This window comes from Ceratotherium simum, chromosome 3 (assembly GCF_057802395.1).
Source record: "Ceratotherium simum simum isolate JZ-2026a chromosome 3, ASM5780239v1, whole genome shotgun sequence".
Classification (NCBI taxonomy): Eukaryota; Metazoa; Chordata; class Mammalia; order Perissodactyla; family Rhinocerotidae; genus Ceratotherium; species Ceratotherium simum.
Window position 1 is genome coordinate 45631597 of NC_141902.1, and position 288358 is coordinate 45919954.

At 39.7% G+C, this 288358-nt stretch overlaps 1 protein-coding gene across 1 annotated transcript; it reads right to left on the reverse strand.

Annotated features, from left to right (window-relative positions):
- Positions 1-30182: 30182 nt before the first annotated feature.
- On the reverse strand, positions 30183-137402 carry ATP8B4 (ATPase phospholipid transporting 8B4 (putative)). The gene is made up of 20 exons (XM_087429075.1): positions 137363-137402; positions 129183-129341; positions 123201-123289; positions 120459-120655; positions 114578-114786; positions 111430-111473; positions 108171-108336; positions 100233-100421; positions 91451-91566; positions 88795-88959; positions 87685-87796; positions 85775-85880; positions 75580-75727; positions 72598-72781; positions 71813-72036; positions 52430-52513; positions 49432-49677; positions 37354-37492; positions 34362-34492; positions 30183-32384 (listed from the first exon to the last, which is right to left on the reverse strand). The coding sequence occupies exons 1-20, from the start codon at positions 137400-137402 to the stop codon at positions 32103-32105; spliced, it is 3030 nt and encodes a 1009-aa protein (XP_087285201.1). The 3' UTR covers positions 30183-32102.
- Between the last annotated feature and the right edge of the window lie 150956 nt (positions 137403-288358).

Below are 288358 nucleotides of genomic sequence, written 5' to 3' on the forward strand. Positions count from 1 at the left end.
TTCTTCGTTTATGGCTATATCCATACTTTCATTTATGACTGTAGCCCAACATATGCAAACTGATTAGAATAACAGAATGGTTGCAAACTGTATGTTGGAATTAATTCAAACAACTTTTTTCAGAATGACCAGTGGTTAATTGGATGATGTCTTTCTGCAGCCCAAAAGTCTGTAGAAGCCTAACTGGACCAACACCATAAGCAACCCTAAGCTAACTAAGTTTCTGTCCCATGCTGACTCACGGATCAATAGACACCATTTGACCATAAGCTTCCCATTAGCTGGGGCATCAGCCTGAGACAGGAGCGTGACACCTAAACTTTAGGCTCCCTGATAAGGTTCAGAGAGATTGCTGAGAAGCAGTTCTATCAGCCAGTCCTACCCCATTCCATCCTGGCAGGATTAATAAAACACTCAAGGAGTTGTGTATAAATCGGTAACTTCGTGTCTCCAAAGAGTTGCAGTTTTTAAAAACATTTGTATTATTTCCTGTCAAGTGAAAGACAACTCAGGCTTGAAGGCTCCAAATCAATTATGCTGCCAGCTTGGGAGAGAAGCCACCCTTCGATCTAATCCCTGTATTTATGAGAATCAACAGATGAATCTGTCTTCAGACAAGGATCTGTGCAACCTTCCAGAGAACTCAGAATGTCTCTCCTCACAGAAAGAAGAATGCTGTGGTCTATTTCCGAGATGATCTACGGCTCTTGGAGATGAGCTTTGAGCACCCAGCTTTTGGCCGGCATCCACTGACTTCCCCAATAAGCAGTGTCATGCATTGGATGTCTCTTGACACTTAACACATTATGTATGTCAAGTGCCTATATGGGTCACCAAACCAGGAAGGCCCCATCTTCTCATTAGCACTGCCCTTTTTTCCTTATTAATATTACTTAAATCTGCCCATCAGGAAATCAGAGAATTTTTGTTTTGAACATTTATATAATCTAGAATAGAGACGTACTATGGTCCAATGAATAGTGTCCAATGACAAACTCTGAATTAAGGGAGTTACAAAGTAATGGGAAGAACAGTGGGAGCCAGGACCCATGGTTCAAGGATTATCGCTGTCCTTACCAGCTGTCTATCCTAGGACAAGTTACTTAATTTCTCTGAGCTCCATTTTTAAAAATATTCAAATCGAGGCTAATGTACAAATATACAAATAAACTAATATACAAATTCAGACTAACTGATTCATGGGATTGTTTTGAGGTTTAACATAGATTATTTCATTGAAAAGTTTTTATAAAGGGTGGTCTTGAAAACAAACGGTGGTTAAAAATCGAGACAATATGCGAAAATTCTGTGTAGATTTTATTAATTCCTAAGTGATCCTCAATCTCGGCTGCTTTTAGAATTCCCAATGCCCAAGCTGCATCCAGATCAGTTAAAGCACAATCTCTGGGATTGGGATCCAGACGTTGGTATTTTTTTTAAAGCTCTCCAGGTGATTCCGATAGACAGTCAACCTTGAGGATGAGTCAGGGAAAAAGAAAACCACTTTCACGGTTTGCTTCCTACGGCTTGACCAAGCAACTTAACAAGTGATTCGATTACAGGTTCCCTCAGGCACCTGGGATGCTGCTAGGCATGTTGCAATTGCTCAAGATATATTTATTGATAACCCCTCCAAATGACTAGGAAGAGAGTTGAACACTCTTCACAACAAGTCCATGTTATTGCATTTCTTGGTTAGTGAGTTATCTGGGGGGAAAGGACAGCAGTGCCTGTCGAAAAAATCAAAAGGACTTGGTGTGAAGAGTCAGCTGGCATGTTGACGACAACTACATAGCAACGAGGAATGAAAGGAGGCAGGAGAAAGAGGAAGCCGTGCTGGGGCCTCGGCCGGCACGTGTGCATGCAGCTTTCTTTGCCGGCATGTGGTGTGCAGTGGACTGCCTTTGGTGTCTGGCTGATTGTGGAGGATGCCAGAAAAGTGTGAAAGGCCTTATAAATGTGTCCACTGAACATCGCCGACAAGCAACTGGACTCCAGCTCTCCCATCTGTCTCTGGTAGGGTTGCCGTCAGCCTTCCAAGTCTGAGAAAGCAGCTGTGTGATAAATCACTCAAACCTGGAAAAGTCAAGTGTTTTCTCCTGGTGGTGAAGCAGCTGTCCTCCAGGTGGTGGTGTCTGTGGGCGAGGGACAGGTCCCAGTGAGCAGTCCCATGCAAGGAACTAGGTAAAAGCTTAGGAAGGGTCCCCAGAAAACCTAGAGGGACTGCCATTGTTGCACTGGGGTGGAGATTTTATGTATGTGATCACATTTAATGCTTATAGCAACTTTATGAGGTAAGGATTTTTTTGTCTCTGTGATGCAGATTCAGAACTTAAGGCTCTGAAAGAGTAAATCACTCTCTGCAGATCACAGGGCTAGGAAGTGACAGAGTGGGGAACGTAACCAAGTGGGCTGTCTCCAAATTTGTGTCTTCTCTATCATAAGGACCTAAGTCCCCCAAAGGTGATCAATCATCTAAGACCTCACTTAAGCCAAGCAAATCTCTGGGGTCGCTATCCTTGCACATGCCCTGCTCCCACCCTTGAGCCATTGCTTATGTTATTTTCCTCCCGAAGAGGAAATCAACCTACTATGTGACTGTGTCATATCACACAAAACCTTGCTACTTAGACTGTGCTGCAGGAACCAGCAGCATCACCTGGGAGCTTAGTAGTAATGCAGATCAAGCCCTGCTGCATTTTAACAAGATCTCCAAGGGATTCATTAAAGTATACAAAGCACTGGACTACACCATAGAATTCTTTATCAGAAAAGGAATTTAGGTCAGTGATTCTCAAATTTGTGTGCATTAGAATTACTTGGTGGAAGGGGATTAAAAATGCAGATTCCTAGATCCTCTGCTCAAGGATTTTAATTTGGGAGCTATGGGGTGGGACCTGGTGAATATGTATAGTTTAACAAGTAGACCAGCTGCTTCAGCTAGAGGTGATCTGACAACACGACTAAGATTAACATTGACTCAGAAAATGCAGCACCTGTCTTCATTTACAGATGAAGAGTCTGAGGTCAAGGAGGGGGAGGGGATGACAAGGTCACGCAGTGGTTGGTGACAGAACCAAGATGAGGACTTCTGTCCTTGAAGCAGACTAACCACACCAGGTTCAGGACTGTAGGCATTAGAGAAAATCACTGCCAAGCTTCTGCCTCTTTACTCATTCTAGATCTTTAGAATTCTTGACCCAATTGCAGTTGATTGACTCCTTACTGAGAAAGGAACATTCTGGATGTGGTGTTGGAGGAAACAATGGGAGAGTCACTGAATCTGACTGAGGTCTTTGCTTTCATAGACCTTAATGTTTTGTGTGTGTGTGTTTTATGAGGAAGATTAGCCCTGAGCTAACATCTGTTGCCAATCCTCCTCTTTTTGCTGAGGAAGATTGGCCCTGGGCTAACATCCTTGCCCATCTTCCTCTACTTTATATGTGGGATGCCTGCCACAGCATGGCTTGATAAGCAGTGTGTACGTCCATGCCCAGGATCCGAACCTGCAAACCCAGGGTCACTGAAGCAGAGCACGCAAATTCAATCACTATGCCACTGGGCCAGCCCCTGTGTGTGTTTTTAATGAGCTAAGGGGTTGCTTTGGCAGGGGGAGCATAGAGAGCCTACTGAAGCAGTAATACTTCCACCTACGTCTGTTATGTGCTTATACGTACGTTTTCTCGTTTAACCCCTAAAACAACCCTGCGAAGTACCATTTTACAGCCAGTAAACTGCAGAGTCAGGGATGGAACCCAGCTTTCTGGCTTCAGGGATCTGTCCGTTGTACAATTACCACCTTCTGGGGAAAGCTAGGAAATTCCATCTAGAGGCTGTAAGCAGTTGGTGGACGATGATTTGTAAACCCAAGAGACTCAATTAAAATCATGCTTAGATGATGGTTTTCATTTTATCATCTTGACCATGGAAATCCAACATCATCCCTAGCCCTTTACTGCAGCCTTAGGAAGAAAGACAAGAAAAAAGAAATCCCATCTGTGGGTGCTTTTATTCAGAAATCATATTTTTCTTCTTTGGGACATGACATAGTGGAAAAAGCATAATTTGGAGGTAAAATCATGCCTCCTCCAATTATTAGTTGTATGATACTGGGCAAGTTTTTCTAAAATCTCTGAGCCTAGTTTTTCTTATCTGTAAAATGTGTCATTGTGAGAATCATGGAGATAATATATAGTCTGACACAACACTTGGGATCTAGTGAGCATTTAAAGCCTCTAAAATCATTTCAGAAATAGAGTGAAGAACATCTATCATCATTTTTTCCCCAGATAATATGCATGCTTTCTTTCACTCTAGTCCATCTCCAACATTCTCTCTCTCAGTAGGTGGCCTCACCATCCCTCTAAATGAGACCTAATACTAGCCTCCGCTGATTTTACTTTTCCCCTATCCTTCACTACTTAACTGAATCAGTGTTCAAGCAGGTTTGGTCCTACCTTTGAAACTGTCTCAAATCTGAAGACTAATTCCTATATCTGCATCCCTCTCTAATTCTGTCCCTCATTATCTCTCTCATGGGCTGTGAAAGAAGCTAAAAATCTGGTCTCCTCTGGGTCAAGTATCTCCCATTCCTCTATGCAACTGTTGAGGTTCTCTGGGTAAAGTGTAAATCTTGTTATGCTAAACAAAAAAAGCCCTCCTTTTTAAATAGAACATTCCTCATTTGGAGTGTGTCTGATGCTTCCTCGTGATTAGACTCGGCTTGTGTACTCTGGACTAGAGCACTGCACGGGTGATGCAGTCCTCAGAGTATTGCCTCTGGAGGCACAGTGTTCATCTGTCCCTCACTAGTGACACTAATTTTAGTCACCTGGTCAAAGTGGTGTCCAAACGAAAATAATTCAAACTTACAGAAAGTTGCAGTCATCACTACAAAGAATGCCCCCACACCATTGACCTGGAGTCACCTATTGTTAACATTTTATCCCATTTGCTCCATCATTTGTTCTATTTCTCTATGTATATAATTCTTTTTGTTAACTATTTGAGGGTAAGTTGCATACCTCATGGCCTTTGACCCTTAAATACCTCAGTGTGTATTTTCCAAGTAAAGAAATATTCTCTTATATAACCACAATGCAGTCATCAATACCAGTAAATTTAAAAGTGATATAATATTTCTATCTGATCTACCATTTGTTTTCCAATCTTGTCAGTTGACCAATTCATGTCCTTTACGGCATTTTCCCCTCTAGTACGGGTTCCAGTCTAGGGGCAGGTATTGTGTTTAGTCTCTGCAACCTCCAGTTATAGACTGAATGTTTCTGTCTCCCCAAAATTCATATGTTGAAACCCTACCCCTCAATGTGATGGTATTAGGAGGTGGGGCCTTTAGGAGGTGATTAGAATTAGATGAGGTCATGGAGGTTGACCCTTCCTTAATGGGATTAGTGCTCTTATAAGAGTCCTGAAAGAGCTTGCTTCTCTCTGCTCTCTACCATGTGAGGATATAAGGAGAAGACAGCCATCTATGAACCAGGAAGGGGGCCTTCACCAGACACCTAATCTGCCCGCATCTTGATCTTGAACTTCTCAGCCTCCAGAACTGTGAGAAATAAATATTTTTTAAGATACCCAGTCTATGATATTTTTGTTATAGCAGCCCAAAAGAACTAAGACACCTCCTTTAATCTGAAATATTTCCATGGCCTTTCTTTGTCATTTTTTAAGAACACAGTCTCCCTCCTTTTCCTGTTAGTAGAATGTTCCTCAGTTGGGGTTTTTTGATGTTTCCTTATGGTTAGATTCAAGCTGCGTATTCTCAGCCAAATTACTGCATAGTCAATGGTGTGTCCGTCTCCGGGTATCACATGGAGCCACATGGTGTTCATCTACCTCAATAGTCATGTTGATTTTGGTTACTCTCTCAAGTTGTTGTTCAATTTCTCCACTATGTAATTACTGTTTTTTCTTCATCACAATTAATAGGTAATCTGTGGGGAGATAGTTTAATACCATGCAAATATCCTTCTCTTCATCAAAAGTTTCCCCTAGGGGCCAGCCCGGTGGCGCAAGCGGTTAAGTGCGCACATTCCGCTGCGACGGCCCGGGCTTCGCCGGTTCGGATCCCGGGTGCGCACCGACACACCGCTTGTTAAGCCATGCTGTGGCGGCGTCCCATATAAAGTAGAGGAAGATGGGCATGGATGTTAGCCCAGGGCCAGTCTTCCTCAGCAAAAAAGGGGAGGATTGGCATTGGATGTTAGCTCAGGGCTGGTCCTCCTCACAAAAAAAAAAAAAAAAAAAAAAAGTTTCCCCTAGATTTAGCAGTCATTGATGATTCTTGCCTGACGCAGTCTTTACTGTGAGGATTGCAAGATGATAAATTTCCAACTCCCATAACCCCTCCTCATTCACAAGTTGCTTATCAGCATTCTACTCTAAGTAAGGGCCCTCCATTCTCCCTCATTCGTTTATTCACTTATCTATTTATTATCAGTGTAGACTCATGTATCCTAATTTTTTCCAATGGTTTATAATTCATCACTGTACTTAAGTATTTTGGTAGTCAAATTATTCCAGATTTGACCAGCTAGAACCCTTTACAGCTAGCATCCTGGTCCTTGTGATATGACCTCACAATTTATTTAAAGTGCTTTCTTACTTTCCAGAATAACAAGATGTTCCAAGCTCGTTTTTTATCTACCCTGCCCCATCCCTGTAGTCAGCCATTTCTCCAAACAGCCTTGTTTCCTTTTAGAGGATAATGGTATTAGAGACCAAGATTTGGGTTTTAGATACAATCATTGCTACTGGGGTGTCTTTGATTCTTGACTCTTTCAACAGACAGAGCTAAGAAATGGCTATATGTAAATATACCTGTACATATACATATACAAAAATACATACACAAACATAATTTAACACACATACATACAAACATAGATACACCTGTATGTTTGCATGTGAACATTACATTTGTAGACATAATTTAGAAATCATCAGTTCACACTGATACCTCCAATTGCAGCCCATACTCCATCGGGTTCTTTCTTGCCTTCTCTCATGCTGTATTTGTATGTTCCTTCTTCCATAGTGAGAACCCTGACTCCCATCAACATTAACCCATTCACTCATTTGCTCAATCCTATAATACATCTAAAATAATTTCAGAATTACTCTGTCCATATTTCTATAACTGAAAAAAAGGTACTAAAAAGAGTTCAGAATTCGTTTGCTCTTCTCCCTCACCCCACATGCTCAACCTTGGCCAAGACTGGGTATATGGCCAAATATTGTGTTCATAAATTACTTACATTTGTTTCTTTCTTCTCTCCTTCTTTCTTTGCTTTTTTCTTTCTTTCCTTCTTCCTTCCCCCCTCAGTGTGGTTATCATATTTACTTGAGATATAATTAGTTTATTTGTTTCTTTCTGCTTTCAGGTTTAGGTTTTTCTTTCCTTCTCTTTCTTATTGATTTCATTCTAGTTTTTGAACATATAGAGCATTCACATGCTTTCCAAAGTCAAAATTATTTTTCCTACTTTCTCACACAAAAAGTAACATACTTTATATCTTCTTTGCTTTTTTCACTTAATATTAATTCTGAAAATTATTTTATATCACTTCACAGAGATCTCCTCATTCTTGCTTCCAGCTGTATACTACTCCATTATGTGAATGGACATTTTAACTAAGTTTCTATGCTTAAATATTTAGGTAGCTCTCTACACTTTGCAATTATAAACAATGCTGTGTTTAATAACTTTGTGCATATGTATTTTTGTATTGTTGGAAGTATATGTTCAGAGTAAATTCTTAGAATTAGTATTACTGGGTTAAAGGGGAAATGCATAATGTATTTTATTGCATATATTGAAATTCCTCTCCATGGGATAATACACCATTTTGCATTCCACCAAGAATGTGTGAGAGAACCTGTGTCCCCACAGCCTTGTCAACAGAGTGAATTGTCAAGCTTTTGAATTTTTGCCAGTTTTACAGATGAGAATATCAGTGTGGTTTTAATTTGCGTTTCACTTATGAGTGAAGTTCAACATCTTTCTACGTGTTTAAGGGCCATTTTTATTTCCCTTTTTTGTAAATTATCTGTCTATGTATTTTGCCCACTTTTCTATAGTATTTTCTGTTTTTCCTCAATTTTTAAAATTTCTTTATATATTAGGTATATTAGTCCGTTATCTGTGACATATTTTCTATGATATTTCTTCCCAGTTTGTCCTTTGTCTTTTTACTTGGTTTATGGTGGTTTTTTTCCACTTAAAATGTTTTTATGTTTATATGATCAAATCTATCAATCTTTTCCTGTATTGCATCTAAATTTTTAATCATAGTTAGAAAGCCTGTCTTACTATGTGATTTTAAGTGCTTGGGAAATATGCACAGAGGAAAACAAAATAAGCACTGTGATAGCAGAAAAGACAAAGTACTTTGGGGCTCTGAGTAGAGTTGCCAGATAAAATACAGGTTGCTGAGCTAAACTTGAATTTCAGATAAACAATGAATAATTTTTTTAATATAAGTATGTCCCAAATATTGCATGGGATATACTTATACTAAAATTTATTTATTGTTTTATCTGAAATTCAAATTTTACTGAGTGACTTGTATTTTTTTAAATCTGGCAACCCTAGTCCTGAAGAAAGAAATCCCCAATTTCAGCAAATCCTCTGTTGTCCATCCAAGTTCTTAGAACTAGACCCGTCCTCCTGACCTAGTCCTCTTGCATTCCAAGGTTCACTAAGGGCTATTAGTTCATCTGTGCAGCCACTGTTCCCTCTTCTGTCAGACGCTTTCAGATCCATCATAAAAATAACAACTTTTAGAGGTAAGTAGGTTGTAGTGCATAGAGCACAGCTTTTAGAATCAGACAGACCTAGCTTTTAATTCTGGTGACATAATCTTGGGAAGTTTATTTATTGCATTTGAGCCTCAAATACTACCTACCTCACAGTGCTTATTTTACATAATTAAATGAATTAAATAGTGTTTACACATTATAATTGCTCCACAGATTGTTGTTTATTATTATTTACTAAGCTCATAATTTTAGCAAATATAGTTAAAGTACGTCTTTTATCAGCAAAAGGGGGATGTAAATTCACATCATCTTAGTCTGTTAGTGAGTATCCTCATTTCTCAGATGAGGAAAATGACACACAAATCATCATGGCGCTGGGGACAGGGTTCTTCAATGACGCTTTCTAGTACAAAGATCAGCCCAGCACAGTGAGATGGGAGGATGGATGATGCCTCTGGGTAACTTGGGATGGGATATAGTATTGGGAAGGAATGAAATGGACACAGGACAGAGTCAGCGAATGGAGGGCAGGAATTGACCAGGAGGTCAAGACAGACAGTAGAAGAGACTGAGGGGTAAAGAGGACAAAGTGTTAATGAGTAAGGGAAATATAGAAGGAACAGAGGAAAAGCACAAAAGCAGGGAAGAATGGTAGAGAAGGAAGGAGTAAAAATTTTTAAAAAGCCAATTAGAGGGATAGCAGAGCAAGTAAGAATATGAATAAATGCTTGGGCAGGTAAGTGGGTCAATAAAACATTGACGAATGAAGATGATCATGGGGAAAGGTTTTTTGCTCACAGACTGTATTTTATAAAGTGGTTGTACCTATAATGTCATATTTAATCTCTGTGCTAACTCTCTGAGGTGAGCAGGGTAGATCTTTTTCCCATTTTACAGAGTGAGAAATCTGAGGCTCAAAGAGGTAGTTAAATCACTTGGCCAGGAGTGCCACATAAATAGATGCAGAGCTGAAATCAGATCCCGGCGCTCCTAGCCACTTCCCCCACGTGGCACCCTGGTCCTGAAGAGCCCCAAGGACTGCAGGAAGGAGATTGAAGGACAAAGATCTAATGAATCCAGGGCATAAGAAGAACCCAGGGGTTTGTTGTGTTCTATCCCGAGAGAGACCCACGGGTCTGCTCTATGGTGGGGACCAGCATTCAGGTTCTGAATTGTTCCAATCCTTGTACAAAATACAAATGGAACTCCTTCAGGCTCAAAAACTAGGAGGCATGCTCCTCCAGACTGTTCTCTTTGATCTAGCCGATCCTCCACTATTTGTGAAGTGAACCATAAATTTGGTCTTACTTCACTTGTTCTCAAAACCTGCAGGCTACCCACTCGTCTCCGAAGCCAGAGTGCAGCCTCCCATCACCAAGATCATCTCCCAGAGTTTAAATCATGTCCTTTGAATGGGGCCCACGTATTAATTGGCAGACAGCAGGAGGAAGCACGATTTTCCTAAGACCATCCTGAATTCCTCCTTTGATGTCCGGTTACAGTTCTCTCCCGCATGCTGCAGTGCATACAATTTCATCTGAATCAGATCCAGCTCTGATAACCCTGAGAAGCCACAATACTGCTAGAGTAGAAAGATTTATACACGCAGTTCTTTTCCACAGCAAGAATAAATCAAAGTATGAAAGATTGTCATCGAAACAGCAGTGCCACTTTCCAATAGCTTTCTGCTACCTGTTTGAGGTGGTCCTATTCAGTCTTGACCCCTCTTCATTACAGAGAATGTTCAGTAGAGAGTTAATAAAATCAGAGCACATTCAGTAGAGAGTTAATAAAAAAAAACACAGTCTCTAATGACAATAGGAATACTGTCTTGGGGGAGCAACAAAATACCCATATGATCACTGATGTGACTTACACTTCTCTTGATTTTCAAAAGTGGCTGGGGAAGGACGATGGAAATAGTGAGTGTTGGAGTGTGTCAGGAATCTTGTGAGGGCTGGGAATGAGGGACTTTGTTCTAAATGCTTATCCCAGGTCTCAGAGCATGAGTTTGATGAGTGCACCTACCCCAAGATCTTGCCTCTTTTCTCTGTATCCGTTTCTACCTTGATCACGATTTTCTCTCTCTGTCTAGAAGGGACTTCCTAAGACAGGATTCAAGCAGAAAATAATGCTTTATCACAGCAGTTCCCCTTCCACTTGAATTTCTACAAGGTGCAATTTCTACAATGTGAGCTATGTAAGCAAACTTCTCCTGGTTTGCTTTGTTTCTTATGCTTGCTAATTAGCCATAACACAATTCATAACCCTTGAAACATAAACATAATAATCTTCTCTTCTTTCTGGTTCTAACTGGCAATAGCTATCATAAACTGTGGTAGGCAATGTCGTAAATGCCCCCCACACTGGGTGATCTCCGCCTTCTGCGTAATCCCCTCATCTGGAGTGCGGTCTGGCTCTAATGGCTCGCGTCTATTTCATAGAATATGGCAACAATGATACATGTAACTTCCAAGATCAGGTTACAAAAGGCTGTGATTTCTGTCTTGCTCTCACTCCCTCACTTGCCCTCTCATTTACCCTCTCATTTGCTCACTCCGATGAAGCCAGTTGCCATGTTGTGAACTACCCTATGAAGAGGCCCACAAGGCAAGGAACCAAAGGAGGCCTTTGGCCATTAGCCAATGAGGAACTGAGGCCCTCAGTCCAACAGCTAACGACAAACTGAATCCCATCAACAACCAGATGAGTGAGCTTGAATGGATACTTTTCCATCTTCAGATGAGACCATAACTCCAGCCTTGTGAGAGACTCAGAGCAGAGGACCCAGCTAAGCCATGCCCACAGAAACTATAAGATAATAAGTGTTGTTTTAAACCACTAAGTTTTGAGGTAATTTGTTATGCAGCAATAGATAACTAATACACAGATTCTTAGTCAACTGTACTGCTAAGTTGACATTGCAACACATCCATTCATCTCACCAACTCCACCTGCATTCCCTCACCCTCATGAGTGAAGCCCATTCCATTCTGTGTACCTTGCTTTATAACATCGTTCAATTTCCATATTTTCTTGGCTTGCTCCTTAGTCCACTCTGCTGCCACTCAACATCATTTCTGCTGTTGGCACCTTTATAGCTCATAGCATTTTTCTTTCCCCTTATCTTAAGTAAGCCTCAGCATATTTTCCCACAGTAGATGCTCAGTAAATAATTGTGGACTGATTTAAATGTCAACATTCATTTCAAATCATTCACTTGCAAGATTTATTGACTACCTATTATATTCTGGGTACTAAGGAGGAAGTGATGAATAAAAATATACGCAGGCCCTGCCCTCATGGGGAGCTTCCCATCTGGAGAAGGAGGCTGATAATGACACTGATCAATTACGTAGTAAATGTGTTAGGTATTAAGTTCCCTGAAGGAGAGCTAAAGGTGCTAGAGGAGTATGGGAAATAAAGAGATTTTACCTAGTGAGGAAAATCAGGGGAGACTCTCTGGAAAAGTAACTGAGGTAAGTTCTCAAGGGTGAGTGCGAGTTAACTTGGCAAACGTGAGCAGGGGGTGGAGGTGGAGGAAGGAGGGAAGCGTTCCAGACAAAGGGAACCATATGCATAAAGTAAAGTCTTTGAAGTACTTGAAGAGAGCCAGTGAGTCTTGAGATTAAAGAGCGAGGAGGAGTGTGATATGAGACGCCAAGCGGAGAGGTTGGTGAGGGCCAGACCTGCTCCTGTCTTATTCTAGGCCGAGTTCGAATAATGGGCATTTCAGGAATATCCAGAAAGTTCTGCACTACAACTACATTCTCTTGGTAGCATTAAAGCCAAGCAGATCACAAATATTCTTTGGCTTTGTTTTAGGGAGTTTTTTTTTGAAACTTGCTTTGATGAGACCCTTAAAAGAGATTAGGGGGCCGGTCCTGCAGCCTACTGGTTAAGTTTGGCATGCTCTGCTTTGGTGGCCCAGGGTCATGGGTTTGGATCCCCGATATGGAACTACACCACTCAAAAGCCATGTGGTGGCAACCCACATATAAAATGGAGGAAGATTGACAGAGATGTTAGCTCAGGGTGAATCTTCCTCAAGCAAAAAGAGGAAGATTGGCAATAGATGTTAGCTCAGGGTGAATCTTCCTCAGCAAAAAAAAAAAAAAAAAAAAAAGGAAAGAAAGAAATCAGGACTGTGAAAGAATGAAAAGACACAGCCCCTGACCATAAAGGATGTGTGTTCTAGTTGAGGACTCATCACGGAAAAACCTTAACAACAGTCTCTGACTCACAACAATTCAATGTACCTAAAATAATAGACCAAATCCCTAAATTCTGTAAGAGAACTCAAAAGTAAATAACCCTTTTCATAGAGGGAAAAGGGGAGATGAGTAAGGGGTAATCCCCACTTAGTCTTGGCTCCTCTCCAAGCCCACTTTCATGCCTCTCTTTGGCTAGACAGTGAGTATCAGTCCTCTCAAACATGTCTTGTGGCAGTCTGGTTCATGAGAGGGGAGGAAGAGATCTCAAAAAATAGAAACGGAGGCAAGATCCCATGAAACTAATGGAAGATAGCAAGAGAAGAAAGCACCAAGGATACTTCTAGGGAACTCTGTGCTGAATGGTTTAAAGCCACTGTTCTCTTAGGGATGCTTCTGCTCATCTTATATGGAAATGATAGAGGATGTCAACCCCTTGCGACTCACGTGCCTGGAACAAGTTGATGCTCAATAGGAACACTGAACAATTTGGGGAAAGGTCATTCATCATACAGGAGATCCTTCACCCACTGTGGAGATAGAGGTTTCCACAGGAGTAATCACATTGTTTATGAACTCAAGGTGTCCTGGAGCCCTGCTGAGAGATTGTCTCTCTTTCCTCTTCTTCCTAGCTTTAAGATGCAGCCAACTTGTGTGGATGGCCCCAGAAGACCTCCTGTAAGGCTAGGCAGTATGGGCAGAAGAGGCAGTGTGAGCCCGTCAGTGAAAGCCCTGCTCATTAACTCTACTTGACCATACGTGTACAGGATCCACCTCTTGAACTCACTCCTGGATACTTGGAATTTCAATGGATCTTGGGCAACCCTGACAGTCTACAGTGGTCCTGACTGCAGGATTATAGGCTCCGATGCAACTGTCCGTGAAACAAAAATTTGAATAGCAAATTCCAAATATGCCATAATCTTGTAAAAAATACCCACATGGAATTTTTAGGAATATACAGATTTTCACTGATTAAAAATGGCCACCATTTTTAAATTACTTACTACATTCCCAGCACACTACTCTATATGGTTTTTTGTTTGTTTTTTTATTTATTTTTTATTGGTGTCATAATAGTTTATAACATTGTGAAGGTTCAGTTGTACAGTATTTTTGTCAGTCGCCATGTATATGTGCCCCTTTACCCCTTATACCCATCCCCCCAACTCCCTACGCCTCTGGTAACCACTAATCTGTTCTCTTTGTCCATGTATTTGTTTATCTTCCACATATGAGTGAAATCATATGGTGTTTGTCTCTCCTTGACTGGCTTATCTGACTTAACATAATACCTTCAAGTTCCATCCATGTCGTTGCTAAAGGGACGATTTTGTCTTTTTTATGGCTGAGTAGTATTCTGTGGCATATATACAGCTCATCCTCTGTATCCATTCATTAGTCAATGGGCGTTTGGGTTGCTTCCACATCTTGGCTATTGTGAACAATGCTGCAGTGAAAATAGAGGTTCTTTGGATAAATACCCAGTAGTGGTATAGGTGGGTCATATGGTATTTCAATTTTTAGTTTTTTTGAGAAATCTCCATACTGTTTTCCATAGTGGCTGTACCAGTTTGCATTCCCACCAACAGTGTATGAGGATTCCTTTTTCTCCACATCATCTCCAACATTTGTTGTTTTTTGTCCTGGTAATTATAGCCATTCTAATAGGAGTAAGGTGATATCTCGTTGTAGTTTTGATTTGCATTTCCCTGATGATTAGTGATGTTGAACATCTTTTTATGTGTCTGTTGGCTATCCATATATCTTCTTTGAGAAAATGTCTGTTCATATCTTCTGCCCATTTTTGAGTGGGTTATTTGTATTTCTGTTACTGAATTGTATGAGTTCTTTATATATTTTGGAGGTTAACCCCTTGTCGGATATATGATTTGCAAATATTTTTCTCCCAGTTGGTGGGTTGTCTTTTCATTTTGTTCAGTTTCTTTTGCCTTGCAGAAGCTCTTTAGTCTGATGAAGTCCCATTTGTTTATTTTTTCTTTTGTCTCCCTTGCTCCAGTAGACATGGCATTCAAAAAGATCCTTCTAAGACCAATGTCAAAGAGTGTACTGCCTATATTTTCTTCTAAGAGTTTTATGATTTCATATCTTACCTTCAAATCTTTAATCCATTTTGAGTTAATTTTTGTGTATGGTGAAAGATAGTGGTCTACCTTCATTCTTTTGCATGTGGCTGTCCAGTTTTCCCAACACCATTTATTGAAGAGACTTTCCTTTCTCCATTGTATGTTCTTACCTCCTTTGTCAAAGATTAGTTGTCCGTAGATGTGTGGTTTTATTTCTGGGCTTTCAATTCCGTTCCATTGATCTGTGTGTCTGTTTTTGTACCAGTACAGTGCTGTTTTGATTACTATAGCTTTGTAGCATGTTTTTAAGTCAGGGGTTGCGATACCTCCAGCTTTGTTCTTTTTTTCTCAGGATTGCTTTAGCTATTCGGGGTCTTTTGTTGCCCCAGATGAATTTTAGGATTCTTTGTTCTATATGTTTTATATCACTCAATCCACACACAAAATCCTTAAAGAAGGTGCCATTATCTTCATTTTACAGTTGGAGAGACCAAGACTCAGAAAGGTTAAAAAACTTTCTCCAAGGGGCCGGCCCCATGGCGTAGCGGTTAAGTGTGCGCACTCCACTGCTCACGGCCTGGGTTCGGATCCCGGGTGCGCACTGATGCACCACTTGTCAGGCCATGCTGTGGCAGCATCCCACATAAAGTGGAGTAAGATGGGCACGGATGTTAGCTCAGGGCTAGTCTTCCTCAGCAAAAAGAGGAGGATTGGCATAGATGTTAGCTCAGGGCTGATCTTTCTCCCCCCACCAAAACAAAATTTCTCCAAGATTGCAGAGTAAGTAGCACAGATGGAATTTTAACTCAAGTGGATCTGTTTCTGGGAACCAACAGCTCAACCCCAGCGTCATTTCTTCCATGAAGCCTTGTGTGAGTTCCCTGTCCACTATTCCCCCATCAGACTTTGAACCCACTTTTATTACAAACTGAAAATATTATACAGTAATTTAGGATTTCATGAAATCCTCTTTGAAGGTATTACCTAGCACTGTTCCTGGCACATGGTGGGCCCTCCAAGCTTTATAGAATCAATGAATGTGCATTAAGTTTGTTTCTCTGTAGGAATAAGACATGAGCTAATTTTAGAGAAAAGGATATCAATTATGCTAAAGAGCCAACCAAAGACTGCTTACTCTCCTCTCCTTCTGACCCCAGAAAAGGACTTTCCTCTTTGAAGCAGGTACTAAGCCTCTTCTGTAGCTGCCAGAGGAGCTTGGAAGACCCCAGGAGCCAGAACACTCTCTCCCCACCCCCAACTCCCAGACAGCCCCATCAGAGCATGCTGGTCTGAGCACAGAGCCTGGGACCCTAGGCACACGTTCTCTAGCTTCTGCAGAAGCATTATTGTCCAAGGGGTGAGACCCAAGGAGCATGATTTAACATGACTCAGCGAGAGCCCAGGGAAAGTGAGGGCTGCTGTGGTTTCTCCTCTTCCTGTGGAAAGGTCAGCTGATCCTGGGCCTGGGCTGCTAGCCTGATGTCCCTGCTCTGTTCTCTTGGCCCCACAGCCCCTCCTTCTCCTCCCTCAGGGCCAGGATGACACCTCAGGGGACTCACACATCTGAATCATCCCAGGAGATCTAGAGGGAGGAAATGAGAGGTGAGGACAGATGTTCTTTCCCCGGCTGAGTGGATAATAGTCCCAGTAGTCATAATAACCGGCAGTCATTGGGCATGTCCGGTATGCCAGCCCCCGTGTGGAGGGCTATGATGCTCAATAAATGTTAACTCTTCCTGTTATTGAGTGCTGACTCTGTACCCGCTGCTATTCCTGCAACTTTACTAGTATTAACTCATTGAATCCTCACTACAACATGAGGTAGGCCCTATTATTATCATCACCATTTTACAGGTAAAAAACTGAGGCAGGGAGACAATAATTAACTTGCTCAAGGCCACAGAGCTGGATGTGGTAGAGAGGGGTTTGAACTCAGCCAGCCTGGCTTGAGCCCAGTCACTTAACTACTTCAATATATAAGCTAATCCTTGCAAAAGCCCCTGTAGTGGCTACCCTTCTTCCCATTTTGCAGACGAGGAAGCTGAGGTTCTAAGGATGTCAAATGACCAGGATTAGATGTAGAAGCAATTAACTGAAGTAGGAAGAATATGACTTCATTCTGGTTCCAGTGCCTGAGCTCATTCCCCGGCATCATGCTGAGCAGAAGCTCAAGTGGGGTCTCTAATAGGAAATATTATTTACAGATCGCCAGAAGGGCTGCGTGGTCAGGGACTCTTCTCTGGAGGATTCTAGGGCTGCTGGTTTTGTCCTTGCAGGATGCTCTATTCTCAGAATAGCTGCTGCCATCACCCACCAGCAGGCCAAATGCCCCTCCTCAAAACTCTCACAAACATGAAGCAGGCCAGCCTGCCTCTGAGCTCCACCCAACGTGGCTCTCTGAAATTCACGTCAGGACCCAGGAAAGAGCTTGGGGGCCACAGCACAGGCCCTGTCTGTGCTCCACCTCCTGGCCCGAAGCTCACACCAAGAACCTGGGATCCCCGATAAAATCCTCCACGTAGGCACTACCTTCCTTCTAATTTCCAGCCCCCTCTGTTGTTTATTAAGAGTGAAAGTGGATGGCTGCCTTTTAAGAAGCATCAGGTGGCCTAGTCCAAGTGTACAGTGATTTTCAGGGCTGAAATTTGCAATTACAGTATAGGTTTGGCCAATGCCTGGTCCATGGGAGAGGAGGCGTCCATGACTAAGATGAGAAGGTGCCCCTTGCTTACTTTTTGCCTCTGGGGGAACCATATTTGCCTTGATTTCCCTCCAGGCATGTGGTTCGAGTTACCTTGGCCAGAAACAGCAACTGGGGCCCAATTGGCACTGCGTCCACAGGAAACTGCACAGAGGTTTACGTACGGAAAGCATTTGGGGCCGCGTCAGTCTCGGCTGCGGGGACAGGTGGGGCACGCTGGCAGCTCAGCTCTCAGCCGCCAGACAGCAGGGAGAGGCCCTCGCCTCCCTGCCCAAGGTGTTTCCAATAAAAAGGGCACATTTCCTTCATTAGAAATAAACAAACACAGATTGACGGTTTCATGCTGTTTTTCGGGAAAAGAGAAAACCAGTTTTCAAATGTTGTTAGTGAGCGCCTCTGATGCACCTCTGGGTGGGTCTGGCGGGGGAGGAGAGAAGTGTATTTATGGAGAAAGCAAGATGAGCACCCCCACAATTCCACCGCCAAGCCTGGCTCCCCAAACTAGGGGGTGGGGACGACGCTCACTTGGCTACATCATAGACCGTCGGGGCTTGAAGAGACCCAGAATCTGGCCTCCTTCTTGGGCGGGTAAGGACACAGAGCCCAGGGAGGCCGGAGATCAAGCAGCAGGTAGAGCAGAGCTGCAGCCAGAACCTGCAACTCTAAATCCCAGTCCTGTGTGCTTCTGGGCGTACTCCATCCCGCACAGCCATCCCAACAATTGAACCTGCAGCCACTCATGTGTGGTTGATGCTTTAAGCCAATGGCTCTTAACCTGGATTCATGTTCTACATGCCTGGGAGGCTTTGAAAAAACACCAGTAATACTCAGGACTCGCACTATGAGAATCCTAGTTAATGGGTCTGGCATGAGGCCCAGCATGGGTAGTTTTAAAAGCTCTCCAGGTGATCTTCATGTTGTTAAGAGCTGCCAGGATTGCAAGTCACTACTTTAAGGAATAAAAACATGAAAATGATGTGTTCCCTTTCTTCCAGGAATTCATGGGGGACAGGCAAATATGTAAATAACTCGCAAGCTCCCATGCTCAGTGCTATAGAAGGTCCAAGAAGAATGTAAGCGTGATTCCCACCGAGCTATCATGTCTTCACCCAGAGGACTAATTTGGGTCAACACTACAGTTTATTCCACCTAAGCAAAGCTTACTCGCCTTTCTAGGCCTATCTCAAATCCCGCCTCTTCCACAAAGCCTTTTTAACAAAACCCCAAATACAGTTGGCGTACCTCTTCTCTGAACTTCTACACTACCCACAGGCTGTAGGCAAACAATTCAGCACCAAGTTATATATGATTTCTATTCTTATGCTATAGTAATCATGAAATGAAATGAATCCATTTATTCAGTGCATACTATGTACCAGCCACTCTGCTTTATGCTTTCCATACATTGCCACCAATATTCCCAGGAGCTCTGTAATGCTGGTATCAATACACCCATTGTACAGATTAAGAAATTGAAACTTATGGATGTCAAGAAACTTGCCCCAAACCAGACAGCTAGTAAGGACATATGAATCCAAGTCTGTGTGCCTCCAAAGTTCTTTCAAATGCATCTTTTATCAAATATGAACACTATTTCTTTATTATGACGTGTACTCCTGATACATTATTTTGCAAGCTGTAAACTTCTCTGCTGTTCATTCTCTTATTTAATCCTGACTGCAGCTCTGTGACCAGCCCTATTTGATGAGCAAGGGAATGAAGTCTAGAAAAATTAGAGAAAATGCTCAAGCTGCCATTGCCTGACCGTGAACCCAGGTGTTCTGATTGCAGGTGCAAGGCTATTTCCACTACTTTCATATGCCATGTGCCAAGCTCTGTTCCTCACTGACCTGAAGTCCTTTGAGGGTCTAGATTGTGCTTTATGCTGCTTCTGTATTCCCTCACAGATCCCAGATATGCAGCCTGTGGCTTTATTAACTGATTTGCCGAGAAGTAGCAAGAATGTCCTCGTGAGGCATCCTGTCCCTAAGGACCTGAAGAACAAAACCGTAGCAATTCTTTTGGGGCTGGAAAGAACTGCTGAGAAGTCATGACTGTAGTTCTTTTCAGTGCCGTGACTTAGTCATGTTCTAAAAAAGAAACCCTTCCGGTCACTATTTTTGAAGGTCTCATTCCCGACTATCTACATCAACTAACAGAAACAAACAGCAATGTGAATTAAGTGACCTGCCCATCATCATGGAATGAACCAGTGGAAGACAGAAAGACGACTTCTATCTGCCTCGCCCAAAAGGCTCTGATTTGAATCCTAGTCACCTACCTATGATCTAGCAGTGTCTTTTTATTTATTTAGTCATATCCCACCTCAAAGTGGTTTACAATAGGAATAGACATAAGAAGTCAGGATAAAATATAAACAAGTAAAGACAACCAAGGCTGGGAAAAATGTAAACATAAAAAGTCAAGCCCAAGGAAACTACTTTATTAGCCAGAGAGGAAACACTGCCTAAAAGCCCAAAGACCATAGTGCATTTAAAGTAGATCTTCTGTGCGTGGGTTTAGTTGGGGAGGTATTTTCAAGGGCTCAGTAACTCCTGTGGGGTTTTGCTCCATGCCGGATATTGACCCAGAAGAATGATTAAAGCAGTGAAACTATAGAATTTATCCCCAGGATGTGGTCAACCCACTGTATTCATGTATCCGTTGTTAGATGGAAGATATGTTTTCCAAGTCTAATGTTGCCAAAAAGACCACGTCAATGCTTTGTGCAGAGCAGAACTTTTATTTCAACAATAAGTCTGAATCATGTCCATTCATTCATTTAGCAAATATTATGACAATAAATTATCTGCCAGGAACTGTGCAACACACTGGAAATTCGAAGGCAAATAAGACATGGATCCTTTCCTATATGACATTTCTGTCTAGAGGAGCAGACTTATAAATATATAATCAGCACAACTGTAGTAAGTGTGATTCTAGAGGTATGTATCAGGGGCATGAATGCAGAGATGGGACAACCACTTCACTGAGGTTAGCAGGTGTTCCTTATCTTCTAACCAACACACATCCAGTTAGAAGGATACTGGGGTTCTGGGTTGAGGGAGCCATCCTTAATCAAGTGGTCCTGAGGGAATCATAGAATAAATAACTTACCTTTGAGACTTGCTAAACATCTCCGTATTTCTGATTGTGTGGAGAAATTAGGCAGGCAAAACGCAGCAGTGCCAGCTTAACAATGGGGACCAGCAGGAACAGAATGGAGAAATGTAAAGAAATGTTATAGCAAAAAGTTTGTAATATCCAGGTTAGTGAGGCTAATTTCTTGGCATGGCATAGGCGTTTTGTTCTTAGCAATCCTCCATAAGATAAAGGCAACTTCAGAGTCAAAATCAACCTTCTAGCAGACTCTGCATTCATTCAAACCACCCATGGTCACATTTAAAACAAAAATCTAGCATTTAGAGAGAGAAGAAAAATAGCAGGTTTGTCTGCCAGTGATCAGCACCAAAAACTGGAAGCCAGTTACAAAAGTGACCAAGTATTTTAACCCGTCAGAGCTCTGGTGTTGACTCAAAAATTTGGAGCAATCTCTTCTGGCTGACCTGACTGAAGAATACTTTAATGGCCATAAAATATTTAGTATGAATGCTGAAGAATTTACAGAGTGATATGGGGAAAAGCAACCTGCATGTGGAATTTGCTGTGCTTGACTCCAGTGTGTGTCCAGAGAACCCCAAAGCAGGGCTCCATGGAGAACCAACACACGCCTGGTGTCAGCTCAAGGCAGGGGCTGACTGTCTACTGTAGTAAGATGATAAGGTAACCTCTAAAGAAAATTTTCTTTTCTTCCTTATATTGACTCATAAGTTGGAAGTTGAGAAAAAAAAAACTTATAAAGAAAAAGCTAAGAAATACTGAATACTGGATGTCTCAGGAAATCAGATAAAATGGAGAACCATCATGAGAAGTGTGCACACTTGTGACCAAACACTAAGCCACCAGGAACTAGAAGACAGAACCCATGACCTAAGTGTCGCTGAGAGTTGACTCTGGGTTAAGAGCACAACCCAGACCCCTGGAGTTTGAATCCTAGCTCTTCCATTATGTGACTCTGGGCAAGTTACTCTCCGGGTTCAGTTAGTTCTCTCACTTGAAAACAGGGAAAATAATGGTACCTACCTCACTGGGTTGTTGTGAGGATTGAATGAGGTAGTGCATGTGAGGCTTAGCACAATACCCAGCACCTAATAAGGGCTGAAAAAGTGTTAGCTGCTATATTATAATCATTCTCTCACACAATCCTCACAACCCTGCAAGGAATGTCTGATGATCCCCATTTTCCCTGTGGGGAAATGGGCGTCGAGAAGGTGTCTTTGCTAAACAGTCCCACAGGTGGTGCACTTTCTAAGCCATAGCCACGCCCTGCCTTCTCCCTCCTGTCCTTTTCCCAGGAAGCCAGATTATTCACAGTGTAGATGGTCTTTCACTTCTTTCCTACAACTCAATCTGTCCCGTGGCTTTTTCCCCAACTATTTCCCCTTCCTCACTCCCCATGATCCTCAGGTCCCTCCTTTTACTGTGGGGACATTTTTTGTTTTGTTGCCGGCTTTTGTTCATCAACTTTTTTATGCCAAGGGCAGGTGGGACTACCCTACACTAAGCAGTGGTAAGAGGGAAACATCTGACTGTCTAGATGTCAGCTTGCCAGTCTTTGGAAAGGTCTCCCACCATCATCTTTTTCTCAGTTTCTGTTTGTTCATATTTTGTCAGCCTCAAGGTTTTCCTTCCCAGATTGGGACAAGGTTCCCAAGGAATATGAAAATACTTGAGAGATCGTGGATGACTCCAACCCCCCATCAGACTATAGACCACTTTAAAGACTACAGGCGGCGGACAGAAGCTGCTGTGTAACTTGGAGAAGAGAGGAGGATGGAGGGGAAAACGTTGTGTTCAAATATTTGAGGCGCTGTCACTAGGAAGAGACTGATTCAGCCTCTTCTCCAAGGGCGGAAGGGTGGTGACTGGGGAAAGAGATCTCGGGTCAGGAGAAGGAGGCATTTCCTCACCTATGGGGCTGTCCCATTAGGGGTCAGCTGCCTTGGGCTCATGAGTGCTGCATCACTGGGGACATTTGAGCAGAGAGAGGTTGAATGCCACCTGTAGGCTTATTCTGAAGGGGATTCCTGCAGGAAGTAGTAGAAAGTATACGGTCCCCCGTTAGAATGCAGAAGTGTCACTGGAACGTTTTTACAGGAGTTAGCAGATAACTGAGAGAACAGTGAGACACTTAGAAGAGACCCTGGATGGGGAAAGGAGTGTTAGGTGGTAAGAAGAGTACAGATTGAGTGAAGGAGGATGCCCAAGACGAACCACCCACATTACAACTCTGTCTCAACCATCACTGATACCCAGAGAGACATAGTTCCTCTTTGGAGGTGCCCAGGGCACCCAGGATACAGAGAAGGAGCACTCTACTCATCCTCTTCCCCTTTTTCAGGGAGCCCTCTTATCCAGCAGCAAGTTAGCTGAATGCCTCTGGCTGCTCTATGATGCTGTTTTAGAGAAAGCCCATATAAAGAGTAAGTGGCAGTTGATAAGAATGAGTATCCAACGGAGAATAGCCTGTGGGGGTTTAGGTCTAATATCCTTCATTTCAGCCTAGTGGGTGGATGGGTTAAGGAACACCACCATGGGGTAAAAGGAGGTCGGGTTTGGGGTAAGGGTTGGGGGATGGGGAGAGCACAAGAGCACTACAGGCAGCTTGGACTAGACACACATACTCATTAGAACTCCTTCCCAGAAGGATATGATAATGATGACTATTACACAAAACAATAAGCCAAAGAATTAATGGGTATGGGTTAGCTCTACAGAACTGAGATGTGAGAAGTGTCACATTCTTTTATCTTTCTATATTCAATTAGACTGGCTCTGAACCTCCAGTCTCCCCGCCCTATCCCCTTGGATAAGAATTTCAGGTCTTATACAAGAATTTCAGTTCTTACCTGGTCCCAGGAACCAAGGGGAGGCCTAGTCCTTAGACACTAATAGGTGCCATTATTTCCAAGGACCCCATGTCACCACTATTGATGTCTGGCTCTCCATTTCTGAGAATGACCACCCTCTCAGCTCTCTGTTGGCCACAGGCTAAGCTACAGACAACAGGGGCCATTGCTCTGAAGGCCTTCCTACTTACTGATCACACCCCAGGCATCTGGGTGTCGCACAATCTGCCATCTCTTGGGGTTTGGGGAGGCGTGTGGGATTAGGATCTTTGCCGCTCAGTAGAATGCACCACGCCTTCATCTCCCAGGTTTGAGAAATTCAGATCTTTCCATCATTCAGTCACTGAGGCTGTCCTCAACCCCCAGAGTCCCTCCTTCTCTCCAACAATCCAGCTCTATCTAGCCTCGTTGAACCAAATATTTCAAAACTAAGACCTGTTAAATCTCCTCCAGGGCAAGTAAAATGCAGCCTTCTGGATTACGAACCTGTGGTTGCTCTTCTGGTGACCTGGACAGCTTGTATTTATTTATTTGTGTTTATTTGGCATTGCATGTGAGCCAGGAACTATGACAAGTGTTTTGCAACAAGCATTGTCTCATCTGATTCTCACAGGAGCCATACGGGTGGGTAAGATTACTATTCCAGTCGGCTGCAGCTGTGTAAGAAAAGTAAAGCTTGAAGTGAAGGTTAAGGGACTTGCCTGAGGGAGTGAAGCTAAACCCAGGCTACTGACCCCGGAGCCCAGACTCTCAATCAACACACCATCTGCTGTCCTCTATACAGTTAATAAGTGAATCCATCAATAAGTGACATTCTCACTGTTTTTGTGAGAATGCTGCAGCAGAAAACAAAATACAGTAAACTAATCAGGTTAACTGCCAGAATGATAGCAATTTAATCCCAGAGACTCCATAGGCCATGCAGCAGGGTTCTAAGAAGGAAATGATGCTCTCTCAGCACTGGGTAAACCCCTAGGTCCTGGGGAGTTGCCCTGGGAGGTGATTTATCTTCTCCCTGGGCTGGTGGGGGAGCGGATCTGCCTGGGATCATAGTAGCAGCTCACTCACTGTTCTTGGCATCAGTAGAATGCACTGATGCCAAGAACAGTGGCATTACAGAACATTAATGCTCCGTAAAGAGGCCCTCTGCAATGTTCCCCTGAGAGCACACCCCCTTGCCCTGCCTCTCCAGGCCCTTCCTTTCCCTTGGCTGCAAAAAGATCATTATGTTTCTTTTTTTTCTTCTAAAAAATAAACATATTTCCTATCCCCTAATAACTACTGAAACTATTATACCCTTCAGACATCTTTAAAAAGTAGCCACCATGGGGCCAGCCCTGTGGCCTGGTGGTTAAATTCTGTGCACTCCGCTTCAACAGCCCAGGTTTGGTTCCCTGGCATGGACCTATACCACTCCTTAGCAGCCATGCTGTGGTGGCGACCCACATACAAAATACAGGAAGATTGGCACAGGTGTTAGCTCAGGGCAAATCTTCCGCAAGCATAAAGAGAAAGATTGGCAACAGATGTTAGCTCAGGGCGAATCTTCCTCAGGAAAAAAAAGTACTCACCATACACTGTATTTTTTCACCAGCCATTTCTCAACCTCCCACAATCCAGTAATTATCATATTTCATATTTTAATATCTCTGAAACTAGGCATAAATCTTACATGCAGTGGCATCTTTACAACTAGAATTGGCAATATTTTTTTGTTTCCAAGTAGTATATAAATTACTGGTGCATCTATGAAGTGGTGGCATCTTAAATTCAATGAACTATGGCATGTATAATGCACAGTAGAAAGATTCGGCATTAGAACCTACCCAAGGGCAGGAAAGAGAAACTGTTTCTGTTGTTTACGTATCTCATACTCTCGCCTCCTTGCACTCAGTGCTTAACCCAGTAGTGCTAAGTGTTTTAGCACATGTCATCTGAGATAATGAAATGTCTACTAGGTGTAAACTATGTGTAAACCTTACACTGAGGACTTTGAGGAGGAATCGAACCATAAAACAAAGTCCTGCCAATCAAAAAGATATTTCCAGTGATATTTTCTATCGCCAAAAATTTAACTAAACTCCCAGACTTCTGAACCATAATTATTTATAAATGTTTTATTTGTAAAACTGTTTGATCAATAATGTCAGTAATTGGGAGCCGGCCCCATGGCGTAGAGGTTAAGTGCACGTGCTCCACTACTGGTGGCCTGGGTTGGGATCCCCGGCGCGCACCTACACACCGCTTGTCAGGCCATGCTGTGGCGGTGTCCCACATAAAGTGGACGAAGATGGGCACGGATGTTAGCTCAGGGCCAGTCTTTCTCAGCAAAAAGAGGAGGATTGGCATGGATGTAAGCTCAGGGCTGATCTTCCTCACAAAAAATAAATAAATAAATAATGTCTGTAGTTCATACAGATAAGAAACCATTCACAGTATCTAAGGACATTTTGTCATTAATATTGTACAGTTAGAAATGATTCCTGTTGTTCAAAATACATCATCTAATAGCTATACAAAACATAAGCTATCAGCTGGGACAGCAAAGCAATACCAGGAAAATATTTTGACCTGCCCTCGAGTATCTACGGATTACTTGGCTTAGAAATCTTGTTTTTATTGAGTTCAGACCAAGTAGGAACCTTATTAAGAAAAATAGGTGTTGTTTTCATATGTGACTTAGAACGCAGTCAGAATAATGCTGAGGGCCAGCTGCCATTAGCGGTGGAGTAGCTAATCGTCAAAATTAATCACCCATTATTGGTTGACGCTCCCACCAAACTGACTGATAATAATTTTAATATCTCTCCCAATCATCTAATCATGATCCCAAAGTAATTCTTTTTCAATCATCACTTAATGAAAGTGACATCATCTCAAGAAAGTAACACGAATTTTATTCAAAACCTTTTCTGAGGATGTTCTGGAGTCTGTAATTCCTGTCCAATCTGTGTGCATCAGCTCTGCTTATATATTTATATAGTGCTGCACACTGAGAAGAGAGAGTCAGAAAGGGGACCAGAAATAAAATCATCAACCACATCCTACTCACTGCTCACATTTACCTGGAAGGAGGCAGAGAGTATAGCAACATCTGTGACAAAGAATGAAACGACTAGATTTCTCCTTGATCATTACTTTACTTCCAAATTAAGTTAACCATCACCTTTCCATGCATCCTGGTTCAATAAGATTTTTCTGTATAAGCCCAGGGCTGCAGTTTATTAAAAATTTAAACTTGCCCTTATAAACCTTACGGGAAATCAAATTGAGATAGCCAGAGATTTCTGGCCAACTCATCATTATTATTTCTTGAACTCAGGATATTTACTTACGCAGCTCCAAGCTGATTTGCATTCTGCACCAGTTACAGGAATAGGTCTGCCAGGAAGTTTTGAAACACGAGAACAGATAGGCCCCTTTCTTGGTTAAGTCATAGCTCCAGACCTACAGATGAGCCCCACCAGGCCCTCCAAATCTTTTGCAATGAGCATTTTGAAACACATGGGTCATCTAGTTCTGGCTTCCAGGCAGTTTGGTGAAACGCTTAGGCTAGAGAATTGCAAAAGTTTATGATTTCTCACCAAGGAATGAAATGTGACGCAGTAGAGCAAACTGCAGACATTTAGTACCAGATGTTAATGTAAAAATTGGAAAATTATGGCCCCACATGATTATCTGACCCCTGACCTGCACAAGCCCATAGCGGTCCAGAAGGCGTCATCCTTTCTGGCTTCTTCCACTATTAAACTTTGTGTCTAATTTTTTTTTAATGTAAAATAATACTTCTGAGTCCTTTAACTGAGATAATTAGATCGTATCAATCTCGAGGCATTTTGTGCACACACTAACAGAGTAATGCAATTCCTTATCATAAAACCAGAAGTACAGCCTTTCTGATTTGTTGCATTTTCTAGAAACTTCTAAAAATAGTTTGAGGCATGTTTATTTCGCTTGTCTGTATTCCACACCTATCTAACTTCATGAAATGCATAAGGGAAAGGAAGGAAGGGAGGAAATCTTGCTTATTTGCATTGAGAGGGAAAGAGAACACCTGAAATATACATTTCAAAACATTTTGACATTGTTTGCACTCCTTCCCTGAATCTATACACTTGAGAAATCGAACTATTTTAGGAGGATGGACTATTTAGAAATCCCACGTCTATGAAGGGAGCTTGGTGTGGAATGAGGAGATGGAGGTAAGAAGCTCTGGATTTGGTGTCAGATCTCAGTGAGTTCTAGCTCTTTTACTATCTGTGTGGTATTGGGCAAAGCACTTAACCTCTCTGTGCCTCAATTTCCTCTCCCTAAAAATAGGTTTTACATGAACATCCTGACCACCTCACAGCGTTGTTGTAATTAAGGCTCAAAGAATACACAAACTAATACTTAATCTGGAAAGTTTCAGTTGATACATAAACTGAAAAGTTTTGTATAAGTATCAAGGAAATTGCTCATGCTCTGTTGTTTCAGCTTGAATCTTGAGGAAGCCAGGGCCCGAAGAATCTCCTCCAAAGCCCTGGGATAAGGTAGAGAGGACTTTAAAATGGCCATATTCTTACTGGGCATGAGTATCTTACCTTTGTTTCTGTATATTTTTGATATTCAAAATGGCAGAGAGGAAAGGAGAGTGTGGATATAAGATCCTAGTGAATCATTAGCAAGAAACCAAGCGTATTCAACTGACCCAGGCAAAAGTACTACCATAGGGTTTAGTACCTCTGTGGTGAGCTGAGAGAGACCCGAGACAGCAGGACACCAGGGGCTGATCAAGAGAAATACAAACCGGCACAAGAGCCAAGCCCTGTCCTCAAGATGCTACCAGACCAAAATTAGTTTGCTCCTTGCTAAGTTAAAATCAGACTCTCCACCAGAAGTAGTTGTCACATAAAGCAAAGCATATCTGCAGCAAATAGGAGACCACATGGAATCATTTCCAAAATCTTGGCACTCCCCAAACAAAGGGAAGCAGGTCCTTTTATTTCGAGTGGGGAACGAATATTTAAAAGGCAAGTTTTCTTATCACATGTAGAGGTGGGTGTTAGCTGGTGCAGGCACAGTCTGAAAACACGCTCTCACATACAACGCACTTTATGCTAATAAGGCCTAGCCTCCTCCTAGGGGGGAGATTATAGTATTAAGATGAGGAAAAGGGCATCTTCTGGTCATCTTCAGGTCATCTGCGCAGGCGCTGCCTTTGCAGTGGGCCTCGATCTGGTTCAGGCTGGTTGACGCTGGTATCTCTTCTGGACATAGCTCTGAAAAACAACCTTGAGGGAGTGTTAAGTACCTTTAAACTTCCTTCAAGCTGCTTAGGGAATACACCGGTGACAAAGAGAGCATCCAGTTTAACCTCTCTCTCCCTCTTTTTCTCTCTCTCTCTCTCCAATCAAAAACAATTGCAAATACACAGTGGGAAATACTGGCAAGAACAGCTCACAGAATGAGCGAATGAGAGAGGGTCTTGGAGACCATATGCTTGATTTCTGCACTGATGGATTGGGATGCTGAGGCCTGGGAGTCAGGTGGCATGCCGCCTCACACACATCAGCAGCACTGCTGTGAGGAGACGTCAGAGCTCCTGGCCCCTTTCAAATAAAATTTTCTCGATCTCACACTGACTATGAAGGGGGTTTTGTTATTCACTTTTCAAATACAATCCAGTTTTTTTCTTTTGAGGAATTAAATTTCTTTATCCGAGACTCATATCACCTTAAGAGATTTTTCTCCCTTCCTCCTTTCTTCCCTCCATTCCTTTCTTCCTCTCTTGCTTTGTCTCTCCTGCTTCCTTTATCCCTCTCTCTCTTGCTTTCTTTCCTTCACAGGTATATATACTTGGAGGCGGATGAGAGACAAAGATAGAAGATCTAAGTCAGGGAAATACAATTTGCAATTGCCTATAAGAGATCAAAACTTGGACTGAGACTAAAAACACAAGGTTACCAACCTCAGTCCTGAATCTAGAAAAAGGTTTTTTTTCTTTCTAAATAATATGATAACGCTTATGTAAAATTAAATTTTATTATTCCCCAGAGCACCAGCATCACCGTCCACACCTCGGGCTCTTTATCGTCAGGTTCAGAATAATCCCGGGCGTTTGTAAACGAATGCTCTTGCAATGGGCATGTGAGCTTATTTGAATCTCATGGGGCCAAAGTAAACTGATAATGCGTTTCTCTCACAATCATCCACATCATCTGTTTTTAAACAGCCTTATTTAATTTAAACTGAATTTGCAAACTTGGACCATTCCTAATCTCTCCCATCCCTTACATATAGGTCCAATTGGTTCATCTTACTATTGACTCTGATCCTAAGAATAATGTACATTTTCCCCAGACATGTAAAGGAGGAGGAAAAAATTCAGTTGACCAATGTAACAAAAATTCTCCCCAATGAGTTCCCAGTAAAGAAGAGACATGACATCAAATACCAATAGTGCCAAAATATTTACCAAAAGTTTTCAAATCTTTCAAAAATGTTACAAAAAGCGAGCAAACACAGTGAAACTAATGACAAATCAGACATTGAAAACTAACATCTGGGTAAGTCTATGTAGGCATGTAGGGGAAAAGGAAACATCTATGAGCATTTAGTATGATTAAAGCACTGTATTAGGCTCTTTTACACATATCTCATTTGATCCCATTTAGGAAAAATTATCCCAGACTTGGAAATTAAGGCCAAAAAGAAAGGATTGTGTGATCAATTAATATCATGCTAGTCCATTATCCATTAAGCCCACTCATGGGCCATCTGACTCTCCTGGGAAATATAACCTTATTTGACTAATAATTCAATAGAGATCAGATTAAGGCCCCTGTAAAGTTGGAGGTTGATGTGTAGAAAATTGATAAGGCATGATGATGATTTATTTTTGCTTCTGATAGAGAAATTTACCTCCAAGATCACAGTTTTATTTCCCTGTAGGACACAGTTTTACATCTTACTTTGCAATCTCATTTCATCAAGGCCTTTCCCCCTGATTACTTAAATTCCCGTTCTTGACATTCTCTTCAAACTGCTCTGTTATTCTGATGATGAGTTAAATGGAACTTGACTCATCATCTATTCATATGAGAATTATATTTTTAATGGTTTGAGAATTTGTGCTTTGACAATCCTCAAACAACCACATGAGGTAGGTAGTATATCCTCATTTTACAGAGGAAGAAACTAAGTCTCAGAGGAGGCACGTTACCTGCCCACATGATAGAGGTAAGACGTAATAGAGCTGGAGTTTGAACACAAATCCTCCTGAATTCTTTTACAGGAACTACACTGGGGACTCACATGTGGACTGAAAATTTGGACTGGACCATCTCCAAAAAATCAACTTGATCTATATATGTTTCTATGTTTGAGTTACAAACATGACTGTGATTATCAAATGAAACTAACTCTGAATGACCTAAGCCTGAGCATTTAAATAGCAATTGAAGAGATTGCTTATTAATCTGTTTGGTTTCAAATCTGAACTTTTTAAAATTGGAAATATTGAAGGTAATTGCCCGTACACTACATGAAATACTATCATTAAAGTGTGAAATTCCAACGCTTTGCTGGTTCCATTAATGATTTTGGATGACACAGGGCAAATTACCACTGAGGTCGTTATACAAGTCATTGAAAAGTATTTAGAATACTTACTAGAGAGCCTCTGACATTTCATGAACAAGTCCCTGAGAGCTTTTTGAATATATTTGACCAAATTACCAGCCTATCCCACTATAAAGATGCTCAATCTACTTTGTCTCTAGACTAGTAGAAAAATGAGGAACACCAACATGTTTTTCTACTCTTCAGGCAGGAAGGAGATTTGTTGTTCCAGCTGAACACACAGAGAGATATCAAGACTGGAGAGGGACTAGCTGCTCTTAGTCTGAAAGCACCTTAGTACACATTTTAAATCTTAAAGGTGTATCCTGGGAAAGGCTGATCTTACATATATGTGTTTATCTGTCAACAAGCATGCTTTTCAGCTGGGATATATACCTTTTGAATGCACCCTTTTATCCACCTGAAGATCCATTCATTGTATATGCAGATTTACAAGTTTTTCTCCATAAATAAGATTCTGAAGTTCAGGTCGATTGGTATCTAGGTTGATAAAAACCTGTGCTTGTATTGTGAGGGTTTTGTCCACCAAATCACGAATTAGACAATGACCATCTGGCCTGGTTTCTCATAGTGTACACCCCTCTTGATGGGCACCAGCAGCTGTCTGCCACAGATTTAAATTAAGTAAGGCAATCTGTCCCACCCCCAGCTCCCTATCCCAGACTCAGGAGCCAGCTGAATTTCAGCTCCAGCTGAAGTGAAGAGATATGTGGTTCAAATTCATCCTGACTCACAATTTCACTGTTTTATCCTGGCTAAAGCTGCTCACTGTGTCTGTGGTTTTCTTACATAAATTTTCAATCCAGCTAGTGCTATTATACAGTGTCTTTTCCAACCCTGATGTTGGGGGTGGATTTTTAGCTCGCATATTTTTTCCAGATGTGATAAGCTCTCCATAGCCCTCTTGGTGAGCAAAAGCATATCCAGATCTTCTTGAGCTTGATCTGCGAGTCTGAGGCCTTCGCCTATGTAGTGGCCTTGCCTTCTTTTGAGCCTTCTGCCACTGACGGATCTGGAGAGGAAGAAGATTTGGAGTGAGATGATGCATCCAAATGATCGACTCCAGGCAGTGGGCCACTTTGTGAAGTAAAAGCCTTCTCAGTAAAAACAACATCTACAATAACAAAATACTCACCTTCATTGCAAAGGGAAGTTTTTCACCTGAAAACCGAGAAATTTTCCACCTAAAAGATTATACTGGGCACTGGTCAGTTTTTATTCCTACCAAGAGACTATTAAATAAGCTAAAAGTGTTAAGACAAATTTCATTATTGCTTCCATCTTATCCATCCTTCTTAAATGAATAGGAACATACTTGTGTACAGAAAGATTTTCTAAAATGCACCACCCAAATACAGTCAGTATAACAATTTATAGTCCCATTCCCCCCAAACAGGCCTCTTCCCTCTCCTTTAGAGATTCTTAAGATCCAATAGTCATTAGTACCTGAACTAGGAGAAAATTTAGAAAATGAGAGTCAGAAATTTCTAACTCTGGTGTGAGTAGCTCAATGTACCATGAGATTTTCAGGCTTTTAATTTCTTTGGGGGGTTTTTATAGACTTTTGAAGAGCTCAACATCATTTGGGTGGGTTTCCAACACTTCGTGCATTTCCCTGTAAAGTTGAGGAGAAAAAGATCCAAGGTTTGATGCAAGCGATCTTGTTCTCTGATTCAGCTCATCTCCTGGAGTCTGACTTGCATGTCAGGAGAAAGCCGTTGAAAGCAGAAAAATCACGATCTGACTAAATATTGGAAGAAATGAGCATCATCTTTCTTCCTTCAGCTCATCCATCATTTTCTGGGTTTACATCAGAATGAGCTCACAGAGCCAAAGGGAAAGGACAGACATAACAGGGGAATCCATGAGTCATTTCAGAAGGAATCTTGTCATACTTTGGCCCCAGAATGTGAGGGAAAGCGTGACAAGGGAAGTTCTACCTCAGTTCCTTTCAGCATCATTGGCCTGGTCAATGACCCCATCAGTGTTTCCCCTTTTCATGACAGGGCTATGAATGTGTGTCTCCCCCTTCTCCCTCCTTTTCTCTTTTTATCTGGTCCTGACCTAACTTGACATTGTCTTGCTTATACCCTTCTTCCCATGAAATACTGAAATATGTTCTGTTAATCCCTTGGCTTAGGTATTTCTATAATCTGTTCTTTCTATTTTCCTTCTAACTTTATATTTTCCAATCCAGCCATCATGTTGCTATTCCCTTTCTTTTTTTTTTTTTTTTGTGAGGAAGATCAGCCCTGAGCTAACATCCATGCTAATCCTCCTCTTTTTGCTGAGGAAGACCGGCTCTGAGCTAACATCTATTTCCAATCCTCCTCCTTTTTTTCCCCCAAAGCCCAGTAGATAGTTGTATGTCATAGTTGCCCATCCTTCTAGTCGCTGTATGTGGGACGCGGCCTCAGCATGGCCAGAGAAGCGGTGCGTCAGTGTGCGCCTGGGATCCGAACCCGGGCTGCCAGCAGCGGAACGCACACACTTAACCGCTAAGCCACGGGGCTGGCCTGCTATTCCCTTTCTTAATCTGTTCGGAAGGTAACATCTCCCCCATGTTTTTGAATCTGCTTACACATTTCCACAAATATCTAGAGTCTCTTCACCTCATACTTTATCACCTTTGTACTGTCCTCTTTCCTTTACCCCAAGTCAATAACTTTCCCTATAGTTTGCCTTTGCCTTAGAACAATTGTCCAAAATGCTTTTAGTGAGCTTCTTTTTGAAAAGTCAACTTTTAAAAGTACCCAATCTAACTTGAATTTATGACTCCCCACCCATATTTAGTCTAGACCTTTATCTTCTTTGGCACTCACAAGGCTAGTACGTTCAGATATGGGCAGTTCCTTCTACTGTGATGTGATGCTGTGTACTTGTAAGTGTTTCCAATGAGAAGGACATTAGCCCTTCCCTGGGCTTCCAATCAGGTAGAGAAGGGCATGATTCTAAGAGCCAACAATCAGCCATCAGCACTCCAACATACCTGATCACTTAGGGTTGGGAACAAAGCCACCCTCAAAAATCTGAATGCCACCACAGGCATAGCTGAAGCCACTGTCGTTAGGAGAATAACAAGCCAGATGCACTTCTGGGTCAAGGAATGTCGTGCATTTCCTATTATTAAAAAAAACATACATTGTGGTTATAAATAAAACTGAATTATTGAATTAATAGACTCTGTCTATTACCGTTAGGTCTTTTTTGAAATGGTGAGTTTGGGACTACCTAGAGAGAACCCCTCAGTATCTTCGCCAGTGTATAGAATGTGCAATGGTGATGAGGAGAAGGCAAGAGTGGTCAGTTCACCACCCTTGGGAATTGCCTCATGGCCTAATCATTTGGAGACTGCCAGCCAGACGGAGCCATGCATCTCTGATCCAGGCTCAGTCCAGTTTCACTCACGTAGCAGAATTCTCTCATCCAGCCTCAAGATCCCTTGACTACAAAGCAGCCATTATTTTTAAAAGGCACATTTACCCTTATAGACTTGACTAAAACTATCATAGCAAAACTACACAATATATGTCCTGGATGCAGGTACAATCTCAAATAACGGCCTTGGTGACTAGTTATGTCATAAAAGGTGAGATTTATCCACTACAGGGCCAACCTTTTAAATTCAGGCAACAGCCCCAGAAAACCCACCTCAAAGGGACTTGCAGATCTCTCTGACGTTCACTAGGGTATGAAGTACTCAAGGAGATCAGGGATGCTCCTGGGTTTGTGAAAAGAGCATTCCCCTCACTGGGAGCATGCTGATGCAGCCATCCAACATGCTAATGCAATAGAGTAGTGAAACTCATTTCCCAGCCTGAAGCCAGTTTCCTTGCTTTATATTCACACCTCACACACTGGGATGTTCATTTAACAAAGCAGTAAGTGTCAGTAAGGCAGACACAAATTCTACAGGAAGATGTCAACCCTACTTATGTCACCAAAATAAAGTTTTGTCCTTGTTGGTTTTCTAGGGATTTATCATGATACCTCCAATTATCCAGGTTCTCTCTTCCAATGTTAAAGTAGTAACACATTTGAAGGGACTTTGGGTATGAGGGCTTGGCTACTGATTGGTATGTCTACATTTCCTGGATTTGGAGGACAGAATCTTCCTACTAAAGAGCAGTTGATTCCAGCTGCCTGAGCAGAAACCAACTTGGCTCAATTAATTAAATGTCTCAGAGCTCCTTGAAGCTCAATACCCCCAGGCGTGGCTGGAAAAACAAGCTTCACTTTAAAACCACACTCCTGCTTGCTGCTGGCTACTAAGGAAAAAAAAAATTTTCTTAAACCCCAATGTTGATCTAACTTTTGAAAAGTCTCATTGGAGCTCAGTAATTAATTCCTGGAATGGCATGTGCTTAGCTAGAGAGAGTGGTCCCCACACAAACTACTTTCTCCAGTTGAGGAATTCCAGTCTCATTATGCGTGATAAAATGCTCTCTTAGGACTGGAAGTCTTCTGGTCAATGCACTGAACTTTCAGATTTGGAAACCAAAAAAAAAAAAGAAAAGAAAAGAAAAAACTGAAAAATAGTTTTAATGTCTTTCTTTCCTAATATGCTTATTCATAACTATCATGTTTCTACGTGGCTGGATTCTTTTGGTAAGCAAAGTATTAATATTACATATTAGGTAAGAGTGGTGCAATTTAAAGGCTTCCATGTGCACGCAGGGTAAGGCAATGCTGAAGAACAACATTCTTAAGTTTATGTGTGAATTTTAATTGAATTACAATCTCAGTTGCCTTTGTCTCAATGGAAATGTATAGCCCTATAGTTGCTCTTATTTTGCTTTCTACATGAATCAGTCTTCTAAGAACTGTTTTTCTAGGCTGGATTCCCCAACTAGTGGATGCAAATCTCAGCCCTGCCTGATTGAGTTCAAGATGGCGGTCACCATGCATCTCTCTTTTCCACAGTTTGCTGGGATGAACTCAGAAACATCACTGTTACCAATTTATCTCACACACTAGAGATTTCATAACTTCTGAGAAAGTATATTGTGTAAATCTTGGTGGTCCTTGCTGGGAATCATTTTGAAATGTGGAGTGCAATGGTAGTACACTCCATAGGTAGACCAGATGTATGTTCTTTGTAAACTCTCAGAATCTAAGGGGTTTTAGGAGGTCCTTGGCTATCCATCTGTTGATCAAATCACTCTGCAATGTCCCCAACCAGTAATCAAGCCACATTTGCTTCAGTAAGCATCATTACCATCATCATCATCATCGCCACTACCACCATCATCATGGTTAACATTTATTGAAAAAGCACTAGGTACCAGGCTACATGCTAAGCATTTTATACGCATTATCTCATTTAACCCTCACAGATTTCCTTGAATATAGGAACTGTTAACATCTCCAGTTTAGAATTGAAGATTTTAAGGCATGAAAAGGAAAAGAAACTTGCCCAACATCACACAGCTTGTAAGTGGTAGAGCTGACACTCAAACCCTGGCTGTCTACCTACAGAGCTTACTCTTTGAGCCACTTATGAACTAATGTCCAGCAATTTTGGGGAGGCTGTAATTTATACATCATTTCTTTCTTATCTAAATGCAAATAAGTTCCACAGGTGAACTTTGGCAGAGATGTTCGTGATAATGTAGCATAAGAAGGAGAGCCTAGCATTTCTTTCTCTTCCCTCTGTTATATATGAACTTTTCATGGGTCTTCAGGTAGCCCTGATATATATGCTGTGCCTCTGGTTTAAAAAGGGACAGTTTCTTGCATCTGGGCTGTTGGGAACCTATAAGCAGCTATCTCGGTGATTATTCTGCATCTGGCAGGGATGTCAGAAACTAATCTTTTGGAGCCTTTCTCAAGCCTGGAAACCTTCAGATGCCTGGCTCAATCAATTCCTAGAGAAAGGATTATTGGTCATCTCTATTCCCACTCAACATAGAAAATAAGTTACAAAGGCAAATAAATGACAGTATGATACTAAGCCCCAGGAGATAGTAGGAATCACTTACCAACAAATGGAAACTGGTTTGGGAAGATGCCAAAGATGCCATTACTGTGCATTGTAAATAAAATGGAGAAATAAGTGGCAATGCTGCCCCAGATGAAGACGTGATTAATGACAGTCCAGTAACTGGTATCCAAGGCTATCTGTAAATAAAGTCAAATACAAAGGGGAGGTCTCTGAGGATTGTAAGAGCGTCATTTCACAGAGTGATGTTTCCCCAGAACTGCTCTTTGAAAAGATGGTTGCAACCGTCTAGCTACCAGCCAACCACAGGCATTCCCACCTTCTGCACAACATGGGGGACCGGCTTGACATTTCTGGTAGACAACTGACTTTAGAACTTACCTCTGCAAGCCATTATATCTGCAAAGGTTGAGTTAGAATCAGGAGGTAAAATGTTAAACTTCTTTTAAGTGAGAAATAAGAAAGCAGAATGGTTTCTAATCTCAAAGTTACTTTCCAAATTGCTCTCAAAAGTTTTCTATTGGAAAAAAATTTTTCGGTAGTAAGCAAGTGCAACATTTTATAATCTGTAGATAAATTTTCACATAGCCATTTTTACACAGGCATAATCATTTTACATCAATATTCTAACTCATTTTGATGATCCTTTCTCTTAAATTATTCAAATAATAAGAAAGAAAAATCCCTAATCCTCTTTTGGCATAAAATTCAGAAGCTGGGGATCATGGTGACCTTCTCCTTTCCAATAATTTGTTGTGGCAGTGCAGCTGAAAAAGAGTGGCCTGCCATTGGGGAATCGAGGAAGCCGCTGGTGAATATGAACCCTTGAGTTCTCAGAGAAAGAAAAATAGGTTCTTGCTTCATTATTTGCATCTCAGGAGTCCCAAAGGGTCCAAGTGAAAGTTTGCATTTCCAGCAGAGTCTAGTGCAAGACCACAAATTTCTCACCTGCCTGAAGGCCCTACCTACGCAGTAAATAGATCTTTCTCTGCATATGGAGACATACTTCCCCTTCCCACTTAAGTTTACTGTCCTTTAAAATGTTGTCGCATTAAAAGGATGCTGGCAGCCTTAATGTAAACTGCAGGGGTGATAAAGGGACATCAGAAGAATAGAGAGCCCTGCCATCCAAGACTCAGCAAAGAGATGTTGCTTTTCTAGTTCATTTGGCTGTCAAGATATTAAAACAAAATCTCCAACTCTACCTTCCACCACTTGTCAGTTCATCACCATCAAGAGATACCAATAGCCTGCCCTGTGTGGGTATGAGAAGGAAAAGAAAAATCACGACCAGTTTAAGAGGACTCAACTACAAAAACAAGAACAGGTGGCGCCTATTGAGGCAGAACTAATGGAAAAGACAGACAAGCACTATAACCAAAAAAAAATGTAATGAGAACTCTTAATGGGATACAATTAGATCACAGAAAAAATTCTGGAAGAAAAAAAAGCATTATTTCTGATTTTAAAAATTCAATAGAGAAACCAAATAAGAATAGACTGTTGAGAATTGAATTAATATTCTGGAAAAAACAAATGGAAATAATATCTCACAATAGAGAGTGAAAACTTTAAGAAATGGAAACCACGTGTAAAAAAGATATGAGACATGGATGGCAAATCCATAGATGTCAGATTCATGGGCCCAATATACAAATAATGGTATTTTAGAAAGAGAACAAGAAATAAATAAGAAGTAACAATCAAGGAAATGACAGAAGAAAACGGCTCTGTGATAACAAACAGCAAAGATTTTAAGACTGGGAGGGCAAATTAATTAAAGAAGATACATTCTGGTGACAGTTGTGAAGTCCAAGGATGAAGAATATAAGTTTCTAGATATTACAAAGGAAAGTGAACCAACCTAATATCAAACTACTACACTGAAACTGGGATATAGTGGAACAACATCTACAAAGTTCTGATTCAAGAATCTTACTCTTATCCAATATATCATTTAAATGTAAAGACAAAGAAAGAAAGCTTTGAGCTAAAAAGTACACATTTATGTACCTTTTTTGAACAAATTACTCAAAGAAATTGGTGCAACCAAATAAAAATTAAATCAGAACAAAGACCTCAAAATAGCAAAAGACAAAGAACATAAAAATGGTGGTAAGGAATGATTCTTGTAAATTTATAGTTGGCTCTGAATGAGTAATAATTTGCATAAGAGCTGCAGTATTAATTTAGAAAGAATTTTGCAATAGTGAAAACATACGTTAAAGGAGCATTTAATAACATTCTGGAACTAAAATTCTAAATTATCAACATGCAAGAGTTTGGGAGGAGAGTAGGGGCAGGGAGAGAGAAGTAAAGTAAAAAAATTTCCAAAGGAATACTACTCAGCCATAAAAAAGACAAAACTGTGCCATTTGCGACAACATGGATGGACCTTGAGGGTATTATGCTAAGTGAATTAAGTCAGCCAGAGAAAGGCAATTACCATATGATTTCACTCATATGTGGAAGATAAATAAACAAACAAATAGATATGGAAAAGAGATTGATGGTTACCAGAGGGAAGGGGGGTGGGAGGAGGGCAAAGGAGTAAAGGTTCACATACGTATGGTGATGGATGGACACTAGATTTTGGATGATGAACACGAGTCAGTCCATAGAGAAGTTGAAATATAATGATGTACACTTGAAGCTTATATAATATTAGAGACCAATGTGACCTCAATAAAATAAATTTTTAAAAAAAGTTCCAAAATTGTTTGATTTGGAGGTGGATGAGGGAAGGTGTAGAACAGGATAGTGAAACATTTGGTGGAGGATCTAGTATTATTTAATTTTGGTATGTCAGTATGGAAATAGAGATTTAAATGACTACAAAAATAGGGAGAAATCACTAGTAAAATGGGAATACAACAGTATAACTTGTAAATTATTCATGATAAATAGGATATTTAAAAATCACAATGCATCCAAGCATGAAAAGGAAAAAATGGAAATAAAAAAGTATAATTAAAAATAGTTGTAAAAGGACACAAAAGGAGCAAGATAAAATACATAAGTTATTACAGTAAAAATGAGTAACTTAACTGCCTTATCAAAGAAGAAAAACTAACAGAATGAGATAAGAAATAAAAATGAAGCTGATTGAAAAAAGCAAGAAAAGTAAAACTGATATAAAAAATTGAAACTTAAATAAGGATATTTTATCATGAAAAAAAGATAAAAGTTACAAAGAACAAATAACAATCAAGAACCATTGTGTGGCAAATAAAATAGGCTTGAATTGTATAAGATAAAATTTCCAAATATAAGGAGAACGTGATCAGAATCATAATCACAACGGAAAACTTGAATACACCTCTCTCAGTATTTGACGAGCTTGGTGGTGGAGGTGATGATTCTTTGGAATTCTATGGCTGACCCTCTGGCATCCAGACCCCAGTATGTCAGAGACAAGCTGTAAGAGGTGGTCTTGGCAGAGTTTTCACTACGACAATGCAGCCACATGGTTGGGTGTTGCTCCCAATGGTTCTATGCCTGGTTGTGGCTCTCTCTGGTTCATTTGTTCTCCTGAACGTTCTGGAGCTACCTAATAGCTTTTAATAAACATTTTTAAGTTAAATTAAAGAAATGTCTGCTGCTTGTAACTACAATCTTTTTGGAAATTAATATGGTAATATTTATGAAATTTAAAATATATATACTGTCTGACCCAGCAATGAAAAAAACCAAAATATCGTTTTTCATCCATCAGCTTGATAAACATTAGGATTTCTGACTCCAGAAATTTCATTTCTAGGAATTTATCTGACAGTACCTAAAATATATGTACTAGTATATGCATTGCAGATTTGCTTCAATAACAACAACAAAAATAGAAACATCTTGAATGTCTATCAATAGAGGACTGACAAATTATTATATATCCATATTATTAAATCCTGTGCAGTGAAATTTATACAATGTTATAAACCAATGTTACTGCAATAAACAAAAAATTAAAAAAAAAAAAAAGAAAGAAAGAAATCCTGTGCAGCTCTTAAAAAGATTAAGATAGATCTGAATGTGCTGATTTGGAAAGCTGTCCAGAATATCTTGTTAAGTGAGAAAAGCATACTACAGAATAATAGGCAAAGTTATGATCCCTTTTGTTGAATATATGTGTGTGTGTGTCTCAAAGCAAAGAAAAAATGTGGAAGAATCTAAGCTATTGGTAATCATAATGGTAGTTAACCAAGGGAGCATGGGGAAGGAAAGGAAGATGGTTCATTTTATTCGAAACACTTCTATATTGTTTGAAATGTTAAAAGGAGTATTTTGTAATTGAAATTACTAAAAAAGAACTTGATATTTAAAAAAAATAGAGACTGCTAAAGGTTGCCTGTAAGGACACGTAAATAAGATTTCTAACCATAATTATAGACCATGGAACTTTCCTAGGAGTTGTTGCCACAATGACAAGTTAAGCATAGACAATGAGAAAAGGATATGAATGCCACTGTCAAAGAGAGCTTCTTCGTGAAATTCCTGAAACTCATCCTATATATTAAGGACAGTAATTTCTGATTGAAGCCAAAATCGCTGAAATTTCATGGTTAAAAACATTTACACACTCAGGTCTGAGAATTCTATGGTAAAGCAGACATTTTCAGGGCTTCCTAGAAATAAAAATAAGTGTTCGACTAAATTGACAAGAATTGGGAATCTATACATTCCTCAAGTTGAAATTTTGACGTTGAAAGAGGAATCTGTGTGTTTATCATCTACTAGTAGAGTTTCTCTCGATTTTACTCAAGGAGGATACTGGTGTCCTAGGTAGCCCCTCATGGAAGAAAGAGGTGGACCACAAGTTCCCTGTAGCGACTAAATATTTGGGGAGCTACTAAATATTCCACCTATCTTTGTAAAGAAGGGAGGTCCACACAGCTTTCGAGGTGGGGATCTGAGGTCAGAAGATCTGTGTTCAAATCCTGGCCTGCCACTTGCTGTGTGACCTGGACTGTAACAAGTCTGCTTCCTCATCTGTAGTAAGTATAATAGTATCTATGTTTCGGAGGACTGTGAAGACGATTCAATGAGACAATGGGATTATCTCAGTAATAATTCATTTTCGTAGGAAATGTTCAATTATTGGGAGCTGCTGCTGTTGTTCTGAAAATCAGAAGCCCGGGCCAATGCAAGTGGGCCAGGTTTGCTTGCAATATGTCCAGCCTCTCCTTCCTTTGTTCTTCCAGATGGTCTCTCTCTTCCAAACCCCAGGGCTTCTAGCTTTATGACCTCTCTCCCTCATTCTCTTATGTAAACAAAAAAGTATCTGATATGTTTCTTTATGCTCAGTGTAACCTTTGTTCTCATACTTTCTGAAAATTTGCATTTTAACCAGTCTTTCTGTGGAATAAAAGACTTTGTCCCAGACAGCACTGGAGTCAGACAGGTCTGGGTTCCAATCCTGGATCCGGCACTTGCCATGTGAATTCAGCCAAGTCACTTAACCTCTCTGAGCTTCATCAGTAAAAGGGGACAATAACACCTACTGCAGATTGGCATTGCAAGGATTAAGCATAATGAATGGTATCACTTATAGTGGTGATGATGATAGAGCTTTCTGAAAGCTACCACCAAGGAAGGCCTGCTTTGGTCATCTGGGGTAAGACGAGCACGAACTAAGCAATAGGGAGAGTTGGGTACCTCAACCAAATACTTCTCACTTCTTTTCCTCAACTTTAACCTCTCTCTTTGTGTCCCTCTGCCCTTACATTCATTCAACAAATACTTATTTGTGTCTGGCACTGTAGTTTAAGTTGGAGTAATAAAAAAAGCATGCCAGATGTTGGAAACTGGTATCCATTCAAACCCATTCTGCTGCTAGGCCACCGTCTCTAGCCTGGATCTCTCCTACCTCATTCTCCTGCCCAGAAAGTTCCTCAGTCTCCTAGCTGTTTCAGGGCCTCCAGCACTCAGAATTAATGGTAAGGGTGCAGGTGAGGGCAGGGACAAATCATTAGAAGAGAAATCTATGGGATGGGGTATGTGGATAAGATTTGAAGGACTTCAACCCTGTAATGCAGCAATGAGACCACAGTCACCGAGTGGTGAGATCTAGCACCTCATCTTGAGAAGTATGACTCCGTGTGTGCATTAGTGTTCCCAACTGCGCCTAACTGCCCTGCAGCCCAGTAATAATTGTGCTGTAGGAAATGCTTGCCTCACATTTTTTTCTTTTGGCTTATAACACTGTGTAAATTTCAGGTGTACATTATTATATTTCAGTTTCTGTGTAGACTGCATCTTGTTCACCACCAATAGTCTAGTTTTTATCTGTCACCATACATGTGTGCCCCTTTATCCCTTTCTCCCTTCCCCCAATCCCTCCTGCTCTGGTAACCACTAATCTTTTCTCCTTACCCATGTGTTTGTTTATCTTCCACATATGAGCGAAATCATACGGTATTTCCCTTTCTCTGTCTGACTTATATTGCTTAGCATAATACACTCAAGGTCCATCCATTTTGTCACAAATGGCACAATTTTGTCTTTTTTATGGTTGAGTAGTATTCCATTGTGTGTGTGTGTGTGTGTGTGTGTGTGTGTGTGTGTGTATATATACCACATCTTCTTTATCCATTCATTAGTTGATGGGCACTTGGGTTGCTTCCACGTCTTGGCTGTAGTGAATAATGCTGAGATGAACATAGGTGTGCATAAATCTCTTTGAATTGTTGATTTCATGTTCTTTGGATAAATACCCCACAGCGGGATCATATGGTATTTCTATTTTTAATTTTTTGAGAAATCTCCATCCTGTTTTCCATACAGGCTGCACCAGTTTGCATTCCCACCAGCAGTGTATGAGGGTTCCCTTTTCTCCACATACTCCCCAACATTTGTTATTTCTTGTCTTGTTCATTATAGCCATTCTGATGGGCATGGGGTAATATCTCATTGTAGTTTCGATTTGCATTTCCCTTATAACTAGTGATGTTGAACATTTTTTCATGTGCCTGTTGGCCAACTGTATATCTTCTTTGGAAAAATGTCTGTCCATATCCTCTGCCCATTTTTTGATCAGGTTGTTCATTTTTTTGCTATTGAGTCATATAGGTTCTTTATATATTTTGGAAATTAACCGCTTGTAAGATATGTGATTTGCAAAAATTTTCTCCCAGTTTGTGGGTTGACTTTTCAGTTTGTTGATGGTTTCCTTTGCCATGCAGAAGCATTTTAATCTGATGTAGTCCCATTTGTTTATTTTTTCTTTTTTTCCCTTGCCTGAGTAGACATGGTATTTGATAAGATACTGCTAAGACCAATGTCAAAGAGTGTACTGCCTATATTTTCTTCTAAGAGTTTTATGGGTTCAGGTCTTATATTCAAGTCTTTAATCCATTTTGAGTTAATTTTTGTGTATGGTGTAAGATAGTGGTCTACTTTCATTCTTTTGCATGTGGCTGTCCAGTTTTCCCAACACCATTGATTGAAGAGATTTTCCCTTCTCCATTGTATGTTCTTGGCTCCTTTGTCAAAGATTAGTTGTCCATAGATGTGTGGTTTTATTTCTGGGCTCTCAATTCTGTTCCATTGATCTGTCTGTCTGTTTTTGTGCCAGTACCATGGTGTTTTGATTATTCTAGCTTTGTAGTGTAATTTGAATTCAGGGAGTGTGATACTTCCAACTTCATTCTTTCTTCTCAGGATTGTTTTGGCTATTCAGGGTCTTTTGTTGTTCCATATAAATTTTAGGATTCTTTTCTCTGTTTCCGTGAAGAATGTCATTGGGATTCTGATTGGGATTGCGTTGAATCTATAGATCGCTTTAGGTAATATGGACATTTTAATTATGTTTATTCTTCAAAACCATGAGCATGGAATATCTTTCCATTTCTTTATGTCTTCTTCTATTTCTTTCAATAATGTTTTATAGTTTTCGGTATATAGGTCTTTCACCTCCTTTGGTTAAACTTATTCCTAGGTATGTTATTCTTTTTGTTGCGATCGTAAATAGGATTGTATTCTTGACTCCCTTTTCTGCTAGTTCATTATTAGTGTACAGAAGTGCAACTGATTTTTGTACATTCATTTTGTATCCTGCAACTTTACTGTAATTGTTGATTATTTCTAGTAGTTTTTTGGTGGATTCTTTAGGGTTTTCTATATATAGAATCATGTCATCCACAAATAGTGAGAGTTTCAATTCTTCCTTTCCAATTTGGATCCCTTTTACTTCTTTTTCTTGCCTAATTTCTCTAGCTAAAACTTCCAGTACTATATTGAATAAGAGTGGTGAGAGTGGGCACCCTTGTCTTGTTCCTGTTCTCAGGAGAATGACTTTCAGTTTTTCTCCATTGCATATGATGTTGGCTGTGGGTTTGTCATGTATGGCCTTTATTATGTTGAGGTACTTTCCTTCTATACTCATTTTATTGAGAGTTTTTATCATAAATGGATGTTGGATCTTGTCAAATGCTTTCTCTGCATCTGTTGAGATGATCATGAGATTATTATTCTTCATTTTGTTAATGTGGTGTATCATGTTGATTGATTTGTGGATGTTGAACCATCCATGCATCCCTGGAATAAATCCCACTTGATCGCGATGTATGATCTTTTTAATGTATTATTGTATTTGATTTGCTAATATTTTGTTGAGGATTTTTGCATCTATGTTCATCAGCAATATTGGCCTGTAGTTTTCTTTTTTTGTGTTGTGCATGTCTGGTTTTGGTATCACAGTAATGTTGGCCTCGTAGAATGAGTTAGGAAGCTTCCCCTCTTCAATTTTTTTGGAAGACTTTGAGAAGGATAAGTATTAAGTCTTCTTTGAATATTTGGTAGAATTCACCAGGGAAGACATCTGGTCCTGGACTTTTATCTTTTGGGAGGTTTTTGATTATCATTTTGATCTCCTTACTGGTGATTGGTCTATTCAAATTCTCTATTTCTTCTTGACTCAGTTTTGGAAGGTTGTATGATTCTAAGAATTTATCCATTTATTCTAGATTATCCAGTTTGTTGGCATATAGCTTTTCATAATATTCTCTTATAATCCTTTGTATTTCTGTGGTGTCCATTGTAATTTCTCCTCTTTCACTTCTGATTTTATTTATTTGAGTCTGCCTCACGTTTTTAATAGAACACTCACAACTGCCTTTATTAAAGAACATTGATTTGGGGAATAAGACTACTATCCTAGTCCTAAACCTGCAATGTAGTTACTTTGTGATCTTGGACAAATCTTGGGCCCCGGTTTGTTATATCAATTTTATTTAAAATTATACCTGTTATGGTTTTAACATATGACCACCAATTCTTTGAAATTCCTCTCTCTAGAAAATAGAGCTTAATTCTCCTTCCCTTGAATGTGGGTTGGACTCAGCGACTCACTTCTAATGAACAGAGCATGAAAAGGGAAACATAGCACAGTTTACAATGGAGAAACCTGAAAAACATCGTATTAACCAAGTAACCAAGGTCAGCATCACCAGTCATAAGTCATGTTGATATCATGTGCTCCCTGATAGGAAGCAACAAGAAGGGCATGTCACCTCTTTGTGATTTTTCCCAAAAATCCACAATCTCAGTCTATTCCTAAGAAAATATCAGACAAATCCAGGGACATTCTACAAAATACCTGGCCCCAGTAATCTTCAAAAGTGTCAAGGTCAGGGAAGATTCTAGACCTATCAGAGATTAGAAGAGACTAAGGAGATATGACAACTAAATGCAACGCAGTATCCTGGATTGGATCCTGGAACAGAAAAAGGTCACTAACAGAAAATCTGAGGAAATCTGAATAAAGTCTATAGTTCAATTAATAGTATTGTACCAATGCTAATTTCATAGTTTTGACAATTGCCCAATAGTTATGCAAGATGTTAATGTTAACTTTAGAGAAAAGCTAGGTGGGCAAGACCACAGTTGCCGTTGAGGAGATGGAAGGCAGGAAATGGATCTTGGAGAGACAAATCACCAATTAGGCCTGAATCAAATAGACCTAGAGATCCCCACCCAAAACATCTTGAATGGTTACTCTGAGTCCAAAGTGTGAATCCCCTCTGAGGTAGCATGGGTATCATTCTTATAAAACCTTGATAATCAAAGGTAAGAAATTTTATTTAGTTTATTTTTAAAAATCCAAATGACAGAATGCAAAATTCTGTGATTTTTTTGTTAATAAACAATGTTTTTAAAATTGGATTGTTTCTGTGGTCTCTCAACTTGTGAAAAAAGAAGAAATGTAAGTGTGACATTCAACTGTAACAAGAAGTGTGTGCTTTATGGGGAAAACAGCTTCTAAATCTAAACTTAATATAAACACACAGCACTGGCTGCTGTGATAGAATATAAGAAAATAAATTATGGACAAGCAAAAGGAAAAAGAGAAAAAGATATATAGGAATATCAACAGGATTTTTTTTAATTAAAAAGATAAAGCTAACCAAAAATTGTAGGGTTAATTGTGAAAATTAGTTTCACTAAAAACATACAATGCCTGTCATATCTATAAGGAATTTTCCAGGTAATTTTTTACCCTTACTGATACAGCAAATAATGTTAAGGACAGTTTGAAGTATATTTTCCATTTGCTTTGTCCCTTAGATATTGGGTTTTTATCTCAGTTGCTACCTTCCAAATCATCTCCTGGAGCACCAAGTCACAGACTTGATCTGGAGGTGAATAAGCTGTTACCATTAAAACAATGTCCCTGTACCTCCCACAACTTCCCTCCCCAATGGAAGGAGAATCCAGAGAACTGGAAAGGTGCCCTCATGACAACAAGTAGATCACCTAATTCTCTGGGCTGGAACTATTAGAGGATATACAGACTGCGCTTGGTGATCAAAAAGGCAACAAAATGAAACAGATATTGGAGTGCCCAATGTAGTGGCAAGAGCTATAAGAAAAGATGGATCAATAGCTTCTCGTGAGGTGATATATACCTCATTCTGGTAATGGACTTTCATGATGAATGCCTTAGTTATGTCAGTTGCTTCCAGGTCACTCCACTACGTATTTCCTTCTCTGCTACAGAACTGAATATACGGGAACCAGACACATAGGGTTCACAAAGCACCAAGATGTGCTTTTATTTAGCTGTGAAACAGACAAACAGAACTCCTTTTTGAGTGGAGAAATCTGGTTCTGCTTTTGAATGCTACTTGTCTGACCCTGAATTTTGAACTCCCAAGATGTCAAGTATTAGATGGCTTTGGTATGAATGATACTCACTCAGATGGAGCAAGGAATAGCAGAGATCTTCTTTAAAAGCAATATGTTTACATTTGATTCATTGAAACTAATGAATATTTATTGAGTCATGAAAAGAAAGTCTGGGGTTTAATGAGATCCTTTGTTGGATATGAGCAGCTAAGATTTATAAAAGAGATTGTTTATAAGACGGAAAAAGGACTGACCAAAGGCAATTCAAACTCAGTAAAGATTAAGACCTTAATGGATACTTGCCCCTTAAAAAACAAAACAAAACAAAAAACAGAGGTCATATTGCTTGCTGTACCCACCCACGGGTACAGATTTTAATGGATTGGAAAGCTTTTGTGAGCTCTACCTCAATATCTAATGGTATTGTCCACCATTCGCATTAAAAAGGAAATAGAAACAAACTCAAGGTGCCCGATGAAGGTCAACGGATCATCAGAAATCTCTCCCACCAGAAGAGCTTCTCTGAATTTGAGATTCGGAAATGCCACAGATATAACATTGAACCTCTTGAATAATTCCACAGAAATGTATTGCCAAATAAACTTTAGATCTCACTTTAAAACCTGAAAGTTATTAAGTCTTATAGAAATCATGGGAAAATTTCTCTTTGTGTTCTCATTGAAAATTTTTCTCCGTCAAACACAAGGAAGTAGTATACAATCATTTCTCTTTACATACAATGCTCAACCAGAAGAAGTGATTCACTGGGAGGTTTCTACTAACATGAAATTTATAGACATCCAATGCTAATCCTCTACATCTGGGAATATATGTTAAAGCTTCCTGTTTTCATCTCAAAATGTGTAGTTAAAAAGAAAACCCCAGTATTCTTTTAGAATTATTTTTCCCCCAACAAGTAGATAAAATCAGTCAACAACAAAAGGAAATTTTGAAAGTTGTAAAGCCATCAAGTTAAGATATTTTTTACCAACAGGGTTACCTGCACACTGACCACAATGACCAAGGATGTGGCTATGATAACTGCAAAAGACTGGTAGTCTGCAATGTGCTGCCCATCTTCTCCAGCCATGTTATAAAAGGTCCCGAAGGGGATGAAGAAAAGGGCTAATGAGGTGTAGATTCCATGTGCCATGCAGATTAAAAATCTACGCTTGTTAAAAAGTAGATTCAGCTGTCCAGGTTCGTAGAGCTGCGGATAGTCCATGCTGTTCTGGTCATTCACATCCTGTCAACAGAGCGTAACTTCAGTGGAGGAGGCTCGAGGAGAAGTCAGAAATGCCCTAAATTCCCCGTCTTCGGAAATAGCAAGTACACGTCCAAGCATGACCTAAAGTGCACTACTCATTAGCTTGTTTTCATTCTCACAAGAACCCAGAAGATAATAAAACGATCCCTATTTTATAGAGGAGGAACTTGAGTCTCCAAGAGAGATTTATCAGAGGTCACACAGCAATTCTAGCAGAACCAGAACTTGACTTGCACCCAGCAATTTGCCTTCAAATCGAAGTTTGCTTCTTATACTCTCCTGCATCTGTGGTCATGCTCCCAGAATTCTAGCACATTATATGCAGCCTGTGGGCCCCCGGCATCCAATTGCCAAATCAGTGAGTGGTAGCAACCAGGAGATGGCAGCAGAGAGCTGCAGAGTTGGAATTGGCCAATCTGAGCTCCCAACTTTGCCGGGAGGGTGATCGGAGAAGGGGAACAGGGAAAGGGTGAAATTGCATGTGGGATTCCAGGTGGGAAGGGAGCTGAGCCTGAAGAGCTGAGTGTTCTACTCAATGAGGATTCTAATGGCAGTTACCAAGAGTTCAGGACAAAGAATTTAGACAGAAGGAGAAGGCATCATGTTTGGCCCCAACCACATCCTGGGAGAAATTGAAGCAGTGCATCTCAAACTTAATGGGCACACAGGTCTCTTGGGGAGCAGATTATGATTCAATGGGTCTGGGGTGGGGCCTGAGACTCTGCGTTTCCAACCAGGTCCAAAGTAATGCTGATGATTACACTATGAGCACCTAAGCCAAATGCCAAAACCAAAAAGAATGGCAAGGACTGACCACTGGAGACATCAGAGGACCACAGGCGGAGGATAAGCAGCAGCAGAGGAAGCAACACAGGCGTGAGCTCTGGAGGCAGACCAAGTTCCCCTTCCTGCTTGTGGGATGGCCAAGGTCTTGTCAAACCCATGAAGAACACGGACATGTTCTCTTCATGAAGTTCTGCTTTGAGATGCTGCTAGCTGCTTCTTTCCAGTGACTAGTGGGGCTACATGCACAGGCTTTGAAACCAGACAATCCTGAGTTCAAACCCTGCTCTGCTGCTTAGCACTTGTGTCATCTTAGACCTGTTACTAAATCTGTCTGAGCCTCAGTTTCCTATCTCCAGAAACGCACACAACAGCACCTCCCTCATAGGACCACTGTCATGAGTAAATATGTATGTATTCAGCAGAGTTCTTGCCATACTATAAGTAATAAATAATAACAAATAAAACAGTGATGATAGTAATAATAACAATAGTAATAGCAAAGCAACTCAGAGTCACATGGCCTGGTGCTAGGCTGAGTTCTGTCACTTATTGGCTGATGGTTTTCGGGCAGTGACTTGAACCTCTGAGCTTTGGCTTCCTCCTTATATAATGAGTGGATCTATAAACGATCACTAAGGCCTTGCAGCATAGCATTCCATGATCACGTGATCAGTTTAGGGGCCCAAGTTGACAAAGTGGGAAAGGAGAGGGGCAGACACTCAACTTGATGGCAATAAGGGAACTTATTATAGTTTTTCTCGAATTGCACATTAACCATCTTTTCTCAGAAACTGCTTTATTTTTATTATTTTATTCCACATTCTGGGCAGCTATAAAGCAACAAGAAAAGAAACCCTTGTAAACATGGGTACTTAGAAATGAATGTGCTCCATCCTTTACATCTCAGGTCTTTGGTAATTCATTACTTTTTGTAGAATTCCACAAAATATGCCTTCCACAAACTACTCTTTTTACATATGAGAAGTGAGGCTTACAGTGGACTACAAAGCAACAGAATGGGAGACTGGAGTGAGCTCATAACGTGAAGATTTATATTTTGCAGTAGACGGCTTTGGGCCAGAAAATGAGGCCTAGCAAACAGATCTAACAACAGCCTGGAGAAAATCTGGTCTCCTTAAAATACTTCAAAAAAATTGTTTTTAAATAATGCAGTCTAATTGTGCCATGGAAACACCTCTGGCTAGCCTTCACTTCCCCATAGGTAGCCAGACTTTTTCCCCCTTCCAAGAAGTACTTTCCAAGGCTCCGAGTGTGCCAAGGATCTACCATTTTTATAGTTGATTCCCTCCCTCTCTCTCCTCAAGCACATTGAGCTAGACAAAAGAAGACCACCCTTCCTCTCCACAGCTGAGGGGCCTCGTGTCTTCCTCCCCCGTTGGCAGGGTGCTCCACTGGTCTGTTGTTCCTGTGCTGGGCTTGCCGGCCAAGGGAGGCTCACCACAGATGCTGGCTCGCTGCACTCCAGCCTAGGTCCGTGATTCTCCATCTATCACTGCCTGGGTCCCTGCACTCTCAGAGGTAATATAGTATTTCCCAGTGTGTGACCCACAAGGCTCTAGTTTTGAGGCATATTAATAGGGTCTGTATGAAAAATAGATAAGTGAAAGTGCAGTCATAGGAGTTTGGGAAATGCTGGGCTACAATGAAATGAAAGAGATGACTTCCTACAGTCCTACAGGACTCAGAGTCTTTAGAGCAACAATATGCAGTGTGAATCTCTAAGAGGAGAGTAGCCAAACTCTGATCAGAGAACCCTTTTGGAGAGGTGGGGGATCTGGAAGGGTTTCTGATCCATGCAATACCTATTACAACAACTGCACTCCTAGGACTCTTTCCACGACTATGTCTTGCACTTAGAAGCCAGAAGCAACTAAAAGGCATCAATAGAGCAAATTAAGGTATAAAGACAGAGAAAAGCACATACCTGGTCAAAAATCCCCATGGCTAAAACAGGCAGTGACGTGTAGACAATGTTAAAGAGGGTAATGAACCACTGGTCATAAACAGTCTGAAACGAAATAACATCCATGAGAAACACCACCCACAGGAGTGAGAATATTCACTTTTAGGCTCTTGGATTAAATATCTCAATTTCTTGACGTGGATGGGAGCTTGGTATTAGAGTCAGACAGACATGAGTTCTCCCCCAGGCTCTGTCTCTTATCAGCTCTGCTGCCTTAGTGGGGTACTAGATCTCTCTAAACTTCAATGTCTTCATCTTTAAAATGAAACCATACTCTCCTTGCAGAGTCGAGTGGGCATGAAAGGAGATCATACGTAGAACACCTAACACAACGCTGGACACATACAAGGCCCTAGACCCTTGTGGTGGGTTATGTCATTCTTCAGGTTTCCAATGTCTTATAATAAGTCCAATTATCTGATCTAAGTGGTAAACAAAAGATCCACTAAAATCTTCAGAGAGAAATGCAAAAATGAACCTGTCAGCCCTACTCTGTTTTCAAATGGAGAGCTTTTTTGGGGGATCAGTTTAAGGCAAGGTGGGCATGGAGTTAGCTGCTCACTATACTGGCTATAAACAAGTTAGACGATAAAAATATCCCATCACACCTATAAGAGTACTTCCTTGTATGAGCCTCGCTAAAAGTCAATGAGGCAAGTGAGACAGTCCTTATATTCCCATTTTGTTGATAAGTACATAGAGATGTAGGAACAGAATGTAATAAACATTACAGAGCTTATTACAGGGAAAGGTAAAAATTAAAATCTAGGTCTCCAGCTCCTAACCAATGTCTGTTATACCCTTCTATCATACGTTCATTCATTCAATAAATATTTATTGAGAAAGCACTATGTGTCAGATGCTAGGTTCTAGGCAATAGTAATTTAACGTACTATAATCAGATAAAAATTCTTCATGAAATTTGCATTATAATGGTGGCAGGAAACAGACAATAAACAAAATCAAAAAATATATATATGTATATATGAGGGGGGTGAGTGAGACCGTAATAAATACCAGGGAGGAAAGGGGAATAGAAAATATGAGAGGGTTGTAATTCTAGGAAGGTGATTGGAGAAGGTCTCACTAAGAGGTGACATTTGAGAAAAGATCTGAAGGAAATAAGGGATCGAAATATGCACCTCTCTGGGACAGGAGCATTCCATACTGCAAGTAGATCCCATGAAAAATCCCTAAGGCAAGAAAGCATCTGGTATTTTCAGAGGACAGCAAGACAGCCCATTTGGCTGGAGCAGAGTGACCTATAGGGAGAATAATGGATGTCAAAGAAGTAAGGAGGAGGATCCTATGTAGGTAACCGTGGCTTATTCCCTAGGTGAAATGAGAAGATATGAGAGGATTTTGAGCAAAGGAACAACCTGATTCAACTTATGTTTTAACAAGATCACTCAGGATGCTGTGCTGAGAATAGACTGAGAAGGGGCAATGGTAGAAGTTGGGAAACCAATTAGGAGGTTACTGCAGTGGTCCAGATGGAAGACGAAGGTGGCTGGATTAGGCGACCAGCAGGGAGAAGCGCTGGATTTTGAATACATTCTGAAGCACATTTTCTTCTTAGGGAAGTTCTGAGAGCAATGAGGAATCTTAAATGCAAATGTTCCAGACAGAGAAGCTAAAGGTAGGTTCTATGTAGTTATGTAAACAAAGAAATCCTTTAAATTATGTTCCATGCATGTAGATTATTTTAAAGAGAAGATATTTTTGTGTCTTTGTTGCGAAATCTGGATTTGGACTACTCTACATCTATGCATTATTATTTGTTCTTGAGATGGTGTATATTTGTTCAAGGAAAGGGGAAGTAGAGGCCAGTCTTCAAAGCCCAGCTCTCAACCTGGACTGTTCTGTTGAAGCTCCACAGGTGGCTTTATTCAACACTGAATAAACTAGACTCTGTGAAAAATACCGATTATTATATTCTAAGCAAGGCTAGCCTGGTGGTAAGAAGTAAGGAGCATGGACATTTCCACTGTCAATCATCTTGGGAGGCATTCAATCTTAGGGCAAAAATGATAACAGAAAAGGGAAAAGGAAGAGTGTAGATGGGGGAAGGAGGGAAATTGTTTTACTGTCTATGTATCTCAGAAGGTTGCTGCCTGGAATCCACATAGGAAAGACCTGCTCAACGTCATTCTCTTTGAGGATAGGCTAGGCAGGAAAGTTGAATTCCACCACTAATAAATAGCCGAGACAGCATTTAGGCAAAGCAGCAACATTAGGGACTACCATCAAGAGGCATAGGCTTGTGACTCAGAATAACCACTTCTAATAACCAGTTTTTAAATCCTCTGAATAATTCCCTTTTATTATTCTTTGAGTCTTGATAAACTCTATTCTTTGAGTCTGTTTGAACTCTGCTGTAAGGATTTGAAAAGGGGGCCTATGTCCAGTGATATGCCGATAAGTGTTTAACAACTGGATCTTAAAAAAAAAATGCTCTGATTTGTAGCATTTGCCATTTCCATAGTGTAAATATTTCTCCCACGGCTGTCCAAGCAGTGATATCGCTAAATGTGGAGTTGAGAAGAGATGTGCCATAGCATGCCATTATACAGGATTTCCACCATACAGATCCAATACATACATACAACTAACCTCAAGAGCATTAATAGCAAAACACTGTAAAATAATTAGGAAGTGATGAGTTTTTAATATTTATGAACTTTGTTTTTAATAAAATTTATTTAAATTGTAAGCTTATATAATTTAATTTTTAATAATGGCTGTGTTTAACCACTGGCTTATATAATTTCTGAAAACTTAACAACAGCTCGTATGAACCAATATGGGCTAGCTCTAGCATACTACAGCCTATGTCCATGCTTGGAGCAGAGTAGTACAAGACAGCAACAACCTCCTGAAGGATCTAGACTCAATGTGGCAAGAGAGAACCTGCAGCAGGGCAGAGCAGTAGCCCAGAGTGTCGGCAACCATGAGAATAGACTGGAAAAGCACACCAGCATTCCCTGGAAAGACCCAGGGTATTTTAGCAGAGGTATCTGAAACAAGCCAAGATTTATGACACTCATACAAGATGGGGGCATGTGCCATAACAATTGATTCATATCCAACTGCCCACTGAAGATAATGAAAAAAGCTGAGAAAAAAAAAAAATCTTCATTAAAGCATCAATGAACTATAAGACAGTAGGGAATTGCCTGTCAAGACCGGGGAGAGGATTAGAACTAAAGAACGACTTCAAGGCCTAGGATGATGTTATCTTTCTCCAGAGACGACGTTTATTTCCTTCTACCTGCTGCTGAGGATGAAGTGAAGGCCTGATGTTTTCTGGGCCAGCAGCTGTCCTGCCATAGTGCAGCCTGTGCCCTATTGCCAGAAGGCTGCCCTTGGGTCCCAGCCCAGAGTGGGCAGTGTTTCATCAGGATCTCTCCCCTTGATGGGCACTGAACCTTGTCCCTCCAGTCCCAGGAAACAACCAAAAGCAGATGATCATGAGCTTCTCATTTGCCTCCTATGGATCATCAACACCCCCAGGGCATACAGCTCAGAGCAGTGCAACCCTCCAGGGTCCCAGCCCAGAGCAGGAGTGTTAACAGGGCCCCAGACGCCAACTCCTGTCCACCGTAAGAGTCCACCAAAACAGCAGCTCAGCCTCTCCCTCTTCCTTTGGATGAGCAGATGTGTCCAACAGCTCTGCTCCTAGATGTGTACATTCAGACTGTCTGCCTTCACACACCAGGAGACATGAAAATACTCACAGCAGCACTAGTTGTAACAGTCCCAAACCAAAAACAACCAAAATATCCCTCAGGTGTGGAATGGAGAAAGACATTGTAGTACATTGGTATAGTGGAATACCATAGAATAACGAAAAGCAAGGAACAACAGCTATCTCCAAAAACACGAATGAATCAAAAAATATATATCATGTTGAGCAAAAGAAGCTAGACAAAAAAATATGATTCTGTTTCAATAAAGTTCAAAAATGTGCCCATCTATTCTATGTTGTCTAGGGATTCATACTCATGGTAAAATTATAAAACAAAGAAACAAAGTGATTATAAAATATCAGGGTAAGGGTTACTTCTAGAGAATTTGAAAAATGATGTGACTAAGAAAAGACAAGGGGAGCTTCTGGGGGTTTGGCAACATTCTGTTTCCTGCACTGGATCGTGGCTATATGGGTGTTCATTTTACAACAATTTGTTAAGATGATATTTATGTATTATGTATTTTTTGTAGATTCATTATATTTTAAAATAAAAAAGGAAATACATGACCTTAATTTTTAGTCATAGCCTGGTGAGACTTTGGACACGGGGAGGATTCAAAAAATCCTAATGTCCATGCCACACTCCAGGCCAATTAAATCAGTATCCATGGGGGTGGGATGATCCAGGCACGGGAGTTTAAAAAATTTCCCAGGTGATTCCACTGTGAAGCCAAGATTGAGAATTTCATTCACCCCCATTCCCTCCTACTCCCCAAAAAAGTGGTAGCTGACATCAATCCTCAACTATCTGATGATGGCATCTGACTTTCATTCCTCAAATACATCAATTCATTTCACGATTGCAGTATGGAAAACAGAAGAGGAGAAAGCAGTTACACTGAAGCCTTGTAGCCCCAGGCAGAACTTGATGCTGTCAACTCACTTCTTCCTCCACCTCATCTACCACTACTTCCACTTGCTGAGAAGAGATGATTTCAGATATTAGGAAGAAAGAAAGAATCTGGGAAATTATGACACGCTAAACTGTGAGTAGCTGATGGTCTGGCATGAAGTACCATCATAATCACAAACTGGCTAGCATTAAAACCTACAATCATTTGACAGCAGCATTTATAAGTTGGCACTCAGATTAGAAGCTTCATTTCACAACTGGAGCAAGAGAGGACAGGAAGGGAAAATCAGTGAGAATGAAGTTTAAATGAGTTTTTGCAATTTCTTGGAAGAATTTTTACTGCCGCTCGGAATCACAGCAACAAAAAGAAAATCAGCTGATATTTACTGAGCACCTACTATGTACCAGGCACTATTTTAAGGGCTTTACATATATAGACTCATTAAATCCTCACGACAGCCTTAAGAGGTAGATACCATTAACAGGCCCCAATTTACAGATGGAGAAACTGAGGCCCATCAAGTTTAAGAGATTGCCCAATGTCGTACTTCAAAGACAAAGATTTTCAATGTGATCTAGGGACCTTTTAGAGGATCTACAATGTCAAAACTATTTTCACAATAATACTAAGAAGTTATGTATTTGTCCTTTTCACTCTTATTCTCACATGAGTGTGTATGACTTATGATATCACAGCTGACTGAATGCAGAAGCAGATACGAGAACGCAGCTGCCTCCTGTTGTGCCAAGTAGTAAGTGATTAAGTGTAAAACAGTGACATGCACTAACTTGTTTTTGTTTTGGAAAATACTGTCATTTTTTTTTCATTAAAATGTGTCATAAACAAACATGTCAGGTTCCAGGCTACTCCTTGGTAGTCCCATGACACTTCAACCTCACTGCTTCATAATTGTCAACTTACAATGATTGATGTGCCGGTTCCCAGCCCCACCCCACTAGACTGCGAGATCCTTGGGAGCGAGTTATATGACTTATTCATCTGTGGGGCCAGGGACCTAACTCAGTGCCTGGCACGTGGTGAGTACTCAACAAAAGGAAGCTGATGTCTTAAGGGTAAGGGCGTTGGAGTTAAAAGACAGAACTGCATGTTCTTGAGCAAGATACTCAATCTCTCTGAGTCTTAGTTTCCTTGGCTACAAAATGGGGATTTGAGGGAGGCTGTGAGTATTCAATGAAATGAGCAAATGCCATTACAGCAGCAGCACCTGACAAACAGATATTGCTCAATAAGACAGCACCTTTATTGTGGAAGAAAAGGAGGGAGGGAGAAAGAGGGAGGGAGGGAAAAGCAAGCAAGGATCTAAGCTTCAAGTGGTGTGTTTAATGGGTAAATAAAAATGTATATTTTTCTACTAGTTATAGTTTTTTTATGAAAATACAAATCTTTATTGCTCCAACTAACCATAGATATTTATTTCTATAATAAACTACTATATTAATGAAATCAATAGAAAATTAGAACAAGATTTAGAGAAAATTGAACACCTCGATACAATTAAGCATATTCCTCATGAAAACTTAATTATATCAATTATTGTTTAACTCTAGTTTTGCCTCAGGCTCTACCAAAATGTGTTAACCTGAGTCATTCACCTTAAGAAACACCTTTCCCGGTTATGTGCCTTGGCTTAGCACAGTTTAGCCTTTAGGGGCTTCCGCCAAAATTAAAGTCCCAAGCAGTATTTCTTCTACAACAGGCAAGAGATCTCCAGCTACTCAAATAGTTATCCTGGTAAATGCTCCACTTCTCCTTAAGGTCGCTAGATCCCTCAGAAAATGTTTAAGACTCCCTCTGGTGACCAGGACCAGCTGAGAGGGGCACGCCAGCCCAGATCACCACCCACATGGACGCCATCCCATTTTCTCCCCTTCCAGGTATGTTCAAGCCCTCTACCACCTCCACTACCCACCCCCCAACACACACACACACACACACACACACACACACACACACACACACACACATGGGTTGACCAGATGCCCCAAAGAGATGGGTGGGGTAGAGGAGATATAGGGAATGATTCCTCTGGAGAGTCTGGTTTGGGAAACATTCTTGCCTGAGACTAGACCAGTGGAATGGTGCTGACACTGATTTTGGATGATTCAACTTGTTTATATAACAGGCGTCCCACAAAAAGGTATTTGTCCTGGGGTCCCTATACCCCCAGGGGCAGCCATTCCACCTCTACTTTCCAAATTTTCTGTTCCCTGTCTCCAATGCTCTGAATAAGAGAGAAAAGCTGTGCTCCTGTGAGATGCCATTAGGGTATTTGGAACCCTGTAAGTGTCTCTTCACAGATCAGAAAAAAAGGCAGAGGAGAGTTCTCCATTTTTCCAACTTCACTGTTTTCCTATTTAAGGAAGGCTCCTCCTTGCTCCCTTCTTTGTGGGAGCAATTTATCAACCTTATCAACCATTTTATTTAGAGTAAAAATACTCCAGCTACAAATTACAATCTAACAGCTTGGGAAACGCAAAATCTATGATTTATAGACTACCACATTTAAATAACCTTAATAAGGCTCTGAAACAGTTACAAAGGGCTTTCCCTTCTGAGATCATTGGCTGAGCTCCTTGGTCAAATAAGGGAATCAACCACCTCTTGGGAAACATGTAGCCACCTTTTTGTTGTATGTTGCAGAGGAAAACTACATAACGATATTTTTTTCTTTTTGGCCTTGAAAAACATTTGTCATTTAAAGAAAACACACTGTGGGATACATATGAGGGCCTCAGCCTCAGCACATCTGTTACTGATTTGTGTAATTAACAGAAACCCACTAGCAGGATCCAGGAGGAATGGCCGGGCCTGAGCCCCCGCCCCTCCCGGGTCTTCCGCACACACATCTGGAAAGCCAGGGGACAGGCACTGCCATGCCAGGCTGAGACAGGCTCACAGGTAACCAAACCCATGAAGTCATCCAAGCCTGGAGAGTACTTGCACTCTTTCACGTCACTTTCCAAACTTCTCATGGCAGGTTTTCTTATATTGTTTGACAGAACTGAAGTTTTCCTGGCCTTGACAAGATAATTGCTTCCATATCATAGCAGAATTAAAAAAAAAAAACAAAACATACACAGCTCTGTATCTCACTGACAATGATAAATTGTCATCAGATAACATCATTTCACAAGTACACAGTGCCAGTAGTTGCATAGTTTCAAACGTGAATTTCCTAAATAGGGCCTCAACCAACGTTGGTGTTTTTTTTTTTTTTTTGGCTCTATACCTGGTGGGGGACAGTTCATCTTTATTAAAAATCCTGAGGGCATGGGGTGCTTTTAAAGTAAGTTACACCTATAAATAGTGCACACAAATCCAGAGTGTACTCCATGAAAATCACACGGGCTTTGATTACAGATTGGGATATGACACGGCCTTAAACAGGACCATGATTCAGTTTAGAGATTTATCTGACCTTTATCCAAACCCCTCTGGTCCAGAAATCTGGTTGGAAATCTCCTCAGGATAGATTATATTTAAATTGTCTCTCAGTGGCAGTTTGGTTGGAGTGTTCGCTGGCAGAAGGCAAACTCAAGCTCCCAGATGATTCCAGGAGGCAGTTTACCTAGAGGCAGGCCTGGCTTTTCTAAGGGCCTAAGTTGTGGGAGACACCCCAAGACATTAACTTTCTCAACAAGAGATTTCATTTTTTCCCCATAGGACTGAGTGTTTCTGGATGTTTCTTCATTAGATTCCAAATAAAGCAAATATTTGCCTGATTAGAGGTGGGGGTGGGGGACAGTTTTTTTAAGGAAGATATAGCTGTTCTCTTTTCTTAGTCTACGACAATTTGAGTGGCCACTTGTCAAGCAGAGTAGATAAAGCACAGAAGGGAAGGTCAGGAGACATAGGGTCCAGTCCCAACCTTGCCTACCACTGATCCTCAGCTCTTGGGGGACTCAGGCTCCCCCTCTGTAAAATGAGGGGCTGGACTTGGTATCTCAGACATTCCCTGCCAGAGCAAAGATTCTAGATTTCAACAAAACATAAACTTTTTGTTCTGTGTCCCAGCTATTTCTCCCAGGAAAGTCCACCCAGTAAAGCAAGCAAAAAGAGTCTGGTGCCTCCCAGGCAGATTCTTTCCCCATGTGTCTCAAAGCAATCACAACAGAGGCAGGGTACTGAAGTTAACCAGAGGAAAGCCCATAAACCAAGCATAACCTAACATGCATTACGTCATCATCCGAGATGTCCTAAGCGCCACCATCCCACAGGCAGTGAATGGTCCCACCCACTGGCCCCTTGGAGCCTCACACGCCACAGCTGGATCAGCTTGCACATCTGCTCCAGCCCACCTACCAAGATGGGGCACTGGCTGGAATATACTGGACCTATCATCAGAGAATAAGAGTCTGGATAAAATTTACCAGGCCCCGACAGACAGGCCAAGGTAGTAAAAAAATAGCACGTCACTTCATTAAGTAATTAAACTGGTGTTTTTACAAGTCAACATTGTGTCTAAGAAAGCACAATCTGTTTACGTTTGGTCAGATGTTTTCAGCTGCAGAGTGGATTCCTTCAAAGCAATCTGTGGAGAGGTGCAGGGAAGAAATATTTGGGTGCTTATGAATCATGCTGAGATTGGACAGGGTTGGCCCCAAGACATGGCTCATCCATGACAAAATTAATTCACAAAAACTCTTGGAGGAAAAATAAGAGAAAGGTGACTGTGGAGTTATTCAACAGCAGTTTCACACTTATGAAAATAAAATTGTTCCCAAACTGTTAAGTTCCCTGCAGGAAGGAACTGCGTCCTCTGGTTCATTCTGGTGTTCCCAGAGGCCAATTGGACAGAGAAGTGACTGAAGATCAGGTATGGCAAGGAGGGGCCTCTAAACACACGCCTGCTGTTACTGAATCTGCCAGGCCCTAGAGTCTTTAATACTACTGGCTCCATTTCACCATGGAGCTTTCAATCCCACTGAAGCAATTTAGGAGAAGGATGGCAGCGGGTGGGAAGACCTCCGATGGCCAACTTTCATCGACAGATTGGAAGCAAGTGGCATTAGGGGCTAAGAAAGCCTTGTCACTCAACATGTGGCTTTGGAGGCCAAAGCCAGCTAAATGATTTCAATGGGGGAAAAAACGTGTGACTGCAAAAATGTCCCCTATTCAAAAACTCTCATTCTCTGTAGGTTAGTGTCTCTCCCAAATATGTTGTTTTCTTTTCACTTGCCTCATTTATAGCATATTGTCCTTAGAAAAACAGGACTAAGAAAAAAAGCCAAAAAATTTTTCAGTTAAACCTGTTGCTAATCAGGACCTCCTAGTGAAAAACAGAGAATGGAAAAGAGACAATGATCCCTGCCAGGGCCAATTCCATGTCCGAGTTACCCTCACGGTCAGTTCTCAGCGTCACTGACACACCAGCCCACACACATGTGAGTGGGGCAGGGAAACACCACAGTCTCCATCTTGATCGTGGTGTAACAACTGTTCTAGAAGACAGTTCTTGCTGTATACAACAACTGTATGCAAGTGTTACAACTGTACACAACTGTTAAGTATGATCCCCTTTCAATGCCATGCAGTTTTTAAAAGGTGTTTCTCAATGAGTTGGTTAAAAATGGAATTTTAGAAATTAATGAGAGATTTCAAATTCAGCTAACTGCAGGTCAGTTGGAAAGGGTTCAGGTATGATAGGAAGGTTTGCCTCCTTTTACTCTACATGTGATCTCACACCTTTACAGAAACCTGCCCCCGAGTCCCTGCTGATAGCTAGACTTTCAGGCCTTCAGACCTCCACTTAATTTTGAAAATATTCATATATTCACTTGAGATTAATTGAGCCCTTGAAGTTGTGCCAGATCCTCACACATTTCTCCTTTCCCCACTCTTTCATGTTAACTTCAGTTATACATCTATTGGACTTATTTACACATTTCTTTATTTTTTTTTCTATTTTTTTTTTTGAGGAAGATTGGCCCTGAACTAACATCTGTTGCCAATCTTCCTCCTTTTTCCTTTTTTTCTCCCCAAAGCCCCAGTAGATAGTTGTATGTCATAGTTGCACATCCTTCTAGTTGCTCTATGTGGGAGGCCACCTCAGCATGGCTTGATGAGCAGTACACAGGTCTGCGCCCAGGAACCAAACCGGCGAACCCCAGGCCGCCGAAGCAGAGCGCGTGAACTTAACTGCTAGGCCACTGGGCCGGCCCCCACATTTCTTAAATATTTATTTATTTATTTATTTATTTATTTATTTATTTATTTTGTGTGTGTGTGTGTGTGTGTGTGTGTGTGTGTGTGAGAGAGAGAGAGAGGAAGATCAGCCCCCACATTTCTTTATTTCTTGATGAGAAAACAAATTCCAAGTGGGTGAGGATTGTCCTAGTCATCATTTTGTCTTCTCTTCCTAAGACAGTAAACAAGTTTTCCTACTAGCAATTTGACAATTTGTGACTCAAGGAATGAATTACTCAATTTAAAATGACAACAATTTAAATGTTCATAAAATCAGAATAATTAAGTAATTTATAATAAATCCATATTTCAGAATGCCATTAAGAAAAATAACCTTTTGAAGAATGTAAAATAAGAGGAGTTTCTCAAAATGTGCTTTATTTTTAAAGAAGAAAGATACAAAGAGTATGGTCTCAGATATATAAAAGTTAATATATATTCACATATATTTATAATCAGAAAAAAGCTTTGAAGATAGTGGAAAAGACTTTGCAGAAGTTTAAATGTAACCCCCTCTCCCCACTTTAGCATATAAAACAGGGCTATTTTGTCCCCTGGACTAGAGTTCATTAAGAAAATGTAAGTTTTGGGGACCCCGTGGCTTAGTGGTTAAGTGCTCGCGCTCTGCTATTTGCGGCCTGGGTTCGGATCCCGGGCGCGCACTGACGCACCGCTTCTCTGGCCTTGCTGAGGCCGCATCCCACATACAGCAACTAGAAGGATGTGCAGCTATGACATACAACTATCTACTGGGGCTTTGGGGAAAAAAGAAAAAAGGAGGAGGATTGGCAATAGATGTTAGCTCAGAGCCGGTCTTCCTCAGCAAAAAGAGGAAGATTAGCATGGATGTTAGCTCAGCGCTGATCTCCCTCACAAAAAAAAAAAGAAAATATAAGTTTTTGAAAGGAAGAAACATAAATAGCCTGTTCCTATGGAGATAGCATTCTTAGCATCCTTTTGTCCTTTGTACATCTTACTACCTCCAAAACATTGGAACTAAGACAAATAACACAGCAATGGCAGATTTTGAAACTATCATTGTAGAGACATCTATTCCAGAATTTCTCAAAGTGAGTTTGTATGGCACCTGTTCTATAGGACATTATGCATGTTGTTTGGAAAAAACAGGGTTCTGTGCCAAATGAGTGTGGGTAATAATACTAAATCTCATTGACTCTAAGATACTCTTTATTGTAAGAGACACCATTACTGATGCCAAGATTAGACCAAATGAGGAGTCTAACATTCTCATAGCTAAGGCAGCAAAGGGCTGAATCCTTAGTGTGAGAGTAAAGGAGAAACAAATCTTCCTGCAGAAAGGGCGTGCAAGGAAACTTGCCTGTGTTAACCTTGGGACTAGTTAAAGGAAGAAACAAAAGAATTTCTCCTGAAAATTTGAATCCTAAATGGTATTCACCAGAGTGTGCAATCCAAATTCAAAAAATCCTGGAACAGAGACAAAGATCTGAGGCAGGCCGTATCCCACATAAATGCTCTCTGGAAACAAGTGACTTCAGGAGTGTTCAAGATGGCAACATAGGTCATTCCCAACGTCAGTCCCCCCCAAGAGAAGACAACTAGCAACTATCCACAGACAAGACAAGATCTGTGAAAATCCCAGAACTAGTAGGGGAGGCTGAAGCACTGTGCTGGACCACAGAGACCAAGAAGGACCACATTAGAAGGGAAAGAGGAGCAGCTACACTCTGAGCGCATCGCCCCTCCCCCAGGCCAGTGCAGCGCTCCACCAAGAGGGCCCTTCTGGGCCTATGGTTTCTCCAGTGGGAAAAAGAGAGCCCAAGGTGGACAGCCACCTCTCCCAGCATTGCAGGACACTTCCTGAGAAGCCCACTGCATCTTGCCTCATGAGGATTGCTAGTCTTGACCACCGGGGATCTGCTAGTCTTGATCACTGGGGATCAGATAGAGACAGAGAAGGGGGTGGGGCTTACCGCAACCAGCAGACGGATGTTGGTGGACCTCATTGTTACTTGCAGCAGCACTGGAGCAGAGATCCCAGCCAACAGCTCTCCCCACCTGCAGAACTGAGCCAGTGGCCCCGTCTGGCCAGGGAGCTTGGTCGGCAGTTGTGCCTGATTTGGATACCCAGCCAAAGAGCTGTATTTGCCATGGGGCCTGTTCTATGGCCCTGCCTGTGTAGGAAAGAAAATTCACAGCCCCACCCAACTGCTGAGTATAGCCTCCAGTCCCTCCTGACCAGGAAGCCTAGCCAGAGAACCTAAGGTACCATGGAGCCCATCTTATAGCCTCGCTTATTCAGGGACCCAAACCAACAGCCTTGCCCAACTGTTAAGTATAGCGCCTGGCCCTGCATAACCAGGAAGCCTGAACAGTGACCCAGGGCAGCCTCAAAGCTCAGCCTATGGTACCACCCAGCCAGGGAACCTAGCCTATAGCCCCATCCTGCAGTAGACCCCAGCTTACAGAACCGCCCAATTGCTGAACACAGCCTGCAGCCCCACCCAGCCAGGGATCCCAGCCAGTGATCCCACCCAATCACAAAGCATAGCCTGTGGTCCCACATGATGGGGGAACCCAGACAGGGACCCTGCCCAACTCTGGGGCACACCGTGTGACCTCTCCTGATCACAGAGCACAGCTGGAGGCCCCATCCAACTGCAATGAACACAGAGTCCAGCCAGTAGTACCATGTGGTCAGGAAATACAGCCTGAGACCCCATCCAACCATGAGCAATTGCAGATCCCAGGCCACAGCCCTGCCTAATCACAGAGCCCAGCCAGTGGCACCCCACCCCTGACCTCAGAGCACAGGCAGTGGCCTTGCCTAACCAGAGGCCCTGGTAGCAAGCCCACCTGCCCACAGATGGTGCCAGCTGACCCATCCAGTAACCGAAGCCGAGTTGAGCTGTCTTTCCCTGCCGAAGCAAACTTGTGAAGTCTGGAAATGGAGACCGCTTACTCAAACGTGCAGATACCAACTCAAGGAATCAAGGATCATGAAGAATCAGGTAAAATGACAATCCCAAAGAAAACTAATAAAGCTCCAATAATTGACTCTAAAGAAATGGAGTTCTATGAACCACCTGACAAAAAACTCAAAATAATCCTCCTAAGGAAGTTTAGTGAATATAAGAACATACAGACAGACAACTAAATGAAATTAGGAAAACAATGTGTGAACAAAATAAGAAGTTCAACAAAGAAATAGAAATCATCAAAACAAACAAACAGAAATCTTGGAGCTGAAGAATACAATGACTGAAATGAAGAATTCAAGAGAGAGCATCATCAACAGACTCAACCAAACAGAAGAAAGAAGCAGTAAGCTAAAACATAGGTCATTTGAAATTATCCAGTCAAACTCAAAGAAATAGAAAGTAGAATGGTGGTTTCCAGGGGATAGGGGGAGGGGGAAATGGGGAGGTGTTTTTCAATGGGTATAAAATTTCACTTTTACAAGAAGAAAAAGTTCTAGAGATCTGTTGCACAACAATGTGAGTGTACTTAGCACTACTGAATTGTATACTTAAAAATGGCTAAGACAGTAAATTTTATGTATTTTTTTACCACAATTAAAAATTTTTTAAAAAGCTGATACAGACCATGATTATAAAACCCATTTCATATGGTTATTGTAAGTATTGAGCAAATACAGGCAAAATATTCAGACAATATCTGGAACACAGTAAGTGCTATTTAAGTGTCAGCTATAACTGCAATTTGCTTTTATCCCTACTTGTTGGTGTCAACAACATCATGATTCCACCAAGAAGATGACATCATGGCACTAATGCCATTTCACGGGTACTGTCATTGTCTTGCTGCCTTTTCCTCTCCAACAAATGATAACAAATTACTACTTGCCACTCCCCTGACAAGCCTATCTACTTCTCTGACAAGCCTGGAAATACAACTTTAAATTCTCCACAGTGTGGATAACTAATACAATTTGTGAGATCACACTTTGCCACGTCCACCAAGAATGTACCTCTTAGACATCCCTTCCCATACCCAGGATATAAACTCCAGCAGGTACCACAGTCTACCATACATCAAGAGCTTAGCAAATATTCATTGAATGAAGCGAAGCCTTAAATAGTGAGACCAAGGGATCCTGTCCAGTAGGCATAAGCCTGAGTCCCAATTTAATCAAATCATCGTAAAAATTAGGGCAAAATAGATAGCAGTCCAGGACTTCTACTCAGTAGCCCAGGGTGGTTCTCCTGCCTAAAAAGGATGTGTCCTGCCCTGTTTAAATCAGCCAAGACCCAGGCAAAGCAAAATAAACCTGGGAAATCCTCTCTATGTCTTTCCTAGAATGAAGTGACATACAAATAATTAAGAAATATATCACACGTGGCCCAATTAACTATCATATCACATTAATATTAACACAACTGAAAAAAATATCATTCCACATTCTGGAATCAATGCCATAATCACACTGAGATCTTAGGACACTGAGCCCCTTTCACACAGTGCTGGTCATGCTGCACACCTTTGTACAGACCAGATGTGGAGTCTGCAGAGATGGCCCTTAGTGCAGGTAGAGTAAGTGGCAGCCTGCAGAAGTGACTGGAGGCATGTTGGAATGACTCTCCTTGCTGCATCTGCTCAAGCACAAGAAAGGGCTCTAGAAACACCCAACAACATGAAATGACTGGATGCCTTCTATCTGCCAGTCACCATTCAAGATTATGGGGCTGTGTAGATGATGCAGATGTACTTCCTTTCTTCAAGGAGCTCACGGTTAAGCTAGATAAAATCATAATAGACTGGATAAATTGCGAAAAGCAACCCTCTACCCTGAAGCAGACACCCTTTTTCTCCTGACCCTGTCTTAGTGCATGTATAAGCCTCAGGGGCAATGGCTTTGGCAAGGCAGATAAAGAGATTCCAAGCCCTCTAGAAAAATTCTATTTTGAGGGATAAGTTGTTTGATTAACTGACCCCTCTGCCTCAGAAAAGATGAATAGAGTCCAGCATGGACAAAACAAAAAGTTAGCAGATTGGATTTCACTCTGGGCTCTAGGTTCAAGGAAGTGTGGGAGATCAAGATTTGGCCACCATGAAATCTATCTCTTTACCTTGGTTGTTTTCTCTAGGGACATTTGACCTCCCCCACTAACTGTCTAAAGAATTTGACATGGTGGCTCCTTCCTGGAACAGATCTTATATCATGATGGCTGTAAAGATAATGTGGGATGGAGATTACAATAGGAAGGGCACCAACAAGCCCCTCTTATCAGAAGTTCTGTCTCTCTGGCCACATTCTCTGGATGACCCTGCGAGGAGTTGCCAGACAATCATTTACATTTATAAGGGAAATCTCCATTTGTAAAGGTATCTCCCTCTCTGTTTTGGGAAGAGAGGGGGATGGCCTCATTTCTAGAGGCTTATCAATGTGGAAGTTGAGGCCTCAAAGCTGCATAATAACCTTACTCTTGTTTACTGTGCTTTAGTGGTAATCTCCTGTAACTGACTCCTCCACCCCCAACATCCTCCTTTGTCATTGGCTGAACATGGTATTTAAGACGAGAATTTCTGCTATTGTGTTGAGAAACGCAGTGTCCCTGCTTTCTCCCATGTATACATGTTATTAAACTTGGTATTATTTTCTCCTGCTAACCTGTCTTGTTAATTATTTGGCCAGCCATAAGAACCTTAAGGGAAAGGGCAGAGGGAGATTCTCCCTCTTTCCCCTACAGAAGCATACATTTGGATTTTCCTCTATATTGGCCAGCCCCGTGGTTCTCAAAGTATGGTCCCTGGTGTGCAACAACAGCATCTCCAGTGAACCTTTAAAAATGCAAATTCTCAGGCTCTGACTCAGACCTACTGAATCAGAAACTCAGGTGGGGCCCAGGGAGCTGTGCTTTAAAAGCCCTCCGGGTGATTCCCATGCACGTTAAAGCTTGAGAACCACTGGTCCAGCCCAACTCACCAGCATAGGAAAGAACACAGGGAGTCAGTCAGGACTGACGGTGGATTCAAATGAAGATTGTGCAATTAACTAGAGTTTTCAGTGTGAAAAGTAAAAAAAGAAAATAAGAAGAAGAAGAAAGGAACACAGAAAAGAAACATGCTCAATTAAGAAACCTAATCATAGACAGGTGGTGTGTCTTACAATTGGCTTTAACCGTCAGCTACTCATGTCTTTGGAGCAATCATTGCTCTCCCTTGCTGTTCCCTTTTAAAACGTAAATACTGGCGAGAGAATTAAAAATCTAGTTGCTTAACATCTGACTCTGACCAATTTTATCAGATCCTGAAAGCAGAGCAGAAGTCACCTAAATGTCGAGGTTAGAAGTCATTGAACATTAGTTCCAATTTCACAGTTTTAACAAAGACAACTTTGGGGCCAGCCTCGTGGCTTAGTGGTTAAGTGCTCACGCTCGGCTACTGGAGGCCCGGGTTCGGATCCCGGGCGCGCACCAACGCACCGCAACCCCGGCCATGCTGAGGCCGTGTCCCACATACAGCAACTAGAAGGATGTGCAGCTATGACTTACAACTATCCACTGGGGCTTTGGGGGAAAAATAAATAAATAAAATTATAAAAAAAAAAAACAAAGACAACTTTGGCAGTAAACGGGCCTATCCAAGCTTGGAGTGTCTGTAAATACAAATCATTAACCACTCTTCTCTGTCCTGAGAGGTCTAAATAGGGGCAAAGCATCCCTTCACAGCTTTGTGATTTTTCAAAAGCCCCAAACCTTTGTAATAAGAAAATTAGACCTCTCAGAAACACTGCTTAGCAAACAGCCTGGCTTCGTTCTTATGTGGAGGGAAAGTCACCAGCCTAGGAAGGCACAGCCACTCTCCCACACTTGTCTATGTTGGACAAAGGTGGAATTGGGAGCAGGTAAATATCCCCACCCCAATGCCTTCTCTGAAGTAGCGCTAAGAAAACTTTTATTTCTGAGAAGCTAATGTCAAGACTTCGCTTTACTTCAACTCTCTAGAGATGACCAAAAACATCAACAGAGTCTACTTTTAGTTCTGGGAACGTTATCCTCAATACAGAAAGTTAGGAGTGGGTACAGGTGTGCCTCACTTTAAGAAACCTCAACTTCTCAGAAAAAGGGGAAAATGTACAAAACCTATTTTTATTACAAAAAAGATTTACTAATCTCCCTTGGCGCATTTAAGAAAATGTAAAATGCCAAGATTTAATTCATACTCAATTATTCTAGAATACAATGATTGAAAAAGTTAGCTTCATGCATATCGTGGATACCAGTGCGTAAACCCAAGAGAAAGCAGAGCAATTGAAGACATCTCTAATGAGAGTTATGGTTATCATTTCATTCTGAAGGACGATCTTTTTCTTTTATTGTTGTTTAAAATATTAATGCCATTTTTGTATTCATAAATATATTGAAATGCTATAGGTCTTACATTTCAAAGTTAATACCCAGGGTCAAAACTTCCCTGATATCTAAGATATGGGGTTAAGTAATTATCCTTTAAAATGGATATGAATAGGGGCCAGCCCGGTGGCGCAAGCGGTTAAGTGCGCGTGCTCCACTGCGGCAGCCAGGGGTTCGCCAGTTTGGATCCCGGGCGTGCACCAACGCACCGCTTGGCAAGCCATGCTGGGGCGGCGTCCTGTATAAAGTGGAGGAAGACCCATATAAAGTGGAGGAAGATGGGCACGAATGTTAGCGCAGGGCCAGTCTTCCTCAGCAAAAAGAGGAGGATTGGCAGCGGATATTAGCTCAGGGCTGGTCTTCCTCACAAAAAAAAAAAATGGATATGAGTAAATATAAAAATAGAATACTGGGGCTGGCCTGGTGGCATAGTGGTTAAGTTCAGCGCACTCCACTTCGGTGGCCTGGGGTTCACGGGTTCAGATCCTAGTCATGGACCTACAGCATTTGTCAAGCCATGCTGTGGCAGCGACCCACATACAAACTAGAGGAAGATGGGCACAGATGTTAGCTCAGGCCCACTCTTCCTTAAGCGAAAAAAGAGTAAGATTGGCAATAGCTGTCAGCTCAGGGCCAATCTTCCTCACCAGAAAAAAAAAATAGAATACTAATTTATGAATTTGCTAATTTTTCTTCTTTGCTACCAACATAATCTGTAGATTAATTTTTAGCTGATGAATTACTATCAAAACAGCCTTGATGTCAGAGTATCAATTACTTCTCCCTGATTTAAAATATTTACGTTCAGTATGGTAGGTAAGTGACCATCTTTCCAACAGAGATATCTCAACATTTCTTGTTAGTGTTTCTCAGACTTCTGAATCAAAACTCTACACCAAGCTTAGCTGTCATCATGCCAAAACATTTCAGTAAAAACTTAAAAATGCACAGGAGGGAGTACTCATTGGTTACTACATAAATAAGGAAAAAATAAAATTCCAGCTAAATATATATTCTTCTTGGGTCCAAAACTCAAGTCAACCATCAGTTACATATTGTCATAACTGTCACTTGTATTAGGCATATACGAATGCTCTCTATTGGTGAAGAGCCATGAAGAACAGTCATTTACAATCGGGGGATCTTATAAAAGAAAGAAAAGTGTTTTTTTACCAACCTGGGCTGAGAAACCACAGAAGAAACCAAACCAGAAATGCACAAGTGTGAATGCAAAATTCTTATAGAAGAAATAGCATAAGAATTTGCACATTCGGAAATAGGACCACCTTCCATGAACAAGGAGAAGCCTTTGGAGGTATCTAAACTGTGCAAATGAATAGTCGCTGGCTAAGACTGCCTGCAGTCCTTCCTGGCCGCTGATGCCAACGCCAATGTGAGCACCTGCAACGGAAAAGAGCAACACTTTCATTTCCCACAAAGACACAATCTCTTTGGGGAGCTTCTCATTCCTCTTTTATGTTATTATTTATGGAAACCTTACAACTATAGCATTTATAATTTTTCACATACGTTATCTCATGAAACACTCATAATAGTTGGGTATTTATCCTGGTTTTACAAAAGAGGAAATTGGCTCAGAAAAGTTCAGTAACTTGCACAAGGTTTTACAATTTGTAAGTAGCAAAGTTGGAATTAACCCAAGTGTTGGGACTGTGGGTCCAGTGTTCATCTCTCTACACCATAGCTACTCACTTCTCCAAACAGTATAACGTGACCAATATCCATTTCTAGCCTAAAAATACACAAATGATTTAATTAAAGACAGAGGTTTTTTTATGAATGCTAATAATGGTGGGCGCATTGGTGGGTGCATTTGGAATAAAAGTGTTCATTTTAGAACCACTGGGAAAATTGCAATGCAATCTCCAATACATATTGCCAAATGCTGAACCCGAGGACTCCAGGGGTGCGGCATGCCCAGCTGAGCGAATGTCCTCTTACTTTTGATCATGCTGACATCATTGGCTCCATCGCCTATGGCCAAAGTGACAGCATTTCTGTGATTCTTCACCAGCTCTACTACTTGGGCTTTCTGGAGCGGGGTGACTCGGCAGCAGACCACAGTCTTACACATGCAGGCAAGTTCTAGGAGATCATTCTTGATGTCACTTTCTAGGGCATGGGCCTACATTATCAAAAAAAAAAAAAAAATCCAGAAAAGAACAGGAAACAGTAAATGAAAGACGTCATTTGCAAAACAGATTTCTTGTTTCTCAACTGATTTCTTTTCTAAACAGTTTAATTCACTTCAACAAGTCTTTGTTGAGTCAGGGTCATACAAGCAACAACAACTAACTAAAGAAATGAGTATTGAACTCCTACAAAGTGCAGAGGAATTTTACAATAAAAATAAAAAACACAGTGCCTTTTGTGTGTCCTCCTTGATGCATTAGCATGCTAGAGGGACACAAATGCTGGAGAAGTTCAAGAGTCCACTAAAAATAAGCAGAAGCAAAAGATGAAACCTATCCACCACCTCACCTCGTTTAGAATGAACTACAAATGATGGTGATTTGTTTGTTCGACATGATAGAATTTTCATTTCCTTTGCATTATTGTTTTGTATATTTAGTGTTTGTTGTTGTGGTTGTTAATGCGAATATGATTGTTAAGGCAAATGAAAAGCAGATGATCTGGAGATTAGCCTTTGAGGAACATAGTGAGTGAAATCTAGAGAGCCCTGTGCAAAAGGGTGGCATGCAACCTGTGTTTCAGGCAGAGTTCCCCAAACATTTCCACCCTTGCTCCTCTCCAAATACACAAGAGCCTTTAGACATGCCAAGAAATGACTAAAGAAGAGAGCACAATCCTTTGCAATTAACTGCCCAATTTTTTTTCTAGAGAACATCTTGCTGTACATTATTTAATAAATGCAGTAAGAGGAAACAGGAATCCACCTAAACTTTGAGTCATCAGTATCTCTGAATGAATCTTTAGCAAGATATTCACAACCCATCACAATCTGGCCCCTATATTCCTTTGGGTTCTGTCTTCTACCACTGCCTTTAAGTTTACTCTTTACTCCCATCATGCCAAATTTCTTGTTTCCATAATTTGACAGGTTCTCTCCTGCCTCTGTACCTTTGCACTTACTGTCCCCTCTACCTGAAAACATCACTACCTCCAGGAAGTCTTACCTGACTTTCCTATGAGAAACTAAATATGTTGCTTTGCCTAATGCTTTCAAATCACTGTTTGTTCCTCTTTATAGTATTTGTCATACCACTGTGAGATTAGCCTTCCCACCAGATGGTAATCCCTAAAACAAGGACCGTGTTTTGTTCACAACCTTATCCTCAGGCTCTAGTACCATGACCTGAGTTGCTTAATAAATGATAATATTATAAATGGAAGGATGAGTGAATGAGTAAAAAAACATGACTCTGATGTAGAAAATTCTCATATCAAAGCTGATAGGGGAAAATGTGAGTTTGCATTCTCAAATATAATTGCCCTTTCTGAAAGAGAAAGCATGTAACTGGCTGTCTTGCCCAGAATGGTCCCCTTTTCTCTTTTTTCTTTATTAAGAAGTGAAAACCTAGACTCAGACTCTAAGAAGGACTCAATTGCATGCTTTAAAGCATCAAGATTTGAGCAAATTGGAATCATGATTTGTTTTTTTAAAAAAAAAGCTTCTGACTATATTAGCAGAAACATGATCAATTCTCCTTAAACGAAAAATAACATTTCATGGTTTCATAAGCTTCAGGCTTTGAAGCTGAGGGGTTCTTAAGAGCATCTATCTTAGCTCTTTCTTTCAACAGATTTACAGACAGAAAGAGAACAGTGTATGTTATCACCTGAGCACGCTAACCCACCACACATTGGTTTCTTTGAGCCTGAAGGCAAGTCAAAGCACAGCTCATTAAGGACCCTTTCCATATTGTGCAATGCAGCTAGGAGGCCGCCAGCTCCAAGTCTCAGCTGACAGCCTTACAATTTTCAGTTGCTGCTCATTTGTGCAAGGGAGAAGTTCATGTCATCTGGACAAACTTTCAACTAAGCTTGGCCTGCAACCGAGCTCTGTAACTTTCCATGGTGTAGAAGGCAACACATCGTTACGTCTGGAATCCAGCTGGAGAATGCTCTAAGCACTAAGAGCTAACAGACAACTGATCACAGGGGGAAAATAGAATATACTCGCATCCAACTTCATTTGTCCTCTAAGAAACTGTCTACAAGAAGATACATTTATTTTCCAAACTCTGAAAGTAAAAAATGATCTTCAAAGCTGGAGAAAGATGTGAGATTAGCTCTTTGTGCATATAAATGATGATTTCACTGGAGTGCAATCAGAGCTTTTGTTTTTTGAATTAGAAACTCAGAAGAGTGTTTTGATATTTGTTCAAGATTTGGAACCTGAACTACATTAAAAGTACAATGCAAGTTTATTCTATTACGACAAGAACCAGATTTCCTAATCAAAGCAAATTGTTTGGCATTGCTGTAAAATGCTGCTATTTAGAAAAACCACCAGAGGTATCTTAATGGCAATAATTTAGTGTGGTAATTATGTGAAGGTCAGGTTGTACTCCACAAATCACAAACATTAGCAAGAGCAATAATTACAATACATCCATCCAGTTGCATTATTTTAATTAAATAACAGTGAGCTGGGATACTTTCCCCTGGAAAAGCGCTTAAACAATACAGCTAAGTGGTCTACAGTCATTTAGACAAGATTGATCATCTGTGAATTCAGTATTTCTTCAGATCCTCCCCTTCACTGTGGTGGTTCAAGCAATAATGTATGAAATATATATTAGAAGTTTCCTTCTTGCAAACAGGAAATCATTGTGCATGCCCTGTCTCTAGCAGTGTCATTTGTTTGGAAAATACAACAGGAGATCTCGTTATGACAGCACAAAAGAGACGATTATTGGGGTGAAGAAAAAGAAAGAACAAAGCCTTCAGCGAACTTACCAAACTGTGGCCGTTTATGACTAAGGCGTAATCTCCTGTTACGGTTTCTTGTACAACTGAGTTCATCTCCAGCTGCTCCTTTTTTTCAAAAACTACATGGCCATTGGAAAAAGTTCTGTTTTGTCCAAACAAATTTTCTTTTGCTTTCCTTAAAAGAGAGGGGGAAAGAAAATCATAACAAAGTGTACAGAGCATACCTATTAACTCTAACAAGAGACTGGCCTAGAGGTAAATTCATTTCGTCACTATTCAGACAGACTATGGCATAAGATTCAATTTCGGTAAGCAAGCTGGATAACTCTTTGTGATGGATACCGCAGCAAATTTGCAAATTCCGGGAAGTCGGAAGGTAAACATAATGAAAACAGAATCATCTTGAATGTTTTAAATTACCTAAAAGCGAAATCATCATCTTGAGCTGTGCTTCAACTGGGGGCTCTTGATAAATTTGGTACATAAGTTTGTCCGAGCTTCAAGGACTTAAGAACCACTGATCTGGCACAAAAGACTAAAGACCATTGATGAAATCTAGGAATTCTGGGGCATCTATATATAAAATAATTTCATCAATTTGCAGAACAATGTAATATGATCTGGTTTAAAACAGCCGTCTTGGCGCCGGCTCAGTGGCCTAGCGGTTAAGTGTGCACGCTCTGCTTTGGCAGCCCAGGGTTTGCGGGTTTGGATCCCAGGTGCGCACCAACGCACCGCTTGTCAAGCCATGCTGTGGCAGCGTCCCATATAAAATAGAGGAAGATGGGCACGAATGTTAGCCAAGGGCCAATCTTCCTCAGCAAAAAGAGGGGGATTGGCATCAGATGTTAGCCCAGGGCTAATCTTCCTCCAAAACAAAAAAAAAAAAACAAAAAAAATACCAGCAGTCTTCTAAGAAGCAAATTTTTTTTAAGTTTGACAATAAAAACCAACAATGGCATTTATTGAATTGGCATAGTCATTACAACATAATGGAATATTTTAAGTGAAAATTGTACTCATTAGCTCAAACAATAGAATCAATTTTCTGGGAAAGAAACTACAGACACCAAAGTACAGAGGGTTGTTCCAAATGGAAACTCCCTCCAACGCCTTAGATCTAATTAGTGGTCACATAGCAGATTCGAATTAGCAGATGCCCACATCCCATCCATCTCTTTAAGAGGAAGATTGTGTGGTGATTTAATACCCTTAGCAGTGGCATTTTACTCTTCTAAATGGAAAGATGATGCCTTTAAAGGAAGGGGAATTTCCTGTCCAAGGACCCTTAGATGACAGGCTTTGAAATAACAGAGGGCAAGCTGACATTATTATAGCACTTTCAACCACAACCAGGGAACTATACAGCAGGCGTTCCCTGAATATGAGTGTCAAAGCAGCCGCCAACACTTTAGGCTACAACTTTCATATACAAAATGAATGCCCAGGAGAAAATGGGGAGTGAGAGACAAGCCAGAAAATGGATGTTTTGGCTCACAACAAAATGAGATGGTTCTCCAAAGGCTCATCCTATGCAGAAAACATTTATTAAAATGGTTTTCTGCTGTCGTTCCTCTGAAAGAAGAAAATGTTCACCGTACAAAAGCAACCATTTTAGCTCTCAGCTTTCTAATTATTTGAAAATGTAACACTAATTGTTTACATGCTAAGTTTATAAAAAACAAAAACAAAAACACCTTATCTTCTGGCTCAACACCTCCTTCTGCCGTCCAGGACCAAAATCACAGCCTGCGTTTAGGAACCCAAGGAACCAGAGGTTACATGCCCCTTGTTCCAAGGATGATATCATGCATTTAGCAATCAGTTTGCGGAATCAAAGAAAAAGATTTATAGTCAGAAGGAGATGTGTGAAATTTAGGGAGTCAGGGTGGGAAGGAGGAGGGAGAGCAGACATGAAAAATCATTGTTTTAAGTGGGAGGGTCAGACTTACATCAGATAACCATGTGAGGGAATCCTCCTCACAGTCATGAAAATTTACAGTCCCATATAATGAAGAAAGCAAGAGAGACAAGTTCCTCAGAAATGAACGTTTCTCTGACAATGTTACAGAGCTCATAAATTGGGTCCCAAGAAAGCATCAAAGGGCAAACAACTCCTGAGGTTTCCTTTTTAGTAAAGTTCTCACTTGCCTTATAAATGACTCAATCTCTGTTTTCCCCCCAGAGAATGAAAACATTCCAAAGAGGGGCGAAGTTCATGAAAGTATTGGCTGAAATTCTATTTACTTAGGATTTTTTTCCCCCTAAACTGTCTTGGTAACATCTCCCATGAACCATTTTCCAGGCAGAGAAGGGACAGTTTTTCCTGCTCTGCTTAAATTCCCACTGCAGCCCCTCCTCACAGGATTGGGCTCGCGCGTTTTCAGAACTTCGCACAGGCTCTATAGCTGTCATTTCTTTTTCTTCCTGAAACTTAGCTCTTCAAACCAGCTGGTTCTCACCAAAACAATTTATCAGGAGGGGAAAAGCTACACATAACTCCCTTCCATGAATATGAACTATACATTTTTGCAGGAATAACACAAAACGCTTAACCACAGAATACAACTGACAAATGCTAAAACAAAAGAATGCCTGTTTTTTCCGAGCTTTGTAGTGAAGGGGAGTCTATTACAATGTTGGCATGCAGAAATGCATTAATGGCTGAGGCGACTGCGGCATTCACAGCCCCAAGCCACTACAAACACAGCAAGGCAAAGTTAGGCCCACGTTGGCTTGAATGCAATCCATAAAGAAAAAAGATGGCAGGAAAAAGAATCATTTTGTCAGTCCTCTTAAGGCACTCTACACTCAAACATTAAAAGGACCTGTTAGGAAATGGATTGAAACCATGAGATCATGTTTAAAAGAAGACAATCTTGGGGCTGGCCCAGTGGCATAGTGGTTAAGTTCACATACTCTCCTTCGGCGGCCTGAGGTTCGCAGGTTCGGATCCCGGGTGCGGACCTACACACTGCTCAACAAGCCATGCCGTGGTGGCGACTCACATACAAAATAGAGGAAGATGGGCACAGATGTTAGCTCAGGGCCAATCTTCCTCAAACAAAAAGAGGAAGATTGGCAACAGATGTTAGCTCAGGGCCAATCTTCCTCACCAAAAAAAAAAAAATAAGGCAATCTTGACTTTGATATAGGAGCATTGCACTTGGAACCTGGAGACCTAGGTTCAGGCTCGGGGTCTGCCTCTGACATCTCAGGTGCCCACAGTTGAGCTATTTGACCTCTAGGCTCTTGATTAGTCAGTTACAGACCCAGTCTAGAACCCACGTCTTCCAATTCCTAGTTCTGGGTCTCCCACACCAAACTGGTTTACACATAGTCAGCCACAGGCTGCCTCTAGGTTGGGACAAAGACACAGGACCAGAGGAGCAGTTAAGGGATAGCACCACTCTGCCAACAATAGAAAAAAGGAGAAAGTACATGAAATTCTGACTTCAAGCCCCAGTTCCATCCCTTACTACCTGTGTGATCTGTAAGACATTCAACACCTGAACCAGTTTCTTTATTAGAAATTAGAGGAATGGGACCAGCCAATCAGACTGGTTAACACCAGCTTTGAAAACTTGTGCAGCTGTGCCAGTGTGCACTAGAAGATCTCCAAGATTACTTAGTGTTCTAAAATTTTACAATTTATGACAGAAACTTAACCTACTAAAACATTGTGCCTAGGTGACTATAAGTTGGGAATTCAGAACAAGATGCATTTTGTTTGGCCTACATTGTGTTTAAAAAAATTTATATGAGTTTATGGACGTGATGTTCACCTTCACCAAAGGCCCCACCACTTCCTAATGTCCCACATCACACAACTAATGCTACCTGCCTGGCCCTGGAGCCATACGCATTTTAAAACTCTGCTCATTCAAACAAAAGCTTTCCACCAACTAGGTGTTAAAAAAAATACAATGTGTATTTTGTTGATTAAAGAGGAAATATCAATTCCTAGGTATATCACTGGGATACTTCTCAGAGGCAGTGGAGTCACTTCATAGTTTAATTAGTTATAGGACATGAATTTTTCTAACAATAAAATGTGATCAATGCAACAAAAATGAAACATGGAATGAGCTGGCCTGCCAGCCCCAGCAAAATTACATTCTTAGCCTGTTTTCCTTTGGGCAGAAGGCATATGTATTGGTGAAATGTAATCAATGCAGTAATCTTCTGAGAAACCACAGCAGGGTTTAATTGTAGATTTCTGGGCATGCCCTTATTACTAAAGCAGCTATGGCAGCAAAATTAAGTCAGGACTCAATGTGTCTAAAATAGTTTCATGACACTAAATTTGAAACAAGCCGTATGCACGATATGCATGCATATATGCATGAAAATTACATGTCCCTGCTTATGAAATAATCTAAACACACTTGACAGGTTTGAATATAAGCATTCAGGTCATTTCCTTCCAATAGCTACTATCACTTAGATCCTGTCCTTCTGGTACTCTTTTTTTTGTCGTTTTTGCATGAACTCCCATTGAACTCAAAAGCATAACACAAGAAAACTGAATGGTGTAAATTTATGATTTCAATTTTTCATCCCTAAAGCTATGAGCTTAGATATAAATGTCTGAGGTTAGGAGCATAGAGAGCACCTTTGGCAATAACTTTTCTTGGATGATCTTTTTCCCCCCAATCCTAACATTAATCGAATGCACACTATAAATGTATTGATTCCTCTGATACAGAATTTTCTACCATGCATTGCCCACCTGTCTTAGACTCTAAGAATGAGGTTACCTCCAAGTCTGAGTTGACATAAACATCCTTTGCCAGTCAGTTAAGCAAAGTAACCTCAAGGGTCCTGAAATAATTAGTATGGATGGAAATTCTTCACTTTTTCCCCCTGAATATTTTTTCTTCTTGTTAAAAAAAAACAAAGATAATTTTTTGGCTTTTTTTCTAATTGTAAAAGCATCGCATGAACACTTTACAACTTCAGATAATACGAAGAACCATAAAGGAGAAAGCAACAAGATCCATAATTCTATCACCCAGAGAGAACCACCGTATATGTTCTCCAGAGCTTGATGGGTAGGTAGGTGGATAGATATGGATACAGGTGTGTGGTGTTTTATACATATGCATCCATGAATACACACATGCACATACATAATTTTTTTGAAAAAAGGGGATCATATTATGCATGTTTTGTAATCTCATTTTTCAGTTAAATATATCATGAACATCTTACAATGTCAATAAACACATAATCACTTTTAATGACTGCATAGTATTGCACTGTATGTATATAACATAGTAATTAACAAAATCCCTTATGGCTGGGTATTTGAGCAATTTCTAATTTTTTATTATCATAGTTGATGCAACAATGAATATTTCTGTATATACATATTCCTACATCTGTCCACTTGTTTTTGTTAAACGATTCCTAGAAATCAGAATCATTGGGTCAAAAGTGTGCATACATGTAATTTTGAAATATATTGCTAGCTTGCCTTCTAGAAAGTTTCTACCAACTTACACTCTCAACAACAGTATATAAAAATTTGTGTTTCTCCACATTCCTTCCACATAATGACGGTTATGTCATCTACTTAGTCAACCAAATGTAGCTGGATAAAATCTTGAGATATTAACTTTTGTTCCCCTCCCCTTCTGCAATCACTGCCGCTACCACAGGGAATTCTCTCCGTTTACTCAGAAACATATTTTGCCTTAGGGGGATCTGACAGAGCCAAGTATAGAGGGGACAAAAAGAGTCAAGATCTTGCTTTTTGAGTACCAAAATAGACTCTTGAAACTCATAGCAGCATCATGAATCTGAATTCAAGAGATCTGAAATTTTACTAATTGGGCTTTTTGAGAGGGAAGAAAAAAATTTCTTCAAGTCTCAAAAGACTAACCCTAAAGGAATTGGAGCATAAAATATTGCTATAAGCAACAGACTAGAAAGAAATGACCTCTTTTCTCCATCTCCCATCCAGCCTAGGAGGAGAGAGACTTTGAAGAGGAGTAGATGCTGGTGAGTCACTAAAAGAAGCCTGGGCGCTGCCCCCCACCCTGGACTGGTAGCGAACGGAGGAATCATGTGGGTAATGGAATCCTCGGATAAGTTTTTGGGAAGCTGAGTATGGAATAGTTGCCACTGAAGTATGGTGACATGGAGGTTAGTAGATAAAGGAATTTCAGGAACAGAGGTAGTCATGTGAGAGTGCAAGTCTTCTCAGACACAGAGAAGTGAGGAAGAGCGGCCAAATTTCCACATTTCCTCAGAAGGGTGTGGAAATCAGCTGAGAGACAGCCAGCAACCTAAAGAGACCAGAGACCAAACAGGGACACAGAAGTGGGACATGTCAGATGCCAGCAGGGTAGATGCTGAGGATTAGTGACAGGCAAGGCATTTGTGCATCCTAGATTTGAACTAAATTTACCCAAAAGTGCCTAGTTTCATTGTTCTATCATCAGGCAGAAATGGGATAGAGTTCAGTTTTTGAAAATATAAGAAGTTTCTGTTCTTGCACATGGAAGTGTATTTTGGGCTGTGAAGTCAGACAAGCTGGAAATGACAGAGCCTCCTTCTATTTCTCTTCACAGTGAATCAAATTCCAAGTCCTGTCCATTCTACCTCCAAAAAAGCTGTCAATTTCACTCCACTCTTTCCTTCTCCATTGTTACAACCTCGCTGCCTTAGTTCAACCCTCATGATCTTTAAACTTGAGTATTCCGACAGCCTCCTGATGCATCTCCCCATACCATTCATTTTCCCATCAAACATACTCCATCTATCCTGTCACTAGAGTGTTATTTCTCAGATGCAAAATTGGGTTTGTCACTCTTCTGCTTAGAAGCCACCCACATCCACCCAATACCTTCAGGATAAAGTATAATCACTTTTGCTTGTCAATCAATATATCACCAATCCATCTCTGAAAAATCACCCCCACCCTTAGCTCTACGATACGCTCTAGGTACAACTTGGAATATTGCTCCTGGAATATAACACAATTTCTTTCATGTTTCTACACTTTTGTGTGTGCTGTTCCATCAACCTGCAATATCGTTATCCAATGCAACCCATAGAGAAAGAGGATCCATAAAAGTTGTAATAGGGGTCAGTATGTTGTTTTCAATATCTTAAGCTTAATGCAAAATGTAGCTTTCTCTCTGATAAGAATGCATAGACTCCCTGATTTTTTTTAAATTTTGTGTTATTTTTGGATACCATTACATCAACCCAGTGTAGAAAACTGCTATATCATGCTGGTTAGAAGCTATGACTGAAGATTGGATATACCTTTGCTGAATAAAAATTGGGAAATCTAGGGGCTGGCCCCGTGGCTTAGCAGTTAAGTGCGTGTGCTCTGCTACTGGCAGCCCGGGGTTTGGATCCTGGGCACACACCGACGCACCGCTTGTCAGGCCATGTTGAGGCAGCGTCCCACATACAGCAACTAGAAGCATGTGCAACTACGACATACAACTATCTACTGGGGCTTTGGGGAGAAAAAGGGAGAAAAAAAAAAGGAGGAGGATTGGCAATAGATGTTAGCTCAGGGCCGGTCTTCCTCAGCAAAAAGAGGAGGATTGGCATGGATATTAGCTCAGGGCTCATCTTCCTCACAAAAAAAACACATTGGGAAATCTAATTAATTGTTACTGATGTGATTTTATCATTATTATTTATATAATTTTAATGGTAGACTCCATAAAGTCTATTGGGAAAATATTGATAAAAGTAGTCCTTGTTGGTGGAAAGATTGGGAACAATGGCTAAAGGAAAGAGGGAAGGATGAGGGAGGAAGTGGAGAAAGAAGGGGAAGGCAAGAAAGATGCTCCTTGAACGGCCATAAGCTTTAATCCCCCAAATAAAATAATCTATAGGATAGATATTTATATATTTTCCCATTTTACAAACGAGAAAACCAAGTAAAAAGAAGTTGCATAGCATATCAAAAGTCACTCAGCAAGACAGTGAGCACAAAGCTGAGGTTCCAACTCGGCTCCAGTTAATCTGGAGTCCATACTCTTCCTCGTAAATCTGCTGTCTCTCCCTGAAATTTATTCTGCTCTAGTTGCTAATCTGGTATCTGACCTCAAGTGAAGCAGTAAGATGTCTGAGCAACTACATTTTTTATATTAATTATTTAAAGGGAGTAAGGATACATCCAAGTTGGGTTTAGGGAGACACATGGCAAGTGATTTGGTGCACACGCTGCCTCGATTTAAATCCCATTTGAAGCACTGACTAGTTGTGAAACTTCGGCCATGTTATTTACCCTATCTGTGCCTTGACTTCCTAATCTATATAACAAGGATAATAATAATGGTAATGCCCACCATTGGGTTGCTTTGAGAACGAAATAAGATAATACATGTGTGTGGCTCACAATGGTGTCCCAGGCACTGTCTCAAAGCAATCAGCAGTAGGCTAATTAGAATCTAGATCTGCTCACGTCTATCTTCCTTCAGCAAGAGTTAAATTCCCCAAAAAACAAAAGGTCATTTAAAGAAAAAGATTTTCTTAAAATAAAAAAATTATTAATTATTAAACAAATTATTAATATTTTCCCAATAGACTCTATGAAATTGATCATTAAAGTTATATAAATAATAACAATAAAATTATATCAGTAATAATTAGATTTCCCCATTTTTATTTGGCAGAGACATACGCTGTCTCCAGTCATAGCTTCTAACCAGCACGATATAGCAGTTTTCTACAGTGGGTCAGGCACTGTAGAAGCTGGGAGATTTGATCTACAAGTATCAATTGGTGGCACTGACAGTTAAGACTTCCTTTCTTTTCAGGGTGCAGGGGCAAAAGTTTAATGATGGAGACACATGAAGGAAGCCCACAGCGCTTCATTGTTGTGTTGAGGAAGGTTAGCCCCTGTCTAGAACATAGCAAGCTGCAAGCAATTTGCCTCTAAGTCAACAATCTTCTTGGCCAGACCCAAAATGGGTTGAGCTTAGAGAAGCTACTACAAGCATCAGCAAGCAAAAATTGTTATAAGCCAGCACTTTTTAAAGTTCTGAGAAAATAATTATGCAGACTTTTAAAATGTTCTTCAAATGTAGCGACAAAAAAAAGGAATAAAATAAATTTGCAGATATTAAAAATATTATTTCTCAAAATTTAATATTTGTCCACTCTTACCTCCAATTTCAGCACTCATATATTTTCTGGTACTATGTAGCAGTTACACAAATTTCACAGTATTCTTTTTCTCATAAGTATTGTATATCTGGGTTCAGTAGCAACAATATCAAAATATCTACTTTAATGCTGCAAGACTCTATTCCAACTTTACATACCATCCCGTACAGCTGTGTTTTCCAAATTTATCTATCATAAACTTCATCTAGGTGCTTATTAAAATGCAAATTCTCATGCCCTATCTTAATTCTTAAGATTCTTAATTTTTAGGTCAGAATGAAGCTAGCGAATTGGTATTTTTAACAAGTACCCTCAGTAACGCTGATCACTCATCACCACGTAGGAATTAAGGTACTTAATTTACATTAAGGTAAATTAATGTATAATTTTAAAGGACAACTCAACATTTGTTGTTAGTGCTATCAAGTCGATTCTGACTCCTAGTGACCCTGTGTACAGCAGAACCCTGCCCGGTCTTTTGCACCATCCTCTCACCTTCCGGCCCTGTATCAGAAAATGACGCTCCGGTGCTATTTCATAGAGTTTTCATGGCCAATTTTTTGGAAGTGGATGGCCACGTCCTTCTTCCTAGTCTGTCTTAGTCTGGAAGCTCTGCTGAAACCTGTCCATCATAGGTGACCCTGCCAGTATTTGAACTACCGGTGGCATAGCTTTCAGCATCACAGCAACACACAGCCACCACAGTATGCCAATCAACCGACGGGTGGTGTGGTTCCCTGACCTGAAATGAACCCGGGGCCTGGGTGGTGAGAGCCCCAAATCTTAACCACTAGATCACCAGGGCTGGTTATAACTCAGTGTAAATGATTTGAAATCCTTTTCTAAAAATACTCAGGAAATGTTGGAGGCCTGAAGACAATGATTCACCACTGATATCAAACTTATCTTAGTTTTTCACCAAAAGGAATAGGAGTTTAGGAAACATGCAGAAAGAGCTCTATACTAAATTAAGATCATAGGAAACTACAGAGTGCCTTTCCACTTTCTCAACTATCTGATCTTCCTTTTCCCCTCTCTCCCTCCTTCCCTCTCTTCCTTCCCTCCTCTTGTTAACACTTACCTGACTTCTTCCCTGACTTCCGCTACCGTGTTCCCTGCTATGATGAACATATCACTCATGTCATCAGTCAGCATGTTGCAGGCATAGCCAATGTTGATGGCAGTTTCTGAAACAAAATAAAGCCCACCTCAGTTAGAACATTACTTAATAACATAAGAATCTTTCCCATAAAAGTTATGAGGCCATTGCTGTATTATTTCCTTATATCCTACAGGCCCCCTTAATATCAGAGAAAGCATGATCGGTGATAAAATAGAAGAGACCCAGAGGGAAAGTCAAAGAGCTGGGTTCCGTGATCACATTCACCAATTGCTAAATCCATGGAGAATTAGCAACATCTATGAATCCTCAGCCTTCTCATCTAGTTTTTGAAAAAACTTTTGATTCCCAAAATTAGTACTCATGATATACTACTTGTGATATAGTGAAATGTGTGAATAAAAAGCTTTTTACCAGAAGTCTCAAATGCTGCCTTTGGAGAGCTAAATTACTAAACTTAGCTATTATCCAATTCTGATATTGTAGATATCAATATCAGGTAGGAAAATTGAAAAACACTCACAAAACATTCAGCTGAATGGCAAAAATGCTCTTATTAAATTTTTATAGTGCTTCTACATGCAACATTGCCATTTTCCCATTAAGTGAATAGAAATTTGGAATTTCACTATCACCTCAAAAAACACCCAAGACGGCTGCTACTAGATAACTGGAGAATTCCACGATGTTGGGCATTCCTCCCTCTAATTTTATAGAAATGGAGTCTAGGATAGTTAAGTAACACTTCCATCTTCAATAAAGTCATTTGATGCTAATTCTATTGAGTTGTTAGACTCTAGCTAATTCTATGGAGTCTTTAGATTTGTCCTAAGTCAAGGAAGGCACAAGATCTCAGCATAGCCTTTGTATAAACCACAGAAGTTAAAGCTAAATAATAATAAGCTTGTGGATATCCATAGCTAATTGAATAACCATACCCACTGATCAACATCAAACTCGAGGAAGTCTCTAGTAACACACCACAGGGCTCAACTCTCTATTGTTTATTTTTAGTCATCAGTGATTTGGGTCAACATATAGAGAACTGATTTACCATATCTGCAAATCCTCCAGTGTTCTAAAAAATATCTAACAGGTAGATAGAATCTTGAAAACATGTGTGTGACAGTTAACTAGATATTTCTGGTTTACTGATGGTCAAGCATAAAATCATTTTTGTTTTAAACATTACTGCTAGTAACAAATCCAAAATGTATTGATGCTCTTTTCTTTCTTAGGAAACACAGTATTCTGAACATAATGACTCTTGCTATGATGACTTGGCATTTTGTCACACTTGAAAGTGGGTCAGTCCTCATTGTTCCACGGCTTGGGCAATCCAGGAATTCAACCAGGTTGCACTGATACAGCTGCGGTGGTTAATAAAATACCAAAATATTTCCATTCCACTTGATAAACAGCTGCTTCCCTATGCCTTCCCAAAGCCTGTCCACTACACTGACCCCTCCCCTAATATCCCTAAACATCCCTACCATCAAGAAACTAAAGGAGTAAGCCTGAGGTCTCCAATGTCCCGCTTCAGTGCTGTGCCACTTTGTCCTGACTGGAGGCAGTGCTCATCTCACCCAATAGTTACACATGTTTAATACTATTGTTGCCTATAGGTGTAACTATTATATTTAAGAAGCAATTGGGCTGAAACTCAACTGATCCCAGGGTATACTATAGAAGATAATTCATTTGTTTTTAAATAGTAAATTCTTGTAATATTCCTTTTGTATTTCAACTCTTTCTTATGTGAAGGACTTGGCAAATGTCTCATTAACTAAGCTTTCTGGTTAATTAAAATTTTACCATAGAAGTTATCGCCCCCCCTTTCAAAACATCATCATCATCCATTTTCAAATTACCTTGTTTGTCTCCTGTTAGGACCCAGATCTTAATATTGGCTAGTGATAAATTTGTAACTGTTTCAATAACACCCTCTTGTAACTTATCTTCTACAGCAGTGGCACCTAGTAGCTTCAATGAAAAACAGAGAATATCTTATGTTAATGCATGGGAACAGCATCCATAATATCTATGGCTTTCAATCACAGAGTTTAGAGGTCAAGGAATGTGAATTAAAGACAGAAATTATGATGCACTGATACAGCAAGCATCCTATTATGTACAGAGGTGGGTTGGGAAGGGTGCCAGGAGAAAGTTCCCGAATCAAGCCAACTGATGGGCATACCAATTAATGGCAGAGATCCTGGAAGTTAGAACTTACATGAGGGGTCTGAGATGCTCAGATAACATATTAGCATAAACAACCAGAAGCCATTTGGGCTTCTAAGGACTTAAGAACTCCCCAGCTGCTTCCCCACTTATGTCAACACAGAATAGTCCAAAGGAGAGCCCTCACCTCATAGTCAGGATCACAAAAAAGTAGAGCCATTCTCCTGAGTTAACAAACCAGCAGATGCCATAAACTAAAAAGTGAAGGTTCTTATGCAACATTTCATCCAGAGATGAAAAGGTGTGCTCCCTAGTACCTCACAATAGCTGAGCATCCTGGCCACTGGGCCCTCAGGGAAGAGTGGTTTCTAGAATAGATCACACTTTGGACAGCACAGACACCATCAGAATCTTATGAGCCTAAGACAGTTTAGAGCCAAAAGCCCACTCTTCATGGCAAGTTTCCCTGCTCTAAAAAAGTGGATCAGAAAGCAGGGAGAAAAAAAAAAACATAACATCAAGGACATACCAGAGGTTGACAAAGAATAGGGAATCTACTCTCTTTTACTCTTGGGGGACTTCCAATTGCCTAAGCCATCACTAATAGAAATAATCTTCTAGGCTCTCTAGGGCCATACACGGCAAATTCAAAGCCAACATATAAAGCATGATTCAATGTTTGAAAGAGTAACATCTGCTGTATGCAAGATGATTTAGCCGATGGATTATTCCTATGCCAGATCTCTAAACACATACTATTCCTTGTCTAAACACAAACCATCAGGCTTCTAAACTCATACCATCAAATCCCTTTCAATTTCTTCATACAGCCCAGCTACCCGTTCATCTCTCTCATCTGTGGTAGTATTTGCATCTTCGAGCATCTTATGCCATTCTTTAAAGTACTTGTCATCCAGATCTCTGTATGCGATGGCCAAGGTTCGAAGGCCTTCCCCTGCAAATTCCTGCCAGAGCAGACATAGGCTTAGGAACCACCACAAAACAATAATCACAGCAATAACAACAACAACAATACTGGGTAAGAAGTTTTTCTCTCAAATTCATTTTGTCCCAGGATTACTGCGTGGCCATCCTGACCTCCAACTTTTTGACCTCCTTGGAAATGGGAGATAATATTTGTATCTTGTATTTTATTTCTATGGGGTTAAAACATTCCGAGGAGCTAGCCTTACTCCTAAAGACAGCTGAAACGCCTGCTTTTCAAATGAAGTGTCCTAGTTGAGAGGCGATCAATGGTGCCCATGACTTGAGATATCCATTTAAAGCAACATATATTGGTTCCCACCCTATCCTCTGCTCACAACTTTTTAGAAACTGTTTTCTATGGAGTCAGTATTTAATAATAGGTCAAATTAATTGGAGAATCATACTTTTCCTTTAGTATGGAAACTGACAATCTTAAATGATACCTATCCTGCTTTATCCTTCTACTAGGAAAAAAAATAAAGAATAAAAATGGCAGACTGGTAGTTGCTAAGTGTCTCACACAGCCACAATAGCTAGAAACATGTGTAGATTGCTTTGGGGAAAAGCTGAAAACCTCCCACTTCGCCTAGGCCTCCATTGATCATTTTATGGGCCTCTACTCTACAAGCGTTTTATAGCAATTTCTGCCCCTTTGGGCATTGCCAACGAGTATGTCTTCTCTGTTGTGTTCTGGCTTATGAAACAGACACAGGTTTGTGATCAGGCACTAGTTAAACCACGACACAACCTAAGTAGGTAAATGGAAAGAAAAGTCAGTGTGCACTGCAATGATGCGGTTTAGCCCAGAGGGACCATGAGAAAAATTACCAAATTTATCTCATAAGCAGTTGGTAGCATTTTGGATATTGCAATCACATTTTACAAGCCTTCCCAGACCACCACTGGGTATCCTACTGATCTGAAAATCTCGTTACTGCCTCGGTAAGCTCTTTTGTCCTCTTAATTGGCACAAACACTTCTTCGCCTTTTAACTTGCAAGCCCACTGGGCGTTACCAATGCTCTCCTCCCTTAGGCACAACAGTGAATCAACTCTAAGATGACATTACAAAAGAGGACAGATGATTTAAGTTATTTAATTAGTGCATGAAACACAAGTTTAATCCTAACTGAGCCTTTGAGCAAGGTCATTTCCTATCATTAAAACAATTTAAAATCAATAATTAAATATAAATGTGAAACCTCAGAATTTAGAAGCCAAAATGAATAAAGCGAATGAAGCAAAGAGCAAGTCAAATGGATATTACTCGAAAAAAATTTATTTTGCTTAGAAATGTAAAAAGATCAAATTAGGCTTCCTATACTTTAGTATGAAAGGAGAACGTACGAAAATCCAGGCCCTTGGTGTTTGAGCAATGGCAAACATCAGATACTTATGATTCCAATGTTGCTTTCATAAAAAAAATTTTTTTTAAAAGACCATGTCGGCCTTCTGGAAGAGATTAAAAGAAAATCAAGAATGCTCTATTGGAAAGACAAAAACAATAGCTCTGTTTGTAACCAATATTACTAAACCAAAATTCTTCAAACTTAAAGTCAGGCAGAGTTTTTTTATTTTATTTGTTTGTTTGTTTTTTACAGGGAATGTTTTATATTAAATATAAGGCTTGACAAAGAACATGAATCCTCAATAATTGTTTAAAGGAGAGAAACCAATGAGGAAATGAGAGTTTTGACCAGTTGCCCTCAAAGTTCAGATTGGGTTGAACAGAACCTCAAACAAGTATTAGAGAGACACTTGAATCTCATGTTTAAACCAGGTAATGTTCATATGAATTCACAGACACTTATTCTTGGGCAAAAAAAGCGTGCCAAAGATCACCCCCTCGCCCTTCAGAAAGCTTTTGGAAAGAAATCATGCAGAATGTATGCATTTGGTAGCCGTAACCTAGGGAATGTCAATGACTCATCATGATTTATGACCTGAGTAAAAAGACCCTTGGAGGAGAAAGTTGGCTACAGAGATGATTTTCCCCTCAGCATCTAAACACAACCCTCTTCCCTGGGGGTAATCGTAAGAGATTCTGATGGTGCCAGATACATCAGAACCTAAGGGAAAGAAACTCTCCGGCTCCTCTTCACGGAACCAGTCCAGTCTCCCAAGGGAAGCAGCCCCAAACTGCAGGGGAGTTAGAGCAGGTTTCCCTTGGTGTCCTAAGCCTTCCTCTGGCCGGAGCTCAGGAGCCCACACTCAGTGGCCCTTTCTCAGCTGCTGCATGTTAATCCACCTGTGGTGAGACTGACCAGACTCCCAGCAGGACGGGGCAGGGTGGAGGGGGTGCCCGTGTGCCAGTTTCCAGACAGTCACTGGCACAGTTTCCTGTGGAACCGCTCTCCACATGCTTTCTATTTCAGAAGTCAGATCAGTTAGCTGATATTCTAAAAATAAGACCCAACCATAGGAAGTGGCAAAAGGGCCATTGTGCTGACCTGAAGACAGAGGCACTTACACTGAGATGGTCTGATGTCAAAGTCAGAAGGTTCTCGTTGGATGGATGAAGTTTTTCAAACAGAATAGTATCTGCTCCTTTGCAATAAAGCTTTATCTGTCCTTCCGGGTTTCGAACTAAAAAGAAAAACATTTGGAAAGTAGATTAAAATCAATGAAATCCATCAAAATTAGACTCCCAGGGCTCCAGCCAGGAAATTTGGAAATGGGCATCATGTTTTAACCAGTAGTAAAATACCCAGTGCCTTTGGGTAGAAGTTCACTACCTAAGTCGCTTGGCTTTATTTCTGTTTTATTAGAAATATTCCATCTCCTGGAATCCTTTGATTTCCCAAACTCAGAAACAAGTGTTTTTATTCTACCTTTTTTTGTGTGTGTACATGAGGAAGATCAGCCCTGAGCTGATCTTCTTTTTCCGATGCATACGACCTTCCTATTTTCCTTGCCTACTATTTCTGAAGGGTTGATACATTTAAATTAAGCCTTCCGTATTGAATAGAATTGACTGCTTTGTTTGCCTGTCTCCTGGTGTGAAATTCAAGATCTACTGTAGGAATCTGCTATCAGTGTTACGCTAAATGATCTCCATATGGAATTCTAGCCATTCAAAACTATGGTTTATGCATCAGTTCCCAGCCCTTGCCGACATATTTCTTTACTCCCTTTACTCCTGGGAAAAGCCCCTTCATTCTTGGTGGTTCATTCCTGGGTCACAATACTGGCTACAAGCCTACCTCACCGAGGGCTCTTAAAATGAATGTTTCTACGTTCCTCCACTGGAAGTCTGTATTAGTCGGGCTGTGTTTTTAACCTGCCCTCCACCTAGGTTTGGGAATGACAGCCCTGACTAGGGTCCCCTCATCTCCAATCCCGAGCCTTCCCCTGGCTGTACTGAATATTACTGTCAGACAAATCTTTCTTCAAACCACAGAATACTTGGCCTACCTTCGTAGGCTTGGTTTTACAACTTGACACATCTTAGGCACTTAATTATTTGTTGAATGAATAAATGAATGAATGAATGAATGACATGGCAATGTATTTCTTCCCAGGAACTGCCTACAATTTGAGACAACAACCTGGGTCACTGACTTCATGGTCTGAACACTGCCTCATCAAGTCAAAGATTATTACATGCTTTCCACTCAGTAGTCCAGGGTATCTGTAAGGCTCTCTTCCAACACCATATTTCAAAAGAATCAATTATTTTCCTGTCACCCTTCTTCACTTCCCAGCTTTCACGCTCATACATAGTAATTGGGAATACGAGGGTGTGGATGATCTTGGCCTTAGTCTCTAATGACACTTCCTTACACTTGAGTTTTCCTAATTCTTTCACTGCTGTCCTTCCAAGTCTCAGTCTTCTCTTGATTTTTTGGCTGCAGTCTCCATTTCAATTGATGACTGAAGCAAGGTAAACAAAATATTTAACAAATTCAATGTTTTCATTGTCTACATTAAAGTTGTGTAGTTCTTCTGTTGTCATGATTTTTGTCTTCTTGATGTTCAGATGAGTCCTGCTTTGACCCTTTCTTCTTTCACTTTCATCAGAAGTCTTTTCAAGTCACTGCTGCTTTCTGCCAGTGAGATGGTGTCATTGCATAGTTTAGATTGTTGATGTTTCTTTCCCCAATTTTCACTCCTCCTTCATCTGAGTCTAGCCCAGTTTCTCATATGATATGTTCTGTGTACAGATTAAACAGATAAGGGAATGAAATGCACCCCTGTCTGACACCTTTGCCTGTAGGAAACCATTGTCTCTCCATATTCTGTCCTGACAGCGGCTTCTTGTCCACAATACAGGTTACGCACCAGGACAATCAAGCGTTGAGCGTGCCCATTTCTTTCAGAGCAGCCCATAGCTTTTCAGGCTCCACGCAGTCAACGGCTTTACTGTAGTCTATAAAACATAGACTAACCTTCTTCTGAAATTCTTTGGGGCATGCCAGCAGCCAACGAATAATCGCAATTCGATTTCATGTGCCTCTCCCTTTTCAAAATCCCGCTTAGACATCAGGCATTTCTTGTTCCATATGAGGTAAAAGTCTTTGTGGCAGCATCTTGAGCATCACTTTACTAGCGTGGGAAATTAGAGCAGTGGTTTTATATTTCCTGCACTCCTTGGCATCTCCTTTCTTAAGAATTAGGAAATATATTGAGTGTTTTCAGTCTGTAGGCAATTGTTTTGTTTTCTGTATTTGTTGGCATATTCTTGTTAGGATTTTGACAGATTCAGTCTCTGTGGCTTGAAATAATTCTATCAATATTCCATCTACCCCTGGTGACACTTCTTCCCAGTACTTTCAGGGCAGCTTTCACTTCAACTTTCTAAAATTATGGGTCCTTCCCCATAGGAATCTTCTTCAAAGGAATTACCCTTAGTCAACACAATCTGTGCTAGCTTCCCCCTGGCTTGAATAGATCTAATGCACCCTGGAAACCTTCTGCACTGAGACTTGTCTAGGGCTTGTCAGCTCTTCTCAGACCCTTGATCAACTCTCCTAGTTGCCAGAACTCATGCAGTTTTTCTTGTACTCTGGATCTAATTGCCCAGATTGCGGAAAAAGAGAGAGAAAAATATGCAATCTATATAATTGTTCAAGTAAGAGAAAAACATTTAGTCCTAGGAAAGGCTTTATCTTGCTTCTCTTCTACAGCAATCTAATTTAATAATTTCCCCCGTATTTTCTCCCTTCTATCACCAGAGCTATAAAGGCAAAGTATGGATATCCTACATTTGCCAGTAAGACTTCTCTATGACTGTTTTTTATAGTCCAGGTTAGGACATCAGTTCTCAAACTTTTTGGTCCCAGAACCCCTTCACACTCTTAAAACTTCATGAGGACTCCAAAGAGCTTTTTTATGTGGGTTCTATCTACCAATATTTACCATATTAGAAGTTAAAACTGAGAAATATTATTATGTCAAGTCTTATGATACTAATTAATTATATTACTATAACAATAATTATAATAATAAACATATTACATATTAACATAACATATCTATGAAAAATAACTATATTTTCCAAAGCAAAAAAATTTAGTTTGAGAGTGGCATTGTTTTACATGATTACAGGTCTCTTTAATGTCTGGCTTAATAGAAGACAGCTGGATTCTCATATCTGCTTCTGCATTCAATCTGTTGTGATATCACACATCATATGGCTTTTGTAAAACTCCACAGTATACTTAGGAGAAGAAGAATGAAAAACACAAATAACATTAGTATATTACGAAAATATTTTTCTCCTTGCTCATCCTCTGAAAAACTCTTAAGTTTTCTTAGGGTTCCCCAGACCACACATTGAGAACCACTTGTCTAGGGACATCATAGACTGATTCTGATTTGTGCTAATCCCTTACCATCTCAGTTTCTACATGTGAAAAGGAGATGTTTAAACAATCTAACTTCTTTTTTGTGTGTGTGTGTGAGGAAGATCAGCCCTGAGCTAACATCCATGCTAATCTTCCTCTTTTTGCTGATGAAGACCAGCTCTGAACTAACATCTATTGCCAATCCTCCTCCTTTTTTCCCCCAAGCCCCAGTAGATAGTTGTATGTCATAGCTGCACATCCTTCTAGTTGCTGTATATGGGACGCGGCCTCAGCATGGCCGGAGAAGCAGTGCGTCGGTGCACACCCGGGATCCGAACCCAGGCCGTCAGTAGCGGAGCACGCACACTTAACCGCTAAGCCACGGGGCCGGCCCTAAACAATCTAACTTCAAAGATCCTTTCTAGCTCTATAATTTTTTTAAACAATGAAGATTTTCCATATCTGACGCCTTCTCTTAACCCAGCATTAGCCCTTTAAACTTGAGTTTGTGCAAATCCAATTTCATGGAATCCTGCTTAATTTTACTCACTAAAATTTTAGTTAGCTCAGCAAGTTTTATATCTCTTTTCATTCAAGGCTTCTAGTCACTTCTGCTAGGAAATCTCAAGGCTGATAAAATCTCAGTCATTTCAGAAGTTAGCCTTTTAAAATAAATTTAAAAGAATATAACAGTTTGAAATGGTCAAGATAACATGTGGGCAGAGTCTGGACAGAGGTCATAGATTTTTGGTTATAGAATCTTCCCCCATTGCCTGTCCTTTGAATATTGGTGTTCTTCAGAGATTTACCCAGGATCTACTTCTCCTCCCATCCTTCATACTCTCCATGGGAAGTCACATTTTTTTCTATGGCTTCAGGTTCCATTGACAGGATGATTGCTCTCAAATGTATATCTCCTGCCCAAATCCATCTCCAGCACTCCCTTCTGAGCTGTATATCCAACTACCAACTGGATATCTCCTTTTGGATGCACCCAGGCACATCAAACTCAAACTGGACACATTATCTTCCCCCAATAACTAGCTACCCCTCCTATGACCCCAGTCTCAATAACCAGCTTCACTATCCACTCAGTCTCCCAAATCAGATATCAGGCCATCACTCAAAGCTCCTCCCTCTCCACCACCCATTCATCCAATCAAAGCCATGAGTTTCTCTCTGCCACCTTCTTTCTTGCCTAGTTTATCACATTAACCTAAATGGTTTTACTCATTCCAGTCCTGCTTTCCTCCTAACTCTTCTGTAATCCAGCTAGAGTCATCTTCACACTACTGCTTAGAATCCTGCAATAACTTCCCTCTGCCCTTAGATCAAGTTCAGACTCCTTAACATGGTGTAAACAGGGATCATCAAGATTTGCCCCTTTCCAGCCTATTTCCTACCCTGCTTCACCATCTTCTCCTGGATGCAACCACACAGAACATTTTTCAATTCCACATTCCCCTTTAGCTTCAAGTCCCTGGAACATGGTAGGCACTTAATAAATATTTGCTTAATTGAGTTGAATTATAATTATGCAAAATTCATTGAATGTGGCAGGCTCTTGCCCCAGAATGAAAGTACAACCGATACTGAACTATATTTATGATTTAATGAATGATAGCCAAAAAAAAATGAAAGGAGGAGGAGGCAAGGGAGAGGCAGAAGCAGCAGCAGGAGAGGCAAATGTCTGAACCTTCACATCAGGGTGTTGTCCCCATAGGCCAAGCCCTGTGACAGTCATGAGACTAGCATTGTTTTTTTGCCTTGTTATCAAAAAGAGACTTTTCTACCCTAGTGGAATCCCTCTTTCGAATTCCTCCTGATTAAAAACCAAACAGAACCAAAATAAAGCCCACTAGCTTCCATGCCTTCCGTGGTGGAACATTAACCTTTCTTCATATGGCATCCATTAAGGCAAACATCTGATGTTTGTGGTTAAGCTGCGATTTCTCCACAGCCTGTAATGGTGACTGATGCTGGGGAAAAGCCAAAATTTTCCCTGTGTAGCAATCTTAGGTTCTTGCCAACACCCTCAGAGCAAAGAGAAGTCAGTTCTGGGCCAACCCAACATGAATAATACCTCCCCTGGAGCTGTAAATAGAAGGTAGCTCCCGCTGATACAACATTAGGCCAACAGCTAGAGCAGCACATGTGCTCATCAGCAACGCTGATGATGACTGCCTACAGTGTGTTGTCAAAAAAATAAAAATAAACATCCTCAGATGATGTTTGGTTTTTACCTGCTGAGAGCAATCTCCTAGGACTAGTCTCCAGTAGTCAGAGACCATAAACCTACCATTATGTACATACACGTTTTCCACAGTAGAAATTGATTTAATACGATGATTACGATACTCATATAATCAAACTAATGGGTTAAATTTTACTTAACAAACATTTATAGAAAACCTACTATGTGCTAAGATCTGTGCTTGGCCCTGAGCAGTTTAAGAAGACTAAGGCATAGCACCTGCCTTCAGGTAGCATGCACTCTAACAACTGGGAAAGTCATGAGCATCACAGGACTGGTATCACACTAGCGTTATGAACAGGGTGCTCTGGGGAACAAAGGAGAACGTGGTTATCGGATAGTAGGAAAAGAATTGAGAGAATGGGTGATATTTGAATTGAACATTACCAGATGAGTGGGAGTTTTCCAAGAAGAGAAGTGGGCAAAAGGAGAGTTCTAGATAGAGTAAATAGTACATGCAAAGGGTGTAAAAGTGCACATTGCATGCTGGGAACGGTGAGGTCTAGTGAGCACAAAGTTTTGGGAAGTGGAAGAAAAGAAGATTGAGGTCAGATTGCAAATAATCTTGAATGTCATGCTCAGGACTTTATCCTTTAAGTTCTAGAAAGCTAGCGTGTTGTCAAAAACATAAAAATAAACATCTTCAGATGATGTTTGGTTTTTACCTGCTGAGAAAAAAAACTCTGTTTTTTAAATAGGTGATAGCAAAATCAGGCCAGTGTTTTAGAAAGAATACCCCGGTGTCAGCATAGAGGATTATTTTAAGGGGGAACAGTTTTGAAGATATTACAATAATATAAGCAAGCAGTTGACAAGAGCCTTAACTAAGTCGGTGGTACTGGAATTAAGAGAAGAGTACAGAAGGTTTTTACAACAAAAAGGATTTTTTAGGCTATTTTAAGAAAGATTACTCTGTTGCCTTGAGGAGGAAAGACTTAGAAACAGGGTGACCTCTGAGGATCCTGTAGACAAGATAAGAGATGTTGAGGTCTGAATAAAGAGAGCAGCAGAGAAGGAGACAGATTTGAGAAATGCCTCAAACATCTCTGGGGAAAATAATGAGTAGTATTTGAGAATCTATTAATCTAGGGAAGTGGTCCCCAAAGTGTGGTCCCTTGACCAGCAGCATCAACATAAGCATCATCTGGGAGCTTGTTAGATATGCAAATTTTTAGACCCTGCCCCAGACCTACTGAATCAGAAACTCTGGGGCTGAGGCCCAGCAACCTGTATTTTAACAAGCCCTCCTGGTAGTTCTGATGGGAGCTAAAGTTTGAGAATCACTAGCCCAGGGGAATAAAGGAGATGGAGGTGTCAAAAGCAAGTGAGCTATTATAGGGGTTAAGAGACTAGACTTTGGAGAAAGACAAACCTGGGTTCAAATATTTGCTTTGCATCTTACCAGCTGTGTAACAAGTTGTGTGACAATTTTGAGCAAGTCACTTAAAATCTTTGAGCTTTGATTTCCTCATCTCCTAAATAGGGGTAGTATACTATTGCAAGAATTTAATAAAATAATTCACTGTAAAGTGTTCAGTGCACTGACAGGCATACATTAAAAGGTAATTATTAACAATTTTAATAAGGACTATACAAAGAACAATAGCCATGAGATAGATGAGGTAACCATAGTACAACCCGGCACAGAAGCCAGGAGAAGGCTGAGAATGTGTGTGGACCTCAGAGAGACTGAAGCTGAAGAGCTGTAGAGGAAGGTCACAGAACACAGACAATAGCTACCACCATGGGAGCGCTCAACATTATCCAAGAAGAGCACAAGAAGCGATAAGAGAAAAGGACACCAGCACTGAACAGTAGGATGGAGAGTGGTCAGCAAAGGAGCTTAAGAAAGAAAACAACAGGACAAGAGGAGAACAAGGAGCCAGTGAAGTCATAGAGGCCAAAAGAGGAGTGGTAAGAGAAGGTCAACAGTCTCAAATATCGCTAAGTTAAATAGATAGATGATAGATAGATAAGGAAGGCCATTGCACTGGGCAGTTGTGAGGCAACTGGCAACTTCTGAGAATGCATCCCTCCTTGAGAGGTAGAAGCAGAAGACCAACCCTAATGGGCTGAAAGAGAAAGAAGGGTGAGGAGAAAAAACTGACCTTGAGAAATTAAGCCGTGATGGAAAAAAGAAAACGGGGTGGCAAAATCAGTGGAGGTCAGAACATGGACAATATCTTTCAGGAAACCGGATGATAATAGGGCCATGGGCTGAAGAAAGAAGCCAGTGATAAAGAAGAAATCAAAGACGCAAGCAAGGGAGAAGGGAGCAAGGAAGGAAGGAAAAGGAATGGGACCAGGCAGAACCTTCAACTTTGAAAAGGAACAAGAGCAATTTTTCTCTAAGGCAGGAAAAAGAATGAGTAGTTATAGCTTGGAGATGAAGAAGGAAGATGGGGAAAAGAGTCAGTCTAATGATGTGCATCGACTCCATTTTTTTTTTGGAGAAATAGGAGATGAATTTAGCTTCTAAGAGTGAAGGAGATCATGACAGGGCTGAGGACTTGAGGAAAGGGCAGAGGTTTAGAACATCTGTTATAAGGACTGGAAAAAGGAGCAAAGTAAGAATGAGAGGGACATTGAAGCAGCACTGAGCGTTAGCACAGAGTTAGGAAAGCAAGGAATTGTTGTGCTGTTAAATACAATATTAGGTGATCATCTCTAGCAATGCAGGTAAACAGAGGAAATGGATAATAATGAGAAGGCTGATGATGATGTTCACAAATCAACAATATCAACAGCAACTAGCATGTGCCAAGTAATGCAGGAACTCATCCTGAGCCAGCGTTGTGTAGAGATTAAGCGAATGGGCTTTGCAGTCAGAGTTCCCAGGTTTGAATCCTAGCTATTCCACTTCAAGCTCTGTGACCTTGGGAAAGTTACACAACCTCTCTGTGTCTCAGTTTTGTTATCTTTAAAATGGTCATAAAAATAATAGTGCTTACCTTATAGGGTTGTTGTGACAATTAAATCAGTTAATTCATGTAGAGCATTTAGAACAGTATTGGACACACAATAAGCCCTTGTTAAATGTTAGTTATATTTATTACTACAGTGTTGAGGCTGAGTTGAGGATGACAGTTCACAAAGTTACAAAAATATCACAACTCTCAGTGTATAACCAAGAGTGAAACCATCCCTGAGAAGCATCAATATAACCACAGTACTATCAAAAGACCAAAAATAATCTCAACTACCAACCATACCTATGACAGACATCCTTTTTCTGATATTGTTGAAATCCAAAAAGGCAAGCAATTGGTAAGTAACTAGTGTTCCCAATTCTTCTATGGTTATCGTTTCTGGGGTCCGAGACTTAAAAATGAACCCAAAATTTCTTGCAGCAGTCACTAGAGCCCCTTCATCAGGTGACTGAACTTGGTAAACCAGCTGTCCTAAAAGGAAAAGAAACAAATGTATTAAACAACCAAAACAGTATATTAAAGAAAAAGGGCAAAGAAACAAATGTATTAATACTAAGTAAAATTAAATGTAGTAATAACTAACATTCATAGAATGCCAATACCAACTCCAACTCATTCTATAACAGCTAACTCACATGTCAGCTCTAGAAATCAGACCTTTTCTACTCACAAACCAGCTGGACCAGGTGCCTGTCCTGTGGGATATCACAGGACACCATGCATACCACCATCATAGCCCTGGTCATCTTAAGGAAAATACCCATTCCTGAGTCTGCCTCTCCACTATGCTGACAGTTTCTTAGGTCAGAGACCATATCTTTGTATTTTCGGTGACTAGAGGTGTGCCATGAAAGTTTCACAAACTAAAACACTTAACGTATATTAACTTACAAAATCCTCATGGCAAGCCTTGAGGATTATTAAAATTATTAGTTCCATTTTATACTGGTGAAACCTATGCCTGAAGACGTTATGTGATTTTGGCAAGATCACACAACCAAAGAGTGATGGAGAAAATATTCCAAATTCCACTTCAGTCTGCCACTAATGACGACTTTATGAGAACACATACAAGAAATCCCTTGAAATGTAAGGAATGAAACCAGGATGTTAATTCGTGGTACCTGATATTGTGTATGTGTTGGAGTGGGGGTAAGAGGGGAGAGGAGAGAAAAAGAATAAAGTAAGCAAAAAAATCCATAAAAATACAGTTTAAAAAACAGTCCATCTGTATAAAGTAAACCCTTCTATAGAAAATTATATTATCTTTTTACATAAAAATAAATTAGAAAAAGTAGGCAGAGCTAGATCCATATTTACTGATTTATAGTGATGTCCAGGATAAATTAAGAAAACAATTTGCATATTAATGTATGTACTATGATTTATTTTCATCAAAAACAAACAAACCTTCTACATATCTTCACATATTCATATATATATGAGCAAATGGAAAGAGTGAAATGATGCACACCAAACGTTACCATTGGTTACCCTTGTAGGGGTGAGATTAGAGGCGTTCGGGGAAGAAATTATTAGCTTTGTCTTTATAAATCTTTGTATTATATGGTTTCACTTGATACAATAGGCATAAATTAATTTTTGAAATTCAAAAAAGGAAAAAAATTAAAGCAATTACTTGATTTACCTAGGAAATGATATAATAACTTCCACTTCTGGTGACCTGGTGAACTGGATACCAGGATTAACCTCCCCTGCTACTAACAACTACAGATTCTGTATAAAATATTTTAGTATTTTTCAATGCATTCATGAACTGGCAAGAAAGCAAGAATTATTCAGAGAGAAATAGATACAAATGGACTAAAGGATGCGCTGCAGCCAGCTTTTGTCTTGAGGTCATTTTCTGAACCAGGAGAACTCGATCCTTGGTTTCCAGACTCTCAGGGCTCGGGTCAGAGAAGACACGGCCCAGGGTAAGAAGCCTAACAGGAGACCACTTCTTAAAAATGGGTTCCCAAAAGGCTACTCTCTCAGAATAAGGGTAAATTGGAAATCAGTGCCCCCTTTAAGAGTGCCTGTAAGGAAGAGTGCCTATCTATAAACGGAAAGAAAAAAAAAATCTCCGCTAAAAATATATAATCAAAGACTGACTCCCATGCATATTTGCATCCTAAATTCACAATATCTGGGACTCGAAAAAAATCAAGCTGAAAATTTAGTTTAATATGTTCCTACATTAGAGCGCTGACTGGCAAATGCTAATCTTTTCTGGAGGAATCAGCCTTCATCTCATGACCCAAGGAATTTCTAGAAATAAAATTCCAAATAAAATGGTCATCTCACAGTGAAAAATCATTAAAACCACAATAAATAAGACACAATTAGAACCAACAGAAAGAACAAAGAGAATAAAATCTGCAAAAACTTTAGATATTGGAATTCTCAGAAATAGCACATACAAATATTTAATGGATTTCAAGAAATAAAAGAGGCATGAAATTAAGGAGATTTGAAAAAGAATTAAACACCTTGTAGAAATTAAAAATCAAAAAGTGCAAATTAGATACTAATGGAGAATTAGTGTACTGGAAAAAAAATAGAGAAAATTCCAGAATATATCCGAAAAAGACAAAGAAATGGAAAAATGAGAAAATTGTTAAAAGACATAGAGAATAGAGTGAAAATATCTGACATTGAAGATCTAATATGAGAGGGAAAATGAATCAGAGGCAATACTTGAAGAACTATATGGCTGAGGAAAGTCCAGAAGCGATAAAAGACGACGTCTTATAGATTCAGGAATCTCAGTGAATCCCAAGCAATATAAATTCTTTAATAATTCTCACCTGTACTAAGAACATAAAAGATGAAGAAATCTTAAAAGTAGCCAGGGAAAAAAGACTCATTACCTTCAAGCCACAATTAGACTGACAGATAACATACAGTAACAGACATAGCAGCCAGAATACAGTGCAATATCTACAATGTGCTGAGAGAAAATTGTCATTGTAAATTTCTACACACAGCAAAACATCATTCAGGAATAAAGATGAAATAAAATTGTTTTCAAACAAAGTTTTTGAGAGTTTACTCTCAGTAGGCTCTCCCTAAAGGGAATTCTAAAAAATATGCTTTAGGTAGCATATATGCTACCTAAAGATCAGACGTGGTACAAGCATTAAAGAGCATACATGTTAATAAGTACATGGATAAATCTAAGCAAACACTGACTATAAAAACAATAAAAATAACATCTTGCGGGATTAAAAAAGAAAACACATGACAAGAGTACTATACAAGTCAGGACAGTTTGATTAGTATTGAAGGATTCTAGGTCTTCATTTTGTTCAAAAGAAGGCTTAGACTTTGATAAGTTAATTATGCTAAAATTTCTAGGCTAACCACTAAAAGAATACAAGTAAGTGTATATTATTTTCAAAGAATCAGAAGTAAAAATAAACTAAATCCATAAGACAAAAAAATAAGAGACTAAGAGACAAAAGATGGGGCAAATAAAAAATACAAAACAAGATAGTAGAAATAAATCTATCAATAATTATATATTAAACACTTAAAATCTAAATATATCAATAATCAATAAAGGTAACTGGATTAAATGTTCCATTTAACCTTGGTTTTGTCAAACTAGATATTCTTTTTAAATGTCAAAAATATGCCATTTAGGGGCCGGCCCGGTGGCGCAAGCGGTTGAGTTTGCGTGCTCCACTGCAGCAGCCCGGGGTTCGCTGGTTCGGATCCCGGGCACGCACCAACGCACCGCTTGTCGGGCCATGCTGTGGCGGCGTCCCATATAAAGTGGAGGAAGATGGGCATGGATGTTAGCCCAGGGCCAGTCTTCCTCAGCAAAAAAAGAGAGAGGAGGATTGGCAGATGTTAGCACAGGGCTGATCTCCTCACAAAAAAAAAAAATATGCCATTTACAAGAGATGATTTAAAACAAAGAAAAAGATAGATTGGCAGGAAAGAGTGAGAAAAGCTAAACAATGTGAATACTAACAAAAGGAAAACATATATAACTATATTATTATCAGACAGAATAAACTTTAAGGCAAAAATATTACTAGAGATAAAGAGGATCGATATATACTAACAGAAGTTTTAATTTAAAGAAGACATGTCTAAACTAGCATCTAACTAATAACATGACCATAAAGCAAACACTGACCGAACTACAACTAGAACTAGACCTTGTACCTATATTATAGTTGATGATTTTAACATACTCTCATTAACTGAGAAATCAAGTAGTCAAAATAATCCACTGAGGTAGAAGATTGAACAATACAATTAACAAACATTATCTAATGGATATATTTAGAACTCAGTACCCAATAACTGTAGAACGCACATTCATTTCAAAAGCACACATAAAACATTTATGGAAATTGAATACTACCAGGCCATAGAGCAAGCTTCAAAAAATTTTAAAAGAGTGATATAATAAGGCAATAAGAAAAAAAACTTCTATATTTTTTATCTCTTTAATTGCCAACCACTAAAACAGAAAAAAAAAATCCTATTGAAGCACTTGTACTTTCCACTTTCCTACTTCTGAAATTTCATCCTGACAAAGGGAAAGAGAACATCAACTTCCCTCAGTGATTTCTCCATGAAACAAACAGTACACACTTAAAATAAAAGCAACACCCTCAACTACAAATTATACAATTAGATAATTTTGTTTTCTAGATTTAGGTTCTGTCCATTTCCATAACTAACATTTATATAAGAAAAGTTTATATTTTTTAATGTACTTTAACATACACGGACTTAAGTTATCTATCCTATAATTAAAGCTTTAAATGGAGAGCAAATGTAATTTCCTCTTACTCAGTGATGTAATCCTTCACTTAGAATGTAATATCTCAAAGCAAGAGACAGAAATAGCTGAAAGGATACATAACATTTACCTCTCTTCACTTCAAAATGCCCTTATATGGCAGAAGAAATATTAGCCAATATCCACTAGAATGGGTAAAATTTAAGAGTGGTAATATTAAATATTGGTAAGAATGTGAAGGTACTGGAACTCTTATACATTGATGGTAAGAATGTAAAATGATACAATCATTTCTGGAAAATAGTTGGACAGTTTCTTATAAAGTTAAACATACCTACACTGTGATCTGGCAATTTCCATTCCCAAGTATTTACCAAAAACAAATTTGTTAAATATTATTTTTAAGGAAATAAAAATGTTTATGGAAGCTTTACTTATAACAACTCAAAGCTGGAAACAACCCAAATGTGCATGAACAAAGGAATGGAAAAAAAATGTAGCATATTCACACAACGGAATATTACTCAGTAATGAAAAGAGAATGCAATAAAAAAAGAATGAAATATTGATTGATACAACAACATGGATGAATGACAAAAACATTACGTTGTGTGAAAAAAGCCAGACACAAAAGAACATATATTGTATGATTCCATTTATATGAAGTACAAGAACGAGCAAAACTTATCTTCGATGATAGGAATTAGGGCAGTGGTTGGTTGGGCAGGGGTTGGGGGTATGGACTGGAAAGGGACATGAGTAATCTTTCTGGAATGATGGAAAAGATTTATGCCTCGATCAGCGTGGTGGCTTCATGGGTATATATAATTGTCAAAAATCATCAAACAATACACTTAAGATCTGTTTCATTCATCTAATTACATCATAATATGAAAAATTTTTAAATGATACCAGAAAAGAAGAATGAAAATCACCAATAAACTAGAAATTTGAGAAATGGCTGCAAGATAAAAAATAGATTTGATCAATAAAGAAATAAAAGGGAGGGCCCAGCCCGGTGGCGCAAGCGGTTAAGTGCGCACTCTGCTGCGGCGGCCTGGGGTTCACCGGTTTGAATCCCGGGCACACACTGACCCACCGCTTGTCAAGCCATGCTGTGGCAGTGTTCCATATAAAGTGGAGGAAGATGGGCATGGATGTTAGCCCAGGGCCAGTCTTCCTCAGCAAAAAAAAAAAAAAAAAAAAAAGAGGAGGTTTGGCAGATGTTAGCTCAGGGCCAATCTTCCTCACAAAAGAAAAAAAAAAGAAATAAAAGGGAAAAACACAGCTCAAAGCATTTGCGATTGAAAATGAATACAGAGGTAAGGGCAACACCAAAGATCCTCCAGGGCCAGCCCGGTGGCGCAAGCGGTTAAGTGTGCATGCTCCGCTGCAGCAGCCCGGGGTTCGCCGGTTTGGATCCCAGGAGCGCACCAACGTACTGCTTGTCAAGCCATGCTGTGGCGGCGTCCCATATAAAGTAGAGGAAGATGGGCATGGATGTTAGCCCAGGGCCAGTCTTCCTCAGCAAAAAAAAAATAAAATAAAATAAAAGAGGAGGAGTGGCAGATGTTAGCTCAGGGCCGATCTTCCTCACAAAAAAAAAAAATCTTCCAAACTCAAAGGGAACAAATGAGAAGTGCAGAAGTGGTCTTGGGCATCATTAGTAAAATTACTTGAAGAATTCCACTCAGCACTCGGGACCATTTGGGCTCCTCCTCCTGCCAGCTGACTCTGAAAAATAGGCTACAGTGACATTTGCCCCCAGGATAAAACCTTGACAATGCTCTGCCACATAAAGTGTATAATCTACCTAAGGAAACAAAGATCTGAGTGCTGGGGCTGGAGACCAAAACTGAGAAGAGCCTGAAGTGGCTTCAGGATTCCACAAGGTTAAGACAAAGAAAAAGAGGGAAAGGAAATCTATGACTCTGATATTCTCTTCCAGGCCAGGCCTCAAGTACAACTCTCTCTCAAATGGGGGCTCTGGCACAGAATCCTAGCACTAGATCTGAAAAAGTAAGATAGTTAACACCAGGTAGCCTATGAATCTGAGGAGGGAGGGACCCCCACACCCAGAAGACGAGCTATGTGTTCTGCATCTCCCACAATCTTGGGAGACAGGCCACCATAGTCATCTACATTCACCAAGAGGCAAGCAGGGATTCTCAAACACAACTAAGAACAGGCAACCACAAATCATCCAGCACTCAAGAACAACATGAAAATTAGACACAAACCTCAGAAAGCACCATTCCATAAAATGAAACATAACAGAGGAAACAAAAGAAAATTTCAAATTAACTATAATTAATATCCTCAAAGAGATCTAAGAAAATATCATAACATTAAAATAAAAACAGATTGCTATTAAAAGAAAAGAATTTTGGAAATGAAATAAACTCAAAGGCAGAGATAAAAGAAACTCACTTAAAGGCATTGTGATATCCTCAAATGAAAATATAATAAATTATTATTGGAATTAGTATTATAAAGACCAGTTTAAATCATAAATATAATTATGAATCCTCACAGCAATTAAAACCAGAGGAATGGGTTAGTCTAGCATTATCAAAGACAAAACTATGATTTGAATGTAGTCCCAATGAGGAAAAAAAAGAAAATAAATATATATAGAGACAGAGAGAAAACATATACACAAGTGTATGTATGCACATATATATATATACACACACATATATCACACACACATACACAGTCTATAGTCTACATGGAATAAATTTCACTTCTGAGTTGAAATTACTTGGGTGGTAATTTGTACTCAATAGTGGGTAACAGAAAGAAAGAAAACTTGTAAAGGGAATAGACTGCGCTCGATTGGAGCAAGAAGCCAATTCACCATACCATTAGCTACCTGCCTCATCACTTTAATGTTCAAGCGGCCCAGCTGATTTTGTTCTATTCTACAAAACCTGAGCTCTAAACAACCATCTTACTAGCGTGAGAACTTGTTCATAATAGTGACTAAATAATAATATTCTACTATCAGTGTAAATCTATCCCCATTACTGGGAAAATTCATTCTAAGCATATATGCCTGATGGGCATCTGCATCTATTAGATGTGCACGTTACTAACAAGAGATTAGTGACTCAACTGTATTTCCCTATTTGTCCTGGCTACTAGGAAGCTCACAGTCAAACAGAGTGCTCAATCGTAAGAAGTATTTCATGCCCTTTAACTGGCATATTTGGGCCCTCATCTTTCCATTGCTCCTACTTCTTTGTCTTTGTCTTTTTCTTTCCCTTTAAGTTTCTCCATATTTTTTGGAAAACATTTAGGATATAAATAAATACAAAGAAAAGCTAGTAAGAGGTAGACCTCTTATTCAATGCTGTACTTTTAATTAGAAAAATCTTCCAAACATTTTTAATAAAAATATCAGTTCTGATTTAAAAAACAAGGCTCACCACTCAGACAGGCTTTCCACTTACCTGCACTATTTTCCTCCGACATTACGGTGTGGCAGAGCGCAAGTAACCTAAGGAATTCATGCACTTTGGGATCACCCAGTTTAATGGATTCCATCAGACGGTGGTCAAAGAACTCAAATGTTCTATCTGCTTGGGGGTTGACTGAGAAATCCACAGGCTCTTTTTTCTGTAGGAGAACAACAAAAGAACTACAGACCTCATTCCAACAAGAATCTTTTAAAATTCAAAAACATTTCCTCTACGTATTTTTAGTGCTCGTATGATGTTCCTCAAATATCTGGCACTAAAATGGCTTTCTGTTTCCTCATTACTGTTAAATTATCTTCTCATTTCAGAGCCACGCACCAAAGCAGTGAACCCAAAAGCATAGGGGGAAGAAAAATATCCTGTACAGATCGTCAAATGCTTTTTGGAACTCCAAAATACAAAGAAGCCCCGAAAACTGCAAGTTTTTTCCAAAACCTATTCGATGGCAACACATGACCCGACTTGAATTCATTTTGGCAGCAAAATCTGACCTGGAATGATATGTGACTAATTATAGACTTCTTTTATTCTACTTAGTAAGAATTAATAGTCTCTGATGCAAAAATATTAATGTGTTTCATTACAGAGTACTTTCTCAGATCTCATTGGAGATATTGCATAATATAATGACAGAATTAAAATCAGGATTTTGAAGAGATGTTTGCACTCACATGTGCAGCATTATTCACAATATCCAAGAGGTAGAAACAATGTAAATATCCATCAACAGACGAATGAATAAAGAATATGTGGTATATACATATAGTGGAATATTAGTAAACAATAAAAAAAGAAGGAAATCCTGTCTTTATGCTACAACGTGAATGAACCTCAAGGGCACTACATTAAGTAAAATAAGCCAGTCACGAAAGAACAAATACTGCATGATTCCAATTATATGAGCTATCTAAAGTCATAAAACTCATAGAAACAGAAAATACAACGGTGGTTTCAAGGGGCTGGAAGAGTAGGGAAAAGAGGAATTGCTGTTTAATGAGTACGGAGTTTCAATCATGCAAGATGAAAAAGTTCTGGAGTTCATAATAAAAATGTAACCACTATGGAACCAATGCACCCCAAAGAAGCATCAATACTCTCTCTCATCCAACAAAGATTTCAGGCTATACAGGAGCTAGAGAGAGAGAGAGAGATTATCAGAACACTTTAATTAACCTCTTTAATCCAAACAGATAAATAATGAAACAGAAGACCTAAATAATATAATTAGTAAGCTAGATGACCTCTAGCTAATTTTATACCTTGAAAACAGAATCTATATATGCTTTCTTTTTAAGGACTCTGGAACATTGACAACAATTGATCATATTAAGCCACAAAGAAACCCTTAGTAAATTCCAGAAAGTAGAAATAACAAAAATATATTCTTTTATTAAAAGTACAGTAAAGTTGGGGGGGAAGCCCCTAACACTTTGAAATTTTAGAACTCTTCCTTAAAAATTTATGTTTTAATGAGGATATGTAAATTGATATGACAAAAATAAAGATACTTTAATAAACTACATACCAAAATCCATCTGATAAAATTAAAGCAGTGTTCAAAGGAAAATTACTAACCATAAATATTTGTATAAAAAAATAAAAATAAACGCTAAGCATCCAAGTATGAAGTCAGGAAAAGAACAAAAGAAATCTAAGGAATGAAGAAAGAAGGCATTAATAAAGATAAAAGCAGAACTTACTAATTAAAACACAAGCAAAAAAATAATATAAATAAATCTAAAATCTATACTTTTTTGTGGGAGAAAGGGACAACTTTCTAATGCAATAAAGACAGGAAAAGAATAAGAAAAACAAAAAATAAGAAATGATAAAAGGAAATAGCCACAGATAAAAAGGAAATTAAAAGAATCATAAGAGACTTCTTTGCTCAACTCTTTGCAAATAAATCTGAAAATCCTATTGAACTGGATAACATTCTAGGAAAATAAAATTTTCCAAACCATTCCAGAAGAGATAGAAATTCTAAACAGATAACCACTATAGAAAAGAAAAGAAAGAACATTATCAAAGGGCTACCACCCCAAACACCACCAAGTCCACATGATTTTATGAAACCTTTAAGGCACAGATCATTTTGATGTTATATAAACTGTCCCACAAAGTATTAAGGAAAAAGTATTCTCTTTTTAAAACAAATATAACTGGTAGCAAAACAAACATTACTCTCCAAATGAACATTGAGGACCAATGTTTTACAAATACCAGTGCACATATCTAAAGAAAGCATTAACAAACAGAATCTAGTAGCTCATGGAAAAAACAATTTAACGTGACAAGTGACATTTGTTCCCAGAAACCATGGATGGATGATAATCCAATAGAAAAGTGGGTAAAAAATGACAAACTAGAAGTATACAGAAAAGGAAATACAATAAGCTTGTGAAAATATGAAAACATATTCAACCTCACTCATGATAAGAGAAATTAACATTAGAACCATATTGATATAGCGATTTTCACATAGTTTTTGTCAATGATCAAAAACTTTGATAAAACATTGTGTTGGTGAGGGCAGGGCAGAGCGGCACTCTTCCACAGCACTTGTGGCTGGGTAAATTGGCATAAATTCTAAAGAGGGCAATTTGGCAATATTTATCAAATTACAAATGCCTATAACTTTTGACTTAGCAATTCCTTTTCTAAAAATGGAACTTGTCAGAGAATATAAGATCCATGTGAAATAACATATGTACACACTTATTTTACTGCATTATTTTATTTCTGCTTATTTTGTTATTTTTGCTGTGTTCCTTACTAGCAAAATATTGGAAATATCCTGAATGTCCTTTAGTGTCTCCTTAAATAAATTATGGAACATCGATATAACAAAATACTATTCAGCCATTAAATAGAATAAGGGAGCACGTTTTTTTTCTTTATTGATTTAGAAAGATCTTCAAGATGCATTGTTGAGAAAGAAAGTTGAAGAACAGTATGTATAGTATGCTACCACCTACCTAAAAAATGGAGCAATATCTCCACTGCTTATACATAAATATCTCTAAAAGAGTAAAAAACAGAGGGAACTCTGTGGTTGGGGAACATGGATGAGGAGAAATTTTGAACCATATGAACCTTTTTTTTTTTAATGTTATGCATTAAGTATCTCATCTGGTCATAACAGAAATCAGGCCTCTAGGAACTCATCATTTTTTAAAGGCATGTGCAATTTGAAATTAAAGGTAAGAATGAAATTTTATCACCTCCACACCTTAGTTATGTCTGTCTTCTGACCCAGGTCATCATGCACTTCACCTGCCAAAATAAAAACTGAGAATTAAAAATAAATGAAATTGAAACTAGATTTAGACATTAGTTTTAAGGAATACACTTATTGATTACGGCACCACTACTAGACGGCATTAAGAGTTCAAAAGTGGACTTTTTAGGAGTGTTTTAAAACTGTAACCCTAGACATGGCAATTAACATAGAGATTCACGTTTGCCCAAGATAGAACTAAAATGCAGTATGCATTAAAAGAAAATACAAAGCTTGCAATCATGTTTTTCTGTAAATTTTATCATTCTGTTGTTACATTATCTATGTTTACAAGAGGCAAATTTTTGTCTTTCACTTGATCCCCACTGTTGGGAAATCCAAAATTATATCCTAGGCAGACCAATTCTCATCAATGCTAGAGCTTGGTGAGTACATCTTTGTCTATCTTGGTTCAGGCCAGATACATCTGTGTAATATCAAGGTCAAATTAGTATGTAAACTTGAAACATCAGTGCCTTCTGCAGGCAGAGAACATAGCCACCTATGTGCCAGATAGTTAAAAATAGCTTTTCTTAGTATAAAACCGATATGTGCTTATTGTAGATATAGCAGAAAATATAGGACGTTTACAGTAGAAAATAAAAATTACTAATAGTGCCACCACCCAGAGATAACCCATATTTGTAGAGTTTTCTTCCAGTTGATTTTGTGTGTGTGTGTGTGTGTGTGTGTGTGTGTACACATATTCATCATACTGTTCATAAATTTCTGGTTCCTGGTGTTTTTCAACCACTTAAAAAAGAATTTCTCTGGCTATTAAAACTTCTTTGTGAGTGAATCTAATTTTGAAAGATGTATAATAGTCCACATAGCATAATTTATTTTAGCTTTTCCCTATTTGGAGGCCTTTAAGATTTTTCTAGTTTTTGCTTGGCACTTGAAAGTTTAACACTATGTGCCAGGACTATATTTTTTGTAATAATAATAAGAGTTCCTTGCATCAATTCTGCGTCAGGCACTTACATTATCACTAATTTTTTTAACAAACTCGCCAGATGAAGATGTTCCTTCCTGTTTTATGGAAGAGGGAAGTGAGGAACTGAGCTCGAGGTGACAAGACTCCAGCAGAGCCAGAGCGGGTTTCTGAACCCAAGTCTCTCTCTTTTCACTACACATTTCTATGACTCAAAAAGCACTGGACAAAGACTTATTCATTGTTTTTCTGGGGCACAGGTCTAAATCCGGAATGCTCTGGGGCTGCATGTGGGAGGAGTCTCTGAGCTGGTGAATGAACCTAGCCAAGCCCCTGGAATGTAAATCTCAAACTCACCGCGGTTATGTTCCAGTCACTACCCCACCGGCAGTAATTCTAACAAATGGTAAAAACAAACGAAGCTGTCTTTGGGTAAAATGGTCCCCCAAAAGAAAGCTCATTTTTAGGGCTGGTGATGGAAGTGAAGAAAAATTAAAGAAGTCTAAGAAAATAATAGTTCTGAGTCAGAAAATAGAAGATTTAGATAAATCGGAGTAGACTGTCAAATTTTCCCAAGGCATGGATCTATGGTATAAACAAGACCAACTTGTATGAAAACAAGCAAAAATGATTCTGAAACATTCTGTGACTACTTTAGTAAGAATATATTTTAATGACATCATAAATGCATTATAAATTATAGTAGCATATAAATTAAGGGTCCAAAGGGGTTACTTAAATAGTTCAGTTACTTTCCTGCATTTTATGAGGGAAATTATAAGCTATCATGGCATTTGGAAATTTGGAGATTTGCAAAGATCTTGGGATACATACTTTGTGAAAACCAAGGGCCTTCTCTAAAAATAGCCCTGTGACAACCATCTCTACAAATAAATCTTGGTCCACATGTCTGATAATTTTCTAGAAGTGATATTATTATTATGATATTATCAATACATGCCATGGCAAAAGAACCAAAAGGTCCCCCAAATTCAAAATATCTCCAATACTCTGACTAAAATTTGCCCATTTAAATTACTCTTTCGGTTAAGGCAGTAATTTTAGAAAGCCTCTGAAAATAATGTCAAAAGGAAATTTTTGAAGGAAATGTTCTATTTTATTTACCTGTCATTATATAGTGATATAAGCAACAAACAGTGTAACTGGGGGCTTGTGGGAATCCGGGTTGAAAATCATCTATCCACTACCAGAGAAGGGGGCGGGGCAGAGGAGAGGTGAGGAAACCATGGCAACCATAGGTTATAGGGGTGGGGTTGGAAGAGGGAGCCAAAAGGCAGGAGAGTATAAAAAACAACTTCTTGTATTTCTTAGTTTTCTTCAAGGTCAAATTTTGCTTTAAAATATTTGGCAATGTGTGAAGTTTCCCATCAGGAGACAAAGAGAAGTTTTCTTTATCTTTCTTGGATTTCTTTTTCTTCCTGAGATTTCTGTATTGAGAAAATGGACACTCAGAGTCCAGTGAAGTGAGATTGGGAGTCCAGAGGAACCCGATGGAAGCCTTCTGCAGCTTCCGTGGTCTCAGCAGAAGGAACTGTCTGCGGAACTGGCCAAAGTCGGGGTGACAGGGTCACATATGGATAGGATGCTTGAAAATCCAAATGCAGAGCAGGGATCCTGACAAAAGCATACAGACAGGAACTGGATATTGATGAAACAGCTTGTCTGGCCACTCAAAGTAGCCCTCTCCAGTGTAAACTGTCGGGAATGAATAGTAAATTCTCACAAACACAGGCACTAATATAGATTCCAGAGCTGATGGGAAGTATAAAATGCTGCTTTTACTGAGATCAGTCAGACTATGAAGAACTTGTCTGCCCTGGGATGTGAGTCTGTTAAGTACCACAGAGCGGAATCGCACAGTTGGAGCACGGAAATGCACCTCAGACAGTATCACATGTAACCCCCACCTCTACCCGTGAATAGTAACAAATCCAAAGTTTCAACCAAATGATTCAATATTCATCCCACAAATATTCAATGAGGGTTTATTATGTGCCAGACACTATGTTAGATGAGGATAGTGCCTGTATTAATAAGAAAGCCAGCGATGGTTTTGAGTTTTTTAATTAAAAAAAAAAAATAGGGTGGCTTATTTTTTTAAGGACTGTTAATATCATTAAAAAAAAAAGGAACTGTTTCCCTTACCATAGATTCTCCCATTAATGGAACATCTTTTAAAGGTCATGATGTTTTGAGTGAGGGTGCCCGTTTTGTCAGAGAAAACATAATTGATCTGGCCCAGTTCCTCATTGAGGGTGGTCGTCCGAGCTTCAGCGGGTGTTGCTTTCAGAGAGTAATACATCTTCCGATCCCAGTTTATAAAATAACTGTGTCCCAGACGAATTACTTCCACACTTCCATCCATTAAAATGGAAAAAAAGAAACGCTCCATCAATTTCAGAATACACAAAGCTTTGCCAAAGTAAGAAGTCTGCCAAAGTCTTCAGTTTAGACAAAAATTCGATACGCTGTCCCTAGGTCCTAGTGACCTTCAGAAGCATCTCCGCAGTCTGTTCACAAACCTTGCTAAGTCATTTGCTTGCAACACCATGAAACAATAGGCTGGTTTTGCATAAAGCCTTAGGGAATGTTCCACCGGTTCTTTATTTACATGAAACAGGCCCAGTTGAGATTTCTTGTCTTAGCATATTAGCTGGCATCTCTCCCATATCTTAGGAGAAACTATTACTAAAGATGTTTGTCAGATGTCTGATCTAAAGAAATGTGTTGTTGAGGACTTTCTCTCCAATACATTGGTTGATGTGGCTTTACTTTGCCAAAAGAGGTAGAAAGTAGCATCTCCATGAAACACTAAGCAAACCATAGTAGATAATGAGTGAAAACAGGGGGGTGTTGTTGTATTACTCTGCTCATTTACCAAGAAAAGAGCTTTGTCTCACGATCTAGTGGTGATTTACAACTTTCCAACTCTGGAAATTTCTGTGGCCAAGGGTATGAACTTTTTCAATCTTTGTCATACATAAGGCCAAATAGATTTCCAAAAAGGTTATAACAATGTAAGTTTCTACCATTAGATTATTGAAAATTATCTTTTACCGTATGCCAAATCAAATAGCATCTCATCACTGTTTACTGCATTTCTTTTCTTATCAGTGAGTTGAAAATTTTTTTCAAATTTTATTGGCCAGTTATATTTCTTCTCAAAATTATCGAATTGTATTATCTTCCTGTTTTATTTTTCCTATTCAGATATTAGTATATTTCTTATTGATTTATAAGAATTATATATATGTTATATATATATATATACACATTATGCAAATATGTTACCCAATTTATTATTTGTCTTTTAATTTTGTTTACACTATTTTTGGCATGAAGAAGTTTTCTCTTTTTAGTTGATCAAATTTGTCCGTAGTTCATGGTTTCTGTTTTGAGAGTTTTGGTTAGAGAGGCCTTACCTTTGCCAAGATTACATATACAGATATTTATATTTTTCTTCTAGCTCTTTATTGATTTTTTCCCCACATTTAATTCTTTATCACAATTGGAATTTTTTGAAGTATGATGCACATATGAGGAGCTAATTTCAAATTTTACAAACAGAAAGTTTTTTCATCACCATTTGTTGAACAATGAACCCTTTCCACTATTGTGTTGGATGCTTCCATGTCACATATAAATTATTTTGCTCACTAGAATCTGTTTTAGGATTTCAATTTTGTTCCTTAGTATGTCACTTAATGCATGTCTTGCTTTCATTATTGTAGCTTTATAAAATTTGGCAATACCTGGGAAGAGAAAAGAGAAGCTTTATTCTCTTCTTTTTCAAAAATTCTTAGCCATAATCTCTCATTTATTCTTTCCAATAGAATCAAGGTATTCATCTAAATAAACTTTAGAATTAATGCATCAGCTTTCTCATAAAACTTATTTGGGATTTTTATTAAGTCTGTGTTAAACTTTTAATTTTTTGAAAAGAACTGATATTTTATAATTCTTAAATACAACTTCAAGGAGAAGGATAAATCTTTCCAGGAATTCAATTTTGAAAAATATCCCTATTGGTAAAGAGTTTTCGTTTAGTTTAGTTTTGCTTTGTTTTCACATAGGTCCACACCATAGCTTGTTAGATCCATTCCTGGACATTATATCCTTTTATTGATGGGATAATTTTTTAAATTGTTATTGGCTTAAAGGAAAGTGTTTTTTTTTAATATTGAAAGCTTTTATTTAGATATTAAAAAATTATTGTCACAAAATCAGACATTTAACTGAATTATCTTACTAAGAGTTTTACAGAATTATTCTTTTAGATTTCCTAAGTTTGTAATCACATTGTCTATGCTTTTCCTTTCTAATAGGTTTATTTTGGTTTCAGTTTCATGTCTCACTTTGTTCGTTGATATTTCAGTTGCGTGTCTTAGTACTTCAACAAGGACATGCAGAACAGTATAAAATAGTAATGATAATAGCAGTGATCCATTGCTTATTCCTGATCTCAATGGGAATTGTCTTAGCTTTCTCATCTGTACTGAGAAAGTTGACAGCAAGCAGCCTGATTATACTAACTCTGAACATTTGTCTCCTTGAAGACAAAAGATGACACCCAAATCCTTTCCGGGCATTAAATTCTATGCTTCTAGTTCCATAGGTGCATGACATATCTACATTTCCCTCCCCCAAAATGGTATGGTGCCAGCTCATTTTCTATTTAAATGGTAACACTTTTTTCACCCAAACTAAAAATCACACTATGACTCTGTAGAATCATACAATATAAAAATAAACAAGTCATACTCTGTATGTATTTATTTATATATTTTCCTGTTATGGTTTACTCTTTTGAACCCCTCTCCCACCCCCTGCCCCACTTCTTTGTAAGTTCGTTGCTAGCTGTTCTAATTCAGCTTCGTTTTCCTTATTCCATCCCCTCAAAAAGTGTTGCACTTATAATGGACCAGGCACAGGGTCTTACCCGTCATAGGTAGACAGTCAGTGTTGAATGAATGAATCCTGACCCTCTATTCTCTAATTTCACCGATAAGGACATTAAGACCTAGAGAGGTTAAATGACTAACCTAAGGTCACACAAACAATTGATCACAGAGCCAAGTGTAGAATTCAGGCATCTGGTAAAGCCAACACAGACCTGACCTTAAGAATGCCAGAAGAATGGCGTTATACAGGTGACTGTACAAGTCACTTGAAGCCTTCATTTGCCTGAAAGTAAATAGCTCCTGAAAACTCAAAGCAAAATGAATGGAACAGAATATGATCCTTCTGTCTTGCAGTACAAGCCAACGGAAGTCTTCTAAATTAATCTGAATTCTCAGACTTTAAAATAGTCTGTAGAGAGAAAGAGTATCCTTTTTGTTTGGGAAAAGCGGATTTAGGAGAGTCACAGTGGAACATTCAGCCCTTTGTTTTAAAATAGCAGAGAAAAGGAGACAAGTGGTCAGAGTTAGCATAATCAAGCCGCTGAGTGTTCTGCCTGACTGCGCAAAGCACGGGCTTATGATTCCACCCATTCTGTGGCAAAACAAGCAACATGGAAATGAGTTCCTATTGCTTTGGAAAACACTCAAAAGTGAATTCCTTGGGAGTACAAGGGCTGCATTTCTTAAGATGATGTATTAAAAAACTGTAGCTGGGTATGTTTTAACACTACAGACAAATTGACAGCATAGAAATATCCTATCAAAATCAAAGTCCTGTGCTCACGTGGAATTGTTAACCATTCAAAGCAAATTTCACACTTTTATCCTCGAGTGACACATGGCACTAATTTATTGTCTGTAGTTATTCAAAAGCCTACTGGAAGCTTTTGTCGAAGGCCTCATTCCTCTGAACAGAAATACCTGGGAGTCTCTTTTTTCAGCAATCTAAAATTCCTTGAAATGCTTTTTCCCCCGAGTTGAGATCAGAATCCCTGTTCTTATTTGGTGAGAGAAAAGCTCACATTTATCTTCATCAACACTGTGCCTTACCAACAGGTAGAGAATTCTAGCTGCTTTTTTTTTTTCCTCTTGACGTCTTCGTGGATTAATAAAACATACCCAGCTTAGGCATAGAGGAAAAACATTGTGCCAAGTGTCAGAAGACTTGGGTTTGGATCTTGGTTCCATCCCTAACCAGCTCCAGGATCCTGAGCAAATCATCTCATTTGTGAAAGTTCAGCAGTAACTACTTCATTAGATTGTTAGGAGACAGAAATGAGATAAAGTATGCGAATGCGCTTTATATACAATCTAAAATGTTATTTAAGGTGAGGTGGTATTATTTGGAGCAGAAGGGAACACAGAAATGAATCATTTTAATCCCCTCATTTTGCTGAGCAGCACATGCTTGACAGGCAAACTAAGGCCCAGAGAAGCCAAGTGCTTTCTCCAAGGTTACTCAGCTATTAGTGGCAATGCCGAGACCAGAACGTAGGTTTTGACTACTCCAAACAGGTTTGCTTTCCACCGCTGCAGGGGACGCATTAGAAGGAAAAAAATGTTAACCTGGGAATCTAGCCTTGATCTTTAAAAAAAACCAATCTTTCAAATCATTAAATGAAAAATGCCAATACGCTTCAAAGAAAGAGTGTGTACAGAATGTACTTCCTTCGTGAGGACGTGTGAAACTGCATATGTGCTGATGGCAAACCACTATGAGCATTCATTATTCAATTAGAACATAAAAGGAAAGCTATAAAAGCTGACCATAGCTCTCTGGCGAAGAGTAGGATTTACTACAGACTTTATAATTAGATACAAGCTTGAGAGGTCCTCAGAATCAAAGATGAGCCAGTAGGATACGGTTTAAATAGAGCTCGCTCTGACCACAGCTCCGGAAGGCGCAATGCAATTTGTGGTGTCATGGCCACATGCCACTACTTTGGGTCAATTTCCCACAACTGGACATTTCAGTTTCCTGACTGTTCTCCAAAACCAGGGTGGATTTTGTGCCTTAAACTTCCCTTGCTTCATCATAGCTAAGGTTTTGGAAAGAGAGAAAAAGAAACTCGTAAAAATTAGTGGGGATTTAGAGCTGGTGATTTTGTGTATTGTTAAAATACTGGTGATGAGGAATGTCAAACCACCAAGTCTCATCTTGGCTCCAGGGTCTTAGAACCGTCTGGCTCAGTCTTGGTAGGATTAGGATCAAGAATGTCTCAGGTAGAGACTGGAAGGCCAATTCTAAGCCTTATCAAACACACACACACACACACATACGCATACACATATATAGAGAGAGACTGATGTGCGTGCATATATATATGTGTGTATGTATATATATATATAATAGAGAGAGGGAGGAAGGGAGGGAGGGATCATTTTAGCTCTAGATGGTAGAACCAAATCTAGAAATGACAGATCAAGTTGTAGGGGGAGTTATGAATCACACTTCTTATTTAACAATGGATAAGCACCACTAACTATATTGCAACTCCTTTATGTATTCATTTATAGTTACTAATAAGAAGAATAGGAAAAATTAATATTCAATAAGCTCTTACCATGTGTCAGGCATTTTTCTAAGAGCTCTACATGTTTGTTTACTCCTCATGCAATCTTGTTTAGTAGAACTGTTATTTTCTCCATTTTTAAAGTAAGGAAACTGAGGCACTGGAAGGTGAAGCAACTTGCCCAAGGTTATGGAGCTAGTAAGTGGCAGAATAGGATCCAAATTCAGGTATCTGAAGCCAGACTCATGCCAGGGAGGCAGCATCTCAATAGATCTCCCCAAATAGTCTTCCATTTCCTACCCAACATCAACCCAATTCTAACTGATCAGGTTGCATAAGACTATATTGTAGTCCATGTATTCCAAAGAAAAACATTCCTAAGAAACCGAATTGAATCAAGAAGAAAATAAAATGCATTTATTACAATTTGAAATGTAAAAGTTGAACGGATTAAACAGCTTAATTCCTCATTTGTAGCAGACAGAACAGAGCAGAAGCAGTTAGAGCAAGACATCTATCTCACTGTTGTAATTTTAAAACAAACAAAAATGATTACACAAAACAAAGGCTTTTGATGAAATGGCTTCACTAAAGTATAAACTCTCATCTTACCTCACGTATAAGGAAATGGGTACAACTGTATTGAGAATAATAATATATGACCAGAATGTTAAGAATCCTGAGAAAACAGAGTTCTTCTCCCCTTCTTTCCAGAAGACGAAAGCTCTGAATTTGTCCCCAACTTGATTCTCCCAGATTGAATTTCCTATTGCAAGAATAATTCCCAAGCACACCAGAAACCCGAAGATCTGAAATGAGAATAGAAGTCTGGTTAAGGTTAACGTGAACCCAAAAGTGATCATAACGCAAACTAATTATACTTCTAACTCCAAGAAATTGTCATTTGACAAGCAAGTTATACAAAGTTCTTCTTGCTTATCATTAATCATAGGGGTAAAATCTAATATTACGATGTTGGGAATTCAGCTAAATATTTTACATATATTTTCTTAACTCTCCCATTGACTCTCTGAGATAGGAACAATCATTTTCACACTTTACGAGTCAAAAACAACAAAAAATACAATGGAAGCATGAAAAGATTATATAACTTGTCCATGGTCACACAGCTAATAACTTCACATCCTTGATTCACGATAAGTCCATATTTTTAAGCGGCCTAAGTAAAGAAGATCATATGTCCTGATTTGCCCTGGTCAGCCCCAGTTTATACCTATTGTCCAGGTGTAACATTAATAGTGTTCCCCACTTTCATCTTCACAAGTGTCCTGTTAGAATGATAAATAGATGGTCACCCAAGGCATAAAAGCAAAAGGAAGAAAATACCAGTGATAAAGAACGGTCTCAGACTAGTCAGGTCTCTTGGCTACAGATCTAACTGCATGATCTTATTTAAGGTCAACATGAAAGATAAGGATTAATTAAAATACTGAATGACATGTATACTTTCCCTTTGAGATTAAAAAAAAAAGTGGGAAGTAACCTGAAAATCGTTAGCCAACTTTTACATTGTGATTAGTACTAGTACTAGTACTAGAAAAGCAGACATTGTGGAGGTATAGCAACTAGAAAGAAAGCAAGGTCAGTCCTTTGTGAGCCCCAAATCCCAGGCTCGGGAAGGAAGGACACAAACTCAGTGAACATGGTAAGACCTGAGCTGAACACGGTGTTCTGGGGACCTGGCTCTGCTAAGTGTCACCCTGTGTTAGGAGCTGACAGCAGCCACTGTTGAGGGAGGAGTGGGGCTGGAGAACAGCAATGTATTTCCTTCCTGTTTCCTTTTTTCCTCCAAGAAAGAGTATCCAGACATTCTAGGACTGCTTTCTTCTTTATTCTCTCTTGAACAAAATAGGCACATAAGAAGAAAATGTTGAGGAAAACCTGATTTAAAGTATGTTAGAAAACCATGTAGTATTAGAGAAAAGTAGAATTGTGAATCCCTGAAATGCTACAGTTTGGTACCTGTATCACAGTAACCTCTTTTCTTTCAATGGCTTACACAACAAATTGATTGAACTGAATTACTTTATGAGCATTAAAATTGGTGATACCGGGCATTAAATGCCCTAATTTAAGGATGGACTCAGTTGCTAATTCCCCAGAGGATCATCCTATTTTCTTGTATGAAAAGCTGAGACAGTCTCTCTTCACAACCAGTAGTTTTACTCTGTGGTGGATACATCATGTACAACCCCCATGCAAGCCCTAGAAGTGGGCTCAGGGCTATTTAAATTGGGAATTCTAAGAGGAGGGCACAGGCTCCTGGGCATGTCCTATTGGCCGCATGGACTCTGCCCCATGGGGACAAGTGTAGCTAGAGGAAAACCCAGGTCTGAGGGTGATCCTGAAAGTAAAATACAGAGCCTGGCCAATGTTTTGTGCCCAACAAGTGTCAATTTCCTTCTTTCCTTATTCACACTCCTACTGTTACATATCAGCCAAGAAAATATACATTAAGCTCAGATTCTTTATAATTGTTTGTGAATCTGTAATGGGGTAGATGGGGAAACATGGTTCAAAGTCACTGTTGTCATACTTCAAAGTCATTGTCTTCAAACTTAACACCGACATAGGAGGCAAAGCAATAGTACACAAAAAGTCAGATAACAATCACATTGACAGCATGAGGTAGCACAAGATTAACTCACAAAAGGGTAGGATGCGAGGAATACCTCACCATTTTTGGTAAATGAGTGGTAGAGAAAATCATTTCAAAAAATTTAGAGGAAAGAGATAACCATGGGCTAGTTTTAGAAGCCTTCATGAAGGAGGAGAACTGTGACTTGGGCCTCAGGGGATTCACAAGCAGAACCAGTTACATAATTTTCAGAGCCCAGTACAAAATGAAAATGTGGGACTCCTTGTTAAAAAATCATTAAGAATTTCTACACAACAACAGCAGATCAATAACAAGCATGAGGCCCTTTAGAGTGGGGACCCTGTGAAGGACCGCACAGGTCACTCACTCAGGAAGCCAGGCCTGTCTCTAAGCTGTGTACAGAGGATATGAGCAAAGGTAAGACAACAAAAAGGCCAAACTACCTTAAAAATTATGTTTTGTTTTTCAAAAACAAATCCTTGGAATATGGAGAACTTGTAAGACTGTGAAGGCCTCCGTAAACACTAACCTACCTCTCATGGGAAACTTTACCAATGATTGAGAAATCATAATCTAGAAAGTAGAGGGCAGTATAAGCGAGCCCAAGATCCAAAATCTCTGAATCTAAACTACACAAGGAGAAGGTAGACTCCTGAAAGAATTCCCAGCAGAATATAAGAGATATAAGATAACAATGACTAGCGATATTGCCTAATTTTGTTATAGTAACTTACCCATAGTACTAGAGTATTCATCAGTCTATCAATACTTGTCCTTTTAAACTTTGTCTTACCACTGTTCTGCATTAGTTTAGTGTCAGGACCTGCAAAAAAAAAAAAAAAATTTAAATAACTTTGAACTGATTAGATGGTGATGATGATGATGATGATGATGGTGGTGATGGTGATGGTGATGATGATGATGATGATGATAAATTCCTACTCATCAAATGTTCCTGAAAGGAAAAGAACACGTTTTTCAAAATAATTTAACTTTTATTAAGAGCAAGAGCCATTATTAAATTGTATATGATTCTCAGCTAGTGGATTAACAACAACCCTGGAAACTGCAGGAGAATTGGTCTCCTTAGAATAGGATAAATCCAGACAGAACTTAGAGCTAAAGGGTTTAAGAAATGCCATTTTTCAAAAATCTGTGTATGGATGTGCTTGTAGCTTGAAGCAGTTAAAGATAATTAAGTCAATAAAAGTGACGAATAATTTGAAAATGTTAAAAAGAATGCATTAATAAACACAATTCAGAACACTAAGGTAAAAAATGGAAAGTTAAGATAAGAAATCAAATTCTGGACCTCTTTTCCAAAAGGATTTCAGCTGCCTTTAGTGGAGAAAATAGACTAACTCCAAACAATATATCAGCAAGTAATTTAAACTTTTATTGTGTATTGCACACTGCATATATAATATGCATTTTTTGTAAGGGCAAGAATTGTCTTAAGTCTTGTGTTATATTTATTTCAGGTAAATACAATACATTATATCATGATATATTTACTAAGAGTTCAAGGAACTCTTAAAATATTATTAACTGCTTTAGAGGTGGATTATTAGATGATTAACAAAGGAGAAAATTAGAATATATTGCTGAGGAAATTCCTTGTGGGCAGAGAAGATGCTTAATAGAAGGGATTAAGTTTTAATTACATTTGACTTCTCTAGTATTCCTTCTCCACATCATCTTCCCAAGATTATTATCAATCCATGTAGCCATTTAATATAGGAGGCAACGGAGAATGAAGGAAAGGAGAAAAGAGAGGCACACATAAAATTATACGCCATTCTAAGAGTCAGGGAAGAATGGACATTCTTACAAGACTTTCATTTACTTAAAAGACTAATTGAAGCAAAGATTGGGGTCTCATAACAATTCACTGTCTTGAGTTAGAAATTGTACGCCAGTGTCCTATTGCCAGCCACCACTGTGTAGAAGAGACCACCCACATTTTCTTAGAATTGTTTATTAAAATCGTATGGACAGTGAGGGTGGGAAATATTTCTTTTATAGTAAATATCACAAAAAGCAAATAAAGTTTGTGATTGCTAAACACTGAAATATTAACAGACTGGTTTTATGCTAAAAATTTACATTTCTTAGGCATAAAAACACAGACTAGCAAAAGAATTCACTTAATGGGTTTTTAAGCATTAAATTAAATATATCCACAGATGTCGATATACACATCTCTTCTTCCCCTCATAGTCACAGATCTTGAAAGAATTTTCTATACTCAACAGCCCTTGCTTCCTTATCTCCTACTCATTACTCAACCTAGTTTCTGGGCCAATCACTCCACCAAAACAGATCTGGTGTTACCATCAATATCCTCCAAGCTTTCTTTGACCTCTCAGCAGCCTTTGACACTGTTGACTATTCCATCCCTTTGAAATATTCTTCCCTTGGCTTCTGTGTTACAAGTTCTTCTGCTTTTCCTCCTACATCTTCAGTAGCTCCTTCTTTGTCTTCCATTATGCTCATCCTTCTACCCAGCCATTAAATACTGGGTTTCCTTAGGACTCAGGCATAGGCATCCTCTCTTCTTTCTCAACCCACCTTCCCTGGGCAATTTCATCTAAGACCACAGCTCCAATTACCATCTATAAGCCAAATGCGTATCTCTAGCTCAGATTGCTTCTCTAAGCTCTAAACGCATATATTTAATGCCTACGTGACATCTCCAACTGGATCTTTCTCAGGCCCCTCAAGTGGCCCTTGTCTTGCCCAACTTGTGATCTTCCTCCAGAGTTCCTTATCTCAGTGAATGGTACCACCATCCCTCCATTGTGAAAGCTGAGAGAAATCTAGGAGGCTAGTCTACCTCCATGACTCCTACCCTAATCCAAATTACCATCATCCCTCAACTGGACTATAATACAAGCATAGTGACTTTGTCTGCCTGCATCCACTCTTCCCCCAACTCCAATCAATATTTTTCCTCCCCCCCATCCCAATCATTTTCCAGGACCAGCTATTTACCAACTTCACAAACACTACAGGCAAGAGTGAACCTTTCAAATTTAACACATACACACACACACCATCTGTTCAAAAAACTTGCAATGGTGTCCCAACGCTCTTAGGATAAAGACCAAAATTCTAGATACAGACCATAAGGTCCTGCATGGTTCAGCCCCTATCCACGTCTCCAGTCACATGTCCATCTCTGTCCTCCATGCTCTTCATGCTCCATACTGGTCTTCTTAAGATTTTTTTACCTCACCATCCTTACTCCTGCCATAGGGCCTTTGCCACAATGTGCCTTTTAGCTAACTTGCTCTTTCCCTTCATATTCCTCCACTATATATGCCTGTGAGCCTATGTTCTTTTTCTACAGAGCACTTATCTCAGTTTGAGATTATATACTCATTACTACAATTATTTGAAATTAGTGTCTCTTTCTCCCACCAGACTCAAAACCACATGAGTGAAGGGACCGCATTTGTTTTTGTTCACATTCTTAATCACAAACGAGAAAGCAGCACGGTGCCTGCCACATACTAGGCACTCAATAAACAATTGTTTAATGAATTAATTAATTTGTTAAGCTCCTGCTATGTTTTAGGCAATGTGCATATGTGCTTTTCATCTACTATCTCAGCCAACACTTAAAACAAGCCAACAAATTTAGTACTATTTTCCTTAGTTCACTAATAATGAAACTGAGGCTTAAAGAATTTAAGCAATTTGCTTGAGATTTCTTGTCTAGTAAGTATCAGAGCCAGAATTCGAACCCAGATATATCTAACTCTAAAGTTCTTGCTCTTAACCATTATTTTTAAAACTATGTGAAATAGCCCATCAATTCACTGACTAGTTCAATCAATGTGTATTTAAGACTATGACTCATTCATAGTCCAAACAGGAAATAGATAATACATTGAACAAAGATACTGGGAGTAAGGTTTATCTGTAAAGGGACTCTTTGCAAAAGTGTGAGTGGGGGTATAAGAGAAGCAAAAGGTTAACGAAGTAACCAGGGACTTAGTAGCAATCAAGATGTTTCTCTATCTAAGCCAGAAGGGGAGGGTGGGTGAGGAGTGGAAGTGGTTACTGCACCATAAAGGAGAGAGGTGTGTAGAGTGTGCAGCCTTTAGAGGAAGAGGGACTTTACGTTGAGGGACCCAGCCAGCCTGTAGTGACTACACAGGGACTCAGTTGGGGGAGTAAACACCTTGACCTCAATCTGCTTTCTCCCTTTGATTTCTGCCCAGGGATCCCCAATAACAGAGCCCAACTAGAAGCCAAAGTTCAAGGAAATCTAGTAGTGTAAACCATACAAGTCAGCCTCCCAGGGCAGAGAGAAGAGTGGAAAATGGTGAGAGTAGATCCAAAGGGGCAAATGGAAGACAATCCAGCACAAAAACCTACTGTGCACCAAGATGGTGCTGACTCCTATGGACTCTCTAAATGAATAAGACTCCTACCCTCACAAAAAAGACTTTCTCCTCTCTTGAACATAAAGGAAAAGCCATTATCAGGAAGGCACGGCCTGGCTGTTAATGTATATTAGACCCTCATAAATCATAGATTTGTAAAGTAAACCATGTCTGTGCAATGGTTTTTGTACAATCTTTATGTGCACAATATATTATTTGCACAATCCTTAATGGTAGGTATAACTAGAGTAATAATACAGAAAGAATAGTTAATAATTCATTTTGGATAACTTTCATAAGATCTAGGTGTTCACATGGAACTAGTTCCCCAAATTAGATGTCTCAAGACTTAGGCGTTCTGAGACACTCATCCGTTCAACTCTGATATCGATGAAACCAACCATTCCTCTGCCTGCCATTGTTCTAGTTAAGCTTTCTATTAACACTGGTGCCAGACTAAAGTCAACGCAGGCATGGTCTGCTTTACAAATATCTGCCTCGTGAAGGGCCCCTGCCAGTCAATATCCAGGCCACATCACAAAGGAAGACAGTGTTCCCCCACCTCTCCCTCCCAAGATCCAAAGAATAGTGCGTTTTCCCAACTCACAGCCTATCAAGCAGGCAATGTGCTCTAAATTGATGCTGAAAGAAGGGAGAAGCAAGGAAGAAAGGAAAGTAACATTTGTCAAGCATCCTCGCTCATATGCATTGTCTCACTGAGCCTTTACAACGACCCTCTAATGTACTCATTATCCCCATGTTACAGAAGAAACTAAAGCGTAGGAAGTTTAAATAACCGAGGCTTAATATACTACAGCTGGTAAACAAATCTGAACTCAGATCTGTCCAATCCAAATTTTGTGAACTTACTGTTATACTTCCTTGTGGGGAGACTTGTTCAACTTACCACCCCACTTCCTTCTATGTAGGAGCATTTTCCCGTAGAACCAACCTTATGAAGGAAAACTTGGCCTCTAAGTGGCTCACAGCAGCTGTCCTAGCCTGACATGCTGTAGCTGAACCAAAGTCCTGAATTAGTCATTCCAAACAAGACCACACAAATACAAATAAAATTTTAGGTTACAGCCCATTCCTAGGATGAAGTACTCCCATTTCTATAATGACAGGGAGCAAATCAGGAGGGTCCTACCCATCAGAGGACCTTCAAGAAATCTCCCCTTCATTAAGTGGAAAGGTGAAGGGAAGTTAATGTATAAGCCTAGCTCTCTTTTTCTCAATGTGAGAAAGATGCAAATAAGGAAATATATGATCATAGGTTTATTTCCCTGACTAAAGAATAAAAGCATCTGATGAGAGAATTATGAGACCAGATACATCCCTAGACAAAAGCACGTATATTGCCTCATTTCTAGGGATTTCCCAAGAAATTACAATGGCAGTGCCCCAAGCAGCAAGAGCCGTGCTAACACTCACAGCTGAGAGTATTTAGGAGGAACTGGGAGGACTTTTCTAGGTTTGGAACACTTTTGAGTCTTTAATGAACATTTTGTTGTTGAGGAAACTCAGTTAAGAAAAATATTCCAATTTTGATTGCACATATAGTCACCGGGCCCAAAATATATCTTAATTTGGTGTCACAATAAACAGGATTTTAAAAAATCAATGGCTGGCAATGCGAGCCATGAACACAATTTGAGTGGCTTTACAAAATGGTGCTACTGTAAGTTTCCTTAGCAGGAGAGTGCCACCTGGAGCCCACAGAGATAGAGTAGAGACAGGAAAAGTAGCAGCAGGAAGAGTAAGGGGCACCTCTCCTCCCTCTCCCGCCTCCCACCCACCCCCCCATCATGCACACCGTCTTCCCAGGACCCACTCTCCTGCTGACAGATAGTAGAAGAAGCTATGGAATATAAACAGAAATGATTGCAGGATCTGCAAGAAGTCTTTTCCAAAAGGATTGCTTGACCTTTCTAAACTACAAAATTAGCAGAGCAGGGAGCTTTCTTTCAGACTCTTCCCCCACTTTAAAGGCAGGCTCAGTAATACATATAACGTTGGGGATGGTTGAGATGGCATCAAAGAAAGAGAAATTAAACAGTAGGTATCTAGCACCCACTGAGTAATTAAGGCCCAAGCACACTTAAGAATAAGTTCACGATGTCAATGGTTCCTCACACAGCAAGGCCACGCAGACTATTTCCAGGGCGCCAATATCTTCCCCGGGGGCCCTGCACTCTGCAATCAACCCAGAGCAGCACTTTGTGTGCGGTGAGAGCACTGTGCTCATCCAACCCAGAGAGACCGTGCCCATGTGCGTCTCAGGAAGGGCTCTCCCATCACCGACCCAGCAGTCAGCTGTACCTGCAAAAACAACCATGCCAAAACACCAGCCGGTGTTCCTCAGGACGCAGCCCCTCAGGATGATCTTCTCGTTGTTGAGGGAGTGCTTGCTGTCCTTCCAAGAGAGGACTCCCGTGAATTTATCTAATTTGTTATTAGGTGCCTCACAGACCACAATCCCTGTAAAAAAAGACAAAAAAACAAACATCTTCTGTATGACTCACCTCGAAGTCTCTTTAGAAGCCCACAGTACTGTGTTTCCACCCTCCTTCTAATATACACTGTATTTTTCCTTCTCTTTTAGACGGCGCAGTGTTACACATACAAGATGGTGCTAGGAAAAATAAGCTGGGGGGTACAAAGATGAAAATCCATCAAATGTTTTGAACATAGCTTTCCGCACTGTCCAAGTAAGAATAGAAACATCAAAAGCCATGGGATTTTTTTTTCCTTAAAAAAAGATCACTTATCTCTACTTCTAGTTTGTAACAATGATTTTTGAAAAGATAAAGCAGGGACTGTCCTGTAAGTTTTTCTGACTTCATCTCTTTTTACTTAATGTGAACTTCCGTAGAGGCTAAGATGGCACACTTCAGTTTCATAACCAAAGTTAATCAGGCCTTTCTAGGCTTATAATCAGAATTTCAGGGGCCCTACTCTATTCCACCCCCAAGAAGCCTGGGCCTTGTTTGCCACATGTGCCTGAGAATGCGTGTGATTCCTTGCAGCTGTCCCATGCTTCTTATCTTGATTAGATTCAGAGTTCTGGGGACTCTCAGGGGCACCATAGAACTTGCCCCAACCTGGCCAGACGACATTTCGCGTTTTTTAAATTCCAAGCCCATTCCAAACCAAGGGCATGCCCATTCCAAATCAATGAATCAATTCGTTCCATTATTTCAATAAGAAAATATACTTTCAGGGTGAGGGTTCTCTTGCTAGAAAAAGAAACGAGAAATAATCTTTACCGACTCTGTCACAAAATATAACTATTAGATTCTAATACGTTTGCATTGCAAACAGTTGGGGTTAAATTTTTATAAGTAATGAGTACAGAGACTTGAAAGACAGAGGGAAAGAGGAAGGAAAAGAGAGAGGGAAGGAATGAAAAAGGAGGTTGTGGGCAGACCTAACCAGGGTTCAAGCCAGAGTTGGGGTGAGATCAGTACCTAGGATGTTCTCTCTCTCGAACACAATAAAAATACATTTATGTAATCAGAAGCCAAAACGGTGGGTTGGAGCATGAAAAGTGGCATTTGGAAAACAAAAAAGGGAGGCACATCTTCAGCATTGATTGAAGGGAAAGGAGATCAGACCAGCCTAGAGAACTTCTGTGTTACACTGTGACACCACTCACTGAGCTCTTCCTGAACTTACAGGCTTCTTCCACGGGCTCCCTTCCTTCCTAGGATGATATGTTTCCCTTTTAAAACTCTTAGACATAGATGATAGCAGCCAGTTTTCACATGGCCTGATCACGCCTGACCAATCAGATTACTAACATTAATACACCGTGCAGGAAAAAACAGAAACAAACAAAACCCTGAAAGGAACAAGGGATTTGCAGCCTCAGGACTATTCTTCCATCCTCCATCTACATTTCCCCAGTATGACAGAAGTGTTGCCTAAACACCCCCATCTCGGGCACTCACAGGCAGCTTCCCAGACATCCACTGCTAAATGAGAGGGTGCTGGCAAGGGGGATTTGGATGAGGCCAAATAACCTGTATAAAGTCATTTGTATACGAAGGGAAGTGGCTGAATTCTGCTTGGCTCCCATTATAGCCTATCGCTGATATTAAAAAGTAAATTAAAACTGGTTTCAACCAGCCCAAGTTGTTTGGACAATTACATTGCAGGAGGGGAGACTTTCTAAATTCTAAGAATTCAATATCTTTTTTTCTTGACCAATAATTTTCATTCCTGAATTCTGTAGAACCTTGAATTGGGTATCACCAGCAAAACCTATATAGAATAATGAGTTGACAGCAACCCTGAAAGCTTATTCCAGTTTCTTGACCTGAGACTCAATTTCACAAGCTTTAAACTTGCGCACTAAAAACAAATACGCTTTGGGCAAAAACAACATGATACACAGTCCCTGCCAATAGGAATATAAAAAACAGGCTCATTTGATCATTTTTATTGTTGCGAGCAAAGACTGACATGGAGGCAAATACAGCCTTGAACATGTTGGCTCACTCCTCCTTGGCCCCAAGGCTCATCGACACCTGGCCTGCCACCAAGGGTGCGGTTCTAGATAGGACCAGGCAGGGATGCTAAGGGGTTCTGCCTCCGTCCTTGGAGGCCAAGCCCAATTCAGCCTTTCTAGAAGAACGTGGTCGCAGTGATTTAAGTACTAAGTACAGGACCCAGTCAAAACAAAATGGCTGGAACAAAGCCAAACAACAATTTTTAGCTTCAGAAGCTCTCGGCTTTCCCTTTCTTAGCCCTATTAACATAAAACACAAGCTTCCTAATTTCTTTTCTGCCTCTTTCCAAAAGGCGTGAACAGGTTCCTTTGAAGGGAGCACTGTATTCACTTCCAGATCCCCATAACCTATCATACTGACTACATAACAGGATTTTAGTAAATATTTGTTGAAGAGATGGATGGAAAAAATTTCAGATGGTTTCAAGAGAGAGGTTGGGTGATGAGACAGGTATTAGAGCAGGTCTAAGACGAATGAAAGAAATGGGTATATTTCCATGGTAATAACGATAAAGGAGATTGGAAGACCTAGTAGCCCAACCACAGTGGGGGACTTAGGTTGGCCTAACTCTAAAGGGATATAAATATATCTGAGAACACTGAAAAAAAGATGGGAACCTTAAAGCACACTAGAAGCAACCAAAAATATATCCCAGCCATAAAAGCGTAATAAGAAGGAGGAAAAAACTTTAGGACCGTTTTTCCTTTTGCTAATTGTATCAGAGAAGAGAAAGAGGCAGTAAAAAGTTTAACAAATGGATGAGAAAACAGTTTAGGAAAAAGAACATCGCTTCTCACATAGTTGTTCACTGTAAACATGTTTAGAGCACAAAGTCATCGTTAATGGGCAATAAAACAACTGGGAAAAAGTCAGGTCGGGCCAGCCCTGTGGCTTAGCGGTTAAGCGCACACGCTCTGCTACTGGCGACCCGGGTTCGGATCCTGGGCGTGCACCGACACACCGCTTCTCCAGCCACGCTGAGGCCGCATCCCACATACAGCAACTATAAGGATGTGCAACTGTGACATACAATTATCTACTGGGGCTTTGGGGGAAAAAAAAGGAGGAGGATTGGCAATAAATGTTAGCTCAGAGCCAGTCTTCCTCAGCAAAAAGAGAAAGATTAGCATGGATGTTACCTCAGGGCTGATCTTCCTCACAAAAAAAAAATTCAAAAAATAAATAAATAAATAAATAAAGTCAGGTCCATAACGAAGTATAAATATAATCAAACCAGCTAGTTACATTTGTTTGCCCCTCTGAAGAGAACAGATGTGAAAACAAATAGCAATTCATCCAGTTCACAATCACACAAAAGTGCTGTAGGCCCATACTAAACAAAATGCACAAGATTTCATTCTGGACCTTCCTGAGCACTCTAATAAATTTAGCCAGCTGGACTGTTGGTTAATTACCACCCTAATAACCTTCTCGACTGAAGTATTTACCTCAAAGTGGAAATCTGTAGTTTATTATGAAAATGGAACTCAATACCCAGATTCCATGATTTTCCAGAGAAGTTGGCTTTATTTCTTTATGTATGTTATTATTAGCAATATTTCTTCATTATCTGCACTGCAACTCTGTCATAGGACAAATTATCTATCAAATAAGACATCATTATTGCTGTTCGAGTTTCTCCAGCCAAGAGCTTCTTAGAGTTTAGACTGCCCACTACTGTTGCCCTGATGATTGTGATAAATATTTATTTTTTTCTTAGAAAGAAGAGTGTCAACTTCCAATTTCCTGAGTCTTTTTATTCTTCAACCTTCAAGCCTCAGCCTCCCATCATCACCACCATAATGGCCCCGTCGACACCAGCAGTAAAGAGGGAAGCTACTCTTCCTGTCCTTGCCCGGAATCTATGTCTCATGCAGTCTCCTCAGCTGTGCTGTTGGGCTGTGCTCTGTCCAGGTGAATGGGAATCCTATCTGGTAAATAAATAAGTCACAAGATGCTAACCAAGACTTTTTTTTTTTTTAACCAAAAAGGGATGCTTGTTTTTCTGTATTTTAATTACACACATGCTATTCTTTAGAAAGGACCACAAAATACACAAAGATCCCTGAAATAAAGAGTCAACTTTTCCCTAGTTCAGACCTCAGTATTAACAGTCATACAAAATATGTAAACTTGTCATAAGTTGCAAAAAACAGATCTCCAGTCAGTAACAATATGCAAAAGATTCCTAAACATATTTGGACAATTTACATCCGGGGCTTTTCCCAAGGCGTAAAAATGTCCAGTTTACAAATGTGTAACTGACAACCATTTCCAATTACTTATTTGTAAAAGCTTTCAATTCCCATAAGACTTTAACATGAAATATCAAGGCCCACTCTATTTTTATACTTGTTATAATATTAGATCAAGTTATGTATCTTTTCTAATAAAATTCAACAGACTACATATCAATTTTTTTCTGATGTTTGAAATGTATAAAAATATTTATATGAGAACTTTCAAATAAATGGACTTACCTACCAAAACTCAACTCTATCTTGAGTGTACTGGTCTCTATGTTTGGCCAGCCCTTCTATAAACTCTTGTCAGGGGTCCTGACGTTCGAGATCAGTAACATTGCTACTTTTTAAAATATGATGATGTCATCTGAGTCCTGGATGGACTTGATCTCTGGGAATTAATTTTTCACGTTTAGGTTTAGAGTATTCTTAAAATTTATTTCTTACCCTGATGAGGAGCTGCCATGCTGATTCCCCTAACTCTCCAATGCTGCCTTTCCACTTGTAATTTAGAGTCCCTCATGTCCTTTCATAGTCCTGGGTTCATATTCTGGCTCCTCAATTTAGTAACCACGTGACACTGGGAAAGTTATTCAGTTTTTCAGGGTCTCAGATTCCTTGCCCATAGATTAGAGGTAATAATAATCTCTTCTTCCCAGAACTATAAGGATTTAATAAGATAATGTGTGCAATTACTTAGCACAGTGCCTGGTACAGAGTGAGTACTTGTTCATGTGTCAGCATCATGTTTAGAGCCTCAGAACTTTAGGACCTTTACCTAATTAAAGCTTCTTTGAGGATAAGCACTTATTCAAGTCTGTTTTCTCCCCTAGGCTATAAGCTCTATGAAAGCAAAGCCTGGGTCTGATTTATTAACCACTGTATCCGCAGGCTTAGCAAATCCCATAGCATTGTGTTATCTAACATTAAATATTTACATATTTTACACGTGCTGAATGAATGAGTGAATGAACAGGTGAGCGAATGAATGAAAGAAAGCTCATGCCATGTCTAAGGAGGCCACCAGCAGGATGCTGTCCTTGGGTTTCGATGCAAAAGTGGGGAGGCAGGAGGACTTACAAGAGATATCCTGAGGCCCTATCCATCTCCATTTTGTCCCCTGGTGTTCCCAATTTGGAGTCCCCAGTGGAGATTCTCTAGGGATAGGAGTGGGAAACTCAGGTCTTAAGATACTTGGAAGATGTGCACTTATGGGACAAGGACAAAAAACTGTAGTTTGGTGCTAGAAGAAATATTTTGGCAAGTCTCAGAAGAAAAACCACTCAGTAAGTAGAAGCAAAAATACTGCCATACCCAGATTTGCCCAGAAGTCACAAGCGTAAAGATATACTTAGCACAGACAGAGCATGGGAAACAGCATGCCTCCCATGTCTGACTCATCTCTTAGACCTTGCCATGTAGACAGGGCATTTCCAAAGGTATGCAATGTTGATATCATACTTTTAACTTAAACTAAAGGATGCAATATCTGGTTTTAATTCCCATGACTCAAGGAAGTCTTTTTCTAGTCACCAGAGGAAAACTTGAAATTTATTGATACCCCATTATGACAAAGGTGAATGGAGAAGACAAAAAAGAGGGGGTAGGAAAAGAATACGGGAGTGAAAGGACCAAAAGAACCTGGATAATACATGTGGAGATGTCTTATAACTCTACATACTTCTTATTGCATCTTGTTCTTAGGAGGTGCTTAACAAACAGACTTAATAAACTAATTAACATAGAGACAGTGACGAAAACAGAAAAGATAAAGAATAACAAAAAGATATGATGCGGGTAGACAAAATAAGTAAACTAACATAAAGAGTGGAAGAGGAAAGTGGAAAGAGAATAGTAAGAAAGAATGCAAAAAGGAAGGAAAGGAAAGAAGGAATGGTGAAATGGGGCAGTTAGAGAAATGTGTGTGTATATAGTGTGCAGTGTGTGAATGTGTGTGTCAGAGAGGCAGAGAAAGACGGAAATTAAAACATGTCAACCAGGGCTTGGAAGGAAAGGAAGGGAAGAAAAGTTGAAGGCTATAGGAAAGCAAGAGCAATCAAGAGAAGGATTTAGGGTTTGTTAACTGTCCCAACTCTTTCAAAGACTTTTCCATACCACATCTTGCGTCACCCTCTTGGTCTTTAAATTGGGCTAACAGGGGAAATCTAATTTGCATATTGTGTCTAATTTATTTCCTCTCATCCCTCTATTCATTCTTCAAATGCTTTCTTGGAAACAGGAAATTATATTTTAATAAAGCTAGACCCATAAAACACCCTATTGATTTGAACTTTAAGATAGATTAAGATTCAACCGAAGATTTAAGAATGAAAGAGGAAATTTAGCAGAAACCTAGTTCTTAGCCCAGAAGTGTACCAGCTTCATGAATCTGGCGTTACATGTTCTCTGAAAAGTGACCACAGTTTAAGTATAAATAATAGAAAAGAGAGGTCTGTGTTGACTTTATTTGGGAAGACAATTATATATTAGAGATTTGGTGAGTTATCTATGCTGTGTGAAGAAAATTCAAGCCACACCTAGTAAGTAATAATTATTAATGCACTTTAAAATAAATTTTATGAAGTATTTAAAAAGATTATTTTTATATATAACCAAGTCCTTTAACCTCTCAGGATCTGTGTTATCCCAGCTGTAGCAAAAGAATTTCTTAGATGAGGAAGTGTTTTCTTGCTTCAGCCTGAGCAGCACCACTTGTATTGGCTTAGATTTGGGGCTTCTGTGTTAAATTTTGTTTGGAGAAAGGATTCTAAAGTAAAGACATTATAAAACCACCACACCAGATGATCCCTCTCCCAGCCACCTGCCCTCCACGGGGACGGGACTCAGCACTCCTGCTTTGTCCTGCAAGTTCCCATCAGGAAGCTTCCTCCTCACCTCATCGTTTCACACCCCATTCCCAATCCCTTTACCTTAGGCCCTTCCTTTGCTCTCCCCTGTCTTCCTGGGGCCTGATACTAATCCTAACCCCCAATCTCTGGCACTTGCAACCATTTATTCATTCATTCATCAAGTATTTATTGAGCACCCACTATGTGCTAGGCATTGTTCTAGGAGCTTGCATAACAGCAGGTAGAGATGGACAATAAATAATAAACTTAGAAGTTATTATTTCTAAGTTATCTGATGGTGATAAATGCTATGAGAAGAAGAAAAAGTCAAGCAAGGTAGGGGGAACTGAGAGTATGAGGAGTCATGCTGAGGAGGGGGATTCTTGGCCCCATTCCTGCAGTTCCACATAGGAAATCCACCTAATCCAGCCCGGCCCTTTTTTTTTTTTTTTTTGTGAGGAGATCAGCCCTGTGCTAACATCTGCCAATCCTCCTCTTTTTTTTTTGCCGAGGAAGACTGGTCCTGGGCTAACATCCGTGCCCATCTTCCTCCACTTTATATGGGATGCTGCCACAGCATGGCTTGCCAAGCAGTGCATCGGTGAGTGCCCAGGATCCAAACCGGCGAACCCCGGGCCGCTGCAGTGGAGTGCACGCACTTAACAGCTTGTGCCACCGGGACGGCCCCAGCCTGGCCCTTATACACTATCCTGTCATTGACCTATGGTCAGAGTTCTTGGAGGGCGTGGTAGAGACAGCACTCAATAAATATCCTTACTTGTTATTTCCCAGCCTCCTTTGCAGTTAGATCAGGCCCATGCAACTCATACTGGCCCATGAATTGAGAGAGGAAGAAGCAGTTAAAAGTCAGTGTGTCTCTTTCATCTCACCCTTACCTGATATGTTGACCTTAGAGACCATTAGTCTGGGGACCATGGCTACAAGATGGGGAAGTCCACCTGACCTGCATCAGAATGTGACATGATTGGTGTAGCTACTGTGGAAAACAGAATGGAGAGTCCTCAAAAAATTAAAGATAGAACTACCATATGATCCAGCTATCCCACTTCTGGTTATTTATCCAAAGAACATCAAAACATTATTTCGAAAAGATACATGCACCCCTACCTATGTTCATTGCAGCATTATTTACAATAGCCAACACTTGGAAACAACTCAAGTGCCCACTGATGGATGAACAGATAAAGATGTGGTATGTATATATATATATAATGGAATACTACTCAGCCATAAAAAGATGAAATCTTGCCATTTGTGACAACATGGATGGACCTTGAGGGTATTATTCTAAGCAAAATAAGTCAGACAGAGAAAGACAAATACTATACGATTTCACTCATATGTGGAAGATAAAAAAACAAGGACAAACAAACACATAGGTAGAGAGGACAGATTGGTGGTTACCAGAGGGGATGGGGGGGCAAATGGGGTAAAGGGGACATATGTACAGTGACGGACAGTAATTAAACTTTTGGTGGTGAACACAATTTAGTCTATACAGAAATCGAAGCATAATGATGCACCTCTGAAATTTATATAATGTTATAAACCAATGTTACCTCAATAAAAAAAAAGAATGTGACATGAGCAAGAAATAAACCTTTACTGTTTATGCCACTAAGACTCCAGAGTTGTCTGCAATTGCATCATAGTGTAGACTAGCGGTGCCAACAGCTATGAAAGAAAGAAAACTAGATAATTATAACAGTCATTTTCTGCTTTTTGATGAAAAAGAATACTAAAAATCACAAATTTCTACCTCCTCATAGATTGACAGAGGTAGAAAGGTACAATTCTGCCAGGAAAGAAATGAGTAATGTCAAATTATATTTAAGTTGCCCTTCTAGGAATATTCTATGAGGTATTTTAAGCAAGTATTTTGATCCATGAACACAATTTATTTTTCTTGGATTCACATAGTAAAATTTCATTGACAAAATTACTTAGTAGAAAATGTGTAATTTGTTTTCATCTAATCAAAATATTTCCTGGACCATTCAAAATTTCCTGGCTATTCCACTGACTTACATCTCAAACTGGAAGAATTTTTTTTTCTATAAACTGCACTCATTTAAGAGAGATTAGCAGAATCCAGACGAAGTTTACAAGCAAATGCAAAGAACAAGCAATATAAGCCGTAAGATGTGACCTGGAGAAACTCTATAATGTAAATTTGCCTGTGCTTTAACCATGGGCTCATGCTAAGACCCTTGTCCACATTTTCCTTTAGTGGACTCCAAAGAAAATCTTTTGGAAGTCTCACACTCATAGGGATTCATTAATAAATAAAACCAATCTGTATGGAAATACTGATATTCAAAGCCAGACATACAAGTGTGTAAAGCAAGAGACCATTGAGGGGTAGTAGGAAGACCCCAACGATTCTCCCACCACCCATCATGGTGCCTACCACCCTACCATTAATGGCTCTTTCCTTTGACTCTTGAGGGATTTTTTTCCTCTGAGACAGCTTTAACAGAAAAGAACAAGACACAGCTGGAACAGATCAGGCAGGGGAGACCATGCTGAGGAGCAGCGGGCTGGGATGAATGGTGTGAAGATGGTGATAACAAACCATGGTCTAAAATAAAGGGCAACAGCTTACCAACTGATTAATAAATCAGAATATTCTTCCTGAACATCTACTATCTTTAAGACATTATGTCAGGCACTATGCAAGATACAGAAATATACGAGGCAGGATTACTATCTTTGTGAAGTTTGCAGTCTAGTGTTTGGTTTTTGTAATGGAGCCAGAGAATAAATGGATGGTTAGACCTAGAGCTAGAAATAAAACTGTGGCCTGTATTCATTCTCAGCAAGTCTACACAGGGCTCCAGGGAGGCCAAGGTCAGGCAAGTGAAGCGTATTGTGGGACTAGAGGGAACGAGATCTAGAGAAGAGAGAACAAGGATGAAATGAATGATAAACTGATAAAACCACTCTCCCTTTGGTAAACAGGTTTACTCTTTAGCGTGAGAAGAGATTACAGGCTCTGATGCCCAGAGAATTTTATGTCCTTCCACCAAGTAAAAGGAAACATAAATTGGATTTCAGATAATTAGTTTGTTAGATCCTTTTTGGTTATGAGATTTTTGTTTGTCTCTTTTAAACACTTACCATCAAATTTTGCAAGTCTGCTAATATCTGCTCCAAGTTCTGAGGTAACTGATAGTGCGTGGCGGACTTTAAGGTTCGTTTCCCTGTGAAATGAATTGACATGATATAAATTTTTATATAGAACAGCCCAACGGCATCTTACATAAAGCAATCAGGCGGGTGGAGCACATGCAAAATTCAACGCAAGAGATTCAAGAAACTCCCTTCGAATGTCATTCACACCTCTCACACTGTCTCAGGAAAGTGCATAGGGCTTTGCAGGCTCTTAAGAGTTGGCATTGTACCCACTGCACATCTGTATAACAACACAGTAATCTGTTTTTCTATTTGAAAGAACAGAGGACATAATAAATATGGTTTCATTCAAACCTACTCAGACGTCACGCATGAGTTACAAAACACATTAGGAATGGGAACACAGTTGCCAAATAAAGGAGTCCAGTATCACTCCAGAGTCTGTTATCTAAGTAGGAGTTTTACTTGCAAAAGATGGTCATGGCTAGTTTCACAGTAGCTGAAATTTAAATGGAAAAAGGAATATGGCTTTTTGTGTGTGTGTGTGTGAGGAAGCTCAACCCTGAGCTAACATCCATGCCAATCTTCCTCTTTTTGCTGAGGAAGATTGGCCCTGAGCTAACATCAATGCCCGTCTTCCTCTTTTTGCTGAGGAAGATTGGCCCTGAGCTAACATCCATGCCCATCTTCCTCTACTTTATGTAGGATGCCACCACAACATGGCCTGACAAGCGGAGCATCAGTGCGTGCCCGGGATCCGAACCCCGGGCCACCAGCAGCCGAGCGCGCACACTTAACCGCTACGCCACGGGGCCAGCCCCGAATACGGCTTTCTTTTTCTTGGAGAATCAAGCCAAGAATCCCATAAGTCTAGAATCATACAACCAGGCAGGAACTCAGTGGGTCATGGTGAGTTGGTCATCTTCTTCTAGGCAGGACCATACTTACATTGGACAGATGGCTCTCCGGTATTCATGAAATGACCAGCAGTGAAGACTCTATGACCATCGCTCATGTCTTGTGTTTAAGGGCTTGCCACGCCAGTTTTCTCACTGAGTTCAACCTAATTCTCTTCTACTGTAGCTTAAGATCATCTGTCAGAGTTCTATCTTTTATGGAAATGTTTAGTAATGTGTTCATTCCGTCAACAAATGTTGACTGAATACACACTATAGTCACTCATGATACTCAATAATGCCCCACAAGGTTTACTGTCCCTTGAAGGAAACAAAAGGAGGCTAAAAATGTAAATATCACCATTTGGAAGTATACACCCAGCCATGAAATAGTTGAATTTAGAGAACCAAGAAGCAGGTACCTGAGAGGTCATTTAATCTAAACTTCTCATAAATGAATTTCACAATGATATCATGACAATATTAAACCAATTCAAGGAATGCCCATTGGTGAAAGAGCTTTCTGCAGCAAACACTAAGTTAGATGTATAATCGAAGTTATTTTGTTTAAAAGTAATCTCATTGATCAAAATCTATCAATTCCTAAGAAGCAGAGATGAGTGGGGATTGAGATAGTCAAGAAGAACTTCATAATTGCGGCAGAACTTGGGCTGGGCTTCATGGACAAGAGTGAGATAGTGGTGTTGAGGCTAAACGACCAATGTGTCCATTCATTTAAACAACTTTTCAAATAACTGAAACAGTCAGTCACACCAACTAGGCTAGACAGCCCTTGTTCCTCAACCCTACTCTATACATCATGTCATTCATCAAAGTTTATCATCATTTTAAGTTACTTCCTCAGGATCCTCTCCAATATCTCACTTCCACTTTCAGATGTGGAAATTAAAGGGGAAGAATAATCACACATAGGCCTTACTGATTAAAAAAAGTATTTTCCAAGACACCTGATTAATAGCTTCAGTCTCATACCATACTCTTCCTTAATCTGCCTCAGTATCCTAATAAACTTCAAAATGATTTTCAGCATAAGAAATAATACAGAAAGATCCTGCGTACCATTTACTTGATTTCCCCTAATGGTAACATCTTGCAAAACCATATCACAATATCACAACCAGGATACTGACATTGATACAGAACATTCCATCACCACAAGGATTCCTCAGGTTGCCCTTTGTAGCCACTCACACTTCCCTGCCTCCTCCAACCCACATTTTACTCCTGGCAACCACTAATCTGTTGTCCATGTCTATTATTTTGCCATTTCAAGAGTGTTATATAAATGGAATCATACAGAATGTGACCTTTTGGGATTGGCTTTTTTTACTCAACATATTTCTTTGAATATTCATCCAGACTGTTGCATGTATCAATAGTTCATTCCTTTTCATTGCTCAGTAGTATTCCATGATATAGATGTACCACAGTTTGTTCAACCATTCACCTGCTGAAGGACATGTAAGTTGTTTCTAGTTTGGGGATGTGTCAAATAAAGCTGCCATAAACATTTTTGTACATGTTTTTGTGTGAACATAAGTCTTTATTTCTCTGGAATAAGTGCCCAGGAGTGAAATTGCTGGGCTGTGTGGTAGTTGCATGTTTAGCTTTTTAAGAAACTACTAAACTGTTTTCCAGAGTAATTGTAGCAATTCACATTCCCATCAGCAATGTGTGAGTGATCCTGTTTCTCTACATCCTTGCCAGCATTTGGAATTGTCACTATTTTTCGTTTTAGCCATTCTGATAGGTGTGTAGTGATATCTTATTATGGTTTTAATTTTAATTTCCTTAATGGCTAATCATGTTGAACACCTTTTCATGTGCTTTTTTGCTATCCATATGTCATCTTTGGTGAAATGTCTCTTCATGTCATTTGCCAATTTTCTAATTGGATTGTTTGTTTTTCTATTGTCAAGTTTTGAGTATTTTTCATATATTCAAGATACAAGTCCTATGTCAGATAGATGTTTTACAAATATTTTCTCCTAGCCTGTAACTTATTTTGTCATCCTCTTAACAGGGCCTTTTGCACAACAAAAATTATTAATTTGATGAAGTCTAGTTTTTCAAATTTCCTTTTTACAGATCATGCTTTTTACGTCAAGTCTAAGAACTCTTTGACTAGCCCTAGATCTCGAAGATTTTCTCCTATGTTTTCCTCTAAAGTTTTATGGTTTTAGGTTTTATATTTGAATTCATTTTTCTTAATAGTTATAGGGCTATTCAAATTATCTATTTCATATTGAGTGAGTTGTGATCATTTTTGGACAAAGTGATCCATTTCATCTAAAGTTATTAAATTTACGTATATAGAGCTATTTGTAGTATTTCCTTATCCTTCTGATGTCTTCAGGATCTGTTGTAATATCCCCTGGTTCATTCATGATATTGTTAATTTGCATCTTCTCACTGTTTTTTCTTTTGCAGTCTTTCTAAAAGTTTGTCACTTTTAGTGACGTTTTCAAAGAATCAGCTCTTTGTTTCACTGATTTTCTCTACTGTTCTCCTGTTTTCAAGTTCATTGATTTCTGCTCTTGACTTCATCTCCTTCCTTTGACTTGCTTTGGGTCTATTTTGCTGTTTTCTAGGTTCTTGAGAAGGGAGATTAGATTATTGATTTGAGATTTTTTCCTTTTTATGTATATGTGTTTCATGCTGTAAATTTCCCTCTCAGCACTATTTTAGCTTCTGCTCAAACCAGGGACAGGATCACACAGGCCAAACTCTATTTCAATAGCCCAATATAACAACGATTTGGCAGGAAGTGGTTAAAACCACGGGCTCTTTTGTCAGACTGCCGGGTTTGAGCCCTGGCCTCACTCTTTAGAAGCTTGGGACAAATTCGTAAGTCTCTGTAAGTCTTGGTTTTCTCATCTGTTCGATGGGGCTCATATAGTACTTATATCAGGATTAAATGATAAAATCCATCTAGAGAATGTATACAGTATCTTTAAAATGTAAGCATTCAGTAAATGTTTTCATGCCAGACAGGCAGATGCAATCCACTGAAACAGAACTGCTATATGGTCTATAACTAAACTCTCAATCCACATCAGTGTCAAAACTCCATTTCCCTCTTCTCTCTCTACCAGTTAATTTCACCCAGTTCCAAAAGACTGCCTTCTAAAGTAACATCAGTGCTGCTTTCCTCAGGGACTCTTGATCAATACTCCTCTCATTTTCCTTAGAGAATCACTTAAATTAAAAAAAAAACCCTTCTAAGGAATCTCAGTGAAGAGTCCTGTGTAAAATTTATTCACATATACATGTTTAGCCCACTGTACCTGAAAGAAAATAAATTCACAAAAAAAGACAGAGTTTTCAAAAGACCTGCAAAGTAATTAACAAATGGACTTTGCAAACTAGACTCCTATTTTTTCCAAGAAAATGAAATGAAGAAAGAGGTTTATGGTTTAAGTCCTGCTCCCAAAGATATTACTCTTAATTAAATTAAAAACCAATTTAATGAATTATTCCAGCAAATAACTTACCCGTCAAGTTCAGCAGTTTCAATGTAACAGAGACCATGTGGCTCACTACTTGATAGGAGAAGCAGATCAGCCTATTTAAAAAATCGTGATAAAGAAGACTTGAGGAGGGAAGACTGATGGAAAACCTTCTATGCTGTATCACTTCTTCACTACTAATAAGCCAGGAGAACCTTAGAAAAAAGTGAGGACATGGAATCCTGGTCCCCCCTCTGCCACATGCCCTGAGTCAAACCCTCCCTCTACTTCTGGGCTCCTGTTTTGCATGCCCCATGACCGTCAGAGAACGTGAGCAAGGGCAGGGGATACCACCTAAATTAACAGCCACTTCATTTACTTTCTCTGCAAGAAATACATACAATTCTATTTTCTTGCTTTCATAACTACCAATGGAAAATAGAAAACTTTCCCCAATAAGTAAGATAATTGGAAATATTTATACGCACATCCTTTAAACCCCTAGTATTGTCAGTTCAGAGCATGGGGCTGGCCAAGAAGATGAGGAAAGACAGAAGTGAAGTAGGAGGAGGAAATTGAAAACCATAGAAAAAAATAAGAGAGGCAAGGAAATTTTAAAGAGAGAGAAAGATGAAAAGAACAACAAAATAAAAAAGATAAGCTAGAAAAAAGAAAAAGGTGGTGTGTGAAGAACGAGAAAGAAAAATAAAGCGGGGGCTAAGCAAGAGGGCAATACAGAAGAGGATACATGGTGAAAAAACAGCAGGAAACACAGAGTGAGGAGGCAGTCTTTCACAGAGATAAATCTTTCTACTTGGCTGTCATTTGAGCTTTGGAAACGACCTATCATAATTCAGTTTTAGAATGCTGGTAGTTTTCTATATTGGGAAACTATTTTATTTCAAACTTCTAAATTCATTTTAAAATAAGGGGTTTGATGAAATTCTGAAGGATTTCAATGTCTAAAAAGAATTGACCAGAATTTTAGCAATTAATTTTGAGACAGTAGCCTAACAATTTTCTAGCTGTCTGAATGTACGATTGGCATTCCAAATCTGTGAAATTGTCTTATTGTTGTTTTTTAAAATATTAGAATTGCCCCATTCTCAAGACCTGGAGGTCAAATTTGCAATCAATCCATTCATTTCATTGTCTCAAGCTTTTAAATTTCCAACTCAAAAATAGGCACTCCGTGTGTGTATGTGTCTGTGTGTGTGTGTGTGTGTAGTTTTGTCTAAACTGTGATAACGCAGAGCTGAAAAAAACTCAGTGACAAGCCCCTAAAGGAACAAATGGGTTTGCATTATCAAGGCCATTCCTCGTCTCTGGATGAAAGAGTCACAGAAGGTTGTGGAGGCAGAAATTGTTTTCTGACTTGTCACAATGTAACCAGAGCATACCCACTATAGAGAGAATGGGAGAAGAGTGTATGCCACTCTTGAGCCAAAAATTACCCATCTTGATTTTAAAAGGAAAAAAAATGTTCTTGAAAATTTTCCTTGGTCTTACTTTTCACATCGAAATTTCAATGAATATGATAGCGGTAGAGCTTCATGCTCTTTGAGCCTATACCTCTCCTCCCCTGAGCTTAAATGGATCATTTTAAACAAAATCTAGAATTCTCTAATTCTTATCATCTGCAATTGAAAATAGTTACGCAGTATAGAGAAAGATATCTATTTGTACCGAGTTCTTTTCTTCTAAACTGTGCACTGTAAGAAGGATCCAATGTTACTGTTTAATAATGAGCTCAGCTGCCTTAACATATATATTTTTGTAGACAGGGGAGGAGTCATAGTCCACAGCTGGCTCAGAACATGTGACTAGGCACACCACCATCTGGTGACTGGATTCTCTCCTGAGCAGTGACTCAACTCCCTAGAGGCAGAAACTGAGAAACATAAATGTCGTAGGTTCTGGGCTAACTCTTCCTGCTCACTCTACCCTCTGGGCACCTGGGACTTCTACCTTTCCTGCCTCTTCTCATCCCCTTCCTTCTCACCTTTTTCTTGATGTCCTCTGAACCTTCCTCCTTTCTCCCACTCCCTGATCTCAGTCCTGCTCTCCCCTCTCTCATCCTCTGTTCTCCCTGCCCCACTGCTGAGCCTTGGTATCCCTTTTGCTAACTTCTCCCTTCAAGGTTTTTAATTCATTATAGTCAAGGAGGAAGTGTGAAGGGGCAGGACCAGCAGGAGTATCTGGCAGAATAAGCGGTCAGTCCACTCATCATCATGCAGTCCTCCTATTTCCCAGTGCACTCAGTAATAATTCTGAAAAGGAAGGGCAAGAGAGCCGCAGTAAAAGCCCTGAGTCCCTGGTCACCCTTCGTCAAAGGTTCAGAACTGGGAATAGAGCAACATATGGGTGGTTTTAGGGCCCCACTAGCCCCATGACTCTGTGAGTCTCAGATCAAGCCTCTTAAAGCTGATCCCTTCAGTATCTCTCAGGGGACCCAATTCCTAGTCAATCCAGAAACTTGTGTTTGAGTTGTAGGTGTTTATAATACCAATAGCCAATATTTAGTGAGGGCTTACTATATGTCTGCACTATCCTAAGAGCTTTGCATACAATACTTTCTGTAACTCTCACAGAAACCCTTAGTGTAGGTCCTGTTGTTATCCTCACTTTACAGATGAGCAAAGTGAGGCCCAGAAAGGTTCAGTAACTTGTTTGAGGCCATATAGTAAGTGGGGCACCAGGATATGAATCCAAGCAATCTAAAGCATACACTGCTGGGAATACTAAAACGAGTAAAAATTTCTTCCTTTCAAGGATTTTGTAGTTTAGTAAAGGCAGAATATGATAAGGTTTCTGAGGGTCTTATTAACAAAGTGCTCCGGGAGGAGCGCAAACAAGAAAGAGAGTACATCGGGTTGGTAGTGGAGGAAGGGCCTCATGGAAGATTCTGGATGGAATGGAGGGCAGGTCCCCCCAGGCAGAGTCATTAGCAGGAGTAAAGAACAGGGGAAGGGAAGGTGTGATTATTGGAACTCACAAGCAAACAGTTGGTAATTCCAACCAGAACCAGCTTCCTTAGACCCCCGTTTGTACTTTCTTCTCTCAATTATTGCTGCCTTTTCCCATGCCCTGCCAGGAGAGGCTCAATCATGTCTCCTACAAATGAAGTAGTGTTTTCCAACACAACGCTCCTTCCCCTACCTTCCACAGCCAACAAAAAACTCAAGCAGCTGCCTCATGGAAATCTGAAACAAACATTTCAGTCAGAAGAAATTGAGAAGAATCCACTGAACATCTTGAGTCCTCAGAGCCAATGACATTGTCCTCATAGGTTTATTAGGCATAATTAGTGTTTGTTGAATTAAAGAATAAATGAAGCAAAACCTCAAGCAATGATAACACCTAAAAGCTGTATAATTCTTTAAGGATTTACAAAACACCCTAACATAATTGTGTCACCCTATTCTCTCAACAACCCTATGAGGGGGTAATATTGTTCCTATTGTATGGATAAGAAACCTGAGAAGGTCATCTCTAGTCCCACAAGCACTGGATGAGCTAAATTAACTCATGGAAAGACCACACCCTTTACAAAGACTTGGGGAGAGCTTCATCACATCTAACTGAGGAACCCAAGGCTCCGAGAGATTTAATGGCATACTCATGGCCATAGAGAGCTTAAACGGTAGAGCTAGAACTGGAATTCACAGCTCTCATCCAAAAATGTATACTCTGTCCTCTGTTGGCTACAAAATCACTAGAATGATGAAAAACAGAAAGCGTTTTTTTGGTTTTGTTTTGCTTTGTTGCGTTCGAAAACCAAAACCACAACGGTGAATGAATATTGGGACAGCGGTTCCCTAATCTGATGGAAAGATAAATTTGTAGAATTTAATTGGAACACCATATTCAGATCTCCCTTTATTTTTTTTTAAGCCACTCTCACACATGGAGTCCTTCATCTTCTTTCTTATCTACAATATTATCTTTTTTTATAGTCCAAAAATAAAAATCAAAAATGGCTTATGCAGTAGGAGTATACTTACAGGAAAATATGTTGATATGGACAAAAATAAGAATGTGAAGTCATAAAAATGAAAATGTGTAAGGTTATAGGTAATATTTTTATTTAAATTTCAGATCCAGAAATGCATGTTGAATATTAATATGTACTAGATATATTATTGTTTTTGTTTTTTATAATTAAATTGATTTGAGAAGAATAAGAAAAAGATACTGAGAAAGAAGAGAAGGAGGGGAGAAACTTCAAAAAAATCTTTCTCTGGAAATTCCCAACTTCCTACTGTGTCACATATTTTATTTATTTATTATTTATTTATTTATTGATTGATTGATTGATTGCTGGGAAAGATCCACCCTGAGTTAACATCTGTTACCAATCTTCCTCTTTTCTTCCCTGCCGAATGCCCCAGTACATAGTTGTATATTCCAGTTGTAAGTCCTTCTAGTTTTTCTGTATAAGCCACAGCCACAGCATGGCAACTGACAGACGAGTGGTGTAGTTCTGTGCCCAGGAACTGAACCCAAGCTGCCAAAGCAGTGAGAGTGCTGAACTTTAACCACTAGGCCATCAGGGCTGGCTCTGTCTCACATATTTAGAAAAAAAAAAGAGAGTTTATTTGCAGCAATTAGAATGAAACAATTAACTCTGATTTGAAGCTATAAAACTTAAAATAACAAAGAAGGCAACTAGACCATAAAATGGCATCTCTGGAAAGATGTCCAAAAAAGGGTGCTGAAAAGGATAACATGAGAAGCCCTCATGATGGGTCAAGAGAGAGCCAAAGCCTACCCTTGGTCAGGACTGGAGTTTAGGTCAAATTAATCTTTCTAGCCCTTTCATTTTTGAAGATGAAATTTTCAATTCCTGTAACAGAAGAATGCCTTTGTTTTAAAACAAAAATTTTACAGCCAGCCCTGATGGCCTAGTGGTTAAAAGTTCTGCACACTCCACTTCAGTGACCCAGGTTCGGTTCCCCCACATAGAACCACGCCACTCGTCTGTCAGTAGCCATGCTGTGGTGGCAGCTCATATAGAACTAGAAGGACCTACAACTAGGATATACAACTATGTACTGGGGTTTTGGGGAGGGGAAAAAAAAAGAAGAAGAAGATTGGCAACAGATGTCAGCTCAGTGCAAATCTTTCCCAGCAAAAAAAAAAATCAATTAAAAAAAATTTTTACTGTTATAAACACCTAAAGCTTGAATGCCTTTTTGTGGAGGGGATGGGAGGTGCATTTTTTCAGATAAGCTAAACAACTAAATTCATGTAGTGTTCAAATATGTTCATGTCCGTAAGGGGTTTATTTCTACCACCAGACAAAAAAAGCAAGACAAAACAAGAGCATGCTGTCAAGTAGAAGAGGAAGGTCTGCATGGCTCCCAGGGTCCGAGTTCTGGCAATATCAAGAATTCTACAGTGTGTTTTTCTCACAAAGTTTACTTGGTTCTTTTAAGGCAAGTCAACTTCATTGTGATAACTGAATTATACTCTGCATTTTTTTCCTGGTCCTGAAATAAAACTAGGAGCTCTGGAAATTTAGCCCAAATGCATTTTAGAATTGAAAGAAAAATTAAGGGCAGTGGGGGTTTCTTATCCGGGAAACAAAGGTAAGTAACTTCTAAACATGCCAGCTAATTGGCCATCTCAGGTAAGCTCCTTTCCTTGCTTAAGGTGTACTGATAAGGCAACATACATCAAGTTAGAAGTTCTAAGTTTGGACAGCTAGAAGTCATGCATTGGAATTGGGTGCGACATTCTCTGGTCACTTCACTTCCAGCATCCAAACCTGGAGGCTCTAACTCTGGAAGCTCAGGCTCAAGACAACTAGAGCAACTGTTCTAATGGAGTCAGGAGGAGCATATGGTGGTGGTTAGGAGGAAGATTAAAACCCAGATGGCCTAGGTTTAACTCCTGGCTCTACTACTGGCAAGCTATGTGATGGCACTGTGCCTCTGCTTTCTCATCTGTAAAGTGGGAACAATAATAATAGTACATAAGCTGCCCTCATTGGGCTAATGTGCAGATTAAATGAGTTAAGTCACATAAAAAGTCTGTAATATTGTCTGGCATGTGGCATGCACTCAATAAATGCTAGCTATTATTATCATGATCTTCATGACATGGTTTTCCAAGATCTATCTCGGTGCAATAGCCCCTAAGTGAGTCTCTTTCAGAGACCCGTAAATGTTACTTCCCAGATATAAGCTCTCTGACAGCCCCTGCCAGCTGATGCCAGGGAGCAGGGAGGTATATTATTAGTACCGCTAAGTGATTACAGGAGTTCACCCATTAAAGCATTTGTTTGTCCTTGAAAACAGTTTTGTAGATGTTGAGTAGCTAGACATGGAAAAAGTTTGAACAGAGTGACCTAATCAAGAGGCACTGCAGAGTTTTGGCATTTGGAGAACTCCCTTCCTCACTCATCCAAAGATTAAACCAATAGAGCTATAATTGTAGGAGTCAGACATCAATGGAGATAAAAATATCATCTTTGTTACTGATAAAGCTGTTGGAGACCAGGCTTTAGGTCTGTGGGCTGAATGGGCTTGCTAATATTTCTCTCCTGTTAGACAGACTCATCTAGCCATAGCCACTGGAAGCTCTAAACTACCCAGACCCTCCCACCACCCCCACCACAGGGATTTGCTCCTGTAAAATTGATGGCGTGGAGGAGCAGGGCAGAAGGTACTCTGGGCAGAGCCCAGAGAGAAAGGGAAGGAAGGAGGCGCTGGGTCATGCACACCACTCTCTGTCCCCAAACTCAGCAATCAGAGAAGTCACTCCAGGGAGAGAGGAATGAGCAAGGCGGTGCAAGACGCTCAGAGTGTTATTTTGGGGCTGTCGCCCCAAGTGAAAATGCAAAGAACGGGACCTAGGGAAGAGTGGAGAATAACCATTCCCACCCCACCATGTAGCCACAATAAAAAGGCCACATCTGCACCATCCAGTAAGGCAACCTCAGGCCATACTTAGATATTTAAAACTAAATCAATTAAAATTAAATAAAATTTAAAATTCAGCTTCCTCGGTTGCACTACGCATATTTCAAACGCTCAGTGTCCACATGGGGCTACTGGCTGTCACACTGGACAGCACAACTATAGAACATTTCCTTCACAGCAGAAAGTTCTATTGGACATTGCTGGGACACGTGGATTACTGACTTCATGGGAACTTGTCTAAATGGGAGATTCACTTGAAACAATGCTAACAATGCATGCATGGAACTGGTTTCTTTTCACCTGATGCTTGCACTTAGACTTGCCTTCCATGTCTCATTCCACAGGTTTTCAATAACAAGCTAGCATGCATACTATAACATAGGAAATATAACTAAATTAGAAACGAAGACCAAGGGAAGTACAAATTAAAATATCAAGGCTAGTGCGCAAGTTGGAGCACAGATCTGTTGGCCATGGGGGTCCTATGGAGTTAGGAGATTTGAAACATAAATTTGATTCTCGCCTTTCTGGGACTCACTCCAAAGAATGTGATGAATGAACATACCATAGTATAGTTACTACAGAACAAGTGAGTTCAGGCTAATAGTTATCCTTGTTAGAACATAACCAGGGGACTCTTAAAATGCATTGTTTTTACTGAATATGTGAAGTTGAAAAGTACCTAGCATTGCCCCTAAAATATTCAATTCTAAATAAAGTTAAATGTAGTTAAATGTAGAGCATATTTTAATTTTTGCTAATTCCACTATAATCTAGCACCATGCCTGGCATAAAGTAGTTGCCACAAAAATTTTGGAATGTACACATCTTAGAATTCCACATATGCCAGTTTAAAAAAAGTTAACGTTATCCACTCAGAAGCATCAAAACTCTCTCATTGTAATCACTTATAATTGAAAGTAGAACTACGATGAGTTCCATGGAGCCCTTTCTTCTAAGCAAAGAATCCTGAATATATATGATCTTTTCTTAATTAGGGCATATAGGTGTTTATTAGTATCCCATTGATCCAGAAAACCTGAATTTTAGAAATTTATATCCACTTTTTTTTCTGTCTTCTTTCTCACAGAAGAATGACATTTACTCATTCAACCAACATTTACTGTCTGCTCCCTATGATCCAAGATGGCTCTAGGTGTTAGAGACCAGGCAAATCGATACGTTCTTTACCTTCAAGAATCCTGTAGTCTAGTCTCAGTTCAGACAGAGAATCGCAGTATGTAAGGGCTGGAAGGGATCTTTGAGGTCACATAGTGGTCTAGCACCCTGATTTGATGCATGAAGAAACCAAAGGCAGAGAAGCTAAAGTGCTGTCACTGAGGGAATAGAGTAAAGACTCAGTTACCCCCTAAGTCCCCATCCAGCATCCTCACACTCCATCCGCCTCCATCTTCCCTACAGGGTGTGTTCTTCTAACGGACGCCACCCCCTGGTGTACTGTGCCTAATCTTTAATGAGCTGGAAAATAAGCTGACCAAACTAACTGAAATTACGTCCAATATAAAAATCAGTAGCTTGTGAGAACCTGGCAGACGGTGCTACGCATAAGGAGCCCAGGTCGCAGTGCATGGGCTTGGAGACCTCTGATTTGGCTTCTGTGAAAACTTTCTTTTTGGTTCTCAGCTCTTTTCCAAAGAATTGAGGTTGTCAGAGAAATAAACACTTCTCTATTTCAAGTGCGAACTCTTTGTGAATGGCCTGTCCTCTGAGCAGTCCCCTTAGCATAGGCTTTTCCAGAGCATCAGTGTACACAGATTGTGCATTAATTAAAGAAGACTATTTCTCAAAGTGAACATTTAGGAGTCTCAACTGAGTCGTTTTTTTAAATAGATCTTGGAGCCATTTTTTTTCCTGTGGGAAAATGCCTCAGATTTAATGAAGAACACCCCATGATACACAAAATTACACTCAACACAAAAACTTTCATAAGTCATCTAATATGTATTTGACATAAAGACTACGATAATTTGAATTTTTAATCTGTCATCTGGATAGCTTTCATTGCCCTCAATTAATATAAACTATATAGTTAATCACATACATCATAGTTATTGAACCGACCCCTTGTAGCTTATTAAGGAAACTGTACCACAGTCAGTTTGAGAATACAAGTTATAGTGCATTTGGCATACCAAGCGAAACTTCATAAGTAGCATTTTATTACTTCGGAACAATCAACAGACATTTTCTGATTGTGATTATTCAGGAAGGAGCATACGTTTCCTCTTCCTCTAGCTTATCTTTTCTCTAAATATACTGCAAATTAACAGTATTAATCCTGTTATTGAGGAATAGTATTCAAAATATGTGAGGACAAACTGTTTTTAAAGTACTCGGGAGCATTTTAAAAGCTCTTATTTACATGAAACAATTGACAGCTGATTTAAAATCCTTTGTATCTGTTAATTTAAAAGATCACAAAGGAGATGGACAAGGGGATATCAGTTAGCCTTGTTTGAATTACCATGTGATTGCAAATAATTCATCAACACGTCCTTTAAAACATTTTACAATCGAGACTTTTTACTAATACATCTTGGTGTTCCTTCCTTAATTACTCTGAATTAGTATGGATTTATTAAATTTACAAATGTAAATACTTCAGTACATATGCTATTTTAATCTGAGATAAATTCTTTAAACAATACTAAATACTCACAGCAACAAATTGGTTATTTTCTAATTTAATGATGTCTCCGACTTTCACATTCATCCATTTTTCATTCTGCAGTCTAAGAAGAAAAACAAAATTAATTTTTTTCAGGAAGAGAGGAAAATCAAGGGAATGTATTCACAATGGAGCGTCATATAACAGAAGCAGATAAGACTTTTCTAGAATGCAAACTCAAAGGACCTTACATAACAAAGTCTTTTACTAAGTGATGTGGGAATTAAGACCCCGAGAGGTCAAGTGATTTGTGCAAGGATACCCAGTGAGTTAGTGGTATCCGTATGGTTAAACTCAAGATGCCTAACTCTTGGCTGTGTGATCTCCCATGGTGCCAGCTTTATACAGCAGCTATTAACTCTTGCTTACATTTCCTTGGCCAGAAGATTAAAAAAGGCGGGGGAGGGGGCAATATATTCAATTACTGATGTTCTTATCAAACACCGTATTAATAAATATAGAAATATCACTGCCATTGTCTCAGAAGTCTAACTGGAGGCAAGAAGTGAAGGAGGAGACAGAGGCAAGGGAGAGTGGTCCAGGGCAATGGCTAAAATGCAAGTAAGAGGAAAAGAATAAAAATTTTGGAAAGGACAAGCACAACAATGGGCGATAAAAGAAGCCTTGGAAGATAGAACGAGAAAGACCACCTACAAATCAGCCATAAGCACGAAGGCTGAAGGATGGGCGTGGTGGCATTCCAACGGCTAGGATCGACAGCTCAGAACTGAGAATAGGATGGCCAAGGTGCTGCACTGCTTCCTTCCAGGCGCATGTATATAATGGAGCCCAAGTCTGCCCTTCAAGTTCACAGGGGTTTGTGATGAAAAGCTTTTGGGTCTAGTTGGTCAGGCCCCTCGTGACAAGTTAGGCAGACAGGCCATCTGGAAACAGATCACCTGTGGCCTGTGCTGCTAATACTGTGATGCTAATCATCCCTTCCAAAATTTGGAAATGAGATGTAAACCAGCTTTGTTTTCCAAGTTGGAAGCCTTCCTCACACTTCCTTCTCAGCGATTCCCTTGTAGGAAAGAAGGCTGGGATGAGTAGAGCAGGTTCCCCAACAAGTTAAGGTGGGCAGGTTAATTTCATTGTGCAGTTTTTTAAAAACAACCTAATTTACTTGTTTTATAGACTGGAAAATAGTTTTAAATATTTATACAACTGTGAAATATGCCTCACACTATCAACCCTGCTGGGTCGTTTGGCTTAAACACTCAAAGAATTTTTCTTTAATATGGGTCCAAGTACATGTTGTTCTGGAAAGTTTTCAACTGCAGCATTTTCATCTCTAGCCAGAATTCAATCATTTTTCCAATGCCATACTTTTCTGCACTTCATCTAGTTCAATGACAATGGGAGAACCTAGGAAACCTTCTCAATCTCATTTTGTTTATTTTTACAGGTATGGATTCTGTGTTGGTTTACTTCTCCTGGGGATTCCTCCTTTGGAGCATTAGTGACATTTCTCAGGGGACAGTATCTCAGATAAAACTCTATGAAAATGGACTGAGATGGAGACCGTGTCTTTATTTATGGAAATTGCACTGCTACTAAATTGCCCTGAAGTCTCTATTGAAAGTGCATCTGCTTTAGGAAGAAGCTGAGATGATATTAAGTTTCATCTCCAAACTCTTATTCCTACTTCCTGTACACTATAAGCTCCAGGAAGGACCACATCCTACTTCTTCCACCCAAATGGAAAATCAACCTACGTTAAAAAGGGAACCCTACAGGATCTCTTACACATTTCAAACTACAAATTTGATAGTTAAGTCTGCATAGATAAGTAGCTATAGCCACTACTTGGGGGAACAAACCAAAACCTGAGTTTTCTTACTTAAATTCTCTCTAACTTGTTTTTCTCAAGTTCAGTATCCTAATATTTCCCCCTGTAAACCCAAAGCAACTGGAAAGATGTTTTTAAAGTTGTGGTGGTATCCATGGGAATTACGTGAACTAACTACTACACTTGGAAAAATACTAGAATCAAATTTCTTTTTTTTTTTTTTTGTGAGGAAGATCAGCCCTGAGCTAACATCCATGCTAATCCTCCTCTTTTTGCCGAGGAAGACCAGCTCTGAGCTAACATCTATTGCCAACCCTACTCCTTTTTTTTTTCCCCAAAGCCCCAGTAGGTAGTTGTATGTCATAGTTGCACATCCTTCTAGTTGCTGTATGTGGGACGTGGCCTCAGCATGGCCAGAGCAGCGGTGTGTCGGTGCACGCCTGGGATCCGAACCCGGGCTGCCAGTAGCAGAGCGCGCACACTCAACCACTAAGCCACGGGGCCGGCCCCCCAAGAATCAAATTTCTTTAAGAAAAAAATTTGCAAAACCCCAAAGCATGCAAAGATTCCCTGATATGGAACAAGCTAATATGGTCAACATGAAGTCCTATTGGGACAGTACAGAGGAGTAAGAAAGCAGAGCAAAATACCTTTCCTCATGCCAGATCCGCATGCCCACTACCTTCCTACCCACACGCACACCTACCTGAATTTTAACCTCTACTTTCTAACTTATTAAATATCCAAAAATAGAAAAATACTCAGAATAATTCATCTGACCATCCTTTGCCAAGATTTGACTATTAATCTACTAATGTCACCCGATAGGCCAAGAAAGCAGAAAATACCTGTAATACCATATATGAGCCCAGACGCCCTTACTTTCTCTCACTCTACTCCTCTTTCTCTTTTCCTCTCTTGCCACCTGCCTGCTCTCTGCCCAGAACATATGCCTATGAGCTCCTCTTCCCAAAAGGCCCCTTTGTTACTCCAGATATCTTCCAACGCCTGCTCATCCTTGATCACCTACCCCTCTCCACCCATCCCAATGGAAAAAACTCCCCTAAAGAGGAGCATTCCAAATACCTTGCTTCCAAAGTCTTAGAACTAAAAGTGTTTGAGATCTTAAAATCTTTCTAGTATGTGCGTGTACAAATTCCACGGGACACAATATCATTTCTGTGGGCTACAAGCTATGGAGAACCTTCACCAGCAACAATGCAGTTTGACACAAAATTTTTCTGAGCTTGAAGCCAAATACTGTTGTGAAGGTACCCAACCATGGGAGAAATTTTCCTAAAAGAAATATTATTCAAAACTAATTAGCAATCTGGCAAGAAACAGCAAATGGTATTCCCCAGATGTTGACCCCGACCCTGGCCCCATCCAACTACATCACCAACAACCTACACAACTGACTCACAGACACACCTATCAGATCTGTGGACAGCACTCTGCCAAGAAGAGAGCATAACCCTTGCAAAGTAAGATTATGATAGAAAGTCATCTTATGACTTGAAGAATTTACCAGAAACTGAATGAAGAGGAAGAGGAAGAAGTATAAAATAGATTACTTTAGAAAGGAGAAAGTAACTCTCTCTAGATATAATTAGAGTTTTGAAGAAAAAGGATCTGGAGATATTGGTAAACCACAGGCTGTGTGTGATGCCTTGATTAAACCCCTTATTTGAATATATATCCGTAGAACAATCAACGTGTATAATACAATCAGAGGAGTTTTTTTAATGTTATTTCCTTTTCTATTATACCAGGTAATTATAACTGCACTAGCTAGCACCTCAGAGACGTATTTCAGTGAGCACTGAGGCTCATCGCTGCAGAAGTACCCAAACCTACTGAACAAGTATAAACTGATAAAGACCTGCAAATGAGTTGAAATCAGATATCTTTTAAATCCTGCCATTTTTCTTTTCCTGCCCACCACCACCACCATTGACGACACAACATCAAAGACATACAGGCAGGACTGGAGGGGCAGATAGGAAGGTTCGTTTTAATGCTCATCTTCAAAATATTTCTAGACTTCTAAGATTTTAGCTCGTGTAGTAATTGCATTTCGTCATCATCCTGAAACAACGAAAACAGACACTGCCTGGCTTTCCATGTGTGGTGCAGCTGTTCTCAGGGCTCATGTGTGAAGCAAGCTGCACCATAACTCTGCAAAGGGGACACAGGAGAGCTTCATGGGCTGAGATGATGACACTTGGCTCCACAGACTCAGCACCTTCAAACTTTGCTTTTACCTTTGTCAAGAAAAGCCCTTCCACTCTCGCGGAGGAATTGCAGCATATAAATATTCTGAAATCAAGTTAATTCATGCAATTGCACTGAATCAAGAAATTTCAAGATTTTAAGAGATGCTTCAATTTTCATATCAACATAATTATTTCAGGTTTTGAAACGGACATAATCTAGTTAACACTTGTTTGAACCACATTTTTCAAAAATAGAAGGAGTAATAAGATAGCTTTTACTTTAGAAAACTCACAAGCCAACCACTAAAGAATAAGCCAAGATTCAAGAAAAGGACTCATAAAATTTAAATTCTGAAGGCACCATAAAACATACGGGATTTAACTGCCACAGAATGGTGACTAGAATTACTTTAAGGAAAGAATTTTTAAAGTACACCCACTAACTTTACATCTACTCTCAGAACATTGGAGAATCTGAGTTCTGAGAAAAGGTGGTGAGAGATAACAACTGTATCTAATAAGCGTTGATAAATTGGTCTGAACCTGCTTCTTCCTGATGAGGTATAGCATACCAGGAGCTGCTAGACTTTGCTGAGAACCTCCTTGAGAAAATGAATGTGAGATAGCAACTACCAGGCTCCATGTCACTGAACTATTGGCTCCAGAGACTAGAAATCAAGTATTCACCTTGAACAAGATACCAAGCCCATTGCTGAAGCTTAAGGGACAGAAGGAGGAGATCTTCAATGGTCTCCTCAGGCTCCTGTCATCCTTTCCACAATCTAATGCTCTGATTGCCCATTAGCAACACAGATTCCTGAAAAGAAGATTTCCTCAAAAGCTACAGAAGATGTGTTGGTGTACTAGAGAGAGAAGATAATAAAGAAGGTCAATATAATTGATCTCCCCTAATTAACCAATTAATCCACATATTCTGAGCTTGGTTTCTTTTTTAATCTCTAGCCCATGTCAGATCTATAACATACAAAAGCATTCCTCTGCTCATACGCACTTTGTTTTATTCACCACTGTGTCCTCGGGACCCAGAATAATGCCTAGTTCATAGTAGGCACTGTAAATATCTGTTGAACGGGTGATAAATAAATTAATGAATATAGAATTATTATTTCCAAAAACATTTGTTGAGTGATAGCATTTCCCTGAATGTCTAATAACAATTATAGGAACCAACATTTATTTAGTGCTTACTGTATTCCAGGGACTGTGCTGATTCCTCAATGTATAGAGTTGGCAAATGAACATAAATGACACCCAATTAAATTGGAATTTCAGATAAACAATAAATAATTTTTTAGTATAGGTATGTCTCATGTAATATTTGGGACATAACTATACTAAAATATTATCATTGTTTATCTGCACTTCAAATTTAACTAGACATCCTATATTTTAATTTGCTACATCTGGCAACATGATTCATGTATCTTATCTCATTTAATCCTCACAACAACTCTATGAAATAGGTACTGTTGCTACTTCCATTTTATAGAATAGAAAACTGAGGTTCAGAGAAATTGAGACATTTTCCCTATTTTGCAACATCTATCAAAAATGTAAATGCGGGGCCGGCCCGGTGGCGCAGGCAGTTAAGTGTGCACGCTCCACTGCAGCAGCGCAGGGTTCAGCTGTTCAGATCCCAGGCGCGCACTGACGCACTGCTTGGCAAGCCATGCTGTGGTGGCATCCCACATAAAGTGGAGGAAGATGGGCACGGATGTTAGCCCAGGGCCAGTCTTCCTCACCAGAAAAAGAGGAGGATTGGCAGATGTTAGCATACAGCTGATCTTCCTCAGAAAAAAAAAAAAAAATGTAAACGCTCACATACTTTGATACAGATATTCCACTTTAAAAAACTGATCATACAGGTGCTCAAAGATGGGGGGCTGGCCCGGTGGCGCAAGCGGTTAAGTGCGCGCGCTCCGCTGCGGCGGCCCAGGGTTCACCAGTTCGGATCCTGGGCGCGCACTGATGCACCGCTTGGAAAGCCATGCTGTGGCGGCGACCCATATAGAGTGGAGGAAGATGGGCACGGATGTTAGCCCAGGGCCAGTCTTCCTCAGCAAAAAAAAAAAAAAAGGGAGGATTGGCAGATGTTAGCACAGGGCTGATCTTCCTCACCAAAAAAAAAAAAGAAGATAGATGTACAAGGATGTTTATTGCAGTATCATTTGTAATAGCAATCTATTAGAAACCATCAATGCCCATCAATAAGGATTAGATAGATGTACCATGGTAAACCCATTCAGTCATGGCTCATCTACTCAATGGAATACAACACAGCCACTAAAAAGAATTAGATATATAGGTACTGATATGAATTATTCTCTAAATTACATTTTTAGGTTAAAAACAAGCACATGCAGAACACTACATATGCATGGTAAGATTCTGTGTTTTGAAACAAGGATATACCTACACATATCTCTGTTCTTACAAGCATAGAAAATTTCTTACAAGACACACAAAAAACTGTTCAGCGGTTGCCACTAGACAAAGAAAATGAAGAGGAGAACTAAGATGGAAGAGAGACTTCGTTTTTTTGTATACTTTTTTGTACTGTTCGAATTTTTTTTCTTTTTTTTTTTGTGAGGAAGATCAGCCCTGTGCTAACATCTGCCAATCCTCCTCTTTTTGCTGAGGAAGACTGGCCCTGGGCTAACATCCACGCCCATCTTCCTCCACTCCACATGGGACACCGCCACAGCATGGCCTGCCAAGTCGTGCGTTGGTGCGCACCCGGGATCTGAACCGGTGAACCCCGGGCCGCCGCAGTGGAGCGCGCACCCAACCGCTTGTGCCACCAGGCCGGCCCCTACTGTTTGAATTTTTAGCATTACATATATTGGTATTTTAAAGGCCAATTGGGAAGGAAAAAACAGAAGAAAAGAAAACTCTTCCAAGGTCACATGTAAGTGGCAGAGCCACTGGAACCTGAATCTGTCTGACTACACAGCCCATGCTCTTAATGAATCTATATTTACCATTCTTTTTCACTTTACTTTCTATGATAATTATGTATTGCCTACTTAGAAAGATAATGGACCGTAAGGAGCTGAAAGGATTAGATCACAGCAATAGTGCACACTCCCAGGGCTTAAAACCAGCCAATCCAAAGACAGCTTGCAGTCGTGGTCCCCTGACACAAATGTTCAGTGGACAGCAGCGGTTTCTGGTTCTTATCAATCCCACTGCTGTCAGAGCCACACGAGAGTAAGACATACAGCTTGGCCCTAATCCTCTAACAACAGACTGGTGAACAGGATCTCATTACATTGAGAATGAGCATAATACTCATATCTTTGGAATCTATTTATTTTGAAGAACGCAGATGTTTTCCTCCTTCTTCTCTCCTCTTATTAGCACAATGCTTATGCTGAGGCAGAATCACACAGGGAGGTCTGTGATCAGCTGCTGAAGACGCTGTCGCACCCACTTTGCCAAGGGAGAAGAGTGGGAAGAAGGGGAGATGACACAAGATGTAGTCCCACAGCATGGATAATTTAGTTTAACAATTTGCTGAGAAAAAGTAATCAATCTTATAAATGTCCTGCCTAATTTATGGAAATCCCCAGAGATCCTATTGTGCATTATTTGGATGCAGAAACACACATAAAATTTAGCCTTTTTATTTTGAAAACAGAATGACCAGTTCATTTACTAAGTTTTACCTGAACCATAAGCCAACTGAGAGTTGTGCAGAAAATGTATTCTTTTTAATCATTTTCCTAAACTGAAACCCTTCTCCTGAATCAGTCTACTAAGATCGTTTCTGACTTCTGTAAATTCTTAGAATTCCACTAATAGATGGCTAATAGATGATGAGACCACAGGGAAATCAGAAGAAAATTATTTCAAAGGAAGACTATTACTTTTGCTTTCACATATGAATGCTGAAGGAAATACCTTGGATTGACCTTGGAGAAAACAGAGTTATTTAGGTCTAGGTTGAATTCCTGGGCAGCAGATTCAGAGGGAGATCTGTGTGCAAGAAGTTTATTGGCAAGTTCTCTTGGGGCTAACACCTGTGGAGGAGTGAAGAAAACACAGTTGGGCAGAGAAGGATCTGCCTTCAGAGTTGGATCAAGGAGGCCAGGCCTTTATACCTTGGCATTGTCCAATCATTAGATGCAGTCTGACCCCAGCAAGGAGGGGTGACCTTGAGCAAAACAGCTCTCCTCAGCCAAGGGCATTCCCAAAGAGGGCTGACAGCTGACAGTTGTGTGTAGGCAGCACTCCTGGGGCTGGAGAACTATGTTCTGCAGTCTGGAAGGGGGATGTGGGTGGCACAGTAGAGCGTCCACTACAAATTGACACCCCACTTCCCAATTTAGCTATTGACATGCTCTTGTAATTAGAATATTCCTTTTCAATTCTAAGCTATTTCACCCTTCTCTAGTTCCAATTTCAATTCCGTAAAGTCACTATGACCAGCTGCGATGAGTCTTTTTGCTCCCTCCCTCCATTTTAAAATTTTGGGGGGAATTATCTGTAAAATTTTAGGTCATCCAATTCACTCTTTTTTCCAATGGTTAGTAAATGAAGTTGGAAATAAATTTTTACTTACTTTCCATTAAAAAATATTCTACAGATAACTGCTGACTACCCAAATATCCTAAGAATAATGTCTATAGGAAAAATAACTATTTCTGAAATATTCCTTCTAAGAAGAACATATTTTGATGAAAAAAATTTACAAGCAATCAGCTTAGCCTGAGTAGATCAAACATTCTTTATCTATGTTGCCACACCTTATTTTGAGAAATCAGAGAATATGCTCTTACCTAGCTCAGTAGTGAATAATAACTTTTTTTTTTTTGAAAAACACTCCAAAAGAAGATAGCTCTCAATGTAAGAGAATAAAACCTGAATATCTTGATTCCAGGATAAAACGCCTATATTATGTTTACCCATTGCCTCTAGTGATATTCTTAATCAATTTTCCTATACGGGGCCAGATTAAAACAGAACCAAATGTCTGGTAACCAGAAAAAAATAGTTATTTAACATGCCAAATAACAATATATGCCACACCAACATAGACAAAGCAATTCAGTGGTGTGAATTGGTTTGCTCTGGTCAGAGAACCTAGTATTTCTAGAAATAGCATTCCTGATTCTGCAGCACACAGCACACCTAAGGATATCACAGGATGATTGAGAGTTTATTTACTTACTAGATTTGCAGTCATACTGAGTTCTAAACACTTTCTAAGAAAATGTGAAAATGTTAAAATGTTACTTTAAAGTAGGTTGTCGTATTTATCACTTGGAGTTCATGAGAAATAAATAGCATGTAGGTAGAATTCTTAATTAGATCATCACCCACTGGCATGTGAGGTACTATCACCCTTTGTTAATGAGCTCCAGACGGCTCTGTACACACAAAATGAGCATTCTGAGCCAGGCACTTCACTGAGCGTCCAAGCTACAACTGGAATCGATACAGACTGTTGTTATCAAGAAACCTGGAGACTATGGAAAATATAAATCTGGCTCTTAAATAACCCCAATTAAATCATTTTTGCATTCTATTACCTGGAACATGTGGGTATTCTTCCAGTCAGCAATGTAGAGTACCTGTACTTTGGGAGGATGATCTCAGTGTTAGATGGTTTGCCATACAGCTGTCACCAAAATCCCAGCAAGAAAATTGATAGACCAGAGAAACTGTCAAATAAAGGGTATATTAACTTCTTTTCCTCAAGATAGTCCCAGCTTTGTCCCCTTATACAGTGAGCTCATCAAAAAACTATATGCCTGGACTGTATTACTGTGGTCCCTCTGGACTTGACTTCTCAGAATCATGACTTAACATCACGCCACCAGATTTCAATCAGGATTTGCTTGTGGTCATGAGTAAAATATCTCCACTTTCTGAGGTTTCAACCATTATGTCATTCATATTTCTCTCAGGACCAGGATAAATCTTTTTGTTCACAATTACTAGAATATTTCCTTTCATTGGGCCATCAGTTTTGTACCCTAAACATTTTCATTATAAGGAGAAACAAAGTTCAAGGTAATGTTTCAAATTCATGAATGACACATCCTAGTGTACCATTTAAACAAAAACTAGGAAATTTTGTAGTAAAGACTCTGTCCTTTGAGGATGACACTGTAGGGACAATCTTGATACTTGCAGAAACAAAATACTGTTTAGAATAGACCAGAAGGTGGAATCAACTTTTTAAAAATCCTTATATTCTTAAAGAGGAGAATCCTGACCTCCTGTTTAGGAAAGACCTGATGTAACATGGTAGAAAGTGTCTGTGTCATTACAATCAGAAGACATGGACTCGGGTCCAAGTTCACCACCAACCAGCCATGTCACTTGTGCAAGAAGTTGACCAAAATTGGAATTCCCCACCATGACCTACATTAATTGGCTCATAACAACTCCTCAGAATGCCTCTTTATTCATAAAACTAAGGTTTTAAAATGGGATAAACCCACCTGACATTTAAACACCTATCTATCATGACATCTGTGAGTTTGACATAAGATAAATTTATGAAAGAAGTTTTTAAACTATAAAATAATATATGCCTTAAAGTATTGTAACTATTTTTTCGTTATTGTAAAAGAACCTCATTATAAGGATGGCACACTCTGATTTTTATTTCAAGTCTTCAAAAGACCTGTCTATATTCAGTATCTCCACTTATTGATTGGTCATGCTTTCTCTAACCAGAATTTTGCCTCCGTCCCTCCAACTGCAATCTCTCTTCATGTTACTAATTCCAAGGATTCATTCTGTCTTCACTTGACCCAGCACAGTTAGTTCCTCTCTCCTGCTTCAAACACTTTCTTTGCTTTAAATCCAGAGCACCACATTCCCTTGGTTTTCTTCTTACTTCATCAGTCCCTCCTTCTTAAACACTTCGCCAGCCCTTTCTCTTCTTCCCATCTTCAAGCCTTGGAGTGCCCCAGAGCTCCTCTCTTTACTACCTAGAATCTGGACTCTCACCCTACATGGCCAGATGACTTTCAAACATATCTTCAGACGAGACCTCTCCCCTGAGTTTCAAATGCCCATTCCACATCTCTACAGAATGACTAATATCTCAATAGAACTCTCGTTTCCTAGTCCAGGCAAAAAAACAACCACGGCCGCAGTGATCCTTCTTCCCCAGTTTTCCCCATCTTGGAACCTCAGCCAAGAACCACTCCTCCTTTCTCTCTTCACACACACTCAATACAGCAGCACTCCAATTGGCTCTGCCTTCCAAATACATCTCAATCTGTGGGTTTTGGTGACATTACGGGAGTACTGCTACTTGATTGGGTGTAGTAATGATATTACGGCTAAATACATTATAAGTTCTTATCTGTTCAACAGAAACACTAAAGTGGTGTTTACTGATAATGTGCTATGACATATAGGATTTGCTTTTAAAATACTCCGGAAAATAAAAAGTGAAAATGGATACCAAAACAGCAGGAAGTTGGTGGCTGCAGCTGGGTGATACATAAATAAGAGTTCATTGTAATGTTCTACTTTCACATGCTTGAAAATCCATAATAAGATATATTCTTACTTCTTCTCTCCTGCACTACTACCTCGAAGTCCATGGCCATCATCATCTCACTTGGACAACAGCAGGAAACTCATAATTTGTCATCCCCATTCTGCTTTTGCCCCTCTCTACTGTCCACTGTTCACACAGCAGCCAGAGAAATCTCTTTGTCATACCGTGTCATTCGCCTGCTTAAAACCCTCTGATGGCTTCTCATTATGTTTAGTAGAAAATTAGAATTCCCCACCATAAGCTATGAGAAATGGCTCTTGCTAACCCCTCAGAACCCCACTTTATCACAATATTCTAGCCACAGTGGACATCTTACTGTCAAGCTCATTGCCATTTTGGGGCCTTTATGCTTATTGTTCCTCTTACCCAAGATCTTGGCATGGCTAGCTCCCTCTCAACTCAAATATCGTCTCCTTCTCTGGACTTCCTGTTTAAAACCATCTCCCCACCTCCCATCCTATTACTCTCTATCCTATCATCCTGTCTTGTTTTCTTTGTGGCACTTATAACTACCTGAAACCATATTATTTATTAATATTTTGTTTATTGTCTCTCTTCCCCACTAGACGGTAGGCTCTTTAGGGCAAGGATGTGTCTGTCCTGCTCATTTCTGTATGCCTAGTCCATAGGACAGTGCCTGGCACATATTAGGGGCTCTATACATGTTTGTTGAATGAATATTTGAACAGACTAGTTATTTATGTGGTTATTCATGCTGCGTGCTTAGCATAGTTAGCTCTAGGGCTGAAATGAGTAATAGTTCCACATGGCTACACCTGCTGGGAAGGCCCTAAAAATCTAGCAGAGAGAACTGCAAAGTCTGGAAAGAGGGTAAGGATAGGATGAATCATTGCAGGGCAAAGATAACAGTTTCGAGAATAAAATCATGCTTCCTTTTCCTCCAAGTGTGTACTTCTGACTTACATTTCATATGGTTATAAGGCAAGATGGACATCCCACAGGGACGCCAACCTCTTTCACATCTTTAAATTTTCAATTTCTTCTTTATGATTTATGTCATGAACGTACACTTCTGGTTGAAATAGTAAGTGGATTCTGCTGAAGTCAACACATATTGAGCACCAACCATACGTCAGGCAGTGGGCCAAGCACTGAGTGTAAACACAGTGTGGTTCCTGGACCTAAGAGGCTCACAGTCAAGGGGGGAGCCTAAAATGGCTATTGAAGTGCTGTGCTTAATCCAGCCTGGTGATGTGTGCATGCTGTGGGAGCACAAAGAGGGTACCAACCATTCTACCTGCCTGAAATAAATATCAGAGGGATTTCTAGAAATGATTAACACAGGAGCTGAGCCCTGATGGATGAAAAAGGGAGGAAGGAAAGAGCACATTGCAGGTTTGAGAGAAGCAAGTAGTTCCACGTGATTGTAGGCAATGTCAGGAAGGCTAGCTGAAAGCTTGATTGGAATAGGTGCTTTGATGGTAAGGACAGGATAGGGGAGTTACTAAGGAATTTTTAGAAGGAATATGTTGTTTTTTTTCATGTTAGGCCCTGAGCTAACGTCTGCCAATCCTCCTCTTTTTGCTGAGGAAGACTGGCTCTGGGCTAACATCCATGCCCATCTTCCTCCACTTTATATGGGACACCACCACAGCATGGCTTGACAAGTGGTGCATCGGTGCACGCCCGGGATCCGAACCGGTGAACCCCAGGCCGCCGCAGCGGAGCACATGCACTTAACCGCTTGCGCCACAGGGCCGGCCCTAGAAGGAATATGTTTTGATCTGACTTGTTTTATAGAAAGAAAATTGTCAGGAATGTAGATGGCTTAGCATAACCCAGCCCTGCTTGGAGAAACTATCCTCAACATGCACACTACACCAGCAAAGACCCTGAAGCAGCATCTCTGTACACAATGTGGGAATGTCATTGTTTCCCACTGGAAGAATTTATTAGAAGACAAAATTTAAAATATATCCTCAAACAGAGCACAAGAAAATACTATAGACCAACAATAGGCAATGAGTATAAATAGACCAGTCACTAAAAAGAGAAATAATACAGTTAATAAATATTTGGAAAAATAATCACCTTCACTAGAAACCAATGAATTTTTAAAACAACAACACACCTGTTTATACTTATCCAGTTGGCCTAGATTTTCTAAAAGATAATACTCAAAGCTGTGATGATGTTGTGGAAAAACCACTCCTTTGTTCAAATGGGAGGATAAATGGCACAAACTTCCTAGAAAGCAATTTGACAATACGTACTAAGAATCTTTAAAAAAAGCAAAGTCTAGAGTCCCTAGAAATATAACCTAAAGAAATAATGAAATATGCATACAAAGTTTACATTCAAATAGGTTCCTCTGAGAGTTATTTATGAAAACGAAAAATTAGAAACAAGCTGATTATCCAACAACAGGGGAATGACCAATTATAGCACATCTATTACTCGGCTATTGAAAATATGTTTTCAAAGAATTTTTAAAGTCGTATATGAGTCACATCAAAAGAAAAAAGTTGGGGGCCGGCCCCATGGCGTAGCAGTTAAGTGCGCACGCTCTGCTGCTGGCGGCCCAGGTTCGGATCCCGGGCGTGCACTAACACACTGCTTGACAGGCCATGCTGTGGCGGCGTCTCACATAAAGTGGAGGAAGATGGGCACAGATGTTAGCCCAGGGCCAGTCTTCCTTGGCAAAAAGAGGAGGACTGGCATGGATGTTAGCTCAGGGCTGATCTTCCTCGCAAAAAAAAAGAAAAAAGTGGAATGCAAAATTATATCTACTGCATGGGCTTTTTTGCATATATGCATATTTGCAGAAGACAAATAAACAAATACAACAACAAAGGATAATACTTTTCTCTAAAAAGTAGAAACTTTTACTTTTCTGGGTTTTTTAGATTTTTTATTGATTATTTTTATTTAAAGACTCATCTCTTCCAGGAAGTCTCCTCTACCCCTAGACTGGACTAAGTACCCTGTCTTTAGTACTTCCATAGCAGTCCGTGAATATCCCCATCATCATACACATTGCATTGAAAATATCCATTTGTTCATCTCTCTCTCCACAAAATGTGAATCCATGAGAATAGCAATGGCATGTTAATCATCATTGGTACACTGAAGATACTCAGTATTTGGGGAAGTAATACAGGCCTACACATTCCTCTTTGGTTCAGAGCAGCCATTTAATAGTGCTGGGACAATCATTCAAATGGCCCCAACAAGACTGGATCTATTGTTGAGCATTATCAGTTTTTCCAATTCAAGCCAACAGGATTGGAGTATAAGCAGCAACTGCAACACTCTCCCCTGTCCCAACCTAGGACATGATCTAGAACTTCCAAGCGAATCCACTATTCCTAGACCTTGCAGGCCTCAGTAACCCTGGCTTCTTGTGAAGGTCCTAACATATCCACTGCCCCATGTCCTATAGACCACAGCTCTGTAAGTCCCTGGGACAGCTGAAAGCTTTGAGTTGAGAGTGGATATATCAAATTGTGGTTCCCTTTCTCATATTTTAGAGACAAGAGGGATGATAAAGTCCTTCTAATACAATCCCTTCATTTCTCTCTGGCATTACTCAACTCCCAAAATCTCTACAATTTTCTGTTCCCTGGATATATCTAGATGATGCTTTTTTGTCTGGAGTAAACTCTGATTTTTCTGTATTAGGAAGATGAAACCTTTCTGCCAAAAAGTTGCCCTTTTAATTACTTTCTGGAAAATACTCTACATTGTGTGCTCCACCCAGCTCCAGGATAACATTTTTCTACTTCAGAGCAATGACAGGCTGATCTTACACTCCCCCAAGTCCTCTACACTTTCTAGCTATTAGGGGGTTTCAGGCCTTATGGTTTTATTTGTATCCTGCAAAAATATATCTAAATATGTGTATAAGCAATCTTCTCTGTTCTGAATTTCTTTCCTAATCACAAGAGCCACTGCTGGAATTGTATTTTCTATTTGGTTAATTGGGAGATGTCATGCCAGGGATGGTGGCCAATAATTGGGTACCACTGAGTAGAACTTATATTAGTTCAACATTATCAGTACCAGATTTGAACCTCAACATCAACACATCTGCATGTAAGTTCTAAGTGTTTATGCTGTGATCCCTTGCATATTTATTTGCATAAGCTCTGCTATAATCTCTACCTTTTCAGACATCTAATATTCTAAAATGTTCTCTATTTAAAAGGGCCTATATTGAATGTTGTTTTCCTATCATTCTTCATATCTCCATTCCAGTGTTCTTTCTTCCTTACCCCTAGAAGAAGAATGAGAAAAGAGATACAGAGAAAGAACAAAATTTGGAAGACAAAAAAAAAAAGAAGAATCTGAAGATATTTGCTAATATTTAATGAAAGGGTGTTGCTGGAAGTCTATATATAAGAAAGAGTGACAGCATCTCTGTGCCTCGGCACCCACATGAATTGAGGCCAAAGGCAAAAAAAAAAAAAAGTTTTATGGAACTACTTTTTGTAATGAAGGATTGGGTGAAAAAGAGAAAGTCCAGTAAAGAAAATAGGACATATGCTGAACGATAATTCTCAAAATGGGAAGTGATGTTGTGGCACATTAGTTACCTAATGGGGAATAAATAAAGGAAGCCACGTCCCTTTGCCTATTTATTCTTTTTTTTGCTCTTACTGGAAAATTAGACTCTATTATTTCAAAAAATATTAGCTTATTTCTATCACCTAAGTTTTAGAATAAAGTATTAAGTGAAAGAAGGCAAATTTCTGTTAAAATCATGTACCTACAACTTACATAGCTGTGACCCCAAAACCTATTTCTAATAAAGCAAGTGTTGGCAGAGCAGAGTCCTCAAGGAGTTAAATCTGGGTGGTCTAGGCCCAGCTGACAGTAAACAGATTGTATGAGAGAGGTCAGTAATTTCCAGCAAATGCCTAATAATCGAATCTAGAAAGAAGAAAACTTCAGCTCTCCCCTTTTGGCAGAAAGCTTTACGTTTTTACATTTTAAAACGATTTTCAGTTCATATGGTTTCCAGACCTGCTCTCCAGAAGTGAGAGCACAGCACCCCGCCTGGGTCTCTCAGCTCTCCACACGTGATTTCTCAGCAGCCAGCCAGATGAGTATTTGATTTAAAAATTAAGCCTTAAATTTAGCAGTGTGAAGAGAGAAAGTAGGTCTGAACACAAATGCCTGGAAAGGGGCAAAGTAACCAGATGAGGTGATCTGGGTTAACAGGATTCATTAGCCAGGCAATTCAGAAAGTCCTGCTGGAGGGAAATATCTGACACAGTCACGAGGAAGCCCATCTCTGCATCTCCATCCAAGTGTCTAGGGCTGCCCAGGTTCCACACTTTTGTTTTTCCGACACGCTGCAACCCAGGGGCAGCTGCGAAAGAAACAGTAAGAATTGCTTCAAATACTTCCTTGAGCTCTGCTAGTTCAGAAATGAAGCCCAGATGGACTTCATCCTCTCCCTTTCTTTAAACGTCAGACACAGTTTCATGCACGTTAAGGTACAGCGATGTCAGGGAGACTTCCAGTAACACCGAGCACTTGGATTAAAGATGAGTTTGGTGTCCAATGACCCCACAGCAAACACCATTCTCCAGTGGCAATGACAGCAGACAATGATGAATACAGAACTTGCAATATGTGGACACCTCCTCTTGCACCATATTAGCTGCAGGGAAGAAAGGGAGGAGGGAGGAGGGAAATACCTAAAAGATATTCTGACCTTGCTCAAAATGATTCACTTAAATGCATTTGGCTCATCCACCATATAATTATTGAGCATCGACTACATGCAGGACACTGTTCAGTTAGGTGATGGCAATAAGAGATTGTCTCAGGCTCCAGTAACTCGCAGTAGTGTGACGGACAGACAGACAAGTAGAGCAACAAGCAACCACCCTCTCCCACATGTACCCTGGCCCTGTTCCACTGGCTTTCCCTCCATGCAGCAAGCATGAGCTTTTCCAAACGCAAATCCTTCCGTGTATTCTCTATGTTCTTAGGGAAAAAAACCTCAAACTCGTAATGTGCCCTGCAGAGTCTGGCTTCTAACTGCTTTTCCAGCCTTGTCTCACACTGCCCTTCTCTCAGCCTTACTCTCTGCACTTCTACCACTGATTCCCTCATAATCACATCCTCCTTCCCTCCATAGGACGTTTGCACAGGCTGTTCCCTCTGCCTGTAATTCTCCTTCCCACCCCATCACCTCACCTCGCATAATTAACTTGTTATTAAGTAGTTATTAAGCTCTCAGCTCAAATTCACTTCTTCCTCAAAGAACCAATTCCTAAACTGCTTTACCTCTGTCCACTCACACACACACACACACACACACACACAATAACCTTTCTTTAGAACCATAACTTTCCTTAGCAGCACTTGCTTCAGCTTATAATTATACACTACTTAGCATGACTATTTTACTGTCTACCTCCCCCTACTAGACACTAAGCTCCATGGTGGCAGAGACCATGTCTATTGGGATTCGCTGCATTTCCAGCACCTAACACAGTGCCTGGCACATAACAAGCACCAATAAATATAGACAAATAAATGAAAGGTAAGAAGACCATTACGACATTACATTATGTGCAATGACAGAGACAAGCAGGACTTGCGGGAGTATCTGGTTGGACATTAACTCTGGCTGCCTCATCCTCTGAATTGTCTCCTGACACTCTGCTACAATTTCTTCCTTCTAGAATACAATTCTCACTGTTGGAAGATCCTGTGGTTCAAGTTCCTCTCTTCTTTCCCTAATCCATTTTGTAACTTACTCTTATATCTGACTCTCTTCTTCTACCATCATCTCTATTATTATTATTTTATTATTATTATTATTACCATCATATCCACCCACGCACTTCCAATCTCCCATTTCTGTTAAATCTTTTTATCCTGTAGAGCCACTGACTTTCCTTCTTTGGCTCCTCACCATCACGACACAGCTGAAGAGGATTACAGAGTCATAGTATTTAAGGGCTGGGAGGGACCTTGAAATATCTGGCCCAATGGTACTCAAACTTCAGTGCGCATAAGAAGCCAATGAGGTGCTGATTGAAAATAGGGTTCTAGGCCCCAGATGCAGAGATTTTGATTCAGGAGGTCTGGGAAGGGCCCACAAATCTGCATCCCAAGTGATTTGAACCCAGGCAGTCTTCAGACCTCATTTGGAGAAGCAACATATGGTCCAGTGATGTTCATGGAGGGCCCTCAGGGGCCATCACAGCAGGTAAGAGGGCAGCCGAGGGCACCTGCTCTGGACCCTCTACCCCAGTTTCATCCAGAGCAGCAACCTTACTTTCTATGCTCTCTGCCCCTCTCTTTGTATCTGTTCTATATATTGGGCTTCCATATAAGATTTCATTTGAAAGGGCTCTGCAGATTGGAAAAAGAAAAGTTCGAAAATTACTGGTCTCCAATCCCCTTGTTTTATAGATGAGAAAACTGAGGTCCTTGGTCCTTAGTCACACAGCCAAGTAGTGACAGAGCAGGGACCAGCCTCTTGACACCAGACTGGTGGGCTTTCCCCAATACCTTCCTGCTTCATGGGGTAGAAAGACAACAGAGGTTATCACTGCCGTGTCATCCAAATAGTCCTATAATGAGTAGCCTATGTATGAAGAAGGCAGTCATGGCTGGACCACATTTTACCAGAGCACATAGTTGGAGAAATATGGGAAGAGGATGAATTTATGCTAGTTCATGTATCTGTATTTTTCATCCAGCATGTTCTTAGCCTTTCTCTACAATATACCTATGAAGAGCTAGCCATTTTTTATGGCCTGGACCCTTCCCTAATCCTCCTCTGTTCTCCCCTCCCTCTCACCCCACCACTCAACTAGCGCTTCAATGGCTGATCTTTGCTGGAAGCCAATTCTACCATGAGTTATTCTGAGATAATAATATCCCTGCTACCAGCCTCCTAAGACTTGTGTGAGGGTCTTCCCATGTGTGTGCTCCCAGAGCACCTCATGCTTCCTTTTATCAGGGCACCGATTACTATAAAATAATAGTCTGTTTATTTGTCCACCTCTTCCCCTGGACTCCAGGCTCCTTGAGGGAAGGAATATGGGTCTTAATAATCTCTGTATCCGTAGTACCTAGCATGGTGGCTGGTACAGAGAAGTGTTACAAAAATGTGGGTTAAATGATAGATGGATGAGTGGTAAACATGAATCCCTGCCATTACTCTCAGTGCCCCTGTAAAACTTCTACTTCATGTCCCTGATGAAGTCCCAGCACATGTTGATTGACACACAGAGCAGATTAGATTATCTGAATGAAACACATCCCCTGTTGCCACCATGGCTCCATCGATCTTCACCGATGTTCATGTGTTCTCCTCCACGAAGCCCTCTGTAATCTCAATTCCATTTCTCAATACTTTGTTTTTCTTCTTTCCCTTGGAAATCCCCCATACTGGGCTTAACACTAGACATTAGTCAAATTTAAAATCCAATAAGTATTTATTTTGAATGAATGCTCACTTCTTTTCTCAGTCTTACAGAAAGCATACTTTATTCCACATATATTCTCCATTAAGAAATGCTATCAACTTTTGTCACATCTTCAAAACTTATTCTTTCTCCATCATTAGAGTCCATTTCCTTCTATCTGCAGTGTTCAGCACCACAACCCCAATTACGCTTTTCTCTTTCTTCCTTATCTCTAGTAACTGGTCCACAATACCACTGCCAGAACTTTGTTTCCATGTGTTGCTGACAATATCACTCTTACAGCCCCCAAATTCTGCAGGTGCTTTTAAGTCTTTAGATCTAATTCAGAGATCATTACTCTTACTTTCTACGCTCTCTGCTCCTATTTTACTTTTCTTCTATTATTGCATATCTAATCCATGCCAAAGATTAACATCTAGAGAGAACTTTAAAAATTCCTGACATGGAATAAGGAAATAGATCTTAGTTTTTAAGAATACTACTCAAGTTTAAAGGTGGTTTAATGTTCCCCTGAATTACAGCTTCAAAGCACCATTTCCCACCAGGCTTCCCCATCCTACTAAGGTTGTCTACCACCTGGGACTGGTTTGTCTACAGAGCCTGAATACTGACGAGAATTTTCGAAAGCTGCACATTCCTAATGAGACGAGTCATTTTGCTCATTCATCTTACTTTTAAGCAAAAACAGAGTATCATGGCAATCCTAGAGACAAACCTATCACATACCATAATGTATGATTACATTATATTTGGGGCAGAAATTGTTTCTTATTTAACTCTTCCTCCCCAGAATATAGCATTCTGCCTGACACAAAGTAGGCATTTAACTAACGCCGATTGAGTGAAAGAAAGAACAAATGTACAAACATAGAACCTCTCAATTAAAAGCTAAAAACAAGTGAATATTAGTTTCCTGGGTCCACTGTAACAGATTACCATAAACCAGGTGATTTAAAACAGCAAATCACGGGGCCGGCCCCGTGGCGTAGCGGTTAAGTGCGCGCGCTCCGCTGCTGGCGGCCGGGGTTCGGATCCCGCCGGCGCACCAACGCACCGCTTGTCAGGCCGTGCTGTGGCGGCGTCCCACATAAAGTGGAGGAAGATCCACATGGATGTTAGCCCAGGGCCGGTCTTCCTCAGCAAAAAGAGGAGGACTGGCAGATGTTAGCTCAGGGCTGATCTTCCTCACAAAAAGAATACAACAGCAAATCTTTATCCTCCCACAGGTCTACAGGCTAGAAGTCCAAAACCGAGGTGCCAGCAGGGGTCAGCAGGGTGGTGCTCTCTCTGGAGGCTCTAGAGAAGGACATCTTCCGTGCCTCTCCCCTAGCTTCTGGCAGCCTCAGTCTTTCCTTGACTTGAGTCTATGTAACTCTAATCTCTGCCTCCAGGTTGACATTATCCCCTTTTCTGTGTATCTTCTTCCTTTCTCTTCTCTTATAAAGACACTTATGATTGGATTACCAGCATGATCTCAAGATCCTTAATTTAATTATCTATGCAAAGATGCTTTTTCCAAATAAGATCATATTCACACATGTCAGTGGACATACCTTTTGTGGGGGGCAGGGTCACCATTCAAACATGACAATAGAATATAGAATAATCTAAACTATTTTTGAAATGAATATTGTGTGGAGGACTAGAGAGGAAAAAGAAGAGGAGAAAACAAAAATGGAGGAGGACAGGGACAATGACATGCTTTCACAAGTTCATTGTCGTTTACTCTGATCTGGGTAGTAAAGCCAAGAGTAATTTCTATATTTTCTTTATACTCTTTTAAGTCTTCTTAAAAGTCTTAAAAGACAGATAATATACCAACCTAAAATGCATGGAAGAAATTAACCCATTGTGATCTACACACACACACACACACACACACACACACACACACTAGAATATTACTTAGCTGTAAAAAAGAATGAAATCTTGCCATTTGTGACAACATGGATGGCTCTAGAGGGTATTATGCTAAGTGAAATAAGCCAGACAGAGAAAGAAGAATACTGTATGATTTCACTTATATGTATAATCTAAAAAAATTAAATAAATGAACAAACAAAACAAAACAGAAACAGGCTGATAGATACAGAGGACAAATTGGGGGTTGCCAGAGAGGAAAGGGGTGTGGGGAAAGGCAAAATAGGTGAAGGGGATAAGAGATATAAACTTCCAGTTATAAAATAAATAAGATGCAGGGATTTAATACATAGCATAGGGAATATAGTCAACAATATTGTAATAACTTTTTATGATGACAGATGGTAAATAGTTTTATCAGGGTGATTATTTTGTAATGTAAATAAATTTTGAACCACTATGTTGTATACCTGAAACTAATACAATATTATATGTCAACTATACCTCAAGAAAAGAATTTTTTTAAAAGAAAAGATATATGCACTTCTATGTTCATTGCAGCAATTTACAATAGCCAAGATATGGAAATAACCTGAGTGTCCATCAGTGGATGAATGGATAAAGAAAATGTGGTAAATACATACAGTGGAATACCACTCAGCCATAAAAGAGAATGAAATCTTGCCATTTGCGACAACATGGCTAGATCTTGGGGGTATTATGCTAAGTGAAATAAGTCAGATGGAGAAAGACAAATATCATATGATTTCACTCGTATGTGGAATCTAGAAAAGTAAAACGAATGAACAAACAAGACAAAAACAAACTCATAGATACAGAGAACAGACTGGTGGTTACCAGAGGGGAAGGGGATGGGGGGGTAGGCAAAATGTGTGAAGGGGGTCAATTGTAAGATGATGAACGGTAAATAGACTTTTGGTGTTGATCACTTGTTAGTGTATACAGATGTTAAATTATGATGTTGTACACTTTATATTTAAATATTATATTTATCTACAAATTATGTAATGTTACATACCAATTTAACTGCAATTAAAAAAAAAAAAAGCAATTGGGGGTCCGGCCTCGTGGCGTAGAGGTTAAGTGCACGTGCTCCACTGCTGGTGGCCCAGGTTCGGATCCTGGGCGCGCACCACAGCACTGCTTGTCAAGCCATGCTGTGGCGGCATCCCATATAGAGTGGAGGATGATGGGCACGGATGTTAGCCCAGGGCCAGTCTTCCTCAGCAAAAAAGAGGAGGATTGGCATGGATGTTAGCTCAGGGCTGACTTCCTCACAAAACAAAAAAGTAATTGGGGCTGGCCCAGAGGCGTGGTGGTTGAGTGTGTGTGCTCCGCTTCGGTGGTCCAGGCTTCACAGGTTCAGATCCTGGGCGTGGACCTATGCACCCCTTATCGAGCCATGCTGTGGTGGCGTCCCATAGAAAGTAGAGGAAGATGAGCACAGATGTTAGCCCAGGGCCAATCTTCCTCAGAAAAAAGAGGAAAGTTGGCATCAGATGTTAGCTCAGGGCTAATCTTCCTCACACACACACACAAAAAAAGTAATTAACCCATTAAGATTATGTCAGGAGATCTAAAGTAAAATGCCCTTGTAGTAGAAATGTGCTACTTAATCAACAATAAGTAGTTAGTTGACAAAAACTTTAACTTAAAACATCTATTTGGTTTGGTATAGACAAGCTGTGGGCTCTGACTGAAACCAAATTTATTCACTATCATGCTATGATCTCTTCTAGCTTTCATATTTTAATATCTTAAGAAGACTTTACATTATTAATGTTCTAACATCTCCAAAGCCTTTGTGGTTTAAGTTTGGGCTTGTTTTTTCAAAAGAAATTCTAGATCTCCTCCCCCTGACAACTGAGAAGAGATGCATAAACCTACTTTTGAAAAAGAGAATCAAGTTTGAAATATTACATAGAACTTGGTGTATTTTTAACTTCCATTGTCATCTAAGATAAGTGGGTCCTAGCTACAGAAGAGCATGCTATTTTGGCAAGCAGCTGTGACGGGTTGGAGTTCAGAGCCAAGGAAGAACCACGCTACTTTGAGTAATAAAAGGGAGATAAATATGAGGGGCCCCAGAAGGAGACTGGAGCCAACTGCCCTGAGCGCTGAGAGGAGAAAGGAGAGATTACACAGGCCAGCAGGAGAGAGAGTTTAGGGGAAGAAAAATGTTAAAATGGAATTTCACATTGTTTGCCATGGAGTATGTGAAATAAACCTCCTCCCTTATATCCCCAACAAAATCTTCATTCAACTCTACCTTGCTCTCTAATGCTTTTATGCAGAAGAGAGGTTTTTTGATGGAGCTTTAGGAGGAGAAAAAGGGAGCACGTAACATCTGGGTTACATAAACTTTAAAAAGAAATTAGGAGATGCCACTGAAAAGCCCGTGTGCAGAGTTTTGAAGTGTTATAATTTCCCGTCATTTCAAGATGTACCTCATTTGGGGAAACAGTCACCATTTAGAAATTCAACACTTAAAAAAATTGTATTCATGCAATATAATAATTGATTACAATGGAAAATCGTTTACAAGAACTATAACAACATCACTGCTCGCATACAGAAACCAGCCCCTTGGCAGACCGACCCTTCCATCTGCAAACTGCAAAACACACTGAAACTGCCCAAGAAATGATCAGTCCAAGACTTAAGAAACTGAATTTATTGAAGGTGAAACTATTTTTGAAACACTTTTAGTGTGATTTAGCAACGTGACCTAAAAATTAATTTTTAAACCACTTCCACTGAGTCCAAAAAGCACAAAGACTACTCCCATTAGCTTGCTTTTGAACTCATTGTCATTCAAACTCATAATAGTGTGTTTTATCAACATTGTTTAAAAAAAGAAGAATCAATTTTTTCACCTCCAATTTTCCTTTCAAATATAGAAGTCTCTTCACACAGACCCCAAATAATTGTCCCCCAGACCCAATGGCACCATCACAAAGTGTAAGTTATCTGGGTGGGCTGGAGATGAAAAACTCAGAGAGTTGCTGCTCTGCCTTGTGTTTAACCACAGAAGTCTCCACTCCAGGTGCAAGTCCCCAGGCCCCAATGAAGATGAGGTAACTCAATGCAGTGTTCATCAGTTCTCCCCGGTGATCAACAGACTCCCAGAACCTCACGTGTTCCCACTCCCCCACTTACAAGAAGCACACAGACACACTAAGTATGTGTCAGCTTCAGACACATTAAGTTCAATGATCTTTGGTATTTTTTGTCGCAGGCGCTCAAAGAGAAAAAGTAAGAGCATATATAATAAGAAAAATAATCCACTCTTTCCCAAGACTGACATTGTGGATCAAATTCAGCAGAGGGCAATGCCATACATGAATACTCTCTTCCTGGGTAAGTTATTTCCAAATGATAGGTCTTTTGACCATTGGTCTACATACCTCTAACCTGGTGGGACAAAGAAGGTGAGAAGAGTTCCTTCATAGCTACCTGAAGGATCTGCTAGCCACTCTTCTGAATCACTGCCCAAATTTACTCTAGGAACTCTACAGACCAGAACTGATGCATATATTTTATGCATGAGTGCTATACGGCTAGTAATCATAATATAAAACTTATATTCAAACTGTTTCAAATTATTGATGTTTGGGGATTTACATGTGTCACTAATACATTTTTTTAAAGCAGAACATTTTGGGCTTTTTTTTGACATTTTGCTATGATTAAGAAAAGATAGACTTGGAACTTGGTGGTGGTGGACTGATAGCCACCTATTCAGGAAACTCCCATATTTGATGGAATTGAAACTTCTCAGGGTTCAGTAACTATGCCCAACGTAGTCCTGCTCACACTTAAACCCTGGATACTCTGATAAAGCTTGCTGTCGGTGGACTGAATAGTAATGCTTCAAGTTCTAATCACTTCATATGGAAATAATGGGTTCATGTAATCATCGCAGGTAAGTTTTATAAATATGTCACAAAAACCCAGTCTTATGGAAAAGGGTTTATTAATTTAGAAAGATCAAGAAATTATATTTCAAAATTGCAAACAGACTAAATATCAAACAATAGGGAAATGGTTATGTGAATTATGAGTCATGCACTCAACAGAAAGTTATGCAGCCCTTAAAAATTATGTGTAAAAAGACACTGGAAAAATAATAATTATATGCTGTACAGTGAAAATAGAAGGATAAAAATATATATGCACACCATTATAAGAAATCTTGGCATAGAAAAAAGACAGAAAAAAATAGTAACAATAATTACACTAGGATATGGAAGTATGGATGTTATTTTCTTCCCTCTACTGTTTATTTTCCAAATTTCTCTTAATGGACATATGTTATTTCTATAATGGGGAAAAAAAACTATATACTAAAGAAAAAAACGAAACAAAACTTTCCATCCTAACATCCAGTGGGAGTCATCACTCAAACAAACTGGAAAAGTCGACTAAGAGAAAGTCGACAAAGAGAAACTTTCTTCCTATTGAAATAGTGTGCTTGTTCACATAATTATGTGGCATCTAGGAATACCAGACTTGAATAGTGCAGGGACGATACTCTGCAGGAGTGAAAGAAAGGCCCTGTCTCTCCCTGTTAAATACACACAGTTTCCAAAAGAAAAATGATTAAGATTGGTAGGAACAGCTCTTTCTGTGAAAGAGCATGGGACATTTAAGCCAAGTTTACTGATGCTCAGGAAAGTATCAAGTGGAACGTGTTGCACAGAAAGCTGATGGTCAAGAGCCGTTTGAAATCTGCAGGTGTTAGAGAAACACCCCGTTCACTGCACTGGAGCATTTGATCTCAGATTGTTCTAACGCAAAAGTATAAATTCAGGAGAGGTTAGGGAAGTAAAAAGATTAAGAAAAAGCGTCGCTGACTCTATTTGTTAATAGTGACACAAACCACAATGCTGGCAGCCTGCAAGGTGGAACAGAGAATCCTGGGCTTAGAATCAGGAGGCCAGGCTCGGAGGACAGAGTTCGTTTTCATTCCCTGTTCAGTTCTCTCACCTGTAACTAACGGTGTTGTATAGAGCAGTGTCGTCCAATAGAAATAGAATGCCACATAAATGGGAGCCACATAAGTAACTTTAAATTTTCTGGTAGCCACATTCAAAAATAGTTTTTAAAAAAAGGTAAATTTAATTTTAATAATATATTTTATTTAACCCAATGTATACAAAATCTTATAATTTTAAAATGGAATCAACATAAAACAAATCCTTATAATATATCTTATACTCTCTTTTTGGTACTAAGTCTTGGAAATCTGGTGTATACTTTATACTTACAACATAAATTTCAAGTGCTTAGTAGCCACACGTGACTATGGGCTACCTAATTGGGTACCAGAAGGTCTCCACATTCCTTCCCTTGTCTAAAATCCATATGACTAGAAATGTTGATATGGATAGAACAACAAACTTGGATGGAACAACAAAAATTGGAAGTTGCATAAAAAAGTCAGCAAATGGTTCAGCATTGAAGACAATACATGTAATGGGGAAAGAAATAAAAGACAAAAGTGGGAAAAATTAAAATCTGAATTTCTGAAGGAAAGAAAAACATGGCAAAGTAATTATTGATTGGTCAAATGTTTGACTAAAAATGTGAGGCTTACTACAAAAAATACAGAAATAAGCATTGCAGAATGATTCCTCCGTAAGGATTTTTTTATGTGAGAAACTCTGCTTACCATTTTAAAAATGAATGGAATTCCTTTCCTTGGGTGTCTTTTATAATTGGAGAGATATAGGCATAGAGATATAGATATAGGTAAAGAGACGGCTTCAATCAGAGGTTCTCCACTCAGTTTGCGTATTAGAATCATTTAGAAACTAAAAAACACCAGAGCCTCACCTCCAAGACCCTCATTTAATTGCTCTGGGGTGTGGCTGGGGCACAGACAAAATGTGCAGCAGCTGGGGTTGAGGAGCACCAGATTGGATGACCTCTGCAGCAACTTTCAGACTCCCTCTCATGGCCTCTCACCTGCCATTGCTCCCACAGTGGCCAAGGATGTTAGCATGACTTGAAGAAATGTCTTCCCGTGAGACACTGAAGTATCTATTGCTATTCACAGATTCAGTCAGCCTGGGGCAAAAACGTGCACTTCTAATACAGCAGTCACATTAATTTCTACGGTATGGAATCATGCCATGCCACCTGACTTAGTTTTAGAAATAAAGTCACCAGGGGGCTGGCCCAGTGGCATAATGGTTGAGTTTGCGTGCTTGGCTTCGGCGGACTTGAATTCTCAGGTTCATATACTGGGCGCCGACCTACACACCACTCATCAAGCCGTGCTGTGGCAGTGTCTCACATATAAAATAGAGGAAAGTTGGCACAGATGTTAGCTCAGCGGCAATCTTCCTCAAACAAAAAGAGGAAAGTTGGCAATGGATGTTAGCTCAGGGCCAGTCTTCCTCACCAAAATAAATAAATAAATAATAATAAAAATAAAGTCATCAAAAGATTTCATCAAAGGCTGATACAAGACCTATTTCTTAAGTACTTTCACATATTATAACAGATGGCATAGGCAGAAGATTGGTTCTGATTTGAAAGGAACAGGAGTAACAAAACCAAAAAAGTGAAATTGAAAAGGAAGGTTATAAAGGAAGGGTTTTATCCTCTAATTATTTTTTTTTTTATTTTATTGAGGTCACATTGGTTTAACCACACATCTATGGACAGCTCCTCTTTGACAAAGGAGCCAAGAACATACAACGGAGAAAGGAAAGTCTCTTCAACAGATGGTGCTGGGAAAACTGGACAGCCACATGCAAAAGAACGAAAGTAGACCATTATCTTACACCATATACAAAAATTAACTCAAAACGGATTAAAGACTTGAATGTAAGACCTGAAACCACAAAACTCCTGGAAGAAAACATAGACAGTACGCTCTTTGACATCGGTCTTAGCAATATCTTTTTTGAATACCATGTCTCCTCAGGCAAGGGAAACAAAAGAAAAAATAAACAAATGGGACTATATCAAACTATTCCTCTAATTATTTTGTGACTTAGATTTACAATGTCTGCACTACAGCTTGCACAATGCTCAGAAAGTAGATGAGTAATGCTCCAGGCACTGAAAGTGTGGATATGTATGTTTATTTACATACATATTACGTACAGATAAACTACATATGTATTATGTAATTATGTTTATGTTTCTATAATTGTATGAAAAACCCTTCAAATACAAAATAAATAGTGGAGACATGATCCCACCACAAAGTCCACACTTACACATCGCTTCATGAATGGAAGGAAGTCTAATTTAGGCTCTTACTTGCCATGGAACCCTGGACAACTCACTCCCTTTCTGGGCCTTAATCTCTAAAATGGGGCACTATTACCCAGACCTTGGGGTGTTACAAGAACTAAATATGGAAGCACTAGAGCCCACACACGGTAGTTGTTCAATGAATGAAATGTAGCTGCCCACCGTCCTCGCTTCTGAGCACACGAGAAGGGAGACCTGAAGCCCAGATGGAAAATTAATTGCACAAAGTCACACAGTGATCACTAACACGGACCCAGGTTTCTTGACTGTTGCTTTCATCCCATCCCATTCCGCTCAGGGACCTCCTCCCCAAATCTGACCATGCCTCTCCTCCTTCCAAGACAAGCCAATGATGTCTCCTGTCCTAGCATAAAGACTCCAAGTCCAACACTTTCTGCCAGGAGCACACAAGGGAAGCCACAAGTACCTGCTGGTGCCCGCCCCAGTATGACACCCACCTCCAGCAACACCTGGACTCCCCTGATCCTCTCCAGGCTTTTTACTTTATTCCTGGATCATGAGCCATAGGTGCCAAGAATAGGCTCAAAAGCACTTTCTTAATATTTTCCATTAACATTGCCATGAGATTAAGTATGCATTGACTACTGTTTTAGTTCCCTAGAACCAGATCCTGAGATGAGGATTCACATGCAAGTGGTTCATTAGGAAATTATTTCCAGGAGAAACTGGCAAGGGAGATGAGAAGCAACATGGAGAAGGGGAAGAAGCCATGCAAGGGTGGGACTGCAGGCAAAGTCTCACCCTCAGCCTGATCTCCATGGGCGGTCAGAGTGCAAATTACACCACCTCAGAGGTTGTCCAACTTGAGGCTGGGGCGCTGCTCTTTAATATTCTTGCACCAATCCATCACTTGCTTCAGTAGCCCAAGGGCAATGCTCTGAAGAAAGCGGCAGGTGCAAGCCCTTGAAGCAACTCAAACAGGAGCTGGGAGTGAGCAAAGGAAGACAGTGGGGGTCTGGGCAGAGCCCCAACAGTGTCTTCTACAATCACCAGCTCCAAAGGAGGACTCACAACTCCCTGGGCTATCTCAGATCTGAGCCCATTTGGTTTCTCCAACTTTTCAAAATCCAAAAAGTAAAAAGCCAGTCTCCATAGCCTGAGTACATTCCACTAAGATCACCATCCCAGCTGCTGGAATTAGGTAGTGATGGAACTCACCCAAATTCAACAGATCAGCTCTTCTGGTAGATTGCCCTTTCAGCAAGGATTCTTGTTATTGCTCAGTTTTGAAAATTCAACAGACACTGTGCTAGGCTCAAGGGACACAGATGTGATCAAGAGAGATGACCCTTGCCCTAGAGGAGCTCACAGTAGTGGGTAATCTTACAAACAGAAAATCTTGCCTGATTTTTCACCAAATCCTAAGGAATACTCCATTCTCAATGATATGTGCCTCTCCCTTCAACTTTACAGGATCAGCAATAATACTTATCAAAACATCACACCGTAGGGGCCAACCGGTGGCATAGCGGATCAGTGCGCGTGCTCTGCTGCGGCAGCCTGGGGTTCGCAGGCTCGGATCCCGGGCGTGCACCGATGCACCGCTTATCAAGCCAGGCTGTGGCGGCGTCTCTTATAAAGTAGGGGAAGATGGGCATGGATGTTAGCCCAGGGCCAATCTTCCTCAGCAAAAAGAGGAGGATTGGCAACAGATGTTAGCTCAGGGCTAATCTTCCTCACTAAAAAAAAAAAAAAAAAAAATCACACCATATTGAATTTCAAAGAGATGCTACCTCATAAGGAATCAACAAAAAGCTAAGTGAAATCACAAGAAAGTAACGCTAATACTACTTATAATTATAATGACAATGGTAGCTAGCGTGTGTGGGAGACATACAGTCATCGAGTTTCTGAATATCTAAGTTACTGAATTAATCTCATGGCCTTCAAGTGGAGGCCCCAATATCTATCTCTGCCCAGATATTGCCACGAAATTTAACTAGTAATATGAGAGACATTAAAAGGTATGCTAGAGCCATTAGTTCAAATTCATTATGTAATGTATGTATTGTACATATTTTTAACACACTTTTCATGAGATGATCCTTCAAAATAATGAGACTGATTATCCAATGTTCCTTGGGGAATTAGTCATATCATATTAATGTCAGATGTAATACCCACTCAGAACTGCAGGACTTGAGAAAGTCAAGATATGGAACAGGACAGCTCAAAGCCACACACCATATCAGCTTACAAAGAGTCAACACCTCTTAAGAACTTGCCCAAGACCACAGAATTATTCGGTCAGAACTAAATGCATACGTAGGTCTCTCTGAGGGCAAAACTCATGCTTTTAAACACCATATTGTAGTGATAAAAATTCAAAACCTGCTAACATTGGAAATAAAGCACATAGTTCCAGCCAGGCATCTTTATGGCTTATCAACGTCCCACCAGGATCACATTTTCAGAGGCTCTGTCTCTACAACTATGCTTTTAGATTAAGACCATTTTTCTTCACTGTGCATTTAATGCTAATTTCTTTTTTTTTTTTAATTTTTTGTTTATTGCAGTAACATTGGTTTATAACATTGTAAAAATTTCAGGTGTACATCATTGTACTTCTATTTCTGCATGGACTACATCATGTTCACCACCAAAATACTAATTACAACCCATCACCACACACATGTACCAAATTATCCCTTTCACCCTCCTCCCTCCCCCCTTCCCCTCTGGTAACCACCAATCCAATCTCTGTCCCTATGTGTTTGTTTATTGTTGTTATTATCTACTACTTAATGAAGGAAATCATACGGTATTTGACCTTCTCCCTCTGACTTATTTCACTTTGAATGCTAATTTCTAAAACAAGCCAACAAAGAAAAACTGTATGTGTTCATTACATTATCAGTGATCAGTCAACATTTTAGTTATGGAAAGAGATAAGCACTTCAATCCTACCAGTTATTGGCTAAGCTACCTAGCCCTTCTTCACATCTATCATTTCTTGGAATTTTCCATCTCACTTGTTTTATAATTAACTTGTTTTATGATTTTTCCCTTTAAAAATTATATTCTTCAAAGTATACAAATGATTCAAAATCATCAGCCCATGTGATTGGCTGCCAGATTGAAGTACACTATTACAAATTTACTTTTCCACATGTTATTTTTAGCAAAAAAGGGACAAAAAGAATGAGAGTAAGAAACAATGGAAGGAAGTTCAAAATTTATCTTTAAGTTTTCTAAAGGTGTTTTTGCTGTTGTGTGTAAACACACGTTTTAAAGAATTTCAGATTCAAGCAACATTCCCATAAATATTTCTTACTGGTGGATGAATTTAAAAGCAATGAAAAATTTATGTTATGGTAGATAATCCATTCTAATTTCAACTCTCAAGAATACAAAATTCTTATCACTGTCACTTGATACAGTAATGTGTTGAAGTCTCTGTAGCAATATTCCCCAGAAATTACCAAATTGAATAATTCAACCAAACACTTATGAAACATCTACTACATACATGAGCTGATTCTAAATAGCATTAGATCTAGAAACGTAAAGGAACAATGATATGTCTGTATTCCACACAAGAGACTTTAAGTAGAAGTTGAGTGGGTAGCACAAGCATTTGCTTAACATAAAAAAGAGTCATGAAGATAAAATGGACTTACATTGCAATTTTTAATAAATTAAAGGGGAAAAGAAACATACACTTAATTAAAAGAGAAAGCCACCAATTGTCAAGATGTGTTTTGGGGTCCCAGAAATCTTAAAAATAACCCAAAGAATGTATTTCTTACTTGCCATCGATGAGCACTTCAGACTGCCGATTATTCACTTGATCATCACTCTTGTGGCGAAACTGAAAATCAAAGTGTTTGTGAGAAAACATACTAAATGATACTTTGTCAGCACAAATAGGGACACTGAAAATACTTTGAGTTCATCTGTTTGAACAATACCACCATTGACCCAAGATGAGCATGACTTATGCTTACCTTGGACTCAACTTCACATGTTCTAAGTCTGAATCAAGACCTTTCTCACCAACTTTGTTCTGGGTGTCCCCAATGGTACTAGTCTAGCCATATGTTCATCCAATTCCCACATACTTTTAGTTGCTTCTAAGAAGACAACATACTCTTTACTCTGCCACATAGTTCCAGAGAAAACCATACATTAATTTTGATGTCTTCAACAAAGCATGGGGGCTTCCATTTTTCTCACATATGTGCTCAACACTTTATTGGAACATCATTCATTCTGTTTTATAGATTTCTTTGAAGTCAAGAAACTACTTGTAACAACATGTATTTTTATTCTCCAGAAATTCTAATTGTTAACAGTAATCTTATGAAATACTGAGCATTTAAAACAAAAATCACAGTACAATACTGAACAACATTTGGTGTGGATTTGTGTTTTTATGCCCAAGTGATCCCATTTCTTATTGTATATTCCAGTAATGTCAACATCTTATATTTCTTAGAAGAATCCAAATATTATGAGCTCTCTACTAAACTCGTAAATTAGCAGCCATTCATATAAGACTATCTATATGAAGTGTCAAGATCAGATGGTAGTATGCTAAAGTAGCGATCAGGTGTTATTTCAGCCAGTTACCCACAGATGAACGGGGGGTAGTATCAGGAGACATGAAACTTTGATTTCATAGATTGTAATCATCAGAATTAGTGCTTTATCCTTTTAAAAAAATTCAAAATATTGTATCAAAATCACAATATATAAAATGCTTCGACCAGCCCTTCCCTTTTTCAACAACCTTCTCAAACCCATCCCAATCTTTTTATTATGCTATGCCCAGTGTATACAATTACTCTGATGCCCAGGTATAAGTTAATGGATATTACTAGGAAAAATAAGATATCTAGTATTTGTTAACATGGAAAGAGCTTATAGTGTTGGTAGAGGAATAAATTAAGTCAGCCCATCATTGGCATGCAAACAAACTTCTCCCCACCAACAGAAAAATAGAAATGGAAATGCTATTTTCTGAGTGCATAATTTGACAGGGGTGCTGGATATTCTCTGTTTGCTCCTCCATATCTACACCCCATTCATCTCCACTCTGCCCCATGCCAGAGGAAGCTGACCTACATTGGTCCTAGCCCTCTGGCTTCTGGTTGGGTTTGGCCAACAGGTGGTAATGGCAGAAGATCAAAGGGTCAGAGGAAAGTGAAATGGGGTATTTATTCCCTGGCTTTCTTTGAGCTGGGTTAGCAGGCACTGCTTCCTCTACAAAGAGCCCCAGCTGCTGTTAGAAACCCTCAACAACAGCTCCAATCTGGTAATAGCTTCCTCCCTTTGCCCCTTCAGGCCTAGAAGTAGTCAAGCCACCCATGTTGCTACCCTACATGTTTTTCCTCACCTACATCCTTTGTGAATGGTCCCTTCACTATTAGTCTTTCTCCAATCTTCCCCCATTTCAGGGTGACATCTGTTTCCTGCCAAGACCCTGACTGATAAAGATATCTGGTTGTTGAACTGGCATATATTATCACAAAAATAAAATCATATTCCAGCATTAACTGCAGTAGAGACAAAGGATACTTGGTATTTAGTCACATCTGTGTCTAACCTGAAAACAGTCCCCTTCATTGACTAGCTGGGCATCACAGAAAAGGACCAATCAGTTCACCCCTGAAAGCTGAGCAGCCCATTCTCTGGGCCTCTTCTGCTCAGGCTTTTCCAAGGGGTCTTGGTATTGGAACAAGATGGAGTCTGGAAGGACTAGAAATGGTAGTCTCAGGCCCAGGCTGGCTCTTCTTGACAATTTGTTCTCTAGAAAAGAGGTGAAGGCTTAGAAGGGAACTGCCCAGGATAGGAAGGGAGAGAGGACTGGCATTGATTGTGTGCCTGCTGTGAGCCAGGCTCTGTGCCAGGTGCTCTACACACAGCATCTCATCTTGTCTTCCCAACAGTGCTGATGTCATTGGCCATATTATACAAGGAAAGGTTTGAAGACGTGGTTTGCCTCACGTCACAGTTAGAACTCGGTAGGGCAAGGTGTCTTTCTCCAAAGCCCATGTTCTTTCTACTCTACCATTTTACTCTTCTATGAAATGTGACTATAATGAATAAGACCTTTAAAGTCAATATGTAGGAACTCATGCATCTAAACAAGTACTATTTCCCTGAAAGATCAGATAGTATGGATAAACCACACATTTACTCCAAAGATGCCATTACTCAAATCATTGTTGAAATTTCCTCTCCTAGAATTACCTTTGGTGCTTCTAGCCCATTCTTTGAAGTATCCTTTGAAGATGGAGCTATTTATCCTTGGAAAGGACATGAAGGGGTGTCTTATGTTGAGAAATATATGAAAGCCTCTCTTAGAAAGCAGATAGGATGAATAAGTTTTTTAAGGGGCTGAGAAATGGCATTTGTTTCCAAAGCTGGGTGAACACCAAGTGATGAAATTGCCTTTCTTCTGTACCTTGTACACTGACCACGAAGGCAATCTATAAGAGGAGCTCCAAAGTACCTTGAACAATGGCAACCTCACAGAAATGAGTGGATTCCAGGAATGTCCCAAGCTGATCACTTTAAAGTCACATTATTCATCAGTATGAATAGGTCCTGTGTGTTAGTTAAAAATCCAGCCTCAAAGGTTGTAGTCACAATGTGAACCATGAAATACATTAGGCATTTCATTAAAAATGAAGAGAGTTACATCCCATGTATCCTACAGAAACACGGTATATGATGACAAATTATATATATATAGGAAATTTTCAAATGAGTCACATCAAATTATTGATTTATCAAAAAATTATACATAGGGGCCAGCCCAGTAGTGCAGCTGTTAAGTGCACACGCTCCACTTCGGCGGCCCGGGGTTCGCAGGTTCTGATCCCAGGTGCACACCAACGCACCTCTTGTCAAGCCATGCTGTGGCAGCGTCCCATATAAAGTAGAGGAAGATGGGCACGGATGTTAGCCCAGAGCCAATCTTCCTCAGCAAAAAAAAAAAAAAAAAAAAAGAGGAGGATTGGAGTCAGATGTTAGCTCTGGGCTGATCTACCACACACACAAAAAAAAATTATACATAAAACAACTACGAGGAAGGATTTTATTAACCAACTTGATAAGTACAAATCTCCCCAACACACTTTCCCATACTCAACCACTCTCAGTTAGGCTAGGTTCCCACATTCTCCAAGAAGCCTTCCTTAATTCTCTCTCTCACACTCCACCTCCACTGCCAATCAGAACCAAGTCATTTCATTTTTTAATTATGATTCACAAGGTTTTTATCTCATATCTTTGTTATTCGTGCACAGATTCCATCTTCCCCTACTGAGTTTTAAGCTTTTCTTTAACTTCAGGTTCTGTGTCTGTTTCATTTTTGTATTCCCCATATAGCTTAGCACAGAGGGATGTAGTGAATAAAGGCCAGTGCTCTAAAGCCAGATTGCCACAGGTAGACTAGGATAAGTCAAACCCCAGACAACCACACACAAAAAAATTATATATATATAATTTTAAGCCAATAATGAAGATAAAATGGAATCACAAAAAATACTCAATTGAATCTAAAAGTAGGTAGACAAAATGGAACAAAGAACCAATGGGGCATATAGAAAGCAATAACAAGATGACAGACTTAAATCTAATGATAATGATAATCACATTAAATGTAAATGAGTTAAACATTATAATTAAAAGAGATTTTCAGATTGCACAAAAAAGCATTACCTAACTATACACTGTCTGCAAGAAATCCACTCTAAAGACATAGATAGTTTAAGCATAAACAGGAAATATGGGTATGAGTTCAGAGGAGAGGCCTAGGCTGGGAACATGAACATGTAAGTTACTGGTATAGATAGTTATTGAGGCTAGGGCACATGCAATCACCCAGGGTGAGAATATAACTTGTCTGGATTTAGAATGTTAGGTTTGCCCAAGACTGTGTTTTAGATCTTTAAATTTGAATAACCTTCTTTGGATTATGCAGACTTCAAAACTCTCTATTGTCTTATACTTCACATCTTTACATTAGTTGCCTGACTTTTGAAGCTATTTGATTTTATAACTCCTGGTATAACCAGCAGAGGATATGAGAGTACCTAATATCCACCAATTTCCAAAACTTAGACAAAGACATGTGATATAGGATAAATACTTCACTGAATAGAAGCAAGGTTTATGTTCTAACTCTGGTTTTTCCACTAATTGATTGTATTATCATTAGCAAATCACTAGTTTTTTATAGGCCTTAATCTCCTCATGTGTAAAATGAGGAAGTGAGTCTAGTTATTGAAGGCTTCTTGCTTTTATCTTAAACAGGCTCTGGTTCTATGACACCTGTATTAATCCTCAAACAAATAGCAGAAGAGTTTTATATGGTATTGACCAAAGGAGCTTCATTCCAAAATTTCAAGTGGGTCTCTGTTTTCTACTTTTGAGAGGTCACAATTGAAATTGAGAACTCAAGAATACTCAAAAGCAAATACTCACATAGTCATCTGTGGCATCTTTGACAGCCGTCATAGTTATCACCAAGACCAAAGGCACAAAAGTGGTAAACCAGGTCAAGGAAGAGATTTCTGGAATCAGCTGAAAGAAACATTTCAAATGGTTCAGGGCTTTTAAATTTAGTAAATATATCTTCCAAATTTTGTCATTTAATTTTATGAGACTTGACAGAAATTAATGGGATTATATTTAGTTATTTGTACAAATGTAGAATGACTTTCAATAATTTAAGTGTTTGCATTCAGTTGAAAAGTATCATTGAACCACTTTTCAGACTACCTGACCAAAAATAAAATTTTTATAGCAAGTTAAGAAGTAAGCTTCTTGAAATCTTTCACAGATGATGATCTTTATCCAGGATGATAAAAGTCACCTGTCTTTTCTCAGCTTCTCATCTCAATTTGTAACGATTTTACCAACTCCTCATTAATTCCCAAAGAGAGACTCTAAGCATCTACCTTGCACCAGACACCGCCACATACTTTCCATATATTGTTTCATTTGCTCCTCAGAGAAGTTCATTGAGTTAGATTCTGCACCAGAGTTGTTTTGCACAAACAGAGTTGTATTCCCTGTAAATAGCACCCCAGTGCAAAATATTGTAACGGAATACATTGTGAATGGTGCCCCAGAGTCAGGAAACGCTGCAGCCCTGGGTATCATTTTCCCATTTTATAAATAAGTATCTGAGAGGTCAAGCAACTGGGCCAAGAACATACACTGGTAAAATTTGAACTTCAGTCTATTTGACTCCAAAGCCTTGTGCTTGTACCTCCAAAGCCACCCAACTGAGAGAGACATCATGACAGTTGACTCAACTCTCTTAGAGAGGTGGTTTTCAAATGGGGTTCAATTTAGAGCTGCTTCAGGGCCGTCACGCAGGGAAAGGTGGGTGGAAATGGTCAGTGTATGGAGACCAGGCCCCATCAAAACAGCTCTAAACTAAATCAATTTTATATAATAGCTTCCACATTAAAAAAAACAACAACAGCAAAAAACCTCAAAAGCCACTGAATGACCAACAAAAACATTGGGCTGGGTGGCAAAAAAGCTGAATTCTAGTCCTAGTTCTATTATTAACTCGTGGTGAAAGCTTTACACATCACCTAATCTACCTAGGTCTAATTTCTTCATCAAAAATGAAAGGAGAGGGGGCCAGGCCTGTGGTGTGGTAGTTGAGTTCATGCGCTCTGCTTTGGCAGCCCCGGGTTCATGGGTTCAGATCCCCGGCATGGACCTATACACCGCTTATCAAGCCATGCTGTGGTAGTGTCCCACATACAAAAACAGAAGAAGATTGGCACAGATGTTAGCTCAGCAACAATCTTCCTCAAGCAAAAAGAGGAATATTGGCAACAGATGTTAGCTCAGGGCCAATCTTCCTCACTAAAAAAAAAAAGAAAGAAAGAAAGGAGATTGAACTAAACCATCCCAAAGGTCCCTTCCAGATAAAAAAAATTCTGGAAACAAGAGCCTTTGACCATAAACAAGAAAGCCATTAGAGAAATGAGCTTAAAATTCTGGAATGATGTAAAGGGTTATATGAAGAAACCAAAAGCAAATTCACAGGGGAAAACAAAAGGAAAGAAATCTTGGATTCTAAAATCTCTTCAATAAATTGCAAGATGCACATTCATGGCTCTTTTTTTTCCCCTGTTCAGTATTCCGTTCTTCTCAACTATATCTTTATTTCTTAGGGAACTACCTCGCCCCCTCTACTTTCAGTCCATGTAATTTGGGTGCACTGATTCCATCCTGGCTCCAGGTTTTTGCATGTGATCTAGGTCAAGACAATCATAGCATCAAATTCTTAAGCCACAGTGATTGGTTTAGGGTTAGGGATATAACTCAGCACAGTCCAATCAGAGCTAATCCAAGCCTTGCTGGAGCAACAGAAAAAGGAATTCATTCTCTCTCCCCCCTTCCCTCCCTCTGTCTCCCTCTACCTCTCTCTCTCTTTCATGTTGGAGTTGAAGCTAGGAGGATAAAAGTCTAAAGCTTTCAGGGGCACCAGGTAAAGGGCCTGCCTAAGAGTCAGGCAAAACATGGAGGAAAACAGAAGACAAAAAAAGGCACATCATGTTGACATAGTTTGCCCATGAATCCAGTCATACACGAAACGAGATATATCCCTGAATATATTCCCTTTTTGCTTAAACAAATTTAGATTTCTACCACTTACAACCAAAAGATTCTTAACACAAATAGTTATTCAATTAAAGAAAAAATAGTACTCAAGCTACTAATCTAGACTACATATCTAATCCATCTTCTTACCTCCTATAATTAACACAGAGCCCAGCACATTCTGAATCTGTCAGTTTAGTGTGATTAAATTACTCTAAAATAAACACTAGGTAAATAACTGGCTACCAGGAGCTGTTTATGTGTATGTGTATTCTTTGATTTATGCCTCTTCCTTCCTAAAATAGCAGTAAAAAGAAGAGTTATTAACTGCCAATTAACCACTCAAAACTGTAAAAAATAGTCATTCTACAGTGAAATAATATATAGCATGCATCATTTATTTTATATGTGTATAAAATAAGTCATGTTCTTAGATGCAAATGAAATTTGCTGAATTAAGTTCCACAAACTACTACTTGGCTAGACTCTTCGTCTTGACTCTGGCAGCACCCCTACTGACGACATGAGGGGGAGGCAAAGAAAAGAGGAAGGCTATGAAAAGTAATTATTAGGCTCTGGTTTGGTTCAAATAGAGTGCAAGGCTGCATTTTAAAATGGCCTCTGTGTTTAAAATGATGAATGTATTAGTTTTTACCCATTCCTAACCCTCCCACATTTGTGAAGAGAAACAGCAACAATAACATTAAAAATCTAATAAGGTTGGTTTTACCTAATCATGAACATTTAGCTGAGTAAATTAACTTACTTTTTCAAATTATATGAGTACTTTTAACAAAGAGATGATGAAGAAATACAACCTAAACATTACCTGTAAAATCAGTAGGAAAAGGAAATAGGCGTTTGCCACTCTTTGGAACTGTTCAAATAAATTAATTGGCAAGAAGGTGAGAAGGTTGTACTTGGATGTGTGAATACAATTATCCTGAAAAAGAAATAGTATCACATTAGTTTGGGGCAAGGCATTGCTCATTATCGGAAATAGCTCTAAAACTTAAAAGGCTGAGCATGAGTTATGCCAGAGCAAGAAAGATAAGCCAGTTATCTAGGAAATTTTAAACTCTGTGTGGCCCAAGGCCTTCATTTTTCCCAAGATGACATGCTCCTGATAGTAAGTGAAATAACTGTTCAATGCCATAAAATCATCCATCACTAAAAAATACATCAAGTGCAAAAGTCTGCCCCTGAGATTTTCTACTCCTATGCATTCATTCATTCGGCAGATATTGCTTAAGCACCTACTGTATGCAGACACTGAGCTCATGCTGAGGCCAGTGAGGTTAGAAGGAACTTCGAGGATCATCTCATCTACCTTGCCAAAGCATGAGGCTTTAGATAATTCTGACAAGGGGCCCCGAGACCTGCCTTTGAGTCTTCTGATGGGAAACTGACCACCTTGCAAGGCAGCCTCTTTCCATTTCAGAAGGGCAGTTGCTAGAAAGGTCTTTATTATAAGAAACCCAAATCTGCCTCCCTGTAAATTTTTGCTGTGTGCCAAATTCCATCCCTGGGGCCACCTAACCCAAGTCTAAGCCCTTTCCATGTTGACAACCTTCAAATAATTGAAGATGACTCATAGGACTCCCCTAAATCTTCTCTACTCTGATCCAGACATTCCCGAACCCCTCAGCCATTCTCCATGACTTGTTTTACAGGCATTTCTTCCTGGTCAGGCTCTCCTGGATCCATCCCAACTTCTCTGCATCTCTCTTAAAACATGGTACCCAGAACCAAATACATATTGCAGGTCTGATTCAACCAGTCCATATGCAGTAGAGACTTTTATGCTTTGCGTTCTAGACTATTGTATTAACATGTCTTAAAATTTTATTAGCATCTTAGCAACTGATCTCAGTGTTTACTCATATTGAGTTTTGACGAACTAAAATCTCTAGATCATTTCTTCATAAATCACTATTAAATCAGGTCTCCCCCTCCTAAACATTCACAGTTGATTTTTTTTAAATATTGATGTACGATTTTTCATATATTCCTATTACACCAGCCTAATGAAAAAAAGTTTAATCTTGAGTGTACTACTCCAAAGTACTAAATCTTCCTCCCAGCTTTGTGTCATCAAAAAATTTCAAACACATGCCTTATATATAGTGTTCCAAAGCTGTAGACTAAAACATTAAAAAGGACAGGGCTAACGATAAAAAAAAAAAAATTTTAATAAACGAAAATTATGGTAAACTACTAGAGACTCTTTACAGATTAATGTTAATAACTTGTTCAAGTGTTTATACAAAACATATTAAATATGTTTTATTTAACCATTTATAAATCCACCTAAACTTGAGGCTTAATAAGATAGAGATCTTATCCACAAAGCTAGCATGAGAAATTTGGGGTGACAGGTCTTGCTGAAATTCAGAATCAACATGCCCAGAGAATTTCCATCCATTCATATTTTAAAACTGACGTTAGTCTGTGTGACTTGTTTTAAGTGAGCCTATGCCGATTCCTAATAATCACTGCTACCTGTTTAAAGAAAATATGGTCATCTGTTAAATGGCCATTTTAACATTTACCAGGATCAATGTGTCCAGCTCTGCACAACAAGCTGTGGGAGAGTAAGAGAGGTGTCAAGAGAAAAGCTTAGTTGGTCCAATGCATAGTAATGTGCTGAAAACTGTTCTGTAAGCTGATGATGACTATTTTGCAGTGACTTACTTATTTACACAAGACCTGGGCTGGGAACGAAGGCTGTGAGAACTGTTGATCACGACACGTTTTTCTAAAAAAGGGACTTGGAGAAAATAACAGGGAAGAAAGAAGCTAAGAAGAAAAAGCATTAACTGAAAGGATCACATATTCCTAATTCTGTTTTATATTTTCCTTCTAAGTTGAAACTAAAATCAAGGTTAAGCCTATATCTTGCTTAAAGGACAGACAGAACATCTGCTGGGACATTCAAAACCATTACAGGAATTATAAAGATACTCTCCTACAAAATTGAATTCCACATAGGTGAAGAGCCCATTGTGTGGGATAAAGTGGTAATGCCAAATGGGGACTGGGACAGATTCGCTTAACTTGACGTATAGCAATGATTGTATTTGTTCTACTGGCTCTGTTGTGACTTAGTCACAGATGATGCAAACCCTCACAGCTATGACTGAGAACAAAGAACGAGGGCTCCCCCTCCTGGAGAATCTCTGGACATATTTACCTTTGTTTTTCAATGGAAAGGAAAAATTGTTTCCATTTCCACTGCCCTGTCCAAGAATGTGAGTATTGGTAAGACCTTAAATCAGGCATGTTAATATTCAGTCACTTCATTGAGCCAGCCTATTTGTTTACAGTCAAATTTTAGTACAACTGTTTCATAATACAGCATGGAGGATCTTCACCACTATCCTCTTAGCACAACTTTTCCACCATGCACTACTAGAAACATCCCAATTCAGAAGAAAAGAGGAGGAAGAGAAGGAGAGCAAGAAGAAAGAAGCACATTTGGAGAATCCATATAGCATCTTTAGTGCTAATAGAAGCCAGGCTGGCAGTCATGGCTTTAGTTTGGCCAGGTGGGCCAGTTAACTGACCCCATGATGAGGTAGGCCTAGCCACATAGTCATAAGCAATCCTGGACCAGGCAGGCCTCCCACGTGGTGGGAAAGAGCCTGCCCCTAGAGGAGCATCAGAGACCACCCACTCCCTGAAGGAAGCTTACTTCCAAGAGGAAGAAGGCAGAGCTGAGCTGAGAAGGCCCAGATACTCCTCCAAGATTGACACATCAGGTAAATAACCACCTCCCACCGGGCAAAGTGAGTAAAGGGGTGGAGAGAGAAGTGTCACCCCAGCAGACACCACTTCACCCGGAAGGCAACGTCAGGATGAGGAAAAAGCATCGCTCCTCTAAAATACGTCAATACAAAGGCTCGGAGGCACACTTGTGGATCTAAAAGAGGCACCGTGAGTCTGGACTATAGAGGTCGGCACAAACTGAGGCTAGAGAGAGAAGTTCCTTGGACTCCATACTAAGGATTTTAGTCTTTATTGTAAGGTTTTAAGTATCTTGATGAGATTCTAATTTTAAAAGTTTACCCTAGGGGGTCGCCGGATGGCACAGCAGTTAAGGTCGCACATTAGGCTTTGGTGGCCAGGGGTTCGCCGGCTCGGATCCTGGGCGCAGAGGTACTCACCGCTCATCAAGCCATGCTGAGGCAGCGTCCCACATACAAGAACTAGAAGGACCTACAACTAGGTTACTGGGGGCTTTAGGGAGAAAAAAGGAAAAAAAAAAAGAGGAAGATTGACAACAGATGTTGGCTCAGGGCCAATCTTCCTCAAAAAAAAAAAAAAAAAAAGATTACCCTAGCTACCAGGTAGAGAACAAATTGGAGCTGACACAAGAATAGATGTGAGAAGACCAATGAGGAGGTCTTTGAATTAGTCCAGACGAGAGATGACGGGTGGCTTAGACCAGGGTGGAGACAAAAAGAGTGGCAACAAATAATAATCATAATAGTAACTAATATTTATCAAGCTCTTGTACTATATCAAAGACTATGTGTACTGTTCTAAGAGTTTTACATTTCATAGCTCATTTTATCCTCACAGCAGCCTTATGAAACAGGTACTATTATCCTCACTCTATAGAAGGGAAATCCAAGGGATTTTCTCTTCGCAAAGAGACGAAGTAGCTTACACAAGGTTACACAGCTTATGAGTGGTGGAACCAGGATTTGAATCCAGGCACTCTGCTTCCAGAGCCCACCTCTTCACAACTGTGCTTCCCTGGTTCCCTGCAAAGCAGATGTCTCCTCTGCTTTCAGAGTAATCAGTCCTTGCTTTCTCCTCCACTCTGTATTGCTAGCCTGCTGCTGCTTTCCTCTCAAGGGAAATACTGTTCATCTATCTTTTTCTCTTGAGTCAACCCCCTCCAGTAGGAGCCCATTATCTATTGCCTGATGTATGATTACAGCTTCCTTGTATTCCCTTTCGATCCCCCTCAAGAGTGATTCTCTTGGCCCCTGACAAAGCTCAATGCAGGCAAATAGGATAGCTAACCATTCCCTTCGTTTAGCTTTCCAACCGAAGCAGCAAAAGTACTTTGCATTTTCAACATTAACTACTTGGTTCAGGGAAAGAATAAAGTAAAAAATGATAAATTCTTCAGAATTGGGCCATCAAATAAAATATTAATAAAATGAGAAGCATTACTTTTTATAATGAGATTTTATTGTGTAATCATACTGCTTAAGAAAACAAAGCAAATAGAAAGTAACAAACACAGCTCAACTAATAAACAGAGCATTTGAGGAGTTTCCCTCAATTCTTCCACTGGCAAAATGGAGCTAATAATATTTCTCATCTAACTACCATACGATCCAGCTATTCCACTGCTGGATATTTATCTAAAGAACATGAAAACACGAATACATAAAGATACACGTACCCCTGTGTTCATTGCAGCATTATTCACAATAGGCAAGACTTGGAAGGAACCTAAGTGCCCACCAAGGGACAAATGGATAAAGAATATGTGGTATATATACAAAATGGAATACTACTCAGCCATAAGAAATGATGAAATTCAGCTATTTGTGACAACATGGATGGACACCGAGGGTAATATGCTAAGCGAAACAAGTCAGAGGGAGAAGGTCAAATACTGTATGATCTCACTCATAAGTAGAAGATACAGAGATTGGATTGGTGGTTACCAGAGGGGAAGGGGGGAGGGAGGAGAGCAAAAGGGATGATTTGGCATATGTGTGTGGCGATAGGTTGTAATTAGCATGTGGGTGGTGAACATGATGTAATCTATGCAGAAATAGAAGTATAATGATGTACAGCTGAAATTTATACAATGTTATAAACCAATGTTATTGCAATAAAAAATTAATTAATTAAAAATATTTCTCATCTATATATTTATACAACTATTAGGGAGATAAGATGATATCACAGATGTGAAAGCATTTTTTTCTAAGTTGAAAGAATTATACAAATATAGAGTTTTGTGAGCAATCCCCCAAAAATACAAATGGATTTAGGAAATCCAGTGTACTAGGCAGGATGAACTGGGTATGCCACAGTAACAAACAACTCCAGAATCTTCTTGCTTAATATAATAAGAGTTTATTTCTTTCTCATACTACTTGTCCAACATGAGCCAGCAGGGATACTCTGCTCATCATCATAGTTACTCACAATGGACCAGCCACCATCTCAAATGCTTCAGAGGGAAAGAGAAAACTCCGAAGAGTCTCGCGCCCACAAGTTAATGCTTCAACCCAAACACTCACAACTCATTGACCAGAAAGAGTCACCATGTGTCCAAAAGGCAGAAAGCCAGAAACACTAATGGACGTCACTAATGGCTACCACAACCAGAAATGGAAACTAACCCAAATATTTGGAGAGTGTCAGACACATCAGCTACAAAAAATAAATATCAAAAACCAACCTCAGTGCTCTGAATCCAGTCCTGTTTTAATACCAGATGTAACAGAGATTTGACTATTTTCCCCTTCCCCTCAGCTAAAAGTCCTCCAAATTTCTTAGTTGATTGGAATAGATTCAAGGCCTGTCCATAACTCCAGGGTCAGGCCCAGACTAGCTTAAACCAACCTCATGGACCATCCTCCTAATTACAATTTTGAATTCAGGGATTAGCTCACGACCTGTACCATGTGATTGAGGTCTTACCAATACTCACTATGTCAATTCTGGGAACTTGCTGGAGATGTAGGCTTTCTCTCCCTTACTGGATTCCAACCTGGAAGTAAACAGCCCTAGGGATCACTGACAGCAACTTGAGACCATGAGTGGAGAGGCTGCCAAGAATAAACTCTACACTGAAGAGGCAGGGCCGAGAAATGCAGAGAAAGAAACTAGACCAACCTCTCCTGAGGCTAGCCCCATCTCTGGACTTTTTAGTTATATGAGCTGTCCACTTATTTTATTGTCTAAGTCAATCTGATTTGATTTTTTCTTTTTCTCCCAACCAAACACCAGGTGATAGTGTCAATAACATATACAAGATCGGTTTACATTTTTATATAGTAGTTTACTTTTATCTCTATATTTGCCTTAAAGAATGAGTCACAGAAGCCTAAGCCTAAATGCATTCGGTGGTTGTCTGGGGACACTGCCTGCGTCTGTGAATCCCACAGGCCAAACCCCAGGAGCTTTCGCAATGAGTACCACAGTTTCAGCACTATCAAAAGATCTTCCCACATTTGAAGAAACATTTTTATGTCATGACAGCTATAAAAAGTAACTGTCAGGATCTTGAGGGGAAAAAAGCCTATTTTTCGTGCCAGAAGAGGAGGCAGATATAGTTTGTTATGGTACAATCTGGATTCCAGAGAAAGAAATAGCCCTGACTTTTAAGGGAGAGATTATCTCTAAACCATAAAATAAAAGCCAAAAAGAGACTGTCCACAGACTACTTGCATTAAAAAGGAAGTGGCCTAAAGGCTTTTACACCACTCAGGAAATACATGAAACACCCATGTTTATGCAAAGATCCCAAAAGAATGCATGTATGGGGCAAAGGGGCCTGGAGATGGGGCGTCTGGCGCCTCACTGATACCAGGCAGAACCGCAACTCCTTCGTATTAGCCAAATGCTGCCCAGTGAGAAGTCCACAGTGTTCAGGGTCGGGAAGAATGCAGAGATGATCGTGCTCCTCTGTGAACACTGTTGAGGGAGGATCAACCCACAGAAGAGACTTTACAGAGAGCCATCAACAAACGTTGGCTGCAATCATTTTCCTCACCACCACCACCGCCATCATTGTCGTAACATTCTCCTGAGCCTGGGCTCCCCTCCATGACAAAAACATTTGTGGGGAGGGAAACAGCAGAGGGCACATTTGCCCCAGCATTCACCCATTCATTCAACTAAGGCCCTTCTAAGTGTCAGGCACTATGTCACTGAGCCAGGACAACAGATATAACTAAACAGAGTCCCTACCCTCCTAGAGCAGGTTTGCATTTTAGTTGTGGGGAGAGAGGCAGGAATGAGCAAACAATAAACTTGTAAACTGATGACACAATTTAAGTAAGTGATCAGTGCTATGAAGAAAACAGTGAGCAATAGAGCAGGAACACCTTGCCTGCCAAGACTCTCTCAAGAAGCCTGCTCATTTGACTTTCCCGGTTAATGCAACCTCAAGATTACCCCATCTGACGAGATCGCTGGGGCACCTGTCCCCTAGGGGATACCACAAACAGTCCTTCAGGCTATCAGAAAAAAAATAAGAACTTCTATGTATATTTTAAGAAAAAAATTTAAAAGTTAAGGTTACTAATGTTTAATGCACAGATTGTCTTTACTATATATATATACACACACATATACATCCATACCTATATGTACATATACATATATACGTTTACAGACATACATTTATATAAATATATATAAAGCGAATATATGTGTATTGGGAAAGTTTTCTTTTTACAAGTAGAGAACATGCTCAAAAAGTCTGAAGACTGCCCGATTAAACATTGTTACGGTCAAAGGAGATGTGTGTGACCATGTGTCACCAAGACTTGGACACAGGATGGAGAATGTATGACTTCGTGTGTAATGGTGTCTCTGTGTCGTACAATGACACCAGCTAACATGTATTGTCTCCTTACATATGCCAAGCACTGTGCTGAGCACAGTACATACACCATCTTGAGTAGTCTTCAAAACATCCAGTGAACTGTAACTATTTCAGCACCATTTTACAGATGAGGAAACTAAGGCTTAGAGCAGTTGCAAGAGTTGCCCACAAAAGCCATGTTTCACAGCGTCATGCGTTCTCCCAAATGGTATGTGTTTCCTGGGAAATGAGTCAGAAACAAGGAGTCCCAGACTCCCTCTTAATTAGTAAACTAACTGATCCTCATAGAACATTCTTCATCTGGTGAAGGAAACCTCTCTAAACTAAAGCACAGTGAAGGGCACACATTAATTCAATCAGCTAGAGCAGTCATTTTCAGTCCTTTCAATCTAGGGAGAGCATTTGCAGGGCCTGTCTAGGGAGCTTCATTTCCCTTCTAGGCCTCAGAAGCACAGACAGTGGCCAAGCAAGCTTTCAGGCTTCAGTCTCCCCGCCGAGAGCGAATCTGCCTGACACTGTCATAAACCTTGTTCTGTTTTCCACCCTCAGGCCTTGGTTTAGTGATCCAGCATCTGAAAGGCTGTTCTTGAGCTAGTGAATGGTCTATGAATAGTAATTTATCTACAAAGAACTCATTTTGGACAATTACCAGGGGAACAAATTAAATCTCCCTCTGAGATTAATTTAATCACACTAATATTTTTTTCTCCAGGGTGTTTAGATACATACAACATATAAAGACTTTTAAATAGTTCCAGATAAAATATTAACTTTTCTTTTGTGACATCTGAAAAAGGACTGAAAATACTCTTAAAATTATACAGAGACCTAGTACATGCCTCCTCCGGAGAGATAAGAGGTCAAATGAAAGGAAGGCATGCAAAAGAGAACAGAAAAGAAATCGAAGGTTGTATTTCAGGGGGACTTTCATAGGGCAGCCCTAATGATTTGTTTGCCTCCTATTTCTGCTTTGCCAAAGCTCTTCTATGCCTCCTCCTTGTAGATCTGGCATCTGCTGGGGAGCAGACCCTCAGCCTTGGCCCATTGGCCCATCTTACTCTAGGGCTTTAAAGGCCTTGGACAACCAGAGCGGGCATTTCTTTGAGTTGATGTGGGGCTGGCTCACTCAGTCCTTTTTCCTGAACTACAAGAGCGTCTCTGGACAACTGAGTGCATACAAGCTGCTTTGTTTATTAGGACTAAAAATTAGACCATGTTGTACAGTCTGGGAACTAGGCCAAATTTCAGGCAGGACCTTAGCAGTTATGACAATAACAAAGGCACAATGGAAAAGTCCAGTTAATGAGGAAAGGCACACACAAAGAATTTCCCAAAGGGCGGAGGGGTTATTATAACACACTACAAATAGTCTAATCCTTCCTAGCACTCTACCTCTTACACTAGGGTTCTATACAAATAACACCAGCTCTGGGGTAACTATGCAATTTTCTCCTGAATCCCTAGGGATCAGATGAGAAGTGTGTGCAGCTCTGAGTTCCCACCCTCTCCAGGGTGCTAGGGCAACTGGGACCCCTGGCCAACTCATTCCTAGCCTTCCCTGGTCTCCAGCCCATTCTCATCCAGGGTTGGGCGATAAATCTAAATTTAGACAAACCCACACCACCTGGCTTTGTGATTTTTGTTTAAGTGGTTTTTGTTGGGGAGTAGAAGTGTTGACAGGGAAGAACAAAGAACTGATTGGGAAATAGAGAAGAAAATTCTCCACATAGAATAGGGGAAGAAAGAGGCTTCAAAAGCATCTTCTATCGTTAAAACACAATAGCAATAAGAATAATTTATAACTAAACCGAAGTGTCAATCTTTTATTTTTTGTGATCACATCGTACATAGAGGGTTTAATGAATTTTCACCAAATTTGGAAGTTTTGCTTAGGATAGTCTGAGTTTAGAAAAAGAAAAGACTACTCTAAATTTACTTCATGAAACCGGAAATGGGGCTCCCTAAAATGTAAAAGTAGGCAGTGGTCTTCTGTAGGAGCTGACACAGAGATCCAATAAGAAGCTCACGTGAGTGCTGAGCAGAGCAAGAGCTTCCATGATGTGAACGGAGAAATTGCACAGTGGTTTGAAATGTGAGTCTCCAATCAAAACTCACTAGGACATGGGCCAGCTCAGTCATGTAGTAGTTGGGTTCACATACTCCGCTTTGGCAGCCCAGGGTTTGCAGGTTCGGATCCTGGGCACAGACCTACACACCGCTCATCAAGCCATGCTGTGGTGGCATCCGACATACAAAGTAGAGAAGGATTGACACAGATGTTAGCTCAGGGACAATCTTCCTCATGAGAAAAAAAAAAAAAAACTCACTAGGACAGATGCTCTTAGTGGCTGAACTGATTTGCAACTAAGCTGCTTCTCACAGGAACACTTCTACACACCAGGCTCCAGGGCAAGCTACAGCGGGCATTTATTTATTTAATAGTTAATGATCCACCCGAGCATCACTGGCAAGGCCAGCTAGGAATTGTACAACAGTGTACCAAGCTGCTTTGTAACAAAGCAGACCAGATCCTTTCCCGTTTCCTGAATGAATAAATGAATGAGGGGCTCCTGGCTGCAGCACCCACACCTTCTCCACCATCACATCCCATTTCCTTTATATTCCTCTTCCCAGTGCATTCCTCTTCTGCATTCCTCCTCCTGATTCACTCCATCTTGAACAAGGGTTCAAAAACAAAGTTCATCCAGACCCCTCTGCAAGTGGTCAGTTTTCGGGAGGAAGAAGCCAGAGAGGTTGGTGGGTTTGGCAGAACAGAATCAGGAGGCATTTCATGAGAATAGAAGACTGTGCTCTGTGCCCCTCCTACTGAGGGTCGGAGGGGCACTAGAAATAGGATAAGGGATCTGAAGGGGGTAGAGGAGGCAAAACCTAGGCTGACTGTGGCATGTGGTCTGACGCCTTTTTGAGAAACCAGTTTTCCCAAAATAATATCGTTTATATTTATAACAACAAAGGATTTCAAACCCATTTTAGATATTCTCTTCCCACAATAGTCCTCCCCAGTGAAATGATTTGCCTATACCCTCAGTAAGGAAAGTGACACCCAGAAAGTCTGAAAACACTTGCATAGGCCAAGCCAGAATCATGGTCCATGTCACCCCCTGGGCTTCTAGGAAGTTTTCTGATTCCAGACCTGAAGAAAAGCCCCTACTGGGCTGTGGCTTAGCTCGCTGAAGGCAGATACCAATGAGTCTTGTCCATTTCTGTGTACCTCACCCCTGTGCCAGGAGCACCGCAATTCTTCAGTAATCATTGTTCTTCATAATTTAATTTGTAATAACACTGTTTAATTTTCAATAACAGTCATGGTTGCTAAGTAAATGCATGAACAAATGAACAAATAAGAAGTCGACTATAGCAATGATTCAGAGAAGCTCCATACCAAAAAAATTTACACACCTATTATATGCCTGCCAATGGGCTAGACACGGGGTAGGAGGTGGAGGGGGCTACAGATGCATCACTTCCAGGCCAACTCTGTGTCAAACACTGTTCTCTGGCCGCTGTCCTCCATTATGACTCAAATACCCAGGGAGGATAACAGATTAATTTCTAACACTTCAATGTAAGAAAGATTTCCTTCCTGGTGGGAAAGATCTCAGAAACAGGAAAGCACTAGGCAACTAGGTAGACATGGAAGTAAGATACAGGGAGGGAAGCTGGAAAGCAGAAGTTGTGGCATAGTCCCTCCATATCCATAAATAGCTTCATCTGAAAGCACTTTACTTACCATTAGCAAGTAATCGAGGAAGGGGCTTATCACAGCCTATAGTGCTGATAGTGTCTACATCCTCCACGCCTTGAATTCAAGCCCAATTTTACACGTATGAATAAGCCCCACCGTTTCCCTGAAAATGCCATCAAAACATGCCAGGTTTCTGTTGCAAAATTGCAACATAAAATACTTTCAACATGTGCCTTCCTACTCATGACATACACAACTATTTTGACAGGACTAACTGTAAAGAAGAAGGAGGAGGAAGAGGCAGAGCACAAGAAGGAAAGACATTTAAAAGACATTTATTACCAATATGAACAACTTTAAGAGAAGAAATACAACTAATGTTATATGGACATTTAATAAATGGTATACAGACATTTATTATCAATATGAACAATTTTAAGAAAAGAAGGTGCTGGCCTGGTGGCGCAGCGGTTGAGTGCACGCGTTCCGCTTCAGCGGCCCGGGGTTGGCCTGTTCAGATCCTGGGCGCACACCGACGCACCGCTTGTCAGGCCATGCTGTGGCGGCGTCCCATATAAAGTAGAGGAAGATGGGCATGGATGTTAGCCCAGGGCCAGTCTTCCTCAGCAAAAAAGAGGAGGATTGGCAATGGATGTTAGCTCAGGGCTGATCTTCCTCAAAAAAAAAAAGAAAGAAAAGAAAAAAACTCATTGCTTCTTAGAAAACTGTCTTCCTTACCCAGATATAGAGAAAATGCTAATTATAAGTCTAATACTACACATTTGTATATTTAATTTTACAATGTCTTATACTGTTATTTCATTTATGCGTATAAAATAATCTCAAAATCCCAGGGGCATAGCAAACTCCTGAAGGGCTAAGACCTTACTTTACACTTTTTTAAGTCTCTAAAGCATTTAACTAAGTGATAAACACTTACTAATTACTCAGTACAAGGCTGATAAACCCAACTGGAAAAAATACAAAATGCTAATACATGGGGGAAAAGCAATTCCATTTATCAAAACAAAACATGAGCTAATATCATTGTTAGTAATTCACAACACAAACCAGTAATTTCCAGTACACAACCTAGAGAACTACTTTAACAAAATAAGATAGGCATTAGCATAAATGTAGATTTTTCACATTTTTTAGCACATCTTCATGCAGTTTATTAACTTTCCCATATCAGAGAGCAAAGGATAAGGGAAAAAAATCAAACATTCCCTTAGCTTATTTTCTCACCTAGAAAAGTCTGAACAGTGCTTTCTCTGCAAAACATTATGAAGAAGCTCAGCCCATTTGTGCTTCTAACCTCAAAAATGTCTTGCTTAGAACAAGGGCGTTTTTGTGGCATCTGGTCTACAAGAGTGTTTAAAATATCACAACATGGGACTAAGTGGTTTCCAAGAATCATAGAAACATGACTTGGAAAAGAATCTTCCAAGTTCACTTATTCACTCTATCCTCCTGCTTCCATATAGAAGTCATCTAAACCAGCTCTGAATAGATTTTTTTTTAAAGGCTTTCTGCTTATTAAGGTAGAGAGCTATAATATAACATATTTAAACAAAAATTGGGTTGGCAGCATGGGGCCGGCCCAGCGGCGCAAGCAGTTAAGTGCGTGCGCTCTGCCGCAGTGGCCCAGGGTTCGCCGGTTCGGATCCCGGCACGCACTGACGCACCACTTGTCAACACATGCTGTGGTGGCGTCCCATATAAAGTGGAGGAAGATGGGCATGGATGTTAGCCCCGGGCCAGTCTTCCTCAGCAAAAACAAAAAAAACAAAAAAAAGAGGAGGATTGGCAGATGTTAGCTCAGGGGCAGATCTTTCTCATAAAAAAAAGTAAAATAAAATTGGGTTGGCAGCAAAGACAGTTCATTATAGAAATTGGAAACTAGTGAAGTCAACAAGACATAATGATTAATGGCCCTATGGCAACCTGTAGACAGGTATCTAGTGATAAGGCACATGGCTCTGTCCTCGACTGTGTTGTGCTCAATATTTTCATTAATAACTTACATCATGATTCTTAATCCTGGTTGGTCATTAGAATCAATTGAGGAGTTTTTAAAAAAAATACCAATACCTGGACTCCACCCCTAGAGCTTCTGATTCAATTGGCCCATTGGATTAGATATCAGTGAAGATGCAGAAGACATGCTCAGTAAATCCACATGTGACACAATAATGAAAAGGATAATTTAATGACAGAGTAAGGGCCTGTTGTGTGCCAAGTTCTATAACAAGCAAGATACAGAGTCAATGTGACTCAGTCCTTGTTATTAACAATGAAAATGAGGGCCGGCCCCGTGGCTTAGCGGTTAAGTGCGTGCGCTCCGCTGCCGGCGGCCCGGGTTCGGATCCCGGGTGCGCGCCGAGGCACCACTCCTCCAGCCATGCTGAGGCCGCATCCCACATACAGCAACTAGAAGGATGTGCAGCTATGACAGACAACTATGTACTGGGGCTTTGGGGGAAAAATAAATAAATAAAATCTTTAAAAAAAAAAAAAACAATGAAAATGATATTAATATGAGATTAACAGGAGTCAACAATCACCAAAAAGCTAGTGCAATCTTAGGCTGCATTAATAATTCCTCTACTTCAAGCTGGTCGAATAACTTCTAGAATATTATGTTTGACTTTGGAGCAACCCATTTAAGAAGTGATAGGAAAGCTGAAGCTCTTTGAAAAGAAAAGTAACTGGAGATGATTTTTCTGGATATTAGTCTACTGAGTGAACCCAAGTTTGATATTTTAAATACAAACATCAGAAGGGTTGTCACATGAAACAGGAGATGTGTTTGCTCTGCTTTGACCTCAGAAGAAAAGCTAAACCAATGGATAATAAAGCAGGAGAAGATCAATTTGGCTGAATTGATGGGAAAATCTGTCTAATGATCAAAACTATCCAAAGACAGAAAAGGTTGTTTTCAGAAGTGGTGTGTTTCCCTCCACTAAAGGGATATAAACACAGACTGGATATGTCGCCAATGAGAACTCTAGAGAGACGTGGATGGAGAAGCTTTAAAGGATAATTCTACACGGAGATTCTACAATGAACTTTAACTTCCTCGCTGCACCAGGGAAGTCAGTCAGGTTTTTCCATTTCTATGAAGCAACTCCTCTTCCCTGCACTTTTGGACTATTGGTGCAGAATGATGTCACCAACTGCAGTATGTCCAGATTGAACCTGGACAGCCACAGCTATAATGATGTGACCTTGACTCACAGCAAACTTGACAACCAAGGAGCACACATGAAATCCCAGACCATTAGGGCTCCTAGAGATGTCCAGACAGGGGTATCAGCAGCTAGATATTTAGATCACCAGTCTAGAAAATAAGAATCTGATTGCTGTCCTCCGCTTAATTCCTCAAAGAACAGTCTCTCACTGTTCAAGCCAGAATATTCTTACAAAGATGTACACACCTTCTTACAACTACCATCTTACCTACAGGCACATTCATGCAACACACGTACATTTATATATATGGCCTCCAACCAACTCCTAAGACCATTTTTAAAGTATCTTCAAGTTTAACTTTAATGCCTTAATCGCCTACTTTTGTGAGAAACTGCATAGAAAGTCAGATATAAAATACAACAACCTGAGCACTGGTTTTATAATAGGGACATGAATTTGAAACTACATTTTCAACATGAATGATTTGATTAATCTTTCAACTACAAAGTGTAAAATATGATAGTTACTTTCTTTTCATAATATGATTCACAGAACCAAACTCTTTGGTCCAGTAAAGAAAATTACAAAACCAGGTTAAAAACCACTTTGAGACCGTTGGGGTTGGTGGTTTTTCTGCTAACCTCTCAACTGTTACTGAACTTCCCCAATTTTATCCACTTGGGTGATTTATGGATTACTTTCACAAATCATTTACCAACAAAGGAAACTGCATTTGCAGAGCTCTTTTCACACAGGAAGTTACGTTTCTTCCCGTTCCACCTTTTCATTTCTCAGTCTTAGTTTAAATCTATTCCTCTATAGCTAGACTATAACAGAGCTCCAAAATTCTAACATCACAATTAGCTTATTTGAACTCTTCTAATTCCAATTACATAGTGCCTGGCAACTTTTTAATTGCATATCATTGCAATGAAGAAAGTAAAAGTAAAATAAATAAATAAACCAAACCTGTGTGGCTTTACTTGAAATTTACCTCATAAAGCAGATGGAATGGAGCTAGTTTATGAGGATGCTGAAATTATCTCAAGCTTGGAACAGGTAAATAACAAACGCTTCAGAGTTTTAGAGTTTAACTGGATTCTTTAAGTACCTTAATGTGCCATTTTAGAGCATTTAGGAATAGGAATTCAGAGGCTAAAACAAAAGATTAAAATAGACCAACCAAACTAAGGAAACAAGGAATTGGACAAATGCTTAGCTAAAGAATAACACTGTTTAAATAAATCAGATGTCAAAAAGATAAAATATTTATGCTTTTAAACTCTTGAATCCAGAATGAAAATGTGTTTGAGAGATGTCCAAAAATTACCTTTTCTCCTGCAAGTAAATTATTTATAAAGGAAAAATGAAAACCTCTATCATATAGAACGTAGAATAATTTACACAGATATTAACAGCACACAAAACAGAAGGCATTTTCAATGTTTGCTAAAAAGCCACCGTTACTATGGTAATGCCCCAATACAAAAATGCAACAATCAACAACCAGAAACCCATAACAAATGCAAGTTACTGGCACTTTCCACAACTAATTCCAACTTGTCACACTGCCTGTCATCATCTGTACTCTTCAGTTGGTGCATAAATTGCTCTGGTTATCAGCCTACTGGTGAGGTTCTATATAGCCTGTTGGCAGTGCAACTGCCATGAAGAAGAGAAAGAGAAACCCAAATCTTCCATCAGGCTGGGGATTAAAGCAGGAATGGCATGTGTCCTAACATATTGATATCCCAAGCGTCTCCCAAAGAAAATATTTAGCGTTTCACCTTTTCATGGACTTTATATACTTGGATAGCCAAAATATGTGAGAAGATTGATTCAAAAATGCTTTACTTCATTTCAGTGAGCCTGAAAGCTTTTATATTATTTCTCTCCTTTTATTGCAAATTCTTGAGTGGGCTATACCCACCTCCTTCTCTTTGCATGTTTTTTTTCCTGCCCTCTGACTTCCAAATCTCAACTTTAAAAAAAATTAAAACTGCTTTATTCAGGTCCTCCAATTGCTTCCTTATAACTTAAAGATATTTTTCTGTAGTTCTTAACCTCATAAGCATCTAGCATCAGACATGGTTGCCCACCCCATTTCCTGAGAGGCTCCTCCCCTCTCACCCCAACTAACTGTGAGTTTCCATCTCCACACCCCATAGTTCAGCCATCACTCCTTAATAAGTTCTATTTTTCTCCTAGCTTTAAATATCTCCTTCCAACTGATATCCCTAATCTACAGCTTTAATAGCACCCAAGTTATATTCCATATTAACCTGGGTATTTCCATTTGGATATCAAATCTATTTAATAGGGAGGGCAAATAAAATCCTTTTCACTTTATGACTCCTCAGCTCCTGAGAGTCTATTACCTCATATTCAAACCCTTTTTTTAAACAATCTGGTCTCATCTACCTGAACCATAATTTCCCACGACACAGCCCTCACCCCCAGTTAGGTCCAACTACAGGATTTTGGTCTTGTCTCTCCTTCCCAACGTTGGAGGTACAAATAAACAAGCAAGGCTCAAATCATTTCCGGTTTCCTCTGGCAACATCTCCTCAAATACTTTCACTCACGTTGTGCCCTCCTCTCCCTAACACTTATAGGCCACATCTCACAATTAGAATCAAGCATTACCTCTTCATTATTACCTATTATCAAGTTTGTTCTTATGTGCCAGTCTTCTCTTCTTGAGTAGATTATATATGCTCCTTGAAGGTGGAAAGCAGAATTTATACCCCTTTCTTAACAACCCCAGGAGCACTCAACACATTGTCAGTCTAAGCAGATAGGGCCTTCTAGCATGCTCTTATAGGCCCGCCAAAAGATATCCTGCCCATCCCAGTTTCCTCATGTATTTTTACCCCTTTGAGCTTTATATTCCTTTTGTACATTTCCTCAAATCCTCTTTGGAAAAGTAAATAAGTCAACAAAGAGACACGTTGCTAGGCATAGAGCAGGCACATTGTGAATATACTGAATTTTGAAAATCACTTTTATTCTATAAAAAAGAGACAATGAATCATCGATTCACCCACATACACAGGAACATGAAGTTTTACTGTTCTGCCAGTCTGGTCTCAGAGAACCATGGACACATTATTATAACGTGGGCCTAAAGAGATCCAGTGACCATCCAAGCTCACACACTCAGAATGATGGTGGACCATATTTTTCTACTCCACTCTTAACCACTTATTCTGAGTTAAGAGAAAAGAGAAATGATTGTGGAAACATACAAGGCCCCATTTAAATGGGTGGGAGGGAAATGGAAGGGGTCTATGTAGAAGGGAGTCTTGGTGACATCATTGCAGCACTGACAGCTGAGAGTCAGCCATTTTGTCACATTGAATGAACACTCTTTAAAAACCCAAATGGTCATTGTTCAACCATGGCACAAAAACCATGAGAGCAACCATAGATTCCATATAATAACCGTGATATCAACAGGGCATTTTAAAATTCTAGGAATAAATTAAGGTGTTAGAATCACAATTTTTGGATGGAAAGCTTTCTGTATAAGCATGCAAAACTATTTGGTTAAATTTTCACCAACTTATATCAGCCTGTGCACTTCCTGAATAGGATCAATAATTCAGCTCAGGAAAAAAATCCTTTAGAAACTTCCCATCTGCCTCTGTGCATGAAACAAATTCAGATATAAATTGTCCAGCTTTACTGAGGTTTCTGAGTTTGAGGCAGGATAACTTTCTCATGACTCAAATGAATTCATCTCCCTTCTCAAATTCTGTTCAAGTTCAACAGAATTGAATGAAGACAGTGCATGCCTGTGCCTAAGAGAGAAAGAGCGAGAATAAGAACCAGTGGGAAAACCAGTGTTTTCCAATATTTCCTTATTTTTAAATCAAATCAGACATAGCCATAATTCATCTAACATTTTTTCAGATATTTTTTGATTTCAACAAATTTTAACACACTGCTTCTACCACTCACTTTGAACTCCTTTTAATAAGGATAATGAGTCTGGTTGTTTGGCTCGCTCTCACAATTTTCCTAACTGTTTTAACATCAACATATTTTAACACAACAACTGTTCTCATTACTTCCATTATTCATTCCTATTATTAACCAAGAAAACTTTGAACTCCTTTCTCATGAAAATAATAATTCTAGCACTTGGCTCGCCCTCCCACACTCTCCAATCCCACTTTGTTGTACACGTCTTGGCAGTCTGAAATCCCTCTGGTAATTTTGTTTCCCACCTTCCAGTTTTCACAATTTCATGTCTAATTTACCAATTAATTTCACTTAGAATCATTAACCTTGTCTTTTGTTTATGTTCTAAACCCTTTTTGTCTCTTAAAAGCACTTTCGATCACTTTTTAAGCCTGTGCTGTGTCCTATGATGTGCTTTGAAGCTTTAGGCTTTGTTGATAAATTAAGGTTCTCTAGGTAATGAAATATCTCCCTTTAGCCTTCAAAGAGAAAAGTTTGCTTGGCCAGGCTTACTGCTTGTGGAAATCACATCATTTATCTGAGATTTGTGTAAATTTTTCTCCTAAGTTCTCATTTATAACTGGTGAAGGTGAGATTTAAGGTCATTCTTAGCCTCATATTGGTAAAATTTTATATCTCCTTTATCTGCCTTTGTCTCCAGAGTATAAAAATTTTACCAGTAGGTATGTGAGGGAAGGAGAGGAGATTCGGGGATTTAGTTTGTTTGTTCGTTTGTTTGTTGTGTGTTTTTCAGGATTGGTCAAAAGAACAGCATGGTATCATGGAAAAAACAGGCTTTGGAATCTGGCCAACCCGAGTTAGAATGTTAGCTTTGCCACCTAGTAGCTGTGTGACCTTAGACAAGTTCCTAAATGAAGCCCCAGTTCATCTCAAGGGGTTTTGCGGAAGATGAGCAATATGCGCAAAGCGCCTGGTACACAGCTGGACTCAGCGCTGTGAGAACAGAGCTGTTATACGGCTGTGTGACCTTGAGCAAGTCACTGAGTGAGATCTCTGTGCCTCAGTGTTCTCACATGTAAAAGTGAGATAATAAAAGCGCTCTCTTCATAGAATCATTGTGAGATTAAATAAGCTTAATATAGTTGAGTGCTTAGAACCATGCCTTTCATATGGTAAGCACTATACGTGTTCAAGCTATTACTATTATTATCACTACTTTATTATTATTATCACTGTTAACCAGCATCTGTCAATATCCATGCTGAGAATGTAAGGAAAATTTCCTGAACTCATCAAATGCTTTGTACAGAGTAGGTAATCACTATCCCATTGAATTCTTATCATTTCCATATGGCTTATTTGGCAGGGCGAGGAGTAGAGGGGGTTCTCAACTACCACAATCATTTACACTGTTAGTGTTCTTGTTTTGGGTGCATTTGTTTCTCTACTATTGCATCATCTGCATAATTTATCAGCAACTTCCACACCTTCAGTATCACAGATTTGCTAAGTTTGTGGCATGATACCTTTTGCAAAAAGTTTACAACTTTAGCCAATTTCTCAGTATTTTCCTAACATTATTATCACCAATATCTTACTTTATCCAGTGCTTTATAAGGAATCTAATATTTATTGTGAGTACTTGCCCACAGCCATGTTAGGTTTAAGAGAAAAATCCATATAAAAGCTTTAGCCCAGGGATTAGTACATAGTAACCATCTAATATATATTAGCTAGTCTTACTGTTATCAAATATTTTATATAAATTATCTCATTTCATCCTTTAGTAGATAATCCTACGAGGAAAATTCCCCATTTCACAGATGAAATACTGATGCTCAGAGAAATAAATCAAGAGCGCAAGTTAGCAAAGAGAGAGAGAAAAAGGATTCAAACTATGATTTATCTTATCCCAACATACTCTTTCTACTATATTTGTGGGGCCTTCACCATTTCTCCTTCCATCTTTTTCATAATAAATTTTGGTTTACTCCCATTTCCTTCTCAGCCTTTAGGTGGGAATATTACTTCTTCAGTTATTATGAGCATTCTCCCCGGGATCTGTTGGGGGTCTCTTCAAATCCATTTCCATTTGAGGTAATATCCTTTAAAGCTGGGCAAGACTGAGTGAAAGGTCCCAGGCTTCTGCCTTTCTTGAAAAGATATTCTATATAGGAAGTGGCTAAAAAAGCTTAAAATCAGATCGATATAAATTCAAACCCCATCTCTACATAGACTAGCTCATAGGGTCATTGGGTGTTATTCTACTTCAATCCTTAAAATAACTCTATGAAATAAACACTCTTATTATCCCCAATTTGTAGCTAAATAGATGGGCTGAGAATGTGCCACAGCTCACTCTATGGCCAGCCATCCTGTTGGGAGCTCCCAAATCAAGACACTATCGGCCAGGTCTGGTGGGGACCCACACTCCTTCTAGGAGGACCTGGTTCATCCCCTCTGAGCCACGGTACCAGGCATTAGACCTGGGCTACCTGTGCCCCTCTCTGCACTCCAGCTTCCCTTTCTCAACTCTTGTTGTCATTCTTGGTGTGGCCAGCCCATGATAGGTTTTGTTTTTTCCTTAGTATGTTTTAACTCAGAGACCGAACTGCCTTGTTCGACCTGCTGCGGCTGTGGAATACTGTTCTATTGCCTTGTCATTTTTAGGAAGCCCAACAGAAAATGGCCACAACCACACATCTGTGTGCTTTTGTTCAATATCATGCAAGCTCAAGAAAAAACTGTCTCTGTATCGTGGGCATGTTATCACTTTTAAAAGGAAGAAAGATCTGAAGCAATCATGGCAAATTGTTAACATCTATTCAATCTGGGTGGTAGGCATACAGGTGTCATATTAGTTCCTATACTTTTCTGTACGTTTGAAACACTTCATAATTTACATAAAAATAAGTGTAAATAGAAAATATTGTATCATCTTACAAAATGCAAACAAGATATAGCTTTCCTTGTAGAGTTACCACCCACAGAATGAAAATACTTGTTACACGTTGGAAAACAAGCAAATGCAGCCAAATACTTAAATGCATAATTACCCCATAGTAGATTACTTATTACTGTTTTATCCCCAAGGTCTTAAAATAGACACACATCTACTCCTCTGATTTGGGGTTTGATGGTCAAGGCTTTCAAAGGTCATCCTCTATAGCTAAGGGACTGGCTGTAGAACAGATAGAAAGACATGGGGCCAAGTCTGGTGATGACCAGAGGGGCTGAATGACTAGATGTCAGGAGGCTGCACAGAATGGCATTAGTCACCACAGGGAATTATAGTCCCTCCTGCTCTCAGGCTAAGAAGCATGTTCATCAGCCTCCTGGGAGGGATTCCTTCTCTCAAGAGCATACTTACTTTAACCAAGCTTACAAGACTGATGAATAAAATCAGAGTGCCAGTGTATTATTTTACATTGAGAAATCTGTCATAGAGACAGCGTACCAACTCCCTATAGGGAAACTTACATTGAAAATCAAATTATAGTCACAAGTTTACATGATTAACATAGCATGAGAAGAGAGGAGTTGTTAGCTACTTCTGTTGAATATTTAATAGTATCAAGCTGGAAGAGCCCACTGCATCCATCTCCATATATATGGAAAAGACCTGCCAATAAGAACAAAATGCTAAAAATAATCCATTGGGCAAAACTCGCTCTCATCTGGCTAGTGCCTGAATGAACACTGCCAAAGTATGTCCCGTAAGTCTCTATTTCTATGCCTTAATACCATCAAACCCCTCTTTGAATTGAGATTTTCTTTCATTAAGTGTGCTGGTACACTCAACCTTGTAGAAGTTCTTATAGGTCACATGTCACTTACAGAATCAGTTCTACCGGTTGTCTTTCTTAGAGCTTATAAAAGACTCCATGTAGCAATTTAGGTTGAGTCATAGAAAAATGAGGAGATCTTTATGAGGCCCCATGATATAATCCATGAAGTTGTTCACCAATGTATCCTAGAACAGTACTAGTCACTTAGTAGACACTCAATAAATATTTCTTATATAAGTGAAAAAAAAAATTCATTTTTTAAAAAAGTAGCTCAGTACAAGCTTAAAGCCCACACATTTTAACTAATCATTCTCATCATTCACTCGATTAATACAATCATTCCGGACCTGGGAACTTTCTCCTACATATACTTTTCCACATTCAGCCTGAGTTGCTTAGAGAAAATCCCTCAAATGCCATTCCTCACCCATCAGCCATCACCACTTCTAACACCAAGTACTACCATAAAGGCCTGTTTTCACAATATTCCTATGTATTCTAGTGCGCAAATAGGCACCAAAAGGAATGAAACATCAATTCCTGAGAAAGAAGATATCTCACCTTCTTCCCATACTAGTAAGCATACCAACCACTCAGTGCAGGAGAGAAATAAGCATATAAACATTACTAAAATCTGTATATACAGAAACATATGGCAGCTCGCTATTAAAATGGGACAAGAAAGAGAGTTTTTAGTAAAGTCATAAAGCTCTAGAAGGCATGAATCCCACTGTCCTTAAGGTAAGACCCACCCCAGCATGTGTGCACTGTGTGTGTTTTACTCACTGCGTACTGGAATTTTTCATTATATTCACGGTCATTGGCTTTCACTATCCGTTCCGCTTCTAAAGAGAAGGAGAAATCAGGTATGAAATTAAATTTCAAACCCCAAAAAAACATATAACTCACTAAACTAACATCACTTAGGTTACTTTGATTGTCATCAAGGTTGTAAGAATTCTTTCCTTTAAAATTTGAAGGGCATTGGTTTTTTCCAGCCTAAATGTTGGAACATGTGTTGGAAGGTGCCAAAATGGAAAGTTGAAATGTTTCTTATTGTCTCTCTGATGCCAGCCGTAAAGCAAAACATTATGTGTCTCCAATTTCTGCATCCCTTCAGCTCCACAAAGACCCTTTCTCTTAACTTCAAGTATAGTAGTCCCCCCTTATCCATGAAGAATCCTTTCCAAGACCGCCACTGGATACCTAAAACCGCGGATAGTACCGAAACCCTAAATATACTGTTTTTTCCTATACATACATACCTATGATAAAGTTTAATTTATAAATTAGGCACAATAAGAGATTAACAACAATAACTAATAATAAAATAATGAAACAGAACATTTATAACAATATACTGTAATAAAAATTACTGTAGATCTTCACAACTTCAGCATACAATTTTTTTTCTTTCCTTATTAAGTTAACTTTCACCTTTTCACTTAAAGGAAGCACTTTATGGCTCTCTTTGGTTATCTGAATTGCCAGCATCACTCCTCTTGCCCATTGGGGACATTATGAAGTAAAATAAATGCTTGAACACAAGTACTGCGATACCGCGACAGTTGATCTGATAAGCGAGTAGGCTGCTAAGTGACTAATGGGTGGGTATGGTATACAGTGTGGATACGCTGGACAAAGGGATGATTCATGTCCAGGTCAGGACGGAGCGAGATAGCACGAGATTTCAACACACTACTCAGAACAGTAGGCAATTTAAAAGTTATGAATTGCTTATTTCTGGAACTCTCCATTTAATATTTTTGGACTGCTGTTGACTGCGGGTAACTGAAACTGCGGAAAGTGAAACCGCGGAAAGCGAAACCGCGGACTAGCGGGGTCTACTGTAGTTTCTAAAGGAGAAAGAGCTGCTAAAAGTCAAATGCCACCATGGGAAGGGAATTTTTTTTTTTTTTTTTTTGGCTACAAAGTCACAAAATATAACATAGCCAAACAAAGCCATACTGAAGTGGCCAGTAACGTCACCAACCTCATAGTCATAGAGCCAAAGGTGCTATTTCTAAACAACCCAAGCATATTGAGAGGTACTCCATATCATCAGGAAACTGAGACCTGCCCTCAGCTGGAAGAGGGAAAAAAATAAAATATCTTCTGGAAGCAAATGCAAACACCAGTACGAATAACAAAATAGAAGGACGACAAACTCAAAGATTATGATAGTGCAGAAATTAAAATTTGCAGAGGACAAGAAAAGACAGTGCCCCAGAAGCACCAGCAGAGCACGTTTCTGTAGTAGGGGCAGCAAGTTCTTGCTCCCTGTTTACTGAATCCAGAGTTGACAAAGAGTAATGATGGAATAATGAAAGCTATGGGAAGAAGATCAGCAAAGTAACCCCCAGATGTCGATATTGGACTCGCATGGTAAGTGACTAGGCCATCTCCCCTGGGATTCCCTTCATCCCATGGATCTCCACCTGGGTAGGTGACAGGTGGTAAAAAGCATAGGGATAGTAGTAAGAGTCCGAGTTTAGAAAAGGTACATACAACCACAGAGATAAAGGAGACTGGAGGGTGAAAAGTGACTTGGAGGCACCTATTAGAGATAGGGGAAGAAAGAGCAAGAGGAAGGCAAAGAGAAGAAGAACTGTAAGTAAAAGGGAGATGAGAAAGATGAGGATGATGAGGAGAGAGGGAATAAAGAAAGGAATATATTTAATCACCCACCCTCCATATCCAAGGTACCACAAATTATGAGAACTGACTACTTTTTCCCAAAAATCCAAGAGGAATCTAAATGTCTCTACAGCCCCTGTGGCTCAACTTTCAAGTATGAAGTTCATCTGAGGACTGCTCCTGACAAATAACATGTATCATGGATTATGGTTGGGTTTCTACCATTTGTAGTGTTTTATCTCTTTGACGTCCACCTACATGGCTTCCTTCTTACCCATCTAATAAAGTCAGTTCCCTGTGATTGTTCCTGTTTTCCAGTCTAGCTCACTTAATTGCTGACAAGAAAAATATCTGATCGATGATGACAGCTGAAAACACCTGCGTGGGCTTGCCCCTAACGTGTATAACTCTGAAATCCAGACCTCACCAGGAGGCAACCTCTCAACCAACCAACCCCTGAAAGAAACATTTCAAATCCTGCCTATAAACACACCATCCTCTCTTTCTTGCTGATTCCCCCAAAAAAAAGCAAAAATGTCAAAGCCCAAAATGGTATTTTGGAGGGCAAGGGAACTTAAAAGCTTAAAATGCCAGATAATTCATTTATATACCTCTATCTTAACCCAGGTGCAGTAAAACTGCTAACAGGAAAACAATGAGTATTATTGGAAGGATGAGTGTGGGGGGCTCTCTTCTGCATGGCAAAGGTTAACCTGGCTCACTGGCATCCTGTGTGTAATTTATAGATTAAATTTAGCTGTAAATCAAATATGCTAATTTGTGTATTAACTGGCTTTCGTTTAGATCATATACATTCAGATGATGATCATTTTTAAATTTCACATTTACATGAAGCACATCCAAGAGCAGAATTCTGCAGTTCTGTACATAATTTTACTCAGTCCAAACACCAGAATCTTGACTCCTGTCCAGCATCTCCATGTACCATCTTCCCCAAGGACTGAGAATAGCCCTTTCCCAAAGTGGCCGAAGGAGTGATTTCTGTGCTAGGAAAGTTTGGATCGTCTTCTGTCCACATTGCTCCTGTCCCATGAGACCTTAGAGCCAGGAAGTCCTCTTTTTGCTTCTAAATCCTTATTATCAAATCTTAATCTTTGCTTCTGTACTTCCAGTAAGTACTATCTTTCTGAACTGAGTCTTCATGGATTAATTCTGGCAGAAGATTTTCCATCCCTTCACTAAGCTCTGCAAAATTCTGGCTTTGGTTCTAAATCTCTACAGTTTTCTGCCTTTAACCTGACTATGTGAAGGCCTGAATTGTCTTTGCAGGAATTGACATTCTTCCATGTGCTATGACAGCATGTGAGGGGATGGAAACTCCTCTTGGCGATGTCACATCTTGCAAGAAGAGGAAGCTGAAAACTAATCCTCCATAAACAACTCCCATTGAGAATGTCTCAGAGGTCCAATGACTGAATGCTCAATATTTTGTAGGCATCGTGAGATCCTTCCAGAAGTGAGAGTAATGAAAGTAAAGTACTCACCGAGGAGATTTATGATTTACCAGTGTGAGTTCACTCCTGCACAGTTGTTATCACTGAATCTGTCTGGTTCCAAAAAGGAGTGAAGTGATATACACACAATGTATAAAATATAGTAAGCCAGCATATGTTTAAAGTGGAGTAAAAGAGCTTCTAGTTAAAGAGAGCAAACTGAGTATGTCCTTCTACCTCCCTTCCTTCTCAGGTCCCACTGAAATGACAGAAAGTATGTTTTTCAAAAAGAATATGGGGCCGGCCCTGTGGTCTAGGGGTTAAGATTGGTGCGCTCCACTTCAGCAGCCCAGGTTTTGTTCCCAGGCGCGGACCTAGACCACTGTCGGCGGCCATGCTGTGGCAGCAACCCACATACGAAATAGAGGAAGATTGGCACAGATGTTAGCTCAGGGCGAATCTTCCTCAGAAAAATAAATAAATAAATAAATAAAAAGAATAAAAGCATTACAGTGCTGGAAAACAAGAGCGGGGGCTAACAGAGGTTCATAAATTTTAAAGAAAGCCTAGAAAATAAAATATAAATCAGATAGGATCAACTTGACCAAAAAAAAAGAGATAGGAACATTTCTAGTGAAAAGAATTAGAAGAGTGGTCTTCCCAGTGAAGCCCCAAAGAAGTTCCAAGTTCAGTCAATAAATAGAAAGGTTGAGAGTGTGTTATAGATAGGATGACAGTCCTAGTTTATGCCTACTGTCTTGGCAAAATAATTAATAGGGTCCCCTTTTACTCTCAAAAGTATCCTGGTTTAGAAGATAAATTGTCTGATCACTTTAGTTTTGGAGCATCACCAGAACAACTAAATAGTAATTGAGCCAGGTGGGCCCTCCCGCACCCACCTCCCTTGCCCACAAAAGAGAGTAGGCGACATGCCTGGGGAGGAAACCAAGGGTGGGTGTTCAGGCCTAAGAGACAAACAGCTCTGAACCTCCACATCAGCTATGGCAGGCTCAGGCCCTAGTAAACCTTGCCTTACAGAGGCAGTTGTGGGATTTGCCAGACTGACTAACCTACAGTGCTACAGACTGAATGTTTGTGTCCCTCCAAAATTCATGTTGAAACTTAATTCCCAATGTGATGGTATTTTGGGGCCTTTGGAGATGATTAGGTCATGAGGGTGGAGCCCAAATGAATGCTATTAGTACCCTCATAAAAGAGGCCCCAGAGAGCTCCCTTGCCCCTCCCATTACGTGAGGACACAGCAAGAAGATACAGTAGTCTCCCTTTATCACGGTTTCACTTTCCCCAGTTTCAGTTACCTGCGGTCAACCACGGTCCAAAATGTTAAATGGAAAATTCCAGAAACAAACAATTCATAAGTTTTAAATTGTGCACTGAGTAGTGTGATGAAATCTTGCACCATCCCACTCGTTCCCACCCAGGTTGTGAGTCACCCCTTTGCCCAGCGTATCCACGCTGTATATGCTACTGCCCATTAGTCACTTAGTAGCCATCTCAGTTATCAGATCGACTGTCATGATATCACAGTGGTTGTGTTCAAGTAACCCTTATTTTACTTCATTATGGCCCCAAAGCACAAGAGTAGTGATGCTGGCAATTCGGATACGCCAAAGAGAAGCCGTAAAGTGCTTCCTTTAAGTGAAAAGGTGAAAGTTCTTGACTTAATAAGGAAAGAAAACAAATCGTATGCTGAGGTTGCTAATATCTACAGTAACTTTTATTACAGTATATTTTTATAATTGTTCTACTTTATTATTAGTTATTGTTGGTAATCTCTTACTATGCCTAATTTATAAATTAAACTTTATCATTGGTATGTATGTATAGGAAAGAACATAGTACACATAGGGTTTGGTACTATCTGCAGTTTCAGGCATCCACTGGGGGTCTTAGAATGTATCCCTCATGGATTAGGAGGGACTACTGTAGCCAACTATGAACCAGGAATTAGGCTCTCACCAGACACCGAATCTGCTGGCTCCTGGATCTTGGACTTCCCATCCTCCAGAACTGTGAGAAATACATTTCTGTTGTTTATAAGCTGCCTAGTCTATGGTATTCTATTATAGCAGCCAGAATGTACTGAGACACAGAGAAAAATTTCTCTGTGAGCTGGCTACGTCACCAGCCCTCCTACTAAAAGGAAAAAGACTTTTGCAACTGCAGTAACCCATCTAGTCCTTCATTTGTAAATACAAACCAGCAAACATAAGTCATCAGACATCTGAGAAAAACCAATAGCACAAAAGAGAAGGATGCAAGAGGAAGAAATAATGCTGAAAACAGGTGGGGAAAAGGGGTTGTTTTTTTCTTTGTAATTCTAACTAGTACCTTGAAGATAGTGAAAAAAGAGCAAGCTGATAGGAACAAAGAAAACAGAGAACAAGGAAGAGTTCTTGGAAATTAAAAATATTTAATAGAAAAACTGTATAGTAGGATGGACAGAATGGATAATAAGATTGAGGAAATCTCTTAAAATATATGTCAAAATGACAAAGAGGAGGAAAATGGGAAAAGAACACTTAGGAGAAGGGAACATAAATGATGGATGGGAGGAAATAATCAAATAAATAGAAGAAAATTTCCCTGCACCAGAGTAAGACATAACTCTTCAATGTGAAAGGGGCACCAAGTGCCAATCAAGATGAATGAAAACGGACTACAGATCATAAAATTTTGAGCTCCAAAGACAAAGAGAAAATATTTAAAATTTCCGGAAGAGAAAAAAATTGGTTAGCCCCAGAGACACAAGAATCAAATCAACACAAAATTTCTCATCAGCAGCAAGGAGGAGAGAAGATGTTGGAATGATGCCTTCCATCCAGTTTTAAGGAAAAATGTTTTTGAGCTTAGAATTCTACACCCAGCCAAATAATCAATCAAGTGTGAAGGGGCAATAAAAACATTCTCAGACATGCAAGAGTGTTTACATACAAGACCATCTCCAAAAAAACTACTCAGGAATGTACAACAGGAAAAGTAATCATTTAAATTTTAAAAGTAAAGTGGAGTGAAAGAAGATATAGAAGCAAGGTTGATGATCAGCTAGAGTCAACGCTAAAAATAAAAATGCCCGACATGACAGCACACAGGTGGTTCCAGGTGGGCCACAGATTCTACAGAAAAAGGGAAAGCCTGTCTATTGCCCTTTATTTCATAATCAGTAAGGTAAAAATAAACCAGTTTCTCAGGAAAAGTACAATTATGTATTAGTTCTTGGCTCAAACTATAATTTCTCTAAAAAATTCTCATAAAGAAGTCATTGTTTGATATAAAGAACATATAATGAATTTTTAGAGCTGTATTTTGTAATAACCCTAGGGTTATCATCCCAAATACAATTCAGAGGGCCCAGTGCTAGGGTCTCTGTACTCAATCTCTGCTGAGCTGATTAATTTCAGGAATATATTTTAAGATTTAGATGAATAAATGAACTACATGTCCCTCAAGCAATCATCTCAATTATTTCTCTCAACCACACTTCTCCTAAATATTAAATGACTGTGAGCTTCAGACTGAACTTCCTGGAAAATACCTGCTGTGCTGTGTTGGTAGCTGAGTACAGATTCTTAAGACAGAAGATTAAGCTGGTAATAGTGTTAGAATTCTTTCGTGAGAGCTGAGGCGCCTGACAAAGACATGTGTCTGGATAGCAAGCCGTCCTTCATTATTTCAGTTAGCCAAGAGAATGGCCATTAGCAGATGCAGAATTATCTTAGACACTTGTCTTGCATCTCCTCCAGAATATAGAAAAATAGGTTATGAAGCCTTCAAAGTCCTACTCCACATAGAATGATGGAAGAGCCTTCCCTCCCCAAAACTTGTAAAGATCAATATAATTTGATGTCTGCCTCAATCAAATAAAATATCAATGAAGAACTCATAGAATGCTTATCTTTTGAGCCATGTGCTTCCTGTTACATTATCCAAGATAACCAAATGAGGACACTTCATTTATTTTATGAAGTGGTCCTTTATAAATCAGTTAAATGTTAGAGAACATTTACCAAAGAGAGTAACCTTAGTTTCAGTATCATTGACTTATAGGCTACCCCCTCTCTCCCTGAAATAATTACCTGATAGGGCTGATGGTTTGTTTGAGCTACTTCTGGTTTTAGATAATAAAGCCATACCCGCTTATGCATGTGTGTATGCTTGTCTTTCCATTTGGAAGGAAGAGATGCATCTAGAACATCCAAAAGTCTTATCAGATGACTAAGACACAAGTTTAAAAGATGGGAGGGACATAACACTACTCTTTGGAAATTTTTAACTGCCATTAAGATGTTGTTCCCTGTTAGCAGACTTTTTGGACCCATAAAAAAGAGAATTTGATGAAAGAGCCCACACATAAGAAAAAGATCTTGGATCTGTATCTTGAAGCAAGAGGCCCAGGATTTCCTTCCACCAAGTTATCTGTGTGAGCACATTTTAACTCATAACCTCTCCTTACCTATGGTTCCTCAGTAAAGTAATGCCACTTTGTGTTGCCATCAAGTGAGAAAATGTATGGGAAGCACTTTATAAACAGAAAAATATCAGAAAACTCTTTTAAGAAAAAATGAAAAAGGGGCCAGCCTGGTGGCAGAGCGGTTAAGCTCACACGCTCTGCTTTGATGACCCAGGGTTCACGGGTTTGGATCCCAGGCACAGACCTACACACCATTCATCAAGCCAAGCTGTGGTGGCATCCCACATATAAAACAGAGGAAGATTGGCACAGATGTTAGCTCAGGGCCAATCTTCCTCACCAAAAAAAAAAAAAAGAAAGAAAGAAAAAAAAATAGCAAATAAGAGGTGAAAAAAGGAAATACCCAAGCTTGGATAGTCAGTCTTGAAGTTGTTTGTATTATTATTTCTCAAGAGGATCTGAAGCAATTTTCTGAATGTTTTCATTAGAAATTGGCAGATGCCCATTGATTCTACTCCAGGTCCTCAAATGTAACACCCAACTCCTAATCTGGGCTCTTCTCCCTCATGATATAATAAATTATACATTACCCAGCTTCCACTTCCAGTAGGCAAGAGAAGACGTGTCTTTTACATATTTTTTTATTAGCCTGTCTGTGAACAATTCATAGCACCTTAGTATTTAAGACTAGCAGCTGCTCTGTTAACAAGACCAAGAGTAAGGGGAAGATTTAGGAGGCTTCCATTGGACCCATGTATGATCTCAGCAACCATGAGTCCCTAATTAGTGAACACAACTGTCTTTCTTCAATTAACTCCAGACCATTTTGTCCTTCACCAAATGTGGTTTAGGAGACAGCCTTCAAGCAACTGGCTCTAGATCCCCAAAGTCATAAAATGATGAAGCACCGTGGAAAATTTGGGGTCTCTGGATAAAACCCTGATGGCATGGACTATGAGTTCCTCATCGAGGTTGGTCCCAATCCAAAAGCTGAAGAATGTCTCCAAACATGAAGTGTCATCTGGGGTTTGCAGTTGTTGTTGGTTTTTTGGGTTGGGTCAGAAATCTCAGAAAAATTCCCTCAAGCCAAATCAATAACTTAAGCTTTTTCCTTTCTTAATTTTCTTTCATTCTTCATAATCTGGTCTGTGTGGTTGGGAGCCAAAGCGGTTCATTAAAGACATGAGGAAAGAACAATGAGTGGGGAGAACTTTAAAGAAAAGAGTTCACCAGCCTCCAAGAAATCCTTATTTGACTCCAAGGGCACATTCTGATACAATTGAAAAATATGTGTCCCGAATTGGGGTTTCCTATTGAAACCCAGGGGTGACCTGCAGCTGCCAGGACTTATGGACGTTTAAGCAGCAAACTTAAGAGAACTGAGGCAAAAAAAAAAAAAAAAAAAATCTTCCCCCAGTTTTTTTTATTCTTGTCCTCACAAAAGAGCTTGGAAGAGAGTTAGGGGATTCAAACAAATACTAAAGGGTTTTGGGTTTGTTTTCCTCCTGGCTGAGCCAATTTGCTCATCAGGTCCAGATATTTGGAAAATCTGATTTATTGGGAGCTTTATTCCTCCCGTGTCTTACTATTATAGCTTCACAAAGAAAAAGAAAAATGTTTTCACCGATTCATTCTTCTTCCAGCATACATGAATTGTATTATACAAGTTACAAGTAAAATCAATAAAATCTTCATATAAGCCCTCTGTCTATAGCTTTCTGTAAGTATAGATTCACAACTGGAGATTTAAGACTTACTGTACTATAATGATAATAATAACAGCTAACATTTTTTGAGCACTTAAAAGCTAGATACTATATGAAGTGTTGTTTCGCATGCGTTATTTCATTAATCCTCAAAACAATCCTATTAGGTACACGCTATTATTAGCCCCACTTTACCAATAAGGAAAATAAAGACCTAGCAAGATTACGCAGTAGAGTCAGATTTCAAACACTGAACTGCCTCCCTTGTAAAAGGGGCTTCGAAGATATTCTGGGTTTAAGGAGATGGTGTGTGGTACTGCGCAGAGATGACTGAGAAGCTGCAAATTGATGTGTGCCTGTATCCAGAGGTCAAGGAGAGAGAGAAGAGGCCTCTTTCATCGAATGCAATACTCCAGGATGTATTTCAAATCACATGCTCCCTCCCAATTAACCTTGTGGCCCCGTGACCTCTTACACTCCATTGTTTCCAGGCTTCTCTCTGCTTCACCATGAAGATCTTCCTAGAGAACCTGTCTGCCCTCTCTTTGGAGCCTTTGGGCAGTCCTTACACAGAATACTCTCCCAAATCTCTGTTCAAAACTTACTGCTTTCTTTGCAACCTTTCTCATATGGGCCCAGTGCTAGACTGTTGGTTTTTTATCTACATTCTTTTGCAATTTGATTCTCTAGAGCAAAAATTGCACTTTTATGGACTGTGCCAGGATCGGAATATTTTCTGTAAAGATGAAAAATAGCTGTATGTTTCTACAGCATCCCATTCAAAAAGAAAAAAAAATCAGGATCTACTCCAAGGAACACAAGAACCTAGAAGAAGCTGGAGGATGGTTAATTTTCCACTGTGAGACACATTCTGGCCATCCCAGGGAAAGCGAGCCACTTGTCACAAAGTGAGAGGAAAGAACCCCAGGTGGAAAAGAAAGACGCGTGAGAAGGAAATCTGAAGAGGTCTGTTGTCTGCTTGATACCTCAGGGGTTGCACAGGAAGCTGTGTTTTTCAAAGCCTGAATTTGTCATTTTGAGATGCATGGGGCTGTAAATTGAGTTTCTTGAGTACAAATTGGTTTCTGTGTCTCCGATCCCTGAATCCACGTGGAAAATAAAATCTGCTGGAGCCAAGACAAAGGGATTTATTCCAGAAATATTTATTGAGCTACTTCGAGCAAGGTTCTATTCTAGACAGTGAAGGAAAAACAAGCAAGACAGTGATTGCCTTCAAAGGGACGACATGCCCACAAATACTCTCACAGCAAGTAAGCAGCAGAGAGGCCTAGGAAGCCATGGAAACCAGAGAAAAGGAAAGTCAAGTCCAGATGGGTGGTCAAAAGGCATCCCCACCTGTCCCAGGCAGGTCTGAAGGGAGCTATATGGCTATACACGAACTGTGGAGTGTGGTAGGTTGTTCCACCCAGCACCTTATCCAAGCTGAGCTGCAGTCATTTACTAAAAAGAGAAGGAATTTGGTGGGGGCAATCTGCCTCCTGAGGTGGGGTGGAATACGGACTTTGCAAGAGGACATCTCCAGTTCCTGCTCGGTTGTTCCTTCTAGTAGAATATTGGACCAAGCGTGAAAAGACCAAAAGGAAAAATAGGAACCACGCTTTATTCACCTGTTCTTGAGGCTTTCAGATAATACATGCTTCAAGAGAGATACGATGAAGCCAGAACTTAGGGCAGCAAAGAAATCTGCCCACTTCTCACCCCCTCCTCTGCCCACACTCTGGTCCAAGCCACCTCACCTCTCCCCGCAGCTAAGCAATAGCCTCCCCTCGAGTCTCCCTGCTTCTACTCCTGCCCCATCATCTATTTTCAGTATGGCAACCAGACTGACCCTTTTGGAATTGTATTAGTTTCCTATCACTGCTCTAGCAAATCACCACAAACTTTGCTGCTTAAAACAACACAAATATATTATCTTATTATTCTGGATGTCAGAAGTTCAAAAATGAATCTTACAAGGCTAAAATCGAGGTGTTTCAGCAGGACTGAGTTCTCTCTGGAGGCTCTAGGGAAGAATCTGTTCCTTGCCTTTTCCAGCTTCTAGAGGTTTAAGGCTTGTGGCCACATCGCTCTGACCTCTGCTTTCGTCGTCACATGGCCTTCTCCAACTCTGACTCTCCTGCCTCTCTCTTAGAAGGACCCTTGTGATTACATTGGGCCCACATCCATAATCCAGGATAAGCTTCCCATCTCAAGATCCTGAACTTAATCATGTCTGCAAAGTTCCTTTTACCGTGCAAGGTAACACAATCACAGGTTCCAAGGATTAGGACATGGACATTTTGCGGGGAGGGAGCATTAATCTGCCTGCCACAAGAATCATCTCTTTCCTCTGCTCAAAATGTCTAATGTCACTCCATCTCAAGAGAGAAGTGAGATCTTACATAGGCCTTAAGGGCTCTGCTTGATCTTCACACACCCACCCTGTTACCTCTCTGACCTCAAATAGCTACCAGAGGCAGACCTACCAGGAAGCTAATGAAGCTTAGGCTTCAGATCACCTCACCTCACTCGCACTTTCCATTCCAAGGCCCTGGGAGTAGCGCTAGAAATGTGTTTGCATTGTTTTTCTTTGTTGTTTGTTTTTTTATTTGCAAAAGTAAAATATTCTAGCCACAAGGGCTAAGATCATTGTCTCCTCCATTCTAACTGCCCCCATCACACTCTGCCTCATGTCACATGGTGCTGGGATCCAGATAAGGAGCTGTCAAGTTGGAAATACATTGAGTTTGTGTTTAGTGGAGTATATTTATGTGAGTCACTGTACATTCTGTATAGAGTTAAGCTACTGGTGGTCACCCCAGAGTGTGAGTGGTTCTCAGGAATGCTCCTACCTCTGTGGAGACTCACCCAGTGCTGTAACATGAAGGTGCAGGGCCCAAGGTCACACAGCAACATGACTGTGCCCTATAGCACCTGGCACCAGAAGCGTGTGGATCATGAAGGAGTCGGAAGGTTTGCAATACAGAGCCAGACGTTAGCCTGTGCAGAATTCTCCCAATCATCACACATGTAAAATTATGTGTAGAAGATTTAGTTTTCATCAACTCCTAGTCAAAAGAGAATTGATCTCCTATTAGTTATATCAGGAGTATCAAGTATTGAATATTCTCGATACTATGTATAATAAGCATATCAATTTTTTTCATGGGGATTGCACAAAATAAAATTTATTAGAATTCCTGTGCTTATAGAGCAAAAATCTATTTGCAGCAGTACTATATATAGCAGGTACATCTGTAACAGCTCAGATATGACAGAAACTTGATGGAAGTTTTCCCAAGGTGACAATCCTAAATTTTGACATGACATTATGAAGTCATGAAGCTGAAAAACTATTCTAAGCTATCATAATTTCAAAACCTATTTTAATTATGCTAGAGGAAAAATTGAATTGTCTTCCTAGTGTCTCTATAGAAAATTATGTAACAAAATCATGGTCATATAAAAGGCAATCAAAAAATAGGGGGCCAAAAATATAGGAGGAAAGGTATTATAAAGGTGTGTCAGTCAATTAATGAAGATATTATTTTCTTTTTCTGGATTTTGTGATGTGTGAGGTATTTTTCAGATTTTCAAAATTGTAATTTATAGGGATTTATTTTCTCACTCTAAATAAATATTCCCTGTCACACCTAATTTTGTATTTTGCATTAGTTTAAGGCCTCAAAAAACCTGGATCCGGCCCTGACATCCACCCTCTCCCTTGTCCATTCAACTCCAGTCACAGTGGCCTCTCTGTTGTTCCTTGAACATGCCAGGCACACTCCTACCTCAGAGCCTTTGCACCTGCTGTTCCCTCTGCCTGGAATGCTCATCCTCCAGATATCTACATGGCTCCCTTCTCACTTCCTTCAAATCTTTGCTCGGATGTGTCTTTCTCAATTCAGCGTTCCCTGATTACCCTTGTTAAAATTACAGTGCCTCCAACGTACAAGATAATTTACTTACTCACTTATATTGTTGACTGTCTTTCTTCCCCTCCCCCCACAAGAATATAAGCTCCATATAGGTTGAAGGTTTTTATTTTTTTAAATCTCTTTTGTTCACAGCTGTATCTGAAACCTTTGGAACAGGATCTGGCACGTAATAGAAGTTCAGTAAATATTTGTGAAATGGCTGGCTGGGTAAATGAATAAGTGAATGAATGAACTACCAAAGTTCTGATTATCATAAGACAATCAGCATCAGCACAGTGAGACAGGATCATTCCAGCCAAAACCACTGAAATGTGATGTTAGCTTATTTACCATTTAGAAGGTAAATTTACAATTCTCAGTAGGCTTTTAATGTCAGAGTTATGAAGAGTACTTTCCTTTATAGAAAATACTGTGTTTGAGATTACCTCATAAGCTTTAATGTTTTATTCTACCATCAAAGAGAGTCCAGATTTCAAAATTAAGCCCAGAAATAAAAAATAATACTTTCCTTTAAATTACGAAGTTTTGTCTGGACAAAAAATGAGAGCAAGATTAGATGAGAACTCAGTCCACTGAGGGATTATAATTCAAATACCATTTATTAAAACTACTCAAAATAATAACAATCACAGCTTCCATTCACTAAGTCCTTACTATATGCCAGATACTGGCTCAAATACCAAATTAAAGGAGTGTTCTAAGGTGTGGGTCTATGGAAGGGAGATAAAAGCATTTTCTATAATAAATGTTTATAACTCTAGGGATGAAATTTTTCAATTAAGGAATTTTTTTTACAAAACCAAAGTATGACAATGAGAATATTATACACTTGGGAATTCTAAATAATAAAGAAATGGGGAATTGGAGCAATGCATTTGGTTATACATTCCAGGCCCAATAAATATGTGTGACGTAGAATGTTATTCTAAGTATTTATTACTTTATTATTCCCTGTAATGAGGCAGTTCAAAATAGATTTATATTTGTGTATGTGTCATGGCTAAAGTTTAAACTCATTCTAGCAGAGAATACTGATTAATATAGTGATTAACCATTATTTTCTTTCTTTTTTTTTAAGAATAGTTAACTTTTTTTTTTTTTGGCAGGCAATGAGTCTCTCTGAGCTAACATCTGTTGCCAATCTTCCTCTTTTTTTTCCCCTCTCCAAAGCCCCAGTACATAGTTTCATATTCTAGTTGTAGGTCCTTCTAGTTCTTCTAGCCACCACCACAGCAAGGCTACTGACAGACGAGTGGTGTGGTTCTGCACCCAGGAACCAAACCTGGGCTGCCATAGCAGAGCACGCAAAACTTGAACCACTAGGCCATCAGGGCTGGCTCCTATTATTTTCTTATTCAACTTCACTATTTATTTTGCTCATACCTTACTTATAGATCTTCCCAATATACTCAAATACTCATCTAACAACTGTAGAATAGTAATATTTAATGTAGTTTTCTGGTAAACTTATAAAACAGATTATTTAAAAACGTGTTTGTGATTTCAGCTTCCTACGATAATGGAATAACTTGGGTCAGGACCAACTCATCTGTTGACAACAACTATAACAGCTAGAGGAAATATACAAAACTGTTTGAAAATACCATAGAACAACAAAATCAGCCAGAACTTGAAACGCCAAGATCCAGCAGACAAGAGAAATATATTGAGGTGAACCTGTTATTCTGTACCTTTCACCTTGAGGCATTTGCTAATTCCTAAGCCACCCAGAGGTGAGACAAGACAACAGTTAGGGTTCAGACCCTAGCAGGGAAGAAGGGCCCTGGTAACATATTACATTTTCAGTCGACTTCCAAGACTTCCAGGACTGTATTTTAGGAGTTAAAAACTAACAAAAATAGACAAGGCCAGCCTCAAAGTTATCTCAGTCCCTCATTGGATCAGGATGATCTGATCCTTCTCTAACTACCTAGTAAAATAAAAGTAAATTCTCCTGAATGAAGATAACATTATCCAAGTCCTCTATGATTTTTTCATATGTGATATCTAGATTTCAACAATAAATTAGCAGGCCGGACCCATGGCTTAGCGGTTAAGTGCACGCGCTCTACTACTGGTGGCCCAGGTTCGGATCCCAGGCGCACACCGACGCACCGCTTCTCCAGCCATGCTGAGGCCGCATCCCACATACAGCAACTAGAAGGGTGTGCAACTATGACATGCAGCTATCTACTGGGGCTTTGGGGAAAAGAAAAAAGGAGGAAGATTGGCAATAGATGTTAGCTCAGAGCTGGTCTTCCTCAGCAAAAAAAAAAGGAGGATTGGCATGGATGTTAGCTCAGGGCTGATCTTCCTCACAAAAAAAATAATAATAATAATAATAATAAATTAGCAAGTATGGCAGGAGACAATATCAAGTTATCGAAAACCAAGAGAAAGAAAGAGAAACTAGAAACAGACCCACAGATGATCCAGATACTAGAACTATCAGATTGGACTTTAAAATAACTATGATTAACACGTACGTTAAAATAGATGACAAGATGGATAATTTCACTAGAGTACCAGAATATATACAAAAAGAACAAATGGAAAGTCTAGAATTTAAAAATATAATAATGTAAATAAAGAATTCAATATATGAGCTTAACAGAAAATTAGACACAGCAGCATAATGGAATAGTTGGAAACAAGTCATTAGGAAATATGAAAACTGAACACAAAGATGGAGAAAAAGTTGAAAATTTCAGAAGAGAGCATAAAAACATACAAAACACGATAAAAGGTCTATCGTAGGCATAATTGGACTCCCATAAGAGAGAACTGAGAGAATAAGGAGTAGAAACAATATCCAAAAATATTCTGACTGAGAATTTTCCAAAACTTTCAAAAGACATCAAGCCAGAAAACTGAGAATTGCTATGAATCCCAAGCTAGATAAAGACAAAGAAAACCACACCTGGGCACATAATGGTAAAAATGCTGAAAGATAAAGACAAAGTTTTTGAAGTAGCCAGAGAAAAAGACATGTGACTTTCAACAAAAGAGTAACAATAAGACTGTCAGCTTACTTTTCAAAAGAATCAGTGGAGGTCTGAATGCAAGGGAATGATACCTTTCAAGTGCCAGAAGACTACCAACCGAGAATTTTACGTCCATTAGAAATATTAATATTCAAATATAGATGCAAAATAAAAAAAAATTTCTGACTAATAAAAAGTGAGTGAATTCACCACCAGTAGCTCCATATTTAAAAAAAATAAAGGAAGTCTTTAGGTGGAAGGAAAATGATTCCAGATAGAATCACAGAAATGCAGGAAAATAGAAAAAAATAACAGAAAGGTTGTAGGTAAATCTACACAAATAATGACCACATTGACAATAACACATGTTATTTGTTACTGCTATCTTATTAGTTTTAAAACATACAAAGAATTAAATACATAATAACAAAGGTACAAAAGGTAGGTAAAGAGAGTTAAAATGTTCTAAATTCCTTACACTGTTCAGAAAGTGGTGACAGTACTATAAGTCAATTATATAGATACATTGCAATCTTCAGAGGAACCACAAAAAGAATATTAAAGGAATGGTAACTAACAAGCTAATAGATGGTTAGAAATGGTAAAATAAAAATATTTCTTAATGCAAAAGAAGGCAACAAAAAAGAGAAAAGAAATGTAGAATAACAAATAGGAAGATAAAAGATTTAAACATAAATATATCAGTAATTATATTAAAATTAAATGGACTAAATATTCCATTTAAAAGTCAAAGTTTGTCAAACCATACTTTTTTAAAACCACTAAATGGAGCATCTTAAATTTAAGAATGTTAAACCGTTGAAAGTAAAAAGAGGAAAAAATATATAACATGTAAACATTAATCAAAGGAAACCTGGTATCACTACACTAATATCAGATAAAGTGGACATTAATACAACAAGCGTTACTAGAGATAAACAGGGCCATTTCATAATAATAAAACATTGATCTTTCAGGAATATATAAAAACTCTAAATTTGTATGCATCTAATAACATAGCCTCAAAAAATGTAAAGCAAAAACTGACAGAACTGAAAGGAGAAATAGACTAATTCGAGAATATCTTGATAAGCTAAAATATGGTTGTGATGGTTAATTTTATGTGTCCGCTTGACTGGGACATAGGGTGCCCAGATATTTGGTAAGCATTATTCTGAGCATGTCTGTGAGAGAGCCCATATGAGAGAAGTCTTCAAACATTCGATGATCTTCAATATACATAGCAGAATAGATATTCTGTGTTATTCCAAAAGTCAGAATAGAAAGTGAAATTTATAAGGATGTGAAATTCTAGGTAATGTGTAGGAGAATTTACTGTCAAATTCTCAAACAGAGAATGAGTCATCTCCTAAATTACTTGCCTGAACTACAATCAGAGCAAATATTCAAGGGTAATCTTCAGCAGCACTGTAGGAACAGATTGTCAAGCTGGAAGAAAGCTGGACAAGATGACTTTGAAGACCCCTCTAACTCCCAACTTTTACCATTCTATGCAACCTAAAACTATATTAATAGAATTATTACATCAAAGGCAGCAGTTGGAAATAAGTGTAACCTTTAGGAAAGATGTCACAATGGACACCACAGACTTAAGAGTCAACTCCATAGAGATGAACAGAAGCCAAGATGGAAGAGGAGTACTCTGAGGAACAAATTCTACAAGGAGAAAAGTGTGGATGACTGAACCAAAGGAAATTCCACCACTAGGGTCCAGTGAGGGAGACAGGGTCATAGCAGTCTGAGAAGCAAGAATTTCCGTGAGTATCATGAAGATGAAGAAGGAAGAGCGTTCAAGGAGAAAACAGCCACCACCTCCCAAATCCAGAGAAGTGAGAAAGGATGGTGTTGAGGAACAGCCCCTTTAGGAAGTCTTTGGTGACTGGTGGTTTTTTAAAGCAGCCTAATCTAGCTCATATCCTGATGAATAAAACAACAGATTGCTCAAAACCTACATAATACCTTATTTGAATAAACTCAGGAAGTTCTTGAGAGCCATAAGACATCCCTTTTCTCACTTTCTATTTGCAACTCTGCACAACGACTATGATGGCAAATTTTTATGTATATAATTTACCTTTTGTGGAGAAAAAGACTTCTATTTCAAAGAGCTTTAAACACAGGGTAAAAGTCTAGAGCACACCTAGGACTAAGAATGCCGATGCTGCCTCCTCCTTCTCTCTCAGTTATAGAAGCTCATGAACCTATGAATGGAAGGCCTATGCTCTGCAACACCTATGACAAGCAGCAAGGATTCAGAATCTCTGGAATAATTTCTATCATCTTTTTGCACAGAATTTTAGCACAGTGAAATGGAAGGGAATGGGCATTTCTCCCTCATCTCTAATGGTACCAAAGAAAATTTCCCCTCCCTTTTCCCCTCTGGACGCCAAAAAGTTATTAAAATGTAATTGAGAACTCATTAGCAAATACTAACCCTAAAGTTATGAGAGCTTTTGTGAAGCCAGCACTGTCTTAAGTATGTCACTGACTGGCCAGTACTGATCGGCACTTCATTTCAATGGCCTCATTTTCAGTTAAACTAAGAAAATAGATGATTTTGAAAAAACTAGATTAATTTTTTACAGATAAATTACTCTAGTAGACAAAAAGCAAGTTCAAACAAAAACTATTCCTTCACCAGAGTAACTGCAAAACTACTTGAGAAACAGCTTTTGGATTTGTTGTTGGACCATAAGCAATAAACCCAAGGGTAAATAACTCTCTGTAAACACATAAATTAGTGCACATACATGTACTCTTCTGTGCATTGATATGCTGTCTATACTATAAGGGTAGACTCCATGTCTTATTCATCTTTTTTATCACCAACTCTCTACCACAGGACCAACCCAGTATCTGTTAGATAGTATATGCTCAAAAAAAATGCCTAAGAAGTAGGTATATAAACTCCAACCAAAGAACCGCCTCATTTGTAGGCATAGTAGATTCAGTGCCTAGGGCCCACGAAACATTTAGGGGCACAGAAAAATGTTTAAATTTTCGTTTATTTTAAAATCAGAAGAAAAAAATGAATATAATAATAATGGATACATAATAATGAATCCAACCTGGATTATACTTGTCTCTTTACCCACACAATCGTAAAATATAATTTTTAATATTTTTTGGAGGAAAGGGCCCATGAAAGACATAATGTGACCCTGGTCTGATTCTTCGCACCCTATGACCCATAAACATACTAAGGGCTCCCCTGTGGAGTAACCGTGCTGGCTCCTCAACCCCCAATTTTGGAATCAAGAACAGCTTTAGCTAGCTTTTTAAAAGCCTTTAATTGTCTACTTCTTTTGCTTCCCATGTCACCAAACTACGTGAAATCTGAATTAGGATTGTACACATGAACGGCACTCTCCCTGAGTGCCGTTTTGTAGAAAAGCACGTATACAGTAGTCCCCCCTTATGGGTGGGAAATACATTCCAAGACCCCCAGTGGATGTCTGAAACCGCAGATAGTAACAAACCCTACGTAAACTGTTTTTCCTATACATACCTACCTATGATAAAGTTTCATTTATAAATTAGGCACAGTAAGAGATTAGCAACTATAATTAGTAATAAAATAGAACAATTATAACAATATACTGTAATAAAAGTTACTGTAGATCTTAGCAACCTCAGCCATACGATTTTTTTCTTTCCTTATTAAGTTGAGAACTTGCACCTTTTCACTTAAAGGAAGCACTTTATGGCTTCTCTTTGGCGTATCCAAATTGCCAGCATCACCACTCTTGTGCTTTGGGGCCATTATTAAGTAAAATAAGGGTTACTTGAACACAAGCACTGCCATGCCGAGACAGTTGATCTGATAACCAAGATGGTTACTAAGTGACTATCGGCCGGGTAGTGTATACAGCATGGATACGCTTGGCAAAGGGATGATTCACGTCCAGGGTGGGATGGCATGAGATTTCATCACGCTACTCAGAACAGCACACAACTTAAAACTTATGGATTGTTTATTTCTGGGATTTTCTATCTAATATTTTCAGACCACGGTTGACCAACAGTAACTGAAACCACAGAAAGTGAAACTGCGGATAAGGGGGAACTACTGTATGCTTTAAAACGATTTGTCTTTAGGCCTCCCATACAAGCTATACAGAAGGGGTGAATTACAAAGAACAAACAGAAAATAGACTGTAATCATAATGTTTTAAATATTTGAGTCAGTTAGCTGGAATTTTCCCCATCTTGAAGAATGTGATGAGATTTATATGAATATGGAGATAATAAATAATAAGCATATCTGTGAGAAAGTTATTGTTTTCCCACAACACCATGGCTGGCTTGCTATATTTTCACATACATCATTAATGACCCAAGCTTCCTGTGATTTTGTGAAAGTTTATTTAAATGCAAGTACACCTTTACTAAATGTTGCAGATATTAAATATCTCATTGAGGTGAAATAGCACTTCTGCATGATTTTTCCCCCTGACACTCCAGGCTGATTAGAGGGTCTCTAGTCTGTGCTCTTCTGGCAAATATACCACTTGTAGTGATGTCTAGTAAACTGTTTTTAAGTTATCGCTGCTAATGTAAATTTAACAATTGTGTGAGGATATGTGTATTTTATGAAATCATAAAAAGCTACTTGAAGTCAAGAAAGGTCAGCGCTACTTAGCATATCATAGGGGCTCAAAAATGTTTGCTGACTGACTGCAAAAATGAATGAATATTTTAGGTTCAAAAGCTCTCTGGTCTATGACCAGATCTATAAGAATTGATATAACCTAAACATGCATCATTCCCAATTATGATGATGCAAATGATGGTGACAAGAATGTCAGCCCCTCAGTCATGTGGCCATTGTAACAAGCCCAAGGGGAAGGGACCGGCCTCAGTTTTCTTCTCAAATCAGTGTCAGAGCAGATACAGACCCAGCTATGCGGCCAAAACGTTTAGCCTCATTACACAGCAATGACTATTTGTCTGTAAAATAAAATTCTGTGTGGGGAAGATCAGAAAGTTGCATCCCTCATCAAAACACTGTCAATTAACTAATTAATTAATTGTCCATTAAAAAACAAATATTATCTACACAGTATTTGTGACAAAAATGTTCAATCCAAATCGATTTAGAAGTTGGACTGGAGTTTTCCAAAATTCAACACGATGAAAAACTATTCTAAATTTAAAAGAAAATAAAGAGATTAAAAGCCAGACACAATGTGTGAACATCTATTAGATACTGTACCAAAAATAAAAACCAGCTCTGAGAGATGAGACGTTTTAGGGACAATTTTGTCTCTAGTTGGTCAGTGACGGACTACTATGTAATTTTTCCTTCAATGCACATGTATTCAATGGCTTGGATCCTATTATAAAAAAACTGAAATATTATTAATATTGTTCAACTAGACCAATTACCCAACCGAAAAAACAATGTGTGTTTCCTGCCATCATGAACTAAAATTTTTTCTAACTGTGTGAGCTTAGTTGTAAATGTTGGTGTATTCATGCAATGAATTACTGCTTTGAAAGAAAAAATGAAGAACAAACTATTGATACATGCAACCATACAGATGTATGTCAAAAACCTCATGTTGAGTAAAAGAAGCAAGACGCAAGAATACGTGCCATATGATTTAATTTACATTAATTTCAAAAACAGGCAAAACTAATCTGACAGAAATCAGAAGATAGTTTGTGTGGAGTGCAAGGAGAATGAAAAAGGGCACAAGAGAACTTTCTGGGGTGACAGAAATGTTCTATATCTTGTTTTTGGGTGGTAGTTACACAGGTGTATACAACTGTCAAAGCTCATCAAACTGAACACTTAAGATCTGTGGGCTTGTTTGTTTTTGTTTTTGTTTTTGGTGAGGAAGATTAGCCCTGAGCTAACATCTGTTGCCAATCCTCCTCTTTTTGCTGAGGAAGATTGGCCCTGGGCTAACATCCATGCCTGTCTTCTTCTAGTTTACATGTGGGACGCTGCCACGGCATGGCTTGATAAGTGGTGTGTAGGTCAGCGCCTGGGATCCGAACTGGCGAACCCCGGGCCGCCAAAGCGGAGCACACAAACTTAACCACTACACCACAGGGCTGGCCCCGATCTGTGGGTTTTTTGTATGTAAATTACACCTCCATAAAACAAAACAAAATTAAATTAAATTAAAATTAAAAAGCATGTTCGCTTTGTGTCATCTAAAGAACTCAATACTTACCAAGCAGTTTCTTTTTACTGCAGAACATTATTGCCCTTGGTTATTTTTCACCAGGCCTCAACAGTTGGCCTACATAAGAAAACAAGAAACAAGCACAACATTAGTATTTGAAAAATGCTCATTAACCATACATTTCCATCCTTTAACTTTCTTCCTAGTCAAATCTAGATGACTAGGACGTCATTGACCCAATAAGGAATAACAGATTCTATTTATCAGGCTTAAATCTAACTAGATAAGAATAATTCCATACAAAAATAATTTGTATTATAGAGGCTATATGGAATAGCTTAAGGCAAGCACAAGTGTGCCACTCAATTTGACATTAGAATTGAGCCAAATTTTCTAATATATCCCAAACGCTATGAATCAGAATATCTCAGGGGTGAAGCTCCAGCATCTCCCTGTTATCCAAGGGCCATAGGTGATTCCATCCCAGAGCCAGAGCTGGGAACCACTGCTAAATTGCGAGAGCTACTAGTAAGAGGAAATTAGTGGCCAGGCTCTAAAGAAAGAAAACGCAATTCAAAACTTTTCCTCTGTTTATTCTCACGTGTATAACCTTTTTTCAGGTAGTTATAAAAAAGCCAGACTAGTGTCTTTATCTTTCATTTTTTCCCTACATGTGGTCTAATTTCCTTCATATGGTAAACTCAATTAAAGATTTAGGCAAATGAATGATTTCAAACATTTAGAATCCAACAGACCATGGAAATGAATTCGGACACTTTTGCAAACACAGGACAGGGTAGGCAGAGGTACTGAAGCATGTTCTTTTGGTTACAAAGAGGAATGACATGTTTGCTTTCTGTTACAAAGAAGTGGTGTGGCAGGACGCAGTCAACAGACATAAAGAAGAAGTGGGTCAGTCATATAGAGACCACAGGAGGGGAAGAGCAATGCTTATGGCTTAGAAGTCACAAGAAAGGAGGATGCAGAGGAAGTTCATCAACACCCACTGCTCTACTACAAATCTCTCAGAGTCTAAAAAGCCCGAAACTATCAATATTTCTCCTTGTCATGCCCCCAGGTCCATGAGTTCCCATCCACCACCTCCAGGAAAAGCAGCAGCCTGCTGAGGGCACAGCCACCCCTGGAGTGTACCTCAAAATTAGAGCCATTGACGTTTTGTGGAATCCACTGCCTTTCCAGGGACTAGTTACCAAAACTGATGAATCCAAGTAAGAAAATGGGGGTACTGCTGCCAGGTGCTGCTAGAAGCAGGGATAAGTCCTCAGATATAACACATCAATAACTCCTCTATTCCTCCCCCCACACCTTCTACCAACTGCCACCAAGGCTGCCCAAGACAATTGCTCCTCCCTCTCCTTAGTATTCCCTTCACCCCAGCCCCAGGCATCGGGCTGCCTCTAGGACATGCCTGCTGACCAGTGGCTGCTTTTCCCCTGAGCTCCTCATAACAGGTTTCCCTGTTCCAGCCTTGGCCACCTATAGCCTAGGGTCCACAGTGAAGCCAGAGGCATCTTTATAAAAGGTAAATGGCATCATGTCATGCCCCTGCTTAAAACGCTTCGATCACTTCCTATTGGCCTTAGAAAAAATACCAAATTCTAACATGACTCCTTGGACACTCCATAACCTCGTCCCTGTTCATCTTTCTAGCCTGATTTCCCATCATTCTCCTCATTGTCCCCATTCCTCCTTGCACCCCTCTCACATCTATACTCCAGAAATACTCAACTCAGCTTCTTTCCATCTAGGAGCTTTCACATATGCTCTTCCCTCTACCTGTAACCATCTAACCCCATCTCCAACCCCTTCACCTGACTAACTCCTGCTCATCTTTCCAATATCAACTCATACATGACTTCCTCTAGGACGCCTCCCCTGAGTCCCCAAATCAGAGATAGGAGCCCCTTCTATGTGCTCTCATATAAGCCAGAACTTCTCATTTCAGAGCCCCTATCACTCTAGAAAGTAATTGCCCGTTATATTGGCTGTTTCCGCATTAGTCCACAAACTCCAGTAGGGCAGAGATCTCATCTGTGTGGTCCATGGTTGTATCTCCAGTATTTACTGCATGCTTAGCATATAGCAAAGCTCAATAAACATTTGTTAAATGAAAGAATGAATGATGTCCTCAATTTCTATGAGAAATGGAGCAAGGGCTTCCAGATGCTAAAAGTAACTTTCCTTTTAGCAACTATTCCTCCCCAAGCACCAGCCCCAAGTGCCAGAATATCTTAGATCTTCCCAAACTAGGAGCCCCCGTGGCTTTCTTGTCTACTTCCTCCCTCTGATTGGTCTCCATCCTCTGATGGAGGATGTACACCCCCATTTCCAGCCTAGGAAGAACCTCAAAGGATGAGCAATATTTGGTTAGCAACAGGAAGAGTGTTGCAGGCAAATTGAAGAGCACAGAAAGAAGCGGAAAGTCTGCAAGCCTGGGGGAGGAGGACAAGAGGTGGCACTCTGGCTGTAAAAGATTCACAAAAAGAATTTTTTGAGATAAGGACTTCCTGTGAGAAATAATATGGATAACAGTGAGTTTTCATCCATGAAGGACTATCTTTGTTCCAAAAAATAGTCACAACCACAGATACAAAATGGCAGACGGGAGAAGGATGAATGGATTCTGTGACAGTGACATCTGAATCTGGTGGCCCCTTCTAGCCAGAAGGTTAACGCTCATCAGCAAGTTCTAAGCCAACTTGTTAGGGCTTGAAAACTCTCTGGAGGCCAGTGAACATGTTGTGTTTTCATAGGCTCAGAGTCCCTGGAGCAGGCAAAAGGAAGAACGATTCTTTAAGCAAGATGGCAAAAGGGACTCTACACCCTGACAGGTGGCAGTGAGAACGCAGGCAGAAGAAAGAAATTCAATCTCTCAGGAAGTTAATAAGAGTACTGGCCACTGGCCAACTTCTTCCTTTTTCCTTATTAGTTGGCTAGATTGCTTTGAGGGATTAGCACTAACAGATAATCAGTACAAAACATAAACTTATTTATTCATATAGTATGAAGGAAACTAACGAGAAAATATCCACGTAACCCCGTCCCTCTTTTATTTTAGATCTTCCTGCAAGCGCTTCTCATTTCAAAAGCCCCTAGACTATCAAATGTAAAATAATATCATATCCCTCCTAAAATTACCTTTAAGCCATACAGCTATTTCACTGCTTTTAATTTCTCTAATACCACCTTCCAAACTGTCCTTGAAACTTTTATTTTAAAAATATTGAAAAAATCCATTTTTTCATTTTAGCCATTTTTGCTTTTGTAGAAAATATTTTCTACTTCATAACTAATCCAGAGTGATAATATAATCACTGTCGTATGAATTAAACAATATTTCTATAAGAGTTGTGAAAGTTATTTCTTATTAATGATCTTATTCAAGCGTTTGTACTCTCTAAGACTTGAAGTTACAAGGAAAAATTAAGAATTAATATTTGGTCCATGTTTCCTGCAATCCAATCTTTTCCTTGTAACAGCAACAATCCAGGCATATTTAAGGACCGATTTATACTAATGTAGTAGATTCTAGTGTAACTTTGAGGAAGTAAAATTTAGTCCTTTCGTTCTTGCACGTTTATTAACTCACCAAAATACCCCAGCTGACACTGGCTCCACCTCTAAAGGATGTTGGAGTAAAGAAAAAGTCATCTTTTGTGGAACTTTTGGATCAGCGAAGGTCTAAGGAAACAGAGTGAATAACATCAGCTTAGAGAAAAAGGTATGCTCAAGTGAAATCTAGCTCTAGAAGTGAGAACTGCGGATTCTGAAATTCAACCGTTTACAAGTGCTGAAGCAAACAATACTGACATGAATACCTCCCTCCTTTTTTGAAATCACCCCAAAGCAGAGCAAATGAAAAAAAAAAGCAACTGGATAGGTCTTATCTTACCCTTGGTTTCATCTTATGCAAAGGATTAAAATAGTGATTTCCTTGTGTGAAAGTCATAGGAAGGTTTTATAAGAAAGAGAGGTACAGGAAAAGTAGAAGGAGAGGGAAGGAAGTAGCTAAGAAATAATAGCTGAGGGCTGTACATATGTTAATTCATTTAAAAATACAATGAGTACTTTTTTGGAAAAGATTAAAAGTTATGCTTGCATGAAGACTATTTTTTTTACATTTCAAGTTCAAGTTTTCATCTTGGTCACAGAAAATAATTTTTCTAATGGAAAAAACGGCAAAGCCAAAGGAAGACTCCAGTTTTTTCAGGGAAAATAAGGAGTTGGTTTCAAACACCGTGAGGTTGAGGGCATAACAAGACATCCAAGTTGGGAATGTTACTTAAGCAGCTGTGTGCAGAAGAGAGCATCTTGTTCATGTTATGATTCCACAAGGAGGTCTCTACTTACTGTGAAAATGGGTACACCTGGGTGCAGGAGACTCAATCCTCGCTTTTAGCAAAGGATTAAAATGGAGATTCCCTTTAATGATCTGAGGCCATTCAACAATCAGGTTATTATAGTTAATTCCCCCTGCTCCAATTCCACGATCACCAAGCAACCTACTGATAATAACTTGCTTTCCCACAGAAGTCTGCCTACAGGGAAAGAATGCACTAGTCATGCATGCTGAAGTGAACATTCTGGTCCTCCTGACAGTTATATTACACATTTTAAATTAATAAATTGTCATTCTTATTTTATATCATCAGTCTCCTGAGCTAATATTAGTCTTCCCCAGAAAGATAGATCTGTTTTTGGCATGTTGTTGAATTATGGTCCCAAGTCTACGGGACAAATGACCCATTCTGGTCATAGTAAACTTACCAAGAGGCCTCCAAGGGAACAGCCTGCTGACCTGCTCAAGGGGCAAAGCAGGAAGTGGTGGCTGGAAGCTTCTCCTTTGGAGTCAAACAGCCTGATCTTGGATTCCTGCTTTTCCCACTAACTCATTACAGAATCTGAGCAAATAAGATCTGTAAACCTCAGAACCTACTGGATGGGCTGTGGGGAATGGGGGCACACAATGAAAGTGCTCATTAGATGTTAGTTATCTTGAAGGCAGCCCTCTGAACTTCATCAAAGTATCTACGTAAACATTAGGATGAAATGGGGACAGCGAGTCCTTCAAACCGTTCTGCAGGAAAATGAAGGCGACACGTGTGAACGGGGAATGAGACCTTAAAGAAAAGATGTGTTTCCGGTGGGGAGACAGGGCCTCCAGTGGGGAGGGGGCAGAACCAGTGAAAAGAGAAATATGGGGTAGAGCAACAGAAAGGCAAAGGAATGGAGGAGATTGGAAAAGGAAGGGGAAAAGAAGGGGCAAGGCGGTTGAGGAAGAGACTGAGCAGTGGAAGCCAGCAGAGTGGCCCCGGGGCAGACTCTTGGCAGCTCTCCTCACTTGCCCAGAGTTCTGCCCAGGCGAGCCCCTCCCTGCCTGTCTTCATCTCAGGGTTTAGGGAGGAATTGGAGTGTCCCCATAGGGAGATCCTCTACCTCCTTTGAGCAGTGGGTTCTCTCCAGTTCTCAGGACTCAGGGACAAGATGGGCCAAGGGGGAAAGGACCCATACAGTTTCAATGAGCCCAACCCCAGACCTCACCCCCTGTGAGGACCTCCTGCCCTCCTCTGCTTCTCTTCTCCAGTCTCTGTTCTGTTCCGCTTGCCTTCCTCTTTGCCCAACTCTGCTTTCTCTTCCCCTTTGAAGACATTATACTATACAGGAGAGACTTTTAGGATAACAGGATTCCAATCCCAGCTCACTTACTTACTTTCTATCTTGTGCTACTTTGGCCAAGTCACTTACCCTTCCTAAGACTCAATCTCTGAATCTGTAAAATAAAGACAATAATGCCCTCCTCCCCGAGCTGTTGTGAGCTTAAATATACATGTATATATAGTTCACTCCATAAAAACTTGTTTTCCATCCCCTCCTTCCTCCTCCTCAGTCTGTCTTTTTGCCTTTTACTCCCTCCTTTCTCTCCTCCTTCAATCTGTCAGTTTCTTTGCCCCGTTTCTCTAACTTTCCTTCATGTTTCCCACTGAGGCATCTGCTTCCCAGCCGAACCCACCTCCTCTCTGAGGACTGACCCAACCCAGAGTGGAGGGGAGGACGGCTACCTGGGAGGCCAGCACCATGGTGGGCTTGAAAAGCCCATCTGCTTGAGCAATCATGGGGTCTGACGATGGGAAGCTGGGACGGCAGGATCAGAGAACCAGCCCCTTCTCTCCTCCTGCTGCCCTCCATCTTCTCTGGTCCTACCCTTGCCCCTTTCCTCCCTCTGGCCTTAGGTACCCAGAGGCTGAAAAGCAAAGCCTCAGTGAGTCCTCCTACCTGTGGACACGGCAACCTTGCTGTCATATCTGCTGGGAACCCTGCCTACTAGCCTAAGAATACTCCCTGGGGCCCCCAGGTCCAGGCCCCTGAGGGCTAAAGAGGCTGAAGCACAGCTCTAAGATCCAGGGAAGGGTGATCCTGGTGCAGCAAGGAAGTCTCAGCCTTGGGAGGTGAGACCAGTGAGGGATAAGGAATATGCCAGGGCCTCTGTCCTGCACGTGTGCAGCTTCGAGTGGGACGTGAGGGTGAGAGATGTAGATAATGTTTTAATCATATTTGGTGGCAGTGGCAGTGGCCAACAGCCATAGAGCATGCAGATTGCAGATATTGGGCAAAAGTAGAGGTAAAAAAAAATTTAAGCCAGTTTGTGTGTGTGTGTTTATAAAAGTGATGGTTGGTACATCCAAATTTATAAATTGCTTAGCAATTGTATCTAATTACCAAGTCTCAACAATAAAGTATTCTATTTCCATATACTGTATATCAGATTGACTTTGTTGTGAGTTGTCGTGTCGACACTGAATTCTGTTTATATTCTGTTAGCCACGCAGCTGTTACCCAGCCACAAAATTCTAAAGCTGTGGGAACTCCACTTCCCTTGCTCCTCTTGTTCATCCCTTGCTCCTTTTCCAATTGAGTCTCCTAGTTTCCTTTTCTCTTTCCTTTCTCTTCCTTTCCTAGCCTGCTCTCACCGCCTCTCTCGTGCATTTTCACCCTCCTTCTCCTCATCCCACCCTTTCTATCCCCAACATGCTTCTCCTGGCTTAGTCATCTTCCTTCCCTTTCTCACTTCCCTATTCCTCCACCAACGCTGGAGTCAGAGGGCCACATTTTGTCCTGCTAGCCCTGTAACCTCTGGCAAGTCCCCCTCCCTTCTAAGCCCCAGGTTTCTCATCTGTAAACAGGGAGAATCAGAGTGACTAACAAGATCATTAGGCAAACTAAATCAGATCACGCCTGCAAGGACATTAGCACAGTGCCTCCTGCCACAAAGTTAGTACTCAAGAAAGGAGAGCTATTAGTTTTTAATTTTTCTTAAACATGTTTTTAACTCTCCACAAGTAGAAAACCTCCTATCAAATTTGAGAGCCATGTTCAAACACTTACCAGGTGCCTGTTCTGTGTCAAACCTGGGCTGGGTAGAGGGAGGCAAGGATCATTAGACCCTATCTCTTTCCTTCAAAAGCCCACAGTCTGGGATAGATGAGAACAGATACATGGAAAGATCATAGAATGGCAAGTGCAGGGCTATCAAAGACTAAGAATTATGGAGGCAGAGGGAAGGGATTCACCAACCCTGCTTTTCAGAGTCAGCTAAGACCTCAGAGATGGTGATTTCAAGTTGAGTCCTTTGGAAAGGAAAAGAAGAATTTGCTCAATAAAATGAGGTAAGGACAGGCAAAAGGAACAGTATGCGGAAAGACCAAGTGTTGTGAAAGGGAAGGGAAGCTTTGGGGGACTGTTGCAGTCATGGCAACCAGATTACAGGGGGCATGGAGGAGTGTGGTGTGATATGGGGCTGGCAAGGTAGATAAGAGATGGGTTCTGAAAGAAGTCACTGTCTTCATCATTGTCATCCTCATCACTACCATTCACTGGGTACTTGGCCTTGTGCTAGTGCTTGGCATGTATCATCTTATTTAATCCTCACAAAAACTCTATGGGCAGGGATTATCATTATCCCCATTTGATAGATGAGGTGACACAGAGCATTGCTATGGTCAACATCCTGTGGTTGATCCTACAGGTAATGAGGAGGCAGAAGAGGTCTCTCAGTAGAATGGTACGATTAGAATTCAGGCCCCCTTGTCCACTGTCTTTGCTCCCCTGAGTCTCTCTATGCAAGTACATGCTGTCAGATTTTTCAGGAAGGCTACTCTTACAGATGCACCATCATGGAAAGAGATAGGGAACAAGGACAGGCAGGCGGAGCTGGATTCCAAAAATGCGTCTGCAGTTGAATTGACAGAGTTTATAAATGGTCCACATGTTGGGGTGCAGAACAAGAGGAGTCTGGGGTGATTTCTAGGTTTTGGGCTTGGCACAATGAGGGGACAGAAGTGCCATTAACTAAAATGACAAATACAGCAGTGAAGGGAGAAGGAGAAGGCAGGGGAGCAGGAGCAGGAATGGGGGAGGGAGAATAATAAGTTCAGTTTGGACACATTAGGCTTGAAATGCCTCTTGATCCTTGAAAATATCCTCAGCACTAATGAGAAAAGACAGATCTGTAGACTCGGAATGAACATATAAGGAAGCGTTGAAGTCATGAGGAATGAATGATCTCACTCAGGAAGAACAAGAATAAAGAGAATTGAGAAGAGGACAGAGGGTGAGGATGAGTCAATAAAAGGACCAGGACAGAGTCCTAGGGAACACTCAACCTCAATCTCAAAAGAGGGTCAGAGAAAGAGATACTGAAATAAAATTCTGTGGCTTTCCCACTGTGCCCTCTTCCTCTGCGCATCTAGCACAGAGCCTGGCACAGGGTAGGTGTTCAACAAACTGGAGTTGAGTAAAGAAAAGGAGTCAAGAAAGAAAGGTAGCCTCAAAATTAAGGAAGAAACATGTTTCCCAAAATACAGTGATCAATAATATTTAATATTCACATTTAGTATTTAATCATAAATTCATTTGTTAATATTTGGAAAATATTTAATATTGCTAAGAAGTCAAGTAAGACTTTAGGCATGTGCTACAAATGGGGAACATTTAGAGGTTACCATTTAGAGGTTTTCTGACCTTTCATGAGAAATCCTGAAAATAAATACTAGTGTCTAATTCTTGCACACGCCATGCAAGCATCTAGAATACACACATTAAGAAGTTTTATTTCAAGGAGAGCTACAATTTCCAATTTACTTTGAAATGATAGGTTAAGCTTTTTCCTACTAAACGAACATTTCCAATTTACCATGTAAGAACAATATAAAATCCTGTGCACAAAAAAATCCACCAGGGGCACAAGAAAAATCACTTGGTCTCTCGTTTTTAAAGATGCATGCATAATGAAACAATATAAAAGCACAAGATAGATAAATACAGGTTAAAAAATTCACTCTGAATTTTCATTTTGCAGTAAAAGATAGCATGAAGCAACAGCTGAGCAAAAGTGACAGTTCATGGGCACAGGTGTCGCTAATCCCACACTCGATACTATACTTCCACATCTCCTTTCTAATAAGCCTTCAGCCCCCAATTAATGTTTCTCGCTAGTTCCTTTTTCTTCAAAACAGCTAATTGTTAACCAGAGACCTGAAACTCTCTCATGTCTATCAACAAAACAGCTAGAAGAATCAATTTTTCTGTTGAGATAAATCTCAGCACTGAAAACATACCCCTCAAGCCTCGAGGGAGAGTTTAGTGACAAATTGTTTATGTCCAAAGCATGAATTGATCATAGAATAAACAATATCTTGAATAGATGTTCTAGATACAAACTCCCTGAAAAAACTGAAACCAACGACTACCAAAGGAAATGACAAATACCACAAACCAAGAAGAAATGGACATTGATGCTACGCCCATCGGCCATTTGATAGGTGATGCTAACAGAATAAAAATTTGAACTTCAAAGGAAAACAGTAAAATGTCTTATTTCCCAAACCCAACTAACTTCCCCCAAAATTATATTTTAATAAGAGGAGAATAATAAAGACTATTTGCTAAACCTCAACCACACAGAAGATGAAAATAGCAAAGTAAAACATCAACCTAGAAAAATGAGACAGAAAGCCCCACGCAGCCCAGAGCTAACTCTCCTTATGGTCTCAGCAACCCTTGAATGTTCCCCACATACTCACCTCATCCTGGACCTAACCCTCTCTCCCAAAAGGGAGTTTTCCCAGCAGTGCAGGAAGATCAAACAGGTACCCACTCCATGACCATACCAATGAGAAAAGCAAGGCTGTTCTGAAAGCTCTAGTAATTACACAGAAAACAAACTGGGTCCCTAGGGCACATTCTTGAAAACCTGAGATCAACTCCCGGAAAAAAACTCTTGACCACTTACCGCTACCGGAAGCACCTAGCCGGCAGCTCAGAATCTGCATCTCATCAGAAAAAGAGGAACACGTTGCCGGAAAGCAGCTTTGATACCAGTGAGGAATTAGGGGAGAAAAATGCTCCTTGGAAAAATACCAAAAGCCCAGAAGAGTCTCTTCTTCTATAGTTGCCTGCAGTTGCTGCCAGGACAGAACTGGTTAATCTTGGAGAAACAAAAGGAAGCTCCCTAGAGGCTGGCTTGGGGAGGATGGCTTCTTCTGTGGGAAGCAAGAGTTCAGAAGGATGGAAGCAGAAAACGGAAGGGGTCACCAGCTACCACTTCTGCTTACCAAACTTTTATCAGCCTTCAACCAAGGGGGATAAGCAAACATCTTTGGAGTTCCCACCTCTTTTTCCCCAGAGATGAAGGAATTAGCAATGGTTTGGTTTGGTTTTGTTTGGTTTAATCATTACAAGAAGAGTTCAACTCTCTTATGGATGAAAGCTAAGCACACTCAAGCACCATTTAATACGCAGAGTGGTGACACTTCTTCTTTCCCAGCACCCTTCATTTCAGCTCCGAGGAAGCAACCGGTTAACCCTGAGGATGCCGAAGAACAAATGCACTAACTTTTTAGTTCAGAATCTCTCAGAGGGGGTTCTAGTTTTTAAGACGGCATTAGATGAAAACAAAATATTTTGGTTTGTGTCTATTTTTAAAAGAAAGGATTATGGCTCCTTTTAAATATGTCTAAAGCCATTTATGGATTTTCCAGAAGTTGCATCAGATTTGCAGTTAAGTACTGAAATCAAATACGTTTTAATCATGTCTCTACAGCCAGAACAAGCTGATCCCCTACGCATCATCAGCTTCACTCCCCTAGAACAACCTGGTCATGAGCCCTCAGGTTTCCACAGAGAGCCAGATCAGAGAGAAAGGAGAGCTTTTCCCCGCCAAGCCTCCACAGTCACAAGAAATTGCAGATTTCTTGAAACAAGAATGATGGCTTTCTTCTTTGCATGATAAAAAGGACCAAAAACAGCCTATACGAGGAAGCAACCATTTCTTTAACACACTTAAAATGAAAAGCTCTTTTAAATTTTAAAAAAAAAAAGTTTGGGTATAGCCACTATACCATTTTTTATCATATTGGCAATTATTATAAGTTTGGTAATTCCCTTTGTTGAAGAAGATATAAGGAAATCAGTACCTTCTCCTACACTGTTAGTGGGAATAGAAATTGGTAAAATATTTTTAAATAGAATCTAAGTAGTACCTATCAAATATAGAAATGTGTATGTTTCCATCTCTTAGGAATTTACCTTACAGATGATTACAAACATGTGCAAACATATCTGTAAAAATTTCATTATAGCGCTGTCTGTGATAGGAAAGAACCAAAAATGGCTTCAATATAGGGGACTGGCTAAATAAGTTGAGGTATGTCCATACAAAGGAGTATTATGCAGCCATAAGGAGGGAGTAAAATAGGAGTGAAGAATCAGATCATCTGGGTTCAGATCTGGCTCCACCAGTGGCTGGCCAGGTGACTCTGGGCAAGTTCCCAAACCTCTGTGGGCCTCAGCTCCTCATCTGTAAAAAGGTGATGATTACAGTACTTACTGTAATAGAAGATTGTTGCAACTAAGACAGTGCCTGTAGCAGAGCAGATGTTCGATAGATACTAGCTATTATCAGTGAGAGAGGTAGGCCTCTTCACACCAACATGGAAAGATGTCCAAGATGTATTGCCAAGTGGAAAGAGCAAGTTGCAAAACAGTATGTATAGGATAATTCATTTGGTAAAAATATTTTAAATGTGTTTGCTGTTTACTGTCTGTTTCTTCCCACTAAAATATAAGCTCCTGGAGAGCAGGAACTTTTGTTTTTTGTTGTATCCCCAGTGTCTGGATTAGACATTCAATAAATACTCATTGATTGAATGAATGATAGCAGGAAGGCTAAGCAAGAAGAAATAATTAACAGCAGTTACCTCTGAGGAATGGTTGGGGGTTGAGGGGCTAGTGGGCCCAGGGAGAAATGTTTCATTGGTTCTTACCCTTTTGTATTGCTTAAATTTTTCACAATGAGCTTGTATGCCAACCAATAAAAATGCCTCTCTTAGAAGACAGTGTTTTTTCTTACGGGGAGCATCTCAAGATCTATGGTTGCCCCTACTAACAGCAGACAGATGGAGGAGCGAGGGATGATTCTGCCTATAATTTGATAAATTAATGAGACAGGAAGACACAAAAGAAGGAAAGCATAGAGCTCTTTAGCTTCCTTGGCCTTCCACTGATCTTTCCAAAGCTATTCCTACAATCTCCAAGCCAGATCCTCTGCCCTAGTCCATGGGACCCCTCTCCATTACCTAGACATCAACTGCACATCCCTACCATGGCATCTTTGTTCTCCTTTTGGGAGACCTTTCCCTTCATCCTCTCATTTCTCAATCTGTTCTTAAACAACCAGATCACATGCCCCACCCCACCCCCAGCCTTTTCTGATTTTCCCAGTATCTCTAGTCCCTCCCTTATGGGCACTGCTGGAGACTAGGTTTGGTATCACCCACTGACACTTATCCTACAATGTCTGCTATCTTCCCTCCCAGCTTATGAACTGCTTGAGGTGAGGACTGTAAGGACTGCATCTTCTGTTTTGCAAACCCCCACACACACATACACACACAAACACAAACACACACACACACACACACAGAGCCTTGCACTGTAAATGACAGAGTGCCATATTAAAGAGCTACATATTGTGATTTTGTTCCATTTGCCCCAAAGTTTCTGACACCAGAAAAAGTTTGTGTACCTTGTCATTCTCCCTGAAATTTCAAGACTAGAAATGTCTTTCTTTGGCTTACTAAGCATATTCTTGTTTAATGCTTCTAAAAGATCTAAATCAGTTTAAAGTGCTCTATTCATGTACTAACTAGTCTGAACTGATTTGATCACATTTTTTACTAACTAACAACACTGGAAGAATGAGGAATCCTAATGAGAGAAGAAAGTAGGATAGAATAGAAAAAGGGCTAAGAAGGGCTTACTTTACTTACTTACTCCTACAGTAAGACCACAGAACGCCTACCTCATGTTTATCCCAGGCACAGAAACTCTCATAGTGCATGTGTGTGGGAGGGTGAGGAGAGAGAGGAGGGAGATTCCTAGCACTGATTCCTTATGATTTTGAAATACTCATTCATTTTAAAACGCAGTATCTTCCTGTTGAATACTCTCTTGCAGATAAATCTTTGGGTGTTTAAATAAAAAATAATTTTACAGTGTCATAGAATTATGTAGTACTTAAAATCACAGAGTATCAGATTTATTTGTCCCTTCACTTTAAGTCCCAAAGTTCTTCATCCATCTCTAGAGTATAACATTATAACAGGTGCTGCTATTCCTCTGCCAGACTGTCGTCACCCATGTGTCCCCTCGACTCTCTCCCTCATTTCACTCAGATCTGTGCTCAAAGTTACCAACTCAGAAAGGCCTGCCCTGGTCAGTCTACCTAACAACACACACACTCCATCACTCTCTATCCTTTATCTTGCTTCATTTTTCTCCATAGGAAGAATACACAGCCATTAAACTGTATATTTTCTTGTTTATTGCCCAGTTTCCCCCACCAAAAGGTCAGCTTCAGGAGAGCAGGGACTTTATCTTGTTCGCTGTTGTATACCTAGGGCCTAGAGCAGTGCTTAGTAGGTGCTTGGTGAACGCTGAATCAACAAATGAATCATAATAGCATTGTTATACAGTACTTGTTGCTTACTAAATATGTATGCATCCTCCTCTAGAATGTGAGCACTCAAAAATAGAGCTCTTATGTCCTTCACTGTTGTATTTCAACAGTGCCCGGCAGATAGTGATTTATCAACAATTGAATTAAAGCTGAACTCTAAAGTTTATAGTTCTCATTATGACACTTTCCATTTCTATTAAATTTTCATTTATAATGTGCCCTCAACTAAATTTCTCTCAGCTCATCTTAATTTGTCAGTCCCCAAAGTAGTGCCAATTGGCAGGCTTAATTTAAACAGACCTCGTTGCAGGCATAGAGTGGTTAGAGTCAGATTTCAGACCCCATGTAGCTGTATCTTGAAGTATTAAATTCAGAGGAGGAGGAGGAGGAGGAGTCTAGGGGAAAGGATAGAGCCCTACTGCACATCAAAGGTGAAGAAAGCAACCGCTCATTCTTCAGGCCATGAATAAAAGATGTACACTTGCTCTGGACAACCAAAAATGTATAGAGGAAAATGAGGGTTTAAAAGTTCTGCTTCTTTTCCACTGCTAGGATATACCCAAAAGAATTGAAGGCAGGGACACAGATACTTGTCCATCAGTGTTCATAGCTGCATTACTCACTACAGCCAAAAGATACAAACAACCAAATGCCCATCCATGGATGAATGGATAAACAAAATGTAGTATATCCATACAATGGAATATTATTCAGACTTTAAAAAGAATGAAATTCTGATACGTGCTGCAACACGGATGAACCTTGAAAACATTAAGCTAAGTGAAATAAGCCAGACACAAAAGGACAAATATTGTATGATTCCACTTAATATGAGGTACCTAGAACAGGCAAAGAATAGAGAGGCTAGGAGGAGGAGAGAATGGGAAGTTATTGTTTACTAGGCAGAGAATTTCAGATTGGGATGATGAAAAAATTCTGGAAATGGATAGTGGTGATGGTTACACACCATTCTGAATGTACAATGCCGCTGAACTGTACACTTAAAATAGTTAAAATGGTAAATGTTATGTGTTCCCACTGGATAATATTTCCTGAACAGGGCTTAATCTTTAATCCTCATTAGGCAGCATGGACACTGTCAGAACACCAGAAGTTCTGTGTTTTTAAAAGGCCTTATTTTGCTTTAAAACCTTCCTTTTTACAAATGTCCCTCATGTCTGTAATCTAGTTTCCAAAGAGCTTTCTCAATGACCACCTCAATTTGTTCTCACAACAATCCAGTGAATTATGTTAAACGAATTTTGCTTAAGTATCTGAGCATTTGAGAGAAAAGTTTTTCTTCGTTTACTCACCCTCTCACCTGGTCCTCCAACTTTGCACATATTTCACCGAAAGGAAATGATGGAAAATTTTATACTTAAGAATCTGAGGGGGCAGGCCTGGTGGCGCAGCAGTTAAGTGCGCGCGCTCTACTGCAGCGGCCCGGGGTTCGCCGGTTCGGATCCCGGGCACACACTCACGCACCACTTGTCAAGCCATGCTGTGGCGGCGTCCCATATAAAGTGGAGGAAGATGGGCATGGATGTTAGCCTAGGGCCAGTCTTCCTCAGCAAAAAAAGAGGATTGGCAGATGTTAGCTCAGGGCCAATCTTCCTCACAAAAAAAATTAAAAAAATAAAAATAAAAAAGAATCTGAAACCTCACAGCTTTTCTGAGTAGAATAAATAACATTATATTTCTTAGAACCTGTGAATATGTCTATCTCTACTACCAAGACAGCTAAGAAAGCTACCAAATTATCTTTTTAAGTAAACAGATTAACCACCTATAGCAAGTGGAATGCCCTGACTTGTAGTTTGAAATCCACAGCTGGAAGAAATAGATTTAACAATATATTTTCATTCAACAAACGCAGATACTCTGCTAGGCACTTTCTGGGACATAGACAAACAAAATGTGATTCCTGCTCTTGAGACACTTATCATGTGTTGGGAGGAGTCAGACATGCAGATGAGGGGATGCTACAATGATACGGGAAAACAACAGGCCCTGCTATTGAGAATGGGACGGCCAAACAGTAGATTCAGTCACTTTGTGTCAATCCAATTTAATCCCAATGAAATGGACTGATTAAGATTTAATCAATTCCCTGGAATTTAGTCATTACAAGAGTTTCAGTTTTTTTGTTTGTTTGCTTGCTTTTAATACCAAGAAAGGAAGATTGAGGTGACCGACGTGTCAAACCAAGCCTGGGTGTCAACAGGAATGACAGAGAACTCTTTTTGGCCTAATATTAAAATTTGAACATATACAAAAAAAAGGGAAAGAAAACCAGAACAAAGTATTCCCCAATTCTATAAATATATTCTTGAGCAACCCACCTGCTGTGAGCTGACAGAAGCCAACTTGACCTACTGAAGCGGAATCTCTTTGAGAGGAGCCCTGGAGTCTACACTGTAAACCTATGCACTGAAACAAGAGAATTGCTGAGGTATAAATCACGCGACGTTGTGCAAATTACTTACCTGCCTTCAACTTGAGCTTCCTGGTTATAAAATTAGGAAAATTAAAACCTTCTTCTTAAGCTGTTTGTGAAGATCAAATGAGATATTTACTAAAGGAATAATGAATGAATTAAAGAATGAATGCATGTGTAAATTGCATAAGCAGTGATAGAACAAGGATAAATAACACAGCACAGCACCTGTCACATAGTTGTCATCCAACAAAGGTCAATGTCCTTCCAGCTCTCTCTCCAGAATCTTCCCAAATGGCCACCACATTTCCTTTGTCAGAAGAGAAGGAAGACATCCGAGTTCTCAGCTACTCCACATCTCCAGTTCTTTCCATTCTAATACAACTACCCGCCCTCTCCTCTTCTTTCTAGGACAGTAATCCCCAAGCATATCCTTTCAATATACCATAAAACAGCACAAGAAATAGACAGTTTTAAATGATGAGATCAATAAGGATAAATACAAGTTTTAGTACTTTCTTCCTGAACCCCAGGGGATTGTTTGAAAACCACTGCTCCCTGACAATGTCCAGCAGGCACGGAAGTACACTAAAAATGTTCCTGCCACACCGCTCCCTTGTTTCAGTCATTGAAAACTACTCACTTCCCATTTAAAAACGGGGTCACCAAACTTTGAATTCATACATTCCCTCACGGTCTTTAACATCTAAAAAGAAAGTAGAGTTTTCTAACCTCTTGTGGTTTCATTTACTGTCTGGCAATTATCATAGTGTGTTGGACTGAAGTTCACGCAGAGAACGGAACTCAACTCCTCCTCCCCCAATCTCCCCACCAATTTCTTCCTGTTAGCTGGTTAACCTTTGTGTCAGAAACTAGGTTTCCTTACATTGGCCAACATAAACGACTAACCCATTGTCATTTCCTCCGTGGGACTTTCCATCCTCGATGAAGACTCAAAGGTCAGTTTTAGTTATTACTCAACTAACTCACAAAAAGAACAAAAAGAAAATCAGAGAATGCAAGAAGAAAGAAATTCCTTTAGAAGTTAAGCCCTGGATAAGGACTCAGATTTAGCAACAGAGGAGTTTCCTGCTCTACTACTAAAATTTCAGAAATTAAAAGGAAACTAAAAATAATATAAGTCCACCACTACACTAAAATTAAGTTGGTATGATTTAAAAATAAAAAGAGATACCCCAATTCCTGGGTGCTGCAAGTCCCTTCTGGAGACTAGCACCTCCAGCAATTCGGACTTTCCCTCAAGGGCTCTCCTGAATATCCCTTCCAGTGCAGACACTCAGAAGAACAGAGGGACCCAGAAAGTTGGTTGTTATCCAAGCCCACTCACCAAAACCAGGTGATTTGCATTTAACTTGCCCTTTCAAATGTATTCTGAACCATGTGTTCCAGAACTAAATGACCTAGCCCTAAACCCGACAGTCCAACCCCAATTGGCATCCCTACTTGTAAAAGTCATTCTAACAGTTTGTTTCCAAATGACAAATGCTCCATAGCCAAAATTGGATCCTGGAATAGACTATTGGCATCAGTGAGAGAAAAACACTCCCCAAAATGATGTATCTCTTGCTATCAGGGAAGCACAGTGTCTTCTTTGCACATAATAAGTGCCCAGGAGATATTTTTGTGCTCCACTTTTATATAGACTGATATGAAAAGAAGTCCTTACAACAATAGGGGGCATTTGCCAGAAAGGAGGAGTTGATCTGGAAGGGACTTGATTTGGATCAGTTTCAGGGGTCCAGTAGTTCTTGCTATCTCAGAACCTTCAAGACACAGGAGCAGCCAGACCCTCGGGATCTTTTAACACTCACTCAAGCCCCACTTTCTCCTTAGCAGGCTGTCATCCAGCAAGAAGAGTTGACCAGGGCCACATGGCTTTAAAGGAGCTCTTCCCTTCATCTCTTTACCCTTTTAGCCTGCCCTGCACATCAATAGGTGTGAACACTCCCTACCCATTGGATGTCATTTACAAAGTGCAGAGTCCAAGATCAACGAAGTTCAGGCTCTTAATCAAGACTATCTCTGGGACATTTCACACATTTTTCATCATTTTCCAAGCCCCAATTCTGTACCAACTGGTCTGTAAGGCATTGGGGATCCCAAGATAACCAAGACCTGGTCTTGCACTAGCAAGAAGCTTTCTAGTGGAAGGGAAATGAGTTGTCAATAAGTCACTGTGATACAATATGATAGGAACTCTAATAGAGGTACCCCCTGTCCAAGTATGCTTTGGAGCTATAGGAGAAGGAGGACTTATTCCTCTATGGATATGGAGGTGTCAGGGGAAAACCTCAGGACGACACGTGAAGCTGAATCCTAAGAGATGAGTAGAAGATGAGTAGGGAGGCTCTTTTTAGTGCTATAAGCTAATGGTCCAAGAGAAAAAATGTCACCGATAGTTTTTATCTCCTCCTCTTGGATACTACTGCATCACACCTCAGAGAACAGCAGACTTCACTGTCACCTGGGTTTCCATTCCAAATGGCTGCAGTGAGTCACAAACATACATCCTACAGCATTCATGCATGTGGAGAGCAGAAGCAAATTCGTCATCACTTCAGTGCATCAGTAAAGGTCCCGGAGGACCAGAAACCAGGCAAGGGTTAGGCAGGAATTGAGTCCTCAAGGTGTCAAGTGCTGCCCTAGGCATCCCACCTCTGAGGAAAGCAATCTGAATGCATTCTTTCCTGCACAAGGTGCTGCAGCTGTGCTCTATTGTAGGGTGTAAGGAAATCCACCGTACTATGAAGCTGGAAGACTGCACAGGGGCGTGGTGCTGGAGGTGAAAGCACAAGACGACAAGAGGGAGGCAAAGCTGTTCCGAGTGGCTGCAGGGTTATCCTGCTCTTTAGAGGTATCTCACATCTAATTGAAGGGAACAGACCCCATTAAAGGCTTTCTTTAGGGAAAATATAAATTCCAGATGAACAATGACAAGGTGTGCATCACTCCAGTTCTGGACACATCCCCACTAATGCTGAGCCTCCTTTAGGTAGAATGTGCTCCAGTCTCAAGGCCTGGGGTCTACAGTGGCTGAGCGAATGATGAAGCTACTTCTGGTGCATTCCCTCGTTCCTACGCCTCTTTAGTTAAGAAAGGTGTTTTTCAGATCTTCCTTTAATGGTAAGCCAGTGTTTCATCTTGTCTCCAGTCTGACAAGGGATACGTGCATGAATATCTTCCTAGAAAAGAAGGAGGAGATGTGAGATTAAGTCACGCCAGAGACCAGAGAGAGAAAGGGAACAATGGACGCAGACACCAAGACCTGGTTTTTCCTAGCTAGGGGCCTAAGCTTCAAGAGAGAGCTAACTCTAAAAACATCCAGAAAGATGTAGAGGCACCTGGGAAATCTGGGTTAGTAGCCTGTTTCCTCCAGCTCTAAAGGTTGCCCTCGTCCACCATGGCATCAAATCCAGCAAGGCTGGGAGCAGTAGGAGAGCACAGGAGGAGGAAGGGGGCTCCAGACATGCGAGGCTGTGTTCCTGCCTCCTCGTGTCTGATGGAGGCCTGGGTCAAGATGAAGAGATCTCCTTGTGCAAAGAGAATCCAGAGGACCCAGCGTGGATCCAAGGGTCCAATCTCCTTCACTGTCACAGAGTCAAATGAGTTCTCCACTTACCCGGATGCTATCTTGGAGAGGGGCAGGGGGAGAAGAAGGACACCCAAAGGCCCTAAGAAATCTGGAGCTCCTCTGAGCTCGCATAAGATGCTACGCTTCTCCCTCATGGCACTTGTCTTGCTGCAGTCTCCACCTGTACACTTGTCTGGACCTCCAATACCTGAGCCTAGCCACTCCACATGTAGCAATGGGCCTAGCACAGAATATAAGAGCCAGGCACTCCTGTGATGAGATTTCCCAGGCCTTGATGAGCAGCTGGGTAATCTTATACAAGTCACTCAACCTGTTTGGGTCTCAGTTTCTTCATCTATAAAATAAGAGTCTTAGACTACAATGTCTAAGCAACTATCCTATATCTAACCTTCCGTGATAATAATGATAGTTAAGAACTCTTAATAGCTATGCACTACTTACTATATTCTAAGTGTTTTACACATAATAACTCAATTCTTTCTTACAACAATCCTTTGAGGTAAGCCTTTTTGCAGATCAGGGATCAGAGAAAAAGCGACGTTAAGGAACTTTCATACAATTGCAGAGCTAAAAGATGTCAGAACTGGCATTTGAACCCTGACATTTGGTTCCAGAATCAGTGTGCATAACCTATCTACTATCTCTGCTTCTGTAAAATGATGCCTCCTTTCATTCCATGTAAGAGCTGGTGTGAATTTAATCAGCCCCAAGGGCCTAGATGTGTCTGATTCCCCACAGATGTGCTAGGAATATAAACTCTAGTTCATTACAATTAGGTAAAGACAGAGAGTAGCACTCTCATACCTTGTAATTTAATTTTTAACACCAATATCTAAAAGCGTTGGTATGCTTCAATAGTCTCTTCTTCAAACTCCTAGTAATATTATTAGGAATAGTACTAACAATACTTAAATGTATAATTAACATTAATTATAATATAATTAGTAGTACTTAAAAAATAAAGTTTGTAAAATCTTGTCGCTACTATTTTTGCACACTCTTATACCCTTACTCAGCATTAGGAACAAAAATGTTTTGTTCTGGAAATTTTAATTGATTCTATCTATATGAAACCAAACTTTTATCAGATTTATTTTGTCCTTTCAGTTATTTTTAAAACTTAAGGCTAAAAACCATTGGTTCTATGCCTGGTTATAACAATCACACTGTAACAGTCATTCAGCAATCGGCCTGTGGTTTGGCATCCAGGAAACTGACATGAAAATAGACAATTTATTGACAATATTTAGACTTAGGCTGTACTATTAAATAATTTGTATCTTGCTTCATGAGTTGATAATTTGCATAATGAAAAGTACAGAACCAGCCATCTGAAGCTTGAGTTGGAGATGTGAAGATTAATTGGACATGGATTCTTATATTAACAATTTGGAGTTTAGTAGAAGAAATAAAACATAACATACATTATTACGACAAATTATGCAGTGATAAATGCCCTTATAAAGGTAGAGAGAAAGCTGCAATGGGAAAGGAAAAAGAGCAAGAAGAGAAGAGGCTCATGATCAAGGCAGACTTTGGGGAACAGAAAGTATTTGCACTGGGCCTTGAAGGGTCGGTATGATTTATGTATACAACAATAAGGAGAGAAAGCCATTCAGATAGAGAAAACAGCAGGAGCAAAGTCAGAAAAGTCCAAAAAACAGAGTGTCTGTACATATCATCAAATACTATGCTTCAGTCTGTCTGACAAATGGAGTGTATAGGAGATAATGGGAAATAAGGAAGAAAATCACATGTTAGGGTTAGATTACAGCCTCTTACATTTATCTTGGCAAATGATAATAGTAGCCTAAATTAAGGCGATGTCAATGGGAATGGAGAACAAAGTACAGACTCAAGAAGTATTCCAAAGACAGAATCAATAACACTTGCCAACAGGAAAGGAAAGGAGAGGGAAAAAGTCAAAGATGGTGCCAAGTTCTGGCCCCGATGGCTAGGAGAATGTTGGAGACATTGACAAAAATTGGGAGAGAGAAGAACAAGAACAAGTTCTTGTTCATCTATTTGAGCTCTATGTACCAGTCTCAGCTAGCTCATCACCAAGCAGGAGGAGAGAACATTTCAAGTCCAACAGTCACTCTGTGACTCATCAGACGTGAGGGTGAAGTTATTTTTACTCTCACAGCAGTAAAACAAAACCTACACATTATTAACCAGGTCCTTCAGGATGCCTGAATGTTCAGGTGGGATGTCTAGAATGACTAAGTCTTAATTCAGAGCCTCAAAATCTAACCTTAGAGGAAAGTTTTAAAGGTTTTATGTTCCCACTCTTCAGTCTTTAGTGGTTGAAATGTGAAAGCTATGTTTCTCTTTTTGAGATGTAGTTTGAGATGTAGTTGTGATATAGTCATTTCCAAACTTTTTCAGTTTCATCTACACTAAATGTTTAGTGTGACAAATTCTCAACTTGTAAGGTGATCAAGGAGGTATTCTAGACTACATCACTTGGATTTTACACTGTTAATATTCTGAATAGTCTTTCCATATTACTCTCAATCTTGAACCACTCCACCATCACTTAACAGTATCACACTTCTGAAAACCTTTAATTTTCACTCTGTTTCCATGAATCCCTTTCACTGTGGTTTGTCGGAATTGCTTGAGATACACCCAGAGCATTTGATGTTCTCATCTGTCCATCAAGATTGTTTTGGGTGACCTTTTCAGTGCACACTTATCTGTGCTCCTAGACATTCTTTTGAGTTTAAAAATAACTTGCATAATTTTACAAAAGTGTGGGGAGCAAACTGATTGAAAATCCAATTGCAAAAATTCCACATGGGATTTTGTCTAGCAACACAATAAGCAGATGCTTTCTGCTAAGCAATGAATTGGAGTCTATTTCCTGGACATATTTTCATGGGTCATCATAACTGAAACCTGACATATATAAAAATGTAGCTAAATACTGATGCCACTGGAGCAGAGTGCCATAAAGAAAAATGTCCTAGGCTCCTCTTGTATCCAACTGGGAAACTTTTGGTCCAGCTAAGGGAACACAGATGTAACTTCAAAGGCCCTCCAAAAGAGTGCAAATTCTCACTGATAAATCCTTATCTCCCCAAGATGAAACTGTACAGTCCACAGACATTCAATAATTCTGTCATATACATTTCAGTGAAAGGTGAAGACTTTCTTCTTCTGAACTATTGACATAAGGATGACATTTAAATGCACACAACAAGTAGCAGCAATTCTGTTTGGATCTCCTGATTGTGTCAATTACTGTGATGCTAACCATGCCCATTCTATCCTGGAGTTTAAGTAAACAGGACCACCACTCTCTGCTCTTAGCTGAGGATTTATAGGGGCCGTGTGTCTGGCACTCAGAGAGATGTTGGCTTGCTCTCACCAGTGATTACATATACAACATTGTCATATAATTTTCAGATTTTTCAAAGACTTCAAAGCTCACAATCTTCTCTGAACTTGCTATCTGGATATGTTTATCACAGCAAGGAACAAAGTGAGGAGTGCGCTGCAGAAACTTCAAATTATGAGCACTTCACAAATGCATTCTGTATGTCTATAAAATGTCAAATGTCCCAGAGAAAAATCAAAAGGCCAGTCATCATACCACCCGTACAGGGATAAAGCCAGGCTGGAGCAAATGTGGCTTAAATGTTAGTTTGGAAGAGCCGTTTGATTTTTCCATGGTCAAGATACTTTATCCTAATTGTTTCCTTTGCTGACAGAGGGGTGCTTAATTGGTAAGTAGAAATGAGTTTGCTTCCTCCCCTCTCTCTTTTTTGAAAGTGACCAGATGTCCCATTTGGGGAAATTATCCTTGTGACATGGTACTGAGAACACAGAACAGGCCTTGTATGTCTTAAGAGGCCACCTTGCGTGAGAGTGAGAGTGGGGGGCTCTGGAGTCAGGCTTGCCTGTGGGTGAAGCCCAGCCCTAGCACTTTGTAGCTGAATACCACTGGATGAGTTACCCTACATGTCTCAGTTGCCTCATCCGTAAAATGGGGACGACAATAATGGAACCTGCCTCATCAAGCTGTGAGGCTTGAATAAAATAGTATGTGCCTAGTACATGGAAAGTATTCAGTGATTATTATTTTATTATTATAACTGAAACATTGGACAGGAGAAATAAAAGTACTTCTTTTCAGCTCAGGGATTAAGCCTTGAAGGACTAATAAAAATTCTCTGGTTGGTTATTCTGTATCCCCACAGCTTTTGTCCACACTTGACTGGAGTGCGTATAATATTGATGTCCTCCTCTGCATCAAGAGCGGTGCAAGAGGATTCTCCTACATGTTATAGCCACAGAATCCATCAACATGTTAGCATTAATTTAATGTCAATCTTCCCATGAAGACTTTCGCATTCATTCTCTCATTATGTTTCGTTCATCTGGGAAGGACCTATTATGTGGCAGTCAATGGGCTACCCAAATGCAGCTGCCCAATATCTCTGGCTCTTACTAATCGATGAGTAAATTCTTCTAGAAAAGCAATATTTTGGGAGAGACCTAGATTCCCTGTTAGCCAGAACTTTCTGGGAGGACTCATTCTGAGGGACTCATTCTGTGTCTGTCTTTCTGTGCAGTGCTGGCTGAGGAGAGCCGTGTGTCTTTTGAATGCTGAGTGTAACAGTGCATCATCATGACTCACAAGTGATCAATCACCGAGTGACATTTAATCATCTTAACTAACTACCAGCAGCAATTGGCTCCAGTTATTGGAAGCTTCTCAGAGTGAATGTGCTCTCGGGATAAGATCTGAATCACTGTCTCTGAGGGCAACAATGCATATTGCCAGGAAATGCATAACAAACAACGGGGCACAAGAATAGTCTCACTTTCTGTCAGTCTTCACCACAAGGCATCTTCTGTCTCTTCCTTGTTAGCAATGTTCACCATGCTTCTCTTGTGAAGTGACACATACACCCCTTATAGCCATCTACAGGGTTAGAGCTAGGAGGGGCGCCATCTTAGAGACAAGTGATAGTCAGAGAGGGGAGTGGAAGGAATCTAACACTTGTTAAATTCCAGAACCCAGGCCTCCTGACTGCCACTTTAGAGATCTTTTCACTGTACCACACCCGGTGACAAGATTTCAAGATTTTCCATGCAGCTGTTCTTTTACCAAAGTTGCCACTGATCAACTTGATCAATATTTCAGTAAAGGTTGTGAGCACAACCTGCCAACTGTAACATTCATCTCGGTATCGTTCCAGCCGCCGGCTGAGAGAATCGCATGTTCATCCCTCTGCAATCTGTAACACACTGGGACAGTCTCCCCCATGCACTGGTGGTAAGAGGGTGGACTGGTGCAACCTTTCTGGAGGGCAGCCTCGCAGTGTATCAAAGACCTCAGACGTGCATATCCCTTGGGAATGAATCTTTCCATTCCTGGGAATGGACACTAAAATGATCAGAGACGTGGTAAACATGCGTGTATGTGGTTAGCAAGGACAAGGCATCACTGGTTCAGACATAGAGACACATAAAACTGAATGAAATATGTGTTCAGTCACCAGTTAGCCACACCCAGACACCTGGTGGGAGGTGGTGGTACTGGAATTGAAGCCGCAATGCCAAGGATGAACTATCACATGAGAAGTCTATCTTGTAAAGTCAACCGAATTTCACTGACGGCAAATATCCCAATTTCAAACCAGAAATTAGAAAGAAAAGTTTTCCATAAAAACAACACTTTCCAGTCACTTTTTATTTATCCTTTTCTCCCTTTGCTGTTCTCTTATACTCACCCATACCACCACCTCCATCTTCCAAGAAGTCTGTCTTTATTGTAAATCTTTTCTTTTTTTTCAAAGTCAAAGTAGGCATGAACAGAACTCAATTGCTGGTGGGGGAAAATTGTGTGAATAAATAAGGTCATTAAATATGTCCATTCTGTAGATGAGTCAACACTACTTTGAGTGACTTGGATATATCAGACTGAACCTAATAGTTCAAACATTAGGTAGTTCTCACTGTTAACCATCTTTCTATAAAATCTCAAATTTGAACTTGAGAAAGTTCACTGATTATCTTAGAATACACATATTAGGGGACGTAGCTTCAATAACCACTATGGTCTAAATAAAGTATTTTTGTTAGAAATCACATTTTTTATCTTGAGTCCTGGAGTTCAACTGCATAGCAGAATGTTTTCTGCTTGACGGTCAGATAGAAATTAAAATTGGACAAACACAAATAGGTAGCATCTTATAGAGAAAATAACACAAAGAGTAGGAAGAGATTATCCTCTAGCAGCTTCTGAAAGGAAGTAACTAGAACCATAAAACCAAGCTCCCACTGTCCAGGGCTGCCTGCCTAGCCTCCTCTGCCCAAAGGCTCTTCAACTTGGGCAGAGACTCTTCAATGACCTACAAGATCCCAACTTGGGCTCTTCATCTCTTCAACCACCTATAAGACCCCAGGACCAATCTAGTCCTCTTCTGATCCTACATTCCTTTGTCTTACTGAAACTAAGTCTCAAGTCTCATATATTTCTGCAGCATCCTGTACTTCCTTATACACTTATAACTATTTACTTCATTTCTTGTAATTTTTTGTTTAATGACGTCTGTCTTCTCCTTAAGACTCTAAGTTCCCTGAGAACAGAGACTATGTCTGTCTCGTTCCTGGCTTTATCCCCAGTGCCTAGCACAATGCCTAGCATATTGTTGGTGCTTAATAAATTCTGTACCTAGAATATATAATAAGAAGTATATATTTGATCTTCGATCCTGTTCCTGGCGCAGAGCTCCTAAATCCCTTGGAATTTCCTAAGTGAGGAGAGCGCTAGGGGTGTTTGTCTTTTGTTATGTTAATGAGGTGACTTTTGGAAAGGACCTAAGGATGGAGCCTGGTTGTCAGCAGAGCCAACCATGTGATTAGAAAGTTGGAACTTTCGGTCCCACCCCCTGACCTCTGGGTGCCCTAGAAGCTGGGTAACTTTTTCTCCCACACTCAGCCTCTTGCGCAATTGTGTGCCTAGAACATACTCCTTGAAGACTAGCGCTCTACTTTGCTCTTACCAGGCAATCCCCCTCCTCCAGGGACTGAAGTCCAGTCCCTGAATGTCCTCGGGCCTCTGAATCATGCTGGTTCCCACCTGCCACCTTCCACAAGCTCCACTCTCCCCACTTCCAGCAGCTGGATCTTCCCCCAGGTGTGGGCCCCAACCCCTACCGGCTGTATTTATCTGCCAGGTCCTGGATCCTTCTTGTCTGGCTCCTTTTAACACCAACAGAGCTCCAGCTCTGAGTGTGGAGACCTAAAGAGAGACTCCAAGCAAATAGACCCGCAAAGTACCTCCAAATTCAAGAAAGTGTGGAGAAAAATATTGTGATATGAGTTGTCAGTGTAAAGAAAGTTATGTTGAGTCACCCACTGTAATGTGCTAAACTGTCCTAAATGCCAATTAAAGGTTCAGTAAGGGCATTTAAAACACAAGCCTACTTGGGGACATGACTTATTCACAGATACGTACCTGAAATATTTTTAAAATTCACAAATGAAGCAGAATTATATGCATGTTAAAATAATGCAAATGGAAAACATGAAAACAATTAATCAATTGCTACTTTATCCACAGAGGGACTCAGGAGAGAGGATTACTAGTTATTAGTAGTGTAGTACTAGTAGGGAGCCTTAATCTGTGTCCACTATGGGCTAGTCATTATACTAGATACTTCATATAAATTATCTCAGATCTTCACCATAAACTTGCAAAAGAGGTGCTATCCTCCTTTTAAAGAAGAGAAAGTCAAGATTAAGTAGCTCTCCCAATGTAACACAGCTTGTAAAGAGTAGAACAAAGATCTGAACCAGTGTCCATCTGAGACAAAGGCTACGCTTTCTCTCAACTCCACACTGCTTTCCGGAGAACAGTTGGATGCTGGGTGACATCACCTGGCAAGAAGTAAGAAGAAAGAGCTTCTGCACGAGGTGGGTGTGATGTCTGGGATGAGCACATGGCAGGAAGTGTCAAACCTACTTGTCTGGCAGGACAGGGAAAGTTGCTTGAGATGGTTGCAAGGCATGAGTTTGGTGAAGAAGAGGAAAACCATTTGAGGGTACTCAGGATCAAAAAGGGTCAGAATTTAGACCCAACAGCACAGGCTCTAAAGAGCTCAAGTGGCCTTTTGAATTGGACAATGACTACTTGAAGAGAAGTCTTTATTGGAAACTGTGGGGGGGGGGGGGGGATTGAATAAGGAGAGGAGAAGCAGGGGACCCAGTTAGCGCCTGGTGTGAGGGATGACTGGAGAAACAACTGAAAGAATGGGAAGGAAAAGGAGGGTCTGAAGAAAGACAGCAGCTCATGCAGATGGGGGATTTGGAAGACAGGAAGAGGGTGGTGGTGGGGAAGGAAGAGCATGAAGAAAGTGAGATTTCAAAAGTGCCTGTTCTGATTAACTGTGAAGGGGATTTGTGTGACCTAAACTAGAGTTATTTGGGTGGAGTGAGGAGGAGAGGAAAGAGACTGTAATGACTAAGAAAGAAAATTGATGCTGGAGTCAGTTGTTATAGATCATTTGTTCTAAAAGCCTACAAGGAAAATGAGATAAACTGGTAGCTGGCTGGAAATGTTAAAAGAAGATTTTTTTTTTCTTGTGTAATTGGGAGCTTGAATGCAACCAAAAGAGAACAATAGGGTAAGAAAGATGAATCCATGGAACCCTCACTGATATCTAGGAGATCCCCTAGGGTAACCACAACCACATTAGGGCCAGGTGGACTCCCAAGTTGCCAAGCAGCAAAGCCTCGCATGTGATGAGCCAGGCTGAGTCACTCTAGGTCCTGACTCCCAACCCTTCTAACGACTGGCCTTGGGACCTGAGTTCAGTCACTTACAATCCGTTTCCTAATGTGTAATGCGGGAGCAATAATCATTTCCCTGTCTGCCCAGCACTGTTCCTTATCAACACTAGGAGCTCATTAAATGCTCCTCGGTTGATTACCTCACAGAGTAGTTATGAGAATAGAGGTAAGAAAGCATGTGGGAAGGCTTAAGAGTGCTATAGATGTCATTATACAGTAAATGTTATTTGCCAATTAGATCAATATTTATCATGTGTTAAAGTCATGACTTGATTTCATTTATTCTATTTCCTGAATTTAAAATACATGTGTAGTGAAATAACATACCCTGCTTCACTGGAGGAAATTATTTATATATAAGTTTTAATATGTTTAGACCAGTGGTTCCTAAATATCCACCTGAATAAATTGCAAGAGAACCAACAGGGGAACTTTTCAAAACGTAGAGACATTTGGGCCCCACTCCTGCAGATTCTATTCAGTAGTTCTGGGGTCACACTGGGGGATCTGTACTATTTAAAGTTCCTAAGGTGATTCTAACATGCAGGCAGCTTTGGGAAGGACTAACTGAGACTGTTTTACAAAAGGACCCATCTCTCTCAGACAATTATTAGACTGTTCCCAAAAGAGCAAAAAGCCACACAGTACCTTCTAGAACTCCACCATGGAATGACTTGTGGGTCAGATATCCCCACTTCACTATCTGTGAGCCCCAGGGACACTGTTGGCCCACACCTGCTCCCTGGACCCACCTCCTCTGTTCCTCTTCCCCCTTTTTCATAAAGCTGCCTCCATCTACCCCAACCCCTGGGGTTCCACGCCCCCTTCCCAAGACCAGCCGCAGCAAGGGCAGCCGTCTCCTTCTCCTCTTCTGCTTTGCTGTCCCTGTAGATAAGCACACCAACCCTTTCCCTTTTAAGGGATAACTGATGATAACTACAAAGGAGAGGGAAACCAAAAGGTAATGAACTTGAACTTGGGGAAGAGATAAAGATTCCAGACTCTCCAAGGTCTTATCACCATGATCCCAGTCCATGGTTCTTGATTCCCATCAGAGAGATTGAGCCAGGTGGGAATTTTGAGAATAGAGCTGAGAGGAAGTTTCGGGTTTCTTGGCATGGCGACAGGAAGATCCTGGGCTCACCTCCTCCCACAGACATGTCAATCTTCATCTGCATATGGCATAACTTCTCTGGGAAAAAACTAAAAACTGAGTTGACCCCTTCACATCAGGCAAAGGAGAAAAGGCCCACACGAAGCAAGTAGAAGAGACTGGGACACAATCTCGCCATAAACCCCACCCCTGGCTCAGCAACCCACAATCAGGAGTGAACTCAAAACCTTGAGCTTCTCCCTGAGGAGTGAAGGATTTGAACCCCATATTGGGCACCCCAACTTTTAAGACCTGCACCGGAGAGAGACAAGCCCCCAAAACATCTAGCTTAGAAAACCAAAGAGTCAGCATCCACCAGACCCAAAAGGCCATAAGGATCTGAGAAACGCTCTTAAATGGCCACAGGCTTGCACTCAACTGTCCCAGAGCTCAGTGGGAAGCACCCCATCAAGACGCACCCATACTTTACATGAATGAGGGTCATTTGCTAATCTTAAAGCATCGGCCTGAGGGGCAGGCATCTAATCTAGCACACATCTAGGGGCCCTGGCTGGCAGGCATCATCTTCAAGCTCTCCCTCTGCCTCACACTAGCCAGCGGGCGCCATCTTCTTTTTTCCTTTTAAACGCTAGGCTTTTTTTTCCTTTTCTTTTCTTTTTTTTTTTTCATTTTTTTTCCTGTTGATGCCATCTATATGCTCTCTCTCTGCCTCATTCCAGCCAGTAGGCACCATCTTAGCCGCTCTCCCTCTGCCACGCTTCAGAGCGCCAGTATCTCCCAGAGGGGAGCTTTTACACATGTTTTGCTACATTAAAAACAGCAAAAGAAAAACAACTTGTTACATACAAGGGAAACCGCACACACACACACCCCACCCCCCACCAACCCCCATGCAACTATCAGTAGATTTTTCAGCAGAAACTTTGCAGGCCAGAAGAGAGTGACATGATATATTAAAAGTGTTGAAAGAAAATAACCTTCAACCAAGAATGCTCTATCTGGCAAAGTTATCATTCAGAATTGAAGGAGATATAGAGTTTTCCAGACAAACCAAAGCTAAAGGAGTTCATCACCACTAAACCAGCCTTAAAAGACATGTTAAAGGGACTTCTTTAAGCTGAAAAGAAAGGGTGCTAATTAGCAACAAGAAAACGTATGACAGGATAAATCTCACTGGTAAAGGTAAGTATAGAGTAAAGGTAGTGGATTAATCACTTATAAAGCTCGTAGGAATGCCTAGTGTGATGTTGGTAATAGAAACACAAAGGAGAGAAAGAAATGTGAAAGACGTTCTCAAATAATTCTAGTAAACATGATAGATTTTTGCATTCACAGGTCACGTTTTCCTACATTTCATCATGAAAGAAGGCTGTAATATAGATGGCATGATTTGCAATTATCCATATTTTTTACATCTTCTCCGCTCCACAGTGACTGTCTCTCCCCAGCCACCAACTCACAGCTCCTATTTCCTTTAGCACTTTTTTTAAAGCTTGCCTACTCCTGGAAACCCTGTCTGACTAGTCCCAGTTGATGGGATCTCTTCTTCCCTCTATACTAATGGCAATAGCTGGTTCCATATCATATTACACTAGTGAATATTGTGCTCGACCTTGTTACATCATGTCCAGGGATTGTACTATCACTTCCTCAAGTTAGGATCCCTCACGCCCCAGCCCAGCCTGGTGATATCCATGTGTGGACGTCAGCAGCCAGCTAGAAAGTGGGAGGCAGCAAAAGAGCAGGATGAAGAGAGGGGGAATCCTGCAGTTTAGTACCTGGCTTGCAGGTTCCAAGCCTCTTCCTAAGCCCTCAAATGCATGGCTTTTGGCAGTAAGACTAAATGTAGACCTGCCTAGCTACTGGGATGAGCCTGCAAATGAAAGATACTTAGTTTCTCCACCTTAATAGAGTAATGAAAGGCCATGACTGATATTAAAGAGTATTTTTTGCAAGATATCCTGAATTAATCAGAGGTATGGTATTACCTCTCTCGTTCCTGAAAATAACTGTCAGTTCCTAATCTGAGTTAGAATGAATCTTGCTATTTAGTTTACTTTTCAATTTTTGTCTATTTTTTTTTCCTTGTTTTTAAAATCAGGATCAAACAAAGGAAACTACGAATAAAGAGGTTAAGATATTTTTAATAAAGAAATTTTAATTAACTTTAAGTTTAAAAATACATTTTACGGAATCTTAAAATTATTTTTAATATTTACTGTTCATAGCATCTTGTCTGAGTTGAGGCCATCTATAGATTAATTCGGGTCAGAGTCTCTTTTTTTTTCAGTATAATATTAAATTACTGAGGGATAAACAGGATTGAGAATTGGGTTTTAAAAGTTAAATTGGCATGATCTGAAGAGTAAATCTATTTAAAAGATTTCTGCACCAGGCGGTGGACTGTACTAGACATGTTCCATAGCTCCTTCCAGTAGGTTTATCCCTTTTCCAGAACACTTAGGAATCTTATTCCTGGGGTGTTACTGCCATCCAGTGGAAATTGCACTAAAGGTGAAATAAATGCTTTCTCAAGGCTAATTTTTCTCCCTACTTCCTCCCCCGCCGCTCTCACCACTCATCCTTTTCTTTTTCTCTTTCTGTCTATCATAGGTCCCCTCAGGTGTCCCCAGAAAATAAAATCTTTGGTCAGTCATTGGCAACTTTCTTGAAATTTGGGGGCTTTTTGCCAACAGGGCAACAATATTTCTATTCAGCCAAAACTGATTTGTCAGAACCACATGTAAGAGAAAATTGAAATTAAAATATTTTTGTGTAGATGAAAAAAGCAAGATGAAAAATGAAAAGTATATATGATACACTACTTTTTGTAAGAAAGAAGGCAAAACCAGAAAACACGTGCTTAAAATGTTATATGTCAATCGTATCTCAAAAAAGCTGGAAAAAAATATATGTGCTTGTTTTTGCAAAATCAAGCACAGGAAGGATAAACCAGAAACTAATGGGATTGGTTACCTAGAAAGGGAAAAGATGGGAATGAGTGAAAAGATAGAGAAAACAGGGCCGGCCCCGTGGCTTAGCGGTTAAGTGCTTGCGCTCTGCTGCTGGAGACCCGGGTTCGGATCCCGGGCGCACACCGACACGCCACTTCTCCGGCTATGCTGGGGCCGCGTCCCACATACAGCAACTGGAAGGATGTGCAGCTGTGACGTACAGCTATCTACTGGGGCTTTGGGGGGAAAAAAATAAATAAATAAAATCTTTAAAAAAAAAAAAAAAGATAGAGAAAACAATGGAACTACTCTGATTATATTTTTACATAGCTTTGACTTTTGAACCACGTAAATATTTATATTTTCAAAATATAAAATTAATTCAGCAGGTTGTGGGGGGGGATACTCTAAACTGAACAGGAACAGAAACAAATCAACCTAAGCATGATCACATCAATAATATGACTACTTGAAAAAGAAAAATAAGTATTCCAAGTAATTTGTGAATGAAAAACTCTAACTTTCCACCATAAGGGGTTGTTCTAAGGATAATAAGAACTGCAAGAAAACCTTGAACTTAACCTGGTAAGTTTGTTATTGGCAGTGGTATCAATGTGGTAATTCTGAAAATATTTTTGTGTGTATTTTAGAATGCCAAATAAATAAATATATCAATTTTGTTGGGAGCCAGTTTTCCCACTATGGGAGTGTTTTTTAGGATATAGAATGGGGAGGAAGAATAAAACCCTATAGTGTTGGATTAAGGAACTAGAGGTTTCAGTAGAAATTCATGGTTTTAAAAAGTATATATTTTCTAGCTTTTTCCATTGAAAGAGCCTAGAAGCAATGACTCTTCTGTAGCAAGGAGTAGACCTTGTACACTGACCTCAGTGTCTAAACACTACAGTCCAATAGAAAAAGGCAGGGTCCTCTGGAAAAACAGCTGATTCAGGGCTGGGTCAGGGAAAGTACAAGCTGATCCTGGAACATATTCTTCTTCCAGAACATGAGGACATGCTCAAAGGTTGATGGGGAGAGCAAAAGAACACAGGAGCCAGCCAAGACAAGTAAGAGAAAATAATTATAACATGTTGAACTTTTTAAAAATTCAGGAAGGCAGATTTGAGAGAACCCATGCTCCTACCTTCTTTTCTTGGTCAATTCGAATAGATCTTTCTCCATCTCCGAGCACTGATGTCTCAGCATTTGGCTTACTGCACATCAGGCATGCAAACTTGAGAAGTAAGAGGTTCAGTAAAAATTTTGGCAAGCCAGCCAGGAGTCTTAGGCCTGTGGCTGGACGGCCCTGGTGAGGGTTTGAGCAATCAGTGGTCCTCAGCAGCTGCCCAGGTGTCTTTGCCCTGGGAGACTTCCTCTGCCACTCCCCCCTTCCTTCCAGTGTTGGCCACCCTCGGCACAATGCTTGCTTGGAGTGGAGAAACACACTGGGTTGCAGTCTATTTTTGTCTTTGTGTGGATGTGTTTGTCTTGTATGTTACTACTTTCAGTTTTGCTTTGCCAGCTGAGTCGCCACAATACACATGGTCGTGAATTCCCTGTCTCTCTATGTGCATTTTGTATGAGTGAAAGGAGGGACCCTCCTTTGGAAGAGATCTAGGAGATTGTTGGACTTCACCTTCTGTTTTTGTCCTGCGGGAGCAGGATTTTGTCTCTGTGTGGGTGCATTTGTCTTGTGTATGAGTCTGTTTTTGTCCTATAGGAGTTGCATTTGCTGGGTGAGTCACTACAACACATGAGGTTGTCAATTCCCTGTCTCTCCATTTGCATTTTATGTGATTGAAAGGAGGGATCCTTGTTTGGGAGAGATCTAGAAGATTGTTGGGCTTCACCTTCTGTTTTTGTCCTGTGGGAATATAATACCATGCAGTCACAATATTCTTTACGGATCCTTAAACTGGAAAAACTTCTAAATTGGGAAAATTTTTAGAGAGCTCTCGTAATGACTAATCTTAATAACTTAATAGGATTTGGGATCTCAGCTTCCTCTCATGGTCTTATAGGTGCTAGTGAAAGCTCCACCACACCCCCAAGGTAAATTGGTCTAGAGTTGAATTGTACACTTGGAAAGAGGGCCTTTATTGAACACTTTGTGCAGACTTTTTAAAGGTACAATACATTGTCCTGAAGTTTTAGAACATGAAAATCTTTTGATTCATGTCTTAAGTTAAAAATCTCCCTGATGTAGAAAAGAAGTTGGAAAAATGTAGCTGAAAGGGTAGATCAACCTCTCTTATCATTCAGACGGTAATCCAGTTCTTTGGAGAACAGGAAAAAACCATCTTTGTCTTGCCCCAGATCCTCCCCTGTTATACTGGGACTGATGAAGCAAATATGCTCCAGAAATTCATTTTGGAGAAAACTAAAATGCTTTCTCTGTGCCTTTGTGATGTAGATTTTCTGCTCCCATCTTCTCTAGGACCTGAGAGCCATTCTTTGTAATGATCGAGACTTGTTGATGAAGTCCTAATGAAAGCTATAATTAGAAGTATAGGAGTTGATGGAATTAAGCGATTACATCTCTTTTGCATGATTTATTATAAATTGTATTGTGGGGACATACATTGTGTCTCATGGAAGGAAACACTCCCCCAGTTGTAACTGATATTATAAAACAGCATACATCTTTTTTTGGTGAGTAAGCATTGGTACAAATGACCAGATTCTCATTTCTTCTTCCTTCTGGTTTGACTTCAGAAAAGGAAGCCTTGGTTTGGCAGGGGACACTCTCCACAACTTCCGAAAAGGAAGCCTTGGTTTGGCCTTCAATGTGAGGGTCTTGGTTTGGGGGATGCCCAATATTAAGGAAGAATTAGGGGATCTGCTCATAGAAGTTCTCTTGGCTTGGTTTGGTTTTGTGATCTGGTTCTAGTTGCAGACTTTTGACTGGCTGTGTCTAAATTCTGAAACAGTGGGAAACTGCTACCCTTAAACAGTCAGGGGGAAACTAAAATTTCAAAAACTAATGAAGTTGTTTAATGCTGTTAGGAATAGTTCCTGCTTGTCCCAGCTGAAACTTGACAAGATATTTGAAAGGATTTAGTAACGTATGATCAGAAATTTGACCAAATTGGAAACTGATATTTAAAGCCTGATAGGAATTTTTTTTAGTCCTTCTTCCCTAAATTAAGATAAAACTATGTACCCAGAGGGGAAAAAAAGCAAATTAAGGATAATGTAACTCGATAGGCATTTAAAACAGAGGCTATAAAACCTTTGCATCTGCCTGTTGTTTATGTGTGTGTCTATATGTACATTATAAATGTTAGATATTTTTCTACCTCCAGATGGTATGGCAAAAATTAAGAGCTCTGCTTAATCGGCTTAAAGTAAGCACTTACATAAATTCACTAAAAATTAAGGTATATGAAATAATGTTTGGTAAATAAAGCTTGTGTAAGTTTCTTGGTTTGGTTGAAATAGGCATGTCCTCAGAGTTATATCAGCGTTGAATATGATGAAGACATGCAGCCTGGGTTTACTAGTCAAATACCAATTTTTCAGCAAAATAATAGCTTAAAATTATAGCTAATTTTGTCTAACATCTCATGAAGTTTTCATGGGTAATCAAAATGCAATTGTTGGGAAGAAATTATTTAGATAGATAAAAATGGGTAAGAGTTTTGGGGTACAATAATTATGTTTTATAGTCTGTATACTTGAAAAAATAGCTTCCAAATTCTTTTTGGTAACTTAAAACTTTGTTTTTGCTAAATTAAGTGATAAAAATTTGTTGAGTATCTTGGTCATTTGCACATTAAATATTAGACATTGATCATTAAGCATAGATTTGTCTGCCTTTCATTTCTTATCTCAGAGAAACTAAAAAAATGCTTGGGTTTGTTGATAGACATGGTTTGTACATGCTGAGAAATTTTCTATGAAAAAGCATATATTTCTAGACAGTCTGTATACAAGGAAAATAAATGTATGTTTTCGGTAAAGAAGGTATAAATAATAGCGATATTTTTGTTTGTTTAATTAAGAAAGATAAATTTGTCCTGGAGTACTAGGAAATAAAAAAGGGAAAAAAACATGGGGCAAATTCTGAATGTAAAAATTAAGGACAGAAAGTTGTGAAAGTAAAACCCTGAGGAGTTTTATGTATGGTCAAGTTGGCTAAGACTAATGTAAATCCAATTAAGTAAATGAGTTTTAAAGTCAAAAGTAAGCTGGTAAAAAAAAAAAAGATTAGAATGTGGGTTTTTTCCCCCTCTTAAAAGGATAATTTTCTTGAAATTTTAGGGTGCTCTTGATAAAGAGACTATGAAAGGTTTTTCTTTACTTTTGAGTGAGTCTCACTCTGGTTAAATGGATAACTAACCATTTTTTCTTATCTGACCAAGTGTTTAAACCTTTTGCCTAAAATTCTTATCAGTCCTGGTTGTCAGCCATAATTCTAGTTATTATCTTGAAGTATCGTATGTCACGAAAATAGCCAAGTTTCTTTGTCAATTGCCCTTTTTGAGTCTTTTGTCAGATAGTTGTTTTACTCTGATATTTTTGCAGGTGTATTTCACCTTCAGAGAGATTCTTAGAAAGGACTCTGACACTTGCTCTAGAATGCAGGTTTCTGATAAACTTTCAGATTATAAAACTGAGCTGGGTAGGAAATTACAGAACTCGTAATGGAGAAATTGCCAAAATGGGACTAAATGAAATGATGAGGATGATTATATTTTATGACTTCTTGTTTGAGATATTACTGATTTTTAATGTTACTTATAGAAATTTGGTAAATTATACCTTCATAAGCAGAATTGAAACATTTAACTTTTTCTCATTACCTTATCCCTTCAGAATTTGGAAACTCTTAGTGAGTAAATATTCAATAAAGTTATTTGCATAAGTTCAATAAGAATCTGTTCTACATGATTGGAAACATTGGTTGTATTACCAGGGCTTTGACTGGAATGTCATACTTGAGAAAAACATACAGACTTGGATATGACAAGACAGCTAAGGGACAAAGATTGAATTTATGAAATAAAGCTACTTGGAAATATTGGCCTTGTACCCTGCTTACAGGCTCCCCAGCAACCTTACCAGGTGAGTAAAGAAGGTCAATCCTCTGGCAGGTGTAAGGAACCTCAGGATATTTTGGGGAACCTCAAGAGAAGAGAGGAATCCACCCAAATCTATAGGTATTGCATGTGGAGCCTGATGACAAGTCCTTGGCTTTGCTTGGCCTGGCCTCAAGGCCTTTAAAGTTCAATCTGAGATTCCTTATAAAAAGTTCCAGCAAAGCAGATTTAAAAGAACTTATATGATCAATGGCTATTCTTGCTACACTTATGTAAATTATTGGGCCAAGTTTATTGAAACTAGACTTACTTTGCAAACCAGTTAGTCTTAATTTGGCTATCTTTTGTAAAAACTAGGGTTATTTTAGAGAGAAAAATTATGTTTCAGTGGAAACTATAATACACACTTGTGGATATTAGATTTTAGTTCTATAAATTGTCTTTGAGGTTTTTGCTTTCTGTCTGTAAACTGGCTACTATGCTTCCTTGTTGACTTTGACCCCCAAGCCTGGAAGGACAATTGGATTATTAGAATTTCTCAGATGTTGGCAAGGCAAGTAATCTTTCTAGAGGTTGGATATGTCGTCCCAAATCTTGTTTAGTGCATGACCATGAGGACCCATTGATAATTCTGGTTCATAATGTCTAGACTGGTTTTCAGGACTGTTCTCTTGGATTCCCCAAGGGATTCTTCAGGTACTATTAAAATTTGTGTTGTCTATATACTACTTATTCTACTGGCTGGATATTTGATGATAAAATGTGCTTTTAGATGTTGTACTAAAACTATTGAACAAGGTGTAAAAATTCGAATAATGCAAAATATAGCCCAGTACTCAAGAGTAATTCAAATAAACCTTTCTCTATCTCCAAGCAAAAAAAAAATCATGATTCTATACCAATCCTTAAAAGAGGAGAAAAAGAAAAAGAAAGGGTATCAATGAATGCATGTGGAAGGAACGATAGAAATAGAAAATCAGGGAGCTAGCCCGGTGGCACAGTGGCTAAGTTCAGCTGCGCTCCTCTTCGGTGGCCCAGGGTTCATGAGTTTGGATCCTGGGCACAGACCTACACCACTCATCAAGCCATGCTGTGGCAGCGGCCCACATACAAAATAGAGGAAGATGGGAACAGATGTTAGCTCAGGGCCACTCTTCCACAAGCAAAAAGAGGAAATTGGCAACAGGTGTTAGCTCAGGGCGAATCTTCCTCCCCCCCAAAAAAAAGAAATAGAAAATCATAGTTTTAGAATCACCGTAGGAACAATAGATTCAGGCAAGAATCATCAAAGGGTGCTAACTATCATTCAGTGAAAAATTGAGGCATAAAAGAATATTTAGACAACGTGAAAATATCACTGCACAGAATATGTATTAATTAAAAAGAAAAATATACCTTTACAACAAATCTGGCAGTTGGCACTTTGACTAAGTGATCAAACTTAATATGAGTGATAATGGGACAAACTGATAAGAGGTGCCTCTTGATATGACCCACTGAGAAGGATACAACATTACTTCTGTGGTATTCCTGCTAAAACTGCATGACCTGAGTCTAGTCTTGAGGAAACATCAAATAAACCCAAATTGAAGAACATTCTACAAAATAATTGGCCTGCACTCCAAAAATGTCAATGTCATGAAAGACCAAAAACTGCTGGGGAACAGCTCTTGATTAAAGGAGATGAAAGATACAGATAATTAAATATAGTGTGTAATCCTTGATTGGCTCTTGGATGATTAATAAATGCTATAAAAGACATTATTGAAATAATTGGGGAATCTCAATAAGGACTCATATTAGGTATTAATATTAAATAAAATGTTAGATAATAGAATTATATCAATTTTAAATTTCCCAAGTGTTATAAGCCTGTTGTAGTTATATTAGAGAATGCTCTTGTTTTTAAGTGATAATGATGAAGTATTTAGGAATAAAATGCCACAATGTCTACAACTATCTCTCGAATGTTTCAACATGATCTCACACATGCATATTTTAGCATGTATCTCAAAAACGTAAGAACTCCTTAAAAAAAAAATAACAATATGGCATACTATTTTTAAAGCTTCCCTGATAATTCTATTGTCCAGCTATGGATCAATATTGCAGAGAAAATGAGCAGAACTAATCTCAGAGGTCAAATTTGATAATTTGGTGGTGTCAGCTTAGCACGCTGTGTTAAGAACAATTCTGATACATGCTTAGACTCAGCCTGCGAGAATGCTGTGATTGATTGGCTAGGTTAGGTAGGGTGCCTGGACGGTCCCTATAAAGTATCTGGGTCATGTCAAAGCATGAAACACAGTAGACATGAGAGAGCAACCTACAAGCTAGAAGATAAAAAGGAGTTCCTAGCAGCACTAGTGGTGTCTGAACTTAGATAGCTGACCTCCTTCTCCTTGAAGAAATCAGGGCCAGGCCTATTTTCCTGGTTGTATTAACTAACACGGTGAAACAAAAGGCAAGTGTGTGGGCATATATGTGTATGTGCATTTAACTTTGAAGAACTCTTTGATCATGACAGAGTCCACTCAGGTGGGTAGGAAACAGCTGAAGAGGAGTTCTTTAGTGTAACAGTCACTAAAAAAAAGAAAAAAGAAAAAAACCATGTATGAGCACATGGGGAATATGAGCAGAGATAGAAACTGTAAGAAAGAGTCAAAGGGAAATGCTAGAAATAAAAAACACAATATCAGAAATGAAGAATTATTTAGATAAACTTATCAGAGCTAAGGAAAAAAACTCAGTAAAATTGAAGATAGGTCAAAAAAGTACCCAAAATGAAACACAAACAAAAAAAAAGTGAATAAAAAACTGTGCATCCAGAAAATGTTGGACAATATTAAGTGACCCAACATATGAATAACTGGAGTCATAGAGAGGAAGAGAGAGAAAATAGGGCAGAAGAAATATTCAAAGAGATAATGACCAAGAAACTTTGATATCAAAACATAGATCAAGAAGTTCATAGAACCCCAAAGAGAGGATAAATTAAACACACACACACATAGTCTAACCACTGAAAACTAAAGATAAAGAGAAAATCTTGAAGATAGCCAGAAAAAATAAATTACAAAGGAACAAAGATAAGAATTACAGCAGTCAGAAACTATGCAGGCCAGAAGACAGAGCAACATCTTGAAAGTACCAAAAGAATAAAACTATCGCAGCAGAATTCTGTACCCCGTGAAAAAACCATTCAAAAATGAAGTTTAAATAAAGACTTTTTCAGAAAAACAAAAGCTGAAAGAATTCATGGCCAGGAGATGTACAGTTCATGAATTGTTAGAGAAAGTTCTTCAGACAGGACTACGACATCAGACAAAAACCTGAATCTACACAAATATTCTTGCCGCATAAGTGAACACTAAATTATGACATTATAAATTATTAGTGAATAGAAGTTAGTTCTCCATGACCATTGTATGTAGTAGTCAGAGAGGTGTAATGTAATGGAGACATTATAATCTGAAATAAACAGGAGAGAAAGATAAGCTAACTAATGTGTTTTAGCCATGCCCGTGGTCCCTTCAGAGGGAAATTGCCAAGTGTCTACTAGTGAGTCCCTTGTGTACAGTGACATGTTTTGAATCAAGAGACTCCGTCCTCCTCCCATTCCCCCTCTCCATGCATCCCCCACGAATACACACAGCTGATTGGACCAGAACTGTGCACCTTGCTCAACCGCATTAATGTATAGGCTGGAGAGCAGCCTATGGATATTTGTTTTAAGAATTCTATACAATCATGTATATGGGTGATTTGTTTGAGCTAGCAGATTTGTTATCTCATGAACATGAGCTAGAAATTGAGAATATAATTGAGCAAGAAGGGAGCCAAAGCTGAAAGACTGGCAGAGAGAAGGAAGTAATCACACGCATCAGGCAATAGAAGACATAATTCAGCAGAACCCATGCAGCGGAAGGGAGGCGGGGGAATGATTTACAAAACTGAGGGTGAAATTCACAGCAGGAGCTACAACACAGTGATAGAGAAAAGCTGAATCACTATAATGGTGAAAGATCAACAAGTTTTAGGTTCTGGAGTCAAAAGATGACTCTAGACTGCATGGGGGACTTCAGATTTCCAGATCTCAATTTTATACTCCTTAAGGCCTATTACACGAGGATTCTTATTGTTCCAATGAAATTAGTGGAGCTTACTTCAGATCTTTGTACTTTTTTCTCTTTTGTCAACAGCTGGACTTTTTGGTCCACTGTGCATCCCAGTCTTGCAGTAAGAATCCTCATTTATTTGAAACACAATGTGGCTTAGTATATTCATTTCCTAGGGCTATTGTAAGAAATTACCACAAATTTGTAGGCTTAGAACAATAGAAATTTATTCTCTCACAGTTTTGGAGGACAGAAGTCTAAAATCCAAGGTGTTAGCAGGATTGGTTCCTTCCGGAGGCTCTGGGAGAGAATCCATTCCAGGACTCTCTCCCACCTTCTAGTGGCTGTCAGCAATGTTTAGCATTCCTTGGCTTATAGAGGCATCACTCCACTCTCTCTGTCCATCTTCATGCTGCCTTCTCTTCTGTATATCTTCTCCCCTTCTTTTCTCTTCTAAGGACACTTGTCATTAGGTTTAGGGGCCACCCTAATCCAGGACAATCTTATCTTGAGATCCCTTAACTTAATTACATCTGAAAGATCCTTTTTTCCAAATAAGATCACTTCACAGATTTGGGGTGTAGATATGTTTTGGGGGAAGGAGGAGGCATCTTTCAACCCACAGCACTTTGTATACCAGCTCCTAACTGGGAATGAGAAAACTTGGGTTATAGTCCCTGCTCCACAATTTACTTGCTGTGTGTGACCTTCAGCATATTGGTTAACCTCTCTGAATCTTAATTGACTCATCCAAGAATGAGAATAATAATTAATCTGCCCTATCTGCTTCATTGTGATGTAGCATGCACCTAGGACACTTTAAATAAATGCTAAATGAATAAGTTAATAAGTGAGTGACTGAATAAATGAATTCATCCGGAGGTGCACAGTATGCCACATCAAATCAGATCTGGAACTCCGGAGAGAGGTTAGGGCTGAATATTTAGACTTGGCAGTCCTCAGCATTGATGGGAATAGATGAGGCCACCTAGAGGGAAGAAAGTTAAAGACACAACCCTAAGAAACTTTTACATTTAGGAAGTGGAAAAAAGAAGATATTACAAGAGAGGTAAAAATAGAAGCAAAATGGATCAGGAGTAAAGAATTAACCAACACATTCAGGGGTGGAGAAGAGTGCATTGTGACTGGGAGGGGAAGTTGTGGGTTGTGGTGAGATGTTGAAAGAGGAGAGAGGGGGTTGTTGACAAATGGAAACCAAATTTTGTGAAGCACACGTATTAGCACTAGAAGTGATAATCATTTCACTAGGAGTTTTCCCTCAGTTACAATTCGACACCAAATCAAAGGCACTCTGATCAGAACTAATGACAGCAAACACCTTTTTCTCAAATTGTACTTTGTCTTGATTGTGTATTTAGCAAGTAGAAATGGGGTGCCCAACAAAGGGGGCCCTCCTCCTTCACATCTAATACCAACAACCAATCGTTCCTCATCTCTCCTTCCTTCTCCAAAAGAGCCAATCTCAGCATATGCCTTCTCCACCAAACTCTTACCATTTCCCTCTCTGAATACCTACACATCCTTTATGTCTATACCCAAATGCCACTGCTGGGCATTCAACAGAATAGCAGGCACTCACATTTCAAGAAATGTGATTGAAATGGAAAGATATTCTGTGGCTATAGATTGGAAGAATTAACATAGTTAAAATGTCCATACTTCCTAAAGCAATTTACAGATTCAATGCAATCCCTATCAAAGTCCCAACAACATTTTTCACAGAAATAGAACAAAGAATCCTGAAATTTATATGGAACAACAAAAGACCTTGAATAGCCAAAGCAATACTGAGACAAAAGAACAAAGCTGAAGGTATCACATTCCCTGATTTCAAAGTATACTTCAAAGCTATAGTAATCAAAACAGCATGGTACTGGCAGACAAACAGACACACAGATCAATGGAACAGAACTGAAAGCCAAAAAATAAACCCACTCGTCTATGGACAGCTAATTTTCAACAAAGGAGCCAAGAACACACAACGGGGAAAGGAAATTCTCTTCAATAAATGGTGTTGGGAAAACTGGACAGCCACATGCAAAAGAATGAAAGTAGACCATTATCTTACACCACACACAAAAATTAACTCAAAATGGATTAAAGACTTGAATGTAAGATCTGAAATCATAAAACTCCTAGAAGAAAACGTAGGCAGTAGGTTCTTTGACATTAGTCTTACCTGTATCTTTTTGAATATCATGTCTCCTCAGGCAAGGGAAACAAAAGAAAAAATAAACAAATGGGACTACATCAAACTAAAAAGATTCTGCATGGCAAAGGAAACCACCAACAAAACAAGACAACCTACCAATTGGGAGAAGATATTTGCAAATCATATATCGGATAAGGAGTTAATATCCAAAATATAATAAAAAACAAACAACCCGATTAAAAATGGGCAGAGGATCTGAATAAACATTTTTCCAAAGAAGATATACAGATGGCCAACAGGCTCATGAAAAAGATGTTCAACATTATTAATTATTAGGGAAATACAAATCAAAAATGCAATGAAATGTCACTTCACATCTTCAGAATGGCTATAACTAACAAGACGAGAAATAACAAGTGTTGGAGAGGATGTGGAGAAAAGGAAACCCTCATACACTGCTGGTGGGAATGTAAATTGGTGAAGCCACTATGGAAAACAGTATGGAGATTCCTCAAAAAATTAAAAATAGAACTACCATATGATGAAACTATTCCACTTCTGGGTATTTACCCAGAACAAAAGAAGAAAAGAAAAGAACAAAAAACACTAATTTGAAAAGATATATGCACCCCCATGTTCACTGCAGCATTATTCACAATAGCCAAGACTTGCAAACAATCTAAGTGCCAATCAACAGATGAATGGATAAAGGAGATATGGTATATATATATATAAATATATAATGGAATATTACTCAGCCATAAAAAAAAGATGAAATCTTGCCATTTGTGACAACAAGGAAGGACCTTGAGGGTATTATGTCAAGCAAAATGAGTCAGAAGGAGAAAGCTAAATACCGTATGATTTCACTCATGTTGAAAATTAAAAAACAACAACAACAAACAAACACATAGACACAGAGAATAGATTGGTGGTTACCGGAATGAAAGAGGAGAGGGAGGAAGGCAAAAGGCGTAAAAGGGCACATTTGTACAGTGACAAATGGCAACTAGACTTTGGTGGTAAACACGATGGAGTCTACACAGAAGTCGAAATATAATGATGTGCACCTGAAATTTATATAACGTTATAAACCAATGTAACATCAATAAAAAAATTAAATAAAAAGAAAGAAAGAGAGAGAGGGAGAGAGAAAGAAAGAAAAAAAGTAAAGAGAGAGAGAAAGGAAGGAAAGGAAAGGAAAGGAAAGGAAAGGAAAGGAAAGGAAAGGAAAGGAAAGGAAAGGAAAGGAAAGGAAAGGAAAGGAAAAGGAAAGGAAAGGAAAGGAAAGGAAGGGAAGGAAGGGAAGGGAAGGGAAGGGAAGGGAAGGGAAGGGAAGGGAAGGAAGGGAAGGGAAGGGAAGGGAAGGGAAGGGAAAGGAAGGAGGGAGGGAGGAAGGAAGGAAGGAAGGAAGGAGGAAGAAGGAAGGAAGGAAGGAAGGAAGGATGGAAGGAAGGAAGGAAAGAAAGAAAGAAAGAAAGAAAGAGAGACAGAGAAAGAAAGAAAAAGAAAGAAAGGAAGGAAGGAAGGAAGGAAGGAAGAAAGAAAGAAAGAGAAAGAAAGAAAGAAGGAAAGAAAAAGGAAAGAAAGGAAGGAAGGAAGGAAGGAAGGAAGGAAGGAAGGAAGGAAGGAAGGAAGGAAGAAAGAAAGAAAGAAAGAAAGAAAGAAAGAAAGAAAGAAAGAAAGAAAGAAAGAAAGAAAGAAAGAAAGAAAGAAAGAAAGAAAGAAAGAAAGAAAGAAAGAAAGAAAGAAAGAAAAGAGAAAGAAAGAAAGAAGAAAGAAAGAAAAGAAAGAAAGAAGAAGAAAGAAAGAAAGAAAGAAAGAAAGAAAGAAGAAGAAAGAAAAGAAAGAAAAGAAAGAAAAGAAAGAAAGAAAGAAAGAAAGGGGGAGGGAGGGAGAGGGAGGGAGGAAGGAAGAAAGGAAGAGAGAAAGAAAAGAATGTCATCAATTCATGGCAGACAACACAGTTGGAGACGAACTTTCCTATAAACCACTGAATGAATCAGTCACATAAAATTCCTATTAATAGTAAGTAATGTCACAAAAGCAGCAGGTTTCATAACCTATACATTTTTGTCAACAATAGTCCCTGCGCATTAGGTGCCTCAAGGCCTACAAAATTAACACAAGGCACTATGAGAGCTCAGGTAACTTACCTACAGGTACTCAGCCTATATGTGACATACAGGACTTGAACCCAGGTCCTCTGACCTCAAGTCTCATGCTCTTTTCCATCACTTCATTCCAGGAAGTTGAATTCTAGTTGGGAAGGCAAAATTAACAGGCATGAAACAATAAAGAGCCAACTAGTTGGTGGGTTTATAAGTCCAGTGCAAGGGATAGATCCACATGGGCTGAAGGATTTAAAAGAAAAGTATTTGGAACACTTTTTTCACGTGAGATCTACATGGAAGTCCAATATGTAAAACAGATATACATGGAGCTGCTCTGATTGGAGGTAGGGTAGGATCCCAGAGCCCCTTCCATGCTCTGCAAGAAATTTTCTTCGGTGGCAGCCCCGAAGACCTGGGGCTCTGCTGGGCAGTTTGGAAGCCACTGGGCTAAATCAGTGGTTCTCAAAGTGTAGTCCCTGGACCAGCAGCATCAACATCGTCTGGTAACTTCTTAGAAATGTGAACTCTTTGGCTTCACCAAAGACTTATTGAATCGGAAATTCTGGAGGCTGGGCTTAGCAAGCTGTGTTTTAACATGTTCTCCAATTGATTCTGATGCCTGTAAAGTTTGAGACCCAGTGGGCTACTTCATCTCCATAAAGTAGGAGGAGAGACCACCTGCTTTAAAAGAACATTTGAGGTTGGGATTGGGGACTTTGAAGGGCGTAGGGAACTGCCACTGGGAGGCCGTCTCTAAGACATCAGCAGAGATGGATGAATGAAGTTGAAGCAGCAGGGAAGTCCTGACCAAGTCTAGAAGGTGTCAACGTGCACTCCAGTAATCACGTCTATCCCCTGACTCCTCCTGCAATGTCTCAGAGTAGGACAGAAGAGAGTGGGCATTTGAGGTAACCCAGCACACTGCGTAGAAAGTTTAAGGAGTCTAGGAGGCTGCATTGAAGTGACTGTCCATGAAGGGACTAGAGTCTTGATGAAGGAAACACATAGGCTCAGTGGATGTGCGGGCACAGGGGAGGTGAGCATTTGGTGGCTTCACTAAGGCTAAGGAAGTGGAGAAGCTCCAAGTCTGAGATCTTAGTGCTGAAACAATCCTAAATTCTATCAAAGCCCAAGATTTGGCTCTGCTTCATGCTTCATTGTTCAAGCTATATTTCTAAATGGACAAACTTGTATAGAAACAATTTCTATATGATATAATAAACCAAATATAAGTTGTATTTTTTCTGCATTCAAAAATATTTTAATTTCTATCATTTTTATATGTTGATCTAATGTTGTCTTCATCCTTTCTTGAAAAGGACTATATTTTCCTTTTTGTATGTACTTTCATGTATTTTTCCCTTTTTTGTATATTTTTGTGGTAAAATATGCATAATGTAAAAGTAAATATTTTAACCATTTATAAGTGTACAGTTCAATTATGCTTTCCTTTTTAGTGAAATAATAATAAAAATAGCCTGTAGTTGGTTGGGAGGAAGCTGTATTTACTTGAAAAATTAAATGTTGATACTTTATTTTGGGTTTCTAAGTTTGTTTTGAAATGCTACTGGACTGAGAAATCCAGAAATCTATGAACCACTGCCTTAAAGGCGAGTTGGGATGTGCAGAGTTCGGGGTGGAAATAGGCAAGAATAAAGCACTAGAGAGGGGCCGGCCCCGTGGCTTAGCTGTTCAGTGTGCGTGCTCCACTGCTGGCAGGCCAGGTTCGGGTCCCGGACTCACACTGACCCACCGCTTGTCGAGCCATGCTGAGGCAGCATCCCACATACAGCAACTTAGCAGGATGTGCAACTATGACATACAACCATCTACTGGGGCTTTGGGGAGAAAAAGGGGGAAAAAAAAGAGGATTGGCAATAGATGTTAGCTCAGGGCTGGTCTTCCTCAGCAAAAAGAGGAGGACTGGCATGGATGTTAGCTCAGGGCTGATCTTCCTCACAAAAAAAAAAAAAAAAACCCTAGAGAGAGGAATGTGTGGGGCATTTTTAGGAGGGTGTAGACTAGACTTGCTAAAACAAAATGTTCTTGAAAAGGAGTAGTTGTAATTAAGTTTTGGTCCATTTTTAAACACTTAGTGCCTAA

Coding starts and splice junctions, on each gene's coding strand:
- ATP8B4 (XM_087429075.1), bottom strand. CDS start 137,402: ATGGTCCCCAGACTAATGGTCTCTAAGGTCAACATATCAG. Junction 108,337..111,429: donor AGAAGACAGACATAACTAAG/GTGTGGAGGTGA, acceptor GTTCTCCTACAG/AAAAAAGAGCCTGTGGATTT. Junction 72,782..75,579: donor TCATAAACGGCCACAGTTTG/GTAAGTTCGCTG, acceptor TTGATAATGTAG/GCCCATGCCCTAGAAAGTGA.